The 242917-nt window shown below is 36.8% G+C and overlaps 6 protein-coding genes across 46 annotated transcripts; 4 read left to right on the forward strand and 2 right to left on the reverse strand.

Annotated features, from left to right (window-relative positions):
- The first annotated feature begins 1184 nt into the window (after window positions 1-1184).
- nemp2 (nuclear envelope integral membrane protein 2) lies at window positions 1185-9907 on the forward strand. Its single transcript, XM_043248792.1, has 9 exons — window positions 1185-1376; window positions 3018-3127; window positions 3280-3511; window positions 3586-3658; window positions 4788-4881; window positions 5213-5327; window positions 6587-6833; window positions 8137-8325; window positions 8403-9907. The coding sequence occupies exons 1-9, from the start codon at window positions 1286-1288 to the stop codon at window positions 8707-8709; spliced, it is 1458 nt and encodes a 485-aa protein (XP_043104727.1). The 5' UTR covers window positions 1185-1285; the 3' UTR covers window positions 8710-9907.
- A 406-nt stretch (window positions 9908-10313) lies between these two features.
- mfsd6b (major facilitator superfamily domain containing 6b) lies at window positions 10314-22079 on the reverse strand. 4 transcript variants are annotated; one of them, XM_043248791.1, is made up of 8 exons: window positions 21795-22078; window positions 19147-20698; window positions 14648-14745; window positions 12888-13049; window positions 12358-12456; window positions 11989-12263; window positions 11748-11754; window positions 10587-10720 (listed from the first exon to the last, which is right to left on the reverse strand). In XM_043248791.1, exons 2-8 carry the CDS (start codon window positions 20694-20696, stop codon window positions 10710-10712), a joined length of 2202 nt encoding a protein of 733 aa, XP_043104726.1. In that variant the 5' UTR covers window positions 20697-20698; window positions 21795-22078; the 3' UTR covers window positions 10587-10709. The 4 variants fall into 4 exon arrangements, 3 of the variants coding, with proteins under 3 accessions (XP_043104723.1, XP_043104725.1, XP_043104726.1); XM_043248788.1 differs by lacking the exon at window positions 11748-11754 and having other exon boundaries at window positions 10314-10720; XM_043248790.1 differs by having other exon boundaries at window positions 10578-11754; window positions 21795-22079.
- A 5508-nt stretch (window positions 22080-27587) lies between these two features.
- spegb (striated muscle enriched protein kinase b) lies at window positions 27588-101585 on the forward strand. Of its 7 annotated transcripts, none has more exons than XM_043248202.1 (43): window positions 50691-51419; window positions 56960-57027; window positions 59513-59547; window positions 59800-59901; window positions 64118-64238; window positions 67995-69562; window positions 69710-69853; window positions 70375-70557; window positions 73643-73818; window positions 74230-74318; window positions 74428-74603; window positions 75618-75878; window positions 76886-77044; window positions 77138-77327; window positions 77841-78070; window positions 78196-78315; window positions 79017-79121; window positions 80262-80468; window positions 80563-80686; window positions 81489-81661; window positions 81745-81857; window positions 82615-82783; window positions 83719-83818; window positions 85538-85738; window positions 86547-86604; window positions 86826-86903; window positions 87008-87180; window positions 87293-87319; window positions 87486-87638; window positions 87770-87812; window positions 87978-88046; window positions 88147-90763; window positions 90853-91002; window positions 91201-91317; window positions 91868-92035; window positions 93308-93430; window positions 93660-93824; window positions 94347-95148; window positions 96118-96357; window positions 97107-97330; window positions 97496-97571; window positions 97766-97915; window positions 98931-101585. In XM_043248202.1, exons 1-43 carry the CDS (start codon window positions 51387-51389, stop codon window positions 99175-99177), a joined length of 10527 nt encoding a protein of 3508 aa, XP_043104137.1. In that variant the 5' UTR covers window positions 50691-51386; the 3' UTR covers window positions 99178-101585. The 7 variants fall into 7 exon arrangements, with proteins under 7 accessions (XP_043104135.1, XP_043104136.1, XP_043104137.1 ...); XM_043248203.1 differs by having other exon boundaries at window positions 50692-51419; window positions 56960-57002; window positions 59518-59547; XM_043248205.1 differs by having other exon boundaries at window positions 50693-51419; window positions 56960-57002.
- A 2654-nt stretch (window positions 101586-104239) lies between these two features.
- Window positions 104240-125313, forward strand: ctdsp1 (CTD (carboxy-terminal domain, RNA polymerase II, polypeptide A) small phosphatase 1). 2 transcript variants are annotated; one of them, XM_043249074.1, is made up of 7 exons: window positions 104240-104630; window positions 113705-113859; window positions 118771-118872; window positions 121211-121267; window positions 123136-123228; window positions 124392-124577; window positions 124993-125313. In XM_043249074.1, the coding sequence occupies exons 1-7, from the start codon at window positions 104555-104557 to the stop codon at window positions 125119-125121; spliced, it is 798 nt and encodes a 265-aa protein (XP_043105009.1). In that variant the 5' UTR covers window positions 104240-104554; the 3' UTR covers window positions 125122-125313. The 2 variants fall into 2 exon arrangements, with proteins under 2 accessions (XP_043105009.1, XP_043105008.1); XM_043249073.1 differs by lacking the exons at window positions 104240-104630; window positions 113705-113859 and adding an exon at window positions 114352-117567.
- A 925-nt stretch (window positions 125314-126238) lies between these two features.
- obsl1b (obscurin like cytoskeletal adaptor 1b) lies at window positions 126239-158569 on the reverse strand. Of its 25 annotated transcripts, none has more exons than XM_043248317.1 (39): window positions 158177-158569; window positions 154828-155943; window positions 153457-153726; window positions 153062-153322; window positions 152658-152963; window positions 152019-152285; window positions 151639-151914; window positions 151155-151430; window positions 150716-150991; window positions 150158-150433; window positions 149583-149858; window positions 149020-149361; window positions 148850-148921; window positions 147673-148230; window positions 146963-147220; window positions 146556-146795; window positions 145988-146263; window positions 144937-145209; window positions 142713-142988; window positions 142144-142419; window positions 141377-141652; window positions 140595-140870; window positions 140228-140500; window positions 139739-140014; window positions 139374-139649; window positions 139015-139290; window positions 138482-138757; window positions 138122-138391; window positions 137754-138020; window positions 137376-137645; window positions 136605-136871; window positions 135331-135597; window positions 132642-132754; window positions 132355-132508; window positions 131951-132112; window positions 131731-131835; window positions 131203-131469; window positions 129558-129827; window positions 126239-129269 (listed from the first exon to the last, which is right to left on the reverse strand). In XM_043248317.1, the coding sequence occupies exons 2-39, from the start codon at window positions 155840-155842 to the stop codon at window positions 129259-129261; spliced, it is 10422 nt and encodes a 3473-aa protein (XP_043104252.1). In that variant the 5' UTR covers window positions 155843-155943; window positions 158177-158569; the 3' UTR covers window positions 126239-129258. The 25 variants fall into 25 exon arrangements, with proteins under 25 accessions (XP_043104252.1, XP_043104254.1, XP_043104253.1 ...); XM_043248319.1 differs by having other exon boundaries at window positions 146556-146756; window positions 148850-148924; XM_043248318.1 differs by having other exon boundaries at window positions 142713-142958; window positions 148850-148924.
- Window positions 158570-169635: 11066 nt separating this feature from the next.
- Window positions 169636-235043, forward strand: col18a1a (collagen type XVIII alpha 1 chain a). 7 transcript variants are annotated; one of them, XM_043249298.1, is made up of 43 exons: window positions 169636-169835; window positions 169947-170020; window positions 213378-213919; window positions 215766-215849; window positions 217702-217764; window positions 220473-220545; window positions 221502-221939; window positions 222931-223052; window positions 223579-223605; window positions 224017-224214; window positions 224530-224556; window positions 224786-224848; window positions 224978-225064; window positions 225151-225198; window positions 225545-225682; window positions 225865-225927; window positions 226521-226565; window positions 227870-228001; window positions 228080-228148; window positions 228227-228253; window positions 228350-228448; window positions 228551-228586; window positions 228676-228765; window positions 228848-228877; window positions 229007-229042; window positions 229132-229191; window positions 229271-229348; window positions 229965-230000; window positions 230099-230152; window positions 230250-230321; window positions 230429-230494; window positions 230632-230662; window positions 231043-231087; window positions 231291-231325; window positions 231404-231526; window positions 231613-231766; window positions 231855-231919; window positions 232024-232155; window positions 232921-232953; window positions 233091-233414; window positions 233500-233697; window positions 234193-234308; window positions 234745-235043. In XM_043249298.1, the coding sequence occupies exons 1-43, from the start codon at window positions 169825-169827 to the stop codon at window positions 234956-234958; spliced, it is 4458 nt and encodes a 1485-aa protein (XP_043105233.1). In that variant the 5' UTR covers window positions 169636-169824; the 3' UTR covers window positions 234959-235043. The 7 variants fall into 7 exon arrangements, with proteins under 7 accessions (XP_043105233.1, XP_043105232.1, XP_043105231.1 ...); XM_043249297.1 differs by lacking the exons at window positions 169636-169835; window positions 169947-170020 and adding an exon at window positions 205690-205980; XM_043249295.1 differs by lacking the exons at window positions 169636-169835; window positions 169947-170020 and adding an exon at window positions 206136-206805 and having other exon boundaries at window positions 232027-232155.
- The last annotated feature ends 7874 nt before the right edge of the window (window positions 235044-242917 follow it).

A 242917-nucleotide genomic window follows, 5' to 3' on the forward strand; every position in this document is an offset into this window, starting at 1 on the left:
TGACTCCATGCAAGCGTAAGTGACAGTGGGTCTCAGCCTGGCGTGGGTGTGCCTGTCAGGAAAAGCCGCTGTTGTCTCTGCATCCTAGAGAAATGAGAAAGCAGCCGCCTGCTGTGTCTACGCCCACCACAAAAATCCCCCTTCCATTTCAAAGGGCGAAGACGGCACAGAAATGACATTTTCATCTGGTCTCCTCTAGATTTTGGTTTAACGTTTTTCTTCCCACAGCTTATCTTTGCTTTGCTTCAAGACCGCTTTTGCAGGACTAGACAATTTAAGATTGCTTAAAATTGCAGATACATAAAGTGTTTTATAAATTTTACTAGCTATATATAGAAAAAGTTAAATATATTTGGGAATGAATGATTTTTTTTTTTTTTTATTTCACAGAGACTGCGCTCACAAAGAGCTAAATGAGTGCATTAGACATAAGCATAACTAAAAATATAGAAATATTCATGACTTTTTAACAGACAGACAATAGGATATGTTCAGCCTACTTCCATTTCTTCTTGCATTTTGTTTTTTTAAATGTAAATATAAAAAATGTATTAATGCATGCAGCCATTTGAAGTAAGCAGTACAAATATATTGTGTTCTTAACTTGCAAAATAAAGCTAAAACTATTAAAACATTTTTGTTGATTTAAGTAGGCCTAATGCTGAAATAAAATTAAATCTAAATATTAGATGGAAAATAGAAATCCTGAAAAGTGAAAGCAGTAAATTTATTAGGAAAAAAAAACGAGTGATATAAAAATACATTAAACAAATAAACTAAAAAACTAATTAACAATTTAAAATGAAAAATAACAAAATTACTAAAACTTATGCTGTATTTTAAATAAAGACTAAATCCTAAAAAACAGAGGCCAAATGAAAACACTATTAAAAACTACAATAGTGCATAAAATAGCTTTTTGATGTTTACCTTTAAACCTTTGACTACTGATTAAGACCGTACTAATCGATCGCTAAACCTCCAAATAGACTCCATGAAGGCTGTAACTTAACTTTGAAATGAAATTGACATTTTAATGTGTTTTTGCTGTGTGTGAACGAATTGTCATTTAGCGTTCTACATGACAAATTCTAACTGGTAAATGAATAAATTAAATATCTGGAGCCATCGTGCACTCTGAAACTGTTAGTCTGGTCTGGGTTACACGAAGCCCACCGAATTTGAAACCGAAAACATTAGCTTAGCTCGTGTTAGCTTAGCGGACCAGTCATTAACCTGCTGTGTTTGTCAAACCGACCAGTTTAACACAAAACGCCACAAAAACATGGGAAAGTTAGTTGCTTTTATACCCGTTTTAACGCTTCTGTGGGCATTCTGGCAAAGTGCAGAAGGAAACAAAGGCTATTCATACGCAGGTAAATGATTGAAGTGATATGCTAAACAGACTGCAGCATAAACAAACATCACTAACATTACAATACATTACACTGTGTAAAGATCTAATTCGAAAAGCCTTTATACACGAGATTTTGAATGTAATATAATCACCGAGTGCCGTTAAACTATACTTTATTTGTATTGTGAATTATGTGAGCTGGACATAAATGCTTCATTTCAAAACCTAGTGAGGTGTCTACTTACTTTTAAACCCACAATGATTTCTAAATGTGGACTTTGTTATTATACTTTTATGAACATTTGTAGTTTGTATTTTTACGCTATGAAGAAAATTAGATTTTTGACTAGAATATAAGCAAAAATATAAGGCAATATGAGGTTTTTCTGTCTTTTTACTAGAAAAATAAATTTGGATTACCTTATTTGAGATTTTTGGCGTCCAAACAACAATAAACAAACATAACAGGCTTGTCTGCATGTGTATGTAATCTTATCATAGTCTTTATAACCTGTTCTTATCATGCCTTAAGAGGATCTGCAATTTCTCTGATAATAATTTCTGAATGAGCATCTTTAAAGACTCATTTAGTCACATTTCTTTATTTGCAGTTTCGGGTTCGTCATGTCTTCTTTTAGTTGTGACTTTTGAGGCCTTATTTTAGACCCTGTAGTCCCAGTTTATGTCCATTATGAAAACTGTGATTATGCCTGTGTTCTATGCACGACCATTTACAATATTGTTATTATTATTTATAATGATATTATTATATTGTATTGTATTATGAAAAATATCACACAGAATGGACAAGCTGGATTCATGGGGTATTGAACTAGACGTCAACCGATACTGAATTTGTTGGTTTGCACTGGCCGATAACCAGTTAATCAACAAATGCTTTTTACAATAAATATTGAATGAAAACAAGCATAACCTTATTAGTAAAGTGCTGAATTTTATTCCAAAAACCCCCCAAAACATAAAAAAAGTACAGTATTCATTTTAAATATTAATTAGGCATATACCTTTGTCATTCATTTTAGTTCACAGTGCATTAATTGATGAAAACAGTTGTAATAATAAATGCTGAAAGAGCGAACATTGCTTTTACAGTGTTTATTAACATTAATATTACAAATAGACTCGCAGTGTTACCATTGCATATAAATCCGAACAGTCATGCTTTAAAATGATCATCTTTATCTACACAAAGTCCGTAGCATTGAAATAGATAGGACAAATAAAATATTTGATATTAAATATTTTGTATGCCTTTCTAGTCAATTATACATTTGTATGATTTATTTAATTATTAGCTTACCGTCAACTTACAAATCTTCCTCTGTAATGGTTCACTCATGAACCCCATTTTTTGGAAAACGTAAGTGATATAGTTGTTTATAAATTGTGTGAGACATGCTGTTGGATAGAAGCAGCCACGCATGAGCATGTCAGGTTTTTAGAAAGTAAGGATGCTGCAGTCGTATTAGTACAGTGATTAGGACAAATTTAGTCTGTGGGCAGAAGCTCTTCCGGAGCCGGTTGGTCTTTTTCTGGGATGCTTTTGTACCGTTTTAGACATAGAAAAGAAGAAAATGGATGATGGGGATTGTTAAATCAAAGCAGAGGAGTAACCCTGATCCTTTCCTGATTCTGACAGATTGCACCTATGTGAAAGGAGACAGTGCCCACGAGTATTCTGGGAGTCGGTGTTTCTGTTACAGACCTGGTACAGTAATCAAATGGAAGGACATCTGGTCCACCTTCAAGGTAATATTACATCCTGCTGTAATATTATTTGCTCTTAATGTAGTGTTTTTAATTGGAAACATGGGGTGAGTAAATAATGACAAAAACTAATAATAATGTGGGTTAACTCCCTTTAAATTGAATGCTGACATGACACATAATGTTGTTCACAGGTAAATGTTACGAGTGATAAGGATGTCTTCGTCGTGTTCCCAATGGAGACGGGAAATTGCCACCATCCTGATGGTCTTTTGACTGTTATTAACTGCTTTATTGAAAACTACTGGCCTTCCGCTATCCAAAGGGAGAAGTCTTTGGACATTCCTCTGGTTGATGAAGATGTCTGCTTCATGACCAAGTCACCTAGAAGCAATACTGAGTATACACTACACGTCTCCAACAAAAGTGAGCCAGAAAATCTCTCACACTTACTAGGAGTAGCTTGGCAGTGAATCATGATCATTTATGTTCTTTTATAGGGTTAAACAGAATGTGCTTCCTGCTTTTTGTGTGTGGGCTGGTGCTGTTCTTCGGAGCGGGAAACATATGCAGGTGAGTGGCAATTTAGCTGTTGTTTAGATATCTCTAGATGAGACAATCTGCAGTAGAGTGTCAGATTTAATTCTGATCAACTATTTTTTTTTTGTTTGAAAACTAATTACACTACCTTAAACTGGGATAAGATAAAGTAGTTTAATATAATATTTACACTACATTTTAAAGAGTTGTTAACATAAAAATGGAGATGTTTTATTGTTGAATCCTTATGCGGCCTTTCTTATAGAGACCATCTGTTAATAAGAAAAAAAGACTGTAAAGGCATGCTAAAATTCGTCAGTGCGCCTTTTCTAGTACATTCTAGTCTTATGAAGTCATATTTTGGGTATCATGTAATGCCTGTGTGTGCGCTTTCTGGATAAGGGATATTCAGTCCAGTACATGATTTAAAACCTTTTTTTAAGTGGATCTCAACCAGGGGACTGCACACTTCAAAGAGTGCTGCAAAATGGGTTAAAATAATGTTTTAAAAAAACATTATTTTTTTTTTTTAAACAAGCTTTAAACTAACTAAACACCTAAACAATTAAAGGACTAAAAATTCTTATTTTAATTCATTTCATTAAAAAAAAAAAAAAAAAAAAAAAAAAGGAAATAGTGTAATTTTTACAGACCTCAAAATGTAATGGAAATTTCTACAATTAATGTGATTTTTTTTAATTTTTATGTCATGCTATAAAATATTATAACGGGCAGAAATGGCTTTATCTGATTCAAATAATACAAAGTTCCTTATTCCTTAAATATGAACATCTTGAATCCCCGTGTAATTGCATTGGTAATAAAGTGTAAAATCCACTTAGTTCTTGAAAAGCTTTGACTAACTTAAATATTTTATAATTGTTTCAATTATATTGAGAATTTTCATTTTTGTAATTTTGAAATGAAATTAGCAGCTTTGTCAGTTGAAGGATATTATATACGAGTTAAATTTAATAATTGTTTTTGTCTGAGTAGCAAGCAAAATTTCAGTGATTTTTCTAATGCAAAAAACATTATACGAGTATGGCGCACTTTTATGTAGCTTTTACTGTGCTTTTTTGTTGTCCTTTTTGAAGCTTGACAGCTACGAGGTTGAAGCTTAAAACTACTTATTCCAACCAACTCTTCTTGTTTTGTCCAGGAGCTCACTGTTCTTCTACACCACTGGAGTTACACTAGGAGTCATCTCCACGTTTGTTTTCCTGGCGCTCGTGATCCGGAACTTCGTACCAACGGTGTGTAATGCTTCTGTCACAACCTTTATCGCGATCGTGATACGCGGCATCGCATGTTTCCTCACCCTAATCAAACATGTTGGATGAGTAGAATGAGTTTAAGCCTGTCAATGCTGCTATTGTCTCTGCCGATGATATTTAAAGATAAAGCGAGGTGGAGCCTCACACCTCGACGCACACATCCTCAGGCATGTGCATCATCGTAAGGATGTATTTAAAAAAAAAAAGCAGGGCTGTGCAATCAATTACAGAATGATTGATAGCTCACAGTTTGGGGCCAGGTCAGAAGTTCAAGCACATTCACTAAAGCTCTGTTTCCTCCCCCCCTCAGCGAGGGCTGTTTCTGGTGTTGTTGGGCGCTGGCTCTGGTCTGTCCTACATGGGGATCCAGAGGGTGTTAAACGAATGGGATGACATCGTGACTGAGCACTGGATGGAATTACTGGGTAACTAGGCAACCTTTTTCTGTTACAGCCCATCTTGCCCTGTTTTCCTTTGCAATCATCTCATCAGCTAATTACATCAGACAGTAAGCCTTCGCTAATGTTAATAAATGGTCTTTCAAACGTACCTTTTGTACAGTTTTGCGTTTCAGTCGAATGCCACGTGTTGTCTGTTAATTTGCTTGACGTGTTCTTTATACAATAGAATAATTACTGTACATGTCATTTAGACAGATTATCCTTCTACACTCTCGCTGCATGTTTCATCAGCCGAAGCGCTCACGTTAGTACATGCCAGCATTGCATAGTAACAGTCTAGAGCAGATTGAGATTCACCTTTTGTATCGTATATCTTGGCTCCGTTAGTGTTATAATCTGAGGGCCAAGTATTTTGAATGCTGAAATGACTGCCTCTTGACTGCTCAATAGACTCTATTCTCTGCCAAATCAATTTCCCTCTTCAAGCACTTGCAGTATGTAAATGTATCTGTGTTTGAATGCGAGAACCACAGGCATATTAAGATTAAGGCAAAGAAGCCACAGTGCTGCTGGAACATTGATTTCTATGCCTAAAACAAAAGGGCTCTGGGAGGATTACAGCCCCAGTGAATGTCTGCTTTTCTGGCCCTTTTATTTCCTCTTTGTTTTTTTCCTTCCTTGTTTTCTCGGATCTACTGTAATATTAAGGGAAACATTCAATCAAAAAAGCATTTTGTGACTTACTGTCAAAAGGTGATATTTGTTTTTTATCTTTTCATATACGTACAATGAAAGTGATAGTTCAGCTAGAGAGAAAGCGCGCTATTGTATAACAGAGCATTTAGCAATCGGTCGCTTTATTGCAGCAACGGCCCATAATGTTTGCATTCAGTGAGTGTATTAATCTTGGCAAATATAGCACATGACATTTAATATTTAATATTGATGTTGCAGTCGAACATTGCACATTTTAGCAAGTGAAAGCTTGTCTTTATGGAATTTTTTTTTTTTTACCTAAAAATGAATGTTCATTGTGACGTCGGATTGTTTCAGCGTGTACAGATCTATTATGACTGTTGCTATCTGAGTTTTGTGTGTATGTATTATTACTGTTGCTTTATGGGCTGTTTACAACATGCAAGCTTAGACAGGCTGCTTCTGTCTGACATAAACTGGGCATGCTTTTTTTTTTATTGTTAACTTACTACATGCACAAATGCATAGGAAGGTCAATAATACCAAACTTGACATTTAAAAATTTTCTCTTTTCTTTTTGTCTACAGTTTATGTGCTCATATCCGGCTTATTTAGCTTTGCTGTATGCTATAAACATGGCCCCATCACCAACAAACGCACGCTCAACTTTATGACCTGGTGTATGCAAGTAGTAGGCGTGGTTTTGGTGTACTATGGGATCACATTCCCCCCCGCCTGCTACATATTGATCATGTTCCTGTTGTTCTGGAAGATTCTGCCCTTGGCCTGGAGCCTTCTGTACTTGGTCTTGAGCCTTCTGATGTGGATTTGCAGGTAAGAAAAGCACCACAAACTTTGAAACGGGAGAGAAATGTTTAGGGCTACAGTGATTTGCACCCAACTGATTTCAAAAACTGATCATGGTCACTTACCAAAATGAAGCCAGGAGGATGGAGGAAAGGGTTAAAAGGGACTGGTGACACTACACTTCTTATTCCGTTGACTTCTTTTATTCACATGAATGCGAATGCAAGGGACACAAGCTAATTTTTTCACAATTTGTTGCCTTCCAAAGTTCAAGTTTGGTGAACTCTGCCCTGCAAATTCGTACGACGTGAAAAAAAACCAAAAAACAATAGCAGATAGTTAAGTCACGACATGATATACTAGCTGAATTAAAAGAATGAAACCTTAAAACTGTAGGAATGCATTTTTGAATGTATAACATGTAAAAAATTCTCTTTTTAAACAGTCTAGTGTGTATATGGTTTTACACTATTTTATTTTGTTTATATTAGGTTTATTTTTGGTCAAAATCAGTGTTTCCTGAAGTCTGCGTGAACCGGAAATTTGTGACCGATTTTACTTCTGCATTATGACATACTTCAGAGGTTGCGACTAGTTTTTTCTACTGCAAATTGATTGGATGCAGTAAAATAGACGTTTCATTCAGAAATGATCACTGACAGCTGAAGGGACGTGGTTGAGGATGTCATGCTCATGCCCATGTTTTCATACTTAAGTCAGCATTTTAGAGGGGAGGAGCATTTTCTGGTTTGGATTAAGCATTTTAAAGGCAAACTAATTTTTTTGTGGATTGACAGGTGAAACGATCGCCACAAGAATAGCAATATGAGCTAACAAATACTGATATTACACAAAGTCACACACTATCTTCAGTCTTTTGTGCTTGGTCCAAATAATGTGCGGAGATGAATTGTACACAATAAGACATGCATTAAGAAAAATAAATATGGTAATTTTGCTGACTCAGGGTAGATTAAATGCATAGTTTTTCCTTATTGGTATTTAAATATTTGACATTCTTCTAATTCTGATGTTACACAGGGCAACTTTTTGAGCAATGTTGCCATCAACAGGCAACCAGGTGAGACACAGGGCCCAAGACAGATCTGAGATTCGATAGAAATCTGTTACCCATTCTCAGTAGGAAAGTGGCCGAGTGACATTGCTCAAAAAGGGATGCCTGGCAAAATTGCTCAAAAAGTTGCCCCATGTATCAGCAGCCTAAAATAGAAACTGAAAGCTAATCATATGCTAAAATTAACCTTTGAACAGATGGAATATGTAATCATAAATATTTGCATGTACATTAACCTTGACTTCCTGCCTATAGTCTCTTTTACTCATTCCCGGGCTTGTTCTGGAGGAAGAAACGGACCAAGGTCAAGCTACTGACTGAGGAGGAGTACAGAGAGCAGGGAGAGAAGCACACCAGAGCCTCTTTGGATGAATTACGGGAACACTGTAACAGGCCTGGCTTTCCCGCATGGGAAACTGTGTTGAGGCTCAGATCGCCGCATAGGTATTTCAATTTTGTATTCATCATAAGCACATTCAAAGGGCGCACACCACCTCACCGGTTGCTTCTGCCACTTTCAGGTATGCAGAGTTTCTGCGCGGTGGCAGCCACATCACTCAAGAGGAGCTTCAGAATCACGAGAATCAGTATGGGTTTGGCGGGGCGTACTTTGAAAACATGCTCTTTAACAGCAGCTCCAGCGAAAATCAGTCGCACAAAGGAGAAGCAGAGGACGATAGCGAAGACGAGCTGGAGAGAAACAGTCCTCCCACCCAAAATAACATCCCCAGTCCTGATGTATATACTCCACCTGTCTGCCCGTATCCCCTCGTCACCTACAACCCTCAGCCAGAACCCATGGATCCAGAAGAACAGGATTTCTTTTAAAACGATCGGATGAGTGATTTTATGTTCAGTTTATGTTCAGAGACTTTTTGAATTGTAAAATATTTTTAGGAAGGAATGACTCTAAGGAACTATACTAGGTCCGTAAGGATTTTAAAACTACTCTTTAGCTCTCATTTGTGTTTAAATTATCTCTTTCAGACAGCGTGGGCTGTTATTTTTTTTTTAGCAGGAGTTTGTATTCTCATACTCAAGAGATGCGGAGCTGGGAATAAGACTTTATTGCACCTACCGTATGTTAATAGATAGTGACTGTGCTGCTCTCAGGTATATCAGATCATCAGGACATCATTGCTAATACATTTCCCTCATGCTCAAGACAATGACTCGACATATACAGTACCACAGCGTTTATGTAATTTAAGGAGACGGTGTCCTCTAGTGTTTGTTAAAGGAACTTCACGTATAAATTGTTTCTGTTTATTCGTCCTCATTTTAAGACCGTATAAAAACAGATTTTAATCCAGAACTACTTGGAACAAGTAGAGGACGTTTAGCAGAATCTGTAAAAGTAAAAAGTATCATATAGTGATTCTATACATCACATTCTATATATCATATACTGTTTCTAAAAGCTCCAAAACTGACATCAAAGCATCTTTATGGATCGCTCGTTGTTTTAATTTTTCTGACGTCATGCGATCGAATGCTGTGTTCATAGTACAGCAGGACGTATCATTATTAAATGGCAACTTGCTTTTAGGTCTCTTTATCACACAAAGCATTCCGTGGTGTTAGTTTTTCGTTGTTTTTTTAATGGAAGTATGAGCTAGATAATGAGTTAACTTTTCTGCTTTTTTTTTTTTTTTTTTTTTTTTTTTTTTATCACCTATTGGATAACCGATATCTAAAATGAGGCATTCAACATGACTAGGTTTATTATCTTTTTTGCCATTTTTGGAGCTGACGAATTATGGTTATAGGAAACCTCAAGGGACATTGCGATTTAAAAAGCTTGTTTTTTTTGGGAGAATGCAAAGGCAAAATTTTGATGAACGAATGAAAAGTTTCTTTTGGGAGCACAAAATATCACTGAAATATCTGAGAAATTTTCAAAACAGTTCTTTGCTTTTTATTGAACTTTTATCCGAAGGATCTGTTTTTAAACACATTTCAAGTTTTTACAGCCTTTTATACTGCCATCTAATTAAATTAAAAAATTAAATATTCTCAACCAGAATATTGTTGCGTTGTCATTTGTAAACATAAGCGGAGGTCACTTATACACAAAATGAGAGGCAGATGGTTACAGACACCATACAGTGCAAATCAATACCTTTTTTATGGTTAGTAAGCTTCTACACTCTTGGTTTTATGCACAACTGCATATATCTAGCAGAAAAAGAGGCTTTTTCATGTTATACAGAGCAGATGTTTTTATATTTAAATTTGGTCACAACAAATATGGAAGCACGATTAGCAAAAAAAACAAAATATACAGAGTGCAAAGCAACTATGTTTTTTTGATTATAAGAATTAATGTGCAGATCTCCTCATACACAGGCACTGACCTCCAAGCATTCTGTACTGAGACTTGCAGGCCCTTCGCGACTAAGGTAAGACATCAGCTGTGGCAGTGCAAAGCATATTAATTTTATCGCCTCAGAAAACGAATCCCTCACTAATGTAGAACACCTGTAGGTCAACGTAATAAGTTTTGGTCCAAAGTCACCTTTTTTTTTACGCCCAATAACAACGTCTATGAATAAATAATGCTGTATCCCAGGGAAGTTCAGTTGTTTTTGGATCGAGGTTGTGCCGTTGGAGGCTGCTCTTGGGTGTGTCCTGGCAATGGTGTTGAGTTTTCTACCGGTTCGTTTCTCTCTGCGGACGGAGACGGTTCTTCCACAGGACGGACAGGGTGTGAGTTTTGAGGAATGAATGCACTTGTTGTGGGTCCTTGGGAGAGGTACTCCGCTGGACTTAATGTATCGGCTTGCGAGGATGTGGATTCATCAGCAGATGGCGTCACTGAGGTTTGCTCATTTGTCTCCTACAAGAGGAAAACAAAGGTTGAACATTTAAAATAAATGACTGAGGCGAGGCTTTGTTTGTTAAAGGGTGCGCTAGAGCATTACTTTAAATGTTTAAATCACATTTTACACCAGAATTTAAATGTTAAATTAGAATAAAGTTAACAGTTATATAAAAAGGCCTTATTGTATGATGTTTTGTATTGTAAATATAATTGTATTAACGTTTTAGAATCACAAAAACAATCAACTGATGATAAAGTGGTTCTCTAAAAGAACCTTTCCTCAGTTATCAATATCTTATATCTAGATTTATTGCTTCTCGCTTATCTTCATAGAGTTAAGGTTAAAGTAAAAATACAGTATTTAATACAGTATTTAAACTAAAATAAAAAATTATTAACTATGATTCATTAATACTTAATAGTTTAAATAATACATTTTTTTTATCAAACTTTGAGAACCAGTGGTTTAAAGATCCCCAAAAATAGAGCGTGCTGGGTGAAATACCACCTGGATGTGTTCTTGTCATATTTCGTGAGACTCCCCAACCAAGCGTTTGTTTGACTTCAAATATGAGCCACCGCTTATAATAAAATTTATGTTTACTTTCCAGTTTAGTTTTTGTTTGTCATTTAAGTCATCTAATCACATACAATGTGACAAACTCACACACGCAGACGCCCATTTAACAATATTTCCTGATTTTAAACATTTGCTCAAAAATTTAAATGCACAAATATTTCAGTGGACGTTACAGTAAAAGAGGTTCAGCTTAAGCCTCGACACGTAATACTCTTATGCAGAGAAGAGAAATTTGGACACGAAGTAGTCGAAGAAGTATGTTTTAAAAGGAGACAAACAAAACTGACAGCAGAAAAGCATTTATTTTTTGGTAAGAAGTGAGTTGTACAGTGGTGTTAGTAAGCCTTGTGAAAATTATCCAAGAGTACATTAAGAATGAGAGAAGAAATGCAATACCAGACTGACAGGACTGCATGCATTTTTATGTAAAAAAAATCAAATTGCAAAGACAGATTTTCTCACCTTTCCCCTGAGAAAATGACAGCATGAATGCAAAGAGAAAGATTTAACAATTCAGTAAAAAGATATAAAATATAATTTTCCATTAGTATGAAATTGGTTTTCACAATAATTACATACCAAAAAGCCAAGATTAATATAAGAAGATTAGCAAGAAAAATGTCATGAAATGTTAACAAATAGTAAGAGTGAAACTTTCACCACCTTACGTGTACATCCCAAATCACAAAGGGCGCCACCCTACCTGCGGGGCTTGAATTTCACCACAGGGGCCGTTCTTTGACAAAGCCACCATATCTCTGATCTGACAGAGGGCAAAAGCGATGGTGACCCAGGGGGAGGCAGAGACCACCCAGGCGGGTTTGTTGGGATCTTCTTGTTCTTCTTGATGCCTGGTTTTCTTTGGAGTCTTGGATTCAGGGTTTGGCCGAGATGAGGATTGGTTCTGAACTAAGTCAATAGTGGCGATGGGCACTGGGCTGGAGGGAACTGGGATGTTTTCAGCCAACATCGAGCCCTCTGTGAAAGAGCACAAAGCACAATCAATAAGGTGTCGCGGGTTTTACTGCAGCAGAATGAACTTTTGGTTGTAAAACAGCGGGGTGAAACGTACTTTTCTCCTCGTTCTGACCTAACAGCCACTGTATCAGAGAGAAGATGATTAATGTGACCAGAGAGGCCATTCCGAGGCCTCTGAAGGTTTCTGCGGCACCTAAACAGGAAGTTTGCAAGATGAAAAAGGAAGCTTGAGAGGAAACAAGCCTGAAACTTAAGATGAAAATTATTCACACTGAAAAGCACAATCTGAAAAAGTCTGAGAATTTTTGCCATCACAGGAATAAATGACATTATAAAATATTTTAAAACTAAAAACAGTATTTAAAATTGTAATATACAATTTTTACTGTATTTTCAGGAATCTTTAGGCACTTTTAAAATGAAATAAAATCATTTATTAATATTCAAGTTAATAACAAACAAAACCCAATGCAATATTTTCAATTTGGTCTCAGACTTTTAAATACAGAATGACTTTATACGTGTCTGACTCTTTATAACTGTGTCTAAATATATAATCAAAGCATGCGTGAGACACGTGCGTGGAATGTCTGTGACGTCACACGGTCTTTGTTGATGTCATACCGAAGAAGTTGACAAAAACCCCTCCGAGCATGGCTCCGCAGCCTCTGCCCAGACCCAGGTGCAGCCCCTGCAGGATCCCCTGAGCCGACGTGCGCAGAGCTGGAGGAACAGCAGCGCTCAAATACGAGATGCACGCCGCCCACACTGACGCATGCGTCAAACCTGCAGAAACAAACACTTGTGCGTCGGCTTCAATGGAAAAACATAGACTGCTCGTGTGCACTTTGTAATACACATGACCGCAACAACAAGGTAACATTTGCAGTCGACAAATACATAAAATAAAATGTTGAAAAACACCTCTATACAGATATTATGTAAAAGTCTGCTACATAGGATCAAGTGATCATTAAAAGTTAATCAGGAGCCAAATGCAAAAACAAAATATAGAAACAAAACAAGAAACACAAAATATTAATAATTAAAGCTGACTCATTTTATGTTACAATGGTGAAAAATGTAAAAGTAAAAAAAGTAACCTTACAAATGAAAAGTACTTCATCTTATGTGATTATTTGATAACTTATTACTTGAATCTTTTGGTTTTCCTATATAAGAAGAATATTCATTTAGAAATATACAACTAAACTTCAATCTACGCTGTGCCTAGCAACGTCCTTCAATATGTTTTTTTTTGTCATTTTGAATTGATCTCACACTGTATTGTCATATTCCTGCTTAAAATGTTTGATATTTAAAAAATATTCCTGTAATTAGCGTCATTACTCCACTCACACGATCCTTCGGAAATCTGATTTGCTGCTCAAATATTTATTATAATGTTGGAAAGAGCTTTCTTTACTGAATAGAAAGTTCAGAAGAGGCACTTTGGAAGTGCATTATAAACCATTTTAGAACATTATAAATGACATTGTCATCACTTTTGATCAATTTCAAGCATCCTTGCTAAATCTAAGGATGTGTTATTATTCCGACTCCAAGCTTTTGAATGGTATAGCGTATAATACAAATCTTTTACAAAAGCTTTTTATTTCAGATAAATGGATATTTCTATTCATCAACAAATTCTAAAAAAATATATTATTTAACCTTTTTAAATATTGATATTAATAATAATAAAAATGTTTTAGCATATTCGGATGATGAAGACTGGAGTAATGTTGCTGAAAATGTAGCTTTGATCACAAGAGTAAAACACATTTTAAAATATATTCAAATTTGACAAATATTTCACAATATTACTGCTTTGCTGTATTTTGGATCAAATAAATGTAGGCTTGGTGAGCTAGGCTTGGTTACTATTCAAAACACATTACTGTTACAGTTAAAGCAAACAGGCATTACGCCCATCCGAGGTGGAAACAGGGTCATCCTGTATAGAGTCAATAGTCAACACAGTCTAGCGGCTGAAGCAGCTGAACAGGCTTTTAAACCCGTTTTAAAAATTTCAAAGGTCTAGCCATTTTTAATTGTGCTTTGCACAGAAACAAAAGAGTTCTAGCAACAATGTGTTGTGCCATCAAGCCTCCCAAGTATCAGTAAAACATTTCTTTTAGCTCTGAAACAAACAGCACTGCCTAAACCCGTCTGTTTATTTCTAAACTGCAACCGTGTGATTGCAACAGCGTATCTGATGTGAAATAAGCTTTCAGATATACTGCAAAAACAGCTAAATCATGCATGTCCTTAGATGAACTTGATGTCAGCCGTGGTCACTCAAGAACACAGCCAACCAATACGTACACCGCATCCTGTTTGATAAGGGCAGTCGGGCAACACAAAAAACCCTGATTTCTCACCTTGAAGCACCTCCATGGGTAAAACTATCCAAGCATTCTCCAGGTAGGAGATGTACAGATAGCGTGCAGTGTTACAGGCCAGTCCAATATAAAGGACTCTAAAAAAAAAAGGGAGAACACAATCATTTGACACTTCAATGTCATATTTAATTCATACATGTGTAACAATGCTTTTCTGCATAATGAAAATGTCACACTGGGTGTAGCTAAATAAGTTTGGTGTATAAGGCCTATTGTAGTCAAGGCTGGGTGTTGCATTTGCTGGTGATGTCAGTATCTATTCTGACGCCCTAATGAATGACTCACTCTGTACGGGCTGTGAGCGTGACCGCACAAGATCTCGCCAGGGCTAATCTACAAACACCCAATCTCCAAAAGGAAAAAAACAACATTCATGTCATTAATGCCAGTTTAACGTTGCTTCCTGGAAAATCTAACAAGAATGCTTGCGCTTTAAAATTGAAATGAGTCTCATTTCTCTACTACTATAAATATAGTCTGCATATATTTGATATATTGTAAACAATTTGCCCATGTGATTCACTCATATTTATCTTTTTAACTAGCGATTTTGAATTAAAACATGCAAAATTCCCTTGGATGCTGCAAAGGTCTTTTTTTAAAAAAACTTACCAATAACAACCAATAATGATACGGCTAAAAAGTAAAACTATACAATCTACTACACTTTTCTGTGGTGCTGAGGTTTTAAATTCAAATTCCTTTAACTTAGATATGAGGTAATGCTGTGACGCATCGATCTTCTTATGATGACCGCAGCCATATCTCTCTGCAGGCCAAGACTGGTTGCCCACTGAAGCAAAGCAGGTCCGTGTGGGCCCTAATGCCCCAGTATAGTGACGGGGACACTATACTGTCAAAAGAGCAACATCTTTCGGACGAGATGTTAAACCGAGGTCCTGACTCTATGTGGTTATTAAAAATCCCATGACATTCACCGTGAAGAGTAGGCGTGTAACCACCTTGTCCTGGAGTTCACTAATTCTGAACTTTGCTAAACGTGAAAACTTTTCACACTGGCTTGCTTTCTGGTCTGACGCATTCACATGCGCACAAATCTGTGTGTGAGCTTAAAAGACGCAGGCGACATATTTCCGACTTCTCCTAGTCTCGGTGTCAGACGCCACACCCACAGAACGTTGACTCAACGTCTATTGCTTAGGGCACACAATAGTGGAAATGTGGAATTTCGAAGTCGTCATCTGTTTGGAAACGCCAAACCCCCTCACGAAAGAAGAAAGCCGGCGTGTTTACAACTGTGATGCACTTATCAGGATCAACTAAACACTTCAAAAATCAACTAAACACCTTCAAAAGTATGCAAAATATTTAAAGTTTGGGGCATATCTATAAAATACTTCTGAGAGTTTTACCCAACGGTCTGTTACTATGACGACATTTCCACGCCCAAAATGGGACACTGAAACGGAACGCATGGTGACTGGTTGATTGACAGGTCGCTCAAACAGCCTCATGGGCGGGCCTTGGCCAATGAAAGCTACCATGGATTTCAGACCTCTAGTTACAGCAGAAAGTCCATCATTAATTTCACTGCAACTTTAAATAGAAACCTGTTTGAAAACAATCATTCTAACATTATCCCTGCCTGTCATTGGTCGAACAAATACATAGCCCCAATACAAACTTACACCATTGGTTGAGTCAGTAATGATGTTGTCTGGCTTGTTAGGAAGCTTAACAGACCAACATTTTGCACCACAATGTTTACACATTTTGAGGGAATTGAAGTATGAATTGTGTTTACAGTTGTGAGGAATTTATTAGATATTTATATTATATAAATGATTACAAATGATTACACTCTACACTTTGGGGAAAATCAATCTAAAAATGCCTTACTTGTGCATTTGAAGCATACTAACACCAAAAAAAACACACAAAAACCTTTAAACAGCAGCTTTTAAACTGCTTTCTCCACGCAACTACATGCAAAAAGCAGTTCTGGGAGATAGCCATGCAAATGTTGACTCTACAAACTATAGAGAACATCCACTGTACACTATGTTGGCTCCGCCACACCCTTTGCCTTTAGAAAGCTTTAGAATTGATCCACAAAAGAAGCAAGCTCAGTGGATCAATTCTGGTAAGCCTAGACAATGTGTGATGGCACTAATGGCAGGATAAAGTTACAGGTCTCTCCGCAGTCATGACTGAAAATAGGCCACTTAACAAAGACTACAGAGGCAAAACCCACGGTATCACACGGATGATCAAAACATCAGTCTCCATAAGAAGATTATATAGATGATTTTCAAAACGTAGAATATAATAATTGATTACTCATTTAAGAACTATAAGAATAAAAATGTAGCAAACTGTTAATACTTAAAGTATTACATATAAAATGTCATAAAATAAATGTTAATATAAAATTACATCTGAGATATGTCACAGTGAGAAATTGTAAGTAAAATTGTGAGATAAGTCACATTATGACATATAAAGAATCAATTGTGAGATATAAAATAAAATCACGTAAAGTCATGAACTGTAAGCTATTAAATCACACTGAAAGTTACACTGTGACAAATAACAACTGTGAGATATAGTCTCTTTGTGAGCTATTATGTCATAGCAGAAGCAGTTCTACTTGATTCACTACCTCACAAACAGCAGATTTTATAGCTTTTTAAAACAAAAATCAATTTGTAAGATTCTCAGTGTGCCAGAAAATATATTTTGTATAGAGCTGAAGTTCTGTTACGCAGCAGAATTACAAAGCCTGCAGATGCAGTTTGCTGCTAACTAATCAGCTTTTCACAAACCAGCATCTGTCGACAAAAATATCAGTTTCGGGTCGTTTGAGAGTTCTGCATCACAAAACATCTGCTAAATGCTACCAGTTGACATCATTAAAAATGCAAAGACTGAGCCACCAGTACAACTTGAGCTATCTTAAGGTGATTCATCTTGCTCACCCAGATGAGCCGGTGCTCTGGGAAATACCACACACTTGAGAAATACCACAAAGCAGATGGATGAGGATGTGAGCAGACCTTTCCATGTGCCTGTTTACCAGTGCCCACATACACATGGTAAACATCCTGGAAAAGGGTGGCCAGCTTCTTGGTTGCACATTGTGTGCCCAGGCTAGGCAGTGCCCATTTAGACCTTAGCCAAAGTCAACAATAGTTACTGAAACACATTACACAACCTTTGGACTTTCTCTGTGAGCCTAACGTACACCAAATGGCACAAATATGCCCGTCTATACGTGCTAACACAGACATGGCACAATAAATAAGTGCATGTACATCACTTTAGAACAGATGGTCGTATTCTCATAAAATATTAAGCAACCAGGATATGATAACCATTGCGTGAAGGCGGTGATTGGGCACAGGCCCAAAATACACAAACTAAGATACTAAAATAAATTGGTTGGCTCCACCCATACAAAGATTTGCTCAACAATAAATACTGGGCATATATGGGTGTTTAGCTTTTGTGAACATTAGAGGCCACCTGTCTAGGACATGCTAAATGCAACGCATATTGTTCAACTAAATATCATTTCATCAGTAAATCTAGTAAAACACAAGCAATCATTTGCAATGTACTGACAATATAAGGAAAATATGTTTTTCCATGCACTTTAAACAAAACATAAAATTCTATGTAACACTTTATTTTGATAGTCCACTTTAGACATTCTACTAACAGTAAGTAACTTTCCAACTACATGCCAACTAGCAGCCATTAGAGCATTAGAAGAATATATAAATAATAAATACTAACTTTCCAATATGTTTTCTTCATGGCTTGGCTACCAATAGATTTTTACACATTATAAAAAATATATTAAAATATATATAAAACTGCAACCAAGCAGTTCATTTATCCTACCCAATGTTTGGACAGCAATTAAAATACTTAACTGAGCTATGTTTTGATTGGTTATGGTTTAAAGAAACAATTAAACATGGCAACATACAAGGGTGTTCACCATGACAGCGGAATGTCTACATAGACGTCTTACGGGTTCACACAGGATGCATTCTTAAGAACAATTTACATAGTAGAGTTAAAAGTAGCAAGACATAATGCATCAGTTAAAGACGTCATCTAATGCATGGTTACGTAGAAAAACAACTAAAAGAAGAACAAAAAATACTTTCTGTGTGAACTGACAACTGGCAGAACATGGTCTTCTCATTTACATAAGCGTGTACTCAACTGTCTACTCTCGCTGAAACTGAATGGCTCATGTTTTCTACAAATTGCTTGCTGTGTGAACGTCCCAAATAACAGAGAAGCCTCGGCCACAGGAAGTGGTCTAAACGGATATACAAGTGGTAAGTGGTTATCCTACTTTGTCTAGCCTTTAAACAAATCAAAATAGGACTTCTAAATGCAAACGCCCCTAAATTAATATTCATAATCCAATCCCATACTTTCAAGTACAAGTACAGTTTAATACCAAATATGCCATATATTTCACATAATTGGGTTCCCACCTGATGTGTCCGACAAGCTCAATGAGTTTGTGGCTGATGAAATAAGCGGCCAGCTCAGACACGTGACTGAGCACTGAGCAGATGCCAAAGAGAGTGGTGGTGCCCTTGAGGTCCTCCAAATGCCAGTAGAGGAAGGTGAACACGAAACCGTAACCAAACCCCATGAACCAGGCCACAAACAGAACTGTACCATAGCGGACGCCACAAATTATCCGAAAAAGATCTTTGAAGGGAAAAGGCTGCGAGTTGCTTTCTGGGCAGACGGGTGCATCATCTGGGCTGGACTCTGGAGATGAGACTTCCTGAACAACTTGAGGAATTTCCACATCCTCCTTCTTGTCCTCTTCCTCATCTGCCTGATAAACCCTGTTGTCAAAGTGGAACTGAGTTGCCACTATCAGCGCTGAGGTCATCAGGACTCCAAAAACTATAAACGCAATTTGGTAATTTTTATAGATGGGGGGATCACACCCCGAGCCCTGGATGAAGATTGTGATGTGCGTGTGGTCGATCCAAATACCCACTGACAGCATCGCGATACCCCATCCCAGAGATCCCCACATCCTCTGAAGTCCATAACGATCTCTGTGTTGTCCCAAGTACTGAAGAGTGACGGTATCTACGATGGTCACAGCCGGGGCGCTGAAGAACTCACCTATGATAATGACCAAGAGGATCAAGAGAAATATAGTATCTACTTGGTCCTTATTAAAGACTATGAAATACTCTTTGAGTTTGGCAGTGGTAGCTTGTGTTTCAGTTGTCGAGGTAGATTTAGACGTGGCCGTCGAGGCACGGGGCGACGCCATTGTCGAGTTAGACGGCATGGCAATGCTGACAGGACTCTCTGTGGGGTTTCCAGAGGGAGTGCTTGTGGTATTTACATTTGCACTTCGAATGTATCTAAAGTGAGGTCCATGTTCTGCTAATATTGGCTGAGAAAGTTGAGCAGAGTACATATCCTCAATCAAGTATCTTCTTTGTCTGGTACGATTACCAGCTTGCGTATAGTTTGTAAAATTGCTTGGTGTCACAGCAGTAGGGTCCTTACTGATACAGGTCATAGCTGCTGGCTTGACAAAGCCGATACCGCAGTTAAAGACCACCCAGCAGAGTACAGAAAACAGCAACACCACCTTCCCTTTCTTGAAGCGGTCCGCCACTACTCCCCAGAAAGGCGCACTGCAGAACTCTATAAAATAACGGATCCCGACTAGCAGGCCACTTTGGCTCGGTGTCATTCCCAGCTGCTTGTAGTACACAGCAAGAAGGGGGTGTAAAGAGCCATATGCGGAGTAAAAGAAGAAGTAAAAGACCTTGGAAATCAAGAGATGATTGTCTATTCGCGCACAGCACCTCTCTGTGCAGTCCATATTCTGAGAGGGCTGAGAAGGGAGTGTGTCAGTGGGGGCAGGCGGTCCGGTTTGACCGGATGGTGTAGTGTTTGCCACCTGCCCCAGGGACAGAGTGTTAAATGGTTCAGACAGAACATATTTCCTCTTCTGGTCTTCCTCATCATCCGTAAGGATGGCCACCCGATCACTCGCCATTTCTGTGAGATAGATATAAATATCTGTTAAGGACATTGGAGAATGACTTCACATTGTAGCATAAATGAACAATTCTCGAATATTGGGTCACTGTTTTTTGGGGGGCCATTTAGCATTAAGACATTAACTTGAAGAACCAAAAAGCATCTTTTCTGGTTCTTTTTCTTTTACTAGAACAATATTAATTGTAAATATTTTCCACTTTTACAGTACATATTTTGACGGTTTATACAGGAACTGGAATTTTTTTTCATTGTCTGCCGCCTTTCACATCATATTACATGACCGTGAAGAGATAGAGACATTCTTGCCCAGCCAAACCGCACGGTTGATGTTATTTTCTGATTAGGTACCTTGCATTAATGGATCAGGTGATTGGCTAAAAACTACAACAACAGCAAATGAACAAATGCGAAGATATCCAATTTATAAACACATCCTTATGTTACCATTTTCTACCCATATTTTTTTTCTTTGTGATGTCATAGCTCGTAATTTACACTACTGTTATTTATCTGTTAAAACTGATAAAAATAATCATTTGCATATTGTTGTCCATTTAGTTCATAGATGCATTTCAGTGTTTAATATTACATACATTATTGCTTATTTTGTTTATTAAACCATTCTGATACAGCCAGAATGTCCCACTAAGCAAAGCTGTTTTTTCCCCAGACTAATAGATTTATTTTTACCTGATTCTAAATCTAAGTCACACAAGAATCCAACTCCCCTTTTGTCAGCAAATAATCTGACTTTAAACAAAACCCCTTCAGTAGCTGCCCATAATTAAGAATAAATGTAATATCAGGTAATATATCAGATAGGCTAGTATTAGTAAAAACTACGCTTTTAGGAATACATTTAAGAGGTGGAGATGATTGTGCAGTGGAATGAAAATTAAGTCCAGTCAACCTTCAAGAACGGTAACATCATAATAAACTTCACAGGGTGTAGTCCCTGTCTGAGTTTCAGCCTAGCCTGCGTTAACAGCGCACATCGCACAAACACAATGCCGACATGTAGTTACAGATGCAACTGATCATCCATTATTTTTCTTACACAGCGTAAAACAGGCAGCGGCGATGGATTACTTACCCGGTTGTTGCGTGGAAGTTTGTTATTTCACCGTCTGGCGTTGAAGGAGGACGATCCCTTCAACGGACTGCTCTCTCGGTCCAACCATCATTTTATCACCATCCTGAATTTTCGCTCACTTTCTACGAGCAATCCTCACGCAGCGATGTATCCCGGCAGAGCAAAGGAGCGGGTTTATTGTACGGCCGTCTACATCCGACCCGACGTCAGTGTCTCACCTGCCTGCGATGTGCGCAGCGGCAGTGTGTTCGTGTGGCACTGCCTCCGTTTCCACTGATGTCATTAGCATCTGTGACACCCCGTTTCGTTCTCCAGCTGCTGACATTGCGTTCTAGATCGAAAGTTTCCCCGAATAGCACTTGCCTGAGAGATGATGCTATGTCTAAGCTCAGTCTTTTTTTTATTATTATAATTTATCGTGATATTAACTTCTGGGTGGAGTAAAATACTTTCTGTATTAACCGCTTATTTTAATAATGCATTTCATTTATTTTTCATAACTACTTTCAGATTAGAAACGATAGCAAACTCGTTTATTTTGACCAGCGAACGTAAGCGTAGAGATTGTGACAAAACAGCGACATCTACTGGCTAAAAAAATAAATGAAAACTAAGCAAATAAAATTGTTAACGCGATCTTATTTTTTTCTGCCACAAAACACTATCATAATGAGACAGCATCAAACTTGAACGTACACTCAAGAAGTACATCTCAAGGAAATTGAATATCATGATTCCAATATTTTTTATCACACATTTTTTAGAAAGTAAAACCAATATACTACATAGATTCATAACACTGAACTATTTCAAGCTTTTATTTGTTGAACGAAAACCCAAAATTCTGAGAAAATTGGTTTATTAGATCAGTTCAATAAAAAAATTACATTTTAAACAGAAATGTCAGGCTTCTGAAAAGTATGTTTATTTCTATGCACTCAATACTTGGTTGGTTGGGCCTCCTTTTGCCTTCGGGTCATCTGCATTGTTGGGTCTGGTGTCTCTCATCTTCCTCTTGACCAGTGCAGTTCAGTTCAATACAAATAAATACAATTTAAAATCAATATGATAAAAATGTCAATGTTTTGCTATGTACGGCAAACGCAATAACATACAATGTTGCTAGTGCTACTCTGACACTTTTATATGTAGCATTAACTAAAAAAACACTTCTCACAAGCGAGGTAACAACGACGCTAGGAAGCAAAAAAAATTACTTTAAGTTTAAATAGTAGCCGAACACTTTTGAGAGATGCACAGATTCTCAGGTAATTCACACACTCTCCTGGCTGTATCCGAAATCGCCCCCTGTACCCTCAAAGAGCCATTTAAATGGTGCCCGAAATAATAGTGGACGTTCTCAAATGCACTCGTTAAATCCCACAATGTACCGCAAAAACGATGTATAACCGATGTACGCTCAAAGGCTATAGAGTTCCCATAATGCAGTGTGAGTGTCGTACGTCGAATGAATTCCCGCGTTTTGCCGGAAGATGGCGCCGCAGCTGAATCATCCATCCTTCTATCTTACAAAGCACTCTTCCATGGCGTAATGCAACACAGGTACAAATTTATTAAACGTCGATTATTTTTTAGTTTACCTACCAAGATACATTTAATCTTATTACCGGAGCCACCTGTTTAATATGAGTATGAAGCATTAAGCAATCGCGAATGTTGTGAAGGGACCAGGTGAAGCAGAGAGGAAAAGCTGTCCTGTTCAGGACGCCAGGTTAAGGTCAGTTACATCTGGTTTGTTGTAGTTTTGTCTTTGTTTACATAAGCATTTTTTTCAGTCACTTACTGAAAAAATACCAAAAGGACATAATTACTGATGCAAAGAGTAGGAATAGCAGACAATTTGTTTTTAGAACTTTTTAGAGGAAGTTACTGCAGACAGCAACCTTATCGAAATTAACCTGGTTTTTACTAAAAACAACTTCGTTAAAGCCACTAGTTACTAGTTAAAGTAAAACGATGCCAAAATAACTCTTATTATACAAATGTAAGAAAATGTAGTTCTTTATAGAACCTTTTGGTTAAATACTTCTTTGTGGAACCAAAAATGGTTCTTCTATTACGTTTCTGTGAAGAACTTTCAAAGCACCTTTATTTTTTGAGAGTGTAACCATAAAATAACAAAGGGTTTGTTTCACCATAGTATTTGTAGTAAAAATCTGGTTATACAAATGGTAATCAATCAACTGTATTTTTAACACAGGCCAAATAAACATGACCCATCATCATGCAAAAACTTGTATATTCATATTCAAGATATATATATATATATATATATATATATATATATATATATATATATATATATATATATATATATATATATATATATATTAATGTAACAAATAATAAGTGGTACAATACCTATTTTGCTGTTCACTTTTAATAACTTTTAACATGCATTTATGTTAAAAATGGCATAGTCGGTCTGATGTGTTTAAATGTAAATTAGCTAATGTACAAAATTTGCATGCATGCACAAAACTGCAGTCAAAAAATAAATATATACCCATCATTCAGGCAGGATGAACATATACAATGCAATACAATACAGGCTATTCATTAATTAAAATTGTAATATATCATTGCTTTGTCCTATGTAATATTCATTTAAATAATGTGCTAGTATTTTTAAACATGTAACATTGTTGTTACCTGTCTGTATCCAAGTGGTATTTATAATGCTTACTAAAGAATCTGTGAATGATGTTTCATAAGCCAGGGTTTAGACCATCTCATAGTAATCTTTACACAGCTACACACACATTGGCACATATGCTATGTTTACAATACCGTGTGCTCGCCTGTATGAGACAAGATGTCTTTCTAGTCGAAAGGGAATTTTACATTCATTATGTGCTCAACATGAAGTGCTTGCTGTTTTGCTTTGACAACACTGGTATAAAGTTTGAAAAATGGTATAAGGTATAAACCTGCATTCTCATAAATGGCCGTGATGGTGATACTGCATGCATACCATCTAATATGAGTAATGTAAGGCTTACATAGGAAATAAGGGTAATGCAACCAAAAAGAAAAGCAGTTACAAACCATGCACTCAGATTATGTATCCTGTTTCGAAACTAAATAAATAGTCGGTTTTGATAATGCATGCTAATTTTATTTTGCAAATTGGTGTATTGATTAAATTTGTCAAAGCCATTATTACTGCTTCTCTAGTTGGTGTTAACTGATGTTACAGTTTTATCTGAATAAGAGTAGCATACGTTTTTACTGGATGTTTTATTGTGCCTGTGATAAAAATGACAATTCTTTTTGGAGAAAAAAGTTGACTTGCTAGCACAATATATTAGTTGTTGAATAACTTCAAATAGTTTGTATTGTTCTTATGTGACCTTTATAAATACTACCCAATTTCAGAATGACTACTAATAAAACTGCAAGATTATAGGAATGTTTATTTATTTATTTATTTATTTTTTTACTTGCAGAAAAGTTAAAGTTGTGTGACAAAATCAGGTAACTGATTAAAAAATTCCTCTGTTTTTACTTTTTGTTTAAATGCAAAATAATTGTTCAGATTCTTTGAAATCCCCCTAAATCATATATAACTTTTTAATAATATTGATTCATTTTTAAAGATCATCACTTTGTAGAGCTTAAATGCTGAATATAACTACAAGATTTATATCTCATTTATTTATAACTCATATTGTGAGTATCATATTTTCATTGCATATGATATTCTATTTTATTTATCTATTATAATTCTTTTAAGAATAACTTAAATAATTAACAGTCACTGAGAGACTGTATATTTTTATATTTAGAATAATTTTTAAAGATTTTTGTTATAATTTTAATTGTACATTTTAGTAGTTTTTTGTTAATCTCATTTTTACAAATATTTTTATATTTTATATATTTCTGTTAAGTAATTTTTTCAGTTTAATTCTTTTAGAACATCAAGTATAAATTAAAATGAAATATGAAATGGTTTTTCTATATTTTATTAGATTTTTTCTTTGTTGTTTATTTATCTTAAGTAATATTTATTTATATAGGTTTTCGTTGACTATAACATCCACGTTGCCTTAAATCTTGATACTGCTGTCCATATTCATACATTTTAAGGAACTTGGGTTCCTCCACCAAAAGTTGGCATATTTAGTTAGCCTTGTTTTGGGAATCGATGTTTTTAATTGCTGATTATTTGAGCTGAATATGAGAAATGTAATCACCAGTGGGCAGCTTCTATTCTTAGTGACATCACTGAGGAAACACCCTAATTATGAGGGTATTGTTTCAACCAGCAGGGGGCGATGTTTTACACACACACAAGACTCTCCACTCATCACGGCATCACAACGCTCTCCTTCCAGCTTTAAGTGAGACTCGACCACACGTAAGTGTAACTCTTCTATTCATTGTTGTCCATTAACGTCATCATTCTTGTCACCAGTGTCACCATGCCTGCCGTTCATCCACGCATTTTCCAGTCATTTTATCCCCTTAAACAGTGTCCAGCTGAAACATCTGCTATCTCCCCTATTGTGTTAGAATAGTAAAGTGTTGTATCTGCCTCCCCTGTTCCCTCCCACTCACTCAGAGACCTGTGCACCATCCACACATTTGCTCTCAATTCAGCAGTCCAGAGAGCGATGCTGTTTCTATGACAACTGGGTCCTGCAGGACAAACTGCAGAGAGGATTTTCCTTTCAAAGGGGGTTCCAAGAAGAAGGCACATGCTTAGCATGAAATTCAGCCTTCTGAAATCCTTTTACTTGTTTATGATCTCATTTTAAAGTAGGAAAAATGAACATCAGTCAACTGTTGAATGTACTAGAGGGTTGGCGGTTTGTAAACACTGCTGGTGTTAAACGTTTTAGAGGTAAAACATTCAAAGCTGTATAAATAGCCCTGATGCATGCATTATATTGTATCGTTGGATACAATATTTTTTCGAGTTATGAATTTGATGTTTACTGTACAGATTTCATTAATTAGTGATTGAATGATATATCATCCATGCTGATTATCCTGATCCATCTATCTATACAGGTATCATTGTCGGTGGATAGTGGACATTTTTATGTTTTCTATTTAGTGACTTTGAAATATGTGAAATGAGTTTGTTTGCATTTATTAATTCACATTCTTATTAATTTGCTACTTTATTTATAAAGTTCTTATTTTTTGTACAATCCTTGAAGTAGTCTATTACTACAGTTAATGAATATTGTATGTTGTCTTCATAATGTAGAACCATAAAACAGCTTGCATGTATACATATTATCCAGCAGATGGCAATCTATGTTGCATAGCAGCTGTTGTTTTTAGAGTCTTTTGTTTGGTTCCCATGGTCTTCTTTTAATTTGCAAGTTATTGTTGCATTGGTTGTATTTAGTTCTTTAATCCTGAACTATTTCTTTCACTGATGAGATAAACAAATATCAATAGATTTTGTCCTAAAAAATGACATGAATCTTTTTAAGGCTTGAGTGCTGAATCATGTTATTTTTTGAGAAAATGTAAAAAAAATCCCACTGCCAAGACTGAAACTGATGGTAGTGACGATGCCGATTCTTACTCAGCAGCTATCTTTGACACATGAATCAGAGCTTTATTCTGAACTCCTCCCTCATTAGGCCCCCATGTCACACTCTCTGAGGCTTGTGATTGGCTGTGAGTGCCAGGGGCAAAGATGAGGGGCTGGGCCAAAGCATCCGGGCTGTCCAAAAAATTTGACCTATCAGGGTACAGCTGTTCCTTGATGACTTAGTGGGACTTGTCTGTCACCTCCCCGGGGGGACATGCGAGCGGAGGGAGGGGGCTATCATGAGTGAGACCACTTAACTTGGAGGGCAAGGGGACGAAAGTCTGGGCACCGCAGGCACAGAATTGGAAACCCATTGGAAATCCTGCAATTGAGTAATCGCCTAAAGGATCCAGTGGTCATTTTTTCCCCTTAGATCCCGAAGAACTGGGGGACCTGAATCTGAGGGTGGAAAGCTGAAGCCAAATCTTCGAAAAGGCAACAGGGGTAGCTGCTAATGCAATATGATCCTCAGGGACTCGCTCTAAAAATACCATCCAGCCAGGAGTACGGGTGCAAGCTACATTCACTTAATTGGAGAAAGATTAAACTTTTTGTTTTTAGCTTCTCTAATTGGACATCTCAAGGATGTGAGAAACATATTCCAAAACATTTATAATGCAGAAAACCTGTGGGAAATTTCTACATACTTTTTTTTTTTGACATTTCTACATGCCTGAAGGCCTTTCAATAGTTCTTCTGTTAATGCAGGTAGAGATTTCCACTTTTCTAAGAAGTCATAAGATAAGTAAGTATTGCATTTAACTGGTGTTAATAACCTGAAGTTGGAGTCTTGTATTTGATGATGTCTGCTCGAATGTTTGGAATATGTTTACCATATCAAAACTCCAAATGATGAAAAATCTTTTTATTTTTGGGTTATTTATTGTGCATTAGAGATATTTGATGTATTTGAGGCATCAGTCAGTTTAGTAAAGCGTGTATCAGTCTGTAAAGCTCTCGGCTGGATCATGAGGAAAGCTGAGGTTCACATGACCCTGAAAAAGGGTGCTGATGAAGAATCAGGAGGAATGGCACCTCCAAGTCCCAGGATACCATCAAAACGGGCAAAAGTTAGTTCAGATCAGGTCGTACCAGACCCTGCTGCTTCTGTCTACCCAACACAAACTCCTCCAGTGTTCATCCGAAAGATGAGGAACGCTGCGGTAGGTACCGGTTGTGATATCCGCCTAAAAGTGGCTGTGGCTGGAGACCCACAACCTACCCTCTATTGGTACCACAACGATGACCTGGTCAACATGGATAATCAGGAATATGGAGGCCTGTGGATCAGGGACTGCAAACCCAGTGATGCTGGCCTCTATACCTGCATCGCCACCAATCATCTTGGAGAGGCCAGAAGCAGTGCTGTTCTTGCCGTTTTGGATTTGGGTGAAGGTAACTATGAATGCAACTGTTAATGTAACACTAATGTTTCACTCGGATTACTTACAACCTTGTAGAATTGACTGGAACATCATAAGGTCCCCAACATAAGAGCACTGTGCTCGATTGTCAAGCTTATGCAGCTAATTATCGAGTTTGGGCTTCAGAGAAAAAGGTGGAAGGCAGTCGTTCTTGTGCACCAAAACATGATCTGTGATAATTTGCTAAAGGAGTAACACATCCCTCTGATGTGTCTCACAAAATGGTGGCTAATCCAATTAAAGAAAATAAAGTGAAGTAGCTACCCCTCCTTCTTCAGTCACTTTGTTTGGTTGGGGTTCCATTGTGGCAGTTACTTCTAGGACCTGTTTGGTGGCGAGGGTGGAATGATGGGGGCAGCTGATGGGCTGAGACAAACTGCTCACCCGTCCCAAAGTAGAGCTGTGAAATTACCGCCCCCCCAAGTCAGGGTGCTTCGTCTTCTCCTCTGAAGGTTTTAAATAAGCACTTCGCATTCTTACTAACCTGGGAATGAAGAGGAGGTTTCATGTGCTCTTTGCAATTACCTTTGGGCAGAAATGTAGCAGATATTGTTTTCTTTTACAGTTTAAAATGTATCTCAGTAGTAATGTACAAAGATTCCCAGAGAAACTATATGTCAAGGAGTGTATGAACGATAGGGCTGGGCAATATAGCGAAAATGGTTATGGCTATATTTTTCAGCCTTGCAGCAATGTTTATTATTTTGATTGTTTAAGTTTTGGCTTTAACATTGGAAGTTGGATTTATATCCAAGGTTTTTTTTACATAAAACCCATCAAAGACAATATTACAACATTGGTCAACAGTGTTAAGACCCATTAAAAATTTATTATTGTCTTCATTAATTCATTCATTAATATAAATGGCATATAAATTGGTGTTCTATTTAAAAGTTAAAGAAAACAGATGCAATACTTGTAATAATGCTTAATTTGATCTAACCAACAAAATCATCACAAAATCTTTGAATTTTCAGTAAATCACTTAAACCTAGAAAATAATAGTGAATTGTATCTTCAATTGTAATTTTGTCAGAAAGGAATATGAAGTATTTTATTTTAGCTGTTCAGAGTTAATTCATTGGTTTAGGGTGTGTTCTGTGATGAGAGGGGATGGCGTCCAGCTTCAGATGAATTGTTTAGATGGATTGGCTTTGTCTCCTTGTTGTCCTTCACAGTCACAGTGCTGAACTGGCCACATCAGAGAACATCATTCTGACAGTGTTATGGTTGCCACTAACATTCATCGCCAAAGTGTCAGCAATGCAGACGCCTTTTATGACTCTCATTGGATTTGGCTTTCTCATTTGCACTCCATCAACAGAAACAGTGTGGGTTCTTTACGTAGCCAGGACAAGCTTTCACCTCTACTATACTTGCAGCATTCTCATTAAATGCAATATTGTTGTATGATCTTTGTTTTTTGCATTCAGTGTTAATGAAGGCTGTTCATATTAATATTATTTTTCAATTTGGTTTTGAGTGCAGTTTTTTTAACATTTTTGTATGTCCAGTAAATAAATGGGTCCTGAAGCAAAACCAGTTAAGACCCACTGATTTAGAATATGTGTCTATGACGTCTGTAGTCATGATGCATCTGTCAATCCTTTGAACAGCTTGTGGTGTTTTGCACCTGTCTTGTCACTCAGCTAAATGCCATATGTCTTTCTCTTTTGCTTTTTTTCCCACAATGTCTTTATTTCTGCCTCTTCCTACCCATTGTTATCCTCTCTTTTCTTTTTTTTTTCAGATTTTTCTCGATTCTGTATTGTTTTGTTTTACTTTCTTGTCATTCTGACCATTTCCAGTCTATGAATCTCGACTTTTCCCTCACCATTCTTATTTCTGCATTTCTTAAGCCCCCCCCACTTCTCTGTCTTTCAATGTCTCTCCTGTCTTCTTGGCCTGAAGGACCATCTCTACCCCTCTGGTTATTTCTGACAGTGGAATGTGCCAGGCTTCAGATTTTTGTGATGTTAATAGGCCACTCATTCTCTGGTTACACAGGAAGACATCACAGCTATATATAGGCCTTCAGCGCAGGAGTTTTGCCTAGACCTTATTCAATTAGAGTCAGTCTGAATGAGGGGGAGAGTATGTTTTTAACTGGTTTACAATTGTAGAATACTATCATTAAACGAATGTTAAAAATAGCCGGCTTTGAAAGAGTCGGTGCTGTCTGAGAATCGTTACTGATTTAGATTGTGAGGCAAGACACGAAGCTGGCTTTGGCTAGTGACGATCATGTTTAAACATAGCAAACAAGTATTTCACAGCGGGTTGCACTAATAAGGACTAAGATTTATAGTGCATTTATTACTTGTTTGTACTTTAACCATCATTAAAACTAGAGTAGCTTTAATCATGTGCATTCATTAACACGACCTATGGATGTCAATTAGATATTGGTATGTTTTTGATCTTGATAACTGTTGCAACAGCACGGTTTTTTTAATCCCTCTAGTACTTCTTGCAAAGGCTGTTTCTAATGTCACTAAAAAAGAAAGTAACAAGTAACCTTACCGCCATTTACGGTGAATCGATCATGGCAGACAATCAAATTTAATCACAGGTTGAAGGTTTAGTGACTGATTTGTTAAGCCATGTTGAAATTTAAGTGGTGCAACACGACTCAAATTAAAATAAAACCTGGATAAACAAACCCTTTTATGGTGTAAATTGTTATTGGTGCAACCCAACCTAAGCCTTTAAATCGGTAAACATGCAACAGCAATGTATATTTCTGGTCTGCTTCAGCTGACACTCAAACCGAGAGTACTTATATTCATCCTCAGTGAATAGTTATCTAGCAAAGTGCCTGCTGTCTCTGTCTCTTCAGGGAACATTTCACCTGTAATTGCTCTGTGCATTACGGAGTGCTTTTTCTAATATGGATGTTTTAAACTGCTGGGGTGGAAAAACCAGTATGGAAATGATGTACAGAGAGAAAAGTACATCTGGATGTTGAGAGAAACATCAAAATGTACAGCTTTATTCATCAGAGTAGCCTTTATTTTCTCTTTACTCTTGTTTTTTTATTTATTTCATGTGTAGCTTTCTTTCAAGTGCTTGTCAAGGTCTTTAGCTTAAAAATTGCAGTTGAAAATCTTGCATTTTAATGAATGCACGATTTGCTTTAAAATAGTGGCTTTTTCAAAGCAAAGAATAGAAAGTCTCAAAACGTTTGCGTTTGCATTTGAGGGGGGACGCAGTAAGATTCAGCCCACACACTTAGCAATAATTGCATTGAAAGGAGAGCATTCTGTTGGCTGTGCACAACTTTCCATTGGCCCCAGAGGTCAAAATGTCCATACAAATGCTCAGTGGAGTGTGTAATGAAAGGTCTCAAACATCATTTATATTTGAATCCAAATGGAAATTATAATCCCCGATAAATTGCAGAGATTTCAAAGGATTTCTCTTGTTTTGCTAATGGACCCTCGCAGAGTGACAAAGTTATTAATTTGTCATCAGCACGTATGACTCATGGAAAATTACTAGAGCGGTTGAATATTGTTTTGTTCTTTTGTGGTAGGTGAAATGCAATTTCACCATTTGCAAAGAGGATGATGGAGGGGAAGTAATAACAGTCCTCAGTAGTTGATTTTATAAAAAGGGCATCTAGCCACAATCGCACTCAAAATCGTACATCCGCGCGCACACATGCTGAGGTACATTTTGTTGCTCCCTCTAACAAAGCACACAGCTGTGCCTCCCTCAGTCATCACCAGCTTTTCTTTGTCCAGCTGAGAGGTTGTGTTGTTGCATCGCTCGTAGGTGGATATGAATCAATACTGGATGCAAAAAGACTAATTCAGTGCATTGGAATAAACTTGAGTTAATATGCATTTATTCTGTTTTGTGTAGTGATTCTGATGAGTTGAAGCAACCCCTCAGGCTACACTGAAATGTTATTGCTTTTCCAATCTGCTATTGGCGACATTCTGCATCGCTAGAAAGCCCATTTCCTCTGCTCTTTCAGACAGTTATCCTTTCTTTTTAACTGCGTTTGCATCAACACTTAACGATGATCCACTGATGTTAATTTTCTTAAAAGCATCTTGTTTACTTTGTGCTTAGGTTCTCATTGGCCTTTAGTGAGTGGGTGGTTTTAACAAACCTCTGGTGTTGCACTTTTGTGTCACAGCTTAATCTCTACATGAAATGGTAGACAGAAAATGAAAGAATAGTTCATGAGTTTAAATTCTGTCTTTAATCTTTTTTCAGTCTTTATATATTTTTACTATCTTTAAGCTTCACTGGACATTATGAACGTTACCTCCTTTTTTTTTTTTTAAAAAAATAAAAAAAAAAAGAACAACAAGAATAACAGGGTACAGATATGCACCAAGTGAATAATTTTATTATTGATAGTGAAATTATCTATAATGCATACTGCTATTATGTTTCAAAATTAAATAATGATTTTTATATTGCTTCAACAATAGCTTTTAAAAATTTATATTAATTAATTAAAGAATATAATGTCCACATCTTGGACAAATTTTATATTCATTAAAATAAATTAATGTTATTTTTTTTTTTTTCATCAGTAGCTTTGAAAAATATAGTTGTAACCTGTTAATATTAATTAATTTCTAAAATATTATTTTAACATTTGGTTGAATTATATTATATTTTGTTTTATTTTTTTAAATATTATCGTTATTTACTCTTTACTATATTAAAGCTATTTAAAAAAATCTGTTATATTAACATTAAAATGTAATACACTGTATTATATTATATTGTTTGCCATTCTGTTTACGTTTTTTTTCAAACAACATCTTAACGAAATAGGCCATAATTTGGAGATGTGAACATACCATTGTGTCCAAGTGTCTGGAGTTTCATTCACCTTTTTTGCCCTGAAACCTCAAAAAGATTCCACTGTATCTCTGAGCTTTTGTCCTTAATCTAATTGAAACCATAATTATGGTCAGTGTAATCTCATTCCATCCTGGCTTATGGGAGAGGTGGCATGACCTCAGAGCTTTGTTAATGATGTGATAAAACAAAACATGCTCATATAGTTATGTGCATTGATTTTGAAATAAATTTGAATACTTGCAGCATGCCACAATTGCCTTACCTAATCTTTTGGTACAGCTTCGAGGCAGTAGTTTTGCTAGGGTGTTAAGCATATAAGATGGCTCCAGAATAAAAACATCTGACTCACCAGTGTTTTAAAGAGCATGAAAGGGCTTCAGGGTGCCATAGAGAGAAATAAACACCCCACATTCACTCGAGACCTCTTCATCTTGCTTGCATTTTTAAGACCTGCGGTATTTCAGTCTACACCTTTTTACACTGGCATCTTTTCCAAGGTTTATGATGTAAGAAAGATTTGAGGATCTTGAAGGGTGACCACACGTTTGGTTTGGTTTGGATTGAGTCATCTGTGTGTTTCTCTCTCACACTCTGGAGCAAATCACACTATATAATACATTTCCATACTCTGCTCTTGTTCTATGGGTTGGATGATGAATATTGTTGCAATGGTGGTGTGCTGAACATGACTTGAGGTTGGACAGTTCACTGATGCAAGACATAAGTTGAAAGGTGCTGTATGTATATTTTGGAATAGTATGCAGAAAATCTGATACCTGTCTCTGTGACTGCACTCGGCTCTGTAAATTGTAAAAAAGCAAGGGATATTGTTTAGCCAGTGAGGACCTTTTAAGGCATTCTCTGCGTTTTAATTGTGCTGGTTTTTGTTATATTTTTGCAGTATCATTTTTATAGACGTCTGTTGCAAACTTCAAAAATAAATCGCTAAGTCTTTGTGATGAAACAATACACCAGATGAACTGAGAAGATTGCAGACCAGCATATGTATCTCTAGAAACACATGTCACTGCTATATGAGGCTTCACCTGTCACTCCGAGATCTTTATATAGGAGCATGAAACTCGTGAGTAGGTCCAGGCTGTTTTCTTTAGATTAAAGTGCAACCATCAAGCCTCTTTTGCAATATGAACTTTATAGGAGATGTTGTTTGATTGCCTTACTGACCCACTCATTTTTTCCTGTGATTGCCTGTAGCCTGATGATACTGCTATTCCCAAACGTATAATTTTTACCAGTAGTTTGCGGTTCATCTTAGACCACATTTACACCAGTGTGTTATAGTTTTAAAGCGCAAAATGGTTACGTCTGTTGTTTACAATTTTGAGTTCAACTTTTGAAAATGTTGCAGCCTCTGTTTTAGTTCTAAAACTGCGGTGTTGCAAAACAGAGACTTTTGAAAACGATGCCATAGCTGCCCACATTTGCTCTGCGTATTCTTGATGACTGTGTAAACAATAACATCACTGTCGTTGTTGTATCCATAGATATGTTTAGGCCGTATAAATAATGTGGTATTTACCAATACAAATCAATGGTCGTGGCTGCGTGAATAGTCATGTAACGTGTTAGTGTAGTGTATACAGAGGTTGTTTCTGTAATGCAGTAAAAAGAATAGAACAGTTTAGAATAATGAAAATTTGCATTTTGAAATGTCATTCGATTTATAGACATTAACTAATGCCGACAAACTATTAATAATCACATCCAAACCAATTTTTTTTGTGTGCATGGTATATATGAGTGTGTACTGTATACATAATGTGTATATAAATACACCCATGCATGTATATTATTAAGGAAAATATGTTATGCTTATGTATATTAAATACATTTATATATAACATGATATAAATAAAAAAATATGCATGTAAAAATCTTATAAATATACTCTATATGTGTGTATTTACATATACATAATAAATAGACACAGTGCACACCAACATATTAAATAAATAAGTTTTATTTAGGATGCAATTCATCGCGATTAACCTTTTAAGGCCGATGTCACAGTTACATCACATTGCTAGCTGGAGGCAAAACAAAGCAAAAACTGGAGGTGGCCAATTAAAAACAGCACAGATTTGGTCACAGTGTTTACTAACAGAAAAACGGTGTATGGTCTGACGGCATGAATCACAACCTTAAAAGTGACCAATTTTTTTTCATTCTCTAATTGTTTTCTTTTTGCCCTATTCCTCTAATTAAAGTTTCAAAGCTTCAGTGTTTTTCATTTTAACTGGCAACAGCAGTTTACTTGTGACATGAGAGTGGACGTGGCTATTTGTAACTTGAATATGTGAGGTTTCTGGTGCCATTTGCTTTAGTTATTTTAGCTGCAAAATAAGGTGGATAAGACATCAAGAAGTTCCTTGGCCTAAATGTTGTCTGCTTATGATTATCAAACAACATAGTAATGTAATTCATTAGTATAGAATGTGCAATCACAGAAGTGCATTTATCTGCCTTTTAACTTCAAACGGCTCGTCCAATTAGAATCTAGAGTTGGAACTTCATGTTTTCTGAAGAGCATTTTAGAATAGAAAGATTGTTGGTTTTCCATTCCATTTGTATTCCCACTAGTCAAATTCCACACATGGCACTCCCTCTGTTTCCAATTAAATGCTGCTAATTAGCATAGCTTTAAAATCAAATGGATTCACACAGAGTGCTTTCCCATGATGCTACACTCATGAGACTGGGGTAAACGCAACATTTGCCCCAGACCCCCTGATTAACTGAGGAGCCATGAAGCTTACGCTAATTGAATAAATAGTTCTGAGCTGAATATTTTCTGGTCCTCTGAGTAGTTTTGTATGTATTTTCAAATTCCTTTCACACATAGTGGAGAGTATGTGATAATATTAGATTGCTCCAACTTTAAATTCTGTTTGGATGGTCTGCGTTTGGAACTATGTGTTGAGTTTTTGTACATTTTTCATGATTGTCCATCACTTTTAGTTATAAAGTAGTTGTAAAGTACATTATGAATTTCCTTTTGACACATTTTATATTAACACTGTTCATTTTGTGCCTGTAAATACATAAAGATGGCAACATTGAGATTCTGTTTTGCTGTAATGAATGTTGCTACATGGTTCAAATATCTATACTGTATTTGGTTTTGACAGAAAAAATACCAAGCAAAATGTTTAGAAGAATGAGGGTCTGGTAATGCTTTCTGCAATTAAATGACATGACGTAATACACCATCATTCGAGTATTTTTTTTTAGCTACTGTTATTAATCTTAATTAGTAAAGTTGTATTAAATTGTTAAAAAGTGACAGTAAAGACATTTCTAATATTATAAAATTTCCATTTCAAATAAATGCATTTTTTAACACTTTCTGTTCATCAAAGCATTTTCACAGTTTCCAGAAAAATATAAGCCATACTGTTATAAACACTGATAATAAGAAATGTTTCGTGAGTACCAAAGCAATAATCTGACATTGAAGACTGGAGTAATGGCAGTTTTACAGTTTTACACAATTACATTTTAAAATATGCTTAAATAGACAGCTATTATAATAATTGCGGTAACATTTTACAATTTCACATTTTACATGTTTTTACTGGGTTTTTGATCAAATACATGCAGCCTAGGAGGACTGATTTGTTTCAATGATCTACTGAATTTTTAAAAATGTTTTTGCTAGGGTATGTGTTACTATTTTATTAAAGCAACAAGTCACTAGTTGTTTTATAAAATACAGATCTGGGGACTCTCAGACTTATTTACTGTATCTCTTTCTGCTGTGACTGCGAACTACGTGTCGATTGAGTAGATAGTGAGAAACAGGGTCCATCTACCTCATCTTTTATTCATGGCGACTTTAGCCTGCAGCACAGATTGATGAAGCTTGAGGATGTGTGCTGTACGAATGTTGGGGAAATGGCGTGATATAAACATATCAGACAGGTCTCAGTCTGTTTCTGATATCTGGTATGATGCATCAATTTGTCATCACTGCGGTAGCTTCAATCCTACAGACTGGCTGCCATTATCTCAGTTTGATCATGCCTGTGGTGTAATGGCCACAGAAAGACAGGGACTTCCCGTGTCGAGCTGCAGTTGTTGCTGTCCTTCAGCTTGTGGATAAACACCCATGCTGTGTGTGTGTGTGTAGATGTGGGCACATATGAGTGAGACTGACACGGAGCGCAAAGTCTCACGTGCAGACTGCCAGTGAAGTCATGTGCTTGAGATAATTCCTAATTTAAACCAGTAATGATCAAAGGCTGCAAACACCCACCTCACCGCGAGTCATAATAACCCTGCCAGTCTAAGATAGACCACACAATACCGCTCTGCTCCAGAGGTGACTCAATACTTGAGGGACTCTTCTGTTCTCCACATAGGGAAGACTGGGGACAGTTCTTTAATATTTTCTTTCATTTATATATATTTATTTATTTAATATTTTTCTTCATAACTCACAGACTGCTGTGGGTCTACCTGTCATCTTCTGGTTTAAGAAACATATATATGCGCCAACAGTAAAAATACAGTTTAAATATTTACTTTCAGGAAGGCTTTATCATAATACAGATTTTAATAGAAGACAAATATTTTTTATGAACTCACCTTTTTTTACAAAAAACCCCAAAACAAACAAACAGTTGATTTTACTTAATATGGTTTATTTAGTAATAATTAAGCTGTCAAAAATGTTTACAATTCTAGGATTATGGCATATATATATATATATATATATATATATATATATATATATATATATATATATATATATATATATATATATATATATATATATTTATATATCTTTAGTCTTTAGTTTTTGCCTCTAAAGTATTTTTCTTCATGAAATGAAATAATGAAATAAACCAAAACTGAATATGACTAAGCAGAAAGAAAGATCAGAGAGAAAACATCTGATAATTTAATAATAATAATAACATGCTACAACATGTACAAACAAAATAACAAATCAAAAATTACATAATATCAAAGTAAAGTTTAAAGCTTTACTAAAAAGATGCATCTTAAGATGTTTCTTAAAACAGTCTAAGGAAGCGGTATTCTTTAATAGGAATGCTGCTTCCTTAGGTAGTGCGTTCCATAGCTTTGGCCCATTATAAGAAAAAGCCCTCCCTCTATGGTTTTTAATTTTCAGAAAGAGTCAAAGAGGAAGAATCAGACTGCGTGCTAATATAAATTAGGGTGTCGTCCATGAAGTAATGATAGGGCAGACAATACTTCTGAATAATCTGACCAAGAGTCAGCATGTAATCACTAAATAAAATAGGACCCACCACTAATCTCTGAGGGACACCCTGACGCAAAGGCACAGTCTGAGATCTGTTAGTACCAAGGCAAACAAACTGAGAATGCTCGGAAAGATTTAAACCAGCTAAACACAGTTCCAGATAGACCAATTCATCTTTATAGCCTGCCCAGTAATATGCTGTGACATATTGTATCGAATGCAGCACTAAGATCTACTAGAACCAAAATTTGACAATCCCCAGAATCGGCTATAATGAGATGGTCATTTAAGACCCTAACTAAAGCGGTCTTCATGCTATGTCCAGAACTAAACCTAGATCGAAAAGGTGCAGCAGGCTGTTTGTGTAAAGATGAGTTTGGAGTTGGCTACCAACCCCCCTCTCAAGTACTTTTGCCAGGAATGGAAATGGAAATTAGCTGATAATTTTTACATTCACTAAGTGAGGGATTGACAATAGCAGTGATATGGGGTACAATAACAGACAGTTTTTCAATACAATAGTAGGGAAAGGATCAACTGACAAACAAGTTTAGAAATAAAATCAGAATCAATAACCTAAACAACATAATCTGAGACATTTGGAAGATGCAACTCAACAAATTTAGAAACATGTTCATGGGCAATAGAATTATAGACATTCTAAATTTTAGTTGAAAAGTAGTTGAGAAACTCGTTACACCACTTAGTAGTGGAACAGTTAATGTTACTAGGAGGATTAATAAGATTGTTAATTGTTCTTTGGGATTAGATGTGTGCCTACTAATAATTGTAGAATAGTATGCCATTTTTGCAGCTTTGAGAGTATTATGAAATTCAATCTGAAGCTGATCAAACATGGACCAGATTTTTTGTATATCCGCTCCAGTTGCCTGCCTTAAGCTTTCATTTGACATAACTCAGATGTACCATGGAAATGATCTCTTGAAAGAAACAAAAAAACAGTTATACTGGTCAACAGAGGCCACAACCTGTAAGTAACCAATAGTAAGACTAAGACTAAGTATCACAGATTTTCCTAAAACGGAAAACAAGCTCTTTCAGTCTGCAAGGAGGGAGGAATCAAATTGAAAGTGATGAGTTTGTGATCACTTATACATACATCTGGAAATTCAAGCTGTTTAATGGTTACTCCTTAAGAGCAAACCAGATCTAATGTGTGACTGTGTTTATGTGTTGGAAAATTGACATGCTGAGTGAAATGAAATAGTGAATATCCAGGAAAATCACCTTATAAGCACAATTCACATTCTCAACATGACTGTTTAAATCATCAGTTAAAAGAACAACTGGACAGATTACACTGGCAAGGGTCAGGAACACAATAAATTCTGAGAAAAACACATACTTAGGTTTTGGGGGCAATAATTATTTAACACAAAGACTGGTGAGAGACCGTTCAACTTAAATGCCAAGCATTCAAATGATGAAAAACAAGGCAATGAGACAGTAAGTGTAAGTGTAGTAAGTGTAGCTAGGCAGAGCACACATATTTAGATTAAGATAGTCATTTGTCTGATGCCATGTTTGACCAAGGCAGAAAAGGTCCAGTTCATCGTCCACAACAATGTCAGAGATATGTTGTCACGATGTCACTTTGTAATTTATAGAGTAAGAGATCAAATACGCAAACGTGATTGTGTCAAGGTGGCCTCCGCTGTAAGCAGTAGACTTCTGAATGTGGAAAAATTTTGCAGGACAAACACGATGTGGAGATAGATGATGATGATCCAAGTGACTCTGAGTCCAAATTTCGGTGAGAGCCTAGATGAACATACTTTGGCTGGCGAAGATGTAGCGAGCGCAAAGTATCCAGAACACAAGTAGCAGGAGGTGCCAACATGTTCATACTGGAAAAGTTCAGAAGCAGAATATTTTGCCATGATGAAGTCTGGGTAGATCTTGCTAAAAATTCCAAATAAAATCTGAATAAAAACAATTAAAAACCAGGAAGGCTGCATATTAGCTGCAGGTATATGGCAAAAAAAATAGTCATCGAAAAAGTGCAGTCGTCTAGAGGCAGCAAAACCATCAGCCTAAATCATCAAACATTAAGTACCTAAATCAGTGTCATCATTATTACTTAGTTATTTCAATATCAAAATGTCAAATCACCGGTGAATAACTAATAGAAGTCAAACATTTTAAGCATAAAAATAAGAACAAATAAACAAATTTCAGGCATAGAAATAAAATAGAACAATGTTACAATAAAACTAAGTCTAATTTGTTTTTAGTTATGGGAACGTAATGCATAGTGTTCACTGTATAAATTAAGCATAGATTATTCTTTGTTAAAAGTTGTTTGATTAACATTGAGAAAGACTGCAGCAGGTTTTTATAGGCTGCTGTCCATTTAAGCTTGATAGCACAGATCCAATATAACAATGCACATATGACTTGTTCCACTGTTTACATTAACTTAAGACAGCCGAATGTCTTCACGAGAGTACTTGCTGAGACAGGTATTTGGAGATAATATTGTGGGTGTGTTCATTCAAGTGCAAGGAGATGTAAAAGAGGAATCAATTTTGTGATTGCATGAAATAAGCCTTTCTGTGTTAGTGCAAATAAGAGCGTGGCAAATAAAATGTTATTTTTTCACCTCTCGCGCTTGAATGGTAGCCATACTGAAAGACACAATAGCTCTGGGCTTTTATGTTGTAATTGAAGACATTTTGCACATTACAATCGTCCCAGTTTCTTTTACATGATATTTTCACATCCCTTTTGGTGTCTTTTAAGAACCTACAATGTCCTTGGGTTGTTTGATGGCATCTGACCAGTGATCTCTGTGTTTCTGATGTGATTGTGTAGCTTTTGCCACCAGATAAACACCGTTGAGAATTGCTGTTGTCCTTCTCTGTTTGTTAAGGCACTCTGTAAAGCTAAAAGGACTCCTAAGGGAGCAAAAGGCTATTATCAGCAGCCACAGACACTTCCCATAATGCTCTTAAGAGCCTGACTTGGTGTGTTGAGTGCATCTGCAGTGTGACTGCATTGTTGTTCAATGGCTTTTTGTTGCTGGATTAGTGCGTCATACTCTGCAGGGTGTTTTGTATTTACCTCATTTCCAATCGGCTAGCGGAAGTAAAAGCTGTACTCGGAGTAGAAAAGGTTACAAAACGTCTGTGACAATCGGCACATAATGTTTTTTTTTTGTTCACTCATAGTACAATGAAACCCCATCATTCCAGGTAAACTGAATGGCAGATAAAGTGTGTAAACAGTTGCTAGTTTTGGCACAGGTGTTAGACTTAGTTTGTATGCCTTTTTAACCCGACCTCCTTATAATGTTGGATTAGATCTCAAGATGATATTTAACCTCAATCACATAGACGCACACAGAACTAATTTCACTTAAATAGACTTACCTTTATCCAATCTCATACTGACCTACTTGCGGTTAGTAGCAGTACAAATTTAAACTTATTGTGTTTGTGGAGTAAGTCTAAACAGGTGCCAGGTGTTAAATAGTATTAGTCAGTCGGCTAGTTTGATGTTACGAGTTATTAGTCAAAACTGTTATATTCCACAAAAAATGTAACAACAATATTAGCAGTGTTACTGCACTGATTTTGCCATGGTTTATACTGTATCCTTTTAGTAAGTGGCAGAAAGGTCAGGTACACTGGACCATTTCGGGTTAGAGCTAATGAGACTTGAGCCAAAACAAATGTCTCCTTTAATGGACAGAAGGAGAGTAATGTCTGTGTGCTCAGGCAGACAGAGAGATGAAACACGGCCTAAAATTTGTCTGTGTAATTTTATTAGCCCTTTTCCATTATGTTGCTTTACGTCAGAGATAGGACTGCTCTTACTGGATGATCGATGCCCAGGATGGATCTGCTAGTGCAAAGGAGCTTTAAACGAATATTCCAGGTTCAATAAGCAGAGAAAACAAGTCTCTCTGGCTAAAAAAATAGAGAAAAAAGGCAAAATTTGGTTTGCAGTAAGGTATTTACAGTGAAATTTCAGAGAGACCAGGCAGTACACATCTAAAGTATACATAGTATACATGTCTAGTGTGATAGAATCACTTATTATGTAAAAATAAAATCTCATGCATATGCATTGTTTATGTGGAGAAACTAAATTGAAGATTTACAGTAGATAAACAATAAAAACATAAAAAATATTTTTGCATTTTAAGATACCGGTTTTGTAATGTATTTTTAAAATGTAGTTTACTCCAGTGATAAAACCGAGTTAATTGCCAATAGAATCTGGAGCAGCTTTTAAACATTATTATTTTTTTTATAACAACAAATACAACAGCACTTTAAATTCATTCAAAGTTGGCTGGTTTTGCAAGACTTCATTTAGAAGAACAGCATGATTAGCACAGGTTTAACTGCAAATGGACATAAAGAAAGCTTGAATTTGTCAGGGTAAGAAAAGCAGAAAAGATGAGGAAAAAGAGACATATGAGCTGCAAAGGAGCGAGTGAAGTGGGCTTTGAGTCAGACAGGAGAGAGAGAGGAGAGGAGAGGAGAGGAAGGCAGAAAATGGAGGCTAAGTGTTTTAGAGAGCGTCAGCTGGAGGTGTCAGTCTCACATCATGGCTGCTTGACAAGTACTTTTACAGTGAATATGGAAAATAGAAATCATGCTGGAAAACACTGAAGATAGAGTTTTTGTAAACATTTTTAAAATAGTACATAAACATACAAATGTAAAATATAAAAAATTCAGTAATTTTGATTATTTTAATAATGTCATCTTATAATTTGCTGTATAAAAGCAACTAAGCATGCTTAGTTGGCGTTTTGAGAATGAGGGCATGTCATGCAAGCTTTCCATGTTGTCATCTGCCTAATTTGGCTAGCTAGTACTGAGTGATGGATGAACGTGCTCTAAAATACCAGAGTGTTTGATTGGACACATGGCTTTTAAAGTCAACAAAATATATAGGAATTTCTGGTGACCTTTTTTTATGGTGTGCTTGTTACACATTTTACGTGTACTAAATAATAGCAATAAATTGGGCATAATTACATGCAATTAAACCAAATCTTCATCCTAATCATATTGTAAATGCACGTAGTTGACTAATACTTAAATTCATATGCACGTAATAACAAGGACACCCCAAAATAAAGTGTAATCAGATTTCTCTTCTTCCCTGCGTTATAAAGATTGTATTTTTTTTGCTATTAAGGCATGATTGTGCGCTTGGTTGCGTGTTATTATGTCCATCTGGTTAGTTGCACTAGTTGTTTACACACTGTTGATTTCTTTTTGATTTCTTGGATGCCCTTGCTGTTTTCTTCTAGAGCTCAAGTACATTGGAATATCACATATCAGTCTGTGCCTGTGTCCAAGGTCCATAATTAACCCACTCTAAACACCAAATGTGAGTAAAAATTAGATATGGACAGTAAATAGTTATTTGTCAGATGGCTGGAAACTTTATTAAAAACTGCAGCATTCGAAGGTTTGTCAAATTGTGAGAACATCTGTTCTTAGTTGATATATAAACGACACGAGCAATTCAAATCAAATCATATGCTGATGAAAACATCTGGCGCAATGGTTGGGTCTTGTAACAACTTCACCTCTGTGGACATTTTATCATCTAGGATTCCTAGGATGTTATATTTCTTTCCTCCCGAACCCCATGTGGTCACACAAGATTATTACTTGTACTAAATCACCAAAAAGGAAATACCACGCTCTGTTGGAACAGGTGAGAAAAAACACAAAACCGCTACAATATATTGGCATATTTACATGTAGTATTTCTTTATGAAAAAGTGTGGAGTTTAATTTCACGGCCAGTATTTTTTTTCAGCTAACCACCATTGGCAGCTGTGTCAAATAGTTCATTTTCCATGTTGGTTGTGGGTACTTTAGATCAACTGACCGAGCATCATCCAAGATGACTATGGACTCGGGGTGCTTGTTGTAAAGGAAAACCATCCACAATCATCCCACCATTTCCTCTGCACTCAGCCCATTAACCTCCCAGCTTCAGTTACTGTAAGGGATGATTAAGCCAGATTTGCTTCGATCATTTTTTCGCAGTGCCTGCAAGGCTCCAGCAGGCTGAGGGAGAACCATCTGCTCTGGTTTGCTGCCATTCTGCAGTGGAGAAAGGGATTTTTGTCTTCATAGTGCTATATTACAATGCACGTTTGAGAGATTTGCCAGTCTAAGCATCAATGCCCTCACGTGATGTGGTAGTACTGAATTATTCCACTGATAACGTTTAGTTTGAGAGGAATCTGGGATGCCAATAAGAAAGTGGTTATCACCTTATTATCACTTTCTTGCTCTTCTATTTGAAATTAGCCATATGGATGGAACTGCTTGCAGCACTTAAATAGTTAATTTTAATAATACATTTTTTTAATCACTTATTTTAATTCACCTTTAATTCACCAACTTGAGCACAGTATTGTGATAAAGCTTGAAGCATATTAAAATATCATTTAAATAGGGATGTGTATGATTATTTTGATAAAATAATTGAGAATGTTTTTGTGTCATTTGTTACCATTAGTTAATTTATTAGTCAACATAAACAAAAAATGAGCATTTACATTTATTAGACTCTTTATTAATCTTTATTAATGTTAGTTACACCAAATACAGTTTTTTATTGTTTATTCATGTTAGTTCACAGTGCATTAACGAATGTTAGCAAACAAAATTTGTGATTTAAATTTTTTTTACATTTACTAGGATTAGTTAATAGGAGTTTACTAATGTTAACTTTTGAACCTTATTGTTAAGTGTTACCTTATTTATTTATTTAAAATCTGAATTGATGTTCAGAATTCTGAATGTTGCATAACCCTTTTAAATACTACTGTACACAATACTTAAAAGGTGACTTTTAAAAGAAATGAATATGTTTATTCAGTAAGATGTTTTAACCAAAAATAGAAAAAGTAGAAGTTAATACTATTTTAGCAATTGCTGTGTCTGTGATATTTCAGTTTATTAAACAATCTTAATAAAAATGTCAGTTTCCACAGAAATAAGCAGCACAACCGTTTTCAACATTGATAATCATGCTAGATTTTAGCTAGTGACTTCTGAAGGGTCATGTGACACTGAAGCCTGGGGTAATGGTGGCTGAAAAATATTCTTAAATGGACAATAGTCTATTTAAATTTTTATAAAAATAAACACTGATTGCAATTTTTTATGGTTGTGCATTAATAGGGTAGTTATTAATTTCTATGGTATCAGAGCACATCTGATCTCAGGGTATTACCACAGTACTTTTTTTGTAAGGCATCACAGCATTTTTTTTCTTCTTGTAAGAAACAAGCCAGTTCTTGCCTTTTTTTATTGTTATCTCAGCCCAGTAACATTTGGACTCTTCCCGCAGCCTGGCATGTTGCAAATTAATGTGTTTAGAGAGACAGAATGCTGTTTATCTGCAGATACAGTGTGTGCATGGAATGAATAAACTACTGCTGTCTGAAGCATCCTTGAAGACATTGATGGTGTCTGCCCACATCTTACATTAGACAATCAGGGGTTAGGACCAGGTTAAAAGAAAAAGTCTGCCTTCATTTACTCACCCTCAAGTCATTCCCCTGGTATTATTTTCTTCCTTCTCGTAAACACGAAAGGAGATGTTAAGAAAAATATCAGATCTTCTGTTTTATCCATTAACAGTTTGTTTTACAGAACAAAGAGGGAAAAATTATGACTTTTTGACATTTGGCCTGAACTTCCTTTGCATACATACATAAATGCGCTGCAGAAGTGCCCATGCCCTGTGATTTATGTGACTTGTTCTTGTTAAATAGAGTCGTTTTGGTTATTACACTGTGCTTGTAGGGCTTCTGGAATTGCTGCACATTTCATTAGATGGTTCCCCAGGGAGAGGGAAATAGGAGGCCCTGCTGATCTAAGCGTGGAGAGTTTGCAGTAGATGTGCAGTAGGAACTTGGGCCCTTACTGGAGGAACTGACTCCTGGAGAACGACTCACTGCTTGCTTTAATCACTTTTACATAACACTCACACTGACTCTGTATAGTGTGCCATTCACATTAAGATAGGAAACCATTATTTCGCTGCCCGCTGGGCATTTGCAGCTATGAGTGAAGAGTTTGCAAGACAGTCTGTCTGATACTCGGAGTGGCTGTTCTTTGAACGTGCTAAAATGAGTCATCATGGAAAACAAATTGGAATGAGATACGATCACAGTGTCAGATTTATTCAAGGGATCCTCAGCAAAGCAGTGATTTCAAGCTAATTATGCAAGTCTTTTGACTTTCACTGTGGGGCACAATGTTTGATCATAAATACAGTTAAAACAGTAATACTGTTATTGAATTTTAAAATATACTTTGTTTTAAAAATGTAATTTTCAGCAGCCATTACACCAATCTTTCTAGTATGTCGATTTGGTGCTCAAGCAACATTTCTTAATCAAAAAATATATTTTCATGAAAGCTACCTTTAAAAAAAGTCCTTGGTGAATAGATTGGAAGCCGTTTTCACCACAGATAAAAATATAAAATTAGTAGTTTCTCACAATCGCACAATTCTGACTTGTTCCTTGCAATTTGAGACATAATTTCACCATTCAGAGGAAAAAAGTTTTGTGAGATATACATGAACTCAGAACTCAGTTTATATATTGCAATTCTGATTTCTCAGACTCTCAGAATTTTATTATGTAATTATGTAATTATTGTTAATTGCAACATTTTGTCTGACCTTTTTCTTGTAATTGTGAGTTAACATCTTGTAAGTCACAATTACCTTTGTGGAAACACGGTGGGGAAAATTATAACAAACAATCTTCCAAGAAATAGAAACCTGAAAAAAATATTTATTTTTGAAATAGAAATGTTTAATATTTTACTAGCATTTCTCATCAGTTTAATGCGTCTATGCTGAATAAAAGTATTTTTTAATAATAAATAAAATAAAACAAAATTCACTGCTAACTTTTTGCATATTAGCGTGCATATTAATAGCATATTGGATGTGTATTAATACCTATAAAGCACATATTCTGCCTGACCATGTTCTACATCCCTAATCCCACCCAATGTCTAAGCAGGAGTTTTTTGAGACAAAGGTCATAGTTATTCACTTGTTTATGGTTGAAATTGGACCTTAAAATGTGAGCAGAAAAAAGATCCAATTCATCCTAGAGCTGCGTCTGATCCCTCTACTAGTAATCTAAATCAGAAACATTGCTCCTCAGCACCATGATTCAATGTCTCGGCTAGTGTTAGTGAGGTTTGTGGGAGCTTAACAGATGAAAACAACACAGATACGTGTGTCAGTTGTGTGACACCTGGTAGAATAGAGCCGAGACTTATAATTGTTCTTAAGACCGATCGATGGGATCCATGAAACAGGGAAAAGAGAGAGCTGTCCTGGTCCCTCAGATATTGACCACTGTCTGTCAGTGAGAAGGAGAGAGGGCTGAAGAGAGAGATAGAGGAAACACACACACAGAAAATGTGTTTAGAATGAGACTAGGTCAATTGGCAGTCTAGTTTGTAACACTGCTGTTCACATCATTGAACAAGCAACTCACATCTGAGAAAAACAGATTGAATCATAGATTGAGTCAACACGAAATGGCATTCTAACTAGGGATGCACCAGTTTTACAAATTCTGTCCGAGACTGATATACTGATGATCTGATTATTACTCTGATTTTAAGGTTCATTTTGTTATTGTTACTAACTGCATTGAGTGTCATGTATTAGGTATCAACTAACTATGAGCAAAATGATTTAATAGCATTTATTAATCTAATCTAGGTTAATATTGGTTATAAATATGTTATTGTTCATTGTAATTGGATGTCCGTTTATAATAGCATAAACATTCATTTTAGCATTTTAATTTAAAGTGTAATTCATTCCTGTGATGGCAAAGCTGAATTTTCAGCAGTAATTACTCCAGTCTTCAGCGTCACATGATCCTTCAGTAATTTGCTAGTTTGCTTCACATTTATTGTTGTTATTGAAAGCAGCTCTAATGCTTAATTTTAATGGAAACTGATTTATTATTTTAAAATTCTTTAAGTAGAAGTTAGAAGAACAGCATTTACTGCAAATATAAATCTTTTTAACATTTTAAATGTTTTTTCCTGTTATAGTGCATCATTGCTGAATAATAAAAAACTGTTATTTCATGCAAAAAAGGCTAGCAGTAAATTGTGGCACAAGTAATCTAAATGGTAAAATAAGGAGAAATTAACTCGCATAATTTAATATAGGTAAGGATACATTAAATTTCATATTGAGCATCACAATTTCTGACCCATTTGCTTTTGTTATCTGATGTATTCCTGAGTGAATTGGTATATTTAATAAGGAAAACATGTACGACTAGACATTTATTCATCAGGAATTGATTTTATCTTCAAAAGCGAGTGTTACAAATGGGAATCTAAATAAGAAGTATTTTTGATATTAGATGAAAATTAATGTTGTTAAAGGCAAAGCACGTTTGGATAGAAGGATAATATTTTTCAAGGCTGACCAGCTAAACTAATGATGATTAAAGTGGTTGGGAACCAACTGAGCTGTTTTTCAGTTATATGTGATTTTGTGCACCAGATATCCTTCTCAGTGCAGTGTTAACACTCGATACATTACAGCAAAAGGACCCAGGTGTGGACAACACTACAGGAATAAAGGAAAACAACCATCCACCTGGGTCATTATGAACACGAGCAGTGACGGCTAATGAGAATGAATAAGGGAATGTGTCAGGTGTCTGGCTCTCTCAAAACACCCTTGATGTTCTGCCTCAGCAGGCGTCAGCCTGTATAATGAGAGCAGTTTGGCTATGAAAAATGGCAGTCTGTTTCAGTGGCCACGTCACGTAGATCACAGTCTGTTTCTCAATGTCTTTTTTTGAGTGTGTTTTTGTTGTATGGCATGCACTTTGCTGCTGTAGCGGTACAGATCATGTGCTCTCGTGAAATTAAAGAGCTCGAAATCAGTGTGTCTCGCAGACCCCCTTGCTAACATCGCAGGTGTGAGACTCTATAATTCATGATTTCATTATGCAAATCTAAAGCTGCACATGATTGCCTCAGTCTTCTCATTAAAGATATTTGATTTCTGTCCAGGGAATGTAATTTCTAATAAACCTTTTAATAAACCTAAAAGCATCAATTAGTTTGAACTATTGAAGAAGCAAATGAGAGGAATGAGTAGATATCTGGGGTTAGGGCTCTGCTGCATGACGATCACAGCCATGTGGAAATATGGAGTAATGTCAGATAAACCACTCTCACAGCTGTACTTTCTGTTGGTAAAATCTGAATATGAAAAATATATAATCGTGTAGATTCCTGTTGAAATTACAGAATTTCGTCTTTCGTCCTTTAGCCTCTAGAAGAAACAGAGTTTACATGGTTAACTGCTTCTAAGCAGCAATTACATTTTTTTTGATACAATCGCATCTTTGACAATACATTTTTATTTACATACTGTTATTGTGATATGTCATGGAAAAAGTAATCGTATTTAAAAAGAAACAAATAAAACCTACTTATTTTTAAAGATTTTGTTTTTACCACCCACCTGTACCTTGGGGGTTAAGAAGGCGAAGCGACAAAAATAATTTGTAAAAGGTGCCGCTGGTGGGTTGCAAAAAGGCACCATCGACTGGAGGCTGCTGTGACGTCACGGGCATTGATTCTGAATATTAAAACGAAGGCAGTGGGTGAGGAGACTCCCGACTGGAGCTGCTGCCGCTGCTGCTGGGCAGGAGAGACACGTTCTGCCTCGGTGCACAACAGAACGAGAAAGTGAGGGGGAGAAAAGGGGTAAAAAAATCTAAACGGGATGTGATAACGGATTTGCCAACTGGCATCCCTCAGTTCAAGGCTCAATAGGACTGACTCATTCTATCTCTCTCACTCAATCTGTCCATATTTCCCTTCCTCTCTCTCTCTTTTTGTCTTTCTCCCCTCCCTTCCCCCGAAACGGTGCAGGGTAGTGGTTTCTCGCTCTCACTCGCTCTCTCTCTGCTTACCTCTCCACACACACACAATCCTTTGCTTGCTGCTGCTGGTTGAGTTTATTATTCTGCTCTCTTATTGGTCAACTCTCAAGCGATGCTTTAGAGCCGGCTCTGATTATTTGCCTCTGGGAATCTCGAAGCGCTGAGGAGGTTCTTTTTTCTCGAACGTTTTTTTGTCCTGGTGTTAGTTTGAGCAGCTGCTTAAATTGAAAGAACAGCAGCGCAATACCTGCAGCGGAACAACTTTATAATACAGAATTGAGTTTTTAGGGAGTATGCTCAGAAAAATCAAGTTGGTGAGAGAGAAGTTTTGCTCTCAGAGAAATAACAGCAGGTGAATCGCCAATCAGCCGGGTACGTTTCCTTTCTCAAGTGGCTTTTTCAGCAGTCCAAGCTGGATTCAGATCATGCTACCGATACGATCAGGTCACCACTGGGTCTGACCGTGAATCCCCAGCTTCCAGAAAACGTTACTCCCACCTCGGTTAAACGCAACAAAAGACCAGGATTACTCCAAGCCATGAAGAAAATCTGGTCCAAGAAACGCTTTCAGGTGAGTCCTTGCATGCCTGATGGTTTTTGCCTTGCATGTTGACTCATAACTGACTGAGAGTTTGAGTTTGACCCATATGTGTGGGTTTTTGTCATTCAGTGTGTTCTGTCTGCGGGAGGCTTGACCCAGTTCCCTCCTTTAGGGCTGTTAGCGCTCATTCGCACTCCTGCGCCCCACCCTTTTCTTGTAAACAAACGGCACCCATCTGGCTAATTGCATGAGGATGATTACAGCTGAATACGTGAATGTCCATGGCTCATTAAACCCCATTTTATTCTGATGCGTTCTGGGTTACGCTAGGATTCCACGGAGACAAAGGTGACAGCCCCTTGGGTGCATTGCTGCCGCCTCTTAAGTGGTCCTTCTCAAGGGATAGGAGATCCAAGATTGTTTATCACAGCAAAGTTTCATTTTAAAAACCTGCATTGGACTCGTATTGTTAGATTTTGCAGCACTATACAGAAGACATATGGCAAGTCAGCATGTAGGTTGTTTTCTTGTCCAAGTGCAATAAAACAGAAATGCTTGTAGCAGCAACCCATTTTCCCCTAATGCATATTTCTAGGGATCTGTAGGATCGTAAATGTGACGACATTACATTTTAGTGCATTAACAGGAAGATTTTACTTCAAGACCATCAGCTAAAATGATTGCATTTGTAGTGTTTTTTTACTACGTTTAGTATACACTGCAACAGCATCACATCAGCAGGCTGTTATTGCACTCCAAAACTAGATGCCTGTTGAAATTCCACTGTCAAGAAATAGCTGTGTGGTTGCTAAGGTGTTTTTAGTGGGTTGCTATGGGGATACTTACTGGTCCAAGACAAATGATATCACAAATTCCTTGAAAAGAAGGAATGGATATGTTTTTTTGCATGTTTTATGCATGCAAAGTCAAAGTGGTGAATGTTCTTTATGTTTGTATTCTGTAAAATAAGAAATGCGTACTGATTTAGAACAGATGGTGACAGAAATCATCATTTTGGTCAGTTTATCCTTTTAAATGGCAGATTGTAATATTTTGGCTTGGCATGCACCACTAATGACACTAATGACGATTTCTCTGCATATAGACTGTCAGGTCAAAATACGAACCGTGCCTCCCTCCCTGGATGACACATAAAGTGAAAATGAACAATCTGCACACCACCGCTTTGCTATTGGCTGTAAATGCATGAGAGTACCCTTCTTTTGACAATATGTCATTGTGACATTTTACAGGTGAGAGGAGGACAAGCTTTTACCTCTTCCTCTCAGGCTGAATCTTTGTGAAGATGAAAGGAAAAGTGGGTGTGAAGGAGAGGAGAGGGGGATGGGTGAAAGAAAAAGATAATTGGATCTTAGTCGGCAGACAGAGACAGGCGGGTGGATGGGGCAGAGATTTAGCTTAGAGACCAGACAGATACCGAACAGGTGGCTGAGTCATAGTTTCAGATGTAGGTTAAATGGTAGTTTCATTTTCTATCTTGTCATGTGAATAATATGTAATTATTTAATCTCTCCATTGATGTGTTTTAGGGAGACAGCCTATCCCATTGCTACTAAAGGTAACTAGATGAATATTTCCTAACTGATATATCAGTTCTTGCAAGGCAGCAAAAGAAGATAGCGGATTTTTTAATTAAACTGCAAGTGCTGTTGTTATCACACTCAACACACATCTTATTTTTCTGTTAGCTGTGTCTAAAACCTGAGAAGTCTTGTTTTGCAGCCAGGATTTTGCAGTATGAAGAGGTTTTTGTATAATCTTGTTTACTAAGATTTTTTGTGATAGAATCATAGCTGACTCCTTTACTACCTGGGATCTCACAATCCTATACATGTTTGCTTGGTGAAAAGAATGAAAATGATGTGTGATGGTGTGAGGAATGCTAATTTATCAACTTATGATTCAATTTCTGCTGAGAAATAAACACTTTCATCACTTCAACATCGGCTTGGATTTCTCTAAAACCCATTTGAATTTGTTCTAGACCGATAAACATGACATTATGGTTTGAAAGCCTGTCTGAAATCACTTTCCTTAAAAGGTGCCTTCATACAAAAATGCTGTCTGTAAATTAACTGACTGGAAAGACAGCAAGGCGTTTGCATTTGGCTTTAAATGCAGCTATCGTCTTAAATTATTTCGAGTATAAATTATTAAATATATGCAAGAAAGACAAGATTAATCATAATTTATTATACAAATGGGAGAAAGACCAATTGCTGAGTTATTTTTCTCAACACTCTTTAATTGTAAAATTTGTTCTTAATTTCTTAAGTAAAAATTTTGCATAACAAGGCACAGTTATTTACAAATTTCCTAAAGTAACCTATAAATGTTTGCCGGATTTTCTCTTAAATAATACTTTAGTACAAAATATTACCTTAAATATTCACTTACAGTACTAGTATGAATTTTATGGGTAGATAAGGCACAACTGTGAATTTAAAGGTAAATTGTTTCTGACCTTGTAAATTGCCAGAATGTTTGAGTTATATCAGTATAGTGATCATATACCAGTGTAGATCGGCCCGTGAGTTACGTGAGCTACCACTGTTTTTTCTAAACCTGCCCTGCTGACTCACAAGCATTAGGGAACGCAACGGGTAGCTGGGAGAGATGTGTTCCTTAAGGTGTGAAGTGATTCACTTGCTGCATTGGCAGGAGTAATGAAAAGTTAGACTGGGTGAGATTGAAATAGCCCACTCGCTCAGGGCTGAAAGAGTGGAGTTAGAGCAGAAGGCATATACCATAACCCAGATTAAATAGTGCCTGGCAGCATTCATCAGACTTCAGTCTTAGCCTAACCTGGCAACATATAAATTACCTGGTGACCAAGAAGGTAAAAATGATGCATCAAAACGGCCAGAGCTGTTGCCTAGAGCTGTTTGATTCATCCAGTATGAATGCCTGTGGTGTGGGCTGACAAGAAAAATAATTTGAGCTCTCCAAGGTGCTGACCAACGGGGCTCAGAAGTTTCTGTCTGAAGAATTAGAGTGGCTAGAAAAAGACAACAAAAGCAGCTTTGTTTCATGCCGCTGATGTTGTTTTAGTGCCAACTAATGACTATATAATATTTTTTAAAAAGTTTTTTAGCCCTTCTAAGCTGCCGAATCAAGGTTTCACCAATATTTTTTATTATTCTTTTTACATTTAGCTTATTTTAATGCATTCTGGGATAGATTTCACAATTTTGTCAAAATTGTTCTGTGCTGAATTAAATGTAAATGATATTTTTGACATTTTTGCACACCTATACAGACATATGCCTATCATCTTGCATTATTGTTTTAATTCATCTTGTAATTCGTTCATTGCCTTCATAATGAAGGATTTTGGACAAAAAAGGTATCTTAGAATGCAGGATGATTATGGGATATCTAGAACACCCTAGCAACCACCCAGAAGACCCCAGCAACCACTTAAATAATTAAAATATTTCATATCACAAAAACTTAATATTCACACAACCCAGTCAAGTAAACACAAAACACAACCCAGCATTGCATGTGCAAATTTAGCTTTAAAAATATAATCAAGCTAAATAGCAATAATCAATTTGTTTTACCACCTATATCGTATATTAAAAACCTGTTAGAGACATGGATATTTTATTTAATTTTTATCTTTGCTACCATAAAGCTAAAAACAAAGAGCACTCGATTTAATTTTTGTAATTACTGTAGATTAGACTACCATAAAAAAATTATTTGTTGTGGAGCCCTGTCTTTTTTTGTTTGTAGTTGTTTTTGATGTTGTCATAAAACGTAGTCACTGGATGTCAAACAACGAGTGCTTGAGTCCGTGTTTACTTCTGCTTGACCCAGTCGCTCAGCTCTTCACAGCACAGATGGTTGGCTGAAGATCCTCCCTCGGTGGCCTGCTCGCAATCAAAGGAGCGAGTGTGCATTTGGCAGGTCGTTTTTGGATAAGTGTCAGTTTGGAAAATGTAATTGAAGCTTGAAGGGCCCTCTGTTACTAGCAGTTTTCAGATTTACCATGGGACAAGAAACCAAAGCTCAAACATTATGTCGACCTCCAAGTCTGCTCTCGGTTCATTTACCACTTAAATTATAGACTGGCGATTCGATTGTTATGTGGATTCATTGATTGTGTTGAAATGAAGGGTCTTTGAAAAAGCAAGCATACCTATTATTATTGATCATATAGAGATAGCAGTTGAGAATAAATGCTTTAGTGGTGAATTGATAGCTTTCAAAGTGATCGGATGCATTGAATTTTTCCAATTTAGATTTCGTTCAGAAAAGGCTAAATCTAGTTAATTTTTATTACTTATGCATCATATACTGACGTTACATGAAATGTACACTTTCTTTAACACAGTTTCTGCCAAGAAACACATGTAAATAAATGCTAATGGTACTTGTAGCGACTCAAGTGTGCGTAGGCTTTGTCAATAGCCGTCTTTATGTGTGGACCGACCATGAAATGCGTTTGTGGTTGCTCTGTTGTTAGTTTTGACTAAACAAGGCAATAGAAGAATTCATATCTTTTGCATAATGCATGGCACTTGTGCGGTGAAGTGGAACCAGCCCTTTCGTCCATTAAGATGCCAAACATGGAGGCTAATGACAAATTAACCGGCATCACATGCACACAAATTCTTCTTGGCCTATGAATTATTCAGAAGTTTTAATGCCCTGTAAATGTTTTCTTTACAACAAGCCGAAAAAGCTGAGCTTAAGCAAATGAATTCAAACGGCCGACTTGTAATTCCTCTAAAAGTTCATCCACTTTTATTTGCCTTTCCCCTTCACCAGCCCTGCAACCCTCCAGGCACACGTCTCTGAAACGGATGGCCGCCGTCCTTAGCTAATACGGTTAGGGAGCAGATTCACAGAAGAAGGGTTTGAAATTACTGGTGCTTCAGCCATTAGGATTTCATTTCTCCCTGTAACTAATGGATTGGGAGCGACAGACAGCTGCTGCCTTATGCATCCTCGCTGTTGCTTCAGTTTACATTCATCCATTGTGAAAATTGAACACAGGTGGATAGGAAGCCATACCGGGAAGCTGAGAATCGCGTTTCCCACTAAATAAGATGAATTTGTTTAGAAATGGACAAAGAAATGACATGCTTTACAGTATGTTGCTTGAAAACTGGGAATAACAGCTTGCAGCAGAATCAGATCCACAATTCCGTAGTCCATTTAAGCTGTGCTGGATGCTTTCATACTTATCTTTTAGCAAATGCATTTAATCCAAGGTGACGTGCGGGTACACCAACGCAGCGATTGGCAAAAGCAACTAGCTTAATTTTTTAGCTTCTCAGTCACCAAATGCCCTACATAAGATTTAAAATCTAGGTTAGCAGAGCAAAGACGGACATGTTTTTTTTTGAAGACCGACAAGTGGCACAAGCGTTAGTCATCGCTACATCTCTGTTCTCATTTCAAAAGCGCTCTGCTTTGGAGATATCTGCTGATCTTCGTTTGAAATGCTTGTTTGTCGTGCTCATTTGAAGTCATAATCACGCTTTGAAGCTTTCTCTGCAGCTGCTAACATACCTCTTCTCTCTTTCTCTTTTCAGAAAACCGGACACTCTAACCGAACTTTTGGGCGGTTCACTCATGGTGTGTTTGGCTTTATAGATAACAGGTTATTACAAGAGAGATTTTACGATAACTCTTCAGTCTGTCAGTCATCTAATGTCTAGTCTTTGTTTAAAATCGAGGATGCTTTGATTTTTCTCTTCATAATTTGAAAGAAATAGCTTTTAATCTCGCAATATCCATCTGGTAGCAGTCACGAAAATGTGAAAACTGAAGAATTAAAGTCGTGAGAGTGAGTTGAACAGGCAAACAAAGGAGTTTTGAGACTGGAGGTAATGACACGAAGAGGACTTTACTGAATTTGATGAATTTCAACCTGATTTAAGTATTATTTATATTGTTTTGGAATATTTATATAAATTTGAAATCAGGTTTTATCTTAGTATTTTGGATTTAGTATTAGTAGTCTAATGTTTCTATTTAGCTTTACTTGTAATTACGATTTAGTAGTATGTACTTCATTAATTAGTGGATTTGGTAATTTAGTTGCCAAATTATTATTAATTTTTTTGTTTATCATCTCGTATTTATTTTATTTCACTTTAGTAAAATTATTTGTCATTTCATTTTTCATTTTAGTTAAAAACACTGATTTCATCATAAGTATTGCGTTCTGGGAAAACAAATAGTCTGATCCACAGAAGTTAATTTATTAAATATAATAAAATATATGAACCATGACTTTTTTTATGGATAGCATATAAAAACATACATATGTCAACCTTCAAAGCTTATGGTATGAATTGCATTTTTCCATCCCTTTTGTTACCCCAATTCAAAATAACTTTTGCTGAGTTAAAGTTGCTTGTTTTGTTTTCTGTGTTAAGTTAGCTCCTTGATATTTCTCTATGAAATATGTGAACAGCCAACACAAGACAGAAAACTCTGCCCTTATTTAATTATGTTCAGCAGCGCCGTATGCAATGTGCCAACTTCCAAAATGTGTTTCTAACTTTAAAGTTTCACACAAATGTTTGCCAAAACAAAGTCTAATCCACTGTAGCATCTGGAGATTGATGATAAATCATTAAGATTCAGGTTTTCTATCACTTGATGTTATGAGGCAAGCCCAAAAATTCATCTAATATCCCTCTGAATATGTTATTGTAATCAATCTCTGAATCAAGACCCTCCATAACCTCATCAGAGACACCTAGAGGGCCTAAATCAGAGGAAGTGTTCAGTTCAGACAAATATGATCTAAATTCTGTGCCCTAAATTGTGCATAAAGTACCTCCGCTGCTGCACTGCTCCCATTACCTCTGAGAAGCGTTTATTATAAATGACTGCTAATGGGGATATCATTCATATTCATGTCTGATGATTATAAAATAATTTAGTCTGCGTTATATCAATCTGCAGCATCTATGTAATGCATCCTCAGTTTTAAGTACTGACTGTGCATTTTTTTTATGAATTGGTAGTGTTGTTGAATTGTGTTGCTGTTGTGATTTTGTAATAAACCATTGTGTTTTTGGATTATTATTTCCTCTGTTATTGAAGGTGTCAGTTGGTGTCAGTGTTGTGTCTGTTTGTTTGAGTTTGAGAAGTCATGCAAAGATTTTCTAGAAGTGTCTGTCTGTTCGCTCTGATAAAGAGGAGCCTAACAATGAATCAATTCACTTCATGTACAAAGGCTCTATAATCTCGGCATCAATAATGCAAAAAGCTTAGCAGTGCTTAGCATTGAAACAATTTATACGAACTGCTGACACTTTTGCACTGATGTGATGAGATTTTAGATGTGGATCCCTATAAAAGCTCTTTAAATTGAAACTATGCCTTAAATAATTAATTAGACAGGCAGAATTAATGTGGATTACTCTCTTTATTACATCCTCTGTTGAAGATTTTCCTTCATGGGAATTCATATTAGTTCCCTTTTATTATATGTATGCACCTCATGGATTAAAATGTTGTTTCTGATTATCTTTAATAGTTAGATTATTTTCCGCAGCACGGATCTGGGTAACTAAATTGGCCTTGATCTCATTTAATTTCATAAACATTAACTGGCTTAACAATATATTATACATAAATGATTGAAATATGTACATTTAAAAGCTCAGTCCTCATGTCATCAGAGATGAAAATATTTGCTTAACAATCATCAGGAATTTGCTGCTCCTTTTACAAATTTGTACTGGCAGAATGGAGCCCACAGGGTTTGATGTGCAAATAAAAATAAGATGCTGCTTAATTAAAAATGAAATGAAACTTAATGTGCAGAGACTTTATCTTTAACTAAGCCATTAAGTTAGTCATTTTGCATTTTGATTGGCCTGTTTGAGCATCCTTACCAGCTCTTACCATTGTTTGCCCAATGGAAGTTCAGGAAATATTCATCTAAACAAATCGAAAGCAGATGGCAGTGATGTTGTGCAGCCAGTACTAGTCAACCAGGACCAGTAAACTGTTCAAATGTGTCCGTTCAGCAGTTTGTTGCTGTGTTATCTTTTTTTCTGGGACGGGATTCGTCTCTATAGTAACGGTGATGTCTTGTCTGCTTCTCTCCTCTGCCACTATGGAAGCGAAGTTTTCCGCTCCTGTCGGAAGCAAAGTTATGGTAACGTTTGTTTTCATCTTTGGGCTCACTTCAGTGGTTCATTTTCTCTTACCCCACCAAGCTCCCATTTCAGACACCATTTCTATTTATTTATTTCACTTAACACCGTGGCACCCCAAATCCTGCTTTGTGATACACGTTTTCTCAAGAAAGGAAAAACTCAAATGTCATATTATGATATTATTTTTCTTGGTTTGATTTCTGTTATCATCACAGGTGTTTTTGACTTAATGTCATATTTCTTTGTGGTAGACTCTGAGACTACAGAAGACGAAGCCGCTGAGCCACAAATACCCCTGGAAGCTAAAGAAGGAGCCAGAGGTTTTCAGGATGAGGCCCAACGAGTGCCTGCAGGTAAATGACACTTTTAAAATAAACTACTGAACTGCTAAATATCAACCTTTTTTTTTATAAATAGTCCTAAATGTATTTTATGGTAGAACTTGTTAACATTTACTCTATTACAGAAACACAATCATTTGAAAGTTTGAGTCAGTAAGATTATTTTTTCTTTTATATATTAATATATCTATTTACATATACAAAAATATACATATGTTTGAACTTTATATTCATCAAAGAATCCTGAAAAAATATATCACCCTTACCACAACACAGAATTAAGCAGCACAATTGTTTTCAACATAATAAGAAGAAACCTTAGAATAGGGAACATTTATTCACTATTAACTAATACGTTTCTCTCAATAAATTCCTAATTTGCTGCTTATTAATAGTTAGTAGTGTAGTTAATAAATGTGGGTTTTGGGTAGGATTAGGAGTTAGTAAGACATTCTTGTAGAAAAGGTATTAATATGTGCTTAATGGCTAATATTCTAGTAAAATGCATGCTAATAAGCAGCTAGTTAAGACACCCTAAAATAAAGTGTTACCAGTTTTTCTTATGTGTCATTAGAATACTAAAATGGTTTCTGAAGGATGTTGTTACACTAAAAAACTGGAGTAATTGCTGCTGAAAAATAACCTATAAACTAATAAATTATGATAACTTTTAACTTCAATACTGTTTTTATTAATTTTTTGATCAAATAAATGCAGCCTTAGTGAGCATCTTCTTTTAAAAACATTCTAAATTGCCAGCCCTAAACCTTTGAATGGAAGTTTATTTATAGTAGTTCTGAATAGCCATTAAAGGAATAGAAATGCTGTCAAAATGAATCAGAAAAACGTTATTGGCCAAGTATGCTGCCACACACACAAGTTTTTTTTTTTTTATGGTTTACAGCAAGTCTGAGCACTTAAGTATATTAAATACAAGATACATTGCAAGAATAATTATAAGTACTGAGAAACCAGAAACATTAACAGGTGTATTAATAAACAATAAATATATATTATGTAATATATTTTTATTGCGGAATGCCCAATATAGTTCACTAGTAAAATTAATGGACAGTACTATTATAGATGAAACTTATTATTCCTGGTGTCCAATGGTATGCACTGAAGTACAAAAACATTATGTCCTGGGTGTGTGGGTTTTATGGTTTAGTTTTCTTGCCCTTTTCCTCTTACTGGAAGTGTATAGGTTCTGGAAGGAGGACTGAGCGCAGATATGTCATTACAAACCCATAGGCAGTTTTTTTTCTTTTGTGACATGAAAAAATTACAATCTTTTCCATACAGTGGCAGTTATAGCAACCATACGGTTAAAGAAAATGTAAAAAAATAAATAAAAATAGCCTGTGAAACTTATTTGCTATATTCAGAGTTTGCTACAATGTTCCTTGATAATCTTCCCCTCCACCGAAGCCAACTTATTTGCATTTGCGTTCAGATTTAAAATTGGCACATTGACCAAACAGAACATTGTTTCTCATGTGTGAACATGACGAGCCAGTGAACATGACCTTTTCGATGAATAATGAGCTACGTTTCAGTCTGATCCTGCCGCAAAGCTATTGTATGGCTTACAAAGACTTGGAATCTAGTTCATGAGTCAAATTGACTATTTTTATAGTTTCCTTGTGGCTTTTTATTTGTTTATTTTTAGAGTTTAACGTGGTTGGTTACAATTAGCTGTCAATATAGAAAAATGGGGTTTGGAAGGACATGAGGAGGAGTAAATAATGACAATTTCATGTTAATAAAAAATGTTTTGATGATAATTATTCTGTAAAATATTACTCAAAAACTTTCGTTATCTTAAATTAGTGACTTAAACCACACATTCCGCTTATTTCGGATGTTTACACAGCTGTTCACTCAGATAAAGCACACATTATGCTAAATCTCTGAGCGTGTCTTATCACAGATCTGATAAGACAGGTGCTTAGAGGAGTATAAATAAAGAGGTAACAGCAAACAGAAACTCCGCTTTAATAACAAGCCACAAATCAAATATTAATATTTACAAGTATTAGGATGTATATGCCTAAACATTTATATATAAGCTCCCGTTTTTTCATCAATTCATGTTTCTTTATTTATCTATTTATATTATGATGTTCAGAAATTCACATTATTCATGCCATTCCCCATGTTCTCGTTGACCATTGGAATTAAACAGGCAGGCATTCTAAAATGTTTTTCGTATGATACAAATAATACTGTAAAGTGCATACATGCATTTTTTTGCATTCTATTGTCTTTCCAAATGCATGAAAATGAGCTCGAACCGTGCTTTAAGTATGAAAACCTATGAATAATAATGAGATCACGTTGCATGTATATCATGTGATTTAAGGTGTTACACACAACCGTTCTTGGTTGGAGGCTGGACGTGGTTGGTATTTGCGTGTAAGCATGTGTGCTTTTTTCTATTTTTGTGTCTAACGAAAATAAATCTTGTTAATATTCATGAATATAGATTTTCATTCAACAGAATGAAATCACAGATTTGTTTACAAAGATTATTCGCTTGATTCTATTTAGTCCCTGTGTTGAATCCAGGCAATTGAACTCTCGCTTGTCAGTATGTATCATGACAAAAGCCTTCCCGTTATCCCCTGGGGAAAATGGTTGGGAGTGTACTTGAGACACTTACAGATTGGGTGAAGAATGTTTCCATTTCTTTCATCATCGCGAGAGAGGGCTAAAAAATAGAAAAGAGGAATAGAGTGATATTTATTTGATGCGAGATTTCAGCTTAGAAATGAGTAGTGTGAGAACAGCGTGGCCCGTATATAAATATCCATTTTGATCTCAGCATCTAACATTGAAATTCATTTATCTTGTGAACAATGCAGCTTTCAACAGAGATAGATTTTAGAGACGTGCACCACAACCAACGGAGCTTGAATTGCACTCTAAATTGCTTGTTTGTCATTAGCACTGTTATGAATGATGTCTTCACAGCGCTTAGCATACAGTTGTAGGATCTAAAGCCTTTCTACAAAATGAAAGTCAACAAATTCACCAACAAAGAGATACCGGAGGAATAAATGTGTCAGGATTTTGTGAAGCGTATGATTTCCGTAGTGGCATAAGTGATTGATTTGATCTGTTATGGTGGGCGTAGAGGGGTGGGTGGAGGCGCATTGTCATTGATTTTGATGGATGCTTCCTGACTGCAGTCTAATCCATTCAGTCACTGTGAATCGCACTGGCTCTAAAGGCATCAGCTGGGACTTTGCTTCAACGCAGCTTGCGGCTGAATGGCATCACCTGGGCTTTATTCTTCACACCTCTGAATGCATGCTCATGTAATCCACTTACATTATCTACTAGTACTAGGCATAACAAACAGTATTCTTGTAAGAATCTAACAGGATTATGTGTCACTTTTTTCTTAATCTGTTTTCTATTTTCTTTTCATTTTTCCCTTTTCCCCTTTCACTTTATTTTATTCTTGTTCTATCTGTCTAGGTCCAATTACCATGTTGGTAACCAAAATTTTCATTCTAGTTAAACAGGCATTTTTTTATTAATGTACCTTTAAGACATTTATGTAATTGCCTTCTTGGTATGTGAAATAAGAGCATAATCGAGTATGAGTTTGATGTTTCTCAAGTCTAATAAAGATTTAATTGGTTCCTAGTTTTTTATCATAAATGTGAAAGCTTAAAATGAGTTTGGTAACACTTTATTTTATAGTTACACCTATTAGTTGCTCATAAGCATGCATATTAATATAATATTAACCATTTATAAGTGCTAATTAAGCACATATTGATGCCTTATTCTACTTGACTTTATTCTACATCTCTAATCCTAGCCAATACCAAAATTTATCAACTACCTCACTAACTATTAATAAGCAGCAAATTAAGAAGTTATTGAGATTAATTTCTTAATTTTTTACCATTACGTTTTTGCAGCTTGATTGCAAAAGTATGTTTTGTGTTCTTAAGGTTTTTTTTATACTATATTATTTTAAAATATGTTTTATTTATTAAGATACAACTATTTTAATACATATGTAAACATTTTTGGTGCTTTTTATAAACTTGAAAGAAAAGAAAATGAGCAACTGAAAGAAAAAGTATTTTCTGTTGTTAGGATTTTTATCATGTGAATGAATTCACCCATAACTTGTGAACGCTAGGACGTCGAGCATTCTGCCTGAAATTTAATCCGCTCTATTTGTTCCTGTTTCGCTCCACCGCAGGTGAGAGAATGATGGATGTCGCCCCAGATGCGAGCGATCGCTGGGCCACCGGAGAGACCACAGTGTTGGAGAAAGAAGCTCTAGCCCTGGGATCAAGAGCTCCGGGGCCGCAGTCAGCCAGGCAAGCCAACAGCCGGGAGCCGACGGGCACCCAGATCAGGCACCTAGGGGTCGAGCCTCTGATTCGAGCATCACGCGCCAATCTATCCCGACCGGTTTGGGGGTCAGAGGAAAGTGTGTCTTTAGCTAGCGATTACTATGGTAGCACGTTCAGTCTTTATAGAGGAAGGACTTTTTCTGTACCCCTGTAAGTAAACCTTCCCAAGCTAAAATAAACCGCAATCAGCCACAGCCCACAATAAGCAGACCAAAACGCAGATATATATAAAAAGATCCCTCATCAATAGATAAACAACCACAACCCCCGTCACAGAGTCACAAGAGACCCTTGCTCTAACATGGTGTCCCCTGTAAGTGCTAAGGATGGGAGGGGGCTGAGAACAAGACCAAGGCTGTAATTCCTGCTCTGTCTCTCTCTCTGTATTTGAGCCGTGCGTTGCGGTGGCCCCACGAGGCAGCTTACATCACCACAGGAATGACAGAAGATACAGTGAGTGGGCTCTCTGCTTTTGGATGAGGTTCAGCTCAGCCCACAGAGTGTAGATCTGTGTGAGCTGCCAAAAGCCTTACAGTTATACGTGACTCATTCGCAAGTGGCAGCGCAGCAAAAGTTGTTGTCTTTTTTGTAATATACGCGTATTATTGCATTTTTGGAGAGCTGTATCGAAATGACACTGAAGAACTTCAGTTGATGCTCATATTCATTTCACATTGTCATAGATAGAACCTTTACATTATGCCAATCTAAGTGATTCGATTTCGATTAGTTTGAATTTTTTTACTGTGGTGATGACCACCATAAATATTCCTTAAATATTCTAGATGTATGGCTGTAAAAATATGTTATTAAAAGTATTATTTTTATTACGAAAATGTTACACTTTCGTCGCTTAATAGAGATAAAAAGCACAGATACTTTTTTTGTGTACGTCACGAAAAACATCTAGACTATTTTCGTATTTTTATTTTGGTGGATTAATGCAAGGAATAGTTTACATTCTGGATAATGATTTTATCATTGCAAAAGTTGTTTGTTCAAAGAAGATGTGTGACTTGTGACAGGTGTTTTCTGATGTAGTAGGTTGTCTGTTTTGGATTTGAATCGCTGGTGTAGCTTACATCAAACTCTTATTCTTACAATTTGACTAAAACTGTATGTTGTGTTGTTAATGATTGGATGAAAGCAAGTCTTTGCTCATTTGACTTTAACTGGGTGTTATTTTAGGTACTGTTTGTGATGTATAAGCATAGATATTGTTAGAAAAGAAAAGTGGGGGAATGATTGTATCTGCTGTCATTCATCCATCCGTAGCACTCTTCTTCATCCATGTTTGAGCCAGGGTTGACTGTCACACTCTAGAATCCAAACATCACTCAAACTCTCCTTCAAAATGTAGTTTTCTTAGTATATTATAACCCAGATTTTCAAATGTCATCCCATTCTGTTTAGCATTGAACAGTCTGCATACTTTCAAGCCCGCTGTTATCCATTAGTTTTTGTTTTCCATTCCCTCTGTTCGGTTCTGCTTTTGATTTGCTGCTCATTTGTATCATGAATGTGTTGAACCAAGATCTATTGGTAATGACAGGCTGTTTCTGTTTGTGCCTAACACTAAGATAACCTTAAAGAAAGTCATGATTCTGTCTAAGAGAGGGCAGATGCAGGGCACTGTCAGGTAATGACCTGGCCTTTAAAGCAGCCAACTTATAATCTGTCAGATCTGTGTCACATCATGTACAAACTGAGATGCTGAGAGCACAATGACCTTTTGTGCAGGTCAACATTTTTCGGGAGCTGCTGAAGGAATCTAAGAATAGATCCTCTCTGGAAGTGCTGCTGTAGGCCAAACTGTTGTATCTGAAGACAAAGCATTTAAACTCCAAAATAGTATTCGCTGAGTAAGCTTAAGGTGATGCATCTTCCATTGGCTGTATGCTCATTCTGTTTGTCACTAAAACATTACCATTTTACCATGCATCATAATAAAAGTAATTTGCTGAAAATATAAACCTAGTGTTACATATAAAAAAACTATTTCAGACCATAAACTAATAATGTAGCATAACTCAATAGATTGAGAGGTCACAGGCTGAAACAAATATAGTCTGAATATAGTTTAGAATAATACAGCACCTCCGTCACACACCGTTATTGCCTTTTTCATTCCTCATCTAGATTTATTTTCATTTAGTTCATACTTTCCTTTGACCCCCATTGTCCATATGCAAATTCTTTTAGTTTTCTACCCGCACAGCAGTTGATGCAAAATTGAAGCTGACCAAAAGTTTGCATTGAAAACATGCTTGCATCACATTTTTGTGTTAGGTATCATCGACCCCTTCGGTTTCCCCCTGGTTTTTTGTGCATGCTGTTTTTGGTGAACTGCACAGCATGAATCCTTGCATGCATGCACATGATGCCTTGACTCGCAAGGATAGGAGGGCATAGATCTTGTAAGAAGTCTCGAAGATGTGTGTTATTCACACAGATTAAGGCTCTGTACAAAAAAAATGTTATTTATGTCTTTTAACTTTTGCCAAAGTTAAATTTCAGTGTTTCAATTATAATGATCTCAAATAAAGTGCAATCTAAAACACTGTAATGTGTTGAGTATTATTCCCTCAAGTAAAGCCAAAAAGTACAATACTGTATATTTATGGGAAAATAGATTATAAAAATAGATTATGAGTAAGTAACAAACTGTCTGCTATTGCCAGTTGCTTAATGTCATACTTTACTAACATCACACATTTCAAAGGATCATCCCTCTGTTTTAATCAGATTTGTGCTTTGTTTTCGCATGATTTTGATGCTGCATGGGAGATGTTCACTCATTATAGTGCACTGTATGTTGAATACAAGAATAAGTTTGTCAAGCTGCCAGTTGGGAAGGAAGCTATGCTGGTTGGATTTACAGTACTTTTAGCTGTATCAGCTTTGCAAGGTTAGTGCAGTTTGGTCTGTGCTGTGTAAACAAGAAAAATGTTTAAGTTTTACTGCTCTTCAGACATTTTCTAGTGCACAGCCATTTTGAATTAGACCCCTTTTAGCAGTGTTCTTGATGACTCAACATTTAATAGTTATGTGCCTGCACTAATCCTTGTTTTACTCTTCCTTCCTAGCATTGGCAAGTGACACTTAACTTATTCCTGTAAATATCCAGTGATGTGTGGTGGTCTAGCCCAGTGATTTTGGAAGGCATAGGCTAGTAGGCACAATTTAATCTGACATTATTTTTGAACAATCAGTTGTGTTGTAAACTATGAGACAAATAAATAACAATTTGTTTTAAGAAGTATTCAGATTTCTAAGATTATAGACATTCAACTGTGGTCTTGACTGTCACTCTAAGATTATTGGAATATGTTTTATTCATGCTATGAACATCCCCTCGCATTATTTTTATATTTCAATTTGTCAAACGTAACGAATTAGAAAATACAGTTAACAGAAGCTCATTATCATTTTTTTCTTTTTCTTTATTTACCTCTCCTGAAATAAAACAATTATGAAGGTTCACATCACTCCTTCTTCATTATAAAAAAGCTAATTATTTTTCTCAAATTAAGACATTAACAGAAGTAGACTTGAAGTAACTTGCACACAAACACATGCAGACGGTCCCATTTAAGGTCCCACATCAGAGAAATTAGCCTCTCTGGCCCCTCTTCCAAAGTCGTCGTCCAAACAGTTGGGCTCCTCCCCTTGCATAACCCCATACTCTAACAGAAATTTCCCTCAAACACCTTCTTTTAGGAGCCCATCTGAAGAAGTTTTGAGGGAATCTCCCCCTCAAGTCCTACCACCCCCTTCCCCCAAAATTGGCCGCTCTACAGCCTCTCCTTTGCTCAGCCGTTCCGGTTCAGCCCCTGCCACACCCCTAGCCCCACGCAAGAAAGTTGTCGTGCCAACTGAATATCAAGACACAGTACCAGGAGAGTTTGAGGAGAAGATAAAGCAACCCAAATCCTCAGGCATGTCTCAGAGTAGTGCTCAAGATTCTCGACCCCAAACCCCGGTCAGCGAGTATTCCCGTAAGGAACTTACACCTCGGCCCTCACCAAAACTGACAAGAGCTAGCTCCAAGATCTTCGAGAAAGTGCGTGTCTTTGAAGAACGCAGAAGAAGCATCGATAACCCAGAGGGATCTATATCTGGACGCTCCTGGGCTGGATTTAACAGAGCCTCGTCTATTGACTCTGATGAAGGAGGGAGCCGATTGGGGATCTCGAGGGAGAGCTCCAAAGAAGATCTTCGCGAGGCTCTGAAGGCAGATGCAGCCCAGAGAAGGACCATGTTCAAACAGCGGGCTGCTTCCCTGGAGGACAGACCCCGTTACTCCCAAAAGGTGCAGGACATTGAGAACAAGTTCACAGAGGAGCTCCAGCGCATCAAAAAGCTTGTTGGTAAGCCACACATGAAGAAATCCTTCTCAACGGAGCAGCTCTCTACTTTTCACAGGAGCAGGCAGCCTGTAAGGAAGTTAGAGCCCATCCCACCTCAGGTTCTTCAAAAGCTGCAGGATCGAGAGCGTGCTCAGCGAGAGCAAGAAATGAGAGACAGAGAGCAAGCCAAGGAACGATCACCTCCAAAATCACCATCTCGCAGACTAAAAGACCAGCTGGAACAACAAACACTGGACAAATTTGAAAGCGATCGGTCTGTCCCAACCACCAAGGTGGTAAGCATGTTTGGACAACAACCATCGCCTCCAGAGGCCATGTCACTCTCTGATTTACCTGGACAGAGGTCTCCAAGACTTCGTGGCCCAAGCCCAAGCAGAGATAGTCCTCGAAGGTCTCCAACTGTAGACGTCACATCCATGGCTGAAGAGCGCTCTCGAGGCAGAGCTGAATCTCCATCCCGAAATGTCTTAGAGATGACATTACGCAAAGTGGAACCAAGACCTGCAAGTCCACTAGTAAAGAGGGTTGTTCGTGTTCAGGAAGTACCACAAGCAGATGATGAGTCCATGCATAGGAAGACACCAATAGAGGTCACACTGAGAAAACTGGAAAGAAGGCCTGAAAGTCCTCTTGTACAAGGAGAAACTGTAGCTATTCAAGAATGTCCTGTACAAGGTCCCACCAAACCTCCAAGAGTTTCCTCGTCTTCTTCATCTGAAGAAAAGATGGAGCTGGATGTGACTCCTCTTCCACCGGCAACAAAGCTCACTATACCAAAAATTATTGTCGAAGAGGAGCCAATGGAGACGGATGCAGAGAAGACTGATAAGGCTGTGAAAAGTGCCACTGCTAAAGAAGAAAAACCCCAAAGAAGCAGAGGAAGGGGACGCAGACAAAGACCTATGTCCCCTGAATTAGGTACGTTTAGACATTTCCAGTGGCATGCATGTTTCTTGACGGTGTACTTGACAAATACTGAGACAAACTTGATTTACAGTGCACTTCCAATTTGAGTTGAGAATTATCACATTTATTGGATCTGACAAATATCTTATGCTGTTACAGAATCTTCAGACGACTCGTACGTGTCTGCAGGAGAGGATCCTCTAGAGGCTCCCGTGTTTGAGTTTCCACTTCAGGACACTGTGGCCTCTACTGGAACAGAGGTGCTTTTAAAATGCATCATCAGTGGCACCCCTCTCCCAGAAGGTAAGTCCTTTATTTATGCTGTAATAACTTCAAACAGCACCTTAAGCATCTTGCCTGTTTGACTTGAAACTATAATACATGAGCATCACAGGGATGCAGTCTTGGTGTAGTCCCTGCTGACTCTGAATCATTTACTCAAAAATACAGTCTGTGAAAGCTTCAGTTTATAAGCTGTCAGCTATACAGTACTATGCCTTTAGACTTCAACCCTTGTGGAAAGTTGAGTCCACATTTAAGCCCAAAGAGTACAAAGAAATAAAGGTCCTTGCACATTGAGTTTTAAATTTTCATGTGTTTTTTAGGGTTTTTTTGTATTAATCATCCTTTCCTATCAAAATTCAGCTATGGGTGCAAAACTGAGATTATTGAACCTGATCCAAATTTTTGTGTAAACATGATTGAGGTTGAATTTATTTTTATCTATTTCAAACTCTGTGTACAATAACTTTAAGACTGTACTTTTTAAGTCTCAACAATTTTAATTCTGGAGGGATGTAATAGCAAAGAAATTTCATATACAGTTACATGGAAGAGAGACAACATTGTGATCAAGAACAGCCCAACTCATGTTGTGAAGGTAGAGGGGGAAAGGCACTCATTGCTCATCAAATGGACAAAGCCCAGTGATGCAGGAACATACACAGTCACTGCTATCAACGAGGTTGGCGAGATGTCCAGCAGTGCTACTCTTTTCATCAAATCAGGTGAGTGTTTTGATGGTGAACACTTTAGGTTGTCCTTTCTTAAGGGACATTCACACTGACAGCAATTTGTTCTGCTGTTGGTTGGTTGACATCCCTACTCAGCTGCTGTATCAGTTGATGGATCACTGTCCAGACTCCCATTGTTAGTCGTCACACTGCAACACTTTTTATTTGCATAAAGCTAAGCTCTGCTCGAGATTGTGGCAATTGCCAGTGATAGCTGTCACTCATGTTGTAGCAAATATCCAACTCTCAATCAAAATGAATAAATTAAAGTTTGCATGCACTATATGTGTTTTAACACACACAGATTTTTTTAGAAGAGTTAGATTTCCAAATTTTCCTAATTTTAAACATATTACTTGCCTTTAGCTCGATATTTAGTTTTAAACAATGCAGAAAATGCCTCCAAGTAAATGGTTTGAGAAAATATTTTTGGATGAGCATATTGTGTTTTCAGTTGAGGATGTGGGTGTTTGAAGGGTAACGTATGGGATTTTAGAGGAGTGGATTTCAATACCTTCAGATATCTAAGTAGGATCAAAGGCGGTGAGTCACACTGTTAACATGCAGCCCTGCGGGGTGGGGGTTAGCATCATTGTGTTGGTGTTTAAATCACCCTTAAAGCAAAATAGTCATTAAAATTAACCATAACACTTTTTTTCCTCACTACCAGCTCTCACATGAGCTCTCTGTTTGATTTTCCAGTGCCTCCTCGAACATTTTCTTTGTGCTTCTTTGATTTCTCCTTCTCTCTCTATAAGATCTCCCTAGTTCTCCAACAGTGGTTCCGTCTGGATAGTTACCATAGCAACCCAGTGGTTAAATTGAACATATGAACTGCATTTTGGCTCATAATACATTTTAAAAATGCAAGCACGGAAATGTTTAGTCAAAAAGTTTACTTACCTAAATGCATTGCTATTATTTCTGTTGTTTATTGTTTTTATATGTGCATATGAGAATATGGTAAAATAGATACAGTACATATAATATTTTTTTTTTATTGTGTAATAATTGTGTTGCTTATATGGTCAAGCTGAAGACAAATGTTTACTTTGTGGACTGTAATGTATAAGTTCTATTTATAATTTTTTTTTTTTTTTTTTTATTGTAATTGGGTTTTGCGTTGGGTTTTGTTTAACACATTTACCCCGAATCATTTTAGAAAATGCAAAATAAGACTTTATCTAATGGGGATATCTATATATTCTACTATTCTCCTAGTGCACCTTCGTTTGAGTTAATGGTTAGAAAGAGAAAGAGAAGCTTTGCCTTATTAGGGCGGTGAATACCACGGGTATTTTTAGCTCTCCTTCTTCCATGAAATGATCTCTTAATAATCTCATATATAGTGGATCCTTGTGTTACTTTATTGACAGCATGTTGTTAAAACCTGCCATTAAGTGTTGTTGCCAACTAGGTCTTTATTTTTCACAGTGACACAACAGCTAAACAGTTGCTCCTAAGAAATTTCAAGAGCCAGACAGATGAAAGACTTGCATGAAAGTCATTTTCTTTACAGTTCACGGTACTGTAGTAGGTTTGCTGAGCTGCAGAAGAAGCGACAGAGTTTGTAAGAGGAATATAAATAGGATGGTTGCTATGAGAAGTATTTTATGGCAGTTCCTTTGACTTGGAATGGAAAAAAGGGAGGACATCTGCATCTGTTTGTGCTGATGTAAATGTGAGAGGTAGTGTCTTATTGAAAGTGAGAGAGCCAAGAGAGAAAGAGCAAGGGAGGGTACAGAAGACATAGTGTCTGCACCAGATTACCAGTTGAAATCTGGGGGCATTCACTAAGGTGCTGACATATTAACACAAATACTGTCGGGACTGAACATGCGCTGGCGCCCTCGGTGTCCACTTAGTACATGGCCAAGGTCTGGCTGAAGGAGCAGGGCCAGGTAGGTTTGTGTTCAAGAATTTGCATGGTGGGTTTCCAAAGAATGTGACAATATTACAGTATTTGACCAAGCTTTTATTATTTTTTATATTTTGTTAAGCTACTTATGGAGGCTTTTGTTTTAAAAGTTTAATATTTTTTTTCTTTAGAAAATAAAAAGCGAAAGTAATCAGTGCCTTTTGAGTTGTTTGGTGTTCTTAAAAATGTCACTGCTTTGAAATTAGAATCATACCCTGGTTCGCGGTAATATATATGCTCTAAGCTCTTGAAAGAAGAGACACTGTGTCTATTTTTTTCTCCTGGTACATGCATCACCGAGTCTTACCGCATGCCGTGGCTTAAGGCCTCTCACGGCAAACGGTTTCATATGTTTACATGTGTACTTCACTTAAGGAATGACTCTCACTTCTGTAGCTTATTTCTGTATGTCCATTTGTAAATCAACATCATTCATTACATTTGAATGGACGCATCTTAAAGACACTATGAAATTGTTTGACTAACAGTAAGTGTTACTGGGTCAAATAGCCAATAGATTTTAGTTTACATCACAGCCATGAACCTACATGTTGCTTTAATGAGTTACCAACCAAGATAAGTTGTCAATATTTAAGCCAGTTTAGATGGATGATAATGAATGTGTTCAACTACTGCAAGTTAATTTTGTAAACAGGCATGCACTAGCATGTTTTAAGAATCAGATTTTTTTACATATAATGCATGTAATGCACAGCTGAAATTACATTCCTTGTCTTCTGATTATTTCCTATATAGACTCTTTTCTGAGTAAATCTTCTCAATCCTGTTTTTGTGATGCTTTTTGAAAGCAATCTGTCCCCAGCACTGGCATTTACATTGTCACTGGACTTTTTTTGAGATTTGGATTTGGGATTACAGTATCCTTTCTCTTTAGGGATCCTGATTTGTATTCAGAATATGTCTTTCGTCCTTCACCTATCTAACGCATTTCTCTCTGTCAGAGGAAAAAGCAAAAAGTAATTCTCTGTGAATTTTATACCCAACACTGTTGTTTTCAAACAAATAAATCATATTGCTCTGTGGGTGTTCTTTATTGAGATGAATACTTGTTAAAGGTTGGCCAAATGTAGAGATGTAAACATGCAAATCTGTAAATATTGCTTGTAAAATCCACTTTAATCCTGTTGGTATTTATCACAGAGCCCAGTCAGGACCAGCGTGGGAACCTTGGTGTACCCATGGATGTCAGCAGTCCCATCACATCTGATGAGGAGTACCTCAGTCCTCTTGAGGAGGGGATGGATTTCTCCTCGTACAGGGGACCTGAGCCGAGGAGGATCGTGGATACTCGGTTTAAGGAGCCTCCATCCTTTCTGGTATCAGAGAATGCCAAAATATTCTATAAGAATACATCACTGAGCACTTTTACATACACACTATTTTACAAACAAGGAAGATACATTTTAGTTTTAGCAGTGATTGCAATATCCATGTGAACGTGTTATCCTCAAAATCCAAATGATATAAAACATGTCCATTTTTATTCTTTTTTATTCTTAGTCAAAATGCTGATAAAAGTTTTAAGTACATTTTTGTACATGTAAAAATGGTCAAGAAAAAGCATAAGATGGGAGAAAAAATATTGTGTTCTCTCTCTTCTCACATTCAGCAAATCCAATGTTTTTCCGGGAACAGAAATGTTGCAAACCATTAACATTTTTTCATATTATCACAGAGTTAATACTATTTACAAAACAATAATGCCTCTGCATTTACCAATATAACAGGTTGTTATTGGAGACCAAACAGTTATAGAGGGTCAGGAGGTGACCATGTCTGTTCGAGTGAGTGGACAGCCTAAACCCATGCTTTATTGGTATGTTTAAATCAAAAATATTTGTCTAGATAATTCATAATATAGTATGGACTGTTTGTTCCTTTTAAAGTATTGTCGTAACTAAACTTTTTTTTTTCTTTTGTATCAGGCTGAGAGACAGAGTGACTATTAAAACAGGTGAACGGCATCTTGTTCATGAGACTGAGGAGGGCAGCTTTGAGATGATAATTAAATCGGCACAGAAGTCAGACTGTGGTGTTTACACCTGCAAGATCATCAACGAGTATGGGACTAAACAGTGTGAGGGAAAACTGGAGGTGAAAGGTAGGGACTTCAGTTAGTGTTGCATGGTCTGTATGTATTAAGGAATCACAAGCAGATAATTCTTTCCTAAAGATGATGTGATTTTCATTCTTAATATAATTCTTGCTTAGCTTAATATACAGAGACAACTGAGCCATTCATAGAATCATTATCCTGTCAATCACTTTAGTTGAGGGAATTTACATTATGAGTGGTTTGTAGCTTCCTCAACACATTTTGAATATTTAATAAATAGTATTTTTTAAATGATCGATGCAGCAGCTGATTTCAGTTTTTCAAAACAAGTCAATAAATGTGTGTTAATGCCTAATGTGAGTCGTTTTTATATGAATACAGAACAAATTGTGTCGTACCTTGGTTTAATGTAATGTGATTGTTTTTAGCTGTACAATTTCTATGTACTGAATACAGGATTTTAATACTTGCATTTTAGAACGTATTTTAAGAGTTTTAAATGATTAACAGGTTTTGCATTTAATATTATACATTTTTATAATATTAAAGTATATTATATAGTTTTCTGAAGGAATATAATTTCATTAGCACCAAATTAGCATGTTAGAATTACTTCTGTCAGTCATTTAAAAAATATATATATATTAAAATGTATTAAAATAAAGTTCAGAATCATTCAGATTTAAAAAAAAAACCTTTTAATCAAAATCATCTTAAAATGCAAGGGCTAAACTTATTCATATTATACCAAGGGTGAATTTATTTAAGTCTGAAAGAGACAGTCTCAGACCAGGCGATTTGGAATTCTGGGTATAATTTTAAGATGATCCGTACTGAGCCATGAGCGGATTATGCTGACAGACAACGTATTAGCATATTCTTCTAATATATCTTCTCTGCTGTACAACACATGCTATTAGCAGACTATGTCTCCTATATCTGCAGCAGATTAAACACATGCAAAGACTCTTGTGTGCTTTAAACATAAGCTCTGGATTTTCTTACTTGAGGTATTTTTCTTCACCACTCTTGGGTTGATCCTTATCGTTTTTCCTCCAGCTCGTCCAATAGAGCCAGGCCTGGCCATCATTCGGCCGGTGAGGGACGTGATGGTAAAGGCAGGCGAAACTGCCTTGTTCGAGTGTCAAGTGATCGGTCCTCAGGACACAGATGTTGATTGGCTGTCAGATGGGAAACTCATCCAACCAGCTCTGCTCAACTGTAAGATGCACTTTGATGGGAAAAGGTGCAGGCTCCTGCTTAACTCTGTACATGAGGATGACAGTGGAACGTACACCTGCAAACTGAGCACAGCTAAAGGTGAGCGGCTTTGGTACAGGTCCACATGGTTCGTTTTATACACCAACACATCATTGTTGTACAAGTCTCATTACATTAAACGAGTAATACTGTATCATGAGGAATTATGTTTTCTTGGCTTGATGTAGCACCTGCAACTCTGCATATTCTCTTTGATTTATCCTAACATTGGATTCAGCAACTCAAATTTTTTTTTAACAAGCATCATGATTATTTCAGCCTGGCGAATACAGTTTGACAAGCATATATTTCAGAGTGGATTGTTGCTCTGCAATCTTCATTGCAAAAAATGCTTTTCTAGCCTAGATTATTTGTCTTGTTTTCAGTTAAAGTATCTAGAAGCTCTTACTGAAAAAAATGACAAAAAATATTGTCTTGTTTTCAGAAATAACAAGTCAAAATTAAATGACACTTTACCTGAAATAGTAAACTAATCTACCAGTGAAATAAGCGAAATAGTGTTGTTTTCTGTTGAAATTAGATTATTTTGCTTACCCCATTATTGTGGTTGCGCTAAGCAAAAAGCCACTTAATTTAGCCTTTTTCTGAAAATAATAAATATTTTTTACTTGTCTAGAAAATACTTCTTGATTTTTTGACATTTTAGCTAGAAACAATACAAAATCTGGGCTAGTGTTAAAGGGATAGTTCACGCTCATGTTGTTTAAAATCACAGAATTTCTGAATGTTTTTTTCGTATTAATAAGGCAGTCTAAAACGAGAATGCATGGACAAAATAAACACACAATGTCTTATTTTGTGTTTCATAGAATAAAGAAAGTCTTACAAGTTTGGAAGGCGAGTAAATAATGACCAAGTTTTAATTTTTGAGTAAACCATCCAATGCAGTAGCAACAGAAGACAGCCAATTAATGCCAATAAATAAACATGTTGCTAAAATTATAAGCATGACCCTTTTTACCAAAGGTTTCATGACGTAATCAACGCATATTGCAAGACCCTTATTAAACTGTCAATTTCACTTCACATGTCATGTGATTTTATAGAGGAGCTGACCTCTAGTGCCAAGCTAAAGGTCGTAGCATCCATAGATCCCCTCTTCACCCGTAAGCTGGATGTACTAGAAGTTATCGAGGGTCGTAATGCTCGATTTGACTGCAAGGTCAGCGGGACACCACCTCCTCGGGTCATCTGGAGCCACTTTGGTATGAGTCTAATTCCCTTGAGTGCCTCCCAGTGTCAGTCCCGTAAAATAACATTAAGATGGTTGAGTCATTTGTGTGTCACGTCTTCAACAGATCATCCGCTGGAGGAAAGCGAAGACATTCGGATCTTGAAAGAAGGAGGACGACACTCATTAATCATCTCTCATGTTAGTAATGAAGATGAGGGTCTCTATACAGTAGTAGCGAGGAACTCACACGGGGAGGCCGAGTGCGCAGCGGAGCTGTATGTGCAGGAACCCAGACCAGCGATTTCCTCTCAAATGTATGACCTTGTGTGACTAATGATTCACTCAGAACTTGTTTCATATTTGTTCAAAGAAAAATGAAAGTTCTTCTTTTGCGAGATACAGAATGATTCTGAGAAAAAAGTCTGAATCGTGAGATATAAGCTAGCAATTCCCAGGAAAAAGTCTAAATTGTGAAAGTCACCACAAAGGATTAAAAAGTAAAGAAAATGAAAAGGTTATTGTGGCTGTGAAATCGCTTTATTTTATTTTATTTCTTCCATACATATGGTGTTGTTTTGTTTATGGAGAAATTTTGAAGAATCATTACATAATTCTTTTCTATATGTGGCTATTGACTTCCAAAAACACCATAATGTTATTAATTTGACATGCGCACCATATTCCAAGTCCTTTGAGTTTTGACATGTTTAAGACATCAGTTCTCATTTTTGGGTGAAGCATCAAAAGATTAAAATCACAAAACTGTTAATGGAAACAGTTTTGCATAAAAACATAACATCTTAATGGTTTTGGTTTATGTTTACTAGAGCAAAGCTGGAAAAAATGCCCTCCATTCCCGAGGAACCTGAGGTGCCTGAGAACGAGGTGGAACGTTTCACCATGCCTGATTTTGTCAAGCCGCTCTACGATCTGGATGTAGTTGAGGGCAGAGAGGCTGTGCTCAGGTGCAAAGTGGCCGGCCTGCCATATCCTGCCATAATCTGGTTTCACAATGGCAAGAGGATTGATAGCACAGAGGACAGGAAGATGACACAGTGTAAGTTAGTTGATAATGTAATTCAATTCTCTTTTCCGGAAAGCAGTCCCTGTGGAAATGATAGTGTGAGTGGCGGGAATAGCAGGCATATGAAGTGTTTGTTCTCTATGTTGTCTCTTCTGTAGTCAGAGATGTTCACAGCCTGGTGATCCGCTCTGTTTGTCATGCCCACGGAGGAGTTTACAAGTGTGTCATATCCAATAAGGTGGGCAAGGCCACCTGCTACGCCCATCTTTATGTGACAGGTGAGTTTAATACATCAGTGGTTTCTAGCAGCTATGCTTGACTATAACAATAGAAAGTGCATTTTAAAAAGACTTAAAAAGCTCACGAGTAAGTTTAAAAAAGCTTTTTATGCACATTTTTGTGAATTATATTAGTGTTTATTATGATAATATTGTTGATAATAACGTGGACATGTTTTCAAAGATCGGTAACCACAATATTGACACAATAAACATGCGTATTACACAAGTTTTTTTTTTCAAGACTGGGAAAGTAGAAAATAATTAATATAAAGTAATAAATACATTTTAGATAAATTCTTTTTCTATTTATAAAATAAATGTATATATATTCACACATGTCTGTTGGGATTTTTTTTATTCATTTATTTTTATTTTATTTATTTATTTTTTATTATGTTTTAAATAACTGTCCCGTAATTATCCAAAATTAATCAGTCAAATAGTGTTTTGAAAATATTTTTTCTTTGAATTTGCAGTGCCTACTGCTGTGAGTTACTCCAAAAAATTAGTTAGACACTCTCAAGTTGGCAGACGATCAGCATCATATAACCGCAGCTTATTTTTTCCACATCCCAGACTCTTCAAAGCAATACTACAATTTATTTTAAGGCTAAAGCATATGTGTGCATGTGTGAAAAATAGCGAGAGACTCCTCTGGCACCAAATAAATATTCTGACTGACACTTTTGCCGTTTTAGACATCCTTCCTGACCCGCCAGATGGGGCCCCAGTCATTGAGTCCATCACTGGCAAGACTATCACGCTAAGCTGGAAGAAACCCAGAAGACTGGATCCATCCATTGGTATAATTATGCATGTTATTTATGTATATATTCATTTAATTTAGAAACTGTTCTTGTAGCAGTTCTCCTTTAAAGGTTTAAAGTTCCTCAAAGGAACATTTTAATTGGTCAGTGGTTGTTTTTTCATGGCTGTAGGTTTATAGAGCTATTCTTAATGGTGTTCCCAGTTGTTTCATTCAAATATCCATAATTTCACAGATGTTTTCCCAAAATACATTAGGGAAAAATGAAAACAGACACAAATGTTTGACACATCTGAAAGTGGGAACACATCTCTGAAATCAAAGAAGCAAGGCTCTTAAAATTACACCATTCACCAGAATTGCAATTTGATTGGGTTTAACCAATAGTGAGAGTTTGGGATAGGAATTGTGGTCTTGGAGAATAGAGATATTAAAGGATTAGTCTGACAATAAAGGAAATTTCTATTGACTTTGATGGCATTTGAATGAAAGGAAAAACTAATGCTTTCAAGTATCAACAATTATTCAAAAGCATCACTAAAATATGATATTCATAATAAATACAGAATTTTTGCATATATAAAGACATTTGACAGCTTTATCTTGTAAAGCCATTTGATAGCTTTGTGACAGCAAGTTATTGAATTTAGCAAATATATGATGATTAATCACACTATTGTCATTTTTAGGTGATTTCTTGCATTAAAGAGATTATTTGTGATCTTAATTTCCAAGAGTTGCTCTAATGGCATCCTCTCTTTATATTATATGTTCTCTCTCAGCATACAGTAAATATTGATAGAGCAACAGTGCCGTGACGTTAGCTGGATAACATCACAGATGATTAACCTGACCTCCTCTTATTTCCTTAACACATTTCCAAGTATGGCCAACAGCTAAATATAGTTTAGCACTGTAGTACCGTAACATTTTATTTATTGCTTTCCAACAGATATTCTATGTCTTGGTGATGTTGTTGGTAACAATCACAGATTTACTGCTGAATTAACTGCCTAAACCATAAAATTTGAGTGTCCTTTCTCCATATTGTCAAGCGCTGTTTCTTCTTTTTGCCCTGTATTTAAAAAAAACGGATCGGAAGTAATCAGATTTCTTTTTTTGGTTTTGGCTTTCACACTAAATGCAAAAAGATTTAGATTTTTATTTATTTTTCTAGATCCTAGCTCTCTGATGTATGCTGTTCAGCAGCAAGCTCTAGGGTCAATCCAGTGGACCATCATCGCCTCTTGCCTGAAACAGACCATCTATACCATTACCAATCTGTCTAAAGGTGTCCGCTACGCCTTCAGGGTGCTATCAATCACCAGCAAGGCCTTTAGCAAGCCATCGCCTGCCACCGAGCCAGTGCAGCTGCTAGATAGAGGTATGCCTCAGCAGACAAGGACAGCCATAGTCAGATGGGTCAATGAGATGTATGAGTTACTGCAAGAGAGTGTTTTTTATCTCTCCGTCTGCAGGTCCGTACCTCCAGGAGGCTCCTGTAATCATAGACAAGCCAGACATTGTGTATATGGTGGAGAAGCAGCCCTTAAGCATCACAGTCACTCTCAACCACGTCAATGCATCCGTCACATGGAAGAGGTATTATACAGCACTTTTAGTAATATTCATCAAAACCTATTAACATTACATTTTATACATTTTTATACATTTTCAGAAGTTAGAAAATGACTTGCATTTCTGGAAAAGTATTTTTAAAAACTGTGCTTTTTTGTTATACCTAATAATTATTCATAACTTATGGGATTGTTTATAACTACACAATTGAAATGATAAAAAATGCTCAAAATTTGGTTGTCATTTACTCATTTACACTTCCTCATGTTATTTCTTAAATCTATTACAAACAGAGATATTTATAAGAATGTCCGAGCTGCTTTTTTACATATGTGAAAAGTGGAAATTTATACTTGCAAGCCTCAAAGTACACAAAAATTCCATTTATTGTAGTACATATGACTTGTTTGCATTGCTTTAAGATTTCTTTATTCATGTAATAGCTTTGTGTTTTGGACAAAAAAAAACAATTCCAGTGCTTCTTGCCTTTTCATATCCTTTTCAAATCATGATTCCCAGGATAACTTTGATTAGACGTGTGGTGCGAGTTTTCCCTTTGTGCTTTATGCTAATAATCCTTTGATTCTATAATTTAAGACAGCACTGTATTAGTATTCCTCAAAGAGTTAGGGTTTGTTCAGAAAGCCTAAATAGTTTTCTCTGTGTCACACCTACTTAAATACTGAATTCTGTTCTGTCTTTTGTTTCTTGCGTCTATAAAACAGTCATATAACAAAATATCAACATCATCGTTTTGCTTTTGCAAGTACATGAATGTAGTTGACTGAAAAAAAAACAAGTAGTTATTCTGCCTTTAAATTTTTAGAGGGGCAGTGACATTGTCTAACAGACCCGGTCTGTTTGAGTTGAGCATGCCTGATGATGACCAGCATACACTGAAGTTGTGCAAGGTAAAGAGCAGTGATGTTGGTCAGCTCACCTGCATCGCCAGCAACAAGGATGGCAGCGACTCCTGCACACTAATCCTGGAAATGGCAGGTGTGTTGCTGTGTACAAAATGCTAAATCTATGCGTTCTATGTTATCATTGCACTTAAGTCTCATTGATTTCTCTGTCTCTAGTGGCCCCAACTTTTGAGACCATCATGGAAGACCTGGATGTGAATGTAGGAGAGACTCCTCGTTTTGCTGTGGTGGTTGAAGGAAAGCCTGTCCCAGACATCCTCTGGTACAAGGTGTGTGTTTTATTTAATGCATGTGCTTTTTATTTGAAAAATTGTTTTTGAGCATTTATATTTTATATATCTTCTTTTTTTAATAATTCAACATTTGTGGCAGTGAAAACCTATAATACTCAAAAAACTCGCAGCTTGTGAGCTGGTAATATAAATAGCGTTTAATAAAAAAGCAAAAAAAGGATCTTAGAAAAAAATAAATAAATTTGACCCAGCGAAACAACTAACTATACATTATAAATATTACACATTGTAAGTACAAAAATTAGATTTTTCTTTTACTATTATAAATATAAACCCCAATTCTTTAAAGCCAAAAATTCTCACTGTTTCACCACAAGCCTTTCGTGAGACTCATGCTGAGGTAGATGTTTGTTGTTTTCTTATCAGTTATAGTCACTGATGTTTTCTGTTTCTGTTTTCTATTTCCTACGTGCACCTGAAAAAAACATACTTTAAATGTTTTTTTAGATTGTAAAGTCAAACCATGTCAGCCCCTTTTCTTCCTGGTGATTTCTCACTAACAGTTCTTGCCTGATATTTCCTTGAGCTATATCCCTGATAGCATTATCACATTCTGTAAATCATGCTAATTTATGCTTTGAATGGTACTGTTAGATATTTCATCTCCTACCTCAAGGCTTTGCCTTCTATTTAATTCGTCACTACCCTGTTCACCTCAAACCCACACAAAAGCATTTTAAATTCAAATCACAACAGTTGGATGGCCACTCAGTGGTTTCTCTCTGATTTCTAGGGAGACACCCTGCTGTCCGAAAGCAGCCATTTCACATTTGTGTACGATGACAATGAATGTTCTCTAGTGGTACTGAACACTCAAGCCGATGACTCAGGAGTTTACACCTGCACTGCTAAGAATCTGGCCGGTTCTGTGTCCTGCAAAGCTGAGCTGACTGTCCACATCGGTAAGCACTTTCACTTTAATGAAGAAGGTTGTGCTTCTAAGCACGTTTACTCACCACCACCACCTTACTGCAACCTCATGTTTAAACCATGTGAGATGGAATAAAGTAAAATCCAACACTGTTATGGGGCCAATTATTACGTTTTGTAAGGGTCATTACCATTACTTTATTTTAGGGTATCTTAAATAGTGGCTTATTAGGATGCATATTACTAGAATTTTATCCATTTATTAGTACTAATTAAACATATATTAATGCTTTATGCTACACGACCTTATTCTACATCCCTAATCCTACACAATACATAAAATGAACAACTACCTTAACAATTATTAATAAGCAGCAAATTAAGAAGCAATAGAGAATAATTATTTTCTATTCTAAAGTGATACCTTAATTTTTGTTGCAAGTGGCCCTTTTCTAAAATTTCAGCGTTAAATATCAAAAAGTCAGAAAATTATACTAAATAATATGTATACTAAATAAATGTATGCATTAATATGTAAAATATTAATGCATTTAAAATAAATAATTTATAGAATTTCTAAATATTATATAAAATAGGTATTTTTAAATTAATTGCACAAGTGTAAGTGTTTAGCTTTTTTTTTTTTACAATAACTATTATTCTAAAGCAACTTAATAATGTTAACGCACAGCAAAACATGCAATCATACGGTTTAGTTTTCAAACCATTTATATACATAATGCACACTTGGAAAAAAAAAGAGCAGTAAATATGTGTTAACAAACAATACACATATATTTTATTTATTGAAATATATGTATTTTGTGGATATTAAAAGGGTATTGAATGTGTTGTTTCATAAAAAATGTGAAATTATGTTTATTAAACTCACAGTGCATGATCAAACAAAACTTGGCAATTAATTGGATTGACTTTTAGAAATTAACTTTGTAATTTCTGTGTCTAGCTAAAAAGTACAAAGACGACCCCATGGAGGATGAGGCGTCCATCTTAAGAAAGATGCGGAGGCTCACTGATTACTATGACGTGCACAAGGAAATTGGGAGGTGAGTCATCCTCCCGGAGCCTCACTTGGACATGCACCATTTATCTCTAATGATTTCCTCCGTCGGCCTAGAAACTCAAAAAGCCGACTCCATCAGCTCTCACCGATGACAGATCTCAGGACTTCTGACTCATCACACACGTCTAAGGTTTAATAAAGCATCAGCTGAGGAAAGGATTGGCACATTATTAAAAATACACTTTGGGTAGGAAAGTATGCAATTTCAAGCTCCACAATCAAAGAATGATTCAGCCACTTCAGAAGAGGCCACAAGACCCTTGAAATTTCTCAGCTTGTAAAAAACGGGATCTCTGTGCCTCATACAGACAAAGTTTGTGCAGCTTTTGTAATGAGTATCTATACAGAAGCTCTAATATAAATATTAGGACTCTCTGTTTAAAGCAGTATATTTAATAATATGGACATAAACAGTACTTGCATTCAAGGATTTACTTATCTTCCACAGCAGTGTCTTTTAGTTATCATTATTTGGGGTTTTCATATACAAATATGGATTTAATTGTATTTATCAATACAGTATGCAATTAAATCAACACTTTCAGTCAGTATGCTTATCATACCCCTAAACCATGTCAGTTTTGAACCAAGACAGATTAGCATCAATGCGACTTTAAAACTGTTAGATAAAGGGAGTCAAAGCCACATTTGAAAGGGAGGGTTATTTGTTTGACACAATGGTACACTGAGCGCTCGACTGGGCGAAGAGGAGTGGAGCCATTGTGGCGCTATATCTCTGCTCTGCATGCTGTCGCTTTCTCTGTGCTTTAATTATAATCTTTATGGCCGACTGCCACCGTTCTATTAAGACCTGAACTCGCTGCAAACAGACACATGCTACGCTCAACACACATAATAGCTCTTTTCCAAAATCTAGTGAGCTGTCTGCTCTAAAAGGATGTAAAGGCATCATAGCCGCACTCTTTGGTACTTTGGATCTTTTGGCAACATTTTGAACACAGATGGTGAACAAAATAGTTGATTAGAAATATGCATTTCATTCATTACTAAAAAATATTGTGAATGTTCAATACGTTTTTTACACAATATTTGTCTGTATGTACCACCTTTTAAAAGTTTTGGATGTATAAGATTGTGGAAGTGTTGCTCACCAAGGCTGATATTATTTGATCCATATACAGTAATATAGTGACATACAATTAAAGTTTAAACATCTCTTTTCAATTTTAATGTATTTATGATGAAATTTTTTGTGATGTCAAAGCTGAATTTTCAGCAGCCATTACGCCAATCTTCAGTGTCACATGACCATTCAGAAATCTTTGTTATACTATATTATACTATACATCATATTTTTATGTAAACCATGATAAATATCGGTCACTGTTGATCAGCTATTATTAAACATACACTACAGCATGGGGGTAAGAGGCAGAGTTAACTGATGGACTGGTATTGTGCAAGAAACTGCAACAATACAGAAAAATAGCAGCCATTTAAATTTTTTTAATTTGCATTTTTATTGTGACGCAATAAACAGGTAATACATAGTCGTGTTACTGTGAATTGCAATAAATATATTTTTAATTAGTAATTTTTAAATGTGAACAGTGTAACTGTGTGTAAATCTGTGCTACTAGTGACATGCAACAAAATAGTAACATATAATTCAGTTTTAAATAAAATAAGCGTTGATGGTTTATATATTCTATAACACCATTTTTTCATGTTCTTTCCTTAGAGGGGCGTTCTCATATATAAAACGAGTGATACAGAAAGCAGGAAAGATTGAATATGCAGCCAAGTTCATTTCTGCTCGAGCTAAACGGAAGGCCTCTGCTCTGAGAGAGCTGAACATCCTGTCTCATCTAGACCATGAGAGGATCCTCTACTTTCATGACGCTTTCGAGAAGAAGAATGCTGTTATCATCATCACAGAGCTGTATCCTTCAGCATCTCTGAGAGCTTTAAGCATCGTCGGCCATAAAAGCAAGTTTAATTAAATCAAGTGAAGTTTTAGTTTGAACTCTGTGACATTCAAAGTTTGTCATGATGAACTATCATCTTGTAGTTCATTGTGAGTCAAACGTACAGATGAATATTGCCCTTCTGCACTGAGAGTTGCTACAGATGCTTGTGTAATCTGTACCCTATATATTCACACCTGCCTTAGTCATCTGCCTTAGAATTGTTCCGGTGTGTAATGCTTCAGTCCATCTGTGCTTTGACTGTCACAAATAGTTGGCTTGTGTGTCCTTCAGGGCACAGTCTTTTGGGAATATACACAAAGAAAGGACATCTTACATAAAGCATGCATTTAAATTGATATAATCACACAGTGGAGTCTAAAAGTCTGGAATTCAGATCAAATTTGAACAGAAGGTTTTAGGTATTTGAAAAATTGAAAACACAGTGAATATGAAATGTTGAGGTCCTGCACTGTTTCTAGACTGCAAAAGAAAAACAAACCAATTTTAATTTTTTCAGTGCATAACTGAACTTAAATTATTATGATTATAATTTGCAGTGATAAAAGAAAATGATTCAATGAAATGGTACAGCACGTAAAATAGATGCATATTCACTTGTGAACTCACTTTTGATCGAACACTTGTGATTTTTGGACCCTGCTATATAACTATCTCACATCCAATCTGGCACAATCACACTTCCTCTCACAGGCTTTAGTGATGATGAGTTGATCACAAGCTTTGCTCCTTCACTGTGATTGTCCTTGACAATGTGTAAAGATGCCATGAAGAGGTTCTCGAGAGACTTACAAAGAAATCAACAGTAATGGAGTCAGAGGTGCGTGAACAAGTTTGATCTTTCAAAGTGACCAGAAAAGTTTTGAATATTTGAGCAGACTGTTGTCATAGTAGTTTGTCGTGGGCCATTTCTCTTTGCATCTTGTAAGTTTTTGAGGGGATAAAGGATGTACTTTTTATGTACGTTTTTCAGAGTTTCTATAGGGACAGGGCTAGCAAAAGTGATATGTGTCCCTAAACTGTCTGAATTGTTTACTGCAGATCCGATCCAGCGTGAGGCAGCTGTTGGAGGGTATTAGCTATCTTCATCAGCATGACATACTTCATCTAGACATAAAGGTAAATGTTATGTAATTTGCTGTCATTACCATTTACTTCCATTAGCAAGCAATAATCACGGTAAGGAAACGATGTGTTGACTAGACTCCTTTTTTTCCACTCAGCCTGATAATATCCTCATGGCAGACCCTAGTAGCGATCAGATCCGCATATGTGATTTTGGAAATGCTGTAAAGTTCACGCCTGATGAGGCACAGTACTGCAAATATGGCACTCCAGAATTTGTCGCCCCAGAGATTGTTAACCAGACACCCGTCTCCAAGGCAACGGACATCTGGTAACGCACCTGGTCCCTCCATCACAAAACAGCTCTTGAACAAATTTGTATGCAGCCTCTAAAGTATCATGAATACATTAGTGCCTCACAATTCAACTTTTTTTTCTTACAGGCCTGTTGGAGTTCTAACATACTTATGGTAGGATTATTTCAACTGTATCTATTTGAATAAAAATATTTAATTTTACATTGTTAAATTTAGTGTTATGCAATTGTAAATTATAAAAAAAATAGGTTTACTTAGTATGTTCTTTACTAATACCGCCATTTTAAGTTAGACATAATCAAACAACTCTATTTTTCAGTCTCACTGGAGTTTCTCCTTTTGCTGGAGAAAACGACCGCAGTTCTGTTCTCAACATCAGGAACTACAATGTAGCTTTTGAAGAAAGCATGTTTACCGACCTCTGCCATGAAGCTAAGGGATTCGTCATTAAACTGCTGGTGGCTGATAGATTGTAAGTGGAATCTACGGTGCTTATCTGCAGCACCACACTCCTGTTGATAATTTATTGTTGAGAAAATAATTTCTACTGCTAAGAGTGCTTTGTGTTAACTGGCAATTTGTTTAATGTTGTTTTATCTGCAGGAGACCCGATGCTAATGAATGTCTTCGACACCCCTGGTTCAAGGTAACGAAAGAGTAGAAGAGTAAAGAAATAGACCCATGTCTATGCAAATATGTTATTTAAATTAATACAACATTGTTAATTTAGGTTTTTAACATTTTAGATCAAAGTATTTATTGTAAGCAGTTATTTACTTTGGTTTTTATAATACATATTTCATTCTTTTAGACCCTGAATAAGGGTAAAAACATCAGCACAGAGTCCCTCAAAAAGTTTATGTCCAGGAGAAAATGGCAGGTAAGGTGATTACCATGGTGACTGCTGTTCTGTTCAGTATTTAAGACATTGTAGATTCTTTTAGCATGTCATTGTAACAATGATTGCATATCTCTTTTAGCGATCTCTTATCAGCTATAAATCTAAGATGGTGATGAGGTCTGTACCCGAGTTACTGGATGACTCCTCCAGCCATATTTCTATTGCTGTTCCACGACATCTGAAACAAGGCTCACCACCACCATCATCATCTTCAGACTCGGATGAAGACATTGATGAGCTACCTTTTATCCCAATGCCCATGAACATGGAATTCTCAGGTTCTAGAATGTCACTGACTGAAATTGTAGGGGATGATGAAATGACAGGTAGACTGAATGGAAATTCTGAGAGGTCTGCTTCAAGCCATCAGAAGTCAGAGCCCATGGAAGTGGAGATGTCAGAGAAAGAGAGTGGAGATGCAGCTGCTAGGGGTAGAGCCAGGAAGAGGTCAACACAAGATGATGAAAAAGGTTCATCTGATGAAGAACCAGCAGAATTGGCCAAACGAGCAGAACACGCAAAGAGACCAATGCGCAGAGGTTCAAGCATGGAGTCCGATGAGCCAGAGGGAGCACGTCGCAGAGGAGAATTACGCAGAGGGAGCTCGGCTGACAGTGCCCTACAGCTCCACATAAAACCAGAGGAGGGCACAGAAGAAAGCTCTACCGATGGCAGTAGAGTTCTACAGAAATCAGTGTCGATGGAGCTTCCAAGGAGAAGCCCAAGTCCAGGAGCTGCAAAGCTGAGCCAGGAAGACTATGCCCTGAAATTGGAACTTATGAGGCAGAGACTTCTAAGGGGTGGCTCTGTAGACAACAAGATGAGTGGATTACGAGGCCCGTTGCTGGAGACATTAGGCATGGGGGATGAGAAGCGCTTTGTTCGGGGGTCTCGCCTCAGTAACCCTCCACTTGTTAGAGCAGCATCCAGCGAGTCTCCTAGAGATGATATCCCAAAGACCAAAATACTCCGCAAGAGTGCTTCCTTCAGCCAGGGTGATTCAGAGCCCATGCCCCTGCACCGACGGATGGGAGCACCTCTAGAGATCCCACTGGCACAAATAGAAGAGAGACGACTGCAGGAAGCTGTATCTATGTCGGCTCTCACAGAGCCAGTCAAAGATTCTCGCCCCATTACCCCAAAAATTCATACCCCAGAACCAGAGAGACGTGAGAAAGAAAAAAATGAGGAAAAGGAGTCTGTGGTCTACAAGGACCATAAATCCACAGAAGTCATTGTTGTGCCAAAAACTCATGCAGATGAATCTAAGAGCGTTGATCAGAAATCTTGGGAGACTGATGCACAAGAGAAGGTCCAGAGCAAGTTAGAGGAGCCCAGTGAAAAGTCTCAAAAAGTGGATGAAATTAAGTTGAAGGCCTCCGTAGTAGAGGAAACAATTGAGGAAGAGGAAGAAAGAGAGGATAAAGAACCAGAGAAAGAAGTGGAGCCTCCAGCTCCAGAGATTGAGGTTAAAGAATTTGAGGATGAAGTAAAGGCATCGCCAAGGTCTCCAGAGGTTACCATTACCACCAGCTCAATCATGGTGACCCCAACAGCTGCCCCAGCTCCCAGCCCCCAGAGTGTCGTCTCAACCTATGTGACTCCATCACTTCCTGCACGTACAGTGCTCCCAGATGGTAGAGTGTCTGCATATGCTAGTATCATGCAGACCATCATGGTACCATCTAGCCAACCTGATCCTATTCCTGTGCCTTCACCTACACCAACACCAACAACCAGCCCACCATCAGTTCCAGTCTATGCACCCATTTCCAGACACATCTCTGAACCAACCCTTGTGTCAACTTCTTCATCCAAACCAGACCTTCACCAGACCACTGAACATCCTGCAGTCTTTTCTCGGGTTGCCTCAACAGAACATCCTCCTAAAGAGCCAAGTCCTCCTAAGACTCCCACTCGTGCCTCCCCTAAGCGAGAACCATCTCCTGGAAGCAACATTCAGGACCTTGCATCTGAGGAGGTCTTTGAAGCTCGCTTCAAGAAGCGTGAATCCTCTCTAACTCGTAGTCTTAAGCGCTTCTCATTCCAGAAGACGGAAGAAAAGCCTTCAACCATTGCTCCAGAAACTGCAGAGGAAATGTATCGTCCAGGCCCAATTGGTGCACCCTTACAATTTGTACCAAGGCGGTTAGAGGAGAAGTCCAAGTCAGTTCAGGATCTTCGTGAGGCGGAGAAGGACCCTGGGTTCATGAGGAGACTCTCAATGCGCTTAAAAAGAACCCCATCAGTAGAGAGGCAGGAAGAGAAGCTCAAAGAAGAGGAAGCTTCAGCACCCAGGCGTCGTCTGTCCTGGGCACTGGGACGAAGGGGATCCCAAGAAAAGAAAGAGATTGAGATGGTGAGGTTGGATGGAGGTCCTGAACCTCCCCCAGAGCCTGAGTCCAAAGCACCCTCAGAGTCACCAATTCTTGCCATGCGCAAGAAAATTGGCAGTACCATGGCAAGCTTATCCACAAGGATTAGGAGCCACTCTGAGGACAGGAAAGATGATAATGAAATCAAGATGGAGAAGAGGACACCTATTTTCACAAAACTGCGTCGTTCGACCTCAGAGGGTGGCAGTCTTAAGAGGATGGGTGTCCCACAGAACCAACTTGCTGCCCAATCAGGGAAAGGGACCTCATCGGAATCACTCGATTCCATGTCAAGCATCCAGTCAGAATCAGCTATAAAAAGTATGGGTTTTTTTGTTGTTAATTTGTTATTTTTTTTGTTAATTTTACTATTCCTTTGTGTTGTATAAAAGCAAAAATTTGTTTTCCAGGTGCAGAAATTGAGCGTAGATCGCGATGGGACCGCTGGGGGTTGATGAGGGGAAAAAGAGACAAGACGGTTTCCCAACCAGACATCCCAGCTTCCATTGCCAGAGAGAATGGCTCTCTCCGCTCTCGCCAGTACACGCCTCTAACTTCCGGTATGTCATTTTATGCATTTCACAGTAACTTGTGCACAAAAGGAGACACCTATTTCATTACATTCAGACCTGTTTTACAGATTTACATGAATGATAAATGAATCAATTATGCATATGGATTTGCTTTGGCACAGCTGTGGGAGATAAATTATAGTGCCTGACTAGCTAATCTTTTTTTCTGAATCTCTCAACAATTAGACTTCCCTCCTGTGTTCCATATCAAACTAAGGGACCACGTTCTCTTGGAGGGAGATCCCGTCACTCTCAGCTGCCTCCCTGCTGGCAGTCCTCACCCACGCATCTCATGGATGAAAGGTCTGATTCAAATTGAAATATAAGCTTATGTGGGACTAAAGATAATATAATCTGACATAAATGGAGTGCAATATCCTTAACCGAATATACTGAATATAAAATAACTTTACAATAATTGTAAGTGTATTATCTCAGTGCAGTAGAGGTTTTGTTCCCTATATTGGCTTCATGTTGTATCTGTAGAAATGAGTTCTTTCACATTATACCGTCTCAGCCAATATGGAGTACTAAAAAAAAATTATTATACGCATATATTTCTTGGTATATTGTTTTTTAAAAGTATCTGTGCTGCCCTAAACCATTATTCTAGGTGCATTAATAGCAATTGTGCTGACAAAAGGAAACCTATTTATTTTTTGACTATATATAGAAAGATCTCTTTTTCACCTCAAAGTAAATGTCACCTCAAAGTAATGTCACCAAAGTCAGAGTCTTAAATGTCAAAATTAACATTAGAGCACACCAGGTTGTGGCTTTGAGATTATGATTTTGAAACAAGTTAAAGTTCCCAGTTTAACATTTTTTGTTTTTCAACTTTGTGTATTGTCAGATAAGAAGCCACTTGAGATCGACCCAAGAATGAACATGATATCCTGCCCTGACGGGAGACAGCTGCTGATGATTATGAAGACCACCAAGAAGGATGCAGGGCTTTATGAATGTGTGGCTTCAAATGCAATGGCTTCTGTCACCAGCTCATGCATTGTGTCTCTTGCTCGTAAGTTTCATACAAGAACAATCAGAAAGAAAGCTAATGAGAAAGTCTGGCTGATAGGGAAGGAGAATAGATGGTTTAATGAGAAATAGATTGAGAAACCAAACAGAATTTTAGATGTTATCCACGGCCATTAAATATTCTGCTGGGGAAAGTTTATGTATAAATTGCAGCAATGCATAATTAAACAAGAATGATCATCAATGCACTAGTAAAACTCAAAACTTGCTGACAATTTCTGACATACTCTCTCTCAAACTTGATGTGTTACGGAAAATGAATGAAATATATCATTGAAAAGGAATGTGATCAGGTCATTTTGTTTACAGAGAAGCACTGTTAGTGTTAAAACCCCTTAAAAGAGAAATAAGAAGAGAATGGCTACAGTGTTCTCAGAAAAGTAAAGTCTATAACAGAGATGAAAGTGGGACACTTTCAGAACAGTTAAATTTATTTTTTAAGAGTTAGTGCATAACTCATCACAGCAAGACACAGGAAGGAGCTCTTTTAGCCTTGAGAAACAGAAATGCCATTGGCTTTTTACCATTGTGAGCAGGCTAATGCACTGCTTATCGTTGTGCAAAGCTATTTTCCTCTAGAACAGCAGGCAATAAATTATTCACTCCTTTTTGTGGTTCACAAAGCTGATTAATATGGAAAGGTGACTTGCTAGCAGAGGTGCGAATATTATGTAGTTGCTGTACCTGGTCTTTGTTTTCTTTCTTTCTTTCTTTCTTACGTTAATATCTGAAATGTGGATATCATAATAATAACCCTTTATCTGCAAAATTCCATGGTAAACGAGATGTGGAAAATCATGTGACTTTCCATATCAAATATAAAATTTTCTCTTGATGTTCATCATTTGTGAGTGCGGTTCCTATTCAGTTTGCACTAAAGTTAGAATCCTACATTTACTTTTTTTCCCCTTGTTTTTAAAAGAAGTATCTTATGATCAATAAAACAGTAACATTAGCAAAACTAAATTTTTTAGCAGCCATTACTCCACTTTTTAGAGTCACTTGATCCTTCAGAATTCATTCTAATATGCTGTTTTTGCATTTAAGAAACAGTATTATCATATGTTTTATGTAACTTTATACATTTCTTTACTGTCTTTCTTGATAGGTTTGATGCCATCGCTAAATAAAGTATTATTTAAAGTATAAATACATTTCTAAAAAATGATTTAAACCAAATATTTGAATGTTTTTTTTCAGAAGACATATCAACCAAGAGAATTTCTAGTAGTAAACACTTATTATTATTTTGTAGGTCTGCCTAATAGTCCTGGGACTCCTGAGGTGCCTCAGAAGTATAAAAACACAGCTCTGGTGGTATGGAGACCCTCAGACACTACAGCACCATGCACCTACTCTCTGGAGAGGAAGACAGAGGGTTAGTGGACAGCATTCTTTGATTATTTAAAGCGAGATTCATAAAGTATACTGTTGAAACGATTTTCAGTTATGTTTTGTCCAAATGTAAAAAATAAATTAATGTGGAGGAGAATGTAGATGAAAGATTGTTATTATTTTTTCAGCTCTACTGCCCTCTTTTGGAAAGGATGAGTGTTGCAACCGATTCTTATTCTTTACAAGTAACAATGCAATATTTATTTTCGTAGGCGAGACTAACTGGCTGATAGTAGCCACCGGTGTGGCTGACTGTTACTACAATGTCACGGACCTTCCGACTGGTGCCGCATACAGGTTCAGAGTGGCCTGTGTGAACAAGGCTGGCCAGGGACCTTACAGCAGTCTGTCTGAAAAAATCATTCTGGACTCAACAGGTGCACAGAAGCTTTTACCTACACCATGCTTCTTAACAATTTTGTGCTGTCAGCAGCCAATAATTTACTAAACGAAGCCATTTTTACTTTTTACCCATATTTAATGCATTTTTGGGTTATAGTGCTATCAGAGTATTTACATTTTAAAATATGTTAAAATAGAAAATGTCATTACACATGTTACATACCACTGTAATAACGATAAATTATGCATAATTACATGCAAGTAACCCTAAGCCAAACCCTAACCATATAGTAAGTTCATATAGTTAATTAATATTACTCAGTACTTTAATTACACTGTAACAAGTGCATCTTAAAATATGTGCAAATTATAAAGTGTAAATAATAATATTTCATAATATTACTGTTTTTACTGTATTTTTTATCAAATAAATACCACCTTAAATGAGACTTTATTTAAAAGCATTCAATAAATTTGTACACACTTTTTAGCAGTGGCGTAATGTAACTTTGAACGAAACTTATGCATCTCTGCATCTTCGTTTTTCAAATTCAAAGTGTTTTCAACAGCACCCCAAAAGTCCAGTGGAACAGTTGTTGTCAAAACGCTTTCATCAGCTCCGGCTCCTGCCCCTTCAGTGGTAACATCCAGCATGACTCTACCTGCAATGAAGCCTGCTGCTGTTAAGCAGGCTGCAGCACCAACGGCGACTTCAGCGCCCTCTACAGTCCAGCCGGTAAAGCCTGTGTCTCCTCCCGCTGCACCTGCATCGACTACGACACCTTCCCCTGCCGCCCTTTCCCCGAGTCATCGCATTGTGCCTGACATCCGAACTCCATCCCCTACTGCTCCTACCACAGCTAAAGCTAAGACTACTCTCAACATCACTATGGCCAAACCCTCCCCAGCTTCCCCTGCAGCTCAGGCTCCTCCTGCCAAACCCTCACCGCCCGTGATTCTGCCCAAACCTCAGACCCCTGTGAATGTGGTCTCCCCTCCGTCTCAAACTCCTCCGGTGTCCCCGCCCCCTCTGGTCTCCCCTCCGCCCTCTATTGGCAAGCCTATCTCCTCAGTGCCCATGTATGTCCCGACCACCACCACCACCACAGCACATGTGACCCCAGTCACCCCAAACACGCCTTCTCCCTCTCTGTCACCCCCCGTGGTGTTAGTTACAAGTCTGAGTCCCGTAGGGGAGGGTACTGGCACACCCAATCGTACGACTCCAAGCGGAAGAGCCACTCCTTCTGGACGCATCACTCCTACAGGGCGAAGGACCCCTATAGGAAAACCTGGAGACTCGACTCTTAGACAGGGAGTCCCACAGAAACCGTACACATTCATGGATGAGAAAGCAAGGTACATGTGCAATGCAATGAAATGTGGTTTTACATTGTCACAAAATTACGTTTTATTAAATCAACATTAAATAATAAATTCAAAATAACACCAAATACAAAAGGAGCTGTAAGTAATCCGTATGATATCATAACATGATAAACTATACTAGAACAATTTTTAATAATTGGCCATTATCGTAATGTAAATCAGCTTTTGTTTTAATAACTGTTCCAAGTTTTCTTGATGGCTATTTATTTATTTTACTTGTATTTAATTTCATATTTATATTTTATTACTTATAGTTTAGTTTATTTTCATTTATTTAAATTTTATTTTATTTTGCATAAATGCATATTTTATTTTATTATGTTATAGTTGTGAATAAACATATTTATTCACTTTTATTCACTTTTCTTTCCTGGGAACTTAAGCAAGATAAGACAAGCCAAAGGGTGAAAAACACTTACTACCTTTTATTTTTTAAGAATACACTTAATTTGGACACTTAAGCCAAATTTCAATGTTTTTAGACTTTATTACAGAAAATCAAGTGATATTTATTTAAGGAAATATCAACACTTACTTTGATTATTTTTACACATTGTATATATTTATAATTTTTATAAGTTTTTGTTGTTGTTGTTGTTTGCTTGTTTTTTTGTTTGTTTTTTTTACCAGTGACTTACCTGTAAAAATGTTAAGGAAGATCAACTGGTATAAAACACTTAGTAGTCAGGTGCATCTTTTATACAGTGGCCTTTAGCCTTAAAGAACACTTATTTTGAACACTTCAGCCACATTTAAAATCGCATTAATGTTTTTAGACTTTATTACAGAATATCAAGTGATATTTATTCATTTACTTAAGGAAATAGCAACACTTTTCATGCAAATAATTGTAATTTTTTTTTTCTTTATTATGAGACAAATAAATGGTCAACACTGCCCTTGACAGCCATTGATCCCCTTGCATTTTCTTCACCACAGAGGTCGTTTTGGTGTGATCAGAGAGTGTCGGGAAAACGCCACCGGTAATCTGTACATGGCCAAGATTGTGCCGTATGAGCCTGAGAGCAAGCAGGCTGTGTTACAAGAGTACGACATACTAAAGTCCCTCCACCACGAGAAGGTCATGGCTCTGCATGAGGCCTACGTCACCCCACGCTACCTAGTGCTCATCTCTGAGTGCTGCTCAGGGAAAGAGCTGCTCTATAGTCTGATTGACAGGTCAGAGACTGCTGAGTACTTGTCTTTGTACTTAAATCATTGCTTTTCAATCCTTTCCTAACAGTGCATTGCATGGTACTACACAAACACTTGGCTTGATTGTGGATAGAGTGTGGGTTATGTGTACGGTGTTTGGAGACAGAGCTATAAGAAGTATTGAACTGTGTCAAGCCAAAAACATACTAAAGTTAAAATAAAAAGGTTATATTTGACTGCACATTCTGTCAGAAAATTGTTGTTTACTTTATGTACGAGTTGTTCGAAACTCTTTGAATTTCTTTCTTCTGCTGAACATAAAGGATGATATTTAGAAGAATGTGTTCAACCAAACGTTTTTTGGTCCCCATTGACTTCCAGTATAATTTTTTCCATACTATGGAAGTCAGTAGGCATCACTTTCTTCACAATGTCGTCTTTTTATGAGTAGATGATGACAGAATTAAAATCATTTAAAATACCAAAATAATCTTTTTGGTAACACTTTATTTTGATAGCCCACTTAGTACACTGTGTGCTTGATTTTTTTTCACGCTTTATTTTCATGGGTCCACAACATACTGAAAGTATATTTTAAAAGTATACGTCAACTTATTTTACTTTAACGGTGTATTTGCTCTGAGGGTTAATAGACAGATAGTTGATTAGTTGAAATGTATTAATGTAAATGATAAAAGAACATTATTTTCAAATCTCCACCAACATGAATACATCTGTGGTTGGGATGTTCCTATCATTTTCTATCTTTCTAGGTTCCGATACTCCGAGGACGACGTGGTGGCGTATGTTGTACAGATACTTCAGGGTCTGGACTACCTGCACAGCCGAAGAATCCTGCATCTGGATATCAAACCAGACAATATCATCGTCACTTACATGAATGTTGTTAAGATTATTGATTTTGGTAGTGCACAGACCTTCAATCCACTATTCCTGAAGCAGTTCTCCCCAGCCATTGGAACACTGGATTATATGTGTAAGACCATTTTTTTTAAATGCCACATAACACTTTATTTAGTTATGTGTTGTTTTCCTATGGTATTCCCTTATCATTTCATATTTTATTTATGTATTCATTATAAGTAATTGTGCATTTCTCCACGCTTACTAATGTGTTTTAATCTCTGCTGATTACCGAAAGCTCCTGAGATGTTGAAAGGAGATGTGGTGGGTCCACCGGCTGATATCTGGAGCATTGGCATATTGACTTATATCATGTGAGTGCTGCTTTGATTGTTGACTTTTAAATCTCGTGAAAGTGGGAGCATTTGTATTGTTACAATTTGTGTGCTCTCTTGGTATTCCAGAAGCTCTCTGGAGCTTCTGAGCTGTCAGTGACGGTGATTATGTTTGACATGAACGCTACTCTAGTGTTTAACTCAAAGCCTCTGTCATGCCGCACACCATTCAGGCTCAGCGGGAGACTGCCGTTTACAGAGAATGACCCTGCTGAGACAGAGGCCAGAATTCAGGCAGCCAAGTTTGACCTCAGTAAGCTCTACCAAAATGTGTCCCAAAGTGCCTCTCTGTTCCTCAAGAAGATCCTGTGCAGCTACCCTTGGTGAGTCAGACAGTGCTTTAACAAATAATATTTATCCGGGCTATGTGGGTAAATCTCAAGATACCCATTTAATCTGAAATCAAAAGGAAGACATGTTATTTTGTGTAGTGAAAAGAAGTTTGTTTTAGATAATTAAATTGGCTTTGTATTATGTGACTGTATATTTTTTATAATTTAACAAATTTACCTTCAGAGTTCTAATAAACATAATTTGAAAAAAATCATTATAGTAATGCACAAAAATAATTTTATTTACATGTTACATTACATATACAGAGTTGGACACTTATTATTTTGCTAATATTAATAATAATAATTGTGTTGCTGTATTATTTCATACTCATTTTAATAATAATAATAATAATAAAACTGTTATCACCAAACAGTAACATGTAACTACAGCTGAGGATCTAACTGGAATGAGACCATATTGATTTTCTTTTTTATGAGTATGTAATAACATAATAACAGAAATTTCATCCCTTTACAATAAAAAACATTCTTTAAATAATATATATGTATATTTGACCCATATATATATATATATATATATATATATATATATATACTCCATCACTTGCCTTAATGTCATGCATGTCATATGTATAATGCCACAAAAATATATACTTTTTTATTTTTACAGCCAAACTGACAAAAACATAATTGTAATTTTTTTTAAATATTTGTACATCATAGCAATCTTGGTTGTTCTTTTTATATAAACTTATTTCAGAAAAATTCTAAAACATATCAAAATGTTGTCAGTTGACTCATTATCGTTTTATGATTTCTGGTTGCACCTCCTAGGATCTAAATAGAATCACCGCCGTCATTGATAAATATAGTACTTTCTAAACATTCTGTTGCTTTATCATCTAATTATATTTTCAAATGTATTATTCATTCGTTATTTATTCTGCTTGTTGTAATGCTCGTGGCACCTTTGACATTGTAGTCATCTTGCATTCAGTGTGGGTCAGATCTGACTCATGTATTTGCGCACGGTGTGTTTCAGGGCCCGTCCTACAATCAAGGACTGCTTTAACAACTCCTGGCTGCAGGACGCTTATCTAATGAGACTGCGCAGACAGACTCTCACGTTCACCACCACACGCCTCAAGGAGTTCCTGGAGCAGCAGCAGCAGGTCAGGGCCGAGGTGGCAACAAAGCACAAAGTCCTTCTACGTTCCTACCAGAGCGGCCCACAAACCCCATCCACCCCCTCAACACCCGGCACCCCTGCAGCGCCCATCTCTCAGTGAGCTCCAGAGAGATGAGAGACGGCTCTGGGGTTCTCCAGGAATAAAGGACAGAGAGAGACACAGCCTCAGGACATCCCAGCCCCTCTAAGCCTAGGGGGCCGGTTAACGTGTGGTGTGTGTGTGTGTTAGCAGATCAAGCACAGGGGACGAGAAAAAAAACACACACGCTCACACAAAACCTCTCGTCCACAAGCGTAATGGATTTCAGTGCATTTACCTCCGTTAGCCAGCATGCACAGTGCAGTCGTGTCTTTGTCCAGGAAGATGTCCTCACTTTAAGCTCTCCCGTGCAACACTTTTTTTCGTACGACTTTTTGACGAACCTGTTTTAGCGAACGGTCAGGAACTTTGGACCCGTCGTGGTTGAGAAGAGTGACTGTATTTCATATACAAACATCAAGAAGAAAGCGATCTAGTTCATCCCTTGACGCAAAAAATGTCATGTCAATGTGTATTTTTTTGTGGTGTCTTCCAATTGTGAACCAGGGCCTTGAGATTTGTGGAAAATGGTGTAAAATTTGTGGAAAATTGATCTTTTTTGAACTAGTTTTTATGGCATAAGTAATACTTTTATTACAGCTAGTTGTTATACTGTAGTGATTATCGATATATATGAAAACTATTGACTGAAATCATCAGACGAGATGCTTTTTGTCTTTTACTGAAGTGTTTTGATCTAAAGTGGAATGATTTTATTGTAATACCGAAAGGCCTCGCAGCTTTAGGGAGCGAGCGGCTTTTTGCAGGAATTCCCATCGCATCGAAGCACATACGGTTTGGCTTTCCCTGACACCTAACAAATTCAACTTTTGATATGTTGCAGTCTTCGTGTAACACCAGGAATGTATTGTATATTGCAGATTTCAGTGCATACCGTAGCATACGCATGCGTACAAATTCCTCTTCATGGCGTATGGTTTTGAGAGAAAACTCAGTCCCTGTGAACACAAGAGAACGGTAGAACGGCCAAAGTTGTCTTTATTTAGAGACCAGCCGGATCTGGAATGGTCTCAGAAAGTGCCATTTTTTTTTCTGAAGGGATGTGTTAGCTGCTGCAGTGAAAGTTTATGAAAATCTTTAATATATCAGTTGAAAGTTATTGCTGTACGATTAATTTATTTCCCTTTAAATGAGAGTTTTATGGTTTTATGACTTTATGGTCAAAAGAGTATTGTTATTTTCGCTCTATTAAAAAATTATCTCATTTAGATCTAAATAATACAATATATATATAAACCATATTAAGATTTATTTATATAATATATTAAATATATTGTCCACAAAAAAAATCTGAGATTTTTAAGTTATCCGTGCACAAATGTAGATTTTTGTCTATAAATCTTACGAATCCAAAAAGCGTATTTAATTTTTTTGAAGCCTATAAATGGGCGTCGATCTTGATTTGATTTTATTCTAAACACCATTGTATTGCTTACATAATTTATATCATTTGCATCCTGTTTGGTGAACGTAGAGTCAAGGAGTCAAAGCTTGTTTTGTTCTTTTTTTTTTTGTTTACTTTTGTTTAGTTAATTTATCTAATAGCGATTAAAATGAGCGATTAACGTCCACAAAAAACCATATCAATCATATTCACTATACAGCAAACAAACGTACAAGCTGCTAAGCGAAGTAAGAGAAGTGAAAAAAGCCTCACTCGTGGAAAACCTACAGAACACAAATTGGACTTTTGTATAGTGAATGTGAGTTTCGAGTTATGCTAGACTCGGGAATATTACTTTGTGAGTTTTAAAACGATTTTTACAGTTTATATCGCGATCGTGGAACGACACAGCAAAGTCCTCATTGTTTTAACACAGTCTTATTGTGTCCTCATTTGTCCACGGACCGCAAGTGATCACCTTTGACCTTCTATCACAAACCTAAATATTGACTTGGTTAAAAATAACTGTTTGCTTAGTGTTTTATTGCAGTACTTACTATAAGGTTCAGTGCAAACTCTCTTCTGTTTTCCATCACTTTGCATAAATGCTAACACTGCGTTTGTTCTTCTATCCGATTTGTATATTATTTGTTCTAACTCGGGTTATTCAAATTGATCGTGCTTATAGTTTCAAATATGTTACGGTGGCGAGATCTAAAACCGAGAAGAAATGGAATCACAATAAAGAGGAACGAATTTGGACTCAATATGTGAATAAGGTTTTATATTCTTTCATTTTGTGTGTGTGTGTGTGTGTGTGTGTGTGTGTGTGTTCACTACTCTTTCAGTCATGCCGAGCAACCCTTTAATGTGAAACTAAATCAAGCTTTTCTGGAATGAATTATGTTGCACTACAACAGTGACGATGTGGAGATAACATGAATGTTTTACAGTAGAATGAAGAGTGTGTATATGTCGAAAACATTACTTTTCATGAATAAAATCAGCTGTCAGCAATACTAAACAGACTTCCAGTCATTTTGGTGTCTCTGAGTGCATCTGATGGTCTAAATGTTCGAAATTCAACCAGACTGTGTTCAGTTATGATCCATAAACGAAATGAATAAATTAATGTTTACTTACAAAACTTTTTTTTTACACACTTTTAACACGCTAGCTGACCAAAACAGCGGTATTCAATATAAAAAATGTCATTCGGAAAACTAAATATTTTTTTTAAGCTTCTCTCGTTTAAAAAAAATCCATCTCCAGTCTGTCACAAATGTTGAAACGTAGCTTGAAATGACATTTTTCACAATTACAAATATGCTTCTAATAGAGAACGCATCAGTCTACACGGCTACATCCTGGATGCACTTTGACCACGACTGACCCTCGAGTCTAAGAGGCAGCTATCCGCATTCATCTTCATAGCGAGTGCACAGTGAGTCACAGTCGCGTATAGATGGAGCTCTATTTAATGCTGTGTGCCTCAGCTGAATGTAACAGCTGACCTTTGATTTGTCGTTTGTATGAATGTGCGCCATTGTCTGTTCTGTCTAAATCGAGGATAGAGCCGCAACGAAAAGGGCCCTCTAATGTGTGTCTGCGAGCCAGACTAGAAAAGACTTGTCAAAGGCTAGAAAACAGCTCAAGTACGGACCCAAGTACCATTACGTTTTCAAGGATGCTGATGTTGAGGATCCTCATGTGTGAAGCCACCGAGTTCTTGATGGCCAGATCAGATACGCAACGTCTAACGTCTCATGCTGACCTCCAAATCACTAAGGAAGTGCTTGACTTGTCAGCTGATAAGTGTTACACGGAAAATACTGAAAAGATCCTTTAATGGGTTTTATTTTTGCCTTGACGTGTCCGTTTCTCATATTATTACTCTTGAGGGAAGTGTAACATCCTCTGAGCAGACAAACAGACAGACACAGATCCTCTTGTCTTGCGGTTTATATACTTCAGATCATGGCCTTTGTCTTCAATGAACAGCAGACAGTGATTCTTCTATGTCACTAGCTAAAATAAAGGGCTTGCTGAAGACTTTGCTTTACCCTGTAAACTTCAGCCTGCTGGATCATACTGGCCCGTAAATTACCAACATGATCGAATCTTTGCTGAAAAACCTACATGGCTCCTCCTCTGACTGATACTGATACTCCTCAGACTTTTTTCCCCCGTAAATGTAGGAATAGCTTTCACATTGGAGATACAGAGCCAAAACTAATATTTATACAATTTATGTAAGTAGTCAGCTTAATTATTATGAAGTATTTATATTTATTTTCTGTAACTACTTTTATGCATAAAGCATATGCATGGGTACATTAATATCCATGATGTTTTTGAACATTAGGGTCGTTATAACCACACCATTCTCAACCGCACTGAGTATTCAGATTTCAGAAACTTTTACATTACGTCCACGAGATGTGGTTATTACATCACTGATCTGACGCGTATAGAATGGCGCTAAATATGCTCCAAGATTTCAAAACAAAACAAAACAAAACCGTGTGATATTTTGGAAAGAACTTGAGAAGCGACAAGAAAATAAATCTTCTCACTCATAATCTGCAGGGTCTTGCTCATGCTTTCAGTGAATGACTGTAGACTGTTAAGTGTAGTGTGTCATGAATACCAATGATGTAAACTTTGTAATCAACATGACAGAGTGCGCGAACTTTGAGGACTCTCCCTGAAGACGGTCTCAAGCCCCCCTTCCCCGCGCTTGCAGCTCATGCCAAAAAAGTTCGCAAGAAAGTTGTCTTACTTGTTACAACATAGAAAATACACACGCGTTCGTTTAAATATCATTCACCCCTTACTTCTTGCGATATATATTACCTGTCGGACGTTATGCAAACTTGTTAAAGGCTCAGAATCGAGCACTCTCTTACGCGGAGGCCGAGAGATCTTTTAAACTTTGTTTGCGTATTGAAGTTTGTAGATTTTAAAGGGGCAACGCATATTAATCAGGTGGGAGTCCGAGCGAACAGAACACTTTGTACCGAAGTCAGATTTCCTATTCAGTTCGAGTGAAATAAGAATAGAAAAAAATAACAAAAAATATATAAAATCTAAATCCGATACTTACAGCCTAGAAAAAAAATGATCAGTGTATGTTTGAACGATTTTAATTAAAAATAAAATACAAAAGTGGACCCAATCAAAATTATAAAATTAATTTGCAGACAATATTAAAAATTGTATCATGTTTTAATATGAAAAAATGTTGCACTTAAACCTGTTAAACAATATTGTGTATTGCACTATATTCTCGTATTTACATACTGCTTGTAAATCCATTAAAACAATAATTACTGACGTACAGCTATTAGCTTTTTCATTTATATTACCCTCACAATTTATATTTCTTATAATATGTGGTAAACAGTAAAATAATCTTTATATAATCTTTAAATAAACTTTAGTTGCGCTAAAATGTTTTGTTTTGCGAGGCCACATAATCCTATTGATTATTAAATGCTACATATTAACGGGTACTATGTTCGCAGGTATTGTTAAATGCACTTGCTTTTCTTCTTATTCGTAACACAACACACATTCATAAACTTTGAACCTTTAAAGCGGCTCGCACGGTTCTCTCTCGTCCGAGTTTGTCGTTGCCCCTTTAAGACGAAGGGTGCCTTGAAACCGTCGAGTTCCATGTTTGTATGTTGAAATTGAGAGCAGAGCCGAACTCCATGTTGTGAAAAGTTATCATCTAGGAACTGAACTTTTTATAATTATTTTATTTAATTTTCTTTTCGTCGCCTAACTTATGAAAGCATAGAAACCACATCCAGCCTCGTACGGTGTCGCATTATGAATGTTCTTAAGCGGTAAAAGTCTTTTGGATCTTTGGGGGCAATTGCGGGGACTTTTTTTTTTCTTTCTTTTTTCAATTCAATCGTAGCCAGCGGAAAGTTTTTAATACGGAACCCCCTTTTAAGTCGCGATTTTACTGGCTTTACGGATCTCATGGACCACCCGTCCTCCTCGATCATCACGCAAGTGAGCAGGGATGAAGAAGCCAGTGCTCCTTTGCGGGACAGAGGTGAGTTTGAGAAGAAACTTTGAAGGCGGCACATGTCAAACTCCGAGCGGTGTTTGGTGCGCGGCGGCCGCTTCGTGCAAACTTTCATTCCGTCGAAATACCGCAATGCTTTTATGGAAAAATTCATTGTTCGGTCGCACATTTCCGCACATCAAAACACTACGAGAACGTGTGATATGCGCTTTCTCTGGGGCCGGTGACAGTTGATGCGTCTTGGGGATTAGGGATCAAATCCATTCGTAATATAATAACGCAGTGCAGACCCATCGCTTACAGTTCATTTGCATGCCACAAACTTGGGTTTAATAAAAAAAAAAAAAAAAAAAATGCTATAAGTAAAGGCTTTGATGTAGAGGGGGCGTGTCCACGATGACACTCTTCACTGACGTTTGAGGGAAGTCTGCTCTTGTTTACTTTGTAGTGTGTTTGCTGTAGTACATCGTCTCTAACCTGTCATTTTATGCTTATGTGTGCACGTAACTCATAATGAATGACTCCGAGTCCCTCCTCAGGTGACAGGTTATCATGAGACCAGATAGCATAGTATAGTCATTGTTTGGTAATGGCAGACTCCTAGCCTCCCTGGTCTTATCTTTGATTTACAGATTAAGCCTGTTTGCTATGGTGCCTGTGCAAGAATTGTTTTTGTTGTGCTAAACTTGTATACTTTTGTATAGATAAATTATCTACGAAGCCTGTGTAAATTGATTTTTTTTTTTTAATTGGGTAGAATTAACACACCTGTTCATGCTTTTTTTGGTGGTGTTGAAATGGTAAATTTTTACTACTTCTTTTTTTTTTTTTTTTTTTTTAGCAATACTCAAAGTCATCAAAATTATGAAATGACAATATGGGAAGTTTTGTGCAGTTCTAACTTCGCGCATTTAGGACGTTTTACTAGATGAGCCTTTTTTTTTTAAGATCACTGCCCAAAATTTTGACCGGTAATGTTATTGAATGGTCATAGGTCATAATGTGACAATAGGCCATGGTTTGCAGGTCAAAGGTTAGATAAAAAAAAAAAAAAGTGACTCTATAATCAATTATTTGACTTTTCAGGAAAATATTATGGCTACAGCAGTTTTCTAGAGACCCAAAGGTACCTGTTATCTGATTATTGATTTATTTTTTATTTATTTACTTTAATTTTGTAGATTTCAAATGTTCCAGAAAATGTTTGGACCAAACTGTCCCGTAGCATGCAGCGTTGCTTATCTGCTTTCTCTGATTGTAGTTTCTGTGATGTAAACAAAATACATTTTCAGCTCTTGGAAACATGACTTCCACGCTGCTGACATTTGTGTGTAACCATGCAAGCATGACGTATATTTATCTTAACTGATGTTCGTATTTGGGAAAAAAATGAATGGCATTTTCTTTGAACTAGAATTGGGTATAATCTGTAATTATTAATCCATTTATTTAATATGTTCATTTTAAATACTTGTAAAAACCTTGGTGCTGTAAAATAGTTAATTGGTAGTTTTGGTGTTTAATACAGCTTTATTTTTTTTTCATGCAATTGTATTTGTTTAATTGTATTTATTTTTTGTTTCAGAGAAAACAATTATGATATACTACATTTTTGCCGTGATTTACAGAAGACACTCACTAAGATGTCAGGCACATTAGAAACAGGAAGCATTAGACTGCGATTTTAAATCTTAAAACAATCCCATTATACAGAAAATTTTAATAATTGAAAATATAATACAATTTAGCATGACATTTATAAATTTTAACCTTTATAAATTTTACTAAATAAAGGTCAGAATTAATATAATTATTTAAAAAATGTTTTTTTACATAAATTATGCTAAATGAACAGTATTTAATTTTATTTTCACAGAAGTTATTTGAAACGTTTTCTCAACACTGATGACGCAGCGCTGCTTTCGCACCAACGCTTAAAGCTTTGCAGAGTTTAGCAGTTCCTTCTATTGTAAAAATATAAAGCTGCTGTGTTTCAGCGATGCGATCGAGCACAAGCACGCTTTCTAAACGGTGACGACTATGGTGAGAGCCAGGGAGGATCTTCTGCAGCTAAAGCCATAGCAGTCAGCCTCGCCGCTTGTTTTTCCGACCGCTGTGTTTTTCACCAGCGCTCCTTTTTCCCCTCTTGCGCACACAGAGATGGAGATGGTTTACAGGCCTGTGTTTTTGTTAGCGACGTGATGAAAACCACTCCCTGTAGCAGGTTCAGTACAGTGCGCAGACCCTTTCCGTCCGTCTCGGCGTTTCATATTTATATAGAATTATCATTCGTACTCGAATCAAATGATCTCCTGTTGAAGAAGGTGACGCGCTGGTATATTTAGGACTGTGCGTTACAGGGTAAAAGGGGCAAGTCTCTGCTCGGAGAATGTTGCAGAACTAGGCAGTTACGTCTCCGATTGGTCCCGTGAACGTAAAGCGAAACGGGCGAAGTATGACGTGTTTGAAAAGGAATCGAGAGCATGTCGTGCCTTTATAGCCGTGTGCGATATTAAGTTTCAGAGACTTTTTTTTTTTAAAAGTCTAAACAGCTTTTCTTTTCAGAGCGGTGTTTTCGTCATTATTGGACTAAAAACTGTCTAAAAGTTTTTAACAAGACTTGGCATTTATGCAAATGAGCAGCAACGTGTGGAATTTCTCAGTGACTGTGAAGACACCGATCGGTATCTCACGAGTGAAGCCAAGGTCAAGAAGTCATTTTTACTGAGTGTATGCGCAAGGATGGATATGGAAAAAAAAAGTGTTGAAATTGCCCTCACGCAGCGTTATTAATATTGCACTGCTGCAGTTGCATGCAATTAATGCAAAAACGTCATGTTTTATTAATATTTGTAATATGGAGTTGAGCATTTTTTTCAGTTCTTCAGTGCTTCTGTTTATATACAAAAACTTTGTGTAATGTTTTAATTATTTAATAATTGCAATACGATTCAAAGTTAAAATGAAATATAAATCACACATGCATTTAGTTTAGTTTTTCAGTCGGTAAATATGACGGTAAATATATAAAAATTTGTTTTGTTTTTCTTAAAACCGGCTGTTACTATCATTTGTGATCAGATTCTTGGTTGATGTGTTGATGTGTGAGTTTGCCCTGGTTTTGGTTAGGCTTGCACGGGTGCCTTTTTTTGGCCTATCGTTCAAAAGTGCTGTCTCATGAATCGTGGGAAGACTCTGTAGCCTGAGCTGTGCATGAGTCAAATGATGCTTCTGTGGTCTTCGAGGCGAGGACTGTTCGTGAGATCCTTTTATACTTTCATTTGTAAACGTGATTAGAAGTGTATGTTTGTTCCGAAAGGGCGACGTGCAAGTTACACCACATCAAAGTGACTCAATTAGTGCTCTGGCATGTACTGTACACTTGAAAGCGCCTAACATTACATGTTTGAGTCCAGCAGTGAGGTTCATGTGTGGCTTGTTTCGACATGCCTTGATGCTTAAGAGGAATCCCTGGATTTTCTTGTCTTGAATATCTTTTACTCTCAATTTAACATGCAGCAATACTGCTTTCAGGTCGCGTCATAGTGGTTGTGTTTACAATTTTAGCCCTCTTGAAGTCGTAATTACCAGTATGATTTTTTTTTTTTTTTTTCAACACGCATCAAACTCACAAGTCAACCTTGAAGGATAATGGAGGAAGCAAATTAGTGTTATTCTTAGTTGACAGTTCAGTTTGTGAAACTCAAGAGTAACGACTGGTTTGGCCTTTACAGATTTTTACTTGCCCAAATGTTACTTCTTTAAAACCTGCGCTTTCCGATTGGATGCTTTTACTTTGTTGATCGGTTTTAAACGAGTGCGTCCACAATAACCAGTGTATCAGAGAATCCTACAAAAAAAGGAATCGCATTCACAGTAAAAGTTTGTGCTTGTATAATATATTTGTGTACTTTATTTATAAATGCAGACACATGCATGCGTATTTTTAAGGAAAATGTTGCATTTCTATATGCATGAGATTAATCGCCATTAATTGCTTGACAGTACTGCAAAATACCAAATGTTTGTTTTTTCATGACACGTACAGACAGATAAAGCTTAATAAAAAACTGCTCAATTAGCTGCTGCTTCTTTTTTTTTTTAATATGCATTTTGGAGGGAAAGTACATTTCTCTGAGGCAGCACTAGAATGTTAAAAGGTATTAAAAAAACACTTTTTATGCATTTGGAAGATGCTTTTATCCAAAGCACTTTACATTGAATCAAGGTCTACATTTAATCAGTTCATGCGTTCTCTGGGAATCAAACCCATGGCCTTGGTGTTTCTAGCATCATTTTCTACTGTTCAGTGCACTTCTTTTATTTATCAGCTATCGTTCTAAGCATAAAGTCTAAGCATAAAAGCACAAAACGGTCCAACCTCAAGTGGAATTAAGTGCAAATGATGCTCCTTAGAATCCCTTAAATTCAGTGCACGACTTGAAGTCTTTTCCTGGATACTGGAGTTAGACTAAACTCTTGACTCTGACGTGTGGCATCTGGTCGTACGAACTCCCGGGCTGCTTGCATAATTCAGTAATCGTCGTTTTAACAGCTTGGTCTTTGAGCTAAGGAACATTTTAGTACCTGGATTAATGTAGGTGCGCTGATTAATGCACCGACATAGGAGATATGTCACTGGATGATGTTGTTTATTGAGGCTTAGCTTCTGGCGTGACCCTGTGAAAAGCGTGCCAAGACATTGTCCAGGACCATCGGATACGTTTCCAGCGGAGCACCTGTTCACCACTTTGTTATAGTACTGTATTTTTAGAAGGGCCGAGCTTCAAAGCCGTGCCCTAGTCGTTTCTCCATGTTTGGGATCGACGAGTCTGCTTGCATATGTCAGATATTCCTAATATTTCCAAACCCTTTTTGTTATTTCCTGTCTTGGAAGGTGTTACAGCCTCAGCAAAGTGGGTCAGTGGATGCGGTCAGTAATCGGAATCCCTCCCTGTCTGCACGGCATTGTGGATTATCTCGGCATGGTGTTCCCAAGCCTTCGTCGTTCTTTACCTGTTTTGTTTGTACGTGAAACACGATCCGCCGATGGGAGTCAGAGGCGGGACACAATGAAGGCTCAGTGTGGGCCTTCCAGTGCCTTGCGGCGGCTCTTACTTCACTTCCTCACACTTCCTGTTCCTATTTTGGTTTGGCCAGGCACAGTGCAGCAGAGCTATGGGCCAGAGATATGGCTGCATTCCAGCGAGGGTGCGCGAGAGGGAGACAGGGAGGGAGAGCGAGTTCATTGGGGCCCCTGGAGGGATTCTCATGCTCTCTGAGTTTAATCCGAGCGGCAAGACTGTCATTTACGATCTGCTCTGTTTGTCTTGTGTTTCCTTTCTGGTACTGGCCACTTTGTCATTAAGCGGTGGTTGGGTATGACCCCTTTTAGCACTTCTGCATTTGTTGAAAGTAAGATTTAACTAGTGAATTTCATTTCAAAATACACGTTTATGTTTGCACGCTATATGTAAACACGTATTACGTAATGATATATACAGTATGAGAAAGGATTTATTAAATTCTTTGATTGTTCAAACACGGCTTTAAAGAGGGTAGTTGACAAAAAAATGTGAACTTTGTCCTATGGTGTCCTAAAAAACTAAATAGCGTTTAAATTTTTTATTTTTTTTTTTACTTCATTCTTAGACATACAAATAGCATATAGAAGTTTTTTTTAAATGTTATTTTTCTGTCACATCATTAGGACACATTGATACATCAATCTTTCTAATCGTCAACCACAGCTTTGTTGAACATTTAAGGATAAGAAATGTTTCTTGATGCCAAATCGGCAATTTTGAATGATTTGTAAAGGACAGAAGACTTGAGTAATTATGCTGAAACTTTTGTAAACTATATTTATATTATTAACATTTTTACTTTTATTTCGTGTTTCTTTCAAAAATATAAAATAAATCATACAAACCAGAATGTTTTGTAGTTGTCCAGTTTTCTAAATGCGCCACAGGGAATTTTGTAGAACTTAATTTTGCCGTTTTACTTTAATTTTTCCTTTTTTGTAGAAAATTCTTTAAATTGCTTTAATATAATGCATTGCGGGAGTGAAGTAATATGTATTAAATGTATTTGTTTATTTATTAAAAAGGCCTCAACACTGTCTTAGCTCTGTTATTTTTCTATTCTAAACTGTTTTCTTTATATTTATTATACAAATAATAATAAAAAATGTTGCTACATGAACTGTGTTCAGCTAACAGAGACTTATCATAGCACATGCATTTCATTGCTCTTGTAGATTTTGATTTGCTTCCATTGACCTCATTTGTAAACCGCTTTGGATAAAAGCACCTGCTGAATGACTAAATGTAAATGTAATATACAACTTTGGCACTTGTTTATAGTTTTTATATACCATAGCAAATGTTCTCTTCAAGTAACAATAATGTTTTATGGTACCATGACAATTTGGACATACCATGACTATACTATGTTTATACATTTTTTTTGTAATGGTCTTTGAATAGTGTTACGATATTACAATACGTACTTATGTTTACGAATATTTACCATAGTATGTGCAAAATTTAAGTCGTCGTTTGAATAATCCACTCTAACAACACTTTCTTGTTCTCTCTCAGAATATTGTTTTATGTAGCTGTAGTAATCTTACACTTTTGTTCTAAAATGTGCACTTTACTGAGCAAAATATGCTTTAAATTCACAAAGTGTACTTATTGGTTGCAGTGACAATATGACTAGTTGATTGCTATTCATTTGATATTTAAATTATATGATTTAAAGGTCCTGCCTTGTACATTTGGTGGCACCAGTTCCACACTGTCACAATTTGGTCTAGATCCCTTCATCTGACTTGCAAAGTATGTGCAATGTCACACAAATCTGCTGCCCTTGTCCACCAAGGGGTGGCATGAAACAAGTTACGAGTTTGTAAAATGGGATCACATATCACCATCGTAAAGTCGGTAGCTGAGTGGCCTCTGTCCGTCGGGATTGGAATAGCATCGGGACCCTCTTTAAAAGAGACCCAGATAGGCCACCCTTAAGTATGTGGACAAAAACTGAACTGGGTGGGGTCGTGCGTTGTAGCCTAATTATCAGCTCTGGAGAGTTGAAGTGTGTTTAGTCCTCAGGCTCATTACAGAACGCCATTGAGTCAAGTTTTCCTTATAATTGTCTCTGCTAGCTAGTCTCTGTTTGATCTTTTCCTGTTTACAAGTTCAGGTTTGTTGCTTCAAGCTAATAGGTTGCAGCTTTTCGGTCTTTCATCATAGTGTCCATCAAGGTATCATGTGTACAGCAAGAGATAAACATATGGTTGAGCCATTCCCTCCTGTCCCCGCGCCGGGAACACAACAAAGTTTTGTTTTGCGATTCCGTTTATGGCATGTTCTATATTTGTGTGGAATGCCATCACTAACCACTGTCAGCAGCTGCCTGCGGGCGCTATTTAAAGCCCTCTGATGTGTAATATCAGAGGAGTCAGTGTAAAGCGATGGATGCGGTTTCTTCACAGTTCACTTCACCTGCCCTTTTCCTCACATTTGTAAACCTGCCACTCTCGTGTCCTGTGCTGGGATGCAGGTGTGATTGCTTAGCGATGTTTCACTATTACGACCTGTCAGATTCTCTGGATATCTACAGGGGGTCGTATGCACTGTTAGCGTGTGTGTGTTATCACTGACAAGTCAATGTACATTTTATGTTTGAAGGTCAAGAGACATGTTTATATCCAGATGATGGGTTGGCAGCTCACGGCATATAGGTTAAGTTTGGCTTTAAGGGCAACTTTTATGTTGTAGGACATGAAGATAAATCCGATAGGCTAATCTAACTTAGCCTACAGTTTCTGATCACAATACGACACTCAGAGTAACTCAATGAAAGTACTGTATGTTCTAACTAACTTGTTTATTAAGGCTCTGTTTGATACATGAGCTTTTAGTTTGAATTTTGAATGGCATGCTAATCTTCCCTGTTGACAGCTGCCTCGGCTTTCTTGGCTGCAGCCTAATTTGTCAGAGATTTTATCTCGCAAACTTCAGCTTTCGTCGCTGTTGTTCGCTCTTCTAAGTTGCCTAGGGTTGTGCTGTTGCCCTGAGCCCAACATAGATCCATAATCACGTGGATTTCCTGTAATGTGTCACTATTCACGGATACTATGTCTCCGTCTGCTGTATTTGGTGACAAATATCTTGCTTATTAGCAAACAGTAGGCATGGGTAGTTTGAATAATTTTATATATGAGTACTTGAACACTGATTTTTAAACTATTTGATGCCAAGAACCTCCAAATATGATGATGATGATGATGATGATGATGATACATTTTGCATAACAATATCCTTAAAATATAGAGGTGACTATATTTTAATTTATAAAGGCTCATTTATACTGTTTATAGAAAATGGTGATATTTATAAAGATGTACAAAATGTAATAATTAGCTTTTATATTCTTACCGTATTAAAGCCATAATACATTTTTAAATCTTCTCTGATTACTTAAGATTACTTAAGGAATTCTTAGAGATGCAAGTGACAATCAGTTTGTGTTATTTAGGAAGTGGTTGAATAGTTAGCTTAAGAGCATGTCAGACAGATATTTTGCATACTTGTTCTGCACTGTGTTAGACTCAAAAGCATTGTTGTTCTATGTCGTATGCTGAAGCTCAGATTATGGAGTAAGTTTTGGGAAACTCATGGGTGTGACACACATGTTTCCAATTAATAAAACCTCCACTCCACCCTTTCAGAAATCCATAGACGACGTTTCGCTCCATACAGTTAAAGCACCAGTTATGCTAAGGCTTTCAATAAAAGATATTTTCTGATGGTGTAAGAACCTTGTCTTATTGTCTCAAAATGTGGCTTAGACAATCTTTGGATCTGGACTTAATGTAGGGTACAGTCTAATAATTACTGGAATTTATTTGTAATGGCTTATATTGTATATGTAATTGAAGACCAGTCATTATCAGTAATTTATACGAGTACAGCCATCTCATATCAATCATAAGCTGTCGGAACTAGTCAAGTGTAACATGTATGCAAAGATATATGACAGTGAACAGTAGGGTAGTTGTTGGTGTGATTATGATTGTTCTCGATTCCCAGGTACCCCTCCACATGCTGCATCTTCATCGAAGAAACCCCGCAGTCGTGGCATTTTCCACAGTCTCTTCTGCTGTCTTTGTCATGACGAAACGGATCACGTGCCCGTCAATAACAACGCCCCGCTACTGGTGGAAGAGAATGGAACCATCTCAAAAGTAGGAGTTATTTCAGTTTTGCTGATTTTGATGTCCTGCCCTAAACTCTTGTGGTTAACTCGGCCGAGAGCCACATGATCAGCTGTGATAGTGAGGAAACCAAAACCTCAAGTTAGCTTTTGCGTAATTCTTTTCCTGTTTACGAGTTGTGACAATTGAATATACCATGATGAGAGTTAATCTCATTTGTGCTCGTGTAGAGACCCTGAATTACTCTAAATGAATGTTTATATAATTCATTTCTCAAAACGTAATGCTATCTGTTCTTATGATTCTCATTCTCAACTAATTGAAAGCTGATATGAAGGTATGTCAAAAATTCTGCCACTCATAATTCCATTGAACCAATTATTCACGGGAAAAAAGCATGGCTGCAAACAACTACGAGCAGATCGGGTGTCAAGACGCTGTAGGTGTCAGATTCAGATTTATGCCTTACTTCAGCTTTTTATAGTGATTTGATACACCAGGAGTTATTTGTCACGTCTCTGAAGCACCAAAATAAATCGGTAGGTGTCCTGAAGGCGGGCTGAGTGCAGGGTTCAGTGGAGTCTCAACTCCTCTGTCATGTCAACGTGCACATTGCTGCTGGTGTCTCAGGCAGGCTGTGGGCTCAACCAATCCCTTCAGCCTTGTGAGCCTCCTCTGCAAATGCAGATCTCTGACTCGACTCGCAGGCTCTCTGGAGAAAGCAAACCTATGGGAGAATGTTTGGAGTGTTTCCCTTCTTCTGACCTTTGCCAGTGTTTTGGAGAACGGATGTCTTTTGTCGAAAGTAACTTTACTAAATACTTGGAATCCTCTGCCTTTTTTAAAAACGAGCACTCAGAAGTAAACATGCCCGCTGAACTGTGCTTTGGCCATTCTGAGGTCTCTGGACAAGGAGGTCCTAAAAAGGAAAACCAGTCTTTGGAACGTCCTGCAGAATTGTGCACAGAACAAGAAGCACTTCTTAAATCTGTTGCTCCTCAAAACGCCATTGAGATGAACGAGGCTGATGGACTTTGTATTGAAAATGGTCAAATCAATGGTGAATTTTCAGACCAGTCTTGCTCTTCTGGATACAGCTCTTTGTTGGACAGCTGCTCTGAGCACAGTGAGTGTTTTGAAATTAGCAGTTCTTCAGTTGACTTGGTTGAAATGAGCCAGAATGATGAACTTAGCATTGCATTTGAGCCAAGTGATCAAAGTGAGATTTCTGAACATGATGCTGAACAATTAACTTTATCCGAGATAAGCCTAGATGATGTAGAACAACAAGATGATGCAGAACAGATAATTTTATCTGAAATTAAACTAGGTAATTGTGACTCTTTTGAACAACATGATGCAGTACAGTGGGAGATGAGCTCAGACCTTTGTGAGTTTATTCCACAAGTTGATGCAGAAGCCATTCCAACCGAGTTGAGCCCAGATGATTTTGAATCTTTACAAGATGATGCAGAACAAGCAAGTGATGAAGATCTTTGTGATTCTTTGCTGCATCATGAAACACTTTCTGAATGTGATGCAGAATATCAGGACCAGCTCAGTGAGTGTGAATACAGCAGTGTTGAAGACAGCTTATCTGATCAAAACGGTATAGTTGAACTAGATTCTGAAGACTGCGAGACATCTAAACAGTCCGAGCCTAACAATCAAAACAAGCTTGATAAATACCATGCCACACATTTTGAATCCCCTGATCTGTGTCAGGACTCTAAAGAAAGTAAGCCATCTGACCACTGTGTATCCCTTGAGCACACACAGCTTACTGGGCAAATGGACACCACTGATGACAGAGATCTGCTAAACAGCCTAGATGATTGCACTTGTTCGTCGGAGAACTTTGATTGTAGTCAGACCTTTGACTCCCCAACTGAAGGGCATCAAGACTTTAACCGACTCTCTGAGCACAGCGAATCTTCTGTGTGTTTTAAGGTTTTAGAACAATGCACAAGCTGTGGAACGTACTTTGAGAAATGTGATGTCCGTGAACAATGCACTCCTTCTGTTCACACAGACCGTTCTGAGGGCCCACATCAAAGCAGACTTTCAGAAAACTGCTTAGATTCTTCAAGAACACATAGCTCTGTCTTTCACAACCCTGAAATAACCAAAGAAAATTTGCCTATTTATAGCAGAACTGAGGTTAGGAAACCATCACAGTCCGATGCCATGTTTTCTGGATCAATGGAAGCTTTTGAGGCTCGGTGGCTTTCTCAATTTCTTACTGATCTTTTGAGACATAATAAGGAGATTTCAAGTCCTTCTGCTGAAATCAGCGAGTCAAATGGAGAGCAGGAAATTCCTGAAGTTGTAGATTTTAAGCCTGAAGTTCAAGATTTGGACAGCTGTAAGAAGCTCTGTAGAAAGTGTGATGAGTTGAAGAATGGAAAATGTTGTAATGATGAAACTCTTAATTTTTTTCAACTTGTTGATGATGAGGAGGTAAACTTTAAACATCACTCAAATGTGGGCATCGCCTTGGATGCAGTTACCACAGCAGCAGGTTCTTCAGATGAATCGAGCGAGGAGGAGTATGGTGACTGCATGGATGGTAAAAGTCAAGGTAGCTCTGAAACTGAATCGTTCCAAAGTTTTGTTGAGTCTGAATCATTTGAAGTCTTCTCCGATCAACCATGTGATAAGGAAAACCTTCTTGAAGAGGATGATGAGTCCTTGATTCAAATTCTGCAGCCTGAGGAGTACACTGATGAAGATAACGCTGAAAATTGTGTTACGTATATACAGGAAAGTTTAGATGTTTGTGCAGAAGAATGTGAGTCTGATTCTGAGCAACAAGTGATTGAAAAGAAAATCAGTAAAACATATGCTGAAGCTGTAGCTGTTGGACTCCCAGTTGACCAGACTCAAATCCATGAATGTGCCAAACCAGATGAGGTCCATGAAACTGAAGATTATGGGTCCGGTTTTATGGATGAATGCTTTTCGTTGTATTCTGAGATCAAGGAAGATGAATTTTGCTACCGAAATGGAGAGGTCGCTGAACCCCTTGTTGATATGCAAGTGTCCTGTGTTGCAGCTGTTAAAGGTTGTGGACTTGAAGAAGTGGTTGAAAATGCTGTAGACAGTGGAGATTCCACAGAACTGTGTGCTGTGAAGGACACGTCTGAAGGAGCTGATACCTTAGAATCACCTGTTGAAGAAAATACATTGTTGGAAAATGAGGTCAGTCAGGATTTAACAGAATATGACAGTTCTGAGAACACTGAAAACGTTCAAGATCTCAGTTCTGTGGTTGAAATCGAGTTTGATGAAACTGATGGGGCTCATGGGCCTTGTTGTGGAGAGATTGAAACTACTGAAGATGAAGAGACAACCCCGTTTGACTTTGAAGATGTTGTGGGATGTTCTGAGGAAGGCGACGAAGGTAAAGAGACCCCAACTGCTGATCAACTGGTCTCTTGTGCCTTTGAGGAGCTGCAAGATGGTCAGCAAGACTTCAATACCGAGCCAAAAGACACTTCTGAGCTCCTTCATCCTCCTGGAACAGATGGTCTGTCTGAGAACAACCAGAAAACAAAAAAATTAGAGGAACTTATACATCAAGTTGCAAGAAGTGAAACATCTGAACAAGACACGTTATTTAAGTCTGACCAAAAAAACAGTGAACAGAGTTATTCTTATGAGGAGAGTGATGTATCTGAAGATGAAGAGTACCCAGAGGACTGTGATTGTGAATTCTGTCTTCCACCCATAGATCAGGTACCTTTTAATTTGGGGGAGACACTTGCTAATTGATTTTAGCATGTTTTGAAAAGCCTATACATGCCATAACATTTTGCTTATAAGAGACTGCTTTTGGTCTGTTATGAGTTGGCTTTTACCTTGCTTTTTAATTAGTATAAAGTCAGTAGCAACAGAACTAAAATAAGACGCCATGCTGGGTTTTGATTCCATGTCATATTTAAATAGGAGTCATCTGTACACTCTCAGACTTTGTAATGAATCCGGAAGAGCCTGCAGGTCTTGAGATACTCGTTCTGTAAACGTAGGACAGAGTCGGTTTCAGACTGTGTACTTTTCGATGAAGAATTGGTTGGCCAGCAGCTTTGCAATCCCATCCCAGCTGCAGTCAGTCACTTGATCTTCCTCTGCTTATGGAATGCTAGTGCTAAAAGAGCAGCCTTATGCCCCCTTATGGATACTAATGTGTATAACTAATACACCCTGTTCGGGCTGGGCTGTATGACCAAAGTTTTAGCATGGTGTATTTGCATAATGTTAATTTTGAACTACTGTGCCAAAGTTTGCCAGTGAAATTTATTTTTGTAATCATTTTCTTTCTAATAGGTCAATGGAAAATGGTTTTTATATTAACTTATTATAATTTATTATTCCTAAAGGCTTTTTTTTTTTAAATATCCCAGGGGATTCATTAATTTACAGTTTTTTTTATTTTATTTTGTTGGAATAACAAATTAACATGTTACATTGTCTATTAATTAACAAGTTAAACTACGTTTATAAAGCTAATCATTTGTTTTTGTAAATCTTCTTAAATAATTCTAGACACGCCATGTAGTGTTTTCCATTTTTGCATGACTTTTAAAGCTCTAAATAATATGAAGCAAGCCTGTCCAATAGATAGGAAAGGTATAGCATATCAAATAAAATCTTTACCAGTTACCCATCGTACAGTACATACCATCACACCAGCCAACCCTACATGCATTACTCATAAAAACTAAATTTCTTCTCTACTAACAGACTAAAGTTACATAATATAATAAGATACAAAACATAATAAATTGTTTTTTTTAGCTGACTTACAGTTCCAATCTTTATTTGTGTGCTAATGTCTGTGACATAAGAACCTATACTGTATTTTTTACTGTAAAATAGCTTCTTATTGTAAATGCCAATTTGGCTACTTATTTACCAGTGTGCTTGAAATGTTTATTCCAGGTCCCAGCCAAACCACTTCTTCCACAGATAAAGTCTAAAGATGTAGGGAAGATCTGTGTAGTCATTGATCTGGATGAAACACTAGTCCACAGTTCATTCAAGGTAAGTCAATGTGTTGAGGCCTCTTTTTCCATCACTTTATAGCTCGCAGCCGGTGTGAATTAACTATATGTCACCATGTGCTGTTGGCAGCTCAACTAATCATCTCATGGATACGGGATACACTTGACTCAAATGTTATACATAGACATTTAACACCATTGCATGCATTCACATAACATCACAAACTTTAAAGTTGAAGTGTGTCATTTATGTGGTGTTCTCCTGTTCGGGCTTGAAGGGACAGTTCGCCTAAAAAGGAAATTTCTCGAATCACTTTCTCACTAACCGTTATGTTCTTCCAAACCTGTAAGACTTGCTTTCTTCTTCAGTGCTCAAAAGATTCAGAAAATGTTTGTAGTTCTTGTCTGTACAGTGATAGTCAGTTTGGTCCAGTGTTGTTTTGGACCTCACCAACTGTGGCTCTACAATGCTATCGAAACATTGCTCATAACCAGCAGCATAACCTCAACCAATTTCTTTTTGTCCAACCAATCACAGCTGGTAGGAGGCGACATGTATGAATGTATGAAAGTATATTAATTACACATTTATATATAATTTTTTTAAAAATATGAACTGGTGACAGTAGTGGTGCAGAACATTTCTTATTTAAGGGACTTCTTTCATGCAAACAGAGATGAAGCACGCTTCCAGTATCTGTTAAATCTGTTTTCGCATGTTAATGTAGACATGTTTTTGCAGGCATAATGGAACAGTTTGATGCAGTGTGCTAATGTAAATAATGCTTGCATTGTAAAAGAACGCTTGCAATGTCTAACAGCTAAGAACACAATATGAAGTGTCATCTATTGCAAAATTGCCTCAATTCCTTTTATATACAAGACAGAAGTTATTTTCCGATCTTCAGAGTTAGCAAGTATCACGCCAGTGTAAATACAAGTAAGCTTATTTGAGCCAGAGGAAAGCATCAAATTGTTTTGAAAAAGTGCTTTATGCTACTTTTGGTTAAATTGTTCTGTCCAATGGCGCCTTTACTGTTTGTTTTTACACGCATACATGCGCTTTTCCGGATAAATGCAGCATTCCCTGACTTGACTCTTTATGGAAGAATTTTTTTTCTCCCATGGCATGACATCATAAATGTGCTATGTGCACAAAGTGGGAAAGCCAGGAAGAAAAAGAATGTTGTCCTCTTGGGTGTGTCAGCAGCGACACTGTTTTAATGCTATTTGTGTAAAAGTAGTTTATCCCAAAAAAAAAAAATTGGCTTCAATTATTCCCCCCACGTTTCAAATCAGCATTTAATTTTTATTCCGTTACTGATTCCACATTTTGGTTAATGTAATGTAGTGTTGATAGTCTTGTACATTATTAATACAGAATACAAAGAGTAAGAAAATATATTCCTTTTGTTGACAAAGTGCATTAAATATTAGATTATGTCAAGATTTTTATTAATTTTTTTTTTTTGACTAAAAATAAAAAAACGTGCTGCAAAAATGAAGTATTTTGTTTACTTGCATGTCATGTAGCCATAACCATATCTAGTGGCAACATTTATTTAAGCTTTGTTATTTTAAACTGCTAAGTAAGGATTTTTAATAATCCACATTTGTGTGCTGCTGAAAATTAAAACATGCAGTTTTGGAATGACTTGAGAGCGAACAAATAATGACGCTATTTTTGTTGTGAACAGTTCATCCATGCAAGTCAGTCCGCAAAAAATAGTTTGCCTTTAATCCAAATATGAAAATGCTCCTCCTCTCTGAAGCAATGGGTCTTCTCTCATGACAACAGTTTGACGGCTTGGACATGACCGTAACATCCTTAACCACAGACCTCCAACTGTCAGTGTTCATTTCAGAATGAAACGCCTACTTTACTACATCCAATCAATTTAAAGCAGAAAAAAACAGGCGTCGCCCTCTGTTTTCCGCATACAGTATTCCGTTTCTCTCAGAAGTACATCACAATACAGAAGTAAAATGGGTGGCAAAAATTTAGCTTCATGCGGACTTTAATGCATGAGGTCAACTCCTTGCAAAGTGAGTCAGAATTAAAACAAGTGTGATCTTTGAGCACTAGACAGCATAATGTTACTTCATGCCACATCTGTGAATGTAGGTCACACTGTCCTGACATCTCTGTAACACATAAACGTGATTATCTCAACATTTGGGATTGAGTTTCTAGACCTATGTAAAGAGCACTCTCTGTAGCAATGTTCTAAATGATGCCTGGAGCCTGTTGGGTGTTTCCACATCATGATCGATAACCTCTTGTCAGTCACTGATACAGCCACCTTCAGTATAGATTTAACTTGTTTTTTTTCTGCCTGAAACAGTCAGTCTTATTGTGCTTTATTTTTTCTTCCCAGCCGGTAAACAATGCTGACTTTATCATTCCAGTGGAAATTGATGGGACAGTACATCAGGTGAGCATGACCTGTTTTTATACAAAGGTGTTCATAAATAACTAAGTTGGAAATCAGGTTATACAAATGACTGCTGTTGGCCAATGCCTTTAATTTGGGCAAAATTGAAATCTACATTTCCAATACCAATATCTTCGAAATGTGATGAAATCCTGAAGAACCTGCTTCATAAATAAAAAGTGTGTGTGCTTGTGTATATGATTAAGGCAGTTTGTCATAATACTTAAAGTACGTTTGCAAAAAGTTTTTTTTTATAAGTACTTTTGATAATAGTTGGGTAAATGTTTACTGGGATTAAAGTGTGTGATGTGACTTGGTAAATGTTTTATTGCCAGGATAAAGGCTGATAATTGCTGAATAAAACAGAATAATGATAAAAGAATAACAAGAATTATGTGTTATAATTGGCGGAGGTGTGAAAAGTACTGTTTCCTTAAACTAGTTTGTCATGTGCTTCTTTATTTTTTACACATTTATAGGTAAACCCTAATATTTTAAATTTATTTATCGTGATTGTATTTTTAAATTAAACATTAAATATATCTATATGTAATATGTAAAAGATACCACTTTTAAATTCTTTTCTCAAATTATCTACAGACTCCTTAAAAACCTTTTTTGTTTTTGTGTGTGTGTGTGTGTGTGTGTGTATACCTGTGTTTAGACTCTAGGTTAAAATCCTTTGATTAAAGCGTTCAATCAAAATAATGTATTTAGCTGTTTTGGCAATGGATAAGAATTGTAGCCAATCATAGTCCATTATATACTGCAGCGGTGACTTATAAGGTTTTAAATAAGTCTGCAGGCCTGTCGTTACTCATCCTAATTAGATGAACGTGTTGTGTTTCACTTCTGTTCTTAGTGTGTGAAACTGTGATAATCTGCCCTGACAGCTTTGTTGATTATAATGTGAGCATAGTCATATTTTCCAGTTACTTGCTTCCTTTGTAAATAAAAATTTGGTGCAGCGCACTCGAAACGGAAAAAGTATTTATTTGAATTATATATGCAATTTCTCTCTGTGTGTGTGTGTGTGTGTGTGTGTGTGTGTGTGTGTGTATATATATATATATATATATATATATATATATATATATATATATATATATATATATATATATAAAAGCTACATTAATCACCCAGTCGAAACTAACCTATGAACTCTACTATTTGTCTGCTGTTGCGCAGTATTAAACAACGCAAAATTTTCTGTTGTTTACGTATTGCCGCCTAACTCGGTTGCGCTACCTGACAGTAGCTTTGCCATCTCCGCTGATGGGTCAGAGCAGCAGGTGGCTATTTCTGGATCCTGACGAAATGGAGAAACCCTGACTGGCTTCTGAGAAGTCACTGGCCATCAATCTCTCCTCAGAGCGCGTCTCCTGCTCTCCCGGGCTATGACAGTACAGTGCCTTGGCCCTTTAAAGGCCAACAGTTACACCATTACACCACGAGACTGAAGACGTCTGACAGACGAGGCTTTGGCCTGTTTCAAGTAATCCAGGATAGGCTTGTGATGTCAGGAAAGCCTATTCGGGATGACTTGGTTCAGGAATGAGACCATCAGCTTCATAAACGAGCCTGGCTGACCTAGTTGTAGAGGAAAACAACCCGTTTTATTGCTTCTCTTAAAACGGGGTTTATCATTCTGCGATCGTATAAAACCCATCGTTATGTGAGGTATCATATCAACATGCAGGCTAATATAAATCTTATTTATTTAGTAACGTGTCTTGGTGAATGTGACCTGATTTAGCACAGGTTTTTCGCATGTGCTGGTTTTACCCCTTCAGATAGTAGCTGAATTGAATCCTGTGCTGAAATGACTCATAATATAACCGTTTTTTTGTTTTTTTTTGTCTCTGTAGGTGTATGTGTTGAAGAGACCTCATGTCGACGAGTTCCTCAAACGAATGGGGGAACTGTTCGAGTGCGTGTTATTCACTGCAAGCTTAGCCAAGGTAAGAAATGCAAATGGATTTTTGCACTATGCAAGGTATTCTGTATTAAGTTTATTAATAAATAGGATTTAACAGCACTTACAGTATGTATCAGTTTATAGGTGTTACAGGGTTCCCACAGCTGTGGTAAATATTTAATTATTTTGTAATGGACTTTTACAGTCCTGTTACAAAAATACAACTTAAAACATGTATTTGATCTGTTTTCATAGGTAGTTTTATTTTCAAATTTTTTTAGTAAAGTTCTTTTGATATTCATTTTTTAAAAATATACTTTTAATAATCTTATAACTCAATGTCATTTACCTTTTTTTGTTTTTTTTTTTACTTACGTTTACTCTTTCTATATATTCTTTTTGTCCTATGTTATCATATGTCTCTGTCGTTTATTTTTATTTTATATTTTTATTTCACTTTTCACTCTCTCAGTGCATTTATTATATCTTTATATAGATCTATATCTTTACTTTTTTTTTTAAGTCAATATTTATTTTTTTACGAAAGAAATGACAGAAATAAATGGAATTGTATTTTTATTTAGCAAGTATGTTTTAAATTGATCGAAAGTGATGAAAAAGACATTTATAATGTTACAGAAGATTGCTATTTTAGATAAAAGCTGTTCTCCTTAACTTTATATTTATCAAAGAAACCTAAAACCATTCTACTCAGCCATTTTCAATATCATGATAATAATAAATGTTTTTTTGAGCTGCAAATCAAAATATTAGAATGATCTCTGAAGGATCATATGACTGGAGTAATGAAAATTGAAAAATGAAAATTCTGTTTTGAAATCACATGAATAAATGAAATTTTAAAATATATTCTACTGTATTTTAAAATATTTATATTTTTATTATTTCATGTAAATATTTTTATTTTTAAAAGTACAAATATTTCAAAATGTTTTTGCAATTCTTTGGATCAAATAAATGCAGGCTTTGTGAGCAGAAGAGATTTCTTAAACTAAACACATTTAAAATCTTACTGTTAAAACTGTTTTGACTGCTAGTGTACATTTTCATAGCTTTTTTATTTAGTCATCACAAACGACTTAAATCTTAGATATTTTAGAGAGGTGTTTCCATGCTTTGTTTTAGGCCCCTTGTCTAACCATGTCACATTTCCTCCATTCTATGTTTTTTTTTTTATTTTTTTAGTATGCTGATCCCGTCTCGGATCTGCTGGACAAATGGGGAGCTTTCCGAAGCCGTCTTTTCCGGGAATCTTGTGTGTTCCACCGTGGAAATTATGTCAAGGACCTAAGCCGTTTAGGCAGGGATCTCAACAAAGTCATCATTGTGGACAACTCGCCAGCCTCCTACATCTTCCACCCAGACAATGCTGTATGTTATTGCCTTCCTTTCTTCGTTTTACATATAACTGCTTTGGGTCTCACGTAGGAGTGTAACGATTTGCATATCGTACGGTTGATGGCAATTTTCCAAATCATCCAAGTGATCGTCCTTATCCCCTTGTTAGTGGGGACTTTGGAGTGAGTAGGGCATGTGCGTGCCATTATTTGGTCGTTTGGAACGCACCTGTGACAACCTACGCTTACGGTACGGCATGAAAAAATTACATTTTATATTAAAAAAGGTCTCAATTCTCCACTAACAAGGGTACAATTTTGATCACTTTGATTTGGAAAATGCCCGTGAAACATATGATTCGCGAATCGTTATATCCCTAGTCTCTAGATATTTTATGCGCACTACTCGTATCATATTTTTGACAGAAACTCTTCTCTGTCGCGTCTAGGTACCTGTAGCCTCCTGGTTTGATGACATGTCCGACACAGAGCTGCTGGATCTTATCCCTTTCTTCGAGAGACTGAGTAAAGTGGATAATGTCTACACTGTGCTGAAGCAGCAGAGGACTACTAGCTAGCACGACACTAGGCTAGCCACTGTCACTATGGGGCCAGGGAGGCTGCTGGGCTCGGAGCACCACAGTGCTTCCCCTTAACAGGACCAGCCACTAGCTCAGTCCTCATCACCTACCCAGAATTCCATTCACATGATGTTTAATAGAGAAAAAGAAGTTGAAAGACAGAACTGTGAAGGACTGCTTTAGCTATTACGTGCATAAAACAAGAAGCTGATTGTTTTAACACTCAATTGCGTAAATCTCAGGAAAGCGAGCAAGAGCCTATTTCACCCTGAAGTCAAATAATAGAATTAGATTTTGCTTAAAGAAAATGAAAGACATGCCTTTGTGGCAATTTTTTGACCACTAAGCACATTCCCTCAAAATTTTGCCATAATGCTTACATTTCTTGTAATGTAATAAATAAAAAAAAATAAAATAAAATATATATACATTTATATATAAAAAAATAATATATATATATATATATATATATATATATATATATATATATATATATATATATATATATATATATATATATATATATATATATATATAATAAAATTTAAATTGTATTGTATTTATACATTATGGTTGTATTTGTTGTACTGCCTTTAATTTATGCATGTTTATGCAAAAAAAGTACTGTACTACAGTAATCTAATTAAAATTACCATTGTGAATAATAATGGAATATTAAAGAACAAAAAAAGAAAACAAAAGCTAAATATTCAGATGTGTTATGGTAATAATGAGGGACAAAATTAATTCAGCAATTCAAAAAAAAGACAAAGTCTGCTTTTTCTTTTTGCAAATAATGTTTTGTATTTATTTTCACACTTGATTTTAGGGGGAAATGTGGCTTATGCGTGTTTTTTTGCGATTCACCCAAAAATGTGTTACTCCTTTGCGACTCTTTCATTTTCACGGTTGAGGGAAGCCCTGTTAAAATGAAAAGTTGATTGTCCTCTTTAGTTGATCATTTGAGAAGATTTGTTTAAAAAAAAAATGACTTCCTCTTCTTGGGTTTATATCTTAAGTTAAAATTCCCTCATTCCCTATATTTAATAAATTTACTTTAACATCTCAAGTAAGGACGGAACCATAAATGGCAATCATATATAATAATACGCTGTCTTCTTTTCATCTAGCCAGCTTTATTGAACTCCTAAAACAAGCATTCATTATCCATTTATTTTGTTTTTTTTTTTTTCTTTTCTTCCTCCAAATTCTAAATCAGATCAGAAAGGCTCATGATGCAATCAGCCAGCACTTGAAATTCAAGTTTCACAAAGGAACAGATGTAAGAAAGGGAAATTGGTCGGGCACTTGTTGTGTCACACGGCCCGTTTTCACTCTGAAGGTTAAGCTAATGCACCTTTTAAATCATATACAGTATGCTTTATTTTGTCTAATGTGAGGTCATTCGCCACGGCCTTAAAATTACTGTAGCAAAACGTCGTCAGACAATATCAAAGTGGTCTTATTTACAAAATCAGTTTGTCTGATACTGTATAGTTTTAAATTCATAACAGTATGCCATTTGTGTGTTTATTATTATATTAATCAAAACGAGTAAAGAATACTGGAATCGAATCTTGATTTGTCAGTGGAAGCAGATGTTCAACTTGTAATGCCTTAACTCTCCATTAGATCACTAAGCTTTCAGATGGTTCATTGAGAAAGTGATTTTTTTTGCATACCGTACTGTGGACTGGAGAGCCCCTGTTAATGTGCAGTTGACGTGCCTTCTTGTTAGTTGCCATTTAATATGGATGCTTTTCCTTAATGGGGATCGTATGCTTGCTCGGCACTATCTGAGTTGATTGTTTTGCAAGTGCCAATATTGATGTTTCGAGACATAACGGTGATGTTCATGTGTCCGGGAGAGAGCGGAAAGATGATGTTATGGTTTTTAATACCGGTGTTGTTTTTGTCCATTTTTCAGTGTTTGACTTTTTAAATAGATTTGGTGATGGCGAAACATTTGCCATCTCTATATTTGTGATATTAATGAAAATAGTGCTGTGCCATGGAGAAAAAAAGATTTTGTTATTCATAAAAGTTTAAAGAGCAGCTTGAGTGTTATTTGTTTTTTTTTTTTTTTGTTTTTTTTTTTAAACGCAACTGATTTTTGTCGTACTTGAATCAAACCCTCTGTGTTGTGGATTTGTGTAGACGTTAATGGGGTTGTCTTTGACAAAATGCGTGAACATAAATGAAGAGTTTTTACCTTTTTAAAACCAAAGAAAAAAAACGTAAACATTTTGTGAAGAAATGAAAAAAAAAACACATAATGTCAGTCATTGAAAATGTTACGTAAAAGCAACAGCATTTAAGAAATGTTAAAACATCAGTGAACTCGAGCCTAAATTTAATAGGTACGCGAGTACATCGAGTCTTGCAGTGGAGAACATGTTACTGAATCGCATGTCTGACTTAGTACATTCTCCAAGGTCCGACTATTCATCAATCTCAGTAGGACTTCTCACACTAGTCTGCTTATGCAACAGGACCAACCCAGGCCCGTGTTTTCCAGAGGTTATGTAATAGTCTTGGTAGCGCTTGTTTTGAATAATATGCCGCCTTTTCAATATTCTCACAGGGCCACGAATGCATTTCTCTTATAATTGTTGAATAACAAACGTGTAATGATATTTTGTTCTCCGAAACAAAAATGCCGTAGTGGGTAAGGCTTCGGTGCTTGTAGCTTTGTGAATTGTTTCACTTGTGTAGTATCTGCAATGAGCAAGTCCGTTATCATAGCCGATTTTGATGTGCTCAACAGAAACTCTTGGTATAGGTACTCGGGGCATTATTAAGAAAAATAAAGCCTGGAATTAAAAAACTTGCTGCCTGAAAACTTAGGCTGCGCCGATTCTTAAATTTATTAGAACGCTTATGGCTCCCTCTAGCGTTACATAAAGAAAACTTTATTACAATAACGAGATGAAATGGCCTATGTAAATGATCTTCAACCAGATAGATTTAAACAGACATGGTGTGGAAATGTATTATATCACTTAAAAATAAATAAGAGCCATCGAAACTAATTGGTTGCTGTTTTGGATAAGGTGGTATTGACATAAGAGTACACTAGTACTTCAAACATTACCAAAAGTTACATATTACATTTTTTTTTTTAACTTTACAGTGCTTTTTTGATGCAAATATGTTTGATAGCTTATGTGTTTCTAAAAGGGTCTTTTAGACATTTGTAAATATGGGTCTGGCTTCCGGTGTCATCGCGTACAGTATATGTTTGTGTGTGTATATATATATAAGAAAAGAAAGTCACAAGCCTATCGGTTTGGAACATCACGTTAATGAAGACTGCACTTTTTTTCCGTAGAGAAAAACCAATATTTTGGAACATTGCGCCAGTACAGTATTGACTGTTCACTATAAAATAGAAAATAGCACACTCCACAAGAAATTTAGTTTTTAAAATTTATTGAAAGATATTGCTTAACAAGGGAAAATTGCAGCACTTTATTCATATACTTCAGTAAAAGGCAAGAAATGTGACATACCTTCTGATTACAACAGAAGCAAACAAAACTATCAAAACCATTTTCATTTATTAGTAAATGTTTCCCTACTTTGTAAAACGTCTGTGTTCTTGAATTCAGTGTATGTGTTATATATGCTGAAGTTACTTTCCGTCCCAAACCCTCTTTTGATCGTCTTTGGCCCTGCACATTTTTATTTCACCTTAACCTCACTTTCATCCGCATCCCACAAAACAAGAATTAAAAAAACAACACAAAAGGATATCTATACAAGGATATACAGTAGTACACAAATTTCAAAATGAAATACCAAATTACTGTGCAAGAAATTTTAAGCCGTAACAACATAGCTGAATTACATCGTGTGCTAATTTTGTAAAGCGCAATGCGTTTGATCATAAATTTGGAAAAGCTTAAAAATGATTCTATAATGAATGGCGAACCGTGTAGAGAAGCATATAATGTGTAAAACAGCATAATGAAGATTTAAATATTTTGTTGTTTTTTTTTAAATAAATTAATGATAGACCTATCTTTTTCAGACACATTAAAACGGTTAATAGTTTTATCATTTCATTTGGTATTTTTTGTATTTAAATAGTGGCGTAGTTGAGTATTATCACAAGTGCTTATGTGCTGTTTCTCAGTGGTTACCTGCCAAAAAGAAAAAGAAAAAGATTAATTAGTCAGCAGTCACTTGATAAACTCTCAGCTGGATACCAATATAAATCACACGGCCCAAAGCTATTAGTGTGTATCAAGTTCTTATTAAAACAAGTCCAGACTCCATGTCTAAGTATAGGCATCAAAACCGTCTCCTTTTCGGAGTAAAGGTAATCATGCGATATATATGCACGGTATATAAGCACATACTGTAAGCTTTTACTTGCCAATATATAAACATGCATTATATCTACTATTATAACAAAATATATGACTTACTTATGACTTGCAAATGAGCAGTGCTTTTGACTCTCCCTGTGATAAAGCACACAGTGCCGCTCATGTCTTCGGATGTTTGTTTGAGAGTGAGCCTGTGAATGGTTCCCATTTTCTCCACCACAACTTTAGGACCGGGATGCAGCGTCTCCCCATTCAGGGTCCAGGTAGGTGCCTTGGCCACGGGCAAAGAGACTTCACATTCAAAGCATGCGTCTGCAGAAGCTGTCACATCCGTATCCTGCAGCTCTCTCACCATTAGGATTGACTGAGCTGTTTCAACAGAGGAAGTGCCAATCCATAGGCATGTTAAATTGTCTCAGCTATATGCTGCAAATGCAATGTTGTTGTTGTTGTTGTTATTATTATTATTATTATTTTAAGGTAAAAAAAATGGCAGTTCCAATATAATACAATACATATTTCACTATCGAATTTAGTAAAATCATACTAACGTGCAGGTAGCCATTTCATTGTCGTGACTTGCACTCAAAGTGTATGATTTGACATATTTAGCGATTTTTTTTTTTTTATATATTTTTTTTAAATGTATGATACCGATATAAATACGAATATACCATTTTAGATGCTTGGCAGAAATGTTTCGAATTAGATTTTAGGCTAATTAATAATGAAACGGTAGGTACTGTAGGAGTCGTCGCCATCTGCCGGTTAATTGTTGTAACTGCTGAGAACTTTTGGCGCGTACGGACGAGTGACAGGAGGCCGAAGTAAGTTGAACGCCCAGATTCAGAGCTTTGTTTAGAAATACACAAATAAATTAAGTAATTTTCATATGAATCGTGTTAAAAAGCACTGTATTTGGCGTCGATTAAGCGCTCGAATATTAAGACATTTACTTAATTGAGATTTGGCGTTTTTATTAGACAATATGTCGGATTAGCCTTCGTGTCAAGAAACGCCTTTGGTTTTAATTAAGAACGTTCCACTCAATAAGCAAGTTATTGATTGGTTGGTTGATGCAACATCCGAAAAGATACAGCACGTTATGGTTATGATGAGATTCGTGTAGGGATGCAGCAATATTCAACTTCTGTCCAAAACAATTTGATGTTGGTTTATATACTTGAAGTGAATTTTTGTTCAGCACAAAAAATGGATAAATATTGTTTTACAATCTTTGCCACAATCTCTTTTTATAGGTGTTCCTAATTTAAAATGTAGTATGTCGTATATAATGCGTGTTTATTTTTTGAATAATTTGCAAAAGCTCAAAAATCTTTTTTTTTTATTGTGCATTCAAATGAATCTCAATCAAACTGCAGTCGGGTAACTTCGACTATCTAAAAAAAAACCCCTAACAACTAAATACAGCAATAAAACACAATAAAAACATGTTAATTAAAAACACGATTTTTGAGTTTGAGTTTGATATCTATATATATATATATATATATATATATATATATATATATATATATATATATATATATATATATATATATATATAACCATATATTTATAGACTAAAAACATTGGTTAGCAAACAATGTGACTCCATATAATAGTAAAACAAAACTGATCATTAAGAAATACTTGATTTGTTTTCTTTTTCTTTCTTCATTTTTTATATGACAGTGATGTCAATCAAACCATAATTGGTGTAAAATCACAGAATTTGCCTCACCTTCAACAGTTAGCTTTGCCGAAGATGTGTAGTTTCCAACTTGGACGCTGTAAGTGCCCTCATCTTCTAGCAACACCTGCTGAATCACAAGTTTTCGATAGCACCCTTCACTGCAGATCTCAAAGCGCTCTGAGGGCAGGATGACATTCGGTCCCTTATACCAGCGAATGCTGCAACGCGGATTGGTCACAGTGCAGTCCAGTATGACGCGGGTTTTTTCCAGAGCAGTCTTGTCCTGAAGTGGCTTCACAATGTTTGCTGGTAGTGCTGTAGAAATTAAAAGTTGTAGTTTTAAGCCAGTTTTAACCGTTTTATAACTGAACAAAACCCCCAAAACAAATGTATAGATGAAACATGTGCTTTTTTTTTTGGCTGTTAGTCATTGCTGCTTTCTCACTTGGGACAGCGTAAATATCCAACGTCAGGTTGGCCACATCTCAAATCAGTTTAAAATGTGATAGCATCTGTGACTTGTCATCATAGGGGGAGACTAGCTTTGGATTTGTAGTGAATGAACTAAATACAGACCTTCCACCTCAAGGTAAGCTGTAGTCTCCACATTCTTGGCAACAAACTTGATTTCCCCGGAATCGTCTTCTTTAACATTGCAAATTAGGAGGAAGTGCTTTATCCCTAAGTAGGAAAAAATGGTTCATAAAACGTATGATCAGATACTGATGTAAATATTTTGTTCGTAATTTTAGGAAGAGCAACAGGTGCAGACTTTAGCAACAGGTGCTACAATAACCTTCTTGACGAATCTTGATGGTGCTGGTTGGTTTTATCTTTTCGCCATTCTTAAACCACTCTCCAGGCACATCATCCAGGGACACTTCACACATGAACACTGCATTCTGACCTTCTTGAATATCCAGATCCTCCAAACTTTGTATTATCTCAAATTCCCTCTCTGTTGAAATGTTAATAAACATAAAGGCATTCCATAATTTCTTAATGTACCCATTTAAAAACAAAGCAAGGGTAAATGGTTCCTATTTGGTTAAGTTCACCTCTGTACCAGTAGATGGCAATGTAGTACTTTACTTCATGAATGAATTACTTCAGCAGGATTAAGATTTGAGATTTAGTTTTAAATAATAAGGTAATCTGCAGATTAATATAGTGATAATTTAACAGACGTTCTGTTATTACCATAGATATCCACAGAACAGGATGTTGTGGCATCCCCAGCATCACACACATATGAACCGGAGTCTCCCAGTTCACACTTCAGTATCTGTAGAAAGCATTTTCTTCCCATTGAGTAAATGCGATGACTTTTTCCTGGTTTAAGCTGAACTTCATTCTGAAAGAAGAAGATACCACCCCTTCATTTTTTAAAGTTTTCCCACATAATTATTAGTAGTTAATCTTAACTACTTTTTAATGATTTTTAATTTGCAGCAACAGGGTTTTTCGAGGATATCATGTAATGTTACCTTTGTCCACTTGACGTCCACATTGTGGCGCGACAGCTCGCATTCGAGGGTTACACCAGATCCTTCTGGTTGCCTGATATCCTCAAGCTTTTTTAGAATTGATACTGGAATTTCTGAGGAAACAAAACAGTTGTCAGCCTATGTGAGAACAACGCTTTTGTTTTTTCTTATACACATTTTATTAGGAAAAACCAAAACCGGTGACAAAACCATTTTGATCGCATTTGAAAGGCTGTGATTTTTAAACCCAGTCAATATTTATATTCATTCAATTTACCTCTGGTTGCCCCGTTTGACTTTCGAGATCACATGAATCAGCTGTGTACATATCAATCTGTCTAGTACAACAGGAGCTTATTGTTTAACCATACCTCAGGTTTATGCCTAGAGGACTTTGAGAGGAGTCCTTTGTTGTTGTGGCGTTTACACGTTATTGTCATCCTCAGTGACAGCTCTGTGACTCCAAAGGATAAGCCCTATTGAGTGACTTGGCATAGAAGAGATTACCTTACACCGGCACCTTATGCTTGTGAATGTTTGAAATGTTTCAGTAGCTGTAGTCTGATCATGTGATCCATATCTTTTTATATGTGTAACCTGACACATGGTAAGAGCAGTAGCAAAGCTGTCTGTCCATGCCATTGTACTGTCATCAGTGTCTGAAATTTAACCAGTTTGAGACTTACATCATTGCTCTGGACCGTCTTACCTCCTACGACTTGTTGATCATGGCCAGATTCCACCCCTTATATGTTAATTCTTGCCAAGGCAATTAAGAAACAAGATACAGAATATTGCAAGCTTGTATACATTGCCGCTTTAAGTTAATATGAGTATATGGATGACCTTCATAGGTTATTTAAGGATTTTGGATATGTGTTTCAGATCATTTTGGGTGCCTGTTTTTGTATGGTAGAGTGTTGGAGAAAAGAAGTGCGGTTAAAGGGATAAGGGTGATTTAAATCAGTGGGGATTTGTGTAATTTCTGCACCACTAGTACACAAACAGGTTTTCTAAACTAACTAAAAATAACCGTTGGAAATAACAGATATCCTGCCCAGAACTTGTCATCGGTTGATGTCAGGCAGCTTAAGTACACAAAGTAATGTTTTAAAGGTGCCACACAGCCACATAGAAGTCAGCCTTTAAATGACATACTTTTAAATATCCTTCTACTTTAAACTAGAAAGTATTTTAATACTAAATCCCAGATGAGTATTTTAAATCAAAATGTCATGAATTGCATTTAAAAAAATTTTTTTTTAATGTTCTATAATGTTAACGTAGAACGATAACAAGATTTTTACATTGAAAGCAAAATCCAGTTATATATTTAAAAAAAAAAAAAACACAATAAAATGAAGTGAACAAACTAGCATTCTCTTACTGGCAAGATCTGGAGCTTCCTTAAGAATAATGTTTACCCATCCTTTTGTAACATTACACTGTGTCTGCTTTGTGACTGGCTCAATGCAATGTCACTGAAGGTAATAGAACCCACTATAATCAGTGATTCTGTCTATATTGGATGTAGGAAGTGCTTACGTCAGAAATAGAAAGAGGCACCAGTTTGCTGTCTGGGATTTGCCACATTGCATTGTGTGGTGTAATCAGTGGTTAGTGTAGACAGAATAACAGATTATACAGTGTTCTGTTGTCTTTTAACACAAGTGTATATTGTCTTACTGCACTGGCAGGTTTTTGCAGTCATCAAATCTCATGCTGTATTGCTTTTTCATGGTGGCTTTTGAGAAGTCTGTTGACAATAAGTAACTTTCACCTGCACCAACAATCTCTTTGTTTGCATAGTATAGACTGTTTTCTTAATATCTGCTAACTCTTTATTGTGATGTTCTCCAAACAGACATTCTACTGGCTATACATTAAGTATCTAAGTATTAAGTATCTAGTAAGTACATGTCAACTTATTCTAACCATACCAATTTTCTGATACTCTACACATGAAGGTTAGCAGATATGTACGTACAATGTTACTTACAGTCAACTGAGTGTGTTAAAGAGATTTGAAAATTTTTCTTTTTACAAATTATTTAAACATATTTAAACAATATATAAAACCAAGTAAGCTGTCATTAGTTTTGTAGTGAATACAATTACAGTACATCAAATTTATAAGCATAGTTTATCCTGGTGTTATTCTAAAGCGGTATGCACGTCTTTCTTTTTCAGACCAAAAAAGGAGAAATAATAATAATAAAAAGTTTGGTTGAGGCTTATTTACATTATGACGTAAGTCATGATAAATGATGATGAATAACACTACACAAACTACAATGCCTAGAAAATCAAAAAGTGTCTGTGAACTTTCTTCTCTGATGTGATCTACCAGACCCAAATTCAGATGACATTCAGAATGAAAACTGATGATGTGAACATGAAAAGCTAATTTTGCTGTTGCTACAACTGGAACACAACAAATATATTTACTACAAAGAAGAAAGAACAAGTCGCATGGAATCATTTTGTGAAGTTTAAAGCTAGTTTCTTTTCACTGCCATTGCAGTATGTCGATGATGACACTTTACAACATTTCTTCTTTTGTGGTTTAAAAAAGGCGTATAGCAAAAGAACAACACCTGGTAAATAAATAGTAATAATAAATAAATTTTCCTTTTGGAACTGCCACTTCATGCTTCTGCTGTAAAAACTGTTTTCATTTGCACAGTACCTTTAACTTCCAATCTTGCTAGTGATCTGACGTTCTCTACAGAGAATATGTAGGTGCCAGTGTCATCCAAGGTTAGGTTGGAGATGGTTAGGCTGTGTACTCGTCCTTTTGCAGTCATACGCAATCGGTTGTTGTTTTTGAGAATGTGCCCATCCTTCTGCCACACACCATCCACATTGCCATGTGACAGCTCCACCTCAAAAGAAGCCGTCTCTCGTTCGTAAGTCTGGATCTCCGTTAGACCTTTCCGAATCTTGATTTTTCTTGCTGTGTGAGAAGCACAGGTTGTTAAAGGCAAAAATGTTTATTTTTTATAGGTGATGCAATTAGATATCAGAGAATTGTTTACAAAAGAAAGACAGATTAAGATGAAAGCTAAAGGTAATAAAGAGGAAAAAATAGAGCAACAGTTGTTGAATTAGTTGGCACGGTTTGTTCGCTTGGTGTTAGCAATACACTAAATCCTGCCTTCGATCAGGGCTATGCCAACATTTTTTTTAAGTTTTCCAAAACAGACAGGCAGACAGGCATTCCCCGTGGAAAAGAGGGGTTTATTTTAGAGAGTTGGTGACACCACCCTAGATTTTGAAGGCCAGTGCATAAATTTAGCTGCAATGAAAACAGATCCAGATTCATAGTTGGTGCCAGGAACAGCCAAAGTGCAGACTTTCTCTCATCACTTGCTCATTTGTACAACACCGCTTCATCATCTTCACCTATCCTCAAAAAGAATGTATCACTAGTAATTAATTGTTTGTTTTCCGTGTTCTTTATTTTATCTTTAAAAGTTGCATTAAGAGATATTAAAGATCTTGTATGGTAGCTTTGAAATAAGCTCATAACTTTATCAAAGGCAATGGAAATCAGTTAAGAGTAGATCCACATTAAACTTTTATCCTCCTCTCATAATATCTGTATTTCACAGGCAACTAAAAGGAATTAAAAGGTTACTTAGCCAGGACCTTTTACCAGCTCTTGATCCAGTTCTCATTTGGCATGCTTAATTAAATTATCATAACTCTTCTGATCTAATGTCAATACAGAAAGCTGTTCTCCAGGACTCAGTAAGTAGTTTGCCAGTCACCTGTTTGCTGCTGTCAAACCGTGGAACAAGTGTCACTAAAGTAGCTGCCTCCTGCTCGCATTACTCTTGGTCACTTGATTCAGTTTGTTTAAGACAACAACATCGCAATGGGCAGTAATGAGGGACCATCACCATAAAGAAATGCTAACAACAGCACATAGTGAGAAAGAAAGCAGCAGAGCAGACTCACGTTCCACAGTGAGCTTGGCTTGTGTGCGGTCATGAAGGGTTTCACAGCTGTAGGTGCCTCGGTCTGAAAGGGTGAGTTTGTGGATTGTGAGAGAATGTTTTGGGCCATTCTGCTTCAGGGTGAACTTGGACCCTGGATGTATAACCACTCCTTGTCTCATCCACTGCACCTCGGCAGTCTCAAGGCTGACCTCCACCTCAAGTGTTGCCTCACCAAACTCCTCTGCAACCACTGTGTCCATGATCTTTGTGAAAAGCACCTGTGCCTCTGAATACAGATAAGATTAAATGATAAGATCTTTCCCATAGCATTTTAACACTTTAAGAAAAGTCTTTACATTTGAAAACCAACGAGCAGAGCCAATGATAATTACAATATTTCATGTGCTTGGAGTATGGCTCCTCATTCTACATTGCTATAGTGCTGTAGTAACACTTGTCTCTGTCAGTTAAGTGTGGAATTCTAACTGGAGAAGCTGTTAAGCACAAGCCATCATAAGCACCTTTTCAACAATTCAGGCATGTCTGAAAGGGTCATTATTAAACTCAAACATGTTGACATGGCATTAAAGACCTGCACAGGTTCTTAAAATATACCACTCTCTGCATTCCAAATATTATGCTGAAGAAAGTTGTAGAAAATTACCTATTAGCTATATGATTACTTCATAGGTTGATGCTATGAATACATGTTCATCAGTCATATTCATATTGATTTCTAAGCAAATGAAAACCAAGTCCAGCAGTTAAATAATAATAGATGATATTCTACCTTGGACCTGTAGGATTGCTCTGGAAATCACACCTTCAGCCTCGGCTGTCAACTTGCAGCTATCCAAGACTTGGCAGTTGTTGATATGCAGCATATGGCATAATCCATTACTTGAGATGTTGAACTTCTCATTTGATGAAATTGGCAGGCCATTCTTAAACCAGACCAACTTTGCATCCTCTGGAGATACCACACACTTAAATGTTGCGTCTTCTCCTTCCATGACAGTTATGTTGTGTATCTCTGCAATAAACTCCACAATGCGAGGGACTTAGGACAAGAAGGAAATTGGCATTAAATTAATATGTGATTCATTCATGATTTAAGGTCAAGCTTTATGCATTTTTAACAGATGTCCTTTGGTAGAATTTAACTTACTGTTGACCACTACAGTTGCTGATGTCCTTTCATCTTTAGATTCACAAGCATATTCTCCTGCATCATCTTCTGTGACATTGTGTATTGTCAGGCTTCGCACTCGACCCTCAGCTCTGATTGTAAAATGTCTATTTGGTGCAATCTCTTGGCTGCCCTTAAGCCACTGAACATCTCCTTTTGATTTGTACAGTTCACATTTTAAAACCACATCACTACCTTTGAGTCCCGCTGTGTTTTCTAGTGGTTTGGAGAACTTCACCTTCATTGCTGATTAGGGAACAATTTTGACAGAGTATTACTAGAGATCTTTTACAAGCAGCCGCATATAAAAACTTTGTAGAATTTCACAGCCCCATCCCTGGTCTTACCTTTAACGTTGATACTGAAATGCATCTCGTCAGATCCCACATGACACATGTATTCTCCAATATCACTTTTCTTAAGTGGGTTAATAGTGAGGTAGTGGGTGTTACCATCACTTGTTGTGTGGAAACGATCACCTCTGACTGGATCATGGCCCCTCTGCCATTTAACTGGGGCATTGACCCTGTTAACAGTGGCACGTAGTGTCAGACTGTCTTCTTCATAGGCTGAAATATTTGTTCTTTCATCTTTTTTGATGAATGTGAACGGTGGTTCTGTGGAAAAAAATAAAAATTATTGTACGCAATGTTTTAATTGACACTTTTGAAATTGGGTTCTCTTGGCTATGCTACTGTTACATTTACCTTGAACTGTTAGTCCGCTTATCTTTTTGTCATCAATGGCATCACAGATATACTCTCCAGAGTCAGATGTCTGAAGTCTTGATATCACAAGCTTCCTTGTTGTGTCTCTGCTTTCAATGTGTGTGCGTGAATCTTCTTGTAGTAAATGTCCATTAAAGTACCACTGGACTATAGCATTTACCCGAGATACCTCATATTCCAGGATTAGCTCATCTCCTGTCATTAAAATTTGGTGTTCTGGCTTCTCTGAATTTCCAACAATGGACACTGGAGCCTCTGAGCAAAAGAATTAGTTATTTTTTTAAAGTACACTGTCAAAAATATATGTGTAAAGATAGCAGTTTGTCAGTGGGGCAGTACCTTCAGTGGTACCTTCTATGCCTAATGGTACCATAAGTGCATAAATACAATATAAAAGTGTACTTTTGAGGATACTTCCCCAATGACAAGCTAAAGGTAAATTTTTTTATGGTTTCTTTTAAACTATACATGCATGTCTCTTATTGTTTACATTGCCTTTTAACAAGGATTACCTTCTACAGTAACACTGAAGACAACTTTATCATCTTGTGCATCACATATGTACTCCCCTGAGTCCTTCAACTCAGCGCTCAGGACAATCAGGGATCTAAATGTGCCTTCCTCTTCACAGATGAAATGCTCATTTTCCTCAATCTTCTCATTGTCTCTAAGCCAACTGACCACCCCATTTGGTCTTGAGATTTCACATTTTAACACTATGGCATCAGATGCTAGAAATCTGCGTTTTGTTTCTATGTCAGATTTCCGTAGAATTATTAGTGGTGGATCTGGAAGGAAGACGGTAGAATTTTTGTTAGTTGCAGTGATGAACCCATTGAAGAATTTTAATCTGCTTGTCACAGAAATATACCTTTGATTTTCACTAAGAAATCCATCACGTCATCTCTAGCATCACATACATATTGCCCCGCGTCTTCAAAAGCTGCAGAGTGAATGGTTAATTGTCGACTTGTGCCATCCTCTGTGATAGTTAAGTTGCTGTTCTCTTCAATCTCTTCTGCATCCTTCTTCCAACTAACTTCAGCATTTGGTCGAGATACTTCACACTCAAGAACCACAATATCTCCAACAAGTTTCTCTACTCCATAGGCCATTTTCCTTGGCCGAATAAATCTAACTGGTGGCTCTGCATGAAGAAATAAAGTCATTATAGACATTGAGAACTGAAGCTGTTTTTATTATTATCTTTGATTAATTTGTTGGTCTTTGACACACCTGCAATGTTGACAAAGAAGGTCACAGAGTCATCAGCAGTGTCACAGACATATTCTGCCGAGTCTTTGACAGTGGGTTTGGGGATAATAAGTCTCCTGTAGACACCATCAACCTCCAGAATTAGGCTGTCACTCTCTTCCACCTCAAGTCCATCTCGATACCACCGTACAGCAGCATTTGGTCTGGAGATTTCACAGCTCAGGACCATCCTCTCAGATGTCTGTTGGCAAAGTTCCATTTGGGACTGACTTGGAGAAACTATGCGCACCGGTGGTTCTATATGGAAACATGGAAAAATGTACCTCTTAATGCATGTTTCTGATCATGCTCACTTTGTGCAAATTTATCAATGCATGGTATTCCAAAGAAATAAAGAGTCTTCATCATCTGCTGTCCAGTTGAGTATCTTGATCTGATCTGTTTCAACTTTCCTTCTGTTTGACATCTCACATCTCTATATGCAATACATTTTAAACCTAAATTTGATACCTTTAATGTTTATATGGAAGAATATTGAATCATCAGCTGTGTCACAGACATATTCTCCAGAGTCTTCAACTCCACTGTGGAGAATTTTTAGTCGTCTGTATGGACCTTCTGACTTTAGCTTTATGTTTTCACTCTCCTGTAGTTTCTGTCCATCCTTAAACCATGTGACCTTTCCATTTGGCCGTGAAAGTTCACAACTGAGGACAATTTCTTCAGGAACGTAGCGATCAAGGTGGACATCTTCCTTTGGATATACAATCATTACTGGAGGTTCTGTGCCGCAAAAGAAAATAGTTACACAGCTTGTAAATTTTGTCAGACTTTGAGTTGTTGGTATGAATATAGACATATTTACTCTCTGTTTTACCTCTTACGTTAACTTTAAATGCTAATGCACTATCTCCGGCACGACAGGTGTACGTCCCAGAATCTGATAGTTGAGCTGAAAGGACGATCAGTCTTCGTATAGTGTTTTCTGCCTCTATGAGGACATTGTCACTAGACTTTAGCTCTACTCCATCCTTGTACCATTGTGCAGTAGCATCTGACCTCGACAATTGGCAGCAAAGGAGTAGATTGTCTTGTTCCACAATATTTCTGTGCAGATCATCTTCTGGTATGTAGGCAAATGTCACAGGAGGTGCTGCAATGAAAAGGAAACTGACCTTAGTTTTATGTTGTGCTGCTTTTAATTTGTCACTCAAGTAAGACATGAAGCATGCAATTCAAGCACTGATGATGATTGCATGGGCAGCCCTGTATAACTTTCTCCACTCTAAAAGCCAAATGTAATACAAAGAATAAAAGAATACAGTTAATGAAAGCTTTGTGAGAATTAAGTGCTGTTAAGCACAGATAATAAAGGTTACATGCTTGCCCAGAGTAAATAGTTTCTTTAAAAATAAATAGAAACAAGATGCTGGTTAAATAGCATCTAAGGATAGTAGTAGTTGGTGGAAATGCTGCAAACAAACTTGTGAAGCTTCAGATATATTCCTGCATTAGGGAAATGGTTAAGGAGCCCATAAAGCAGCAAGAATGGATCTGTTGAAAGGTAGAGAAGAATGCTTTCACCCAATGAAAACGGAACTCTACAAAATGATGTATTTGTTAGTTATATAACAGAATACTTTGGATATTGTATGTCACCTTTAACATCCACAAAAAATTCGCTGATATCATCAGCAGTATTACAACTGTAAAACCCAGAGTGGGATACATTTGCTGATTGGATAACCAGTGTCCTCAAGGTGTGCTGTGTTTGGATGTAAACCCCAGATTGAGGTAAGAGCTGTAATCCATCCTTGTACCATTGGACCAGGGCTGTAGGATCAGATATCTCACATTGGAGAATGATTGGCCAGCCTGCTTCAACGGACTTGTTCTTCTCAATCTCAGGAACAGCTGAGAACATCGCTGGTGGAGCTAAGAGGATTTTTGTTCAGTCAAATTCATAGAATTACCAAAAAAGCCTTTCTAAGATATAAAAACTAATGAAATGAAATTATGAAAAAGATTAAAACTTACGTATGACTAATGAATGAGACATTTTGCAGATTCCGAATGTATATCACAAGTTTGTATCTCATGTTATTTGCTACTGTAGTTCTGAAGCATATTCTTCTGGTAATATAAGTTAATGAGCATGTCTAAATTAGGTGACATTATCTATACAATATAGTAATATTGTATAGTAAGTGATTCGGAAGATGTTCAAAAACCTTTATAATCCTATTTACAGTTTGTATCAGCAAAAGTGAGGAGATCGTTTTAGTGTTTAACAAGAGGGGCTTTTATTATTTGGTTATGAATGTTTACTTTGTTATACTTTGATAAGGGCAAACAGCATTTAGTGGATGAAGCGTTATTTGACACATTGTTAGTGGTTTTGAGAAAGTATGTAGACTCAAAATCACCTGCAACATCCACCTTGAATGCTATGCGATCATCTACAGCCTCACAGCTGTACACGCCTGAGTTTTTGAGCTCAGCTGACTGGATGATCATTCTCCTCATAGTGCCCTCTGACTGGATGTCAAGTCCACTGTCTTGTTGGAGTTCGACTCCATCTTTGAGCCAGGAAACTTGGGCAGTAGGATCTGAGATTTCACACTGAAGTATAATGGGACAGCCTGCTTCGATAAACTTGTTCCTCGCAATTTCTGGGAGTGCTGAGAACCTAATAGGGTGTGCTATGAAAATTTGGAAAATTAAAAAAAAGTAGATTATTGACAAATTAATTTGTGCCAAAAAACATGAATCGCTTTTAAATATTTTAAAAGACAATTAGGCAGTCTTAACCTACAAATGTGTTAGTCACATGGTTTGGTATTATGTTATCAGGAAGTGAGAGAAGCAAGGTTTCAGTGGGTGGTAAAGATGTTACATGGGGTCCGTTTTTCAACAGGGAGTGATTAGAAATGAAAGAAATATATAATGTGCCATGAAACAATAGTTAATTGTGTGGTAGTGTTGTGAAAATCACCTTTAATGTCCACCTTGAATGATACAGTATCACCTGGAGCATGACAGGTGTTGTTTCCAGTATCAGACAGTTCTGCTGATTGAACAGTTAGTTTCCCCATATTTTCATCTGTTTGGAAATTGAGCCCATGGTTTGCGGCCAGTTCTTTACCATCTTTGCACCAGAGCACCTCAATGGTTGCGTCTGATAGATCACATTTCAGAACATTTGGTGAGTCTACTTCAGTGGACTTGTTCTTCTCCACTTCTGAAATTGGAATGAACTTCAGTGACGGAGCTACAAAGGTGTGAATGGCATAAAGTAGGATTGGGCGTTATGACACTATATTTTGTGGTAATGGTAAAGTTGAAACTGTCTGTCTTTAGATACTTAACTCTAATATAGTATAGTGTTGTCAAAAGTTTCACCTTCACCACTCGTTTGTATACTGCAATTTTAAAAATTTCCATTTCTGCTAACATCTGAGCTCTGTTTGTCAGAATCTTAAACACCGCTGATTTGCCATAGTGTTCACATGCTTAACAGTGTTAATAGATGTGGTTTATGGCAAATGCTCCTAGGTGCTTCTGTGTAAACGCACAGTGAAGAGCAAAACGCTGTACGATTGATCAAACTAAATTTTGTCAGTAAAGCCGGTTCTGTGATTAGTAGTAAATCTCCCATTACCGTCTTTCAGGTGGAGCAACATTTACTACATAGAGCCATAGTTCTCTGACAAGCAATGCAAAAAAATCACAGATAATACAATTGTATGATTTTGAAATTGAAGAAATCGTTAGCGATAACAGCAGCAATTTGCGTAGATTCTCAGTGAACCATGGCTCTTTGTAGTAAATGCTGCTCCTTCTGAAAGCATGGAAAAATACCTCTAATAACATATTTTTAGTCCAATTCACCTAATTTCAGTCAAGTGTTTAAATTAAATCCCTCTGTGAGATGATTACACAAAACCATCTTACACAGAATAAGGCACACAACATATCTAAACAGTAATGTTGATTAGAATTTCATGGTAGATAGTATTTATTATAATGAAAATTATAATAAGAAGAGCTCTGATAAACCATATATTGCTGTACTATGGCCAATCCACTGTGTTTAAGAATCCGCTCAACAGTGCTGAAATGTTAGCGGGAAATGGACCTTTTTAAAATTGCAGTACCGATTGGTACCTGGTAATTCAGTACTTTTTACAACCATTGTATAGTGTATAGTGTTACGGTATTTGTGTTTGCATTGACTGACACACCTGCGAAGCACACTCAGAGAAACCACCTCTCTCAGATAGTATGTGCCATGCGATCACGAATTCGGGACGTGCATGATGTTAAATATAGTTATTAAACGCAATAAGCTGTGAAAAACTAACTATTGACAGTGGTCACACATTGACTGACATAGCTGAAGCTCACGCACAAAATCCGTCTCTCAGACAGCATGCGATTGCGAATTCCGCTCTCTTCTGTATCTTATTGCACTCTTCTGTATCTTTTACACTTGAATGGTCAAATACACACACAGTTATTTCAAAATGTCCATTGTGTGGAATATTTACGTAAACACAGCTGCTTATTTAAGTAAATGTAGATAGAGGAGAGGAAACTGTATGTATTTCATTATATTGGAAATGTGCATTAAATGAAAGCAGCTTAATAGAAGAAATAAGAAAATAACTCACTGCTCTTTTGTCGCTTTAATAAGAATATATTTATTTAAACTGAATAAATATAGTGAACACTATGCAGGTTTTTTTTTTTTTTTTTTTTTTTTGATTTATTCAATTTCTGTAATGTTTAAATTTACTTTATCTGGAAAAAATATTTTGATTTGGACCTTTGTTGTATTTGTCTTATTTGTAATTTGCTTCTTAATTTTAAGAAGTTAGAATAATAAATAATAATAAAAGTAATAAATTGGTAGCAGGATTTTTGTCATGTCATGAAATAAGATTTTGGTCATATCGCCCATCCCTAGTGTAGAGAAGGAGCTGTGTGATTTAGTGGAAAATGACTGGCTAATGAGTTTTTCTTCTTCTTCCTATTTATGAATGTAGGTGCTTGAGTGACAGTAAACACTACTTTTAAATGATAAAAGCCAGAGTCAAAAAACTATTTGCCTTCTATTTCTTAATAACCACAATACGTAGCTATAAAGGAGATTGCTTGATTTGCTCTGTTTACACACATCTCATGTGGTGTCTTCATGAAAGGAAACATCAAATCACCTTTGATTTCCACATGGAATGAGATGGCATCATTGTTTGTCTGGCAGATATATGTTCCACTGTGACATAATTCAGCACTTTGCACAGAAAGTGTTCTCATCGCTTCCTCATACACAGTAACCATACCATCTTGAGGAAGCTCATTCCCATCTTTGTACCATCGCACTTGTGCATCAGGGTCTGAGACTTCACATTGTAGTTTAAAGGGTCTTCCTGATTCAATGCATATGGTCCGTTGAGCCTCAGGGACACTGGAGAACGTCACAGGAGGAGCTACAGACAATTTTGTACAGACATATTTACTTTTATATTGTTTTTTTTCTTTATAAAACATACATGCATCTTAAGAATGGGTCAAAATATTGACTAACATTTAGTGTTTTATGAAAGAGTCTGTGTGGCATGAATATATTGATTATTCACTGTAATGATTAATAAAATGGGAAGAAAACACAGAAAACAGACATGAACTTCAGAATATAAGATGAAAAATTAGTAGCGCAAGAGTAAAAGACAACAATCAAAGTCACAGATATTTTACAACAAAGACAAAACATGGGCAACAAACATCAAAGACAAACATACTGAAAATGAATTTAGTTGTGTTACTTGTGTATGTATCAGGTCTTTGCCACTGTACATTTGTTAGTTGATGGGATTACCTGTAGTATCCCTAAGAAGTATATCAGTTTTTGTAAACTATTATTAGTTTTTGTAGTAGTAGTAGTAGTAGTAGTAGTAGTAGTAGTAATCAACATAAATACTAAATAGTAATTTTCTTAAATGTACTTGATAATGCCAATTTGAAAAAATGAAACTGATTTTACTTGAACATTTCCGGATACTGCTGTGAAAGGCAAATTAAAATAATAATAATAATAATAGTTGATCTACTGAAATGCTCATCCGCAGTAACAACATTTTACAGCAACCTATTAGTGTGGCTTTTATCCGAACAACAGTTTCAACAGAGTTAGTAACCATTGCATGATTGAAGTGGTTAGTTTGGTAATCGGATGGATTGAGCTGGCGTAGATGACTGATGAATCACCTGGTAGGTCCACTGCAAACTGGACGGTGACATCATCTGTCTCACAAGCATGTTCTCCAGAGTGAGATGGCTCAGCTGTTTTCACAACAAGAGCTTTGCAAATATCCTTAGATTGGGGGATAATGTCACATTCTTGGAGTTCCTCACCTTTCTTGTACGGACACACCTCTGCCATTGTGTGCGATACCTCAGGTTGTGTAAAATTAGCAATATCTGTTCCATCATTTGACTTGCTCCTGTCAGTCTCATGGATAGTTGGAGTTTGCAAAGATGTAGCTAAGGGGTTTAATTTAATATGTTTTAATGCAAGCATATAATTTGACCTAAACAGGTAATACTTAAAATAAATAACAATGACAAAAAATAAATGTTATACTGCATTGAAGTTATATTCTGAGTATCAGTATCATTTACTGACACTGATAAGCACTGAGTATATCATTTAATCATTATTAACTTGTTCTTTTTTTAGATCTTGTAATGTTTTTTTCCTTTAATTTTAAAATGATAAATGCTAAAATGACTGGAACTGATGTAGCAGTGTAGATTTAAACTAGTTTAAAATCACCTTTGACATCCACCTTAAATATTATGTCTTCATCCTTTCCCTTGTAGATGTTTACGCCTGATTGACCCAAGTCTATAACTGGAACATTCAATCTTCGAACACTTTCCTCTGATTCAAGCATATGTTCACTTTCAGAGTAGCACTGTATTCTGTCGTTGTAACAGTGAACTGGAGAATCACCTTCAGTGGGTCTGACAACTTCTGGTGGTAGCGTAAAGAATTCTGCTTTATGACAAAGTTCTTCAGTTTTGAGGAGACAAAGCAATGTTTTTTTATCGTGAGTTATCTATTAAGAGTGTAAGTGTAAAACAATTTGGTTGACTAGGGTACAGAACATTTAAGCAAAAGCCAGACAAAGTTAGTTGCTTTTGATCATTAACGGTGCGTTAAAAAAAATCTCGAGTCACCTTTCACTTCCTCTTGATGTACAATAAATTCATCCTTGGTAACAGTCACATATGCTTCTTGCGAACACATCTCTGATGACTGGATGAGTTCTTTCTTTGTTGTAGGTTTATTGAATATTACGGTTGTCTCATCTTCTTGGCAGGATATGGATTTTTCTTGGATTGTGTGGTCAGATTTCTCAGTTAGCAGTACACTGGAACAGTCTGCATCAGTGCTCTCATCCATTCCACAAACTGGTGTGGAATTTGTCCTTGAAGCTAGGGATATTTCAAGTTATATGAAAAGAGACATGTATTACAATTGTGACACATTGCATTGTATACTTTTAGCTAAATAAACTGCACTTATTAATAGCTTTACACTCAATAACCTTACTAGAGGCTTGTATCTTTTTTTTATTACTTATATATTAAAAATACACAATTTGGGCTAGAAGTTAGATTCAAGATGATAATAGAATTTTTTTAGTGAGGTGATCTTTGTTAGATAAATATTTGGTGATGGAATTCTATAGGTAAATAATTATAAAAAGAAGCTGTTTTCGTTTTGTTTTTAAGTCAGTAAGTTGAAGTTTTCTGAGTTATTCAGATTCAGTAATGGATCCGAATAGAGAAGAATGACGTTAAGTGGTTGTTAGGTGGTAAATGTCAATGGTATATTTTGCTCCCATCATTATTTGCAGAATGATGGAGCTAACTATTTAAATCACCTTCAACATCCACCTTAAAAGCTAAGACATCTTGATCCATGTCACTCTGTTCGATTGCAATGTGATTTGAGCCTTCATCTTCAGAAACTGGCGTATTTATCTGACTTGCTGGTTGCAGCTGTGGTTGTAGCATTGGTTGTAGTTGTGGTTGTAGCATTGGTTGTAGCAGTGGTCGTATCTCTGGTTGTACTATTGGTTGTAACTGTGGTTTTAGAATTGGTTGTAGTTGTGGTCGTAGCATTTGTTGTAGCTGTGGCTGTAGCATTGGTTGTTGTTCTGGTTGTAGTATTGGTTGTAGCTGTGGTTGTAGTTCTGGTTTTAGTATTGGTTGTTGCTGTGGTTGCAGCATTGGTTGTAGCTGTGGTTGCAGCATTGGTTGTAGCTGTGGTTGCAGCATCGGCTGTGGCTGTTGTTCCTCTTCAATCAATCTGACGGTTGTAGGTAAAGACACTGGGGTATCCCACTGAATCTCTTCTCCAGATCTTTCCGTGGAGAGATTGTTGTTCTCTTTATCAGATCTGATCTCAGCCTCAGTTCCTGAAGTTCTCAGGAACTCTTCTATAGTTGAATTGTTTACACAAAGAAAAGATGAAGTTCTTTTCTGTCTGAAGTTTTTCATAGTCAGAAAAGCTTTTAAAGATGTAGTTTTATTGATTGGTTAATTTTTAAGAATATTTCAAGATTGTAAAAATGTAAGAGTGATGACCATATCACATAGTGGTCTAAAACAAGCCAAACAGTGGTTAAAACACATATTAAAAACAAAACACAATTACATAAAAAGTCACATCACCAACTTTCATTCACTCAACTATTCATTCTGTATTTCAGCTCTCTGTAACATAATTCAGTCAAGACAATACTGATGATGATTCTGAATGACACATGGACAAGATGACCCAAGCAAATGTAGACGTGTACAGTTTAAGTTTAAATGAAATGTGCTTCAATGAAGAATGAAGACAGGTAAGTCTACTGAATGAGTGTTAGTTTGGAAGAAGGGTTTGCAGACCAACTGGATGTTGGATAAAGACATAGCATGAATTAGTTTTGGGAAGGTAACCAAGATGCAGGGGACCAGCATCTCCAGGAAGAGCCATTGGATAGTTAATACCACCCTTGTTAGTGGCACAGAGGCACTGGGTTAAATGCTTGAGTTGAGGTAGCATTATATCACCTTTTATATCCACAGTGCACTGGACAGAGTCATCAAAGGTCTCACCACTGAACACCTCATAGTGAGACAGTTCTGCTGTTAGGAAAGCCACAAAGAAAACAATAACTGACTTGCTTCAGCCACTTTAATGCTCCTAATTCAGAATGGCGTACAAATAAGTGGCAAACCACCTTGGTCCATTTCAAATGGGATGGGATCATCTGGGATCATCTTTTGGCTGTTTACTTGAAAAAGAGATGTCTCTGGTGTGTGGATGGCTACACTTCCTCTGGACAGCTCTGAGTGAACTTCAGATTCAGATTTGGGTTCAAATTCAAATTTGGAATCAAGGTTCAAATCAGGTTGAAATTCAGGTTCAGGCTCAGATTGAGGAAGCATGACCTTTTCTTCTTTTGTCTCGCTGACATGTAGAGTGGTATTTGAAATTTCATAATGTAATGCAACAGGTTCCATTTCTTCAGTACATATGGTCTTCTGAACTTCAGGATCAGCCAAAAATGTTGGTGGCGGCACTACAGATGATCATTGACAGAGGAATGCTTTAATCAGTGTGAATGACTAATTTTCTAAACTCAGAAAGACAGAACCAGTTATGGCTATTGAAGCCAAGGACATACAAGTAACATTGTCAGAAAACATTTAAAGAGATTTTTTAAAAGCTACATAGAGCACAAAGTTGTTAGTCCTCACACAAAAACATTAAGTAGATTAGAAGCAAATATTTGAAAATCACCTTGGTCTTGAACATTAAACTGGATGACATCACCCGTTCTCACACAGTCGTACCATCCAGAGTTAGAGGGCTGTGCTGTCTTGACAGCTAACGTCCTCCTGGTACACTCCGATTTGATATGAGGCTGACTTTTTGAGATGAGCTCTACACCATCCTTGTAACAACACACATTGGCATTTGGATCTGAGATCTCACCGTGCAAATCAGTGGAGTAGTCTGCTTCAACCATCTGGTTCTTCTCTGTGTCTGGTAATGCTGAGAGCATCACTGGTGCGTCTAAGGGTGATCCGTTGCATTATTAAAGAATGTACATATTTAATATCCTTTATTAAAAAGCTATCTAGACTGCCTATCTGTGATTTCTCAGACCGTCTGCCAAGAAGCAAGTTAAATAATGCAAAACATGTAACATCTGTATCAAATCACTGCCAACAAGTTGGATGCAATGGTGAGGGCATGTCCATAACAGCACTGCTAAGAGACGTAGACAACAAAAAGCTTGACTGTTAGTTTGCAACTAGTTTTGCAAATGTGTTACTGGATGTACAAGATTCTCAAAAAGTCATATATATCACCTTTGATGTCCACTGTGAACTGGACAGAGTCATCAGATGATTCACAGCGGTACAATCCAGAATGACTGGGCTCAGCTGGATTAACTACCAGTGTCCTTTCATCTCCCTCTGACTGAATATCCAAACCAGTCTCAGGCTGAAGCTCTGTATCATTGTGGAACCAGCTGACTTGGGCTGTAGGGTCTGAGACCTTACAGTGGAGTTCAAAGTGGCCACCGGCTTCAATGCATTTATTCCTCTCAGCTTCAGGAACAGCTGAGAACCTCACCGTCACAGCTACAGATGATGGTTTATATGACAATCATCAAGAATTACAAGAAATTAACGAGATTAAAGACCTATTGCTTTAAGATAACATGCAGTAACTCAATATACAAGAACATTATGACATAATGAAAAGATAATGCAAAATTGTAAAGTTAAAGCAGAATAAAATGGTGACTGAGGTACTAAAGAATGTGACAAAAGAGCAATACAGAAAGCAGTGATTGTTAGTCGCATAATTGCAAGAAGACACATAGTTAATTTGTAAGTAAGGAAAAATTTGGCCAAAATCACCTCTTATCTCCACATGAAACTTGATGACATCATCCTTTGTTGAGCAGCTGTACACACCGGCATGAGACGGGTGTGCTGATTGAATACTGAGTATTCTCATGCAGTCATCTGATTTGAAGTCTACTCCAGATTTTAAAAGGAGCTCATCCCCATCTTTGTACCACTGGACTTGTGCAGTAGAGTCTGAAACCTCGCACTGCAGAACAATGGGCCAGCCTGCTTCAATGCACTTTCTCCGCTTAACCTCAGGGACAGCGGAGAACCTCACAGGTGGGGCTATGGATATTTTACAGTGTTTAATTCCTTACTTTATGGTTTTAATAGTATTTTTTATTAATATAACTAAAAAGATCTGTCATAATTAACTTGTTTATCTTAGTCATTGTTTGTCAGGCAAAATAAAATTGTAATTTCATTCTCTATTAAACATTTTAATCACCTTTAACATCCACATTGAAGTGGACAGCATCACCCCTTGTCTTGCAGCTGTACACCCCTGAGTGGTAAAATTCAGCTGACGGGACAGTCAGTTGCCTCTGTGTGCCCTTGGACCTGAAGTCTAGTCCACTTTGTGGTAGAAGTTTCACACCATCTTTATACCAGGAGACCTGGGCGAGTGGATCTGAGAGCTCACATTGCAGTGCTATCGGTGAGCCTGCTTCAATGGACTTGTTCCTCTCATCCTCCAGAACAACGATGAACCTCACTGGTGGGGCTATATGTGTTTTGGTTCAGCATTATTTGGTAAATTTTAGAGATTCGGAAGTGCAATATTCCATTGTTGGATATACTCATTTGAAATTGATTCATAAGAATGCAAATGAATGTTATTAATAAATGCCTTCCTTCTTAGATTTCCGACATGTCAACATTATGTAGCTGATTAACAACTTTGAAGAAGGGAATAGTAAAAAAAGACTCACCCTCAACCTCCACGTTAAACCTGATGACGTCATCAATAGCATCACAACTGTAAACTCCTGAGTGGGAGAAATCAGCTGATTGGATGACAATTCTCCTCATTGTTCCCTCTGACTGGATGTGCAGACCTTCCATTGATTGAAGTTCAACACCGTTCTTATACCAACGAACCGGTGCCTCGGGGTCTGACAGCTCACAGTAGAGCACTATAGGGTTACCGACCTCCACAAATTTGTTTCGATCCATTTCAGAAAGTGGAGTGAATTTTACCAGTGGAGCTGATTGATGGGAATATATAAGCAAGTTCAACAACACGAGTACAACAGCTAATATCCTCATATGAAAATATATCAGTGCAAGGAAATCAAAGTTAGGTGTATACCTTGTATATACAAAGCAGCAGAATCTCGAATTCCATAGGCAATGAAGGTGATCTCTGCTCCATTGTCTGTGTCCCGTACCCCACGAATGCGTAGAGACTGGTGTGTTCGTGAACGCCTTATGGAGAAACGGTCATCGTCTTGAAGCTGATTTCCATTTAAGAACCAAGTGCCTATAACTGAGGCAGACAGCTCAATGGTAAAGCAGGCATCCTGACCCTCTGGCACTAAAGCATCTTGTAGAGGTGCTTGGATTCTGGCAACTGGAACTGGAATTGGAAATGAAATTTGTTAGTGCTTTTGGTTTCACTTTATTTTAATGGTCTATTTGATGGAACATCCTGTTGACAATAACAGTGCTCCTACATGTCAACTAACTTTCATTAGTGTGTTAGTAGACTGGTAGCACTGGGGTTAGAATATGTTGACATGTTCTTGAAAAGTTACCTATAGTTAGTAGAATATCTGTTGGGAGATCGTCACAATAAAGAGTTAGCAAATAATAATCAGACAACCTACTTATACTCTATTATAAGGTAGTTGACATGTAGTTGCAAAGTGAGTTATTGTCAACAGAATATTCATAAGGGACTATCATGCTTTTTTGTGTATGCAAATGATAGCCTCAAACAGGAGCTTACCAAGGTGAACTGCTCGAGGAAACTCTACATTCCCACTTCTTCCATATTTGTTGACACTGCATATCCGAAATCTGTAGTCTGCCTCGCATGGAACGCTGTCACCAAGAATCTCCACTGAGGTCGCAGAGTCTGTGGTCAAACATTGCAGCCACTCTTGTGAGCCAACCTCTTGCCTCTCAATTATATACCCTGAAGGTGGATTCTTCCGAGAGTCTTGTGCTGGAAACCAGGAAAGGAGAGCTGCATTTGCTCGTTCTGTGTTTATTTGTACCCCGATAGGACAGCTTGGTGGACAGTGCCTTGCAGCTGATATTGACAAAAGAGAAGAAGAGGTTAATTGAAAATCAATACATTTGCGCATTGTGAAACAGGTGTGTACTTATTCCATACAAATGTTTTCATACCTTTCACCCGTAGCTGTGACGACGTCTTTGATCTACCCACATAAAACATGACCATACCAGAGTCTTGTGGTGTGGTGTTGACAAAAACCAAGATGTGTGTCCTTCCAAAGGATTTGAGAATGGTCTGATGGGTCTCCCGTAGTTCTGTTCCATCTTTGTACCAATGAATGTCCATTTCTTCCTCCTCCACTTCCACACAGAAGGCTGCATTTTCCCCCTCTAGAACGTCAACTTTTCGTGGCAGTTTTCTTACAATGGTACCTTCAAGAATAAGTTTACATTGAGTACATCAATGTTATTTTTGATTGTAGTCAATGAAGTTATACAGTTGCAAATGCTCAGAATTAGTTTTTTTTCTCAATGCAGATGCAGTTTTTTTTGTTGTTTTTTTTTACCTTTGACTGCTACCTCTGCAATGCTTCTGCCCCCATCAGCCATCTCACAGAGATATATCCCATCGTCATCAACTCCAATATCACGGATTGTAAGTCTGCGTTTTGTACCCCACTCCTCCATCCCATATTTGGCTCCAGGCTGTAGTCGTCTGTCTTCTAAGTACCATGTGATTGGAACAGAGTCCTCAGGAACTTCACACTCAAGAACAGCCAAGTCCCTCTCCCATACTTGCAAGTCATTCAGTGGTTGCTTAAATCGGACAGGTGGCTCTGTTGTAACAAGATGGAAAGAACCCAAAAAGGAAAGTTCTTAAAATGTGTTTTTATGTCACTAATGGATGGGTCTGAATTATCTTTGCAGAGATGCAGTGGCAACATATAAAATACCTACCCCTCATATGTTGTGTTTTGGGTGGTGATGTGCTTGATGTCCTCATCATGCTTTTTAACTAACTAACCAACAAGACAGCCTTAATATGAACCAGCTTCAACCAGAAAGACCATGCTTTGAATAAATTAGCCTTGATCATCCTAGATATTCATGCTTAAAAATTCAAAGTAATCTAGTTAATATTATTAAGATGTTAATGAGATCATTTGTAACAATGTTGTTTTCATATTGCTACACATTTTAGAAAGTTATTGATATACTATTTTGTGGAATGTTCTTGTTTAAAATACCTATGAAAAAATAAAAAAAGTGAAAAAAGGGGGAAAATTCTGAAAATGTGCTGGTCCAGTTAGGTTTACCATCAAGATAAAATTACTGAAAACATGATTTGACATTGAAATTTTGTTTCTTATTATAATTTTTCATGTTTTATGTTTTTTTGCGTACCCTACTAAAAGGTATGTAGCTTTGATACATATGTCTTAAAGAGTATATGACATCCTTGACAGTATTACTATTTTTTTGTCTTGTTAATGCAAGCTTTTGTAGTCATACCTTCGGTTTAGACTTTGAGCTTTATGGAGTTGCCTGGCTCTGATACAATATAGTCATGCAAAGCAATCAGTTTTGACTGTTTGATGGTCCATGTGAGAAATATGAGCTTGCCTCCAGAGATTTCTATCACATGTGTGGGCCTCAGGCCTTTCAAAGCCTAAGTGACTTTGCAGATATAGGACTGAGTGGAATCTATTTCATGTTAATGAGTTTGGCCAGGTCAGGTAATTTTAAAGCTCCCTTGATGCATTTCATACAACTAAATCATCATAAAAGTTACCGTTAATTACAGTACCAAATGCTTAACACAACAGAGGGCAACTGGATCCTTAATTGTACAGGCCATATAAAGTTTATGGCATATTTTTAAAAAGGTCACTTGTATTTATCAGCATTGATCGTATCCCAAATTCAATGACTCTTACCTTTGACGATAAGGTGTACAGCACTCAAGGTTTGCCCTGCAGTGTTTGAAGCAGAACAGACATAAACTCCATTGTCCTGTTGTTTGCAGTAGAGAACTTTAAGTGTGAAGTAACCCTCTCTGTCTTCATACAAAAGATACCGTCTCCCAGACAAGATAAGTCTCCCATCTTTCCTCCATAATATTTCTGGTTTTGGCTTCCCTGTTACATAGCACCGGAATTTTGCATGTTTCCCTTCCGTCACTGCAAACATTTTCACTTTGGCTGAGTTTGGCAGTGGGTCATCTTTCAGCCTAGTCGCAACCTGCCTGCCACTTCTCTGTTTTCCCTGATGTGCTTTCCAGTGGCCATTAGTGTATCCATTACGGTTCCCTTCATCTTCATGTCCTGGTCCAGCATCCACCAATAGCACAGCCCCCGCCAGACTTTCTCCAGATTCATTCCTGGCCTTGCATGTGTACACCCCTCCATCTGGTGCTCTTGTCTTGAAAATCTTTAGTTGGAACCATCCTCCATCTTGATAGCTGATGGCGAAATGTGTGCTTTCAAAGATCTCATTTAACTTTTTGCCATCCTTCTCCCACATCACTTCTGGTCTAGGATTTCCCCATAGCTTACAGGAGAACACAGCATCTTCTCCTCGTCCAACTCTAGTCGAGAGGGGCTTGATGAGGAAGCGGGGCTTGTTTTCCTCCCGAAATTCCATCTCCTGTGCTTCACCTTCTACTTTCAAAGTGGCTGCTGCGTAAGTCTCTCCAATGCAGTTCTTGGCCTTGCAGATGTATTGCCCACTGTCCTCCATTGTCACAGAGGTTATGATAAGGTTATAGACATTGCCATCCTCAAACACCCGATATCTGCCCTCTGGATGAATCTTCTCATTGTTTCTCTCCCATATAACTGCTGGTCTGGGATCCCCCCCAATTTGGCATTTCAGAACTGCATCTGTGCCACTTTGTACTACCACAGGACGAGGGTAGGCCAGGAAACGTGGCGCTCCACCAAACACATCCATCCCTGCTCGCTTGCCAACCTCCGCTCAGATTGACAGGCTACAGGCATTCAGTCTCTATATTACTTTGGAAGAATGTTGTTGTCCGGCTGTTTATCAAGTCTCTATTCCGAAAACAAAGAAAATTACATTTAATACATGCTCTGATAATAACCAACAGATTCATACATTACACAGTATGTCCTATAAATAACAGGTTGCATGCCTTTTAAATTCCTTTCAAAATCCTGAATTTGAATTGAGATAGCAAACAGGATACATTTTTTTAATAAAAAATATTTATATGTGTGTGTGTGTGTGTGTGTTTAACAGAAATTTACCCTAATGACATTTTGTGGTCACATATGAGTATATGTATATATATATATAGATATATTATATAAAAGAAACCTACATGTGACCACAAGGGTAAAATTCTCTTAAAATTGAGATTTATACATGCAGGTATACGTCTGAAAGCTTAATATATATACGTTTTCCAGTGGAGTATAGTTTGTTAGAATAAGACAATATTTGGCCGAGATATAACTGCTTGAAATATATTGAGAAAATATTGAGAAAATTGTCTTTAAAGTTGTCCAAATAGTTCTTAGCAATGCATATTAGAGATCAATTATTAGATTCTGATATATTTACAGTATGAAATGCAGAAGATATATTTTTGGCATGAAAGAAAAATCTATAATTTTTAGTATAATTTTGGCTATTGCTGCAAATATACTCTTGCTACTTAAGACTGGATTTGTGGTCCAGGGTCACATATGACATTTTATTAACTAGGGTGAAATTTGAATGTTCAGCAATATGAATGAATGTAGAGAATGTGTGGTTTCTCAGCAATTTTTCAACGTCAGTATTCATTATAGATTAATGCAACTTTATTTTCTCATTAATATACATGAAAATAATAATTATTATTATATAATTATAAAAATTTTGTTATTTCATTCCACTTAAAAGCAGAAGCAGACCTGGCACTGGACCTGACATTCATTAAAGTGCTTTAGTTTGTTTTTTTGAGAAATTACTTGACCCGTCCATAGCATGAATTGTTTAACTGTATTTGTCTTTTCAGACAATGCAAAATTAATAACCAAACTTTTCAAATCCCAATTTTGAAAAACTACTTCAGCTGTTTCTCAAATTGTCAACAATCTGGCTTACTATATACAAGCTTATTAAAAACTGGATGAATTTTGGTATGTGTACTAACAGCAGTTGATATATATGCTCTATATTGACTGCTAGATATTATGCCTTGTGTGAGAAGTGGTGAACCATCTTTTAGCCATACTGCAACAACGACCACAACACATAGCTAACACAGCTGGTGCTGTATTTCAATGGGAAAATGCTTTATATAGTATGCCCTAAATAAAGACCTGTGAGAGGGCATGTGTCAGGTATCACAAAGCACACTACAGAACACGCGTGCACATACAACACAGGTCTCAGGACACACCCCGCGGGGACCTCTCAGTCAAAATATGCTATGCCACTCTCACACCCCTTTTAGCAAATGCAGTGACGAATTTAGGTGGTAAATGTCATTGTCAAAATTAGTTTGTTTGTCATTCATTTCAAGAAAAGAAACACTTGCTCTGTACTTTTAAGTGATATCTTCCTCTGAAAATATGCATATGAAGCAGTCCAGATCATGTTGGTTTAATATACCCTCATACGCTATATTTTTTTTAATGTGGCTTCTCAATTTCAATCACGCTGCATGTTTGGCCTCTAAAGTGTACAGGGGAATGTTTATACGCCAGAGCTAATTTATCTGTTTTAGGATGGCAGAACACATGAATCGCTAGTCCTGGGAATCTATGACGCACAGCGAACTTCAGGAAAACGATCAGGTGTCCTTTTCAGAACCTTAAACGTCTGCTGGTTATTCATCATGCTACGCATTGAGGTTTGTGCTACTCTACAAACAAGACAACAACACATGATATAAGTAACACAAAAACTACCTTATAAGAATCTCCTTAAGAGAGCTTTGAACACACTAACCCTATTACTATATGCTCTATATGTCCACTGCATAGTGTATATTAGGTATTGTCCAAATAAAGAAAACAGTTCAACGTCAAAGAACTCAGAAAGAAAATGTTAAAGAACTCAGAAAGACGAAAAATCAGCGAACATACTCTTTATTATATCGTATAATTAAACCCTATTACTGGGATTAAACTTAAAGGTTTAAATGTATATTAAATACATCGACAATGTCCCTTAGGACTTTAAAAGGAGATTAACCTCCTGTTTGTGCTCCTAATTTAATTAGACTGACCTTTGACCTCAGGGAAACTGCACTTTGTAACAAACATATCCTACCTCTCTTCAGTCCTTAGAGACAACTGTCAATATACATTCCGTGGCAACCAGCTTCTCCTGCTTCACTTGGCCTTCACTTCCAGCGGTAGTGGGTTTATAAAAGAATAATCCTTTTTCTCTTCTGTAAATTTCTTGGGAATATGTCCTCCTCGTTAACCAGTGTCACCTGCCCATTTTGCCAAATCTTTTACATGCCCCTTTTAAGATGATTTTAGTCTTAACAGACAGCTTTCCTTTGATCGCTCCAGCAGTCCCACAATCTCTGTGGCGTTTAGTCCTGAGACACCCCTAGTGTCATTGTTCGTAGAAGACCATTAAATGCTTTTGCAGCTGCTGCTGTCCCCTAAAAATACTGGCAGCCTCGATGACAGCAGTGAAGATAAGTCAGGCTCTCCATTCACTTGCTCTGAGTGGCTAAAGATAGGTCGGATGGCTCGTCCTGAGCAGATTGCTTGACTTACTTGAGTCCTTGCAATAAAACTTAAGGAGAAGGGCAGTAGCCTTCTGGCCTCCTGAAAACTTTCAGCATTTAGGTGAATATTCCGAACCTTTTGTTTTTGGCATCAGCGCCTCCGTAGCTATCCAAAGGCATTCAGAGACTGCAGAGGATTCCTGGTAATGGTCATAATTTTATGGGATCTGTCATCAGCCTTAGTAGAGGTGTAAGCGCTATAAATTACTAAGACAAGTACAGCAAACGCACGTACTCTGGCCTGTTTAAAAACAATGACAACAACATTTTATGTAAATGCCGTTATATGTTTTCTGGTGTGACATAGACGATAGTGTTATATCGAAATGCATCATGCATTTCATTGTCAGAGAAGGGAGCAAAGTGTACTTACATAAACTGAGCAACTGTGAAATGCCTTTTTTTTTTTTTTAATGAAGCATTCAAAGAACAGATCCAGAGGGGAGTTGCATGCACGTGTGATCGGGCTTATGAATGTGTGAGGGTGAACACAGAGAGCAGTGACCCCTCAGCTGTTTAGAGGCTCACGTCTCACAGGCTCAACGCTGCCTCCTCTGATTTCAGCCATTGGAAGTAATCTGATCTTACCCTGAACCCTGAAACCAGCATCCTGGCAATGAAACGGTTTGTACAAGCCACTTTGTGAAAACCTGCAGGGATTAGCGGTCCTCTTTTTGAAACTTCCAAATTCCACCAGCTGCTAAAGAAGATATTAGCAAGTGCGTCATTTTTTGTACGTGTTGCAACCTGTTGCAATATTGACTGTGCAAAAGGAATAACTGTAAAAACAACATTGAGGGTTTGTTAATAGCTATGCTTTGCAGATAAAGACCCGGTAAAATCACAAGACCGTGTTGATGTATTTTCCATTAAAATAAGAAGTTTGAGTAAAAGCTTCATGTTGGATATGAATGTGATTCACTTGCCACCAAGATCTAGGTGTATAGGGTCATCAATATATGTGGCCTGTTTTTTTTTTTTGTATGAAATGCACTTTAAAATGTAGGAGTAGTAGCATATTTTTGATACTGTCTATATGATAGATAAGTTGAATAGCTTATGTTTAAAATAAGTAGTAGAAATATTTTTTGCAAAATGATAAAAATAAATAATGAATTGTTATTTATAGTGGTTTGATAAGGTTAAGTGCTTCTCTGGAGAGCACTAAACAGCTCTCTCCTTCCCTCTGCTGGCGGAAGAACTGCTACAGCTGTCAGTACCCATTTAGCTTATTTTAGATTAGACTTCATGTCCACATGCCGTTTAAACAGTTTTGTCCGGAACCTTTTGATTCAGGGTTCCAAAAAATAAAAATACGTATCTGTCTGTCCCTCAAACAATCAGTCATTTCGTTTCTAGCTAGACCCACGTATCAAACTGAAATTTTAAATGTGAGGCAAACAAAAATGTCTAAGGAGCTGAAACTGCTGCAAAGTTCCGTTGTATCCAGCTAAAAGAACTCTAAATTTAAAATATGTTGTCATTGCTTTATGAGCAGCTTTCTTCTGACCAGCTCTGACATGTTGTAAGATCTTGGCTGCATGCCTGCTAGAACTCTCCAAACATATTCTTAGCCATTTGTTTACAAAGGTGGCTGCTCGTCCAACATGTGATATCTTTTTTTTTTTTTTTTTTTAGAAAACATTGGTTTATCTATGGTAATCAAGCTTGTAATACGTAGAGGCACAGAGATGAAGATACGTCATGAAGCTGAAAAGTGTAAAATGCCTCTACTTGCAATATTTTTCATATGGTTTAGTTCTGAGCTCCCCAAAGAGTGATCTGTAATAAATAATGAACAACGAATACTGGGCAAGTAGCAGATCTGATTTCACCAAGTCAAGAGACAAATGTTGTTCATAGTCAAAACATATAGAATTTTTCATTATTCAGTACTGCATTAATCACGTTATTGCTGCTAGAAATACCTGTGACATTTTCTTTTCCAAAAGTGTTTATACAATCCTACTGAAAAAGCAAGGTAAATGTTGCTTTTTAACAGTTGATAATATTTAATATGTATTATTTCAATCTAATTAGAAGATCATGCATAAATTATGAAAATATTATTTAGGGTTTAACAAGACATATTAGTGTTTATTAAGCCATTTTATTCCCGAACATAAAATAATTTTTGATGTGGGGAAATGCTATTGGCTTAAATAATCACAGAATGTGCTACTGTAGAAATTGAACTACTGAATATGTGGATAGCATCATAGAAACCATTTGGCCATGTATCTAATGACGCGATGTAATGTGCAGTCGGGAGATTTTCACAGGTGTAAATGATCTGATGAATAACTCACTTGACGTTTCAGTGGATGGAATAAGCTGATAAACTACTAAATGTAAAGCACAGATAGTTTCCCCAGGCTCCAAATACTTTCTCAGATTGCCTTCTGAAACATGAACGGACATGAATGTTGAATGTGTACGGCAGCACATCTTTAGCAAAGGATGTCAGAATACCAAGAAAATGTCTGATTATTGGCGAAAATATGCCTGTCCCCCATTCATTGCTCTTCTGCTGCACGTGAGCATGTTTGACTTTGACTTCGTTCAAAGCACTGTGTAAACGAATGCTCTAGACGACGTGCTGAAATGAAGATCTTTCCAAGTAATTGAAAAATGCTCTCAATTTTGCTTGAAAATACAACGACGCGATCGTTTCTCTTGCTGTCGCTTCAGCTGGTTCATGCATTTTAGAAGCTGAAGCCTCGGCACATTAAACGGCTGGTTTCTAGTCGTGACAGCATTTATGTGTGTATCGCTAAGTCAGAGTGACACAAACCTGGCTTGACCTCGCAGTTTCCATAGGTGCAAAGCCATCCATTTTCACTATTTGTTTTTCCTTCATCTACCTCACTGTTTCCTCATGATTTCAAATTGAGCCTGACAAGTCTATTCCTATACGCTGATCTACAGCGGAGCCAAGCTGTCATTTAATATTACTAGCTCTGCAAATCGCAAAAGCACAAAATTTAATCCTACTGTGTTGAAAGAAAGCAGTTGATGCATATATATCAGATGATTGCGCGGCCCGGGCAACGCGAATGAATTCACACAAGGTTGAGAATGCTGCCTGGATGCTAAATGTCTTTAGTGCCCTGTCTCTACTTGCTTGTTTTTTTTTTGCCAGGAAACATTTCAGCTGGAAGGTGTCTGACTGAGTCGAGTCATTACGAACTGTCTGCCTACTTATTCATTTGTTTAAACACGTTCATATTTGAAGCACATCTTTAATCCGAACAAAGAAGTGTTTTAATACACTGTAAGTAAATTAGGCCAGATTGTTCACAAATTAAGAAGCAACAGTCTTGCAGTTCAATTCGGCAGCCACTGTGTGGTGACAAAGAATCAGTAGCTATGCGGTCCTTCCTTCGGTCAGTCTTTTAAGTGGACTTCAATCTTTTATTTTATAAAAATAAATTTCATCTTTGCTTGTTTTATAGGCAACATCCGCAAAAGCAATACGCTTTCTTAAAATAATCCTTTTAAGAAATATTCAACTGTAACACTTCACAATAAAGTTTAATGATTTTGGATTTCAATTGAAATGACAGTTTATGTTATATGTATATTCTAAAACATGAGCATTACTAATAATAATTTTCAGGATGAATTCACATGTCACGATTAAATTAAAATTAAATAATGTTAATGTCTGTGACTTGAAATGTCATGTATCATCTATAGAATAATATATAGAATAATCCATATATTATATATAAATCTAATACATAGAATAATTTTTCTATAGAATAATCTATATAATTATATATAGAAATCGACATGAACCTTCACTAATTAATTATGTAAAAAATATTGAGAAACACTTTATGCACTTAATGCATAAACTACGGCTTATCCCTCAATAAATTGTTCATTTGCTGCTTATTAATAGTTAGTAAAGTAGTTGTTAAGTTAAGTTTAAGTATTGGGTAGGATTAAGGATGTAGAATAAAGTCATGTAGAATAAGGCATTAATATGTGCTTAATTAGCACTAATAAATGGCTAATATTCTAATAATATGCATGCTAATAAGCAACTAATAGGTGTGAAAGTGTGACCAAATACTGTTCATTTTTAGTCCAGGAAGACTAGTAATGTATATTAACCAATGTTAAAAAGCTGTTAAATTAATAGAAAGAATCTGTCTATTATAACTGTCTGATGAAATAAGTCTAATTCATTATAAATAGCTTGTTGCACTTTTTATATGAAATAGTTCATTTATAAATTTTTTAATCTTTCTGCCCTTACAGATGGAGGATGAACTGAATGGAAGGTGTCAGGGATTTTATTGGTTTTGTGAGCGCTGGACAGCACTAGCTACCTGGCTCCAGGCACAGAAGTTGTAGGGTGGTAGATGAAGGTATGCTGGTCTACATGTGTGAACAAGGCAGTCCGCAGGAGCACCTGGAGCAAAATTATGCAGATTCCACTCAGGTGCTTCCATTGAGAGTGTTTGTGACCTTTTGTCCTGTTTTGAGTTTGTGAATATTTTCTTTAAAAATCACGATAAATTCAGCATTTTCTTTCTGGGCTCTGAGCTCAAACGTTTTCTGACCCTGTTTCGGTTATGTTGCTCGTTCAGAAAATTAATCAGGCAACGATTTGGAGTTCATGAGAGCAAACACACTCGGCCACACATAATTAAGCAACAAATAATGAACACTGTGCTTGTTAAATACAGTAAGTACAAATTTAATAGCAGGTGTTTTATCTAGATAGACTGTTATAGGTCTTTTTGTGCTGAATGTGGGAGAAGTGATTGTGAAAACCAACACACACGTATCTAAGAAACCTGAGCTAAATATATACAGTAGCACATCATTTAATAACACCTGCACATTCTTACTCGTGAGGCACAATGTAACTCTTGTATCACAATGTATGGCATTATGTTAATACTCGTAAAGATTCAAGTTATTGAGACTTTTGTCATACAATAAACTGCAGAAATCTTATCTCATATGAACTTCTTACAGCTACCAGATTTATGCACCTTACACAACCTGAGGCAAAAGGCCCCTCGTTCTGATTCCACACTCAGATAACAGGATGCTTTCATTGTTAGCCATTGCTTTACTCAAATAACTAAACTTGTGGCCCTAGATACATATTTAAAGACATGCTTTGAATAATGTACTAAAAATGCAAGGAGACATATTTAATGACTTTTTAAATTGTTCTTTAAATTTTTTTTTTTATCATGCAATGCATCTGAAAGCATTTGGTAACATTTGTCTTTTAAACATTAGTGTCATTGATCCAATAACACAGTACAAATATGCACATATTGCTACAAAATTATGTCATCTTTCAAACAATTTTCCTATTGTTCTGCAACTCCCAACTGTGGTATAACAACACCAATCCAAATTCCTTGAGAATAGAGCAGCATACGCGGATCAGTCAACAGCTCGAATGTCATATTAGTGGAATCTGAGTAAGCATTCTAAAAGTTAAAATGTGAAATCCACTCTTGACAGAAAAACTAGACCAGACACATTCATCTCTAAACAGCAGAGTCTTTGACGAGTGACGTTCTTAAATAGAATGAATTCAAAAGGCCTGTGTTTGAAACAGAACTGCAGATTATTTCTGCACAAGACCAGCACAATACAAAACAAGAGGGAAATGACTGGAGTTTAGCTGGAGGACACGGATGAGCACAACGAAGCACTTTTTTGACAGACGAGATGAGGATGTTCCATCACCGGGTGTAAACCAACTACAACTTTGGTCTTAACAGATTTTTGACAGGTGGAACAAACCGTAAAACGTTCCTGTCTCTGTTTGTTCTTTGACGCACGATAGCCCGGTAAAGCACATTTATGTCCTATCGAAAATGATTTTGCCTGGAACCACTTGTAGGACATGGAAGTGTTTTTGTTTGTCTCAGCTCTAGATACCAGATTCTTAAACAATGAAAAAGCATATGAAAGTAGTTTGGTTTGATTTTGTAATTTTTTTTGTTTTGGACTTCTTTTTATGAGTTATAGCGCTCACATTTTGGCAACAATCAAAAGGTCGAATAATGGTTAAATGTCAAAAAAAGAACTTGTGATTGAATTTGAGGATTGCTTATGTAAGGGGATTATACAACATATCTTGACTTTTTGAGACGTTTTATTAACTCCAGGTGTATAAGCAAGATGTTTAGAACTTTCTGTTCATGGTATAGGGCTTCGAGCGTTTGACCCTTATGTCACTTTGAGAACTGAACTAAAGATTTTTAAATTTTTCCATGAAATTTACCATTAATGCCCAGGCTGGAAAATAACAGCTTTTCTTCTCAACTAGAACTGCTAGACTGATAATTGTAAAAAAAATATATATAAATAAATAGTTTTATGTGTTGTGTCTAGTCAAAGACTAATCTAGTTGTGTGTTTGTTTGATTCTGAAATGGCCGACCTTTTGTAAATACAGGGCTTCACTCTTTGAACATTGTTTACCTTGATTTTTTTCATCTGTGAAGGAAATCTGTTCTCTTAACTGTGGTTGCCAAAAATCTGGTGTTGATATATTTTTTTTTCTAGGTCTAAAATCCTTCCTGAAATCAAAATAAGTCTACTAATGTCTTCCTGACACAGTAAGCATCTTTTTTAGCTTAATTAAAACGCTTGTGTGATCCAGATGGTCTTGCTTGTACTAGAAACATAAAACTTGTGTAACTTGTGTTACATAAACTGTGTGACTTAAAGGCTGAAAATGTGAAGATGTTTCTGCTATTTTCCATATTACAGCTAAAGTCAAATCATATTATGATTTGAGAGCTACAGTGTACTTCATAGATCAGTTATAATGACTTGCGTTGCCTGTTTGCTCCACAAATCTATGGCTAATTATATGGACTGCTTTTATTGACAGCAACCACTAATAATAGTTTTTTCTTCTGTTCATTTTCTGCAATTTTTCTGTTGGTTAACATGTGATAATTCTGACTTGTCTTCCTGTTTTATATTTCTATTAAAATATTAATTATTTAATTTTTACTTTTAGTGTTTCAGCATAAGCCATTCAACATTTCTAGTTTTGTTTGGTTTATTTTAAATAGTTAGTTTTATTTTCTTCATATCAAAATATATTTAGGTGCACTATACTTGATAAAGATCTGATGAATTGTCACTGCTTTTTGACATCTTGCACTTTTTTAATGTAAATAATTTACCTTCAAATACAACATCTTACAGTTTACCAATAGCACAGAGTGCAAAAATCATTGTAAAATTGTTGAAAAATAATTGTTTCGTTCCTATATCCAGTAGTATGGGAACACCAGTAGCATAACATTCAGCATTAGTGCAACATACACTTTTGCTTGCCAATAAGATTTACAAAATTCACAGAATGTAAAGAAGGTCAACATATTACTTGTTTTTGTTCTATTACTTAACATACTTTTTTAGATTGTTTTTGCCAAGTCTACCAGACAGAGTGTAAATCACTTATAAACATCATTTATAATGATAAAATGCTCGTTTAAACATAAATCACGTTTTCATTACTCTTTAATGTGCCTCTGTCCTGTACAAGTTAAAGGAACATGCCACTTTTTTTAAATTAGGCTAATTTTGCAACAGATGGAGTTTTGGTTGTTGCTTAATCTTGGTTGTCCTCTGGTTTAATCTTGTCATTAAACTGACACTCAATTCTCTAATATTTTTGCTTGATAGTTACACTGTGTACTAAGACTGACATAAAATGAAAAGCTGTAATTTTCGAACATAGTTACTAGTTCAAATCAGCCTAGAAAACCGCAACTTTTCGTCTTGCGTCGGTCTTAGTACACTATGGAACTATAGAAGAGTCAAGTTTTAAATAGGAAAAATATAGAAACTGTTTTCAAAATATCAAAACTCTATTTGTCATTTTTGTGATGCTAACGGTCTAATCAGATTCAGTCATCTATGCTAAGCTACAGCTAAAATTCCTATAGGTCAGCTGAATGGATACAAAACAGTAAAACATTATTGTTGAACTCTAGGGGAGTTGCAAAATGAGTCTTTTTTTAAGTGGTGTTCTTTTAAGAAAGAAAAGAAAGGTTGGTTTAGTGAAGAAGAAATATGACCATGGTGATAAAATGCAGAATATATTGCATTTACCGTAATATATAATATATATATTCTCATACATGTATGTATATATGCATATATATATATACACTCATATATATTTCTGCCATATTCTTAATGCATTCTTTGCTTTTATAGGAATGCAAAGATCATCAGGGGTGGGAACGTGTTTCAACAGCAGCCCACAAACTGCTGATCACAGCTTTAACTCCAGAGGCAGTGACTGAACTTAACTAGCATCAGACTCCTCGGCGATCCTCCCATCTCCTCCCTCTCCTCCTCACCGAGAGGTTACCCATGGTGCAAAGTGCTCATAATGAGAACATGCTGGAGATGCTTTGATGAGGCAGCCTCACTGCGTGCGTGTGAGTGCCAGTGTGTGTTTCCGAAACTGAAGGTGTGTGTATGTGTCTGTTCCTCTTCCTCTCTGGGTGACCCGCTGTTCCCAAGAAAGCTGACCTGACTGTGAAAACAAAAGCTGCACTCTTATTGACCCAGTTCACACTGGTGCATAAATCTGATTGGACGACAGGTTCTTTTACCTCGCACTTGTTGTAAAGAATGTGCGGTCTGGGTTCAACTTGAAAGAAACCGGAAATATTTTGTGATCACTCTTAAAAGGATCTTTGTTTAATCTCATACTACGTCTAGAAGCATGTTTACCCAAAGTGGTCACGAAAGAGCATTTCCAATCCTTAAGAATCCGATGTCTCACGCTCATTGGACACGTCTTATCTAGATCCTGATTTTATGAGTCCATTCTAACTGACAGCATACCAGACAGTGACAGACATATTTGAGAAGTGATTAACTTTTATGTGTGAGAAGCACTCTGCTCACAATGGACTTCGTCTTATCCTTTGCATTGCACAAGCACACCACGTAACCCCAAGTTAAAATTACACTCTAGGTCATGCTCCTCTCAAGCGCCAGTGACAAGTTCATCTGGGAGACAAATTAGGGCTGAAAGCATAGGCGAAACTCTGTATACGATCGAAACGGTTCCCATTCAGAGACAGGATCAGATTTGTTTCTTTTTTTTGACCCCTTTTCTTAATGGCGGTTCAAAGCTTTCCTCAGTACAAACAAGGTGATGTCACTTTTTAAAAAAAAATACAATATGCTATCCAAGTTTAACAAGCAGAGGCAGCTGTAGGTGAGGTTTTGTTGGTTATCAAAACATTGCTTGTTTCAATCACCTAGATATACTTGAAACTGACGTAACCGGTGATGTGTTTGCAGCAGGACTACACTGTAAAAGATGAACGTGATGAACGTGAACTGTCAAAATGCTACAGTAAAATTCACTGAGAAAAAAACGTAAATTGATATTTCCCAGAATTCCCTGCATTGCATTTCACCTGTCGTTTATATTTGATGTTTTTTAAATCACTGTAATCAATGTATTATTTATTTCAGTTTAATGGTGGTCTTTAGTGCTTGTGGAAATGACACTGTGCTCCTTTTATATATTTTACTATTTAAAAGCTGCTTGTGATGGGCTTTGGTTCATCATGTGATTTTCTCATCACCACCTGGTACAAACCAGATTTCACTACTTGGTTGGTATATTAAAATTAATGAAGTTAATGAAATTACGGTATTTAACTGTAAATTTAAGTTAAAACCGTAAAAACTAAAATGCTGTAACAGTGTTTTTTTTACAATTGTTTTCATTATTTTTGCAGATCACTTTAGTGATGCCGATTGACTTTTGCCCGAGGCTCAACAGACAAAATTAGCAATCTGTTTGCCAAACGAGAGAATCTGCGTAATTGTTTTTGCATTTTTGTTCGGTGCCACATTGGCGCAGATATTACACACTTATCATTTAATAACAGTGATGCCAGTGATTTACTGTGAATGATCTGTCTGCCAACACCCTGGCAGTGCTATCAACTAAAGACTGCAAAAAACATTGTCTCCACCTACACAGGTTTCTGCAGTCTTGTAGATAAAGCCATATGATTAACAGTTATATTATTTTTAAAACTACATATTTGCTCTGTTTACAAAAATGTATGCAACAATTTCATTAAAAAAATATTTATATTAGTTCATTTATCAGTAACTAACAAACAAATGTTAAACTGAAATTACTCTTTTATTAACTAACATTTAAAAAGATTATTTCAAATATACATTGTTCAATGTTAGTTCACAGAAGCTTTTACCTAGTGTTACCAACCTTGTTCACCCATCAATTACAATTTTCTACATAATTTACTTATCTATTCTAATGCTAAAAACATGTTTTTCTAAAAGAACAAGAATTGTTTTTTCCCCTTTCTAATCTCTTTTTTCTGTCTTGTCTTATTGTGACCATGACTTCATTTTCTCAGAAGAAGAAAAAAACATTCTTAGAAATAGGTTTAATATTGGAAAAACCAAAGCATTCTGAGAAATCTAGAATTGCTATTAGGCTTTAAATGATAATAAATAACAATAAAAAGAATCAAGTTCCTTAGGAAATAACTTTTCTTTTGTTAATAATAATAATAATAATGCTAATAATGCAAACTAAATTCTTGGGTGAACTAGGGTGAGCACTTTACAACAAGGTCAAGTGAAATGCATTAGCTAAAATGATAATTACTAATTACTAACAATGATCAATATATATATTTCAAAGCATTTTAGTGTTAGTGAAAATATTAGCTACTGTTAATCGTTTTTTTTAGTTCACAGTGCATTATGTTAACAAATACAGCGTTTAAACGAACTTTTACTAATATCAATAAATGCAGAACAGTAAAAAAACAAAACAAAAAAAAAAAAACATAAATTGCGTGATCTCTTAGGGCTTCCGTACTTGTTGTGGAAGCTCGTGGCGTCACAGGGGCCGAGGGCGCAGGTAGGTGGGTTGTCCGGTCAACCCAGAAGAGCTTTAGGACCCAGCGGAGTCCTGGTGAACGGCTCGTGCGCTGCTGTCCTCCCGCTCCGTCTCCTTCATCAGCGCGGCTCCCGGATCACTCTCATCAGCTGCTGCACCGGCGCGAGGACTCTGCTGACTCTAAAGCGAGAAACTCGTCCACTTTCCTACCAGGGTCCCATGTAGCTGTCGGAACAGATCAGTTTTGCAAACTGAAATGGCAAGAAGGTATAAGTGCACTTTACAGAAAAAGCTTTTTGGAGTGTAAAAATTAAGGTGGACAAACCAAAAAACAAACAAACAAAAAAAAAACCCAACAACTTTGGTTCATGGTTGCAGGTGTCTCGCGTTTCTGGAGCGGTTCCTCTGCTGCGTGTTCATAGCTCTGTCACCGGCTGCATCGCAGAGGAGAGGTGAGTGCGGATCCACACGGGATGTGAGATGGACCACAGCCACGTGTGTCCCAAGACTTTTTGGAAAGTCGAGAAAAACAGACCTTATTTTGTGTAGTTCTACAGTAGTAGCTGGACAAAGACAGCAGAATGACAAGCCTATTGCCAAGTGACTATTTAAAGTTCATAATATTTATCTATCTCTCTATCTGTGTCATAGGGTGGTATTTCAGTTTTTTTTCATCCCCTACACCAAATAAAGTGTGCATATATATGTGTGTGTATATATATATATATATATATATAGAGAGAGAGAGAGAGAGAGAGAGAGTTTTGTTACTTACATTTTTTTAATTAAAAACTAAAATTTAAATAGCACAAATAATAATTTTGCCATTTCAACAAATATCTATCAATCTAAACACATCTTCCAAACCTCATATTCCCTAGTGCATGTTATCAATATATATATATATATATTTAAAAATTTGGTTTGTTTAATTTTCCTCTTTGCCATGTTATTAGGCCTTAAAATGTGTTTTTCTCCATCCGGTGTCTTTCTCAGTGATTTTGTGAGCATTAGCTTGGACTTGTTTGAAGTTTCTGCTGTGGTTTGTGGGTTCTGCCTACGCCGTACAGTACATTTGGAATTCATGGAGCGTCTTCCGATGTTTATCATTCTCCCCTGACTTCACTTGCTGACCATTTAATTAGGAAAAGGTCTGTACAGCTGTCGTGTGTGGCAGACCTAAGAAACTGAGAACCTCTTTATAAATATTTGATTGACAGAGATCACTGTTGCTGTCATTATGTTATAACGGACAGGCTTGCATCAAAGTTTGTGGGTGTGCCGTCTGCATTTTTGATCGGGGCACTAAAATACACTAAAAGTGTTTCTTTTCAAATAATAGATGCCCTGAAGGTCTGTTTTCCTGGTTGGATTTAGATTTATGGGAAGTTGTAGTTTCTTGACGTGCCAAATGATTTTGAAAAGGTAACAGATCTAGTGTTCGCTATGTGACTTCATGTCAATGTCTGTTTGATCCATTATAGATGAAAAAGAGCTGCTCTGTAGTTTAAATAATCGCAAATTGTGTTAGGACTGCCTAGAACCAGACTGCTTTCTTGCCTCATAGTGGACTTTTCTTTCGTCTTGCCATCATTTTGTCGCTCCGTGACTGATCGTGGCCTGAGGCTGCACAGCAGGCCAGAGGAGAACAGCTGTAAAAGGACACCCAGCCGGGATATTTAATCTCTGAGTGAAATTATGCATTAAAAATCACAGCAAACAAGGGTTCCCACCTGCTGTATATGGATGCCTAAGCGATAGGAGGCAGGAAAGTCCTGTTGAGAGCTCTGCAGTTGCAAGCAACAATACGCTTTTACCCAAAACAAAGCTTTCTCCGTGCTCTGATACCTGGAGACCAAATAACCTCCATGACCTGTTCCCTGTGCAGTGCTTTAGCTAGACAAACATTTTAAGATTAACAAGTCCGATTGTGTATTTCAAAATGATTTTATGCAACAGTTCTATAAACAAGTGAAAACTTTGGCAATAGAATAAGAAACGTTTTTATATGTGTGCTTCCCCCTTCTTTTTTATTATATATTTAAACTTTGGTGATTCTGACAACTCTTTGATTGCTTATTCTTTATAATCAGTTACTTTATTATTACTTTATTACTTAAATGTCTCATCTGTTTCTTGTTGGATTGATGATCTCATAGCTTTTACATCCTCTTCAGAAAATAGCATCAACTTTGTGCTGCATTTCCATTATGGAATAATTTATTGTTGGAAATTTGTTGAAGAGGTTAAAAAGGGGTGGATTAAACATGATATGACATGGATGACTTTAAATGCAAATTTTGATGCTAGATTTATGTTAACTGTCTAAACATGTTTTACTGAGTCCTTTGAACACCCACAGGCACCAAAGTATTTGTTAATCGTATTCTAAAATGAACAGAATGCTTTCATTTTCGTGACAGATAAAACTTAATCATTACAACTTAGACGTCCTTGAGTTTTTACGCAGCTGATCTGTGGTATGTTTGATGGAATGGTGTGATGCATGTGTGAAAGCGTGACCTTTTAGCCAGCGGCAGGATTCTTGCATATTCTTGTAGTGCTTTTTCAAAGGAAGAGTTCACCCAGAAATTAATTATTTTGTAATTATTTTTCTCGCTTTTAACAGTACTACTTTCTATTCTGAAGCTTGGCAGTAAGGGTCAACATTCACTCTCTTGTGTGAACTGCAACTTGGACATTTTTCCTTTGGCGTTACCATTCTTTTAGAAGCTACTAAAAGTACAGAGGGATGTTCTTAATTCTGTCTTGGTTCAGCAACTCCTGCGGTTTTAGAAATCCATGGATTTTCCAGTCAATAAACAGATCCACTTATATAGCCGAGTCTTTTTCCCACTCAGACTCTAGTGGGGGCCCGTTTCTCTGGCTGAGAAGTGTTGATGCAGAGATGTGAATTGGATTTTTCTTTAACCCACCTCTTCTTTTCAATGAGAGCAGTGGAGACGGCATTATCCTTTGAGCTAAATGGGCTGTATTTAACCCACTTTGTGAGAATGGGAGCCCCTGGGATCAAGAGATGGCTAAACTGTGTGTGTGTGTGTGTGTGAGGGTCAGTGAGCGAGTGAGAGAATGTGTGTTTGTGCACTTCTCATGTACCTCATCAGTACAAAGAGTCTGGATTTGTCATTAAACTGGATGCGTTGTAATTCTGGTAACAGTTGATGCAGAGGATTTGCAAAGACTAATAGCTCTCATTTCTATTTTTTTTTTTGTAGCCATTGCATGTGTTCTGGATATTTAAATGTTTATAGTCCATACTCTTTGCAATGTTCTATTAATAAATGAATAGTTCAAGGGTTGCTTGGAAGATAGGCCCCTATTAAAAAAAAAACTCTCTGGACCAGTGTTTCTTAAAAGGTTTTGCTTGTGGGGCTGAATTGTATAATTTTTTATCAATTTTACCCAACAAAAATGGTTTATCATCCAAAAGTAAACCAATTTGTTCAGATACTTGGAATGCACAGAAAATGTTTCTTCTCCCGTGTCATTCAGCAATTATGTTGTTATTTTTCATGGTTATTTTGTTTAGTTAGTCGAAATGACCCAGCAATGACCTACAGTATATGCAATGAGCCATATCTCACACTTCAACATAAAAAATAAATACCAAAGACTAAAGTTCATGTAGTGGGTTTGCCTGCTGTGCTGCCTGTGGTTTTTTGCCTCACACAATTTGAATGTAGGCGACATATGCAATACAGACTTTTTCCAATTGTTTGGAACCGGCTAGCAGTTACCTAACATTGCGGTGCTCGAGGCAATTCATTTAGTGGATCAAATCAAGCTCTCTTTTTTGTTACTTACACAAGCAATTATCGACCGATAAACTCAAAATGGCCAAATAATGTCTTATCAATAGTCACCAGACTACAGATTTGCTTTAAATAGACGCATGTTTTGAAGAAGTGATACTCCACTGTGCCAGCTAAAAGGGTGGGGATCACACTGATGAATGGGAACTGACTGTGACACATCTGTGTTTTACAGCACAGTGTCGTAATCTATTCACAGTAATCCTGCAAGAACAGAGGGTACCACTAACATTAGTGACAGGAATGAGAACATATGTTTCTCCTTAATGCTTGTCATTTTTACTTTACCACACAATAGTTTGGAGGGTTTTAAGGGTGTGCATTCTAATAGCATGTGTAATGTTCAAGATCTAGGGCAGATAAGGGTGTAGTATTTGTAGCAGGTATGTAGGTTATTGTTTTGTTTGCTACATTTAATTCAGAACCAAATTTAATTCATAGTGCATAATTTTTAATATTGCTTTCTACAGTAAAAAAATCTGACACAGGAGAAAAATATGTACAGATTAAGCACTGTTTACAAGCAGAATCAGTCCAAAATGGTTTTAAACAAATATGGTTTTTGATGTAAGAGGAAAACAGGGGATGGACTTTTTCGTTATTAGTGTTATTATAAATGATGGACTAATTTTTTGAACTAAAATGCCTTGATAGTTTTGTTTCTTGCAAACTCACAGCTTTTCATTTCACAAGATTTTAGTCGGTGGAGTTCATTACATTTCGATTACTTTGACATTTTTATCAGCTGTTTGGGCTCTGATTCTGACGGCACCCATTTACTGCAAGAGCCTCCATTGGTGAGCAAGTAATGTAATGCTAAATTTCTCCAAATTTATTACAATGAAAGAACAAACTAAAATACATCTGGAACGGTCTGAGGGTGAGTACATTTTAAGCAACATTTGATTTTTGGTAAACCATTCCTTTAAGCAACTAGCAGGTTAAAGACCTGTTGGTCATGTTTTTTCATCAGCTGGGTTATTGAACTATATAGGGTCACAAAGTTAGATTTGCTCTTTGTTTGCTTGGCACAATGAGCTATCAGCTGTTCCACAAGTGCATTTGTGTCTTCTCAATAAAAGCAGGTGTGCGCTGTGGCTATTCATGAGGTCAAAGCTGAAAGGTCTCTCATTTTGGTCCAGTGCCCTAAATGCAGCTCTGTCTAAATGATATCTTCCCCAGACAAATAGATCTATTCTAAGTGCTGATTTAGCGATCTTCAAAGCTTTTGAGTTTTAAACCACAACTGAATTCGAGAAGATATTTGCAGACATGTACTACCGGCTCATACCACTAGATATTTTGCTTTGATCTGAATTTGCTGTAGCATGTCCTCTTCCTTTTCAGGGTGAGGCTGTAACCGCTAGCAGCTGTTGTTTGTATTTTTTTTTTTTTTTGTAGCGTCTGTCCTTGGTGTACGAACCTCTTGCTCTCACACCAAGCTTCAGCAATCCAGTGCCAAAAACCAATAGGAAAACCATAATTACAGCTCTTGGGTCATGAAAGGACGATTTGTAACACTCCTTATGGCCTGCACCCTACTATCATCATGGCTAATAGGCCACTGAGTGGCCCCTGAGTGCTCCTGAAGTCCTTCCTGCCCAGGTTGAAACCCTTACTTCTTTCGCTCCCTTCACCTGTAATTGTGGCAGCAGTTTACCTATATAGCGTTATTTGACAAATGACAGGCCAATGCGTTCTGTACACATCTCACATTCCCCCGAAAATGCACCTGTGGTTTAAAGGTGGTAAAAGCAAATAGGAAAGTTGACTTTTGGTGAAACTGCATAATGCGGACATAGACGCTGTGTGTACATTTATTGTAAGGTGCATTGTGTGATAGATGATAGATTGAGATCCCATTTGGGTTTACGGTTAGCGTCTTGCTTTTGCAGCTGCTTGGGAAGAAGATTGTGTTGATAAGGAGGGGTAGACGGGTGGGGATGGGGACAACTTTATTACTGTCTATTGTCAGTGGTGTAAAGTTGCATTTCAGATGATTTGAAGTGCATTTTTGGCCTGCCACTTACTGGTGAGATAGGAGGAATGATGCTTGGGAGAAGTCTTATCCATTGTTTATTGTAGCTTTTGTAATGATGAAATGTAAAGATGAAAAAAAGTAACTTTTTAATTATTAAAAGGATTATTTTTTTAAGAAATGAACACTTATTCAGCAAGGTGCTTTAATTTCAAAGCACAAAAAAAAGATTAAAAATTAAAAAAAGAAATGCATTCGAAATCACTATTTTCTTGGATTTTTTTATTCATCAGAGATTCCTCAAAAAACTGTTTTTTAATCTTTTTTTTTTACATTGATTTAAATCTTAAGCACTAAATCAGCAAATCAGGATAATTTTTAGATGATCATGTGATGTGACATTGACGGTAATGGCTTATGAAAACTTTATAAACTCTTATGTCTATACCCTCGTTTTTCATTGTCATTGTCTTCTAAATGGCAACTGGCACACGAGTTCTGTTTTGAATAATTGTTCTCTATAACAATTATTATGTGTAATTGCAGTAGATAAGTGCTGAACTTGTTTTATCTTGCCTGCAAGCACCGATTTAGTGTGAATCTTATGGCATGCAGACATGATATTATTTTCATATGTAAGTGTACAACTGCTGACTTTGGGCTTTGTGATTATCACTTAGAAAAAAAAAAATCTCAGTATTTTTCAGCCTTTTGACCAAGGATTCATTCTTGCAAAGTGCATTTAAAATGTTAAATAGAAAAGTAAAAAAAAACAAACAAACTATATGTAGTTGAGATCAACTGAATGAACCAATTATTTGAAATAGACTGTTTAAAAAAGATGTTTAATGAATATTGATTGAACTTCACTGAGCAAATTTAGCACATTTTCAGTAAAATGTCTTTTGTCCTAACGAACACAAAATTGCTCAATAAAACAGTTACTGAAATATTAATTGGTTAATTTTATTTATCCAACAATGTTGAATGAATTATGCATATATTACAACTCTACCTAACGGTTTCTTTTACGTTTAGTAGGAGATATATAAAATATGATGGCGTGGGGAAAGTCATCTCAGCAGTAGATCTTGACAACTGGTCAGTGATGGGCGCCTGCCAATAGGAAAATGGTTTTGATGCCTACCAGGTGTAGATTTGTCAAGCACAAAGCGTTGTTTGGCCCTTGTGTGAGAAGTAAGATCCCCTTACCTGGCACTTTATCCTCCCACCAGCTTAAGAAGTGTTTACATGTCCCAAGTAACAGTCTGCTGAACGCAGTGCTGCAGGAAACCAGATACAACGTCCCACGAAATCCATACCTGTGCCTTTATTCTCATGAATGAAAGTGGGATTTGAATGACCACCACTGTACACCACACAAGACTATTAGGGCAAAGGCCAGTGAACTGATACCTTCAGTCGCTCCAAGCAATTCAGCGTCTATTGCTGCTCCATATGTTCTTGATATGGGTTTTTATTTTCTTTTTGTAGATTGTTTCCTATTTAATAGGTAATAAATAGGTTTTTCATTCGGTTCACTCCATGATGTAGCTTTTAAAAAGATGACGTTTGGAATTCCCTCCTTTCATTCACCCCCCAAACTGCAGTCTCCATGAACAGGTTTTTTTTTTCCACATAAATCTTTCTCTCCAGTGGTGTGAAAGACGTCTGTCCCCTGGGCAGGGGAGATTACCATTGAGAGCAGTGGGATTGAGAACAAAACACAGATTTGCGGAGGTCCTTTACCCAATTCTGTCTCTCCTGAGAGTTCTGGGAATGGGGGCTGAGTTCAGATATGGGAGACGGTATCATTCATGCTCTTTAGTTGTCAGGGGAAGAATGCAGTGAGACTTAACACTCTAAAGGCCCTCTCGAGGCAGGTGCAAAAACCCTGTTTTCTAAAGCAACACCTTTTTCTATAGGAGGTCACAAGAAATGGCATTAAAGGATCCTCTCAGTTCTCACTGCTAGTGCCGCTCTCTTCTTTGACTTGACAGCTAGAGGCGTGTTACGGCATGCTGGGATAGAGCAAATATTGTGCTGTGACCATTTCCACCCCTTCTCTGATTTCAGGAGCGGTGAGTCAGGGGTGTGTGGGTTTTACTTGGATGTATGTTCAGTTTGAAAGGAAGTTGTTTTATTTGAAGACTCAAGGGAATTGAAAGGATAGTTCACCAAAAAATTCTTATTTTGTTTCAGACCTTTTTCTGTGTAACCCAACTGGATAAAATTCAGAAGATAACGTTGGATTTTCTTTTACATGAAAGACCAGAACAGAAGATTTTTTTGAATAATCTTTGTTGCACATGTTTCAGTGATCAGACTCATTGCCAAAATCTAATCAAACTACCTCACAGCAACATCCCATAAACCTTGGATTTCCATAAACATCCCCTCTTATCTCTTATTCATGAAGACCTCGAAACACTAAAGAACAATGGAAAATAATATAAAAACTATAATATAAATGTCGAAACAATTAATGAATCAATGAAATGAGTACATAAATTGCATAAATGATGATATTCATACATAAATTTTTATTTTTTTGTAACATCATAAATGAATCTTAATCAGTTAATGTATCCTTGTTGAATGAAAGCATTACTTCATTGCCTAATCTTACAGACCCCCAAATTGTAAATAGTCGTGCATATGTTGTATGACCTTTCAAGACTTTTTATGAAAGCTTCAGTCCCCACTGTAAATGCAAAGAGAAGAGTATGGAAAATGGTATTCATGTTTCCTTTTGTGTTCTACAGAACAAAAGCCAGTGTACTTTTTGTTTGAACTATCCCTTTAAATATCTCCATGGATGCCAGATCAGTTTATTGAGATACACGAGGATACATCTAATTTGCTAAATACAAACAGACTGCAGGGGCTAGAAGTTCGAAGTAGTTTTCACTTTGGAGCTTTTTTGTTAATTGCATGGGCTTGTATCAGCACAAAAGCCAAAGCATCACTTTACTCAGCATGCTCAGAGACCGCAACTGTCCTCTGTTCCTCTCTGTAATGTAGGCCAGATGGCACAGTGCCATGCTTTGAGACATTCACAAAAAGGGAAGGGAATTAAGCCAATTGTGGGGTAGTTAGAACGTTTAGAGAGCAATGAAAGATTCGCCAGTCCATTCCTTTACAAAGCTATAGAGTTATCCACACAACAAGCGAGGGAGGGCCATCAATCTGGACGAGTCAACAGTCGACTCTCTTGTTACAGTGTTTTTGGCTGAAATTTCCCAAGCTGCTTCGCTATACAGTAACTTGGAGTTCACTGAAGTGCTTCAGGTTTATAAGCACCAGTTACTCTGGCTACATTTCTACATGCTTGAAAATTACATTTTAGATAAGAAGTTGTGTGGTGGGTTTTCAATTGCCCCAAATCCACTGCTTATAAGCCAGAGCATTCAAAGATGGAGAAATTATTTTTTTTTCTACTCGATTGCAGTGTTGTACAATCTTTGTGTTCTGGAATTTTATGCCACTGACGTTGATTTTATCCTTTGTTTTTATGAACTAAAATGCTGTGACCCTGGGCATCCTGGTTTGTGTTACTGCTTGTGCTTTGAGTTACTGATGAGCTCCAAAGTTAGTATTTAGAGTCATTTTAAGGATGTTTGGATCGGTTAATGTTTCCTAAACATCTGCATTCATCCTGTGATGCGGAAAGGACACAGTTGTAAACTGTTTTTACAGCATTTCTAGATTCTAGTGTTCAAATGTTATTGTTTTAGATGAGATATGAGAAAGATAAACAAATAGGCATGTTGCGTTTGCATTATTTTTGCAGATTGCGTGCACTAAGAAATGTAGTACTGTAGTTTAAATAGTAGCACAACGTCTGAGAATTCTTATAGCTACTAAATTGCCATCTAATTTACTATAAACTAAAGGTTTTTTATAAGCAACTTGAAATATCCAAACATGATGGTATTTATGTGTTTAATGTTTGTGTGTTACTGTTCATATCCGAATGTTCATTTAAAGATCCTTTTCAGAACAGTGTTTTCTTGCAAATAAGGAACATGCAGTTGAGGTCAGAAGTTTACATGGCTCTTTAAGAGTCCACAAAATAAGAGGGATCATACAAAATGGTATTGTTACCATGGTATTGGTAGCACTGGCCTGAATAAGACATTCCACATATAAGATTTACATATAGTTCAAGTTTACATATAGTTCATATAGTTCAAGTTCATAATCTTTAAAATTCCAAAAGTTTTCAAAATCATACAGTCATTGTTGACTAAACAAAAAACACAGTAAGAAACAAGGGGATGTAAACTTTTGAACAGAGCCATTTTTACATTTCATAATTTTTTTCTTGTGGACTATATGTGAATATCTTTTATGTGAAATGCTTTTTGTATGATAATTCATATTTAACAGATTCAGATATAAACTTTTGACCAGTGAATATTGTTTTTCAGTAACTATGCATTAAATTGATCAAAGTGACAGTAAAGACATTTATTACCACATTGCGTTTATATTATTACCATTTTTAACATTAGAATGATTCCTGAAGGGTACTGTGACACTGAAGACTAATTGCTGATGAAAATCTAGGCTTTCATCAAAGAAATACATTTTACAATGTGTTTAAATAGATCTAAAGTGTCAAAATATTAAAATGATTTTGATTAAATAAATGTAGTCTTGTGGGATCTATCTTAATTCCAGAGACATGTATCCAATGTATCTTCACTGGAATCCAGGTCAGTCTGAGTTTAGACCTGTAAGAGTAGAGACTAGTTGGGTCAGGTCCACATTGGTACCTGGTGCTGACTGATGTCATGATTTTATCTTGCTTAGGACTTTAGAATGTAGAGTCATCGCCTGCGAGTCTCATGTCTCCTATTGTTGGGGTAAATTTACTATGTCCACAAAACACATTGAGTTAATGCATACTCTCCTGAGGCAAGTGTCACCACAGTTCTCAGAGAGATTTTTTCCTCAGATTATCATTCCTTTGCCCTTTTTTATCTTGAGTCGAGTGGCTGGAAATCTTAGACCCTCTTTGGAAATCGTCTCACGGAATACAATGCGACCGGCGGTCTCTTTTCAGTCTGCCTGCCGCTAATTGCGGGACAGGCACGGCTCGACTGATGAAGGGTTCCTTTGTCATGCTCAGTGGTCCTGTTGAATCTAAAGCTTCTGATGTTGCTTAAGGCAAGACGTCACCCCTTAGATAATTTCTTACTTCATTACACAGGATTAGCTTGTCAACTTAAGAAGGGTAGGTTATGGTTACATATGAGCATATAGAGATACTTTGGCTTCTTATGTCTTTATCAGCAAAACGTACGTTTCTCTTAGTCGTTCTTACAAACAAGCAGAAAAGGTCACAGTTGGTCCGTTAATCCTTAAGTATTGGCTTTCTTTAACAGTCAGTCACCAAACAACAGGGATTAATTTTGAAGCCAGGACCGTTTCGTTCAAAATGCCGTGGAATTTCATGCTAGCTTTGAGTCGTACTTTCAAAGAATATGTTTTGAATAATATCTGGGGTTTTCCAACGAAGACACCATAAAGCATAGGTGGGATTATGTCAGTGTGTGTTTTGACTGTGTTTAATATCTATGTGTGCCAAGCACCACTTTTCGCTTAGTTCACTCTTGTTTTGTATCAGCGAACGAAGCTGTTTTGAACCTAAGACGATAACCAGAGTTAGTTGAGTCTATTTCATTCAAGCATGTGTATATACCAGGCCCACCTAGTATTGTTTTAACAAATCCCTGTTCCAGCAGCTCTGGAAAACACTATCTTCAGCTTTGCTGGTGATTCATGAGCAGGCAGCATAGTCAGAATACAATTCTTTGACCACAAGAGAATGCTTGAGTGTTTTTATTAAATGAAATAAATAATGAATTTAAAAAGTTATATTGAAGAATAATCTAGAATTTAAGATTAATTAATTAATTTTGTTCTGTTGATAGCTATCATCTAACAGTCCAGCAAAATAATTAGATATTCGTTTAATATCACTCTTTTTTTCCTCACCCGGTAAAGTTGGATCATTAAAGTTGGTCCATTACCTCATATTAGGCGGTCCTTTACATTACAAAGTAAAAAAAATCAGAGAATGGACAAATAATTTGTTCTATATCAACATAAAGTGACATTTACATATTAAATAATAATTTTATTTAGGCATTCAGTTACTGTCTCACTGCTTGTAAGGGGATTACTGGAGACTCATGTTAAAACAAAGTATAAACAGGCCCATAGTCTCTGTTTTCAAAAGAAATTAGCATCTAAATATTGGGAGCTTATCTAAATTGTTAATAAATAGGCTTGACCCTATTTGAGAATTACAGACAGTGATCATTTAAAGACTAAACTTCTTCATCTCTGATAATAAACAACAAAGAGAGTTTTATAATTTGTATGCTGTGCCTCTAACTAAAAGCTTGTCATTACATGGGAGTTCTCACACTGTGGCTTAAGACCCTCTTAAGTAAGTTAAGAGTCAGATTTTGCTCACACCAAAGGTGCGAAGATTAAACGACTCAGAATCATGATTACAGATACAGCGTTTTCTTCACAACTTGGAGACCACCCCAAATTAGAGCAATCGCTCAGTCTAAAAATATCTGTTTTCTATGTTCACCGCCTTCTCTGTATTAAACATTTACTGTATATTGCATGGAAATGAGCTATTGCGCAGTAGCCTATTTTTATTTCTGTTTTGATCGTAAATCAATATGGAGGATCTGACATTTAAGACACTTTGGGCTGTGTACCAAATTTGTGGTAATGCTATTGACTAAACCATAGCAAACCTAAAAAAGCACAAAAATGTTAGCTGCATACCTTTTCCAGACCACATCATTTAGATCTCTTGTAGATGGAGTAAAGAATTTAGCTATCCATCCTATATCACAAGTTGAAATGTTGACATCACCATATGGAGAAAGTTAATTGCTTTGTGATATGCCTCAGGGGTTGTTAATGTTTGGCTTTATTATAACAATGTTGTGGCGATAAAAGTCAAATCAGTTTTACTCACTGATTGACAAGGGAATGCCAGGAATGCTGGATGTCTGGTTCCTGTGTCAGTGGATGCCCACAGAAAAGTGAAGCTGTGGGCCCCTATTTCATTAGATATGACTACTTACAGGAATGTGAACAGGCACTGACAGACTCTAGAGATCTTAAAATTAAGCAACTCTAAGAAACTGCAACAGATTCCTTGTTGTACAGGTTCACTGGGTTTAGAAGACCGTTTTAGAGTTGAGATTTTTGCTTGAACCATGAGAGTTTTTGGCAAGAAAGCCAAAGTCTAAGCTGAAGTGAAGTCTCATAAGCCTAAAGCCGTAGAAGTTCTCTGTTAATTTAGATGGAGTTTGGTGATTTAAGGGGTCGTTCACCCCAAAATGATTGTTGTTGTTTTTTTAATGCCATGTAGGTCAGTGGCTACTGTCAACTGTCTGGTTACCCACATTTTTCAAAATATCTTCTTTTGTGCTCCACAGAAAAAAAGACATTTTAGGGTTAACTATTCCTTTAAGTGAACTGACTTGAGAAGCTGATTTGAGTCGCTTTTACAGATTCATTAGAAAGAACCGGTTCAAAAGAGTCATTAATTTGACTCTGGTTTCAATCACAGAGGATGTGCTGCTGGTGTATGCGAAGACACTGGTTTGTGTTCAGGTACAATCATGTCAAAGACTTTTAAGCCCAGTTCAATTGATGTTTACTATTGAAACAAAAGCTTAAAATCTTTCCTCTTGTCAGTAGAATTCTTTGGCGGCATTGCTGTGTGGCCTTACCTTGTCAGGTGCCAGGGATTAGGTGTATTAAGTGCAGCCCTCTGAAAGTGACAATAGCAGTTTTGTTTGCGTCTCCTTAGAGGATCAGCTGAGCTCCACTCAGTTAAAAAGCTCAGAGATAATCTGTCCTACACCAAACACACATTTTTCATTCCCATGTAACAAATATGCATTTCCTTTTGCAGCTTCTAGATGGTAATACAGGTGCTGCACTGCTAGATAATTATACTGACTTCTAAAATACCATATGTATCCTTCCTGGAGAATGCAATCCCACAATGCATTGCAAAAGGTTCAATTTCAGTACACGATAGGTTGCAAGGCAATTTACTAGGCTTTGAAAGAGAGCTTTAATATCTTTGATTCATGTCTTGGATCTGATGTTGTCTCTAATTTCCTTGGGTATTTTTATATATTAACAGGCAGTATGTTCATAGAGCAGAGGAAAAAAGCACGCCGCTACATGTGCAAATCTTTGATAGACATCCTCTGTTCAGTTAAAAAAATGTGCATAATTTGTACTACCGTCTGCTTTTTGTGTTATTATTGCACTTTCATGTCCTCCAAAAGCATTCTCTGCTTCTCTGCGTACATTTATGCTTTTTTCCATTGTTTGATTCACTGTGAAAAAAAGGGTCAGATCACTAATTAAAGGAATATAATAGTATTTGTGCTACACCACAAAACTAATTTTACTATAAATATGCTAAAACCATCATTATTCTATTTCCTTAAAACTAATTTTAAATCAAGTTCATGTTACGTTTTATATAATATATATATATATAATTTAACATTTATAATATTTAATATTTACAATATTTACTATTTATATATATATATATATAAATTATTTTATTTCTTTTAAAGACATATTCTCTAATGGATTCTTTACTGTGTCTATTCAATAATCAAATACTTAAAAACTGCTTATGCTGTGACATTAATGACTTTTAATCATTATGAAAGCTTAGGAGCCTTTAAGACACTTTAAGTATTGTGGAATAGATGTGAACTCAGTAACCTGAAAATCCATAGCATGAGTACCTGTTTCTAGGACATTATGTAAAAGATTAATTTAAGTCCTGACCCTCAGACTGAATTAAGTTTGACATTAATTCATGATTATGTGAAACCTCTGGTCAAGAGAAAGCAAATAATCTGAAGGAACAAAGAATGCTGCTTGAGACCTTTTAAGTCTCAGTCTGGGCACCGTAATTGGCATAAAACATTGTTTGTGCATTTGTTTTGCTAGTAGAGTCTTGATTAAACGGATTTGACACAGGCCTTTACGAGATGGCAAGTGTTAAGGATTACTCCTTCAAAATACATGGGCTTTATGTCTGCCAGCCAGAACTCTGTGAAATGTGTCTGGGCTGCCAGGAGCCACAGTAGGAACATCTCAATGGATGTGAGCGGGCACTGGCCGTCTTCCAGGAGTTCCGATGAATCATTCACAATGAGGTTAGAAGCATAGCAGCGACAAATTATTCCTCGATAAAGTCAGAGGTGTCTTGTATTTTTGCAGATTTGTGGTGGGACTTTCTCTCAGAGCGCAGGAAGATACGCGTTGACCTGACAGTGGAGGGAAATGAGAGACTCTTAAAACTGTGATCCTGTCAGGTGTAGCTCCCCTCAACCCAACAGCAGTATCTTGCCTGCATTCCTGCCATGCATTCTGTTCGCCAGTCTGCCTGCTCTTACAGCGCTATTCAGTTACACAATGTCATTCAATACACCTGATCTTTGCTAAACATACTTTTGGACAGTTACTGAGGGACTTATTTAGCCGGCTTCTCAACCACATGTTAGCAGCAGCCAAAATGTCTTGATGGCCATTATTTCAATACCTAGAGGCAACTTTTTCCATTAGCTGGTGTTGTATACTTCAGGTGTCACCAAGACTGGAATCTTGTGAAGGGAATGAATCTAATTGGATTTGACAGCTTTCATGTTTTAGTGCTTCAAAGTGAGCCAAGCTCTGGGATGCTTTTTAGACTTGTTTTTTGGTTTATGTTTTTTCCACAGTTTTAAGGAATAACCATAAGCTAACCTACAAAGCAGAAACAAACTTGAGCAAAAGTGTAATTTGTTTACAAGCTGGAGCAAATAAAATTTGTGTGGGAAACATTCTCGGGACAAAGTACGCTTTGTATATTTCTAGTTTACACAAATCTCAATGAACTTGCGTTGTGTGACCTTAATTCACTTTGCATTTCATGTTACTTTTGAGCATTATTTATGTCATTTTTCCATTGGCTGCCAGTGTACAACATAAATTCTTTGAAAATCCACCTGAGAATTTCAATATGCTGCATAGTTTTTAGTCAACGTCGAGTCGAAAGTCTGTTTTATTGTAAATTGTGCAACATTGTACAGTACATACATACAGAGAATTGAAATTGCGTTTCTCTATTATATGGTCCATACATATAACACCACACACTACCATAAAACATATAGATAAATTCCACCTAAAATTCTGCTCCAACTATTCCAAATATACAAATGTACAAAGTGTATGTATAAAGTAAAAACAGATCACCTTGAGATGTTTTAGAGATTTTAGATGTTTTATTTGTGTATCTACTTTATGAAACTTTAGAAACAAAGATGGAATTAGAATAATTTAAGTGAGTCAAAAATTTGATCCTGTGAATCAGTGTTGACGGTGCAACTCACACCTAGGCCTTCATAGTCATCTTACATGAACTAATCCAATTCTTATTAATACCATCATAATTAATCTTACAAAATGACACAAATACATTCAGTGTTCCTACAGACAATTATTTATTCAAACGCCTATATATCTTACAGATAACATTGGTATAATACAAATAAGGTGATTACATGGGTTTTAAAGATGACCTAACACTTTAACGAACTGCTTTTTATCTTCACAAGTATGTTTTTTTGACCCTGACGACCTCTGCATGGCAGTTTTCACATAATACACACATGTTTTGTGGCAATTCTCTAACTGGGAAAAAAATAAGCTATTTCAGAGCAAATATATGACATTGAGAGGTTGCAAATCTTATAATATATTGAGGGGGGAAAACGGTTTGTTGCCTTTACAGGTTTGTTTAAAAAGAGATGAGAATGAAAAGAAGCAAATAAATGGGTATAAATACTTTAGAAGTAATGATTAAACAGGACATGCACATCAGTCTACATCAGGGAACAAAGCATTGACAAGACAATGCAACAGCATTTTTGAATGAAAGCCAAGAATGAACAGCAAGCTAAAACATACAGAACAAAAAAAATCCCCAAATCCCTTATGCACCTATACATTTTTTTCCTCACATATTTAACTTTGTTTGTACTTTGTACGTTGGTGTGTCTGTCACTATCTGTACAAAACAACCTATTCAGAAATGTTTTGTTGTTCTAAACATCTAAGTGTCTTGCCTGTCTGAACTGTGGTGAGAGTGTTTAAGCGTTTTCCTGTTGCTTTGTGCCCTAATTAAATTATGGCTTCTAAAGTCCCTGTTACAAATTGTCTCTTGTGTACCCTGCGGTTGTTGCTTTTGTTTTATTTATCCCTTTATGAAAGATGCATTGTTTGAAAAGAAGGACACAAAGAGGTGGAGAGAAAGAGAGAGAGAGTGAAAGCCAGCTACCCATTACCTTTGATAAATCCCCTTTGCTGTGGGGGGCCTGTCATACAGGGGCCTGATTTCTGTCCATTCTCATGTTGAACAAGTCCCTTTATCTTCCTGCTGATTCATCTCTGCTCCCCACCACTGCTCTTAAATGCTGCTGAGTATAGTGGCTGAAGCTCCAGCAAAGGTCAGCGTGAGAGGCCACTGCCCACCCCACAGGGTCTCCTTAGTAAAGCACAGACAACGTCAGGAATGTGGCGGTGGACAATGAGTGCCTCTCTTACCTCAGCACCAGACTGACTCTCTAAAGCATGCTCACAGTCAGGATGCGTTATCAGGTTGAATCCCATTAAGTCACTTTTGTATGCTTTAGAATGAAAAAACCTGCTGCATCCACCAAGCTTGGCACTGTCATTCAACCTGTCCCATGTTGTCTTTTTAAATTAAATCCAGTGTCATATCTGTTTCTAATTATCCATCAGTCTGTCTGTCTGTCTCAACCAACTACTTGCAGCTCCATAGGAACATCATAAAAACACATTTTGAACCACTTAGAAACACCCTAGCAACCGTCCAGAACATCTAGAATACATTATAAATCACAGAACACCTAGCAACACCCTAGCAACCATCTGGCTTTCAAATGTCCTCTCAACTATGTTGCAATATCTTTATCAAAGTCTTGAAACAACTTCCTAAGAAGCACTATTAAATCCTTAGCAACTCCCTAGCAACCACCCAGCAACTGCTTGGCAACTACTAGGACACCTTAGAGATTGCTTAGCAACACCTGTCAATCATCTAGCAAACACATGACTTTCAAATATTCTCTCAACTACTTGCAATATCTCTACAGAAAAATACCGCTTAATAACATTCTAAGAGCCACTTTGGAAACCTTAGCATAGTCCTTGAACATTCATTGGATAATGCTAAAAGAAGTTATTGTTTTTAAGATTTTAATTGCTGAAAACTGTAAGCAATTACATTCAAACACTTATTTTAAGTAGTGCTTTTCATCTTAAGAGAACACCGCAAAAGTTTCAACAGCTTAGCCTAAGGCCCACACAATGAAGAATTTGAACACACACAGTTTTTCTAGTCACGCTTGACTGTAGGAGTGGCCTGCTGGTGAATGCCAAGCCAAATAGCCTGGGAAATCAGTTTTTCTAAACCTACGAACAGGAAGAGCTTGATATTTTCTTTTTATCTATCTGCTGGTAGCGATCTACCAGATGGTATTGGTTTAGCTTTAAAGGTATAGTAAAACTAAGGAACTAGGAAGTCTTACAAGCTAGTCTTACAAGCTTTTTTCCTTTTGCTGAGAACATCAAGCTAAACTTCCTTTTTTTTGTGTAAATTTGTACGATTTTGTCTGCCGCCAAACAAGAAAACAGTTTGTTTACTGCAAAACATGAATTATTACAGATCACGGAATGTTTCTAAACAGGAAGCTTTGATGCATTCTTACGTCTGTCCTTTCCTTTTTTGGCTCTTTGGCCTGTAAATAATGCCTAGCTTCAATATGATTTGAACTCTTGTTCGTTTTCTCGCACTTTCTCTCTCTTTTTTTTGTTTGGCATGGCTCTTTTGTTCCAGTGGGATAATTAAGTTGGAATGTATTCTCTTCAGGGGGTCTTTGGGGTTGAATAAGAGGAGAGAGAGTATAGGAAGAGCGGAGGCAGTGGATGTTTGATGATCTTCTTAGCCAGAATTTGGTTTCTTTCCGTCTCTCTACTTTAGCCTCTATAAGTGGTTAGAGATTTCTGTCAGTCACATCAGGTTAGCGGACTGTACGTGGGCCCTCCAGATTTCCTCTTTGTCTGTTTGCTCAGCACTCATCGGGATAGCGGTGTTTCAAAGCGGCTCTGTGATCGTGCTCATTAATTCTATTCTCATAAGCTCTTTCCCCTACAGACACATCAAGGCTCACATTATGTGTTAATGGTTAGAATAATGGGTGTTCTTGAAAACTCTACCTCTCCATTTTTTTTCTCTCTTGCTCTGATGAGTAAGCACATTAACCCTCAGATCTGGGAAAAACTCTCGAATGCCTCCAGCACGCGACAGATACAGGGAAGTACGGAGGAGGCAAAACATTTCTTGCGTCCTGAGGGAAGGTTAGTTTACTCAGGCTAGTTCCCTAGGGAATGTGAGTCAGCCTGTGGACTTACAGACAGCTGAAGTTCAGGATCATGTGACCACAGAGCAGGGCAGTGAGTTTGGCTAATCCCTCTTTTTTTTCTGAAATGTAAATTTAAAACACAATTTAAAACACAGTTAAAAACAATCGGTCAATTATGTCTGTGAAGCTAAACTATATATAAATGAAAATAAATCACATGTTTATATTAGATCTATGTGGCAGCAGCAATGTAAGTTAGAGTAGCATGGTTTGCTCAAATGTTCGCCATGGCAACGTTGTCGCTTGCAAAATGATGGCGCCTTGGGTGGAAACTTACAGATTATGGGGTGGTAATATTATAATGAGATACCAACATCACATCAGGGGAGCAAGATCAGGCACGCTCGTTTTTTCCAAGGCTTGCAGGAAAAAAAGGCTTGCAGGTTGGTAGGTGCAGACCTGATTTTAGCACTTAAAACCTGGAATATTTCAAAATTTTATGATATGTCACCTTTAAATTTATTTCCTATATTTTCTTTCAAATTTTCTTGCACATGCATATTGAGTAAAACTAACTATTCATTCATTCATTCATTTATGAATTTTCTTTGGAATGTAACATTTTTATCAGTACTTTTTATACATAATTTTAGGAATTGTGTGAAATAATTTAAAAAGCTAATACTTTTAGGTATAAAATAGTTTTATGTATTTTTAAAATAATAATAAAATAATAATGATTGTGTATTGTAATTAAAATTATTAATGCTTTTTAATTAATAATAATAATAATAATAATAATATAATAATATTTAACAATGTATCTTGCCTTCTGTACCAAAGGCACATATAATTGTATACTAATATTTATACTGTCATAAAAGGCAGCTTAATAAATTTTGGCACACTGTTTAATAATCTAGAGCTTTATTTTTTTTTCTTCCATTATAACAGCAAATCGATTCTTTTATGCAAAGTCACAGTAATTTCAGTCAGTAGGGCTTTATAATAAATTCAATTTTGAATTAGCAAAAGCATCTAGACAAATACAAGTTGTTTTATCACATGGAAGTGCTATAAGGGCTCTGTTTCACAGACAGGCCTGTGGAAAAGTGCTTTTGAATGTAGCCCTAGCAGGGAGGCTTTTGATGTTCAGGCTGAATGACTGTAGAGTCTTGTTCGAGGATTACTAGGCAGCGTTGGCCGGTGGGCCACAATTGAAATGACCCAGTGGCCCCCTGCTATGAAAACTCTGGTCACAAGCACTGATGTGGAAGCTTTTCGAGCACATACCTACGCAATGCTTAATAGATTGCAAAAAGGAAATATGCAAGAACTTTTAAATAGAATGCATAGAAAGCTGTGCTAAAGAATATACATGCAAAACACTATTGTCATGGTTGTATTAACACGTGTAGGAGTTTCCCATGAGTGAGTGAAGGGAAAAATCAGACATAATGATGCCGTGACTCATTACTTTAAGCCACTGAGTCACTGACTTGTGTCTATGTCATTAACCTCGATAACATTCACTGTAGGGAGCTACGAGAGGCCTTTTAGAGTTGTTGCACATTATTAGTGTAATTGTTGCAGTAGAAATTAACATTTCTATAAATTAATTAATATAAATTAATTTCTACCATAAAAAGACCTGAATATGCTTATCAGCAATAGTATCCTACCTCTGCCAGTCTGCATTTTCAGGGCGAAAGCTTTTTTTCTGTTCAGACAAAAATGTATCTGGCTAAAATGCAGTAACTTTTTATGAATCAAAGGGATAAAGCAGTCTGATAAACTGATGAACCAAACTCTAACTCTTGCCAATTTTGCTGGTGTCAGCTTATGTAAAGTCATGTCTTAACACATCAGTAGCTGCTCCCTTAATTCCTCATGTGCAAAAAAAACATTCTTCCTGTCTTTAGGGTTTAAGACCAAGCTATATGTCTGGGACGTTATTTCACCATTGCTTTAGTGTAGCATTTTAAGTAGTAACAAAATCAAGGACATTTTATTTGAGCAGAATCATTAAATGAGCCCAAATTATGCGGGTTGATGTACAACGAAACGACAAGGTCATGTCAAGCGAGATGCTGTTAAACCAAATATAAATGTATTTAAATAAGGGCTTGTTGAGTGACACAAAGGAAATGGCTTGACATGAAAGAGTAGACAGACATAATGTCCTTACTTCATGCTGTTAGGTTTTAACAAAGTAAATAAAGGTTACATGCTATGGTCTCGTGCAGACATGTGGGTCCTGTGGGACCAGCACAGGTGATGAAGCAATATTGACAAAACACTTGCTGTTGGGCTGCCTCGTTTCTACTTGATTAAAAGCTTCCTGCACTCACTGAAATTCCCATATATTCTGTTAAAATAGGAGCTGATAGTTTAAGGGAAAGGGAAATGCTGGTATTGAAGGGAACCTTCCTACGTGTAGCTCATAATCAAAGGCATTGTGAACGTTTAGGGAGGTCTAAATGCGCCTGTTGGCCTTGTGCGCTACCGTTCAAAACTTTGGGATCAGTCAGAAAGGTTTTTAATGTTTTTCCAGCACCAAATCAGCATATTTATTTGGTATTAAAATATACAATAGTTCTGATTTGACTGCATTTTTGTGATTTCTTTCAAAACACAAAATGCCGTACCAGCCCCAAACTTGGAATTTAATTTAATAACATTTTTATTGTATTAATTATACTGCTCTGGAGGAAGTGTTTTACTCATCCTAGCCCTCCACCTTCCCAGCACCACCTGTCTAGATCTCCTATGTGTATCGTGCTTTCTATAGCAACCGTGATCTGAGCTTTTAGAAGAAGTTAGTCTACTTGTTTTTCAGCAGCAGAGCAGAAAATCTACTCAGCCAAGACCAAAAATATGCACACTTTATTTACATTTATCTAGAGTTATATACTAATACTGTGGCATTAATTATCAGTGACTATGTTTGCGTTAATGTTTGAAAGCTTTAGTCCCTTAATGGAAAAAAGTGAGAGGGGGAAGGGACACGGTTGACCCCATGGTTTCAACATGTTTTATCCAACTGTGCGTTGGGGTCTGAAAAGATCTCACACTGTGAGCTGCTCCAGTATTTTGGTGGGAGGGCAGGGAGGACCCAGCTATTCTCCCTCTGGCAGACTGCATTTTCCACCTTTTCGTCACCCTGATGGCTGTCCTTTTGAAGCAGCTTTGTTCCCTAACCCCAGAGATGTCTGCAGAATCGGCCTTCTCCTGAGATGCTTTTTGAAAATGAATACCCTTTCATTCTTAAAGCCTTTACTTATCTGGAAGTAAACGCAAAGGCAACAGATAATTTTCGGATAAACATATCCATTCCGTGAAATTCCCAGAAGAACAAACACATCCTGTCAGTATTACGAGGCGTCCAATAAATGCAGCGGATGTAGTGTTTTCCGTCAAGGAAAAGAGTAGTGTTCAGATCAGAATTAGGATGATATTGTAGGTTTCCTAGTACTAAAGCATGTGTGCAGATGTTGTTGGGTGGCTCGCGTCCCATTATGGCCTCTTCTCCAGATGTTAATGCTTTCAAGTCACCACCTCCGTTTCCCCTCTTTTGTCTGTGATCCAACCCATGGAGGAGGTGAGAGTGACAGAGTATTAATACGAGTAGGTGGGTGTATGTGCACGAGATGTACATCACAGTAGTTCTTCTAGATCAAGTGCCAAACCAATGCAATACCAAAGTTTTTGTCACATTGGTTGGTACTATTATATATATTTATTTATTTTTACATTTCTAACGGTAAAAAGTAGTATTTTTTTCTGTTTTGACATTATCATGCAAATTTGATACATTATCAATGTAAAAAAAACAATTGTTGCGCATCACATTAATTAGTGTAAAGATCCCCTTTATACATTTTTTTCAAGATTTTTTATTCAAGAATAGAAAGTTCCAAATTATTTGAAAAGGAACTTTTCAATCCTTTTTTCAATGCACTTTTTTAATGTAAATCCACATCTGTTATTTAAATTTTACATTTAATAATATTTAATTATTATTGTTGTATTATTTTGTAACATCTTATGGCATATGACGTATCATGCACCTTGTCTATGCTGGCATCTGTCTAATTCTGCTTGATTTTGTTAACAAATGAATTTTCAGCAAAAATACCTCAGAGCTTAAACAGATGTATGGCTTTTGACTTCAGCACCAAAAGACATGGGAAATTGTTTATCCTTGGCTTTATTTATTTTGTCGTTGTAACTATGCATGCTTTTATTTTAGTTGCATTTTTTGTTGCACGTTGTTGTAATTTTGCAGTTAACATTTGTTTTTTCCTCTCTGCCCATGACGTGATGAAGGCAGCTGTTGGCACTCTACTTTATACAATTAGAAAATATGTCACTTCCTTCTGATAAGAGTCACACTGACTGCTTATGGGTCTTTTTGGTGGTTTTGTCATAGTTGTCTCTGCATGAATGACCCAGCAGACTGCTGAAATATGTTCAGTTATATAACTTGTTTGTTTCAAAATGTCCTTTTTTTATTTGCTTGCAAGTTCATTTGAGTTATTTTTTTTGACGTTATGTAAGGGTATTGTTTTAGTTAGGGGGCCATTACAAATAGACTTTGTGGGAAGTTACTACGTACTGTTGTCTGTCCACTTTTGGAAGTTTTGCTGTCTTCTGATGCAAAAATCCAGATTTTCAAAGACCTTGCCCAACAAACATCTGTTGTGTTTAAGCGTCCCCATCCCCCTGGTGGCTTTCAATAGAGCTTTAGGACAGCAGAGGGCTCTCTTTTCAGGAAACAGATTGATGGGCATTTTAAAGACTGACAGGTGTGGGTTTCTGTGTGGAGGTCAGTGAAGCCATTGTTGGAAATGAAGGAGGGCAGGACAGAGGCCACTGCTTGGTCACAAGAGTTAGACTTTCACCTCATAACATTTCTTTTCCTTTGTCATATTAATAAAAAGATATGTCGGTCAGACAGAAAGCTAGTATTTGGCCATTTTGAGATTATCAAACTTTACACTGTATTTTTAGAATCTGTAAGTAAGGATTAGTGGGATACTTTTTACAATAATTTAATTTTAATCTCAATATTTGTATGATTAGTATAGTTTATACACAATTTTATGTTTAGTGTATGCATAGATTTTTTTAAGAAAGTTTGTGTTTGTATATATATATATATATATATATATATATATGTGTGTGTGTGTGTGTGTGTGTGTGTATGTGTATATATAGTACAATTATATAGTACATAATTTAATAGTACAAAATAAAATCATAATATATACACATTATATATATATATTTTATTTAAAACTTTTTTATAATAGTAATGATAACAGTATAATAATATAGTACTATTGTAGTAATAATATAGTATAATTAAAGTATTAATACATAATAATAATAATAATAATAATAATACATATTACTAATAATAATAGTCGTATGTTATGTTTTATTAAAACAATAATAAACATATGGATTATAAATAAATATACAAATATTATTAATAATATATCTATTGACAATTAAATTTTTTTTAGAAGTGATGCTAGAGTATAATCAGTTTAGTTTGTCCTTTTCAAGTTAATAATAGTCTTACATTTTAAAAATGCATTCTCCATTTTGTGAGAATGCATGGCTTTCTTAGGAGTACATTTTAAAATATGCACTTTTTGAATATACTTAATCCTAATCTGGGCCACTTTTGTTCAGTTGCGTAGGCAAGTGTTAGCTTGAGCTCACTTTGGAAGGATGAGTAGTCATCTGTGAGTTTCAGCTTCAACAAAGCCTTTCCTCAGGCATGTTTGCTTTATCTGAGCCTCACCCCTCGCTCCCAGTTAATATGACCCGAGGAGGGATGGTCGGACGGGGACGGCCACACCTCGTCCTTGACTTGGTCGTGTCAGAGGGCTGAAATCTCAGCACAGGTAAATAATTAGCGCAATCCCACCGTTGACAAGTCACAGACGAGGCTTGTTCCTGCCAGACGGGTCCTATGTCCAGCAATGCAGCCTGTCTGCGCGAACCACATTACTCTTACACACACACGCTGTAACACAGTACAGAGTATAAGCCCTGCTAATGATAGTGCTTTGACTGAGGTGTCCTCTGTAATGAGGTCAATGTGGGAAAGGCTGCACTCAGCACCCCAAGAGGCCCTCTGGCACTAGACTCAGCAGAGCACCCTAATGGAGTGTTAGAGAACTGTTAGAGAAATCATGTTCTGGGAAATCAGGTTTATTCTTGCTATGCTAATTAAAATGGCAAAACACTTTCAGAGATCGAAAACCCAACACATCCAAGAACTGTAATGTAGAACATGTGCTCGCGGTTTGGAGGCAGCTTTGTAGTCAGGCCTACGTCGCGAAAATGTTTTGATCTGAGCTTTCTGTTTGCTCGAGATAAAGCTCTTCGTGATGATTTTGAGATCTAGCAAAGCATTACTCAGATGCGTGACCGCTTAAAGTGGAAAAATACCATGCGCTTTTACTTATCTAGGGCGAAAACAGTGAGGTTGTTGCATCGGCTTCACCTGCCCAGCGAATATTGCTGTATCATCATATATAATTATAATCATATTTGTGGTTATTTATGGGTATCCCAAATGTATTTGTGCTATACATGTCTTATATGGCACGTTTGTAAAATAAATGAATGGATGAATAAATAAAGAAATAATACATAAATAATATTTGCGATATATGTTATATTTCATGCATTTGCGGTAGGCATGTGTTGTATGGCACGTATGTATAAATGCTGAAAATCTAAAGTATGCCTACGTGACCCGATCCAGTCAGAAAAGTGATGTGCAATCAGCACATTATTGTAACCGTATGTTATATGGGGTCCCAAGTGTGTTGATATACACAAGATAAAAGGCATTAACGTCAACACTCTTTCACTTTAAGTAGCAGATGAGGGACGCCCCTCTGTGTTTGTCTTTTTTTCGGCCCCGTCCCTCACGTCTGAACTGTGTGAACTGCAGTGTTATGGAGAGCACAGCATCAGATGCTGACAAGTCTTATTAACAGCCAAGCGTGTGTGTCTGCCTGCGTGTTTGAACAGGTGCCTTCTGGCCGTAGGGGGTGTTTTTTTATGCTTTTGCTCTACATGCACGATCTCTCCTCAAGCTTGATCTGTATTACGTAAAAATATAGATTCGGTGATCAAACCCAGTAAAGCTTTGGCAGGCTGTTTTAATGCAGTAATGAGTGTATATTGTCATTGTAAATGTGTAATGCAATCATAGCCTGTCAAACAAAGGGATTTTACACAGTAAAAGTGCACATAACAGTGATTATAGATTTTTTTTTTTTAATGAAACTAATCTTTGCAATGTTAAACCTATTTAATTTTAAGCATCACTCATGCCATATTCTTTACTCTTTAGCTCGATATATATTACATGGAGTGTTTGTAGTTCCCTCTAGTGGAGAAGGATAATAAATATCATTGGTTAAATCCAAAATATAACTACATTTTAAACAGTGTGTTCCTATGAAAAAGTAGGAAAAAAAAAAAAGCTGGATAGTTACTGTTCACTTGGTAAGGTGTTCCTTAAAACATTTAGGTGGGTGATTATTGTATTAATTTTTACATTTTATGGACATATTTCTAAATATAATGACCTTTAGCTGTTGGTTTTAGTTCTTTTTGCTGTGAAATGTTTAATGGTCTTAATAATAGATTAGAATGACTTCTACTAATATTTAAAGACTTTTTTCTTTTTTCTTTTTTCTGCCTAAATATGAGCTCCATATTCTCATATTTCATTGAATATGAGCCATAAGGTTTGATGCATTACAGATAATATGGATAAAATAAAATAATTACAATTCAATTTTTTTCTGTTTTATTATCCACCGAGGGAAAAGTAAGGAAAACCTGAAAAGTCAGATCATTAAGACATTCAAGAGTAGGTAACAAATATTGTGATATTTGTCCTTATTATAACATGCTCATCTTGTATACTTTTGGTATCATGATCAAATAATAAACAGTTTAAATTTACAGTATATCCATTTCTTCATATGTATTTTAAAAGTCTATTATCAATGAACATGATTAAACAATGAAAAATAGTATATTTATCGATTTAAATGAACCCAAAAATGTTGCTCATTGTTAATGCATTAACAAATAATTAAAAATCGACTAATTCCAACTTTATTAGCATAGAAATTCAACATCCTTCAGATCAGTATGATAATTTGAATGGTAATTTAAAAAAAACCTTACTATTCTTAATATTTATGAAGAGATCTCATTTATACAACAGCTTGTGTTGTGTAAAGCTCTCATCTTCCACCGGAGGGAGCCACTCATGCTATACTGACATCTTGTTTGCCGTTGGAAAGCATTCTCAGACATCTTTAAAACTATATTATTACGCAGCAATAAAAAATATATGCTATTATGTTTACAAGGCCCAAGACGTAGAGATGTGATCATTTTCTGGCAGTGGTTTGTTCTGGCATTTAGCAATAAATCTCTGTTTTGTATCGCTTTGTAAAATCCGAAAAAGTTCTCAGTCTTTTCCCTGATCACATTAGACTGCATGCTGCGTCCAGATTTGGTCTGTTCTGATGTACACTGCAGCATCTGTTATCCGCTGTTAGTGTGGACTTTGTGAAAGATTTCCAGGGGATGCAAAGTTTTGATCATTAGATGAAATGAACGAGAGCGTGTGCAGCGCGTGTCTGAGCAGGATAAAGACCCTCTGGGCTGCTCTTTTCATGCCCTTGTCTCTGTTGCCTGTGTTTACCCAGAGCGCAGGTCTTGAATGGGATCTGAAAGATACTTGTCAAGTGGAGGCCCTCCTTATCTGCACTGCTGGGCCGTGACACGTCCCTGACAGAGTCCTGAGAGATATTTTCCGTTGCAGACATCAACCCTAAACCGTACAATTTCTCAATGGGAGACTTCTCAGAGCAGAGAAGACACTTGTTTCTGCCCAGACACGCTCCTCGAAGTCTCCTACAGGCCCGAATAGACTGTTGATGAGCTGACCTCATTCTGCAAACCTTCTAGCGTCAGTATTTGGAAGTCTGTTTTCATTTATGGAATTCTTGACGCTTTGGTTTTTACATGAACTGCTGACCTGGAGGTCAGCGTTGTAATTCTACTCTTTTATTTCCCGTGGTGGAGCTGTAAGGATTTGGTTTCAAGTCCATAGATAACGCTGAAAAGTTAAGGGAATTGTCCAGCTCTCCAAGCAGTTGTCTTCTGGCAGATTTAGTGGAGCGTGCTGTAGGATTGGAGGTTTTACAGTGCGCTGGATGGGTGGGGGGTGTAAGAAGGGACAGAAAGGTTTTCCTTCAGATCGTAGCATCTCGCTGGGCCCCCTTTCTCTGTCACCTTCTAAGATTTACAAGACAGCAGTCTAAGCTGAGCAGTTTTAGAATATAAAATAACACAAAGCCCAGGGAAGAAGGGGATGTTCTATCTATGATCTATCTATTTTTATATATATTTAATATAATATATATATATTTTTATATCATTTTACTATGTATATTTTATCAATTAATTTATACACAAATCAATTTTTTTGTTATTATTATTATTATAGATTTTAGAATTTTTTATATTATCTTATTATTTATTATTTATTTATTTAAAGATTATTTTTATGATTTTTGTAATTCCTTTTATGTAAATCGCTTTGAATTACCATTGTGTATGAAATGCGCTGTATAAATAAAGTTGCCTCACCTTGCTTATTAATTTTTATATATTAATAATTTTTTTTTTTTTTTCCATTTCTATATTTCCATTCATAATGTTGGCACTTAAGCTATATATTTTGAATTGTTTTTACATTTAAGCCTCATTTAAAGCACTTTTTGCTCAAAACATTTCACAAACAGAACTTAGATTTAACATGTAACGTATTTTACATTTATATTTAAAATATTTAACATTTGTATTTAACTTTTACAAAATGATTATAATATTTTAATATTTATTCTAATATTGTTTGCCTTTTATTATATTATTTTCTGTTTTTTTTATATTATTTCTATTTTTTTTTTGTGCCTATTAATTGGACAACAAAGTCCATTGTGTAGAATTAACTATATATGCCTTCAGAATTGACACAGTTGAACACAACAGGTTGACACATCACTGAGAGACAGTGATTAGGAGCGACTGGAGATCAGATGAAGTCAGGACCACCGTCCTCTCAGGAGATTCCTCTTAACTAAACTCATTACTTTTTTAAACGGTCTTCTGTCCCCCTGGGTAAACTCATCCCAGCGTGCCCTCCCCGAGGAAGCAGTGTTTAACATGTAAATGCCCTCCTGTGGCTCGCCTGCTGACTTCTCTACCCACAGAGAGCCGGAGAGGTCCAGACAAAAGCCTGCTGGTGTCATGAAGGCATGCCATGCATTCCGTGTCATTGTCACCAAGCCTTTGAAGTTTGAAACGGGGCATCCTTCTGTACCCCCCAAATGAATATCTTTTTTTTTGTCCTAACTAAGCTAACAGTAATTTGCAAATACAAAATAAGGATGTCGCAACAGTGTAGGTGAATGTTGTCGGATCTAAATTTCATCGTGCTTTAGTTTACAGCTGATTCAGGTCGAGGTTGTTTTTATTGTGCAAGCTGCTTGTAACATCACTGAGCCATGTAGCTTTGTATTTTCAGGCTGACCTTGCTGCATGGAGACCCCGTGCAGGGGTGACAACCCCTTGTAGCTGTAAAAACACATCATACGGATCTGCCATATGCTCCTCCAGAGCGCTCGTAGATCATCATAGATCTTTCAGTGTGTGTAGATAATGGGCAGCACGGCCTGCTATATCCGCTTCCACTTCCTTTGTGTGTTTACCTCGGGCTAGTTCACCCAAAACCGAAAATACGCTCATGATTTTCTTACTCTCATATGACCTGATACAGCCGTGGTCATCGTTCGTCATCATCAAGTTGTTATTCGAAGTACTATAAAATAATCATAGACACATATAAAATAACAACGATAATAAAGGACTTGTGTTGGAATATCTACAGCATTTGTGAGCCTATGCATATCAGATTCGCTAATTTAGGTGTATGGTGTAATGTTGTATTGGATGTATAGTTCTCTGAAATGAGATGAGATGGGAGACCTGACAGGCGAGGACAGACTGGAGGAAGCTACAATGCATAGAACACTGAATGGACACTGTGAGGGGGGGGATTGAATATCTTCTGGCTTTTTGACAGGGGTCTTATTACATGCTCAATTATTCTCATGTTGACTGCTGCGCTATTCTAAAGCTTTTCAGTAGGTATGCACATGTCATTAGAATGACACTAATCGAATATATTATGATTTGAGCGTGTTGTGTAGTGTTGTAAGCTTGTGTTTCTGAAAATATGTAGGTTTTAGTAGACATGCCATTATTATGAAATAGCTGGACTAGCAGGTGACGTGACCCATCTAAATGATTCTGTAAGCAGTCCAGTACGGTGTCCGTTTAGGACTGACACAGCAGTAAAGGTTAAAGAGGGTCACATGAGCATAATTCAGAAGTCTAAGAGTGTAATTGCAGCATGTGATCACTAAGTATTTCCCTTTAGATGGTCTTAACAGGTTAGATTAATCCAATCTGTATTTTATCTTCCAATTTAAATCTGTGTTATATAGAAGCTTTTCTTTATTAAAAACTTAAGTTAGTCTCGCATACTAAAACAAGATCACATTGAGAAGGTTTACTTTGTAGGTTATTCTACCTCAAAGTGTGTAAACATTTTATTCGACTGTTTGACTTTGGGATTCATTAGGAGCAGAATTTTGTTAAGTTGACATTAAAAAGCCTGTGGGAGTGTCTGCGTGAATACTGTTTGACTATGTAATGACAAACCTGTGTGGGAAAATCCCTCCAAAAAACATACTTAATCAAGTTTTGTTGTTCTGTCTTCTCTTGTTTACTGATGCAGTAAACCTGTGTCACATCTGTTTCTGTGTTATTGTGGATCAAGGACCTCTCATAACTTCTGCTTTTGGCATGTCAGCCTGAGTAAGAGGTTCAGACTCTCTCTGCATTTAAAAAGAAATCCTGTGGACAGCGGAAACAGGATGAGATGCTGTTATTATCCCTGTGCTCAACTTAATTACAAGCATTCACCTGTAAATACAGAAAGCTTTGCTTAAATTCACAAGATTCTTTATTTTGTCTAGTTTCCAATTCATCTTGATTCTGTTACAGCCCTAAAAACTGTATTTCTCCAACTTATGTCATTTATATATATTTATATATATATATATATATATATATATATATATATATATATATATATATACTGTATATATATATATATATATATATATATATATATACACAAAATACACTGTATACCTTCAAACACAGATTTTTTAACTATTATATGCACTTAAATTCAACCATAAATATTCACCAGAATTTCTCAATAACTGTTTTAGAGCTTTTGTCTTTTTTTAGAGTTTGACAATTATATAGAAAATGTAGATACAAAAAAGATGACCACAAGGCAGATGCTCAAAAAATATTTTGTTATTTTTAGTGTTGAAAAGTGTTGTGCTGATTTTTTTTTTTCCAAAGAACTGTATTTATTTGAATAAGAAGTCTTTGTAACATTATACATGTCTATATTGCTACTTTTGTTCATTTTAATTGGAACTTACTGAATGAAAGTATTTATTTGTAAGAAAAAAAAACACTGACCAAACTTGTGAATAGTAGTGTACAATATAAGATTTTAATTTGTTTGAACTATTGCTTTAATTTGGTAATATACACACTTATGAGGTTGGGGAACTATTGCTTTAATTTGGTAATATACACACTTATGAGGTTTGGGGAAAACATCCAAACAAAGAGGGATGAATGAAAACATAGATATCTTTATTCAGACACTTTCAAGGACACTACATGTCCAGGATACATTTCTCATCGGTGAGAGGCAGGAAATGTCAGGAAAGCAAAAGATTTTTTTCATAGGACTTTGCAGAGGAGTGTGACTAAAAGCATACCGGTGTGGGTGTTGTTTTTGGCCACCCATCCTTTTTGGCCTATCATCTCTCATGCACCTCAAACCTCTCAGACTAACTTGTGTGGTATTGGTGTATGATTAATACCAGTTATGCCCAAAACAAAGCTCAGATGGCAAACTTTCCAATCATTAGAGCTCCTTGGCACCCAAGAATTTCTCAGTCATTAAAAACTAGGGACTCCCCAGAAGAAAAACAGCACAAGCACCTTTTTATTTCTGTACCAGCGGAGAGCAAAAGCTGCCATATCTTTTACAATTCATGTTAAATCACATCCTGATGAGTGCAGCTTTCATCCACTAAAAAAATCCTCTTGGCTGATGGCAAGGGAACACATTGGCCCTGAACATGCGCCGAGAAAGGTCACGACTGCGAGGGAGTCACCGTGGAGAATTGCAAACTAAGATTCCCACCCATGTAGGACCTGAATGATGAGGTTTAGCATTAACCCTTGTGTAAAAGCTAACAGCAGGACCTCAGCCAGTAATTGAATCGTTAGCTGCTTTTGTGATATATGTGACATTTTGACTTGAGGTAATAAGAAGCATGTGTCAGAGTCATGTTCTCATAGCTGCTTGTGTTTCAGTGTCCTTGTGGGTAAAGGAAAAGCTATGTTTGCAGTAACCTTTACTTCCTGTGTAAAGAAACAAAAAAAAGAAAGAGTGAAGAAAGTCATACTTCCATTAAACCTACATTGAGTAATAGAGTCCAATCATGCTTACTGTATTAATTTCCTGCGTGTAGGTTATTTTTATTATTTTTAATTGGCTAAACTGTTCTAATGAAACATTTTTTGTTTACTTTTTTTGTTTTTGTTTACTAAACAAGTTCTTGTCTGCACTAAAGCTTAGTTAGCTGCTGGAAAGTTGGCAAACTGTTCACAAAAGTTCATAGCGATATTTATGTGACAATGCGTAATATATGTGTGTGTGTGTGTATATATATATATATATATATATATATATATATATATATATATATATATATATATATATATATATATATATATATATATTATTTATTTAACAATGTAGTGCATGCTCAAACACGGTGAGGTTACATTTGCTGTCACATTTACTATGAATTTTTGTAAACAACATCCAGTCTTTTCGGTGGAAATCAGGATTGAGCCTGAAGACTAAACATTGGTTAGGTGAATTTGCCACACTGACCAGCAGAAAGCTGTGCAGAATGACCTGGACTACACACATTGCCACACTATTGATAACGGGTAATGAACAGGTTCTACCTCAAAATTTGATTAAAGGGTTACCTTGCCCCAAAATTACAGTTTGAAAAGTCCATCTGTCATCAGTAGTTCAATTTAAATGTTATGAAGCGACGAGAAAACAAAAACAAATACCTTATTTAACAAATTTGGCACCTTAGGGTCACTATATTGCCATTTTGGACAGCATCGGCAGAAGGTAAATAGTGTACTCTCTTCTATATCAGCTGCGACACAGGGATACATCTTATATGTGGATTTACACTTTGAACACATTTAAATGAATATTGTGCATGTTTTTCGAGGCTGACACAGAACAGGGTACACTGTTTGCGTGCAGGGATATTTTCCAAAATGACACTACAGTGCCCAAATTTGTGGAACAAAGAGGTTTTTTTGGTACAAAAAGTATTCCATTAGCTTTATAACATTACGGTTGTACCACTGACGGCAGATAGACTATTCTGCCGATGTCTTTCATACTTTTCTGTACCTTGAACTTGTAACTTGTAACAATGGGACAGTCCCAAGCCTCCTAGTCTTCATATGAAATATCTATATGTGAAGTTAGTTGTCTATACAGGAACCTCACTAGGTTTTGGCACAGAGCCAATGAGAACTCTTCCAGCAGCGTCCACTTGAGTCCATTCTAGTAGATTCACTGTGTTTTTGGCTGGGGTTCGAGGACTGTCCACATTACTATTGCTCAGTGTTTGTTAATGTCATTCCCACACTCACTGTAGGCAGCCCCAGTGATTTTGTCTGTGCCTCCTGATGAATTGTTGTGTGGGGTTGACTTCTTCATTGTTCCTCAAGGGGATTGGCAGACGTTGTAGGTTTCTGGAAAATCTGCATTGCTCATTGTGCCCTTTCACTGTTTAATAAGAGAGCTCTAGAGACCTCTTTGAACCAAATCCCCTGCTTCAGCTTTTATCCAGTTTACATTATTATGCGTCCTCGACTCATCTTAAATCCAGCGCTCTGTCTGTTCTGTCTGCAACATCACACAAGGCTTCATTGTATCTTTTGGCTTATAGTGTTAGACTGAGGAGAGGTGTGAAGGTTGTTTTTTTTTATTTATAAAATAACTTCCTTTAACTTTTACTTCACACTACTAAAAGAAAGGGTGTGCTGAGAAGAAAAAGATTTCATGCAAGTCATATTCTTTAAGCTGAAAAACATGATCAGAGTTTAGATGCTTATCTATTTTGTTGTAGTTTTTATATGGTTTGTGCTTTTATATTTTGTCAATATATCTAGTCCATTTTTATGACTAAAGTGGTGCATACTGTAATGTTAGTTGACAATGTGCATTTTTTAAAATACATAATTTAATTTATTCTTTAAACATATCAAAGGTATAAATGACTTAATACATATACATGATTTAGTGACTGTTTCTAATTAATTTTCAATGCATTTAAGATACTGCATTGTAATATGCATTGCATATTCATATACAGTTGTATAGAAACCATTTTTACTTTGTGTAAAATTCACAAATAAACTGCAACTAATTGAAGTAGAAAAATTATTATAAAAGTACTTTTTGTGAAACGTACTTCCTTAACTTAAAAAACGTAACTTTTTACAATGTACCAAGGGACGGACAACGTCCATTAATGCATGCGTGCATACTTTAAATGTTTCTTATGAGAATAAATCTTAATAGTTTGACAGTCATCATAGAGTGTCAGTTAGCATGTAGAGGGTCTCTGTCACCAGCTCGTGTAGACTTGTCTGAACAAGCTCTAGATAACTCTGTAACTGTGTCCTGCTGTGTGCAGAGGAAGGGGTGGGCTCGGGCAAAACTAATTGTAAGTTTAAGCCAGAGAGCAAGATTTATATTGACTGGATAGAGGTTGCTTTCAGCCCATATACTGGAGGTGAAGTTTTAGACAGCTTGTTCCAGCTCGAAGCTGGAGAGTGGATTTGACTACTGTTTGAACTTCACTGATGCAGTTATGAAGTGATTTACGAGCCCTCTATTTCCCCAACAGGGAATACATTTTGTACAATATCATCAGAAGGATCCTTATTAAGTTATTCTAACTAGGTATCATAGTTTGCATATTGGTTGTTACTGTAATACTGAAAAGTGTCACCGATGCAGCATTTCGAAAAATTACTTTTTTAATTGTAATCAATATTTTATTCAGAAAATGCTAATTTAGTTCTTGTTTTTTTGGTTCCAACTACAATTGACATCAGAGCATACATTTCTGTATTTAAGAACTGTTTTGCACAGCTTGTTTCTGTGTAACAGGGGGTCTGAGGAATTTCTCTGGCCCTTTAAAGGCTGTAAAAGTAAGTTGAAACAACTCTAAATTCCATCAGTGAGGGCATTTAGAAGCACCGGGGTATACAAAAGGACGCCTTGAAGGCATTTTTGGTAAGAATATCTATCATCAGAGACACTCTTTCACAAGGACAAAGGGGAGATGGAGCTTACGGGGGAGGAAAATGTCCCAAGCTCGGCCAATGACGAACCAGCCCCCAGCTCTCTTTTAAATATGTTACTCCTCCTCTAAACTTTTCCTGCCTGGCTTGTGGGCTGATTGTGGTGACTTTACGGTGAGCCAGGGACGAGCCTGTGTGTGTGTGGTGTGGATTACTATTGAAGGCATGTCAGGATCCTGTTCAAATTGCTGAATTGAACGTGAACGTGATGTCTAAGCTCAGGTTTTGGCTGTGCCTCTTTATTCTGGTGTCCTCGAGGATACGCCACACGCAGGGCTGGTTCTGGTTTGATGATTCGAAAGGAAATGCAAAGGGCACACAGACACCGGCTTACCTGACGACTGTAAGGCCCACGTCCCCACCGAGGACAGAACCGCCCAGAACAACAGGTACAAGTGCTTCCGTAACTGAGGTCCTGAAAGAGGTCAGTTCTGATGGAGGTCATTATGAGAGCAAATCACAGTTCAGGTCTGGGTTGGGGGTTGAATCAGAATCTAGCGGGTCATGGTCTGAATTAGCTTCCGGATCCGGATCTGCATATGTTACGTCAACCGACTTTTTGGGTATTGCTGGTGAAGATGCTAGATTGCATGTGTTAAATGTTAAACTTGAGACCAAAGAGGAGCAAATGGATGGACTTCAGCACATCAGCGACCCAACAGACAGTCGATTTAATGAAAGCATCAATTTTTCTCATAAAAATGTTAGCACTTATAATGGGCGTAATTCTACAGAGCATGATGATTATGATAACACGACATTGTATTCCTCAGAATACTCTGTCTCAGATAGTCTACTAACAAATGAAAGCGAGTTTTTAGTAGCTAGCTTTTCAACAGCCGTCGAAACCCCGCGCTGCTTGCCAGTCTATTCTGATTTGCCATTTTGCACCAGAATGGGAGTGGAGAGTTTCACAGTACCAAATTTTCTAAATCAAAGCAGCGTGGAGGACGTTCGGGTGGTTTTGACCGAATGGGCATGGCTGTTGCGGTCAAACTGCCATTATAGCTTGGAATGGTTTTTCTGCCTGCTGTTGACACCTCGGTGCGGCCCACCTGGACTGCCGCCCCCGTTGCCCTGTCGCAGTTTCTGCGAGGTCCTGCGTGACAGTTGCTGGACGCTCCTGGATGAGGGCCGCCTCCCCGTGGAGTGCCAGTCTCTGCCCGAAGAGAAGCATGATGGGTATCGGTGCTTGTCAGTTAGTAACCAGAAAGGTAACGGCTGGTTAGAATGCCATCTCTTTTCTCTTAAAAAAGAAGAGAGATGCATTTTCAACCAGTACCACCTGTCTGTCTGTTTGTTGTTCACCAGTCCTCACAAGGGGTTTTGTTTGTCCGTAAGTGTTGTGTGGTCTTCAACAGTTGGAAGCACTCAGAGTCTCTGGGGAGATGTGTTTCAACGCATTCACTCTGCACGCTTGTCAAAACTGCATGAAAATGTGAAGGATGACTGCATGGCACTACTAAATCAAGCCTTTGCATGTTTATGTCTTTGTATTTCAAAGAGACTCTTAGTTCCCACGGTCTTGTTGTTCTCAAGCATGAATGGACATTTGTATATTCATATAATTAATTATTTTATTATTTATTTTATTATATATTTTAATGCTAAGCTAATTTAATCACATATAAAAAAAAAAAAAAAAATATATATATATATATATATATATATATATATATATATATATATTTTTTATTATTATTATAAATTATCAAGCAAACAAGAAATTGTAAACTGTAAGATCACCAGTCAAAAAATGAGGGAATTTTGAATTATGTCATAACCAATGTGTGAACCAAGCCATGAATATGCAGTAACAGTAATAGAATAACCTGAAGTACATTTAATTTTGCAATGATGCAAATATGGATCTGCTGAGGATCATTTGGTACAAAGTAGTTTAACTTTGTTTAGCAGCTGGTAAAATGTTTGAGAATTATGATTTAAACTGAGTTTTGATTGTATTGTAATTGCACAGATAATTATAGTTGTCCTAAATGTTGGATTTGCCGAGCACAAGAAAGAAAAAACATTCACCATAAAAAATACCCCACAGTCTTTCTAAACCTACATTTAGGTTGGGTATCTTACAAATAATATTTGTCAGGTACAAAAAAATGTAGAGAAAGACTTCTGCACATTGATCCTCTATAATGCATGCTGTTTCTTATCAAAGCATGCAGTTGGTAACCTGTAAGCTGGATGTATTGCAGTGCATTCCTCCATGCAAGCATGTATTTTAAGGTAGTGGAAGGTTCTTTCGCTCTGATCTAATAAATAGCAATGCAAGTTAAACAGAATCAGTTCTGTTGTCAGTAGTAGTTATGTTAATTTAGCTGTATTAAGTAAAGATGCTCCAACAGAGTCTTCTCTTCTTTGCCTGAAACTATATTTTTTGGTGTTGAAACATGAGCTCTTTTTATTGAATATAAGGTTGGAAGGAAAACACTTTGATCTCGGGTTGTTTTTGACAGTGTATGCCGTTCATATGACTTTTCCCCCCTCGTTCCAGAGTATGACTGTGGAGTACAGATAAATGTTCATTGTCTCAGCTGCTGAAGGATAGTGCCATCTGTCTTCTAATAAGTATGTCTTTGTGCTGAGATGCAGTAAATGCAGTTTTCAGGTGAACATTTTTGGCAGGAGTGACTTTAAACAGAATTGTTAGTCCATATGTTCAGACTGAATTTATGATTGCAATCCTCTGCCAAGTAAATCCTGAGAGCACACCGTTGGTATTTGTGTGGTTTTGTGATAAACATCTAGAAACACGGTTACAGAATAAACTGCCATGTGAAGCAAATGAACATATATAAATACACAATGAGCAAACAGTTATGATGAATAGCTACTCTGGATGGTTCTATATTACTATTATAGGCTCTTGCTTGAATTTCATTTGCTGGGGCCAAGTGCTCTTTATCTCGAAAGTGTGTCTAAAAAAGCCATTATCATTCTGACAGCTTGTTATATTGACAACTATAAGTGGACAACATGTTTTAGTCAATCTTAAAGGGCACAGTGGAAGAAAATATTAGACATTTGTATTAATATTAGAATAATACAAATATGCCAATAATTAATAAGCCTATAAATATGTATAATGCTTAATGGCAACATCAAGTTCTCAATTATAAGTATAACACAAGACTGTTTATGTATATGACTATGTATAGAAATATTTACTGGATATATGTAAACCCATAGCCCCAGGCTTTCTTGTGTGTTTGATTCTGCTATAGAGTCTGTTTTTCTTTTCATAAACCATATCTTACATCATCTCACATAAAGGAAACATCTAAATTGAATTAGATCTGGCAGTGTTTAGAGTCATTCAGGGCAGATAAGATCAAACCACAATATTAATGTTTTTTATAATGCAAGCAGCATGTCAGAAAGCAAGGCTTTCTCAGTGGCTGTAAAGCGTCCCTATGTTTTTTACGGTTTAAGTTATGCTGATTATACAGTTCTCATGTTAGCTACATGTGAAGGGTGCAACGTTTGTTTCATCGCATGCTAAAAAGTGAAATCCAGGTGCGCGGCTTGTTGGAAAGTGAAATCGTCTGGGGCAATGTTTTGTTAAGTGTGACAGTGTCTAGCCATTGTTAGTTTTCGTGAGGCTCTGGGGCCATCTGCAAAGGACAAGGTAATATGTAACAGACTGTCTAGTCTTCCTTTAACTACAATTGATTGGTCTTCTTGTCAATTAGTATGTTATTTTAAGGTATTTGCATTGCCCATCAGAATTCCCTCTGCCTAAAGTTCCCCTTACTTTTAAAAGAGTATAGCTACAAAAAAAAAAAAAACCTCTTTAGGGAGCAGCATCATTTAAGATGATGTATTTATGTTTAGCTGGCACATAAACAGTCTAAATTAGGATGAACGTATTAAACCTAAATATAAAAAATATGCAAAAAGAAGAATAGTACCATATAAGGTTTATGGGCGTGTTTGGAAGTGTTTTTTGAGACATGATGATTCACAAAAAAAAGAAAGAGAGAAAATAATTAGACTTTTTAGGCAACAGATATGTATTACTTTGTACCATAAAGTTAAAAAGTTTGGGGCAGGCAAAAGAGTTTTCTATTTGAATCTAAGCTAAATTTTAAGCAGGCATACTCTTCAGTCACCGGAAATCCTTTTAATATTGTGATTTGGTGCTCAGTAAATATTTCTCATTAGTATCAATACTGACAATAGTTGTACTGCTTCATATTTTTATGGGAACCATGCATGCAAAATTTTATTCATGATTCTTATATGAATAGAAAGTTTAAAAGACGCAACAGCATTTATTTGAAATGGAAATCTTTTGTAACACGTAAAATGCATGTACTCTTACTTTTGTTAAATGCAATGGATCCAGAATAAAAGAGAGAATTTATTTCAAACAAATAAACAAAACAACCCCAAAGTTGACCCCAAAGTTGTGAGCTGCAGTGTAGCTTTGACCAATATTTTTTTAAAGCTGCTGTCACAATGTTAAAAAATAGTTTTGTAAGTAATGTCTTCTATTCCACTACTCCCTCTCACTGCTGCTCTCACATTTCATCTTCTGTACGGTCTCGTCTCATATCCTCCCATGGCTGTTCTGAAAGCTTTCTCAAATACTGTCACAGATCATAATAGGGTTATGTAGTGTCTGGGCTCCGATGAAGCTTGTAGATAGAACTATTGGATTTTGGAAAAATGGCTTCATTGGGAAATGATTCTGCTAGATTTCTCACTGGGTCAGAGGCCTTTCGTGGACCTTTTCCACAACAATGGAGTCTCTTGAGTGCCAATAGACAGTGTGCTCGATTCATTCTGTAATGGATCAACTGAGAGGGCAATTCCTGCAATTGCCAAGATGACTTGACTGTCAGAAAAAAGTGAGAAGTGTTGTGTTGAGATTTTTAGCGGAGATGTTCTTCGTGCCTCCAAGGTTAAACGGGTGTTTTGGGGTAAATTGACAGTTTTAATGTCAAACTGGATCGTACTGTATTTCTGTCTTCTATTGTATTGGCTAAAGAAACTATATTGAAATGTATTACGGTCCAGTCTTTAATGCTCTCCAGTGTGGAATAAAAGATACAAATCGACAAATCTTTAACAGAGGCCTGTTTTAGGTCATCTGTGACGTTTGACTTGAAATGCACACATGTTCTTTACTCACATAAGTGATCGTACTCAAGCTTATTCAAGCTTCAAAGTGCAAGATTGGCGAATGACATTGATGATTTTGCCTTTTCTATCAGGATTAAGAAGGGACGCCCAGTTAAGTGGCTCTTAAAGCTTTAGGATAAACTGATTACAGCTCACATCTTATTTAAGCTTGATTAGAAATTACATTCTGCGGCAGCCGCAGATTAAAGTGACAAACTTGTGTAAACTAATCTAAGTTCAAGCTAAAACTCTTAACTAGGAAATCTGATCATTTAGATTTTTTTTTTTGTATTCCTGGTCTTAAAAGAGAGTGTTAAAACGTATTTAGTAATAAGAGCCTCTAGCCTATACAACCTGCAACAGATAGCATCCATAAACAGGCACTTTAATTAAAGTGCTGATTTTTAACTCTGACTAGGTGGCCTGTTTTTTCGTCTTTACCGGATTGCAATGTACTAGTAAAACATTGACGCATATTGATGTCAAGGTTGGCTTGTTTGCTGAACATGTGAATGTTACAGGTCATTGGCACTGTGTCGTGAAAAGAAGTTAAGCGGAAGAGCAAAAGTAGTTGTATCTTGTACAAGATTAAATCGATTAGAATTGACAGAGTGGTAAGTGTTCTTACAGAAAGATTTATTTTCAGTAAATAACATCAAATTATACATTTATATTTTATACATTGTGTCTCTTTTTTCATATTTTTTATATATTTTTATTTTAAATATGTTATTTGATGTAATTGTTTTATACATTCAAATTTTTTGGAATGCTACCAAAACAATCCAGTCAGTCTTGAAAAATAAAATTAAATAAATCTTTTCCCTTCTCACTGAATACTCTGTTCCACTCTGAAATACATCAAGCATCAGTTAATCGGTTGCATCTATTGATTCAACTGATTTTTTCCAAATTTTGCTGTTCTTTCTGTCTTGTCTCGCCTGGCTTGACCATAGCGATGAAGCTGTCAAAAATTAAAGCACTTTTCAGTTGCAAAAATTTCTTTATGATAGTCATTAGTGTCAAATGTCTGGTTTGTTGTATTTATGAACAAGAGCAGACACACACGGCCTCAGGGTCTTCTGTAAGTCTCATTCTATCCCGACACACATCTGGATATGGGAATTAGAATTTATTGCCTGCTGTCAGAGAAGCAAAAGTCCGGGATTTTGGTTTCCCTAAAGTGATTTTCACAAGCCCGACATGTCTCAGAAAACTTCAGCCTCGCATTGAAGTGGCCATTAGCCGTTGAGCGCTGGTTTAGCATGTCCACTGTTTACACAACAGCACCTGAACATGTGCAGGAATGCAAGGTGAGCTCCAAAAGCTCCTCCTCTTTAAAGCTTGTCATTATCCTGTCATGATCTAAAGACACTGTTTATGCTTCCAATAGTGAAATTCGGAAGAGTGGATCTCCTCTGTCTAGTTAAATCAACCCAAAGATTAGGTTTTCAAGCTAAACATCATTTACTAAACATGCACGTCACACCAAAACCATATGTAAGGTGTATTTTTTTTCTATTCCTTTCATGTGCAACAAAGGCAAGAAGAGTTTTGTTTCAACTCATAACAAAAGCACCATCTGAAGAACTTAATGATGAATATGTATGCCCCGAAAGGGCTTTGATCCTTGATTGATAAATAAGACCATGTGCTCATGAGCTATAATTGGTAGTCTTTTTTCAGACTTTACAAAGTCAAGTCAGGGTTCAAAAGACTTACTTTACAGCATGAAAGCAGCTCAAAGTTCTACAAGCTGATATCACCCTTAATGTTTCTATTACCGTTTACACACATTTATGCATGAGTATAATGAGCACTTGTTCTGTCATTTAGTGTTTTTTTGTTTTGTTTGGGCTTTCACTTCATGCTGTTTCATTTTGTCTAACAAAATTAAATAATCTTTCATGTGATAGAAAAAAGGAGGGATGTTTTGGCAAGAAACACCATTTTTACTTTTCTATATTTAAAAAGCAGAATCGCCCAAAGGATGTGTGTGTGTGTGTGTGTGTGTGTGTGTGTGTAGTGTGTGTAGGCAGGAAGGGTCTTTAACTGTCCAGCTGTAACCTCACACCTTTCCCTCCTCCTCACGGCATGTCAGCACATGGAGCCTGTGATGTTTCCACGTCTAGCTTATCTTCACAAATGGCTAAATATGTCTGTGCTGAGTGATATTAGCATGAGATTGAAGTTCTTAAAGTCTCATGATCTCACCCAGTCTGATTTATTTTTTGTCTTAGGCCAAAACGAGTTTCATATCTCCTTGAATCAAGCACAAGTACTTTCTTTTTTAACTCGCTAAGTCTTATAAAAATGTTTTTTAGGTTCACATTGTATAAAACGTTCTTTAAAAAAAAGAGATGTCGGTGTCATATATACATAGTAAACTTTGAGCTCACTCAAGATGCTGTACACGGCCAGAAATAACACATTCTCACAGTATTTCACTGCTAAAGTCAAGACGCACCCTTTGATTTCCCATCACAGCTGTCAATGTTGATTACTTCCTCTACACTACAAGTATGAGCAGACTAATGAAGTGCTTTTTAACCTAGTCCCAGCCTGCTGCCCATCCCTGACAATTCACTTTTGTATTGTTCTTTGTGAAGTCCATTTATATTCTTTTCCTTTCCTTCCACAGAAGAAAGCGGAGTGTCGCTGTTGCAGTTAATTGGTGATCCTCCACCTGAAGGCGTCTCCAAAGTCTTCGACGATGCTAACAACCCCGGCTATGTGTTTGACCAAAGCTCCAATGTGGGTCAGTCAGCGGCGGGCCACCTGCCCAAAACTTTCTTCCGTGACTTCTCCCTCATCTTCAACATAAAACCCACATCCTCCAAGCCCGGAGTCATCTTCTCCATCACTGACCCAACTCAGAACATCATGTATGTTGGTGTGAAGCTGTCAGCGGTGGAGAAGGGCAAGCAGTCCATCATCTTCTACTACACCGAGCCTGACTCTCAGAGCTCATATGAGGCAGCCAGATTCTCCGTGCCCTCCATGCTGAACACCTGGACTCGGTTTTCCATTAGTGTTTTGAACGAACACGTTTCCCTCTACTTCAACTGTGACTCAGATCCTCAGGTCGAGAATTTTGAGCGGTCTCCAGATGATATGGACCTGGATGCAGGGGCGGGAGTGTTTGTCGGTCATGCCAGTGGAGCAGACTCAGATAAGTTTTTGGTATGTACACAGTCCATACTTTCATATCACGTTATCCCGGTTAAAACAAGTCAAATCAAGGTTAGCTTAGGCCAGAAAAAGGAAAGTGCAATGAAAGTGACTGTGCTTGAGTGACTCTTGCATGATTTGATTGCTCAAATTGGCCTGTTTAAGACAAAACAAACATTCTTGAGTAAAATGGTCTACTCATCTTTCCTTGTTGGAGTAGAGTAGTTAATTGCTTTAAAAAACCACAGGGGAGCAATTAGCTCCTGTTGGTTTTGTCTGGCAGTGTCCAGTGTCTGACCCCACAGCTTGATTTCAGATCAGTAAAAAAAACGAGCACTACACCTATTCTTCCCCTGAATTAGGTCAGATGAGAACAATACTTTTATTATAATTTTTTTTTTCATTTATTTATTTTATTATTTACATGTGTTAAAATGAAAAAAAAAAAAATTGTAAAAATTGTACATTTTTAAATTTGGGGTGTATTTTTGTATCATTTTATTTGTTATTATTTAGTTTTATTTATTTAATATTCTGTGAGTTGCTCAGTTGTAATATTTGTTTATTTTAACACCATTTATTGTTTATGTAATTGAATTTCATACTTCATTTTTAAGAATTCATGTTTAATTGTATGTATATATATACGTATATATATATAAACTCTATGAACTTGAAATATAAAATAGCATTTTAAATATGTATATACAGCTAATATACGAAGATAATTAACAAGAACAGCTTTTATAGGCCACCAGATTCTTCACCAGCTGCTGTACTACTAAAGCAGCCTAACTGATCTGTGAAGTGATGTGATTGAATGCCCTGCCTTGTTTCCACTAGTTATGCTAGTGCTTTCAAGCATGTTGTTCAATAACCATAGTGAGGCAACTGAGGCAGCAGAAATGCCTCACATTTCCCAGAGCTCATAATGGCCACTCAAAAGCAGATGGATCTTGTTCTGTTCAGTATGACTCCTTGTTTCATGTGGCTTCCATTTCCTGTGGGAACCCCACCATAAGGAGATGGCCATCATAATTACAGACCTGATTAAGCAGGATATGATTGCTATTTCATCCCTCTCATTAAGACCATGTGCTTATCTGCAGAACTGTGGGGCGATCAGGTCTGCAAATCTGACCCTGCTTTGAGGCTGTAACAGGGTCTCTGCAGGTCGCAGCGTGAAAAACAAAAGGGCAATTAAGACATCATAAAGCTTCCTTCACTGCATTCTGCTACTAAACCTTTGACCTCAGCTCTTGAGACACGAGAGGGAAAGTCCAGTCAGATCTTACCAGCAACTTACCCACAATTCCTATTACCCCAAAGGGATCTTGAATGGAGATCTTAAAGTGGTAGTTCACCCAAAAATGAAATTCAGAAGACCCATTGATTTTTATAGTGTGAAAAAGAGTAGCAATAACATTCTGCTAAATGTCTCCTTTTGTCTTTCACAGACTAAAGCAAGATGTATAGTATTGCAGCAACATCTGAGTGATTTAACAATGGCTAAACTTTCATTTCTTGCATGTACTATCCCTTTAATGAGACATTTATATTAGCTATTAAATATAGAAATGTGGTGCTTGTATTGAATGCTATCACCATCTGTGCTTAAACCCATAAAAGGGAAATCCCACATGGAGACAGATAGCCATGTCTTTTAAAAGTAAGATATCAGGCGCACATTGTTATCTGATTGCCAGTGGTTTTACCGTGGAAGGCAATGGCATGAAAAAAGCGCAGTGGATTCAGTTTCTAATGAGCAGCTGCCCTACAGCATGGACTGTATGTCACCACACCTGCTATGGTCATCGAAATAAGCTCAGTAACCTGTGTGTGTGTGTGTTTGTTCTAGGGTGTTATCGGCGATATCAGGGTGTTGAAAGACCCTAGGGCAGCTGAACGGCACTGTGAAGAAGATGAGGATGACTTTGATGCGGTAAGACCTTATGTGTTCAAATAAGAGCGTCCAAGGACGTTTAAAAGCATGCATTTTGTGTTTAGTTTGTATCACTTAGGCTTTTGTGAACACTGCAGCTGTTGTTGGGTCGATATATCTTCAGGATAATTTCTGTTTTTTTTTAATAATGATAATTAGATATTTTGCTGAGTGTGTTTTTGTTTTGGTACCTTGGCGGACTAGCCCTGTCACAGACAACTGACTCCCGAACTTTGTATATATTTTTTGTATTCTGTGCAATGGTTAATACACAGCAGTGACAGAAATGATTGCTTTCACTATTCTGTAATATTAGGTCCCTTAAACTGAAGGGATACTTTAAATATGAAACTAAAAACACCATTAAGTAAAGGCAAGTCTTTGTCTCAATGAGTTGAGTTATTCAGACGATTCATTTAAACATCTGATTCCTTCGGTCACTGAATCATTCAGTATGGCTATATGAAACTTACATTTGTGGTGGTATTCAGGCCTCGTGTGATATAGCTTAACTATATAATTTGAAAAGCTTAAACTGAACAAAAAAAATACAACATTGTAACCGTTTAAGTCCATTAAGTCCAAACCAAGCAAACGATTTACATGTCTAAAAACACTCTTAAGTGAAATAATCGTTTTCACTCATGTTCCATGCCTTAATTATGTCTCTGCTTCAGCATCTTATCAGCTTTGCCTCTGAACTAATTGTGAAAAGAGAAATAGCTACATAAATGCTTCAAATCACAGCTACACAAGTTAAGCAGCTCTAAAATGGGTGATTAATCCAAAGATTGGCTTACGCAGCGAGGTGAAAAGTACTGAAATTGTTCTTTGGGAGATCTTTTTTTTTTTTTATATATAAAAGGAACGCTTTGAAGTGTGTGTTATTGTCAGTTATTGTGTAGTCATTTATAAACGAGACAAGTGTGAATGGATTAGCTTGCCTGGTGCAAGTGTTCAGATTTAGACTCTCTTCCCCAGGTGACTCATCTCAGAATTGCTGCGGCATCATATCAGATTTATATTTATGCATTTGGCCGAAGCTTGTATATAAAGCAACTTACAGTGCATTTTTTATGGTATATATATATATATATATATATATATATATATATATATATATATATATATATATATATATATATATATATATATATATATATTTATTAGGTCTTTGTTTCCTGGGAACTGAACCAAAGCCCTACCAAATGAGCTAAATTTACATTAAACCTTAAAGGAATAATTCATCCAAAAATTAAAATGTTGTCATCATTTACTCATCCAATACGTTTTTACAACCCCTTATTATGTTTTCTCTTTTTTGAAACAAGAAAGGTGCACTGACTGAATGTCTGAGATCTTTTCTGCACAACAGAACTGTATTTCTAGTTTCAAAAAGGACAAAAATATCATAAAACATCATTGAATTAAACAGTTACTGATACTGTACTATTCCAAAACAACCCTTAAGTAAATTGAACTGAATAAAGACTGCTTTTCACCTAACCTGATGAATTTTACAAAATCAGCTACTATTTTCCTGTATTGTGTAAAGCACTATATAAATAAATATGACTTGTATTTCATGTAAGAACAAAAATAACATGGGTTTTGAAGGGATGAGTAACTTTTCCTTTTAAGGTATACCTGGGGTGTTTGTCAACTGATTGGAATTCACTTCCATTCATTTCTAGAAAAGAATGTGTCGCCTCAAGTTAGGTTTTCCACAGGATAAAGCTCTATGACACATGACGTATTACATGTCCCCCAGTAATCTAGATAAGAGTGTGATGAAAAGGCTCTTTCTCATTGTTAACACTCAGGGATTTTGTCGTTTTCCGTTCTCCTTCAGAATCTCCAGGGTTCAGGTGATTACGGAGCAAGTGGAGATGGAGAGGGACCGCCATCAGTTCAGGTACTACTTTTATTTTCCCTCAAAAAGCTGAGCTCCCATTTGTAAACTGGTTGTGATCCGTTTAATGTCCACGCTTCAAACGTCGAATTAACGATCCAGAGGTTCCCGGGCTATTTCCAGAGCAGCAGCCTGTGAATTCTGGCAGGTCTGTCGCTGTGCACTTGCTCATCTTCTGGGGGAAAGTCCCGGATGAGTGTTATTATCTCCAGACCAATCCCAGATGTTAAAGCACTTCTTCCCATGCCTTGTGTTACTAATCCAGAAATAGGCCATGTGGAAATTGAAATGAACCCTTTGCTACTGATGTGCGAGGCCCGTGTCTGAGCTTGCCACAGCTAATTACAATGGAAAGAAACCAGGTGGCTGCTAGGTGTGGACTGCAATGATCTTTCTCCATAAGTGTCTTCTGTTCATCAGTGCTGTGGTTTAGAGTTAAGTATACTTAGATCCATTTTTTTATTTTTTTTTATTAATTTTGGGAGTATATATATATATATATATATATATATATATATATATATATATATATATATATATATATATATATATATATATATATTGCAGTTTCTTAGCAGTGTCTTTCGTTTCACTTACAAATATTTATTGCCATCATATTTGTTTTAACATCTTTAAACAGCTGCTGCCAAGCATGCAGGTATTAATTTAATTCTAACCTAGCAATTTTAAATTACGCAGTTTTTGTTTGCTTTTGCAGTACGCTATGTGTTTTAACACGCTGTGACAGAGAAATATAGCATTCCAGAGTGCTGTAAAGTAAACTTTCCTTTGTCTTACCATGGAATCCATTTTGATGGATGCCACATTCCCCTCTGGGATATTTTCCACGCTTGTTTCACAGTAACTCCGACTCTCCTTGGATGCTGGAGAGTGCATTTGAGGAGAGGGCACCTGGTGGGCATGCATTCTTGCAAACTGTGTATATGCCTCTTTGTGTAATCTAATTTTATGAGATTATTATATCTCGAGGGAGAGAAGTAGTCTTGTGACAGTGTGGTAAACACATGTTTGACTTCATTACACTTTTCCGTAAAAAAAGAAACAGAATTTAAGCATGTCTTCAGTGCTCAAGTATTGTTAGTGTATAATTATTTATCTCTTTTCCCGTAGCCATTAAGCATATGTAGACAAGCTTGTATACAGTGGTTAAAAATCTGAGACCACACATGAAATTGCATTTAAATTTGAAATCCAGTGTTTTTACTTGCATTTTGCATTCTTTTACACAGACGTTATTAAAAAGGTTCAAATGTTATTAAAAGTTATCAAAACGGAAATGTAAATTATTAAAAGTTAAATAATGAAATAACTGAAATAAAATTTAGTTTTGATATATTTATGGTAGGAAGTTTACTAAATATATTAATGGAACATAATCTTTAATTAATGTCGTAATGATTTTTGGCATGAAAAGAAATAATTAATACAATGTATTTTTGGCTATTGCCACAAATATACACTTAAAGTTGGTTTTGTGGAACTGGAGCACATATACGTGTGTGTGTGTGTGTGTGTATACATATATACACACATATACACACACACACACATATATATATATATATAGATACAGATAGATAGATAGATAGATAGATAGAAATCATTGAACAAAATATTTATAATATTTATCTATATATAAACTGTGTATGTATGTAAACTATATTTTCATTTTGTGAATTGTGAATATATAAATCATTAAATTATTTATTTGTATTACACATTTACACCATTTTCACAGTACAAATGGGTCTTTATACATTCTGTGGATCTGTTATATCAAATAGTTTCAGAAACCCTTCTCTAGACTCCTATAACAAAGCTGAGAAGGTGTACCAGAACTAGAACACATCCGAAGAAGCCAGTACTTTCCAAGTAATGATCCAAATTGCTCTCCTAGAAGTCCATGATGCAAAAAACATGTGGCAGCAAAGAATGCCCCCTTTTTTAATGCACAAGGAAATATCCTTCACTGCCGTATGATCTGCTCCCTGTCCTAAAGTTCTCCAGAATAACTCAGTGTAATGTGTTCAAGGTCAGAGCAGCTGCCGGGATTCTCTGCAGCAGTGACAGTAATGGCAGATGTTTAGCAGCCGCTCCTGGCCACCCCTGACCCCTATCTTTAGACCTCAGGACCCCGTGGCCTGCATTTCCTAAGACGATCGTTCTCTTGGTCCGAAAATACACGCTGTCAGCATCCTCTCACAGTGGCCATCAGTGCACTCCAGTGTCTCCTTTTTCTCAATCCCGGAGTGAAATCTGAGGATCAGAGTGTTCTAGAACCCGATGCCCGCTATTTCATCAGTGGGTTTTGCTGTTTCAGCAGCACATGTTTTGTAAAGTGCAAGGTCAGGCCCGCTTTGTGTCTGCGCTTCAATCGTCCTGCCCTGGCAGCTTTTCTTCAAGGAGCTTTGTTAACTGTTAGCTGTATATCTGTATCTCTCTCCCAGTTGGCTGAATGGAGAGTGTGAGTGTACAAATATCCATGCAGTCAGTGTCACGGCTCTTTGCTTTTTCATATCGAATGTCATCTAGCGTTTTAAGATGTTGATATTTGAGGTCACAAGCAGTGAAATGGAAAGGCGTGAGCAGTGATATACTTTGGTTGTTGGAGGTGTGCTGTTATGTAAGACTGATTTAGCACTATTTAGCATTTTGTTAATCTCTTTATTAATGGTTTGCATCATTTGCAGCCGACCCCTCCCTCGTCTCGGCCGATCCAGCAGCCGCCGGTGACCAGCAGACTGCATGAGAAGCAGCAGACAGGTGAGCTTTCACTCTGTTCAGTGCCAGGTCTGAACCGATCTGTTTGCAAAACAGTATTAATTGCTCTGTTGAACACTTAAGTGGCTCTTTTTCTTCTCGAAAACTTGGTGCAATGCATTTTTGTTTTTCTCTGGGTTCATTTACAACTTTCTGATTCTGTCGTTTTGTTTATGAAAGATCGTTAATCAATCACCTCATTCAGAAAGCGCACCAATGACTCAATTTTGGTTACTGTACAATACTGGTTAACCGGTTCATGCAGGTCTGATCTGTAGTGCTTTAAAGGCACAGAGATTTATAATGTAATCCGAGGTTTACTAATGAATACATCATTCATTCATGTAGAGATTTGCAAACATTTCTTTTGATAGACTTGATAGACCAGACTGGCTTTATAAAAACCAGGTGTGTTTGTAGAGCAGCCACTGTGGTATTTGGCGCCCTCTACTGGTGTAAAGCACATGTGTCTTTTTACTTTACACTGAATAAGTATCCTGAAAAAGTTGAGTTATTCTGATGTTGTTAAAGATGGCTTAAACACTGACACATTATTTCAGCTTTGACGTATACAAATCAACAGTTCCTTTCCAAAATTGTATTATTTGAATAATTTGATATATATTTGATTGATTAGGTTAAAAAATAACAACAACAACAACAACAAAAATTGTGTGTATATGCATTAAACTCAGTTTTAGGTACTGTTTTATACAAATGTATTGTTGTATACATTTTATATTTTTGTACTACTAAGATAGAGGTTTAATATCACAAATCACAATAATAATAATTATAAAATCAACATTATTGTTTATATATATTTTTATGATATAATAAAACTTTTAGCTGTTTTTGTAATACATCAATACAGTTTTCTACATCTTTTTGGAAATGGTTTACTGAAGTGTGAGCTTACTTCAGAATGAGCTGAGTTGGTAAGTTTTGTTGAACATTAGGCTCAGTCGATTCTTCTCGGCAAACGTCTGGCTCCTATGGTGATTCTCGACAAACATCTGGCTCATATGGAGGCTCTCGAAAAACATCTGGTTCATATGGGGATTCCCGAAAAACATCTGCCTCCTCCGGTGATTCTCGGCAAGCATCTGGCTCATACGGCGATTCTGAACAAACTTCTGGTTCATACGGTGATTCCCAAACAATCTCTGGATCGTATGGTGGTTCTCGACAATCATCGGGCTCAAATGAAGGTTCCCGACAAACTGGCCATTATGGTGACTCTCGACAAAATCTTGACTCAGTTGGTGTTAGCAGGCAAACTTCAGGGTCGTATGATGATTCTAGACGAGCTTCAAACTCTCTAAGTACGTCAGGCTCAACTGGCAATGGCATACGGTATTCTCTGGAGTCCAGACTCGGTCCTGCAGGTTCAACAGGTGGGTCGCTAATAAAGAGATGGAAATCTCTCAAATGGACATGGAATTTCTGGATGGAAATTCTTACTAGAAATTCTCAGCACAATTCTCAGAATTTCTACATGATGCTTTGCATGAAAAGCTGGCAAAATGCTGTGGATGTGTAGAGATGCCCAAGAGGGACTGCATCAGACTGGGAGCAAGCAGTAGTGTTGCTGCATATGTATGGCGTTTATTGCTGTAATTATTATATTGTATTTGTATCATTTTATCAAAACACTATGCTTATTGACCTGCTTATAAAAGCTTCTGCTGGTAGACATATTCTTACATGAATATGTGGAGTTTTGCCCATCTTCCTTGAATATTGTCATGGTATTTTTCAATTTAATTTTATTTAATTTCATTATTTTATTTTATTTATTTATTTTTAAGGTTATCTCATCTCATTTCACCACATTTCACCTTAAATAAAAAAAAAAATAAATAAATAAAAAAAATATATATATATATATATATATATATATATATATATATATATATATGTATGTACTGTATGTATTATTAGACATTCTAAGCCTTTATAGGACTATTTAGAATTTAGAAAATTGAGTCTGTATGTTATATTTTTACAGTATTTTCTTTATTCCAATAATTCTCAATTAAATTGAATTAAATAAAAAGCTATATTACAGGAATTTTTCTAACATTAACTTAAATAATGCTGTACACCAAATTCTAGGGTAATTACAAGTTTGTCATTACAGTAACTTAAATCAGATTTGTTTTGCATTTCAGTCAATTGAAACATTGATTAGTTATGTCACAGTAAGTTAGTATGTCACAGTGTTAAAAAATCTGGAAAAGAGGCTTTATTTTCTACAAGCAAAGTCTAATTATTTTGTTCTGTTGATTTTGGGGTGAGATATAAGCCAGATTTGTTTTCCAAAATGTAAAGCATGTAAGAATAATTGTTGATTTTTATATTAATCTGACATTTAACAATGTACAGGTGCAAAAGGAGACAGAGGGGACAGAGGAGAGAAGGGTGCCAAAGGTGAAAGAGGTCTTACGGGGCCGAAGGGTGATGCAGGATCTGAATCTGTGTCTGGTAGTAGTGCGAAAGGAGCAAAGGTGTGTTGAATACTGAGTACTGAACAGTTTGGATTCAATATAACATAATAAAACTTGTGAACCTATCTAATACTGTAAGTGTTTCTATAGTAAGCGATGTTGTTTTTGTTCAAATAATCCAGCAGTGATGTAGTTCATTTAAGTAAAAAACGTTGATGGTTGTCAAGCAACATCAATCTACAATTCAACTGAAATGCAATCCTAGATGTGTGTATTTTGGTTAATGGTTATGAATATCAAAGCTATTGGTTTTATAGAACCAGCTTTGTATCTAAACCATTTAACAGCTTTTATAAAAACAATAACACAAGCTCTGTTAATAGCTAATATAAGATGACTTCTGAGTTTATATAATATGGTTGTTCACAAGACCCTTATTTTCGTCGAATTGCTACGTTCAAGTTTTATGCCCTTCAAAATTCACAATAATGTGTGAAGTCAATGATGGGGAGCTCGAATGTTCAGCCATCTGTTAGAGTGGTGAGAGTGGCAGACAGGTCAATCATTTTTGTCTGTGTTTTCACAGGGTGACGCAGGAGAGAAAGGAATGAAGGTTTGTTCTGATGCTTCTACCTTGACATAACTATGACAGCATTTTTTGTGAATTAAAGGAAAATGAAAATGTAGTCATCATTCACGCACCCTCTTGCCATTATTATTTTTTGTAAAACACAAAATTAGATAATATGCAAACAGATGATCTGCCGAATGTCTGTTTTTGTGTTTCACAAAATAAAATACGAATGAATGCAAAATGATCATTTGTTGCTGAACTCTCCCTTTAAGAGATTCATTTCCTCTTTAAATGTATATTCGTTAACTGACATTTTTTTTCTTATTTACGAAGCTTAAAGCCAATTGACACCAAGAACAATATTATCTTAAATTTTATACCATTTTATACATACCATTATAGTTATCATCTTTGGTCATGTTCAAATCTCTCTTGCTTTTTTGGTTTTAGGGCAATTCTGGTTTTGGTTATCCTGGATCAAAGGGTGACCCTGGCCCTCCGGGGCCTCCAGGGCCTCCCGGTCCCCCAGGGCCCAGTGCAGAAGTAGAAGTGAGGGGAGATGGGTCAGTCGTGCAGAGGGTGGCAGGACCAAGAGGACCACCCGGACCACCAGGACCATCTGGCCCTGCTGGAGCTGAAGGGGAACCGGTGAGTAGATCGCAGTCAAAGGAACGGTTCAATTACAGGCTCTCTTTTCTATTAGTGAATGCATTTCCATTTAAAAGGAACAGCGGTATACCATAACCGTATGAGTCATAAGTGGTCTAGCATTTGCCGTTGATGTGTTAGAACAGTAATAGATCCCTATGGTGTTCCCAATCACAAGCAGAGAATGATGTTAATACAAGTTTAAGATACGCATCACTGCAAACACAAAGGCACATTGTGTTTCTGTCCTTGAGACTATGCATAATGCATTGGTCATATCTGAACAAAACTAATATTCTCTTCTCTCTTTTATAGGGTGACCCTGGTGAAGATGGAAAAGCTGTAAGTAATGCATTTCATAAAACTCGGTTAGGAAATAGACCTGCGTCAAGTACATTTTTCAATATTTTTCATTTATCAATTTGAAATTATACCTGCTTGAGTATTTGGGGAGTACGGTTAGTTTTTTAGTACTATAAAAAATGGGAAGAAAAGTCTGATTGTATTTTTGATTTTGCATGTCTCTGTTTACATTCATGTGCAAACAATTAAGAATTTGTTTTTGCAACAGGGTCAAGTTGGACCTCCTGGTTTTCCTGGAACTCCTGGGAGTCCTGGACTTAAAGGAGATAAAGTAAGTATTTGTCGATGTCCATTATCGTGGCTTATTATGACATTATCAGGGTTGTGCACCATTTAGAATTGAACAGTGCATGCCTTTTATAGTATGCCAGTTCAAATTTTCCTTATGTTTTCATTTTAGGGAGAACGAGGTGAAAGTCAGCCAGGACCTCGTGGACCTCCAGGGCCTCCTGGCCCACCGGGACCCCCATCTCACTCTGATAGGCCTGTGAGTTCAATATTAGTCAGCTGTTTTTGTGATCAATTAACTTTTAAAAACAGCTTCATAATTTTTTCTCTGTATTCATTTTATAGACATTTGTGGACATGGAGGGCTCTGGATTTGATTTGGACAGTGTACGGGTACGTCTTTATATTAATCTATAGCATCAGATCAGAAATCTCCATTTTGGAGTGACTTGTCATTTAATGTGGACAATCTTCAATTTACTTCACATACGCTAATTTTTGAAAAGTTTGGTAAGATTTTTAATGTCTATGAAACATAGACAAAGTCTCTTTTGCTCATTTGTTGCATTTGATCAGAAATATAGTAAAAACAATGAAATGTTATTACAGTTAGAACTGTTTTATAATGTATGTCCAATATATTTTAAAATTCCTGTCATGGCATGATTACATTTTTTATAGTTATTGTCACATGACTTAAGAAATGATTCTAATATGCTGACTTTTTATTTGTTAATAGGCAATGCCTGGTTTGCCTGGCCTTCCTGGTCCTCCTGGTCCCCCCGGCCCTCCTGGTCTCCCTGGCACTGGGTCTTCAGGCTCTGGTGGTTTTGGACCTCCTGGTCCTCCTGGACAAAACGGAGCTCCAGGTCAACCGGTAAGTTTAAGGTGACATAATGCATGATTATAACCATTTGTTTCGATATATTGTGTCAGAATAAAGCATTTATTTGTCAGAGACATGGCCATGTGCTCTGATTGTTTCAACCTGTCATTCTGTGTCTTGTTAAATAAATAAATACATTAAAAAATTATTTTTTTATTTTTTTTCTCAAATAGGGACTTCCAGGTCCATCAGGTGCTGATGGAAAACCAGGCTTACCTGGCTCAAAAGGAGAAAGGGTAGGAAGTCCAATTTCTTCTTTTAAAACCAAAAGAAGAAAAACCTTAGATATTCTTTAGAAATCTTAATAAAGTTACCTTAAAACATTTAATTATCTAAAAAGCTTTTTGTGGATGCTTGTGGACAGTAAACATGCTCATAAGCCAATGTGATGACATTAGTTTGTCTTATTGGAGACATTTGAAAATGAAGCAGTCATTTTAAATCCATTATTTCATTTGACATCAAGGCTTTCTGTAAAATTTCCAAGTCCAGAGACAAAATATTTATGGCTGGGCTCAATGAGTGGGCAATAACATACAGTAGAGGACACTGGCTGGACCCTCACATCACAGTCTGGCATGCAAATGCTAATCCAGCCTGGCAGTCTCTGTAAAATGATTTCTACAACATCCTTATGCTGTAATCATAAACGACTGGAAAGGTCATGAAAAAGTCATGGCAATCTATTGGTTATAAAATGTAGGAGCCCTGTCCATACATAGATAGCTGTGCTGTTTCTTTAATGGATTTGGACTTGCATAATTCAGCTCTGTTGAGATCTTGTAATGGTAGCTATCTTTAGACAATGGACTGATTTTGTGCTCCACAGGGTGATGCCGGTGAGCTGGGCCTACCTGGACCTGTGGGAGAGAAGGTCAGTTTGCGTAATATGTGCACCTCGTGAGAAACCCTTAACTCTTGTGCACAGTATGCACGTTCATTTGCATTTCACATATTTGAATGCTGAGTATAAATGTTCTGTACAAGCTCAGCAATCTGTAATGCTTGATATGCTTTTAATAGGAATTAAATAAAAAACAACATATATATATATATATATAATAGTTTTGTGGATCAGGATTTTATATAAGTGAGATTGCACTGTACAAAATCACAAATACAAACCTGTCAATTTTTTTAGCTGTGTCAGTTTTACCTGTGCGTTTTTTAGACTTTCAAATGTTTTTTTTTTCCTCACATTAAAACTTATTTGATTGAGCTATTTTCAGTTATCTCTTATGTAGAGATGTTTTAATCTTTTTCAAAGAACCAGACATTTAGTCTTAAACCATGACAACCTATTAATAAATGTTTGGGGTTTTTTTAATAATAAAAATACATTGCAATCATAAAAATACACATGGCAATCTAAAATAATCGTAAACCATTTTAGTGTCTACAATACTTTATGACAATTAATTAGATGTTGGTGTTCTTTGTTACCAAGCAGACGGAATTCCTAAAATTTATGTTTTCGTTAAGATAAATATTATTTCATGCCAGATTTTTTTTTATTGTGCACTGTTTTCAATCAAACTGTAACTTTGCCAAAGAAAGAATAAAAAGAAGTCGTTTTAATCCAGAACTCTTGAAAATGTCATTTCCGCCATGGTCATTTCCACGCCAGATTGCTTTCACACACAGTGCATACTTTGAAATGTAGTGGAAATGACATTGTAGAGTAGTTGTTCATAATCAGAAGTGCCCATTGTTGAAGAAAAATTGAAGAATAACATTGCTTTATTGTGTCACGCCTAGTTAGGACACAGTGTGGAAAGCTGTTTCAGAAAACAGCTTTTTCTGAAACAGTCAAACCCACTCAAGGTTCTTTTATGTTTCTGTCTCTGTAGCAAAACTCCTACTTTCCCAGCTATCTCTATGATCTTCTCTCCTACTCTACCTCATCCTTCTCCTCTAAAGCTGCAGGGTGGCAGGTAGCAGGTCTTGAGTGTGTCAATCGATTTTCTTCACAAACATCTCAACTTTCTACTCTACAGTTCTAATACATGAATTGTAACATTACATTACTATACTCATATTAGTGTGAACTCTTTGTGACATTGCTTTGTTGATGCATTCTATGAAAGTGCAAAGTAACATGCTGTGCTCTTGGTGTCTTAAAAGCTAATTATCTAGTAGTCACCTTTTTCATTAATTTCTTTCTCCTTGTCTTTAAAGGGTGCCAAAGGTTCATCTGGTGCCGCTGGCCTTCCTGGAGAGGGTGGACTTGCTGGTCTTCCAGGACCAATGGGACCTGTTGGACCTCCAGGACCCCCTGGTCCTCCTGGCCCAAGCTATCATGTTGGTTTTGTAAGTAGAGTCTATCATACTCAGCGTCTCACAGTCTTTAGGAACAATGCAGAAATATTGAGTTCTGTGTATGTTCAGGATGATATGGAGGGCTCTGGCGTTCACTTCAGTTCAGTCCCTGGAGTAAGAGGACCGATAGGAATCCAGGTTTGTTTTTCTATTGTACTTTTATTTACCATTGTTTGTATGTAGCAGTTTATTTACTGCAATCCTATTTGATTTCAGGGACCTCCTGGTGCCCCAGGACCACAAGTAAGACTTTATTTATTTGTTCAAATAAAATTTCTATCCTAAATATATTAACTTTAGATCATACCTTTTTAAATTTATTTATATCTTGTTCCTCAGGGTAAACCTGGCTTACAAGGATTTCCTGGTGAGAAAGGCAGTGAGGGAGCTCAGGGAAAAGATGGCCAGCCTGGTTTGGACGGCTTCCCTGGACCACAGGTGCGTTTCGTTTTAATAAAACTCCTAATTGCAAATTTATTAAACAGCCACTCTGATGTGCAGTACTTCAGGCTGATTTCGGTGTTTTGCATTTTCCTGCAGGGACCAAGGGGCGACAAGGGAGACCGAGGTGATAGGGTGAGCTTACTTTTGGTCTGAAGTGGTTTAGTGACTTTGAATTTGTAAATTACTTACTTAATCATTGTTAAATGTGATCATTTGTTTAGGGTGAACCTGGTCGAGATGGAAGTGGACTCCCAGGTCCACCCGGCCCCCCCGGACAACCTGGACAAATTATTTATCGTTATTCTGAAAATGTAAGTCTTCACATTTACAGCATGTTGCTTTTTGCCGATAATGATTCATGTTTTAATTTAAACTGTTTCACTTTTTTTACAGTATGATGAAACTGGAAGACCAGGTCCTCAGGTGTGAAAATGTTTCTTCTGGTAGTTTATTGTTAATATGATAGATGGCATTAGGATACCTTATGTCTTGTTGGCATTGAAATACAGACTAGATGTTGTAATATGTATATATTATTTATATTATTTTCAGGGAGGGGGTGGTCTTCCTGGTCAAGCAGGCTTTCCAGTAAGTACTGCATTGCATATATATAAACTTTGTAGTGAGAATTATGTATCTTCTAATCAATCTTATGCACAATCTACTTCACCATACAGGGCCCAGTGGGACCAAAGGGTGACAGAGGAGAACCTGGCTCACCAGGCTATGGCATTAAGGTTTGTAAGCAAAAACCAATACATAAATCCTAAAATGAAGTGCTTGAGTTCACTACTGCAAAAATTACTTTGTTTGTAGGGTGAGAAAGGAGAACCCGGAGTAATTCTTGGACCTGATGGAAACCCACTCTTCCTTGGTGGACTGACAGGCCAAAAGGTTTGTTTTGTTTTTTGTTTGAAAATGAATTGTATATCCTGATTTTAAACCAAATACTTTTGACTGATTTTAAAATATGGGCTAGGAAAGGAATCATTGCTTACTGTTCAATCATACATAAAGGACAAATATTAGACTTTAATTCTCTGAAAGAAAAATGTTATTTAGACTCCAAAGATTTTTACAGATATCTTAGACATTTCAGTCAGAAAATTAAAAAAGGGATCAATGGAGATCCAAATAGGAGTGCTCTAGATAAAATATTATTTTTTGCTTGCAAGGCTGAACCAACCACCATCTCAACTGAGGATTGGGAAAATATATGTAAACAACAATTGGCAACTTCTTGGTCTTCATATTGGAGAGAAATTTTCACATATTTTGGGGATGTCCTAATATCAGATGTTTATTATTTTTGATATTACTATATGTTTCTATCATAGATGCAGGTACAAACCTAATCCGCCACAAATACTGTTTTTTTCTGTATGAATAACCAAAAATATACTACCTACTGACTTAACTAAAATTCAAAAATTTGAAAAAAAGCTAAAGATTAAATAGGTGTACAAACATTTTAGTACTGTAGATCAAAATATTTTTTTTCTCTCTGTAGGGTGAGAGAGGGCTTGCTGGACCAGTCGGACCTTCTGTATGTTTGTATTTGTATTTTCTTTAAGTTTGAAGTAAACACTATTGTATATTTGAAACATCCTGAGCAACATCTAAATCGCACCTTATTTTATTCAGGGTCCAGCTGGACCTTCTGGTTTGAAAGGTGAATTTGGAATGCCAGGCAGACCCGTAAGTTTCTCAGCTTTCATCAACAAAAAATACTCCATGACAGACAACAACATATTTAACTGACTGTGCACTTAATAAATTCATTTTCTGGTTGTAGGGCCGTCCAGGTGTGAACGGATACAAAGGAGAGAAGGGAGAACCAGGGTCAGGCTCTGAATATGGCTACCAAGTCAGTACACCACAAGCTCTTCAATTTGAAAATAAATCTAGTTTGTTCCTTTGTTGATTGTTATATAGATAGCTTTTCCCTCATAAGCTATTTTGGGTCTTTTCAAGGGTCCTCCTGGTCCCCCAGGACCCCCTGGTCCCCCTGGACCTGCTGTGCCCTTGGACAGATTTGGTGTAAGTTCCTTTTGTGTCAAATAAGCTGTAATTCATGCATGAAATGTTGCAAAATGAGCTCCATAGGCTGGCTATGTTGAATTGAAGTGTTCATGATTGCAACAGCAATATTCTTCAATTTTCTTTTTCCATTTCAGAGATATGAAGATTATTCGAGGCACTATCCAGGTAGGTTGTTACAGTCATTCGTCTCACAGCAGCTGATCAAACGATATTTTCTCACAAGGTCCATAAAGTCAACGTGAAATCAAAATGTACTCTTATTTACATTGTTAAAGTACATTTGTGATATTACTGTACATGATTTGACTGCAAATGGTTTCTAAAACAAATCTGCTTTCATACTGCTGATGTAATGAATTTTGCTTTTGTAATGAATGAAGCATTTCCCAATGGATAAAATCAAGCCCCAACCTACATTTTGTACCCTAAAAACTAAAAAAATTCACTTAAAGGAGAAAAATGGATTGAGAACAGCATCTCATATTGATTTGAACAGAAATTTAATAATAATATATTTGACAACTTTGTTGTTTTGTTTTCTTAAGCTACGAAAGGAGAGAAAGGAGACCAGGGAGCTCCTGGTGTTCCAGGTAAAATTTACCACTGTTGCTATTTGTAGACATTCGGGGTCAATAGGAGCTGGGAATAACAAGGCTGTCTCTGCCTCTGGAAATGTTAGCGACTCTCTAGCTAAAGTACCCTGACTCACTAGCTTGACATCACTATGAAATCACTGTAAAAGATATTGTGCTGTTTAATGTATTTAACGCAATATCCTCTCATTTTCCCACAGGTTTTTCCTCTAACTTTGATATATACGCCCTAAAGGTATGTCATTCTCTAAACGAAAGTAATGATGAAGCATTATGATTTATCCATTGGAAAACATGGCATCTGTTTCGTCAGAATGAGATGAAGGGGGAGCGTGGTGAGTCTGGTGTTAAAGGAGAGAAAGGAGAGCCAGGAGGTGGATTTTATGACCCTCGTTTTGGAGCTGTACAAGGACCACCAGGAAACCCTGGACCTACCGTAAGTACTATGGGGTATTTTTAGACACAATGTAAATAGAGTACTTACCTATATATGGATGGCCTCATCAAAGAGATCTTTTCCAGGGACCTAAAGGAGATTCAATCAGAGGTCCCCCTGGACCGCAGGGCCCACCAGGACAACCTGGAGTTGGTTATGATGGTCGTCCAGGAAACCCAGGACCTCCTGGACCGCCTGGTCCTCCAGGGTCACCGTCATTGCCAGGAGCCTATAGACCACGTAAGAAAAAATGAGTGCGGTTAATAAACAGAATATTTTTGAGGAACTTAAATAACAGACCATGTTGTATGATTTTTGATTGTTTTAGCACTCAGTATTCCCGGACCTCCAGGTCCCCCCGGCCCACCAGGAATTCCTGGCACTGGATCTGGGGTGAGTGTGGGACACTGATGAAAGAAACCACTAACATCGCATATATATGATTACACACTTGATACTTTATACTTTAATCATACCTATGGTTTTAAATGTGCCAGCAGGTGACTTTCTTGAGGTCTTATGATATAATGATAGCCACAGCACGCAGTCAGAATGAAGGTGCTTTGATTTACATTTTGGACAGAAATGACCTCTACCTCAAAGTTCGGAATGGAGTCAGACAAGTGATGGTATTGTGTTCATTTTTATTCACGCCTTTTCATTTATTGCAAAAAAAAAAATGTATAAATGTAATGTCATACATAAAATTACTTTGATAATCATTTTTAATGATCATTTATATTTATAAAAAAGTTATTGTTAAACTTATCTTTAAGTGCCAAATCTGAGTTAATGTTGTTGTATAACCAACATACAGATTTTGTTTTTATGTGACAAGTAAACCATAAAACATGAAATGATATTTAAGTCATAATCATAAATATTGTGACTGTCAGGGTCAGTAACTTCATTTAAAAATGGCATGGCAGGATTTGTTCTGTTTCTCAGATGAGATAACCCTGCCAAAACCTGATCATATTTAATAATTGTAAATGAAAAAATTAGCTTGAAGACGTTTTGGAAAATAAAAAGATCATTCTGTCATTTTATTTGGAAAGTAGTTATTTAAGCACTCAAATGCACACCAGGTGTTATAAAATGTTATCACTGTTTTAAATTGGTCACACCACTTGCCATTGTTAGAGCCTTTAAATCAAAATTATACTATGATAATATTAAATAACAATGTTGTTTTCAGATATAGAATGCACAGCATCATGAATGCACATATTTCTAGGAACATGGTGTTTTAAACTAGATTTTTTTCATCATTTTATGCCTTCTTATTTGTCATTACATTTATGCATTATTTATCAAAACATTACAGTGTAAGGATTTACTCTTTTTTTTAACATGTCTTCTCAAATTTTAACACAGTTTCCTTTTATTTGCAGCTTGGAGATTATAAACCCTTATATGGAGAGCTGGTAAGCAGTGCAAATAAAGCTCTTTTTTATGCTTTAGCATTCAAATAAGCACCCACAGTTTAATCAAAGGAGGTTGGAATTAGTGGATGTGCATATCAATTCCTGAAGGTATGACTAGCTTTTTGGCTCTTCCTCAGGACAATGAAGTGGCAGCGGTCCAGCCGCCCCCTGTTGTTCACTATTCCCAAGACCACACAGCTAACAATGGAGCAGAGCAGATTTCTCCACCGCTGCCGCCGATCGAATTTCCAAGGAGGGAGCCAGAGAACAGAAACCCCAGTCCACCTGACTCCCGTTACCCTGACCCACGATACCCACCCTATACTGATAACAGGTACACTGATCCTGTACAACCACACAGATACCCCGTACAACCAGAGAGGAACCCCATCACTCCAGCCCGCCGTCCCAGCCCCCCTGTCGGTCAACCAGAAGGCCACGTCCACACTTCTGGACCAGGGGTTAGTTTAGTCAACTTCATCGCAACATTCACACCGGCCCTCTGTGTTTATTTCCTTTTTGACGCCATTTTCATTTTCTGTACAGCTACATCTTATTGCCCTGAATTCTCCACAAGTGGGCAACATGAGAGGCATTCGTGGGGCAGACTTCCTGTGCTTCCAGCAGGCTCGGGCTGTGGGCCTGAAGGGAACGTTCAGGGCCTTCCTGTCATCCAAACTTCAGGATCTCTACAGTATAGTTCGCAAATCTGACAGAGAGACATTACCAATTGTTAACCTCAAGGTGTGTAGCAGGGCTGTTTTTGTTTTTGTATTAATTAAATACTACTATAATATAAGATTTAAAATATGTCCTCGAATTTGAAGTTTGAAAGTTTTTAAGTACGTCAATACATATATATTTTAATTATTCTTTTTTTATAGTTTTAGTTTGAGTAAACAAATAATATGCCTGTTGTGTATTACATTACCTATACAGATATTAATTCAAGGTTATTAAAGTAATAAATAACAATTTTAGGGACTAAATTAGGATGTTGTCTTCGGTTTTGATCATGCGGTCAAGTTGAAATGTATAATTCTTAAATATATTTCAATGCTTTTTGAATGGTTCCAAACTCATGCAATTTGTTCTCTGTTATCTTCCCTAAAACAAAGGATACTGCACTGTTTTTTTTTCCATTAGATTTTTTTGATAACTTTGACAATTCTTCAATACCAAACATACCCAGTGAGCTCACTAGATAATCTTGAATGTTTCTTATCTTTTCTCCTGCAGGATCAAGTCCTTTTCAGAAGCTGGGAGTCTCTCTTCAGTGACTCAGAGAGCAGGATGAAGGACAGTGCTCCTATCTACTCGTTTGATGGCAGAGATGTCCTGCGGGACAGTGCCTGGTGAGCGCCAGTGACTTTGGCTGATCCTGTGAACCCTTCAAACAGAGCCCTCAGCAGAGTGTCCTGTCACTTTTCATTTTCCTTTAAAAGTACTGGAGCTACAGATGAATGCAATATAAAATCTATCTATCTATCTATCTATCTATCTATCTATCTATCTGTCTGTCTGTCTGTCTGTCTATCTATCTAACTTTGTCTATTATTCTATCTTTAAGGCGATTCTTTCGCTCTATTCTAAATCTTTAAACAATTGACTGGACTCATTGTAGCTGTCTGGTACCTTGTAAACAAAATTATGGATTATGGATTAAAAACCTGTCCATCCTCATCCCACAGTCATGCAATCCAATTTTGAAAAGGTGTTCCTGGTTTCGAATGCAGTCCGAGGCTACTTTATGCCGCCTAAAATGACAACTTTTCTTCCTCTATCCTTTAGGCCAGAGAAGATGATCTGGCATGGGTCCAATGGCAGGGGTCACAGACAGACGGATAACTACTGTGAGACGTGGAGGGCCGGAGACCGTGCGGTGACGGGCTTGGCCTCGTCTCTGCAGGCTGGCCAACTCCTCCAGCAGACTTCCAGCAGCTGCTCCAGTTCCTACATCGTGCTGTGCATCGAGAACAGCTACATGACACAATCCAAGAAATAAAGCCGTCCTAAAGAGCCTTTGAACACTCGACACAACTGTTTATACAGGCCCAGTTTCACTCCAGTAGATGCCTGTACCTAACGAATGGAGAAAAAAAAGAAAATGATAAAAAATATTAAAAAGAACTGAGTCTGCCTTAAGGAGAATTTGCCAGTCATCTGTTCCCTCACCGTAACGCCAAAGAGGCAGGTTGAACGTGGAGGTGTTTGCTCTCTCTCAGGGCATTGGCACATATTTTTCAGGGGGTTAAACCGGAGAAGTGAGGCCAACTGAGGCAGTGTTTTTAACTGTATCCATATAAAATTTTGTATATGAATTGTTTGTCATTTGTGTTGTTGTTGTTGTTTTTTTTTTTTTTTTGAAGATGTCTTAATTGGTATATTTAACCAATTTTAGCTATATTTTTTGTGTTACTTTTTTCCCTTGTCCATTTCCATTTATATCCAAGGTTTGTTGGATATCGAGGAGCAAACCTGACACCTTAGTTTTAGAATTTAAAAAGAGAAAATATTTATTTTGCAATAAAGAGAGCTAAAATATGATTTAAAACCGTAAACCATACTTTTTTCTATTTTAGTGAGCACTTTTTAATACCTTTACATACAGATAAAAGTGCAAAACTGAAATAGTTAACTGTACCCAATCTCCTGAAAAAGCTCAAGTGGGCAAAAAGAAGATGCTTTGAATAATTCAAAATTTATTGTTCAAAAGGTTTTTGTACGAAACAAAAAAATATTTTAAATACTTCTCTTGCATTTATGGGATCACTGCGTGTTTTTTCTATTGTGATTAATGTGAAATTTCATATGGACATTCTTCTTAGTGTCATTGTTTTGCACTTCTGGTTGATTCCAGAAGTTTTGATAAAGCAAAGTGAATGATTTAAGTATAGACGGGAAGCTGCAAGATTTTTGTAACAAATATTAATGTAAAAAATTCTGTTACTCAAAAATAGCGGTTACATGTCCTATAAATCATTGGACATTTCGGAGGCTTTGCTCGCATTTGGTGCTTTTCACTGATGAAACAGCTGCTGACAGTGTTGTTTGGGAGAGACAGATGTGTTTTATGAAGACACTTTATCTTCTATCCATATGGAATTTCAGACACCTAATCCACTGTAGTGCTACTGATGTATTCAGTACAACCCTGTGGGCTTCTAGTCTTTTTTTTGAACCAGTTTGTGCTGTACCATGTCTCAGAGGCACTGAATAAATGATTTTGTTTTTGTTTGCCACAATAACTTTCGCACTAGTTCTTGCGTATCAAAATCTATCTCGTTAAAACCTGATCTGTCTACACGTATCTTAGACTCTGTTGTCTATTGATGCACAATGTTTAACATGTTGGAATTCATTCACAAGCCATTTCATATCATGAATGTGTTTACTGTTCACTGACTCATTACTAAAAAAAATAAAGGTACATTTTTCCTCTCAGAAGTGTTATGTTGTTTAGACTATACATTCATAATGGTTTTTTGAAATTCCTTTTTCTCCACAATCATTAGATTCATATAGTGCTGTCATCGTGATTAATCGCATTCAAGATAAAAGTTTTTGTTTACATATTATATGTGTTTGTACTGTGTATACTTATTCTAAATACAAACTCATGCATGTATATGTTTAAGAAATATATATATATATTTTTTTTCAAACATAAATATAAATTCAAATATTAAAAATATATACTGAATGTGTGTATTATATATATATATATATATATATATATATATATATATATATATATATATATATATATATATACACACACACACACACACACACATACACACACACATAATAAATACACACAGTACACACATATATATTATGTAAACCAAAAAATGTATTTGACATTAACCGTGATTAATCATTTGCACTAATTCATACATAATTAAAAACATTTCATCTAAACATTGCTATTTGTCATTATTTACTAAAGTCATATATATTCATCAAAACAAATGTTCTAAAGAACTCGCTGTCAGGTTAAGATTAAGTGACTTTTGGTATATATCCTTACTTCTAGTTCACATAAAAGCTACCTTTGATCAGCTTAAGTGCTCTTCGTTCTCAATGCTTGGAACTGTAAACTATGCGTTTCTACTAAATGCTGTTTAAGCACTGAAATACTCTCCGGCAAATGTCTTCTGTTCACCTATGGCAAAGGGCCCCAAAGTCCTGATTCATGCATGTCTCTAAATTGCACAGCGTGCCCCTTTGATGACATTGCAATCCCTCCTCAGTGCCTATTGCACTGATTCTCTGTCCGCCTGAAGGGTTTTACAGCCTGTTCAATAGGATTTAGCGATGTGGCCTTGAGAGGGCCTCAAGGCACAAATCAGAGACTGCTGACAGCGAGCTGGTGAAGCGGCCCCTTTTGTATCTCAGGTCTTGAAGGTCCTCTGCAAGCATTTCAGGCAGGTGGACCAAGTCTGTGGTAAAATAACCCATGGGAATTTCAGAAAGCTGATTAAGTGAAAATTAAGCAAAATGGTGTGCCAAAAATAACTAAGACGCTATGGTACTGTTTAAAATGGTTTCAGATGGAGTATGATCGTCACAGTGCAGGATGACAGCAGGGACTCTGCAGGAGTTCAGCAGGATGACTGTCTTTATGATTAACTATTGTTGTTTTTGTTGTGATCTGTACTGAAACAAAAGAAGACAAAGTTTTATTCTAAGGTAAAAAAATCTTTTCCCAGAAACTTCCAAATGAGTAATGGGTGCAAATTCGGGTACATTTAACAGCAGCATATCCTTGCTACCCATCAGCATCAGTGGGACCCTCAGGGGAAATCCCTTTTCGATAAAAAAAGTGTGAGTTTTTGTTATTCAGGGCAAAAGCAAAAGTGGCTCTATTAAACTTAAACTAATTTAGAGAATAGCACTTTGTTTCGCCTCATCATCAATTTTAGCACCTATTTTGACCGGTTCATTCTGAATGGTAAATAATAATTCCGACCATTCTGATATAAAGTCTCAAAAATAAATAAATAAAAATTCAATAAAATTGGAATGAAAAAGGTCCGACTCAAAAACAGAACAATTCGTTCACGGATCAGGCATGCCGTCCTCGGTGTGCATTTTACATGGCCCTCAAATTACGCAGTAAGTTTACGTAGTTTGGAAAACGTGAATTTGATGGGCTACGGCAAGCCTAAAGGTTAGTGGTGGATATTCAGATTTTGAACTAATCAGCCTAAACACCTGACCGTGACGTAAACCAGAAGCGAGTCCACAACAAAACATCTAGAATGGTTACCAGGTAAATATAGTCTGTCATTCATAAGCTTGGGCTAAAAAAAAAATCGGGGACGCAGAGGATTTGCCAAAACTGGTTCTACGGGGTGAATTAATTGGACTACAGCAGCTCGGTCATGATAATAAACGCGCATTTCTTCCTGCTATTCAAAGCTGCAGTCGCGCGTGATTCACTGCTCCTCGCGGTCGAGAAACGGCGTGAACACGTTTATTCTTCTCTGTAACCACACAGTGTATTTATAGCTTTGATGCAGCTTCGACAATGTAGACAGGCGAATGTACTGTAACTATAACGCCCTTAGGCCTGTGCCGTCTTGGTCATTTCTAAATCAGTCAATCAATCACTTTTATTGATATAGCTTTTAACAATGCAGATCGTATCAAAGCACTGAACAGCATCAAAAGGGAGAATACAGCGATAGTAATGTATAATGACGAGATTAAACACTTTTTTTTAATTAAATGCAGAGACGTCTGTAATTAAATCGACGATAATCGCGAGAAATTAAGCGTCTAAAGGGCCTACATCTCTCTCAGAAGTTTTATCCAATATTGAGTTAATTTCTCTTCATTGTCTCTTCAATTGTTTGTGGCCAATGTGCGAGCCTTTCTTTAACAGCCTTCCCTCTGACTTTAAGGTATAAGACTAGACAGAAAAGGGAAAAGTAAACCTTAAGAAACTCACTTGATTAAAATGACAACTAGATTCCACTGTATGGAAAATATATAAAATTTATGTTCATTTTTGATGTACAGCCTTAATCTAAAGTTGAGTTTTATGGATAAATATATATTGTGCCTGCTTGATTTGATTTATTACTTGACTATGGATGAGTTTAACTGGATAGTAATAGAAAAGCAAACAAATTCTTACACGTCCATTTGCGTTATTTCTCGCTTTTGCTTTAATATTATTCTGCGATGAGGAAAATCGCTAATCAAATAAAATAGAATTCATGCTTTTACTTCTAGTATACAAGCCTAGCAGTTAATACAGCGCTGACGTATTCTAAACATAAGCCTTCATTTTTCATTCTTTGCAATCAGTTTTTCATACTGACCAGCCCACCCTTCAAAAAAGGGGTGACGGATCAAAAAAAGCTTTTTGCACCCCTGTCGAGTGATATAGTGTCCACGTAAGTCTTTGTGACTGCAAACACGGGGAACAATCTGCAGCTGACTGCAATCTCTAGCGCTGGCACAGGAAATCTATATTTAGCAGCAAGTAAGTAATAACAAAGCGCATCCAAATGGTCTACAGACGGTAATGATACGAGAGCGGGACAAGATGTTGGCTTTAATTACATTGGTAGCGGAGGCAAAGCCATGTCTGTTAGACGTGCTGTGTTTATGCTGTCTTTGTGAGTCACTGAAATGAAGATGCTGTGCCGCTGAGCGCTGTTGGTTTTATGGAGGTGGTTTATGCTGCTGCTTCATTTACTATCTTGCGCTCTCGTCTTTGCATACGAAGCTGCCAAAACTGTTGATGCTTAAATGAGATGTCACGAGAACGGCTATGGAACTATGATAACCCTCATTACTCAAAATTATATTGAGCAAAATATTGGCTTATTCGTTGCACCAACAATGAAATCATAGTCATTGCAATCTACAGACCGTCAAGGTTACTAAACCATGTGAGCAGGGTCTAAAATTAATTTTATGCCCCACTCGTGCGCCAGTGGATGCTAACTGATTTGATATACAATCCCTAAATATTTTTACCGACCATGAAAATGTGTTTTCTCAATAAAGCAATAAAGACGTCATATCATTAGGAATCAAATTTCCCTCATCTTTCGAGATAATAGTTGATTGTGCCATAAAAATGCGCTGTTACTTTCAGAAATGTTAGCTTTAGCGTTTCCGACCCCAAACATTATCCAATCATGATCTCGTGCCACTTACAGTATGCCAGCAAAAACAAAAACCAAGTCAAATTGTATGGCAATTGGTTTTGCAATTCATGTAATTTAATGTAAGCTCTTTGGGAAAATATGCTTCTGTTTACATTTTGGCGCAACCCCAAAAATTTGTCTAATACCTGCAGATTCAGCTTAAAAACCACTAGTGGTAGTAAAACACCAACAACTTTTATATTTGTTAGTGCAAATTCATTACAGGACAGATTATCAAATATAATAAAGACTCATTTATTTTCACATGGTTCCTTGCAGACATTTTGCCTTTAAAACAATTACTATAGTGCATCATTTGTAAAGTAATTTTTTGATGTTTTCGCATTAGTTAATCAGTTTTACTTACTTTTGACTTGCTAAACTTGCTCTAGCTCAGCATTGCACTTGCAGTGCAGCGGGTCCTGTGTAACACACGGCACGATAAAAAAAAGCTTGTAGAAACAAGGTATAATGGCGTATTTGCTTTAACAAATGAACTTTTATCTAACATTTGCTTTTGATAAAACTGTCAGTTAGGTTTGGTGTAAGTGTACGATATTTTCAAACATGATAGAGCCATATTGTAGAGCCATTTTTTTTTCTTTAAAAGTGTTGCAATACATACAAGAATCAATCATTTTACAACAGTGTATCAAGGCGTGTTTCCCAAAGAGCCTGGGTTGGATGTAACCAGTTATTCCCGCTTCATTTAAACCGGTATAACCACTATTTATTTCAGTTTGATGCCTACATATGTTTGTTTGTATTGTCAGTCACTGTTTAAAGACATCAAACCCCAGTATAATGACATCCACTTATAAGTGCCACATGTTATAAATCCTCTTGCCTAAGCGGCGCCCATCTCCCCTGCTAAGCATGACATTTAAAGCATGATTGTACTCCAGAATTAATGAATATTTGATGAGATATCTTTCTGAAATTGTAGACTAAGGCAGTGGTATGCCATGCTCTCAAAACCCCATTGTCGTAAATGCGTTTATAATGAAATAGATCTGTGTCTCAGACTGAATGTAAATCACTGGGGCAGTAAGTGTAATGACAGCCTCGATATACAGGCTGAATAAATACTTTTTTTTTATAGTGATTTGTAGATATTTACACATCAAGCCATACATAAGCCATTAAATCTCTTGTGCATCAATGGATTTGCGTCTAAATCTCTGTTATTGCTGGCACAGCGCGGCAACGGTTTTGGCAGGTTTAGAGGTGGAAGTAAGTGCTTTTTCCCCTCACTTTTCTCTTCTTAGACCCGAGTTCACTTGTACCTTTCACTCTCGCGGCTCTCCACACACACACCAGTATCTCTGCAGCTGGAAACATATCCGATGTGACATCTCCTCCTGTTGCTCATGCATTTTTTATGGGCCCTCCTCTCCCACCCAGTCCTCTTGGAGGAAGCCCTGCGCTCTGTAGCGTGCCACAGTCTATAGCACATTTCACCGTGGCTGTCAGCTCCACGTATAAGCTGCTTTATTTGTAAATACTGATACGCCGATGTATGTGGTGTCTGGGAGGGCTGTTCGCGAACGCCTGCTGAATCATCATAGGTTTGTGCTCGCTCATTTTATGCATATAAGCCCATGGTACGATGCATGATATCGATAGGCGCATCGATTTCACCGCTGGACTAGATTCACTGAGCAGGAGTGCGTATGTTTCTCAGAAACCGAGAATGGCTCAGGAGCCCCGACCCTGAAATAATGCCTGGTCCCTCGGACGTCAGCAGAATCGGGTGCTAAGAGGAGTTTCGGCACTTTGAGCACCACCTTGTCATCCTGAAAGTATATAGAGGTGCCTTCTTTGCGGTTGTTAATAGGACATTATTACATCTCTGTCCCCACATCGGTCCTTGCCAATGTGAATGGGATAGTGCCGGCCGATGTGCTTTACATTTGTCATTCTAACAGTTAACCATTGATCATTTCTCAGGCCAAGATCTGAGCTAGAGTATTGATCTGGAGAACAGGAAAAAAAGGTCTTGTGAAATGAGCTCTGTTCCGGGTCTATGGTTTCGGTTTTATGCAGAGAAAGTGTGAGCAAAGTCAGAAATGAACTTTTTGATTAAAAGCCAACATTTGCCACCCAAGACGTGATTTTTAAGATGCATTTGTCTGTATTGTTTATATGTATATATTTAAATCAATGTATTTAGATGTATATATTGAAATCCAGTACAGTTCAAAAGTTGTAGAATTTTTATAGATTCAACAAGATTTAACAAGAAATTATTTTGTTGCTAAGAAAGCTAATGCTAACAAACACTGCTTTTATTTTAGCAGGAATACAATAGAACCATTAAAAGTGTAAAACATTATTACAACACTTACAATATAAATATATTAAAAACCAAAAAAATTCCCTGACATTTTAGAAGCCGATATTTGGTGCTGTCCTTCAGAAATCATTCTGATATTCTGATTTGGTTGGCAATTCTTATTATCTAATTATTATTAATATAATTATCTTCTTATTATCTAATTATTGTTGTAATTGTGTTGCTTTTTAGTACTTGTACTGATATCATTAATTTTTTCACCATTCTTTGATAAATAAAAACTTTGGAAATATATTTATTTTAATAAAGTACTTATTTAAACTATTTTGTAATATTATAAAAAGAAAGTGTCATTCATTCCAAAAACAATTGTGCCCCAAACCTTTAAACAGTAAAGAATGTATGTAATAAAAATGAAATCAATTTTAATTCCTAGAAAATGAAATATGCATACCCAGACCAAAAAATGCACATTAAGAACTATGTCAGGAGGAGG

This window comes from Puntigrus tetrazona, chromosome 9, assembly GCF_018831695.1.
Source record: "Puntigrus tetrazona isolate hp1 chromosome 9, ASM1883169v1, whole genome shotgun sequence".
Classification (NCBI taxonomy): domain Eukaryota; kingdom Metazoa; phylum Chordata; class Actinopteri; order Cypriniformes; family Cyprinidae; genus Puntigrus; species Puntigrus tetrazona.

Excerpts from the sequence above, each read along its gene's own strand:
- nemp2 (XM_043248792.1), top strand. The coding sequence starts at position 1,286 with ATGGGAAAGTTAGTTGCTTTTATACCCGTTTTAACGCTTCTGTGGGCA. Across the intron at positions 3,512-3,585 it reads ACTACACGTCTCCAACAAAA|GGTTAAACAGAATGTGCTTC; the intron begins GTGAGCCAGAAA and ends GTTCTTTTATAG. Across the intron at positions 5,328-6,586 it reads GCACTGGATGGAATTACTGG|TTTATGTGCTCATATCCGGC; the intron begins GTAACTAGGCAA and ends TTTTGTCTACAG.
- mfsd6b (XM_043248788.1), bottom strand. The coding sequence starts at position 20,696 with ATGGCGAGTGATCGGGTGGCCATCCTTACGGATGATGAGGAAGACCAG. Across the intron at positions 12,264-12,357 it reads AGGTCAGAACGAGGAGAAAA|AGGGCTCGATGTTGGCTGAA; the intron begins GTACGTTTCACC and ends GCTCTTTCACAG. Across the intron at positions 10,721-11,988 it reads GTGAAATTCAAGCCCCGCAG|GAGACAAATGAGCAAACCTC; the intron begins GTAGGGTGGCGC and ends TTCCTCTTGTAG.
- spegb (XM_043248200.1), top strand. The coding sequence starts at position 28,341 with ATGAGGAAAGCTGAGGTTCACATGACCCTGAAAAAGGGTGCTGATGAA. Across the intron at positions 97,572-97,765 it reads GGCATATTGACTTATATCAT|GCTCAGCGGGAGACTGCCGT; the intron begins GTGAGTGCTGCT and ends CACACCATTCAG. Across the intron at positions 97,916-98,930 it reads ATCCTGTGCAGCTACCCTTG|GGCCCGTCCTACAATCAAGG; the intron begins GTGAGTCAGACA and ends GGTGTGTTTCAG.
- ctdsp1 (XM_043249073.1), top strand. The coding sequence starts at position 114,427 with ATGTCAACGTGCACATTGCTGCTGGTGTCTCAGGCAGGCTGTGGGCTC. Across the intron at positions 117,568-118,770 it reads GTCTTCCACCCATAGATCAG|GTCCCAGCCAAACCACTTCT; the intron begins GTACCTTTTAAT and ends TGTTTATTCCAG. Across the intron at positions 123,229-124,391 it reads TCACTGCAAGCTTAGCCAAG|TATGCTGATCCCGTCTCGGA; the intron begins GTAAGAAATGCA and ends TTATTTTTTTAG.
- obsl1b (XM_043248315.1), bottom strand. The coding sequence starts at position 155,842 with ATGGATGTGTTTGGTGGAGCGCCACGTTTCCTGGCCTACCCTCGTCCT. Across the intron at positions 141,653-142,143 it reads ATTCAAGGTGGATGTTGCAG|CTCCACCAGCGATGTTCTCA; the intron begins GTGATTTTGAGT and ends AAATCCTCTTAG. Across the intron at positions 136,872-137,375 it reads AGCAATCCTACAGGTCCAAG|AGGCACAGGTGCTTTTCACA; the intron begins GTAGAATATCAT and ends ATCTGTATTCAG.
- col18a1a (XM_043249295.1), top strand. The coding sequence starts at position 206,220 with ATGGATGGACTTCAGCACATCAGCGACCCAACAGACAGTCGATTTAAT. Across the intron at positions 228,002-228,079 it reads CAAGCTATCATGTTGGTTTT|GATGATATGGAGGGCTCTGG; the intron begins GTAAGTAGAGTC and ends GTGTATGTTCAG. Across the intron at positions 233,415-233,499 it reads TCCACACTTCTGGACCAGGG|CTACATCTTATTGCCCTGAA; the intron begins GTTAGTTTAGTC and ends TTTTCTGTACAG.